This window comes from Capricornis sumatraensis, chromosome 23 (genome assembly GCF_032405125.1).
Source record: "Capricornis sumatraensis isolate serow.1 chromosome 23, serow.2, whole genome shotgun sequence".
NCBI lineage: Eukaryota > Metazoa > Chordata > Mammalia > Artiodactyla > Bovidae > Capricornis > Capricornis sumatraensis.
In genome coordinates, this window is record NC_091091.1 from 21,477,375 (window position 1) to 21,765,732 (window position 288,358).

The 288,358-nt window shown below is 41.0% G+C and overlaps 7 protein-coding genes and 1 non-coding gene across 14 annotated transcripts in view; 2 read left to right on the forward strand and 6 right to left on the reverse strand.

Moving 5' to 3' along the window:
• Positions 1-1,382: 1,382 nt before the first annotated feature.
• Positions 1,383-39,532, reverse strand: ERLIN1 (ER lipid raft associated 1). Of its 3 annotated transcripts, XM_068961210.1 has the most exons (12): positions 39,433-39,532; positions 39,076-39,199; positions 37,005-37,086; positions 32,111-32,157; positions 30,632-30,693; positions 26,922-27,047; positions 24,813-24,886; positions 17,312-17,370; positions 14,889-14,980; positions 6,044-6,133; positions 5,083-5,162; positions 1,383-3,627 (listed from the first exon to the last, which is right to left on the reverse strand). In XM_068961210.1, the coding sequence occupies exons 2-12, from the start codon at positions 39,186-39,188 to the stop codon at positions 3,406-3,408; spliced, it is 1,047 nt and encodes a 348-aa protein (XP_068817311.1). In that variant the 5' UTR covers positions 39,189-39,199; positions 39,433-39,532; the 3' UTR covers positions 1,383-3,405. The 3 variants fall into 3 exon arrangements, with proteins under 3 accessions (XP_068817311.1, XP_068817312.1, XP_068817313.1); XM_068961211.1 differs by lacking the exons at positions 6,044-6,133; positions 39,433-39,532 and having other exon boundaries at positions 39,076-39,391; XM_068961212.1 differs by lacking the exons at positions 37,005-37,086; positions 39,076-39,199; positions 39,433-39,532 and adding an exon at positions 31,426-31,460 and having other exon boundaries at positions 32,111-32,123.
• A 2,834-nt stretch (positions 39,533-42,366) lies between these two features.
• On the reverse strand, positions 42,367-83,078 carry CHUK (component of inhibitor of nuclear factor kappa B kinase complex). 2 transcript variants are annotated; one of them, XM_068961202.1, is made up of 21 exons: positions 82,956-83,078; positions 78,589-78,683; positions 76,911-77,025; positions 75,999-76,068; positions 75,086-75,174; positions 73,326-73,415; positions 73,061-73,185; positions 72,788-72,895; positions 72,042-72,177; positions 67,313-67,507; positions 66,251-66,353; positions 63,531-63,654; positions 62,989-63,140; positions 61,296-61,357; positions 59,936-60,045; positions 59,080-59,129; positions 47,628-47,724; positions 47,189-47,336; positions 46,544-46,662; positions 44,214-44,313; positions 42,367-43,467 (listed from the first exon to the last, which is right to left on the reverse strand). In XM_068961202.1, the coding sequence occupies exons 1-21, from the start codon at positions 83,058-83,060 to the stop codon at positions 43,438-43,440; spliced, it is 2,223 nt and encodes a 740-aa protein (XP_068817303.1). In that variant the 5' UTR covers positions 83,061-83,078; the 3' UTR covers positions 42,367-43,437. The 2 variants fall into 2 exon arrangements, with proteins under 2 accessions (XP_068817303.1, XP_068817304.1); XM_068961203.1 differs by lacking the exon at positions 46,544-46,662.
• A 2,941-nt stretch (positions 83,079-86,019) lies between these two features.
• Positions 86,020-110,504, reverse strand: CWF19L1 (CWF19 like cell cycle control factor 1). 2 transcript variants are annotated; one of them, XM_068961437.1, is made up of 14 exons: positions 110,425-110,504; positions 107,824-107,908; positions 106,451-106,529; positions 105,682-105,783; positions 104,031-104,245; positions 102,023-102,141; positions 100,605-100,689; positions 98,339-98,479; positions 96,370-96,484; positions 95,589-95,668; positions 91,595-91,804; positions 90,158-90,277; positions 89,396-89,493; positions 86,020-86,428 (listed from the first exon to the last, which is right to left on the reverse strand). In XM_068961437.1, the coding sequence occupies exons 1-14, from the start codon at positions 110,445-110,447 to the stop codon at positions 86,281-86,283; spliced, it is 1,620 nt and encodes a 539-aa protein (XP_068817538.1). In that variant the 5' UTR covers positions 110,448-110,504; the 3' UTR covers positions 86,020-86,280. The 2 variants fall into 2 exon arrangements, with proteins under 2 accessions (XP_068817538.1, XP_068817539.1); XM_068961438.1 differs by lacking the exon at positions 90,158-90,277.
• Positions 90,491-90,638, reverse strand: LOC138070603 (small nucleolar RNA SNORA12). Its single transcript, XR_011144170.1, has one exon. It is a non-coding gene; the product is annotated as a small nucleolar RNA SNORA12 (small nucleolar RNA).
• Positions 110,505-114,916: 4,412 nt separating the features above from the next.
• On the reverse strand, positions 114,917-123,520 carry BLOC1S2 (biogenesis of lysosomal organelles complex 1 subunit 2). 2 transcript variants are annotated; one of them, XM_068961585.1, is made up of 5 exons: positions 123,454-123,520; positions 122,960-123,076; positions 117,748-117,867; positions 116,944-117,048; positions 114,917-115,370 (listed from the first exon to the last, which is right to left on the reverse strand). In XM_068961585.1, the coding sequence occupies exons 1-5, from the start codon at positions 123,506-123,508 to the stop codon at positions 115,342-115,344; spliced, it is 426 nt and encodes a 141-aa protein (XP_068817686.1). In that variant the 5' UTR covers positions 123,509-123,520; the 3' UTR covers positions 114,917-115,341. The 2 variants fall into 2 exon arrangements, with proteins under 2 accessions (XP_068817686.1, XP_068817685.1); XM_068961584.1 differs by having other exon boundaries at positions 114,917-115,373.
• A 2,403-nt stretch (positions 123,521-125,923) lies between these two features.
• Positions 125,924-169,446, reverse strand: PKD2L1 (polycystin 2 like 1, transient receptor potential cation channel). Of its 2 annotated transcripts, none has more exons than XM_068961599.1 (15): positions 169,212-169,446; positions 168,698-168,811; positions 134,553-134,680; positions 133,835-134,088; positions 132,656-132,880; positions 132,263-132,491; positions 131,425-131,595; positions 131,061-131,242; positions 130,654-130,774; positions 129,681-129,779; positions 129,358-129,479; positions 127,930-128,056; positions 126,676-126,797; positions 126,303-126,426; positions 125,924-125,992 (listed from the first exon to the last, which is right to left on the reverse strand). In XM_068961599.1, the coding sequence occupies exons 1-15, from the start codon at positions 169,444-169,446 to the stop codon at positions 125,924-125,926; spliced, it is 2,322 nt and encodes a 773-aa protein (XP_068817700.1). The 2 variants fall into 2 exon arrangements, with proteins under 2 accessions (XP_068817700.1, XP_068817701.1); XM_068961600.1 differs by having other exon boundaries at positions 168,698-168,832; positions 169,211-169,283.
• A 22,260-nt stretch (positions 169,447-191,706) lies between these two features.
• Positions 191,707-206,383, forward strand: SCD (stearoyl-CoA desaturase). The gene is made up of 6 exons (XM_068961242.1): positions 191,707-192,099; positions 192,610-192,892; positions 196,064-196,194; positions 197,641-197,846; positions 199,406-199,638; positions 202,322-206,383. Exons 1-6 carry the CDS (start codon positions 192,073-192,075, stop codon positions 202,519-202,521), a joined length of 1,080 nt encoding a protein of 359 aa, XP_068817343.1. The 5' UTR covers positions 191,707-192,072; the 3' UTR covers positions 202,522-206,383.
• A 4,698-nt stretch (positions 206,384-211,081) lies between these two features.
• Positions 211,082-288,358, forward strand: part of WNT8B (Wnt family member 8B) — an 89,370-nt gene continuing 12,093 nt past the window's right edge. The window contains exon 1 of the mRNA XM_068961800.1: positions 211,082-211,150. Within this exon, the coding sequence (XP_068817901.1) occupies positions 211,082-211,150 (69 nt within the window). The remainder of the gene's footprint in view (positions 211,151-288,358) is intronic.

The following is a 288,358-nucleotide window of genomic DNA, read 5'->3' on the forward strand; positions in this document are numbered from 1 at the left end:
TTACACAAAGACAACAGACCAGAGGAAAGGTGAGAAGCTGGCCCAGCTTGCTGAGATGTTCCTGGAGGGCTGTGGTTGAGGTGAAAATCCAGCTATCACTTAGGTCACTGATGCTGAAGACATAATTCAATCTTGAGTTTTCTGATACACCTGTATCAGCACTGTGCTCTCTGTCCTTCACAGGAACTTACAGTCTACTCAGAGAGAGGAACATATATTGACTCCGAAAGGCTGGGTGAAGTAGTGCACCCCAACAAACAGCACTGCAAATCACTATTCCAAGTGCATACACAGATCTTGCTCAACCTACTGACAAGCTCCATAAGGACATGTCAACAAGTTGGAACATTATGTAATTTCCCATCATTACATGCTACGTCCTGTCATGGACACGCTAGCCTAACTTTTGTGTCCTTGTTTTCTCCCCCACACTCATTTACCTGCCTTTCACACTCATCCTTTCGTTTGTGCCACTCGTATGTGCCAAGCACTATGCAAGGTATTAGCAACAGATATTATCCCAGGAAGAGCGTGGCCACAGTCTCTGCACCCAGAGAGCTAAACATCTGTGAGAACAGGTAATGCGAGGTTATGTGGTTAAAAACAGGGCAATGCGGGGTCTGACCTGAGCAGGCAGTTCCAGGAGCTCTCTCTGAAGAAGTGAAGACGCTATAGGATTAACAAGGTTAGAGCTACAGGGAGAAAAAGTAGAGCAGGTGGATGCAATAATGCATGCAAAGAGACAGAAGCTACAAGCACCTGGGCTGGAGAGCTCAGTGAGAGCAAATCCCAAAGAACCTTGCATGAAAACATCGGGGACTTAATCCCAAGGCAAGGAGAAGCCACAGCATCTCACTCACAAAATTCCTCCCCCACAAAGAGAGGAAGAAATCACTTATATCTAAATCACTTCATTCTAAGACTTACCAAAAGCCCACAGCATAATAAATTTGGATTCAATTTCCCTGGTTTGTAGCCACAGATGTGGGATAGCATGGGGTGGATCCCATAGTTATGATGCACAGTTTGTCTTTCCTCCACCTTCAGGATAATGCCCCTCCCCTCCTTAGCTCTTGGGCCGTCCCTGAGGGGCATGATGTGCCATCCTCCCCCACCCCTCCTCTGCTGCTGGCTGCATCTCACAGAGAATCGGAACATCCCTTGTTAAATTCCATGAGTCAGCAAAGAATGGAAACCCTGCTTTCAAAATTCTTACATGAGGTTTCTGGGAAGAGTGTAAGAAGAGAGTCTACAGTAAGATAAACTAATAAACTGGCCCCTGAGCTGAAACAGGCAGGACAGCTTGCGGAGCAAGATAAGCAACAGAGAAGAATGGAGACACATGGGAAAAACACAAATCACTGATAGTAAAATAATTTTATTTAGTGTCTTTTTTTAAAAAGGTAGCATTTCACATAAAAATTTAGACTTCAAGATTACCAAAAGGAACATCCCTGAAGGGAGGACAGACTGAGAGCTCCAGTGAGCACAGGGAAGCACACTCCACGACGAGTTTAAACAAAAGTCCTTTCTCGAAAACGTCACAGTGCTACTTCCCTGTTCCTCAACTTTGCCACCAGGGCTTGTGACTTGTAAGAAAACCCACATCCACCACTTTGGGGCAACAGCTTTTAGCTCACAGGAATAGGAAACATCTCTAGGAATGAAAGCACAAAGGTCAATGATCCAGACTTCCCACAGCAATCATTATTTATACGCAGCAACATATGACAGTTTATTATATAGTTCCAAAGACCTTTTAAAGAGGGCTAGAGAACACAAAACTCATTCATAAAGAGAATGTATATAATTAGATGAGCAAAAACAAAAATCCTTTCCATATTACGAATGCCTTTATAGGATAAGGCCTAGGGAAAAGACCCTGAATCTGGATTCCTTTCCCACATTAAGTGTTTGGCACAACCCACAGGCTGTCGTGAGACTGATAGTTAGCTTAAAGGTTTCTGGAAGTGGTCCCATGAATTTTCTGTCTGGCTTGAATGTCGCGTACATAAAAGGTGTCTTAAAACTGCATAAACTCTGGCCTAATTACAGGGCACACTGATTCAGGAAACTTAATCTTAAGGTAAAAAAGGTCCAGATGAAACAGATCTCCCATAGCCACAGGCTAACTCTTACCAGCATCCCATGGAAATTTAAATCCACTGGCTGCCCAGGAAGTCACTGGAATAATCCTGATCTCCTAGGTGAGGTAAAAGCTGGGGAACAACTTCGATTTTAGCATCTCTGGGCCAGGAGGGACGGAGACAAAGATGACCAAGGATGCTTTCTAGGTTACTCCTTGTTCCACCCTATGTGGACTCCTAAACAACTTCAGAAGGAGAATCTGTGGGCTAGTAACCATGGCAGCCCCAGGATTTGACCCTTAGGCAGAGGTACTGGGGCAAATGAAAGCACCCCAAATCCAGTTTTAAAAATAAAAACTTCCTGCAGTTATGATACAATACTGTGCAGTGAACAGCTAGGAAGTGGATACTGCTCCTATTTCTGGTTAAAGTCTTTGTTCCACTCTTGGTCAGAGCTGAGAGGTGACATATAAGGAGTTGTCTGTGGCTAAAAACCAGGCACCTTGTCACATATGGCCTGAGACAGTGACACAGACATCCATCACCTAATGGAGGAGAATGCATATCTCCCAGAGCTTTGGTTCAAAGCAAAGGTTTCATCTCACCCCAAACTTCAAACCAAGCTCTATCTCTGAGCTAACTAAAGCAATAAACTAATGATTAGGAATCTCTCTGAAGAATCTCTGATTGGGTGGCATGGTGCACGACCCAGCAGGCCACCATCTTGACTACAGGAAATCAAACAGGTGAGAATCTTATCAAGTAAATGGTTGCTCAAGCAGAAGATCATTTTCTGAAGAACTTCTGTGGACTAGATGCTAATCACAGGGATGAATGCCAGGACTGGACCCCAAAGAGAGCCTGGGTCCCGAAGCAATCAGTCTTCATTACACTTACCACATTATGGCCATCTTCTCTCTGGCCTCCAATCTCTTGAATGGCTGAACACACATTTCCCCAGAGACCAATGTAAACATTATTCAATAGATTTCAGCTTAGTAAAACACAGCTTATTATATATCTAGTGTTTAACATTCCAGTGCAGGCAGTATCTTAGCATCAGACTTTCTCTCTTTCATGAGTACCAGTTTAGAAAGGAACACACTCAGGATAGTTGATAAAACTGCAGCTGAAAAGACCATCTGGGTGCAGACAGCTAGTTCTATCCTGCAATCAGCTGATAAATCAGGACGACCGCAGGAGAGGCAGAACAGACAGAGCATGAGTTCTCTGTAAGTCTGAAGAGTTGTATAACCATTGTTCCCACTTAACCCCTTGGGCCAGATCTTGATACTGGAGAACATTTCCGTCTGTTGCATCAACCTGTATTCTCCTTGTTTTGGATGGGGCTCTCTCCAGAGGGTTCAAGAGCCTCCTTAGAGGGGAGAGAACCTTTTCTTCCAGTCCTAACATCTGAATATTTCCAAGCACAAGAGGAGTCCACGAACATGCTAGGGATGCTGTTGCCAAAGTAGATCTTACTGTTAGAAGCAATGGCCTGGTACCTTTTGAGCTCCAGATATTCCGGGGTCAGTTTGTGCTGTGAGAGGCAAACAAGAGCACAGGCATCAGGACACTTTGGTGCAATATTCATCTCTCTCTTTCCTAACACAGATTTTCCCGATTGCTCTCCTGAATATCATTCCTCAACTCTGAATCATTACCAATGACCCTTTCTCATTTTGAAGTGTGGCTATCACATCAACAGCATTTTTCACAATGACATAAACTACTGCCCCTTTCAGCCTAAGGCTGACCTCAACGACAAAGTCTTGATACTTGTGTCTGGCCAGCTCTTCCCAAGACAGATTTGGATCACTGGTTTGGAAACTGAAATTTCTCATCTTGCCTTCATCTTGACCAAATTCTATTCTGTTTCTATAGAGCTGCAACCTCCAATCCAATATATTAAGTTTATTTCTAAATTTATATGGATTTCAAAGTACTAACAACTCTGTTCTGACAACCTATCATATCTTAAAATTTCTTCTGAACAGAGATTATGTTGTTCCTTTCTAAAGAGAAAAAGTTGAAGCCCTGTCTACACTTTAAATCTTGATTCTAACCCTTCAAACTGCATCGTACACTTTAACAACCCCCTTCTCAGCTTTTTCTCTGTTCCACTCTACTGTATAATTAATACTTTCTAGACCTTGGTCATATTCTTTCCTTTTGAGACTACTAGCGGTTCTAGTTGACTTTTAATTAAATAAATCCTACTAACAGGTCTGTCCTCTCTAGATATAAACTCACCCCAGTCTCTATACAAAAACTGTTTAACCCATATATCACCCAACCTCCTTTCTCAAGATATACATATGAAATTTCTCATGACTATAGCATTTTTTAAATCCAACAAACAAGCATTACTCAATTAGGGGGATTTGGAAATATGTGTATGTGTGTGTGTGTGTGTGTGTGCACTGTGTGTATTTTTAAAATAATTGGTGAGCAAAACTGATAGTTTAGTAGGAAAGGGCCAGCAAAGCAAAATATACCATAATGTATAAGACAAGTCTTCAACAATGAAAAAGCATCTCACCCCAAAATGCTAAGAATTTGTCTGATGAGAAACGCTGCTTTGAACAAGCTCAGCATTTACCCCCCAGGGCTACCTTATCTGAGGGCAATTTTAAATGAACTTTACTCTTCTCCTGTCACTCTTGTCATTTCAGGAGAAGACCTTTAACTTTCCTGATTACTGAGCTCTTATTCAGCAGTACAAATGAATGAATTTATGGCACTTAACCTGGGTTTATATATCTGCTTGCCTTTTTCCTAGTTCCTCACTTTTATAAGGAACCATACAAAGTTCTCTTTTCATAGAATGTGCATTATATGCCTTTGGAAGTGAATGGCTGATGCTAGAGGCTGTGGTAGTAACCATCCTTTCTTGACACTGGATAAAATCACCTCTATCATGTTAGAACTCTCCACAAGGGAAAGGAAATACCCAAACTCTATTACTAGGACAGTGGCACAGAGAGCCAGTCACCTTGTTTGAGGTGGCGTATTTGTGTGCGGCATAATACTCAGCATCTGCTTTCGCCTTCTCTCGGGCCAGAAATGCAGCATCTAATAAGCAAAACAGTCGGTGTTTAAAACAAAGCAAAGGTGCAACCCATTTCCTCAGCTCTGGGCGAGAGTTCAGACTCTACCTGAAGCATAAACCCATTTATCCACTGCCTGATATTACAATCATTTACTTTACTTCTAAGGCATGTAACAGTGTTAGCAGTTTTCAAATCCCAGTCCCCAGACAGCTCCTTCTCAAAGGTGGGATACTCTTGACAATGTCAAGTTAAATAACTCAGTTCATCTGAACCCACTTCATTTTCAACTTGAAGCTGTTCCTTCTTTCCACCACCCCTCATCACTCAAAGCCTCATACCCCATGCAGGCTCTAGGCGTTAACTAAATAAGTTCAGACATGAGCACCTGGCTCTATTTATTGCACTGTCTCCATCCCCTTCAAACTGGATCCAGAATCAGTTAATGCAGAATGATAGGAAGCAGCATCATATAAGCAAAAGAGGCTGAAGTTCACCTTTAAGACTGTGAACTAAGAACATCGATTTCTCACTATGTGTAATCAAGAGTTTGGAAGATAAAAACTGGGGCTTCTTTTTTTCCCAACTATTTGTCTGGCTATTTTTTTGGTTGACAAGCCAAAGAAAAGAAACTGGTGGTATATTCTTTAAAACTGATTACTTTACCTGAGAACAAATAAATCCTAATTTAACAATGGAAAATAAAAGGTTGAGTTTACCATAGTTACAAACCAAAGAACTAAATATGCAATGGCAATTTAAAAAATATTTGTCTAGACTATTAAACTAGCTACTTCCTCCAGACCAGATTATTCTCTCTATGGCCCACCCATCAAAACCCAGACCCAGTCCCTGAGACAGCGAAGCAGTTCAGGATGGTCAGAGTTTCTTTTCTCCCTATGGTACCTTCAATTTCAGAAATGCGCTTTTCGGTTTCTTTCTCCATCACCTTCTGCTGAAACCGAATTTTTGCCACTTGTGCAATCTTCTCTGCTTCTATAATTATATACAAAACAAGATACCTTCAAAAACATTTCTCTAGTTCCAGAGCTACTTAGAAAACAGCAGCACATAGCTTACATTTAATTATATAACACTTTATAGCCTAATTGTTTCACTGTTTTATCTATCCAAACTATAAACAACTCATCAGAAAAAAGGAAATTTATTTCCTACTTCACTGTTTTATTTGGACAGTGTTTGTTTTGTGGGAAGGAGGAATACAAAACGTAACAGTTTCAGTCCTTCATGGGATTAAATGGCAGTGATCCACAAGTTAATGGGGAAAACAAGATACTTCATGAAAGTACTCAAAACAAAAACAGAGCAACACAAGTGTATGGCAACACAGGACATTTATATATTGCGGCAGGAGAAAGAACGAATGTGGAAGATAAGCCAAGGAAGGTCATCTAGAAGAAATCTTAAAAGAAAATAATACACAGAACTTAAGAGGACCTGGCAGAAAGTGTAAATGAAAACAAGAAGAAACGAATTAGCAAGTCACAGTGAAGAGGTGATAAAAGAGCCAGGTGACAAGAGAAGATAACACTAAGACTACAGAGAGGGCTAAGAGACCCCTGTTTTGAGTGAAAGGCTAAGGACTTTAGCTTTAATATATACTCAAGATCAACTGTTAAGTAACTATCAGGGAAATGATGTCATGAAGAGTTACCAGAGAAGTATTCTGACTGCTATAGACATAAAGAGAAAAAGCAGGGTAATTCATCTGAGCATGTGAAAATGTGCTGGCAGTGAACAAGGTAGCTGCAGCAGGCAATTACAGGCAGGGAAAACAACATATCCTTAGGAACTCTCTGGTCTAACTAGAGGATCCAGAACCAGGGAAGAAAGACTCTAATTTTACACTTTCAATATAACCACTACAATTCTTGAAGAACATTCTCAATTCTCCTTTTCAGTCAAAGAAGTTGAGTATTTTAACATATCTTCTCTTTGGCCTCTGGAGGAAGCGCATAATGGAAAGAACACTTCCAAGTGGTTTCTTCTTTCCAAAAGGCAGGATCCTTTACAAACTACTTCAAGGCATACTTCCCTATATCCCCAACAGCATAAACTCAATCTATCATCATACCATCCTAAAAACAGACTATGTTCAGCTGGGCTAAAAATTTAGCAATAAGCAGAAACTCAATAAAATTCAAATGAAAGGTGAGGAATCTACAGCCTGCAGCCAGAACCCAGAGAATGGTGTCTTAACATGGGGAAATGATGCAGTAATTCCATTTCACACTGTTCTCTGACATGTGGGCATGAACCAACAAACAGCATGACCAGTCCCCTAGTTAAGAAAACTGGTGGATCAGGCTAATGAGAAACCCTTCAGCTATTAACATCTTAAAATGCGAGATAAAACAGAACAAAATTGTTTCCTAATGTGTAACTGATATCTTCAAGAGACACAAGGAAAGGGAGCGCTGACAGCCTGTATGAGCACAGCCCTGGGAGTGGATATTAGACAAGTAAGAGGGCGGGCCTTGGGTTACTGCCCATGCAGGGCTGGGAGATGACGTCTTGAGATGGTAAAACTAAAATCCCCATATAAAACCCAAGACCTTCTAAAGGGCTCCAACTCCAGTGAAACTAAAACACTCTACCTTCCGTCCCAGTGACGTATCACAGTGAAATTAGAGACAACCCCAAGATAGAAAATTCTTAAAAGTAAAGCAAGGAGAAGAGGCCAAACAAAACCAAAATATTACTGCCAAAGTTACATAGAAAAGGAAGCTGAGTTGGGCTTAGAACTGTAGGTTAAATTACCATTCAAGAATGAAGTAAAACTATTTCAGACCAAGGAAGACTGAGTAAGTTTTCCATTTCTCAGCCTTCACTGAAAAAAGCTAGCAGAAAAAAAGAAATGAATTGCCAGAAGCAATGGAGAGGAAAAAAATTACATAATACATTTAAATAAAAATAAAATACTTTACTGTAAGAATCGATGATAATAATTAATGGGGGAATGAAAACAACACAAACTAAAATACCAGGCAACAATAATAGGTAAAATTGGAGGACAGTGATAGAGCCAAAGCATCCTAAGGCATATTCAAGAAGAGCATGGAAAGAGTGATGAAATCCAGAGTCTCTTAAGTCAGGTCTGCTTGTAGCATTTTACAGGCAATGCCTAGTTATACACTCAAGAAATAGAGCATAAAACTTCCAATCAAGTCAAAGGAGGAAAAGAATATAGAAAAGATAATCAATTCAATATCAGTCAAAAAAGGGGGGGAAAGAAGCATGGTAAATGGCACAAAATTAAATGATAAAACAAGTCCAAATATAGCAGTAACCACAATAAATATAAAAAGACTAAACTCACCAGTTAAAAGACAGATTCTCACATTGGATAAGATAACAAAATCCAGCTATATGCTGTTTACAAGAGACACACCTAAAACATAATGACATAGAAAAGTTGAAAGTAAAAGGATGTGAAAATATACATCAAGAAAATAACTAACCAAGAAAAATCTGTCATATTATCATCAGACAAAATAGACCTTAAGCCAACAAGCATGGCTGGTTATAAAGGAGGGTTATTACATAACAGCGCCAATTCTCCAGAGATGTAATAATGCAATTCTGAAACTGAACACTTTTAAAGATATAGCCCTAGGTTACATAAAGAAAAAATTACAAGTCAACAAATGCATGGTCATAGTGGGAGACTTTAACACACCATCTCAGTAACTGATAGCTCAAGAGGACAAAAGCTGGAAGAGCACACAAGATGCTAACAATGCAGTTCATAATCCTGACACGATGCATATAGAGAAACCTGCACCCAACAAACAGCGAACAGACATTCAGTCTCTTCGAGCACACACAGAACATCTACCAAAAAAGGGACCATGTACTTGATAGTCCACAAAACAAACTTCAACAAATACTTAAGAATCCATATAACAGGTCATATTTTCTGATTACAATGCAGAAATCAACAATAAAAAAAGTAGCCTCCAGAGAATTCACTCAATTAGAAATTGAAAATATACTATTAATAATTCATGAGTCAAAGCAGAAATAATGGAAATTAAAAACAAAACAAAAACCAAACACAAATAAATTAAATTACATTCAAAACTGGTGAGATGTACCTAAAAGCAGAACTTGGAAGAAAATGTCTAATTTTACACTTTTCCATTAGAAAAGATTAAAACCTAAAGAATTAAGTCACTCAAGAAATTAGAAAAGAACCAATAAGTAAACTCGAGGTAGAAAAACTTAAAAATAAGTGTAAAATAATAATTTAAAAGAAAGTAACAAAAGAGTCAACCAAATCAACATCTAGTTCTCTGAAAAGATAAAAAAAAACAATCTCTGATCCAGCAAAACAGAAGGCACAAATAAACAATACCAGGAAACGACAAGGGGCAAACAGACTTAGTAGAGGGTTTATTTTTAAAAAATCATGAGAACTTTACAGATTTATGCCCTCAAATTTGAAATAGCAGATAAAAACATAACTACCAAAATTGACTTAAAAAAGAAACAAACACCTTATACATTACAGAAATTAAATCTGCAGATTAAATGCTGCAATAAAAATCAAATGAGCATACAGAAAAGCACAAACTCCACTTTACCAAGATGGTTTGTCTAACTGAGTTCCAGCAAATCTACAAAGAGGAGATAATATATATTTTATACAAAATGCTCAGAACATGGAAAAAAGAATGCCCTCTAACTCATTTTGAGGCTAGTGTAGCCAGGATACAACAAACATACAAAAACAAACAACACCCCCCAAAATCCTAAGAGTAAGAAAATAAGAAAAAAAAAAAGCAGCTGACCATTTATGAAAATAAAAGTAAAAAAATAAAAGAAATTAAAGCAAGTCATATAAAATGTATTAGGGTAAATTAACCGCCTACTTTATGAGCAAATGAATTTATCCCATGAAGACAAAATAACTTTTAAGAGAAAACCTATTAATATAATCATCATATTAACTGCTTTAAAAAGAAAAACTATATGGTCATCTTAACAGATTTAGAAAAAAACTAAAAGTTTTAGCAGTCATTCATGATAAAAACCCTTGGCAAGCAAGAAACAGAAGGAAACTTCATCAACCGATAAAAGTTAAGTATAGCAAACATCACTGGGACTGTGTTTTTAAAGTTAGAACAAGACAAGAATACCTGTTTACCATCTTTCTTTTCAGCACTGTACTGCAAGTCATAGCCTAAAGTAGTTAAGAACTAAAAAGTGCAGAGTACAGCAAAAAAACCAGAACTGTCCTGATCTGAAGACAATATGATTACTTGAGAAATCCAAGAGAATATTACAAACAACAGCATTTTCAGGAAGACTGCTAAATGAAAAAATCAACAGCATACCAACAGAAGTAAAAAGCAGTTAAATAATGTGTCTTGAAAAAAAGAGCCTATCTGTACTAGCAAAATATTTGAGGACTATACAGAAATAAGTCTCTAACAAAGAGTGTGTAGGAACTATGAAAAGAAGATTACGATACCTTTTTTTGAAAGGTCATTCTTTCATTTTTCATTCTCATAAATGGAGAAATGCAATAGATTTATAAAATTCAATATCATAAATACTATGATTCTCTTCAAACTGATATACCATATACAAGTAATGTGACTACAATAAAAACTCAACAGTATTTTATAGAATTTGAGCTGGTTCTAAAATTTAAATGGAGGAATTAGGGCTTAGAATAGTCCAATACAATTTTAGAAATAGGAACAGTTAAGAGGAATAGTGAAGAAACAGACTTGCTCTATCAGATAGCAAGACTTAAAATAAAAGCTATAGTAATTAAAGCAAGGTATTACTGGAAAACGAAAGACAAAGAAATTGAAAGAAAACAGAAACCCAAGCAACAAAACAAATTATATATAGGATCTTATTATATGACAGATGTGGCATTAGAAATAAATAAAGGCAATAAGGAACTACTCAGTAGTCTAAGATAGTTTGCCATTTGGAAAAGGTTAAACGGATTAGATTTGATAGTGCCTGAAGAACTAGGGACAGAGGTTTGTGACATTGTACAGGAGGCAGTGATCAAGACCATCCCTAAGAAAAAGAAATGCAAAAAGGACAAATGGTTGTCTGAGGAGGCCTTACAAATAGCTGAGAAAAGAAGAGAAGTTAAAGGCAAAGGAGAAAATGAAAGATACCCATTTGAATGCAGAGTTCCAAAGAACAGCAGGGAGAGATAAGAAAGTCTTCCTCAGTGATCAATGCAAAGAAATAGAGGAAAACAATAGGATGGGAAAGACTAGAGATCTCTTCAAGAAAATTAGAGATACCAAAGGAACACTTCATGCAAAGATGGGTACAATAAAGGACAGAAATGGTATGGACCTAACAGAAGCAGAAGATATTAAGAAGAGACTATACAAAAGATATACAGAAGAACTATACAAAAAAGATCTTCATGACCCAGATAATCACGATGGTGTGATCACTCACCTAGTCCTAAGTCAAGCGGGCCTTGGGGAAGCATCACTACGAACAAAGCTGGCGGAGGTGATGGAATTTCAGTTGAACTATTTCAAATCCTAAAAGATGATGCTGTTAAAGTGTCACACTCAATATGCCAATAAATTTGGAAAACTCAGCAGTGGCCAGAGGACTGGAAAAGGTCAGTTTTCATTCCAATCCCAAAGAAAGGTAATGCCAAAGAATGTTCGAACTACTGCACAATTGCACTCATCTTACATGCTAGCAAAGGAATGCTCAAAATTCTCCAAGTGAGGCTCCAACAGTACGTGAACCGAGAATTTTCAGATGTTAAAGCTCGATTTTGAAAAGGCAGAGGAACCAGAGATCAAATTGCCAACATCCATTGGATCATCAAAAAAGCAAGTGTTTCAGAAAAACATCTACTTCTGCTTTATTGACTATGCTAGAGCCTTTGACTGTGTGGATCACAACCAACTGTGGGAAAAAAGAGACAGAACTACCAGACCACCTACCTGCCTCCTGAGAAATCTGTATGCAGGTCAAGAAGCAACAGTTAGAACTGGACATGGAACAAAGGACTGGTTCCAAATTGGGAAAGGAGTACGTCAAGGCTGTATATTGTCACCCTGCTTATTTAACTCATATGCAGAGTACATCATGTGAAATGCTGGGCTTGGATGAAGCACAAGCTGGAATCAATATTGCCAGGAGAAATACCAATAACCTCAGATATGCAGATGACACCACGATTATGGCTGAAAGCGAAGAGGAACTGAAGAGCCTCTTGATGAAAGTGAAAGAGGAGAGTGAAAAAGTTGGCTTAAAACTCAACATTCAAAAAACGAAGATCATGGCATCTGGTCCCATCACTTCATGGCAAATAGATGGGAAAACAATGGAAACAGTGACAGACTTTATTTTCTTGGACTCCAAAATCACTGGAGATGATGACTGCAGCCATGAAATCAAAAGACTTGGAAGAAAAGTTATTACCTAGGCAGCATATTAAAAAGCAGAGACATTACTTTGCTAACAAAGGTCTGTCTAATCAAAGCTATGGTTCTTCCAGTAGTTGTGTATGGATATGAGAGTTGGACCATAAAGAAAGCTGAGTGCCAAAGAATTGACGCTTTTGAACTGTGGTGTTGGAGAAGACGCTTGAGAGTTCCTTGGAACTCTAAATTCTAAAGGAAATCACTCCTGAATATTTATTCGAAGGACTGATGCTGAAGCTCCAATACTTTGGTCACCTGATGCGAAGAACTGACTCCTGAGAAAAGACCCTGATGCTGAGAAAGAGTGAAGGCAGGAGGAGAAGGGGACATCAGAGGATGAGATGGTTGGATAGCATCACTGACTTGATGGACATGAGTTTGACCAATCACTGGGAGCTGGTGATGGACAGGGAAGCCTCTCTTGCTGCAGTTCATTGGGTTGCAAAGGGGCAGATTCACTGAGCGACTGAACTGAACTAAAACTGAATTTCTATATCACACTAAACATTAAAATACATTGCAGATGAGCTCAAGATCTATATATGAGAAGAAAAACTTTATAACTTTTAGAACAAAATTATTATTTTGGGGTTGGGAAAGAATTCTTAAACAAGATAGGAAAAGCACAAACTGGAAAGGAAAAGATCGATGACTCTGATTACATGAAAATGAAATATATACGTATGTCAAAGACATCATAAAGTTCAAAGACATGCCATAAATTGAGAGAAGATATTTGCAATGTATAAACCTGGGAAGGGATTAGTATCTAGAAGATACAAAGAATTTTTACAAATCAGTTTTGAAAAGTAATCAAATAATGGCCAAAGACTTTAACAGGCAATTACACATCAAAAAAAGGGAAAGGTGAATGTCCCATAAAGCAATACTCAACTTCACCAGTACCCGAGGAAACTCATCAAAACTGTGTGGTTTCATGTCCATCATCAAAATGGCATAAATTTTTAAAAATCTGGTAACTCCACGGGTAGAGGAGGATGTGTGGAAATAAGAACTGAATAAGGCAGCAAAGAAACGGAAACTCAAACACTACTGAAGAAAGGGTAAAACTTGGCTGTCTTTTTGTAACCTGAAGATGTGTGTACCCTATGACTCAGCAATTCTACTTTGAGATATGTATTCTAGAGCAGTGCTTCTCAAACCAGCTGTGGGAAAGAATTTTTTGTATTTTAATATTAATAAAATGTAATAGGGCACTGACCCACACCACATGTTAAGTAGCACTTCTCTAAAAAACTCTTGCATGTGTGCACAGAGAGATATGGATAATGGTATTGCTGCAGAACAGTCTGTAATAAGGAAAAACCAAAATCTAGCTCTTCATTAGTAATCCATCAAATGAGGATCACTCACAGAATGAAATGTATACACAGCAATTAAAAAAGAATCTAGATCTATATGTATCAATATGAATAAATCTCAGTGTTAGTAAAAAAAAAAAAGGAAGTTGTAAATAAAAGGTGGAGTTTGATACCACTTCTGTAGTAAAACAATTCTGTGAATTGTTACATACATAAAGTAATATGGACAGAAAAGATTTATGTCAACTTCAGAACAGAAGGTACTCTGAGAAGACAGGTCAAGAAATAAGACCAGGGAGTGGTACAAAAGGAGGCTTCATACATTTTCCTAAAAGAAAATGCAATCTGAAAGAAACATGGCAAAATGTCAAGCCTTCATTATACTGTTCTCTGTATGTTCCTATATATCTGAACTATTTTAATTTAAAATAAACTTTCAGCAAACCAAGGAATAAACAAGTGAGAACCTAAGGCAGCAGGTGACTAACAGTCTGCTGGGGTTTTAGGGAAGCCCCTGTGACTTAAAATTAGCTATAAGCAACCCTGGTGTACTTCCAGAGATGGCAATATTGATCCATGCAGATAAAACTAGGTTGCATGTCAACAGTAAAGATGCATACTATAATCCTGAGCTTTGGCCAAAAAAACCCCCTTATTCTGAATCTGTGTACACAAAACTCCTATTCCACCAGAGGCTAGAACTGTTTCCAAACCCTATCCACTGTCCCTGTCCTCGAAAGACAACAGAGGGGGTCAACAACACAGTGGAGAGCCAAAGCACTTCATCAAGTACTGGCCTCATCTACGTTTAAGGCTTTAGGACATCTGAACATACACAGGAATTTCCAGGATTCTCCATCATGTATGATGCAATCTTATTTGAGTCCCATCAATATCCAACATGAGGCTGACAAAGAACAGGACAAACTCACAGCACATGTTCATAGAGACTTCCATTTCAGAAAGAAATCCAAGTACCTATAACAGCCTTTTTCCTCTCTGTCTCAGCTTCTTTCTCCACAACCTTTTGTTTCTGTGCAGCTATAAGGAGTTTTGTCTTCTCAGCTTCCCTGTGGGGAAAAAAAATAACAAAAAATTAGAAATGATCTATAGTCATAGATAGTAATTCTGACACTACAGTGGTTCAGAGCATCATTTTCAATAAGAATTTTCTGACTCACTAAGGTAGGCAAGAGAGGTGTTATCTTATTTTACTGATAATAAACCTGAGGTTGAAAGGTTAAATGATTTGTCCAAAGTCACCCGGAAATAGGAATCAAATTTAATATATTTCAGTCTGACATGGTCAGTTGCTCAGTCATGTCCAACTCTTTCTGACCTCATGGACTGTAGCCTACCAGACTCCTCTGTCCATGAAATTATCCTGGCAAGATTACTAGAATGGGTTGCCATTTCCTACTCTAGGGGATCTTCCCAACTCAGGGATTGAATCTATGCTTCCTGCATCTCCTGCAATGGCAGGCAGACTCTCTACCACTGAACCACCTGGGAAACCTGTAGGCTGACCTTTTCCACTAACTGTATCAAGAAAAGCCCTGTGATTTGGAAGTGTCTGGAGTATATAAATGCTTCCTTTGCTATTAGGCCTCCAGCTAAACTGGACCAACCAGCAAAAGGCACTAACCTCTGGGAAGATGCAGCCCCTCAGGTGCATGGTTTGGCAAGCAGAAGGGGGCTGGATTTCCGGCCCTCTTCCAGCAGACACTCTCGTGTAGTGGCCCTATTTGTTGTACTGAAGATAGAACTAGATGGCAATTCTTAATTAGGTGGTGAACTGGGGCTCAATATATGAAAGAACATTCTAAGAATTTGAGCTTCCTAATAATGGAAATAGGTGGTCCATCACTAAGCATGGACAAATGGCTACTAGGGGACTACATGGAAGGAAGGGTATTAAAAAAAAGATACCTATTAGGTGGGAGGTTAGACAGCATTATTCCAAGGTAGCCTTTAATTGTGGAATTCCAACAGTCTTTAAACTTAGGATAGATCCAGAATCCAGACACTCCAATAGATTCCCCAAACATCACCCTCGCCAACCTCTCTCCTTTCCTCCTGTTAATACTGATAAAAGATATAAAATAACATTCTGGATACTATGAGTTATTTGAGGGTAGAGAACACATAGTATTCATCTTTCCATCACCAGAAGCTATTATATTTAAAGTCTAAAACATCCTGAGCCTTCAAGAAATTTTTTTCTTCTATAAATGGATCAGACCCATGATCTACTCAGTCTAGCACTCTGTGCTTTACAGTTTTAAAGGAGTTCTTTTTCTACAATAAAAAAGGGAAAACAAAATTATGCATAATGGAAGGTATAGACTTGGGAACAATAAGGACTCAGAAGTATATCACTCTATAAAGTACTATTATTACTTTTTGGATGCCCTGTATTTAACCATCTTTCGTATTCTTGACTTTTGCAAAGTTAGTTTTCTAGCATTTCATATTTTGCCTCTTAACCTATCTTCCAAGTTTCCTAAAGACTTTTAGGAAGACAGAATAATAATACTTTAGTTTCCTAAAGACTTCAGTTTCTTCTTTTCAGTACCTGTCATGATACCCATTGTCAGAATCTGGCTTTCTGGGCTGCGGACGTAAGCCCTTACATGGTTATATTTACTTGGGAAATCCAGATTCCGAAGGCTGACTTTTCTGTATCAAGGACTGTATCTCTCACAAGTGTCTGATTTTACTAGTTAAACATCCTGTACACCACCCTACACTTGACTACACACACACAAAAACATTTTGACTACAATAGGTAGTCCTTTAAAAGGAATCTTCTAAAGCACTCAGAAACTAATTTCATGTCAAGCAAGTAATTTCTTCCTTCCCAGTCAGCCCTGGACACATAAAAGAGAAGACTACCAGGAGTCAAGGCAGGCAAAGCTTCCCCCAAAGGCAAATTATAAAGATCAGATCTAATTTTAGATACACAATCACATACAATGGAAAAGCAAACTTGATACCAATGTGTTTATTCTTACCATTTATAACACAGTAACAAAATATAGGCACTCTCTTCAACCTTAACAGCTAGGACTCTTTCTCTCCTCTATTAATATTTAATTCAAGGTATTATTCACATCCAAATTATAGCTCCTTAGGCTTCCAACAACATTTCTACAGCAAACTGCATCTTTAGCCACTGAAGTTGCTCCTGAAATGTCCATATATAAAGAGAAAACTAATAAGAGTCTAGTGGGAATTAAGACACCAGAATAGATAGTATTATTAGAATTAAAGTACAGAAGATAGACATATACTCCTTCCCAGTGTAATTATCTCAAACATAACTTTTTTCTCTAGACTGGCAAGATAAATATGTAGACAACCCAAAATAAAAATATTGAGATCCCATGCATATTACTCACATTAACTCAAAATTTCTTCTTATGGCTTCTGGGATTTTAGGTTTTGTAACACGCACAGCCTAAAAAATAAAAGTGAAAAAGCCAAAGTATATCTGAAAAATAAAATTAAAATCTTATACAAAAGAGTGCCTCAAATGAAACTAATATTAAATAGCTATGACATAGCTGCCTACAAACACATGTAGGGATCCAGTAGAAAACCTATTTTTCCTGTCACAACACCAAAGTCAAAGATAAGCTGCTTCTTGTTTCCTTAAAAAAATGCTTGGCTAATGAATTTCAACCTGCCTCTTGAGAAACCTATATGCAGGTTAGGAAGCAACAAACTGGACATGGAACAACAGACTGGTTCCAAATAGGAAAAGGAGTACGTCAAGGCTGTATATTGTCACCCTGCTTATTTAACTTATATGCAGAGTACATCATGAGAAATGCTGGGCTGGAAGAAGCACAAGCTGGAATCAAGATTGCCAGGAGAAATATCAATAACCTCAGATATGCAGATGACACCACCCTTATGGCAGAAAGTGAAGAGGAACTCAAAAGCCTCTTGATGAAAGTGAAAGAGGAGAGTGAAAAAGTTGGCTTAAAGCTCAACATTCAGAAAACGAAGATTATGGCATCCGGTCCCATCACTTCATGGCAAATAGATGGGGAAACAGAGGAAACAGTGTCAGACTTTATTTTTTTTGGGGTCCAAGTTCACTGCAGATGGTGACTGAAGCCATGAAACTGAAAGACGCTTACTCCTTGGAAGAAAAGTTATGACCAACCTAGATAGCATATTGAAAAGCAGAGACATTACTTTGCCAACAAAGGTCCATCTAGTTAAGGCTATGGTTTTTCCTGTGGTCATGTATGGATGTGGGAGTTGGACCGTGAAGAAAGCTGAGCGCTGAAGAATTGATGCTTTTGGACTGTGGTGTTGGAGAAGACTCTTGAGAGTCCCTTGGACTGCAAGGAGATCCAACCAGTCCATTCTAAAGGAGATCAGCCCTGGGTGTTCTTTGGAAGGAATGAAGCTAAAGCTGAAACTCTAGTACTTTGGCCACCTCATGCAAAGAGTTGACTCATTGGAAAAGACTCTGATGCTGGGAGGGATTGGGGGCAGGAGGAGAAGGGGACAACAGAGGATGAGATGGCTGGATGGCATCACCGACTCGATGGACGTGAGTTTGAGTGACCTCCGGGAGTTGGTGATGGACAGGGAGGCCTGGCGTGCTGCGATTCATGGGGTCACAAAGAGTCGGACACAACTGAGCAACTGAACTGAACTGAATGGATTTCCTTTATCCACTGAAGAAATAAATTTTTAGGGAAAAGATTCTTCCTTAAAAGACCTTTCACAAAGCTCTTAAATGGAATACTTTTGTGTCCTTTCAAACCTGAAAGTCAAAGAAACAGAAGAAAGGCAAAATTTCAAGATGTAAATTGTAATGGAAGAAATAGTCAAAAACAAAAACAAACCCTGGTGGGTATATGCAACTTAATATAGTGGAAAGTAAATGAATTTATCACTTCCTTAAACTGCAATCACTCAGTACTGATTACAAATAAATAGCCCAACACTGAGGAAAAACAAACACCAATTAATAATTAACAAACACCAATTAGCAGGTCACATTCCTTCTCCCTAGAATCTTCCTTAGAACAAAGTCTACATGTCTCTTCAAACATTGTTTATTACAGAGTTTCCCTAATCATAGTGTACCTTGGCATAATTATCTATGAAACAGGATAATTCTGGGGTACAAGAGCCAGGTACAAAAGCCCCTCTGTGTTCCTTGTTTCTATTTTGTACAAAAAGGCTTTAGTCTCCTGGGCCTTTCCTGAGTTTCAAAGAACAAACTCAAGCAGTCAAGAAACAATAATTTATAAAACAGGGTCAAGGAATATATATAACAACCTGATGCATATCTCTGACTCATTCTGCAGGAACTAAGGCCCTCACCCAGGTGGAGGATGGTGACTACATGCTAAGCATGAGCACACAGACCCCAGATTGGTTGGCACAAGAAGATTGATGATTAATATTTCTAGAATATTAACCAGAAGAAAGTCATGCCTCCTAGAATCCTCACCTCAAATGTTGCCTTTAAAAACTTCCCTTAAAGCTATTGAGGAGTTTGGGTCCTCTGAGCATCAGCTGCCCACTCTCCTTGCTGGATCCTGCAACTAAACTTTTGTTTTGCTGCAAACAACAATTGTTAGAGTTTCGCTTTCTGCGCTGTTGACATACAAGCGCTTACACGGTTACATCTATGTGGGAAATCCAGGTTCCGAAGGCTGATTTTTCTGTATTAAGGACCTGACCTCTCAGAAGTATTTGATTTTACTAGCTAAACGTCCTGTACCACCCTCCACCTGACTGCATGTGCGCGCACACACATACACACATACCACCTTGCTGATCTGAAGTAACTTTTCCCTCTGAAAACTGGTTGAACTTTTAAGCAACAAGGCTTTTAGGCATGAAGTCTTCATTTAGGGCTTTTGAAAGAAAGCTTTTAAAACTTCTAAGCAACACAGCCTCCCCTCCATAAAAAAGCTAGATCTGTGCATAACTGAGGATGATCATAACTAAATATAAGAATTAGACTGAAATGGAATAAGAAGCTGGGGACTATGGTAAAAAAAACCTCAGTTTTCATGCTGAAGGTTGAAGCATGTGAGGTTATGAAGAACAACTCAAGGACATATCCAGAAGACAAAGAAAAATTCAGAACCAGAATTGGTTAGAGATGCCCAATTTCCCTATGTGAGTACCAGAAAGAGAGGTGACCTCCAGTATGATTCAGAGGGAAGCAATGGCCACGTGTTTTCCTAGTCTTAAAAAGTAGCATGAAATAGAACTGTCTTTTGAAGACTTCTATCTTACTGTGCGAGGCTGAAGAATATACTACACACATGTCAATCTTGAGAAATCTCATAATTTTCAAATATGTGAAATATAAGCACCTATTGATATAAGAGACCATGAATAATTTGCTTCATAAAGAGATTTAAGAAATAAAATGTACCCTAAAACAATGGTCAAATACACACACGCAGTAAGTGAAGAAAGGGAAAAAGGCTGATGAAATGAGTGTGTCTGTTGAAACTGAACCCTGGGTCATAAGCACATACTTTAAACCAAAAGCCAGCATATAATATAATCGTTGCCTTAAATAGCATAGGAAAAAAAAAATCAAGAATTTTTTCACCACTTCAATTTGCCACAGTAGTTGTTGAAGAAGAAAAACTGCAGGGCTTCCCTAGTGGCTCAGTGGTGAAGAATCTGCCTGACAATGCAGGAGACATGTGAAATCTTCAACTAAGTCCATGAGCCACAACTACTGAGCCTGTGCTCTAGAGCCTGGAGCCCCAGCTACTGAGCCCTCATGCTGCAACGCTGAAGCCTGCATGCTCTAGATCCCTTACTCCACAACAAGAGAGGCCATGGCAATGAGAAGCCTGTGCACTACAACTAGAGAGAAGCCTCTGCTTGCCACAGCTAGACAAAGGCGCTCACAGCAATGAAGACCTAGCAAAGTCAAAAAAATAAAATTTTTAAAACAGAAAAGAAAAAATGGGGTACAAATATAGAGAAGGGAAAAATTAAAACACTGAACGTTACAGAGAAGGTTCACTCAACAAGTATTAATTGGGTGCCTAGTCGAACCAAGTACTGTTTGTTTCAACCACTGTGGATACAGCAATAAACAAGGCAAGACTGTGCTCGTGGACTTTAAAATTTTAAAAGGTCAAAAAGACAGTAAATAGCAACAAAAAGCATATAAATAAACAAAATTTCAGATAGTTATTAGTGTTATGTAGAAAATTAAAATACTTGATTAGGAGGAAAGTCAACATTTTTATTTTGGGATAATTACATAGTTAAAAAAATTCTAGAGAAATTCATAAAGTTTTCATCAAGTAAAATAAATAGCTCCAGAGATCTACTGTACAGCATTGTACCTACAGTCAAAAAATGTACACTAAAAATTCTTTTTGTACACTTAAAATTTTAAGAGGGTAGATCTCAAGTTAAGTATTTTTACCACACACACACACACACACACACACACACACACACACACACAGAAATCTAAGGAAATTAACCAAAAAAATTACTAAAGATAGTTTATTCAGCAAATCTGTGGATATACAATAAAGTCATCAAGAATTGTTTGCATTCCTCAATGTTTAGACTACATATTTAATAGCATTCAGTTCAGTTCAGCAGCTCAGTTGTGTCCGACTCTTTGAGACCCCATGAATCGCAACACGCCAGGCCTCCCTGTCCATCACCAACTCCCGGAGTTTACCCAAACTCATGTCCATCGAGTCGGTGATGCCATCCAGCCATCTCATCCTCTGTTGTCCCCTTCTCCTCCTGCCCTCAATCCCTCCCAGCATCAGAGTCTTTTCCAATGAGTCAACTCTTCGCATGAGGTGGCCAAAGTACTGGAGTAAAGATAGTACTTGGTTTAAGGAGGCGGCAGAGATGTTGTAGGTGGATTCGGTAGAATCAGCAGGATCCAGGGACTGGATGTTAAGGGCAAGAGGGTTGTCAAAGATGCCTCCCATACATTTAGACTGGCCTGAGGCTAAGAGGGAACCATTTACTAACTAGAAGAAAAAAACAGGAGGGAAGCAGATTGGATGTGAAAAGATGAAAGGCTCAGTAACTAATGAAAAGAACAGGAAATAGAAAAAGCAATGGAACAGAACAAAGTCCAAAAAACGACTTTACCATATAACAAAATTTAGCATACGATACAAACAAGGAAGACAGAAGGGCATAAATTATTCAATAATTACTGTTGTTAATAACTGGGGGAGGGACTGGAGTCCAACCTCACAACTAAAAATGAATTCCAGATGAATTAAAATTTTAAACCTAAAAATACAACTATAAAAGTAGAGAAAAAATTTAATTTCTGATTTTATTTAGATTTTTATATTTTAAAATTGGTGAAAAGCTCTTAAAAGCATACTGCTGCTGCTAAGTTGCTTCAGTCGTGTCTGACTCTGCACGACCCCATAGACGGCAGCCCACCAGGCTCCGCCATCCCTGGGATTCTCCAGGCAAGAACACTGGAGTGGGTTGCCATTTCCTTCTCCAATGCATGAAAGTGAAAAGTGAAAGTGAGTATTTAAGAGTTGCCACAATTAACATATCAAAAATAGTTTAAGTCAATGAGAAAAACAGATAAAAACCAAAAAGTGAGCAAACACACATCTCAGTATATTCAATAACTAACACAAAATACCATACACATTTTCTCCAACAGGATTTAGAGACACGTATCTGTCAATTATTTGGGTACAATCACACAATCAAATGTATAGAAAACAACAGCTGATGAACACTGCTGATGAGAGAACGCAAGATGCTAAAATTTTTCCGAAATGCAGTTTGGCAATATGTACCAAAAAGTCCCCATACAGGGCATACACTTTGACTCATCAATCCTACAATTAAGAATTTATCCTGGACTTTCCTGGTGGCACAGTGGGAAAGAATCCGCCTGTCAACGCAGGGAACGCTGGTTGGATCCCTGGTCTGGGAAGATTCCCCATGCTGCAGAGCAATTAGGCCTGGGGGCCACAGCTATTGAGCCGGCAAGCCCTAGAGCCTGTGCTCCACAACAAGAGAAGCCACTGCAATGAGAAGCCCACACACAGCAACCAAGAGCAGTCCCGGCTCACTGCAACTTGAGAAAGTCCTTGCAAAGAAATGAAGACCCAGCACAGCTTAGTCATCACAACATGTACATAACAGTAAAAACTGAAAGCCACAGGGATTAAATTAAAAGGTTAAAAGTAATGATATAGCGAATCTTACTTCTGACTTGAAAAGACACTTACATATTGTTGGTGAAAAAAATGGTTAGGGTATGATTCCATTTTAGTCCAACACTGGGGCAAAGAATATGAATAGGCAATGGACAGAGAAGTGCAAATGGGCAAAAATTAAATAAAAAGATGTCAACCTCATTAACAACTAATGAAATGCAAATCAAAGAGTGATATTCAATAACTTCGCATGTATCCATGCATCAAAAATCAGCATGTCTGACTGCTTCACATGTTGACGAGGTTGTGGAGAAACAAGTATTCACAAATACTGCTGGTAAGAATGCAGATTTATATGGCCACTTTGAAAGATAAATTGTACATACAAGGAGATGTGTCAGGAATATTCACTACACTATTGTTTATTAAAGGCAAATTGGAAACAATAGGGAAATAGTTATGTAATATAAGGCAAGGAACTATAAGGGGTTGTAAAGAAGAATGAGCTAGACCTCCTAGTAACAACTTGAGCAGAATGTAGGCATCTGTGACATTCACATTATCTTTAAAATTGAAAAGCTACTCCAGAACAACCAAAAGGGTTTTACAAAGTTAGCTCTGGACATTTCAAGAGACCCTGTAACTTGGGCAGCTTCCCCTCAGGCAGCCAGCAGAGAGAATGACACAGCAAGGGGGAGAACAAGGGAAATAATACCCTCGGACTTGTTTATGAGATTGCATCTGACCACTCAGAGTGAATGCACACTTCTTAGAAGCAGTATGATCTAGAAACTGAGGAAGCATATTAGAGAAGTCATATTCACCACTTCTCTGATAATCCAGATCCAGAGTCACTGCTTTCCAATGTTATTGAGCATTTCCTACAGTAGAAAAGCCGTCTTACAATGACACCCACAATAAAACCTACCCCACACACTTACATCAAACAAGTTTCACAGAATGATACTTAAAACTTACTACAAGCCATGTGCCTGGGTTTCTTTTCCTTCAATTCCATTTTCAATAAGGCTAGTCATAACCCACTAAAAGTGATTTTAGAACCTAATAATGGATTTCAACCCACTCTGAAAAAATACTGACCCCAAAAAGCAGTTTTTCTCACTATTCTATCTCCCAATGCCACTTCCACCATCACACCACCACTAAATTCATCTGTTACCTTGCTTTTACTCAGGTCAGTCCATCCACTTGAAATACCTTCCTTATTCCTTTCCCTCATATAAATCCTATTAATTCTTCTAAATCTATCAAAATTCCAAGCCAGTTATTTCCAGGCAGACTTTCTTGAAATGTTCTTTTAACTCTTAGAGCAACAGTCATCCAGTCAATTCCATCTGTCAATGAATACTTTGGGATATCTACTTTGTCTGGAATTATTGTTCGAAATTTATACTTGAAATTCTTTTTCATAATCTTACTGACGGCAAGCATCAGTCTTACACTGACTTAATTCCATTACTGTATCGTAATAATGCCTCACACATAGCAGTATACAGATTTTATTTCCTGTAAGAACCTCAGCTTATCTGTTCCAAGAGTTCAGAAAAAAATGCTACCCATAACTTAAACTGAGAAAGATAGACTATAAATTACCAAAGCACTTCAGTTAAATAACTGTTGAATAAACAGCCCTATTCAAGGACAATTAAATTCAAAGCTCTCAAAATTCCCAAAGAATTTCCCTAGGAGAAGGGCTTACCTGTATGGTGAGGCCTGGGGCCATGACGTTTAAATCTTTCTGCAGAGCTTGCTTGAGGTTTTCATCTATTTGATCTGTTTTTGAAGCCAAGAACAAGAGATCTCATGACACTCAAAAAAAAAAACAGTCTTAACACTGTGCTAGCACTAAAACAAAACTAATTATTATTAGATCTAAAGTTTCCATGGTATTATTCTTTCATAGAGCTTGAACCATGTCACACACATATGAAAACAAATAAATATATATACAAATGAGAAAAAGTGTGAGGAATTACTGGACAAAGAAATTGAGGAAAGACGACAAGCAGCCATTGATGTTTATCTAATAAATGGAGGATCTAGATTTCTTATGTCTTAATTCAGTATTGTGACTTAATATGTGTCTTGGTTCTCTAAAAAAAAAAAAAATTTTCTATCTTTAGTCAATCTTTATCCAAATTCTCAAATAACTAAATTTCATTTCTATGGAACTCAGCTGATTATTTAGATTTAGAGAGAGGGAGGGAGGGGGAAAGCCTCACGAGAAAGTTCTTAAAGCATACAAGAATAAAGATGTCACTTCATTTGACTTTATAATTCACAAATTTTTCTATCCACCTCATCAGTACTTTCCCTATTACTAAATAACCAGTAGTGTGACAAGAAAAGGCAAAATTTTCTCAAACATCATTCCAATAGTTCGTAATCATCAACGAGGAATCAACTGATAGATTTCTACACTGATAAACCATTTCTATATCTGCCTCTAAGAAATTCACTAATAATATTTCAGGACGGAGAAGTAGGCAGCCAATAGCAGCAACCCAACCCCTGGCCAGAACTTTCACTATCACAAATGAAAAGTAACTTGTACATAAGAGAATTAGCATAGCGAGCCTGAAAACTACTATCCTAGAAAGGCCTATTTGCAATTTGGTCTCTGACTGTCACCTGGGGTTGTGGATGTGGAGAGCATTTCATTTCCACAATCCCCAGAACTGGGAAGAATGACTTCACTGTGCCTAAATTGTTTATTCAAATAATGTATTTTATGCTGAGCATCTACTTTCCTTCTGGAAATCTGGGATATTGGTATTGATACATGCTAGGCAGAGGGTACCTACATGAACAACTTCCAGAAAAAATTCTGGGCAGAAAGTCTCTAATGAGCTTCTCCAGCAGACAACATCTCACATGTGTTGCCACATTTCAAGGCTGGAGTAATCAAGTGTATCCTCCATGACTCCATTGGAGAAGACTCTTGCAAGCTTGTGCCTGATTTTCTTCAGACTTCACCATGTGCCTTTTCCTTTTGCGATTTTGCTCTCTATCTTTTTGCTGTAGTACATCTCAGCTGTGAGTATAATTATATGGAGTCCTGCTAGTCCTCATCAAATGTGGAGGTGAGTCTTGGGAAACTGCAAGACCCAGGTTCTAAATTCCCCCAATTATCTATTAAAATAGCAACAAAGCTGGGCTTCCCTGGTAGCTCAGCTGGTAAAGAATCCACCTGCAGGAGACCCTGTTTCGATTTCTGGGTCAGGAAGATCCTCTGGAGAAGGGACAGGCTACCCACAGTATTCTTAGGCTTCCCTGGTGGTTCAGACGGTAAAGAATCTGCTCGCACTGCAGGAAGCACAAGTTTGATCCCCGGGTTGGGAAGATCCCCTGGAGGAGGGCATGGCAACCCACTCCAGTATTCTTGCCTGGAGAATTCCATGGACAGAGAAGCCTGCCGGGCTACAGTCCATGGGGTCCCATAGAGTCAGACGCAACTGAAGAGACTGAGAGCGCACAAGCAAAGCTAATTTTTAGTAAATTATCATGGCATAAATAGAATATTGTAAGAAATAAATCTTTTTCCAATCTGTACCAAGTTATACACTATACATTTCAGAAAATGGTTATCATTTTTAAAGTATCTTAAGTAACAATTTGCTTAATTTAAGCAATTTTAAGCAAAGAAATTTTCAACTTAAGATAAAGAATATTTTAAACACAACTGCTCTATTATAAATTCAGAAGATATGCACAAATAACACATTACTAATATTATTATAGCCTTCACAAACAAGTTGAACAAGATTTCTAATTGGTTATTCATATATTTAAAACAAATAAGACTCACCAAACAATTCAATGTAAACTTCTTGAAGTGTATGGGCACTGCAAAACTGGTTCAGTTCATGGTGGATTTTATTGAAGATTAAGGTCTTGTCATAATCTGCAGTGTAGTTCTTCACGATATCAAACACTGGAAGAAAGGTACAATTCATGTTTACCTGTGTATCCTCTAATTCAGCCAAGGTAAAAGTTAGTTATAAAATATACACAAGAAGTGCCAATGAAATCCGAAAACATGGAACACAACTCTAAGCCTTGATGTGTTCCTTAATGTGCTTAATATTTCACATATTATTGCATTTGCAATTCTAGTAAGCAAACTTTGAGTTCCATACTAAGGAGAGTGTATATTATCTTGAAGGTAATAAGGAACTGTCAAAGTTTTTGAATAAGGGCATGACACTATCAGACTGTACTTTGGCAGCAGAGTGAAAAACGAACTGTAAGGCATAGAAATCCGAGGCAGAGCAAGTATAAAGAAGCAATGATTGAAAAGCAAAAGTTTAGATAAATAGAACCTGAACTAATTGAAGAACAGTGGAAATGAAAGAGGGAAGTAGCTCCAAAAGGCCATTTTCAAAAAGGCAGTTTTCAAAGGTTGAGGGAAAAAAAAAGATGCTATGCTAGAAGGAAAGGATGCTAACATTTCTGGGCCAGGCTTTACGTCCGGCAATTTATATACTTCCTTAACACACAATTCTCACAAAAAATCTCTTAATTTTGCATAATATGAAACTGAGAAACAGAAATTTCAGAAATGTGCCTAAGGGTATCATACTATACCATGCCAGAACCTATGCCCTACTTATTAAAACATGCTGCTTTCTCCCTTCAAATCCAAGACGTGCTCTACTGGCCTTCCTATGGAGAAAACTAGAACTAGACTGCAGATCACAAACCGGTCATCAAATAACACTCAGTGGCTAATTAATTCTCTTGGTCATTTACAAATGAGTCAGTGATGCAACAGTTTCCTCTTTATCTCTCGCCAGAAAACAAGCAATATCTCCCCTTCTTCTGTTTTTTCCAATCATAGTCCATTCCACTGATCTGTGACCAGGACAAGTGAGAAAGTGAAGTCAAGTGAAAGTGTTAAGTTGCTTAGTCACGTCTGACTTTTTGCGACCCCATGGACTATAGCCCTCCAGACTCCTCTGTTCATGGAATTTTCCAAGCAAGAATACTGGAGTGGGGTGCCATTCCCTTCTACAGGGGATATTCCCGACCCAGGAACTGAACCTGAGTCTCCTGCATTGCAGGCAGATTCTTTACCATCTGAGCCTCCAGGAACACCCTTGTGACCAGGGAAACTAGATTATAAAAGACAGGAAAATACTTAGTTGCTGAAAAATATAATCCAAATCCACTTGATAGTAACACAGCTTGCTCTCTGTTCTGAAATTCTTTTGCTATTTGTGCCTGTACCAGTGACATGAAATTCAGCAAGACCTTACATTCCTCTCTCTCTCTCTCTCTCTCTCTCTCTCTCTATATATATATATATATATATTTTTTTTTTTTTTAGGTCAGTATCATGCCTTCTCAAGTGAAGAAAAAGAAAAAAAAAAAAACCCTTAAGGCAAAGGTCTAACTTCATGTTTTTGAATTGTTTTTGCTGAACACAGTATCCTGACATTGTATGTGTGCAAATTTTAGTAAGGATAATTATTAATAAGTAATACTTAATAAGGAAAAGTATTACTACTTAGTAATAGGTAATAAGGATAATGACAGATTTTTTTTTAAAATTTATTTTATTACAGTATAGTTGATTTATAATGTATTAATTTCTACTATACAGCAAAGTGATTCAGTTATACATAAATACACATTCTTTTTCATCTTTTCTTTCATTATGATTTATCACATGATAGTGAATATAGTTCCCTGTGCTGTACAGTGGGGACATGCTGCTTATCCATCCTTTATATAACAGTTTGCATCTGCTAATTCCAAACTCCCAACCCACCCTCCCCCAAGGCAACCATAAATCTGTTGCTTCATAATTTGTGTCATATTTTAGATTTCACATGTAATTGGTATCATACCATTATTTGTCTATCTGACTTTACTTACTATGATATTCTCTAATCCATCCATGCTGCTGCACACTGGCATTATATCATTCTTTCTTATGCTGCATAGTGTTCTATTATATGTATGCACCGCATCTTTTTTAATCCATTCATCTGTTGATGGACAGTTAGGTTGTTTCCATGTCTTGGCTATAGTCAATGGTGCTACAATGAACACTGGGGTGCGTATCTTTTCAAATTATAATTTGTCTACGTACATGCCCAGGAGTAGGATTGCTGGATCATATGACAGCTTTATTTCTGGTCTTTTGAGGAATCTCCATATTGTTTTCCATAGGGGCTGCACAGAGTTACATTCCTACCAACAGCATAGGAGGGTTTCCTTTTCTCTACACCCTCTGCAGTATGTTATTTATAAGACTTTTAAACGATGGCCATTCTGATCAGTGTGAGGTGGTACCTCACTGTAGTTTTGATTTGCAGTTCTCTAATAATTAGTGATGTTGAGCATCTTTTCACGTACCTATTGAGCATCTGCATGTCTTTTTTTGGAGAAATAACTTATATAGGTTTTCTGAAAGCAGCAGATCTTTTGATTCAAAGTAAAGTCTCAAAGACACCCATGTATACCCATGGTCATAGCAGCATTATTCATAATAGCTAAAACATGGAAGTAACCTAAGTGTCCATCAATGGATGAATGGATATAGTGGAATATTATTCAGCCTTAAAAGAAAGGAAATTCTGACATGCTGCTACACAGATGAACCCTGAGGACATTATGTTGAAGTGTTAAATAAGCCAGTACAAAAAGACAAACACTGTATGATTCCATTTATGAGGTACCTAAGAGTAGTCAAACTCATAGAGACAGAAAGTACACAGAAATGTCAGAAAGACAGAAACAGTGGTTGCCAGGGGCTGGGAGAGGGGGCGGATGAGAAGTTACTGTTTACTGGGTAGACAGTTTCAGTTTTACAAGATGAAAATGAGTTATAGAGATGGATGTTGGTGATGACTGCGTAACAGTGTGAATCTATTTAATGCCCACTGAATATTTAAAAGTGGTAAAGATGGCAAATTCTGTTATATGTATTTTATCAAAATTTAAAAAAAATTGGGAAAAAAAAATCAAACATTAAAAAGAAGGCCAATCTTACTTCAGAAACTCTCATTCAGTTTTTTATTTGAACAGTACTCCATCTCTGGGGGTTTTCATCTATTACCAAGAAAATGTTTTCCCCACACTGAGGACTTTCAGATTGCAAGTTATAGCAAATCTCAGCTAAAAAAGATTTTTTGGTGGTCACAAATCAATGTGGTCAAGGAACTGATCAGTTTTAGACTTTAAATGTGTAAGGAAATTATTTTTCATCCTGATTGGGTGAAATGCCACTTTCTAGGAATTCTATTAATAATCAATGACTATCTTGCTAAATACACTCAATTCAGAGTATCCCATACAGTTGCAGAAAGTCAACTCTGTCCAGGATTTGTGACCTATCACTATCACCATTCCCTAAGAATGGAAAATATTCCAATGATTATTTTATACAGAGAGAGATAAAAAATGAATGAAGTCATAAAACTTTCCTTAGGGAATCTCTTATTCTTCAGGGACTCTCTCAGTTACAGAATACTCTGATTATAACTCTAACAGAATAGATGGGTACCATACCTGCACAAGGGGCCAACATATTAACCACTTCTATTCGGTCAATATAGATCATGACCCCACCACTAAAAACAGAGAAATGGAAAAATGTGAGCCAAATACAAGCTATTAGAGTCCCAGATTAATCCCACATCATCCAACAAACCCCACATGATAGAAATTCAGAAGTATAAATCTAAAGATATATTACTGATTAAAACGACCTCATTAATCACTACTCAAATGACCACTATACACACTCACCTGGTTCCTCTCATAACCAAAGGCTCTCCTTTGTAAATGTTATCAGATGAGCTCACAGGAAGACTAGACCTAAAACCTAGAGCTGCTTAGCACTCTGCCCTTATTAACTGAAGCCAACAGCTAAAGCAGTGCATCCCTCAAACTTCTCCAACAAGGAACCAGATAAAATGGTTTCCCAAGAGGTACAGAGGTCAGCCATGAACTGGAATTCTTTTGATTTCCTGCCCTATCTTAATCTACTTTTCATCTGTATTTACTCTAATATGAAAAAAAAAAAAACTTCCCCCCAAAATGCGAAGTAAAATTGACACTCCAGAAAGATAGCTCTTGTTAATTAATGGTTTCCTATACTTCCTGGCCTACCAGCACACATCCTGAAGGACATATGAACCTCAGTTTAAGAAACCTGAAGTTAAGAGATTTTGAAACTATACAATTAAGCCCTTCTATCAACTTACAATAACATTTTTTTCTGATAAAAAAGCATAATACCTGCTCACAGGCAAAAAATCTGACAAACATAGAAAAGCATGAAGATAAAAATAAAAATTTACCCAATATCTCATCAGCTGCCAATTTTGGGTCATCTCTGAAGGGAATCCATAAAAGAGAGTTACAGCTAGACCTAGAGAGAACTTGGTATCAAATGCCTTAACTTAAAACAGAGAGAATCTGCTCCCTCTTTAAAAGCATTCCTATCCTTCCACAGATGTCAAAGCCTCTTTTATAGGCTTTAAAAGTGATATATTAATCATTTAAAATACAGAATTTAAAACATACTTTGAGTTTTATACTCTTCCTTTGATACAATGCAATGTACTGATTATACTCTTTGGGCCTTGCCTGTCTTTCCTGCCCCAAAACTCTTTAGGGCACTGATTTTCTAAACATGGTCTTTGGACCAGCAGTATTAGCATCACCTGGGAACTTTTGCTAGCCATGCAAATTCTTGGGTCTCATTACAGACCTACTAAGTCAGAAACTCTAAATTAGATGGCATTTAATACTATACTTGATATGGTGAGCTAATTCCATTTTAAACTGTTACTATCAGTTTAAAATGACTCCTAAGATAGAAAGCTCCTATTTGGAGGCAGGGCTTTTCTCAAATAATGCTCAGAAGAGAAATTCCCCTGGGTTACTATCACGCCTATCTGAAAGATGTTTAAGTGACTACAGCTTATGAACAGAAACTACATCTGAATCAAAGGGACCCTGGTAAGCAAGGGGAACGCTTACCTTGTTCCACAAGGCACATTTTTAACTTCATCAGTTTGTAGTGTTGTCTGGGGAGGAAAAAATATCTCATCAATACTCAGCACACATATCATCAAGGAACAACCCACTCCAGTTTTCTTGCCTGGAGAATCCCAGGGACGGGGGAGCCTGGTGGGCTGCCATCTATGGGGTCGCACAGAGTCGGACATGACTGAAGTGACTTAGCAGCAGCAGCAGTGTTAAAGGAAAATCTCTATAGAACTGCTAAGAGATAAGTACAAGAGAACTCCATTACAATTTTAGCCCCCTAAATTTCTTTTTGTATCCTCACTGTTCAGTCGCTAAGTTGTGTCTGACTCATTGCAACCCCATGGACCTCAGCATGCAAGGCTTTCCTGTTCTACACTATCTCTCGGAGTTTGCTCAAACTCATGTCCATTGAGTCAGTGATGCCATCCAACCGTTTCCTCCTGTCATCCCCTTCTCCACCTGCCCTCAATCGTTCCCAGCATCAGGGTCTTTTTCAATGAGTCAGCTCTTTGTATCAGATGGCCAAAGTATTGGAGCTTCAGCATCAGTCCTTCCAATGAATATTCAGGGTTGATTTCTTACAGGAGTGGTTTGATCTCCTTGCTGTCCAAGGACTCTCAAGAATCTTTTCCAGCACCACAGTTCAAAACCATCAATTCTTCAGCACTCAGCCTTCTTTATGGTCCAACTCTCACATCCATATGTGACTAGAAAAACCATAACTTTGACTATACGGATCTTTGCTGGCAAAGTGATGTCTCTTGCTTTCTAACATGCTGCCTAGGTTTTTGCATCCGAACAGACATAAAAGACCAGAAACAAAACATTTTATAGTTAATGTTTGAGTCAAGACTCACCAGGGAAAGTTTCAATGTTCAATCTCTCAATCAGAGTCCTTTATTTGCCTTGCCTATACATTATTTGCCTGGAGTTGGCCTGGGATTACAAAATACATGGAATACCCACAAGGATACTATTGCTAGGACTTGTGTTTTGAACTCTGATTCCACTGCTAATTATTAATGTTTACAATGAAGGTAAAAGATAACTATTATATGCATACAAGTAGGCCTTTGAACTCAACAGCAACCTCTTCCTCTGAAGCTGTAGGCAGTATTCTAGGTCAGGTCCTAGTGATCTCTCAGATGGTCTCTTCAATTTCCTTTTTAATAGAACTGCCACCATCAGCAGTGCTTCCTCCTAGTGAACCAACAATATGGTACTTTATTACCCTACCCCTGTCATAACTTGATTTGGATTTGGAATGACTCCCTATTGCACTGGAAGGCATACAACAGGTGAGCACATAATGAGTGTATCCTGGACACAATGCACTGTATTAAGCCCACAGCAACAGAGCACTTGACAGAATACAAAGGAGAAAGGAAGCATGGCCCCTGTTTCCAAAGAGCTCACAATCCAACACAGGAGAGAAAATCCTTACACAGCAATCCATAACAGATACAAATTAGGTATTAACTGGCAGAGTTAAGTAACCAGTCACACAAACTGTGTGTATAGGTTTCAGGAAGCAGTTTGCTTGCCTGGAGTAGGAAGGGCAATATAGATGAAGTGAGGCTCTGAGAAGAGAACATGATGATGTTAGGGAGAGGGCCTTGAATATTGGCTGGGGGCGGGGGGTGGCTTGTGCTCTCCCTAATCCATCCTATAAACAGCCACAAAATGAACCTTTCAAAAATATGACTTCTTCTTCTTTCCTTTGCTTATGTGTGATGTGGTTCTCATTACCTATCACATCCACAGGCAAGAACACCAGCTGGGAAGCTAAAGTAGTAATTTATTTAGATTAACGTAGAAAAAGCCATGGAAACTGAAAGCTGTCAACCCAGGAGACTTAACAGAGGAGTTTGATAACTAGTTGCATATAGAATTCCAGGAGAGGAAAGAATAGACTATGAATTTTGGGGTTAAAAGGGTGATAATAAACATTATTGACAGGTTCTGAGTAGAGAGAGTGAAGCTGATAAGAAAGGCGAGCTCAGTTTATTCCCTTCAAAACATTAACCAAATTAAGACTTCCATATCAACTTTACATATACATTTCTATCTAAATCTAAAGGATAGTCTTCAATTTTCAAACCAAGAACTAGCAAAGAGTTCAAAGGTTAAATCTTCAATTTAACATCCTATTTTCATGTACTTTTTTACTTCTTTTATATTATCTCAAAAATCATTTTCCCAGTATAAATATTTCAAAAGTCTTTGGTTTTGTTATATATATATTTAAAGGCTAAAAGTCTTCATATTTTTCTAAACATTTTTTTTCTTACATCATATATGGGGATATCACATTTCCCCAAGATGCTTCTTAAATATTCCTATCAAATGCCAAATCTGTTAAGCCATTTGTTTATATAACCTATGTCCTCTAATGTGTTCCAAAAATTCCTAAAAATGTTTCTACATCTCATTCCTATGAAAACAACTTCTTAAGAGGGTTTTATTAATATAATTCTTTCCTAGAGCACTGCTGTTTCACATATAAAGACCATTTCCATTTAGTCAAACGGACTCCAACATTTAATATTTTGTAGATACAAAGTACATTAGTTCACAAAAATCTTTTTATAAATTTCATTTTCATTTCTTATGATAGTTTATCACTCTATATGTGAATGTCTGTATATTTAAATATTTATATGTAAATATATACACACATCCTGTATTTCTCTCTTTTATATAAAAGGGTCATCAGTATGACTCAACATACTAATCTCCAAGAAGGCAGAGACAGACATGCCTGGCACTGAACAAAATCTAAAAAAAAAGCCCCTGATCTCTAAGCATTTGATGAAGCCATTGACAACATCACTACAGACCATTTAGGCTGTTGACTCTGGCTGTTGTTCAATCACTAAGTCATATCTGACTCTTGCGACTCCATGGACTGCAGCATGCCAGGCTTCCCTGCCCTTTACTATCTCCTGGAGTTTGCTCAAATTGAGTCAGTAATGTTCAATTACATCTCCTCCTGTTGCCCTCTTCTTGTGTGGCCTTCGATGTTTCCCAGCATCAGGGTCTTTTCAAACGAGTTGTCTCTTCACATCACGTGGCCCATGTATTAAAGTTTCAGCATCAGTCCTTCCAATGAATATTCAGGATTGATTTCTTTTAGGATTGACTGGTTTGATCTCCTTACAGTCCAAGGAACTCTCAAGAGTCTTCCCCAGCACCACAATTCGAAAGCATCAATTCTTTAGCACTCAGCCTTCCATATGGTCCAATTCTCACATCCACACATGATTAACGGAAAAACCACAGCTTTGACTATATAAACATTTGTTGGCCAAATGAGGTCTTTGCTTTTTAGCATACTGTCTAGGTTTGTCAGCTTTCCTTTCAAACAGCAAGTGTCTTTTAACTTCATGGCTGCAGTCACTATCCACAGTGATTCTGGAGCCCAAGAAAATAAAATCTGTCACACTTCCACTTTTTCCCCTTCTATTTGCCACGAAGTGATGGGACCAGATGCTATGATCTTAGTTTTTCAAATGTTGAGCTTTAAGCTGTTGGTAGGTTCATGCAGTTAAAACCTCTTGATTCAGAGAACTAACTGGAGTCTAGAATGGTTAGGTAATTTCTGCAAAGTCATGTAACCAACTGGTGGAGGAGCCAGGGTCAGAACCTCTTCTCCAGGTTTCTGGCCCCATTATCACTACACCAGACCGCTTCCTGAGAAATCACTTCAATTTAACAACTTTCACCAAAAGTAGAAAGGCCAGAAATATAAACTGTGTTACAACCCCTGCCTTCAAGAAGTTATGAGACTTTCTGGGAAAAAATTCATACAAAAACTTAAGAGACTAATAACAAGACAACATTACTAAAGGAAACAAGACCAAGGGCCAAAATTTACAATATAGACTTAAAGAGCTATGGAACAAGAGTAGAATTTGTGATGAGCTCTAAAAAGGCTGGCAAGATTTAGACAGGAAATAAGGAATAAAGAGAGATGGTGAGATGGCATCAGCCAAGGCAAGAGTGAATAAAGTATGGGAAAACAGTATGGAATTCAGTCTGACTAGGAGAACACTATATTTCATTTCAATAGACAAGATTCTTATCCCAAGCCATCTAAAAGGAAATTGGAAGGAAATCTGGAGGATTTAAGTATTCATAATGAAAACCTCATTTAGCAGAAAGCCTAGACTTTAAATTACAAGACTAAACACATTAAACTTCCCTGAGTCCTGAAAAATCAGCAGCAGACAGTAGACAAACTTCTGAATCCAAAGATTTATGATCACACAGTGCTTGCAAAAGTAGTAACTATCTAATCCTGCTTTGTCATCTTGTCATGTCAAAAGATATTTACTAAGTGTCTCCTACAGCCAAGACAGTATTCTCAAGAACCAGATGCTTATTTCAGATATTCTGGGATGTTGTCAAACTAGAACATTCAGTATGGTTTCACATAAAATTGTGCTTAATGTTCCAGGCAAAAATATGAGGCAGAGAAACTGTGTATAAAAATTGAGATCCTCCATGTTAACAGTAGCCCAGGAGATTGCCTCTATGGAAACCAAACACCATTCTAAACCAAGTAATCACTGGTTTATGTCTCTAGTTGTGTTTCAAAATCTTGCTTTTACTCTGATAGCAAAACAGAAAACCTGCTGTATTCCACTATATAGATGGGAGAAGTCAGTCCTTAAAAGCTGCCTAGCTCATACTTCCAGAGAGTGATGTCGATCAAAGTCATAACTTATGCTGTGACAACTGTACTCTGAACTTTAGCTCCTACATTGGTAGCATACTATCATTTGCTTAAGCAATAAGGAAATCTATCTCTACCCATGAACGTGGTAACTGTTCCTGTCACACTTGTCTTTCTAGTGTCGGGGCTTCCCTAGGAATCACTCACCTGCACAGATCTGAAGGTAGTAATGAAAGGCAACATGATATGATAGCCCGGTCCACTGGGGCTAGTTAGTAAAGCTCCTCCCCTGCAAAAAGATGTTTCAATTTGATAAGATTATAAAAAGAGAAATTCTCTTTCCAAATCTAAAATGCTACAATAAACATTCACTCTTACTCATTCTATTGATCTACTAAAGCCTCACTAGTATGAGTTACTTGTGATGAACAATTGCTGGTCTCCACAGTATCTGTCACACCTACAAAAGTGAAAAGATAAAATTAAACTGTTCACATTACACCTTGTTTCATAAGCTCTAACAACCACATCTCCGGGTCTCCAGCATACTTTCAGGTATAAAGATTCTCTTTGGTCTTTAACCTTTCGAGAAACACTTGTGGAAAAAAAATTCAGCTGGCTCTCAGTTGATGTACTTTAACTGTACATAACACAAGCCAGATCAAAACATAATACATTTAATCACTGGGCTGGAAAAAAAAAGGGATAACACAAACTTCCAAGTAAGGAGAAAATTTCTGATGCTCACGATTCTTTTACTCTACATAGAAAGCAATTACAATATTGGGGGCAATTAACATATACACAACACTATATATAAAATAGGTAAACAAGGACCTACTGTATAGTACAAGGACCTATATTCAGTATCTTGTAATAATCTATAACAGAAAAGAATCTGAAAAATATACAAACATATAAATCACTTTGCTAAACACTTAAAACACAACACTGCAAATTAACTATATTTCAAAAATTTTTTAAAAAAATACTTGGGCCATAAAGCCTCTATAAAATCAACAACAAAAAATTAGCATATAAAGATGAAGAATAAAGAGATAAAACTATAAATCAATGTTATAAGCATAGATGTGAATAGAATTGCACCAAATTCTGAAATGTAAGAAACATGACACCATACTCTGGAAGTTATAAAAAGGAGGCAATTTGGAGGCAACAATAAAAATGAAATCCTGTTTTATATAGTGAATAGTAAATTCATAGAACTTAGCTTTCTATCTTGAAAATATAAACAGATTTGCAAAGAATTCATAACAAATAACTAAGAAAAGATTAATTGTTTTAGGTCCATCCCTAACTCTTTGAAACCCACACCTTGAAATGTTCTTTCTTTGCCTTTACTATCACTTTTTTCCATTATTCCAAAAAATTTTTTTTCCAAAAATTTTTAAAATTTCAAATTCATTGAAAGAAAGTTATATGCTGAACTAGATGGAAATACAGACTAACCTGTCATTTTTAAAATGCTAGACTCCCATCCCTACTTGCTAAGACTATTTCTAAGACTCAAGGTGGATCTAAAAGTGGAAATATCAGTTTTAGGGGAGGATGGGCGGAAGCCAGCAAAAAGCTGAAGCTCTTTCAAATACACCATTTCAAATCTCTCCAAACTATCATCTGTCTACATAAAAAAAAAAAAAACTGGTGGAAACTACATTGAAGGAACAGCTATTCATCTCAGCTAGAGAGCAACTAACAAACTTCACACCATTTCTTTCCACGTGAAAAGAAAGAGAAAGGTTGGGAGGATGTGTCTGTCACAATCCTGTGCTTGTCTCCCAAGGTCCAGGAATTTAACAACTGTAATGGTCTTCATGGCCTTACAAGCCCAAGCCAGATGCCAGAATCTTTTAAAGAAAACAACAAAAAGCTAAGACACCACCACAAACAGGACTCAAGTTTCTAAATAGCATCTACAGCTGCAAACAGAAAGTCAGTAAAGCTGTATGCAATTTAACAATGGTTTACCCACCTCCTCAGCTACAGGTGGAGTGACCACTGCCTTCCACCTTTCATTTTTTCCTACAAATAAGTGGGTTTACTATTAGGAACAACTGTAGGGAGTCTTAATCTCTGCATAGCACTGAAACTGTCCAGCTGTCTACAAAAGCCTGGCACCACCCCCAAACCCCCTAGGGATGCGACGAAAATCACCTTCTAGGACTAGAAAAAGTTCCCCGAGAACAATTTCCTAGACTCGAATAAAAGTCTCCCTCTACCTGCTCTAGAACCTGAGCTGACTGCACGTGCCGCTCACCTGTAGTACACGGCCAGGTGTCCTTCCTCGATCTTGTGGATGGAGGCGTAGAGGAGGACCACCACCAGACCCACCACTCCAGCCACCAGAACTCGGGCTTGAGTCATATTCATCTTAATTCCTCCTGCATGCGGATGGAACGCAGCCCCAGCCCCTTGAGTGACAGGCTCACCACCTCTGGTTTCCACCTTCCCCCTCGCGACCCGGCGCCGTCCCGCAGGCCGAGCTGAGGAGTCCTATGCCCCTTTTTCCTCCTCGCCAACCCCCTCCGCCAGAGCTGGCTCGTGAGTCGACACGGCTCGGCCTGACAGCCCCCTCCCGACGACCGCTCCTCCCCGCCCAGCAGAAGGCACTAACTGAGAAGGGAGCCAGCCGCAGACTCCGGACGGAGGCCGACCCCTCGGCCGGGCCTCACTAATCAGTGACGCATCGTCCCCGCCCGCACGTGGAGCCGCCACCAAGGCCGGGCCAACCGCCGCCAACAGCCGGCCCCGCCCACCCGTGGGGCATTGCGGCTGCGCGGACACGCACGCCGACGCCGACTAGAGACGGGGAGCGAATGGGACAAAATTCTCCAAGCCGCCCGCCAAGAGATTCGCGCGAAGGTGCGTAGGGTCTTCTCTGTGTGCTGTTGGTTTCCTGCTCCGGAAGAAAAGGGAAGTGGGGTATTGGGAGTAAGCAAAGGGGCAGAGGAAAGAAGGCATCTGAGACAAGGCAGTGGTCAGTTTGTCCCTGTGCAAAGACATCTATTAACGTGCTAGAATGCTGATCCAATGAGGGCTTTATGAAGGCCATCCAAGCAGTAAGAACGTAATGAACTAATAAGCACGCAAACGTGGGTGTGTGTTGGGAGGGTCCTTCAGGAAGATTACGAACAGTGAGCGTTTGAACTTCCTTGAAGCCTCTGTGATGGAAAGGAGTGGGATATTAGGCTAGGCCCTGATTTTGAAAGGCTCAAATGTGCTTTTCTGCAGGGAGGGGAAATTGGATGGCTAGAGAATAAACCCGGAGAAGGCAATGGCACCCCACTCCAGTACTCTTGCCTGGATAAATCCCATGGATGGAGGAGCCTTGTAGGCTGCCGTCCATGGGGTCGCTGAGGGTCAGACACGACTGAGCGACTTCACTTTTACTTTTCACTTTCATGCATTGGAGAAGGGAATGGCAACCCACTTCAGTGTTCTTGCCTGGAGAATCCCAGGGACGGGGGAGCCAGGTGGGCTGCCATCTATGGGGTCGCACAGAGTCGGACACGACTGAAGCGACTTAGCAGCAGAGAATAAAGACATACTTTCTTTTCACTAAATACTTTTCTGCCCTTTTAAGTTATTCATTGTTATTTAGTCACTAAGTAGTGTCTGACTCTGCGACCCCATGGACTACAGGATGCCAGACTTCCCTGTCCTTCACTATCTCCCAGAGCTTGCTCAAACTCTTATTCATTGAGTCAGTGATACTATTCAACCATCTAATCCTCCGTCTCCCCCTTCTCCTACCCTCCATCTCTCCCAGCATCAGGGTCTTTTCCAATGAGCCAGCTCTTCACATCAGGTGGCCAAAGTATTGGAGCTCCACCTTCAGCATCAGTCCTTCCAATAAGTATTCAGGGTTGATTTCCTTTAGGACTAGACTGGTTTGCTCTCCTTGTTGTCCAAGGTACTCTCAAGAGTGTCCTCCAGTACCGTAATTGAGAGCATCAGTTCTTTGATGCTCATCTTCATGGTCCAATTCTCACATTGGTACAAGACTACTGAAAAAACCATAGCTTTGACTACATGGACCTTTGTCAGCAAAGTGATGGCTCTGCTTTTAGTGAAAGAGTAAAGACAGGAGTGAGATAGATGAATATAAGGGAAATTAGGGCAGCATATTAGAAGAGGTTGGGCATTAGTCATGTAAGCTTTGAAAGACTAGCAGTGGGACCACAAATAGACTAAAGTTGGAGAGCTCTGTAATCTCTTAGGTAGGGAAGTATGAGAAAGCAGTGCTTCTGGGTCAGTGAGTCTACAGAATGGCTCGGAGTGGAGACAGGAGACAGGGAAGCCAAGTGGTTAGTAAACTGCAGGCCCAAAGTTTCAGTAGTTGTAACTGGTGGAAATGGAAAGAGGTAATAGAATCAATTCAAATCTTCATGAAAGCAAGCCCTCCCAGACAACTGTACCTTTTCCCTTCAATAAATGCACTTACCTGGATCATCCCTTTGACTTTTACACCTAAGAATATATGGGACCTTGTCTGTACTAGATAAATGTTAGTTGCAGAGCTTAGCTATTTTGACCTACAAAAAGCAAAACGAATGAAAAATAACTCGTTTACTTCTGTTTTCTGGATGAATTATTTTAGTTTTTCATAGTATTGCTTGAATGAAATAGATATAATCCACAACTGAAATTCAACTCTGAAAACTGTCAACAAATAACAAATAGAGTGGTCAACTCATGTATCAAAAGCATATCTGAGGTGATCTCACTGTAATAGGCTGTTCTGACTCATACCACTTGCCTATATCATACAGATCAGGCTCTCCTGAGGTCATATCAGCCACAAACCATAAAAATAGTCCCACCCTATACCAGGTCTTTTATCAGTTATTATAATGATATTTAGAAAATGCTCATTTCAAAAAGCCTTTAACAATAATTTCATTTCAAATAAACACTCTTATTGTACTGCCTGTGTTAATTTTTCTGATCTTCCCATTTTGCTCAGTATCTTCCAAGCAACAGGCACCCAATAAATGTTTACTGATTAAAACCTTCTAGAACTGGAAGAAGCAAGAGACAGACAGCCAGTTTTAATGGCTGGTAGCCAGAATGTCCATATTCAGAGAAACAGTAGTAGCAGTTGACTAAAAAGTTAGGCGAAGACAATCCCAAGGTCTCAAACTGAGATGACTGGAAAAATGACACTATTAGCAAAAATGGGGATGGTGTAACTAAGACAGCAGTTTTTAGGACATGGTATAAGCATAGTTTTTAGAAACAGATAGTGATGACAGGCCATCTCAGGAGAAAAGACTATATTAAAGAAGCTACCCAATACTGCCTTTACTGTAAGTCTGTTTCATTCCTAAGTACACTAAAAGCCTGTTATATTACTCTGTGCTCTAACTCTGCTTCATGGAACCTTCACATTTTCTCAAAGCATATTCAATTATTCTGCTACAGTCTGATTTTAATGAATAGAGATTCAGAAAGTAATTTAAAAATTGTTTAATACACAAAGTGAAAAACTGTCTAGAATACAAAAGCATTTCACATTTTTAAAACAAGTAATACCTTCTAAATTATTTAACAGACAATAGATCCACAATCCTTTATCTGAAACCCTGTCTGCGGCCATACCATCTTGAAGGCAACCCAATCTAGTCTTGAAACCCTTGGGGACAGATGCTTCAGAATTATGAAATTTTCAGATTTTAGAAAGGTAATTCAGTGCATATACCATACTACATAAACCTCAGGCAGGGTCTGTGCCAGCACCCTTCCCCCTAATAATCAAATACAGTAATATTTCTGCAGCAAAAGAAAAGAATATTCACACTAAATGGGATAAGTAGACTCACTGTCAATTCTTGTTGGATGTGCAAGCAGATGAATTTTGTCATCAATTTTATGAAAAATCTTGTTTTCAAAGATTTTTGGATTTTGGAATTATAGATAAAGAATGCAGATCTTTATAAATTTGTATGACAAGACATGAAAGATTCCTTAAAAGACCCATTTTTACAAATGAAAACAGATAAGCTTTCAAATACATTATAAATTAACAGGTATCTTCTCTTTGATATTATTAAATGTACATCTTAAATACATATACACATAGCACACTTAACAAGATTTGGAAGAATCAATTGGTATTAAAGGCACAAATGCACAATCCCTTTCATAGGAAAGGGATACAATCAAATGTGCAGTAAAATGGAAAATGGGATTAAACTCTTTTATGAGGCTGGAAAGAGCACTGTTAAGTGCAACACAAGTACAACACAAGTAGTCTCTTCCACAGAAACACAGGCAAACACTTTTTACTTAGAATACATGTTGAGATTTTCTTCTCTGTATACATTATTTTGGCCTTATGCCCAAAAGTTTAATGTTGAAAGAATCAGTTAAATAAGTAATGTTTTACCAAGTTTGAAGACAAATGGATTTAAGTCCACTGACTCATAAAATTCTATCTGTTCAGAAGTTAAAATTACCCACAGTCAAAATATTATGCTGTAAAATCATGTGGAGTTTCTGATCATAGTCATTTCTTCCACTGACTGGTATTTGAAGAATGGCTTCATAGGAGAAAAACAAATGTCCAACATGTGCAGCAACAACTTCATAGGTTTCAGGAGAGTCACTAAGTGGCAAGTCATTCTGTTAACCAACTCCAATCAAGACTCTAAAACCAGGCATGAAAAAGTTACCATTAGAATGTTAACTCTAAGCAGTAGGTATATGGGCGTTCATTTTCGCAAGTTTTCTGTTTATTTGGAGATTTTATAATCAAAAGTTGAAAAAACAAAAATACAAATAAGTTACAATTAAAGAGTTTAGTTTACCTTAATTTCCACTAACAAAAAAAAAATTTCAAAGAGTTTTCAGATATTTGAAGCAAATAATGAAAGAGGAAAAAACAAAGAATTAATATCAAGACTAAACATATTAAAAGTTAATTCAGTAAATATTTTATTGTAGTTTCGCCAAGTTTTAACAAATCAGTAATTCATAGCAATCAAATCTTCATAAAAACACTTCTGTTAATAACCATATTAACATTATTCATTTTGCACACAACAGTTACTATATTTGAAGTACAGTACAAATTATGCCCCATCTTACTGGGGAAAACTGACTGCAGAAGCAAAAAAGCACAGACCATTTGATTTCAGTGGTCACACTGCAAACAAAGCTCACCAATCATTTAACTTGACCAAAAATGCTATTAAAGATTACTGATGGTATAATCCTAGTATATCCATGAGTAAGAGAAGATGGGGAGTTGAGGTTAAGCATTCCTCAACTGCTCTTTGCTCTGAGTTCTATTCCCCAACTGAATCCCAAACACCAGATAAGTCCAGCATGGAAAGTTAAGCCCTTTGCACCCAACACACTTAAAACACACATCCATATTCATATAAAACTTACCATCATACTGTTGCCCTGTTTTTCATTTGCTTCATGAATAATAGTGCTTAAATGGCCAAGACAGTTCAAATTTTCTTCTATCATTTGTGCTAAAGTCTCCCTGTTGAATGAAAGCAAAAGGGCATATGAATTTCCTCTACTTTCTGATTTTCAGGGTCAGGATGATACTGCTCTTCCTACAACACCACAACCCAGCAACCCAACACAGCTGATTCCTGTTGTCTTCAGTCCGCTCATCCCTCCCACCCAGAGGCAGAGTCCTGTTTGTTACTCCAGGCTGCTGCCTCTGCCCAGCTCTAATGATAAGGAGTCCACTATAACGCCCATCTGATTTTCCTCTGAAATATAAGTGGCACTTATATACAACTTTTCCCCCCTGAAAATGCTCACTCAGGGAAAAAGAGATCCTGTGGCACAGCCAGATGAAAGATCTCTTTTTGTTTCTGGAACATTTCCTTTTTCTTACAAGTAGTAAAAACATCAGCATGCTTACTTCTGAGACACAAAGGTAGGGGAAGAGACAGAAAAGATAAACTATCTTTTCTGCAAAGATTAGGGAAGGTGAAAAAAACTGTGGAAAATACAGATAACAGCAATGAAAAAGAAAAGCAAGCTGATTCCTGACGACAGCAGAAGAAAACTGTGACGGGGAGCTGCCAAGAACCAAGAAGTATCCTTGGAAATTTGAAGACAATCCTGAATCTGATTTCTATCTTCAATACTTTCCTCTTCCATATGGCCTCCATCCTTACCTTTTACTAACCCTCAGTCCCTACCCCAGTAGAACCAATTCCAGGCCATGGAAGATGGTCACTGTTAGCTTAGAACTAAATTCTCATTCAGCTTATTCAACAGATAGAAAAATTGAGGTTAACAGTCCCCAGTCCTTGGTGGTTAAGTACCACAGGTATATTATTACTGAAACCAGTTTTCCTTTTGGAAAATATATTTTTAAATTCCTGGTGAATATATTTTTGCAAACAATCATAACCTCACACTGAAAATCACTTGTATAGAGGTAACATTTGCAACCATTTGCATTGTCTAATAAACCCAAGTGTCTCTAATGAAAGCAAAAAGATATTACAGTTTATTTGTATCAATTCTGATTAATCAAATATTTCCTAAAGTCCATATAACTAATTATAGTCTATGCTCTAGCTGTGGATGTATTACATTGGGCCAAATGTATAATGACCCTAAAATATACCCTAGAACTTGCTTTCTTTAAGAAGATAGAATACCTGGTATCAGCTTGCCTTCCTGCCATGTGCTTTTCTCTCATAAAAGCAGAGTACAGAATGTGCAGCTCCTGACCTCCTGAGCAGTGATGTTACACGGCTGCACCTCTGCAAAACTAGTTATGGGCAGAGCTTCCAGGAAATAAGCGACAATACACAAGCTAGCAAAGAGCCACTGGCTCTGGATACGGCACATCTCATGCTGAGAAAAATAACAGAAATGGATAGTCATTCAGCTTTTAGCAGAAGAGTAGGAATTAAAGGAAAATATAGGACTTCAAACTTGAGTTGTTTCCAAAAACGATTTAAGGCACTGAAAAAAGTCTGATTTTAAGAATACTAAGTTATAAAATGAGCAGCTGCTGCTGCTGCTACTGCTGCTAAGTCGCTTCAGTCGTGTCTGACTCTGTGCGACCCCGTAGACGGCGGCCCACCAGGCTCACCCATCCCTGGGATTCTCCAGGCAAGAACACTGGAGTGGGCTGCCATTTCCTTCTCCAATGCATGAAAATGAAAAGTGAAAGTGAAGTCGCTCAGTCATGTCCGACTAGTAGCAACCCCATGGACTGCAGCCTACCAGGCTCCTCTGTCCATAGGATTTTCCAGGCAAGAGTACTGGAGTGGGGTGCCATTGCCTTCTCCGAAAATGAGTAGATTAAACTCAATTCCATTAGAGGGGTGATCAAAGGCCCTAAAATAACAACTGCAAAAAGATAGCATAAATTCTTAGAGATAAATGATAAATTTAGGAATAAAGTAGGCTAAAATGTTTAATAAGTCAATAATAGAAAAAGAACTGAGAACTTGGATTGAGCTAATAAGAAGTAACATTTGCTGAAGATTCATTTCCCAAGCATTTTATATATACTGTCTAGCTGAATTTTCATAGCATTTCCCATTTTACAGGTGAGGAAATGTGAACACTGAAACAGACAAGTTAATTGTGTGGGGTTATTACAAAGGGACAATCAGGATTCAGTTCTGGTCTATAAGGCAGTGAAGACTACATCTTAACCACTTCACTCTACTGTCTCATTCCCACCACTGCTCTTGAGCACACAACTATCTATTGTAACAAAGTGAACCCACCCATCTTGAGGAGTTACCACGCATGACAGAGGATGTTCACGTTCTGCTGAAGTTGGGGGCAGCTGAGGGGTTACACCTTCTAGACTGGATCCTACAAGGGACCGAGCAGAACTCTGTGTCTGAAGGAAAAAAATAAAATTACAGGCAAGCACCTTCATGCATTCATATTCCTAAGACACATTTCTATCACTACTTTTATGCACAACCAGAGTATTTCTGTACAAAGCTATCTCCACACCCTACTAATTATCCTGTCCTGGATCTCTTTCTTCATTGACTAAAATCAGATGTCCATCCTTTCATTCTACTTTAGTTGGAGAAAAAAACTCCAGCTGAACAAAGGGGTGGTTTTTCAAATTAGCCAGGCACATCTATCCCCAAGTTTGGTTGGGTGACCACAGTGGTCTTGGGTTGGGCGGAGTATAAAAACAGGAAAGGAGAGAGAAAGGAGAGAGAATGAAGGATGATCATGAAGTCCTACATCTGAATCACTAGTGAGACACCAAGCAAAGAACATGAGCATCAGCCCAACATAAAATACATATGTCTTCAAGAGGACAGAAATCATGCTGATAAAAAACCCTTTTGTAGGGAATAACAGCAAATTAGTGTCATATTAAATAATTCATATTAAAAATTACTTACACAGGCAATTTTAAGGAGATGCCATATTTCTTTCTGCCTCTTTCCCTGCATAAACATGACAGTATTGTCAGCTTCTTTGATGTTACTGAGGGCCATTTCCACCTTGGGCAGTAGATCAATAATCTTCTGCTTACAGCCCAACAACTTGCTGGAGAGGTAAAATCTGTGTCAGACACTTACATATTCCCCAAGACTGTACCCCATACTCCCAAACCCAGCTGGGGGAATGAGTCACAATCAGCACAGATTTAGTGACTGATCTGCAAAGCAGTGCACACAGAGAGGACACTAAATGCATGCAGCTGTGGCTAAGCTCTGCAGCATAGTGCCAGTACTTTTCCTGGGTCTAGTATATTTACCAGAAACGGGTATTACGTTTTAAAAGGAACCTGGCAAAAGTTCCCTGGCTTTTCAGTAGGAAATAAAACAAAATTTCTACCTCAGATGACCAAACAGCTCCTTGAGAACCCGGTCCTGACTCTGCACAGTATGCACAATGATTTTCACCATCTCCGTGCTGTCGCTGTAGGAGTGATCTATAAAAGAACTCAGTCAGTAGGTATAACCTCTCTTCTGCGTGAAACAAACCAGCCCTAAACAAAAAATTCCTAAAAATCTGAAATTAGTTTTAAATAATTAACATCTCCATTTAATTTCAAAACTTAATTAGTATAAAAAATTTTAAGATTATATATCTGTAAATAATCATATAACTAAAAACAAAGTCTGTCTTTGTGTGTATGTAATGTATACATGAAAGTGAAAATGTTAGTTGCTCAGTCCTGTCTGACTCTGCAACCCCATGGACTGTAGGCCGCCAGGATCATCTGTCCATGGATTTTCCAGGCAAGAACACTGGAGTGGGTAGCCATTCCCTTCTCCAGGGATCAAACTCAGATGTCCTGCATTACAGGCAGATTCTTTACCATCTGAGTCATCAGGGAAGCCCCAGGTGGCAAGAATACACAGAATGACTACAAAAAAGGTCTTCATGACCCAGAAAACCATGATATATGGTCACTCACCTAGAACATCCTGGAGTGTGAAGTCAAATGGCCTTAGCTTAGGAAGCATTACCAACAAGGCTAGTGGAGGTGATGGAATTCCAGCTGAGCTATTTAAAATCCTAAAAGATGCTGCTGCTAAAGTGCTACATCAATATGCTAGCAAATTTGGAAAGCTCAGCAGTGGTTGCAGAACTGGAATAGGTCAGTTTTCATTCCAATCCCAAAGAAAGGCAATGCCTCAAACTAATGTATAATTTTGCTCATTTCACATGTTAGCAAGGTAATACTCAAAATCCTTCAAGCTAGGCTTCAACAATACATGAACTGAGAACTTCCAGATGTAAAAGTTGAATTTAGAAATGGCAGACAGAACCAGAGATCAAATGGCAATATCCACTCATTCACAGAAAAAGCAATTCCCCCAAAAAATCTGCTTCGTTGACTATGCTAAAGCCTTTGACTGTGTGGATCACAACTGTGGAAAATTCTTCAAGAAATGGGAATATCAGACCATTACCTGTCTCCAGGCCAAGAAGCAACAGTTAGAACCGGACATGGAACAATGGACTGGTTCCAAATTGGGAAAGGAGTCACGGCTGTATATTGTCACCCTGCTTATTTAAATTATATGGAGAGCACATCATACGAAATGCCAGGATGGATGACTCACAAGCTGGAATCAAGATTGCCAGGAGAAATATCAACAATCTCAAACATGCAGATGATGCCACTCTAATGACAAAGCAAAGAGGAATTAAAGAATTAGAGAGGATGAGGGTGAAAGAGGAAAGTGAAAAAGCTGACTTAAAACTCAATATTCAAAAAACTAAGATCATGGCATCCGGTACCATCACTTCATGGCAAATAGATGGAGAAACAATGGAAACAGTGACAGATTTTATTTTCATGGGCTCCAAAATCACTGTGGATGGTGACTGCACCCACAAAATTAAAAGATGCTTGCTCCTTGGAAGAAAAGCTATGACAAACCTAGACAGAGTATTAAAAATCAGAGACATCACTTTTTGCCAACAAAGGTCGATTATAGTCAAAGCTATGGTTTTTCCAGGAGTCATGTATGGATGTGAGAGTTAGACCATAAAGGCTGAGAGCTGCAGAATTGATGGTTTTGAATTGTGGTGCTAGAGAAGACTCTTGAGAATCCTCTGGACAGCAAGGAAATGAAACCAGGCAATCCTAAAGGAAATCAACCCTGAATATTCATTGGAAGGACTAATGTTGGAGCTCCAATACTTTGGTCATCTGACGCAAAGAACTGACTCATTGGAAAAGACCCTGATGCTTGGAAAGATTGAAGGCAGCAGAAAAGGGGCGACAGAGGATGAGATGGTTGGATGGCATCACCGACTCAATGGAGATGAGTTTGAGCAAACTCCGGGAGATAGTGAAAGACAGGAAAGCCTGGTGTGAGGCACTCCGTGGGGTCACAAAGAGTCGGACAGGACTTACAGACTGAACAACGACAATGTGTACATAGATTTATCACTGTGTATTCAAAGACATTGCATCTTCTCTGTTTTGAGAAGAATTACCTTGGCTAATTCAAGCCCCAGACATACATGCAGCTTTCTGGACATGAGATCAATTTTTCTTAGATGACTAACATAATTTATTTAGAATAAGAACGACAATTCATCAAACTTTCACTGACTCAAAGGAGTTCCAGCTAGGTTGCTTGAAATTTCATGTTTATCCATCTGTTTATACCCATGAAAACACTGAAAAAAGCTGATCAACTTAAGCCAAATCTGATGCATAAAAGAACCTGCAGACATCTTGAATGTTCAGTGTGAGGGCAGTATGACATCTCAAAGTAAACTGGCAGCTGACAAAGATCCTCAAATGGGATGGTGGTCACAGTGAGTTCTACCATTATAGGAGATGCCAGCCACCTTTTTAAAAAAGCAAAACCCAAAAACTAGCATTAACTGTTATGTTTCAAAAAATGGCTATTTAAGTTTTAAAAAATTGGAAGTTTGGTCATGGATCATACTGGCATTTCCCCAGACAATAATTAATCTTGAATGCAAAAATAATAATATTATTATATGCTATTATCTACTTAACAGTTTTCTCATTTTAATACTCACAGGAGTCCCAAGAAATGGCTACTGATGCTACCCACATTTTACTATGAAAGGAATTTCAAAAGAGATTTTTGAAAAGTTGTGTCCTGTGTTAGCACTGTATAGACCTCCTCAAGTACTCAGCTTTAGTCCCCACACATCTTTTTCTGTCTCTTCCTCAAAAACAACCAAAGACAGAGTCTCCCAAAAGGCTTCTCTCCAAACAGCACTTATTAGTAAATCCCACAGATCAAGCCCAACAGCTTTGTCATATAACTATAAGGCATATAGCTCTTTTAGATGGCCAACAACCTCAGAACTTTAACCTACTCCAACATGGGGAAAGTTGGCTTTCACCATTTGCAGCTGAACAAGAATCTCAAGTCAACTCTGAACTGGAAAAGGCACCAAAGACCATATACCTCAAGTGTGATTCTATTAGCCCCAACAATAGACAAAACTTCTTGTCACAACTTGTTTGTCAGTTGAGCTGACTATCAGTTCTTTGGATAACTTTGGATAGCAAATTTATTTCTAAGCCCTGTGATATGCTGATACCTGTGACTACTGCAAAGATTTTGTAAGAATAACCCAAACAAATTTTATCAATGACTGTGGAAAGTTAATTTGACTGAGTCAATGGATGGAATTTTATATATCTTCATCTACAATATCTGATTCATTGGTCAGGAGATGGAGAGTAATGAATACTGATTAAAGGAAAAAAGTTATCCTTGCTCTATTTGAAATCTTAAATTTCAGTATTTTACTCTAACTTCTATCATTTTTTTGGTCATTATTTTCAACTTTTCTGTCCTCTAATTGTTGGCAACATCCTAACCCTAGATCAGTCTAACCACCTGCTCTATCGGTTTTCTGTATCCAAGCTACTAAACATTACCATCAAAACAATTATACTTTCATTCTTTCTGCTGTCCTAACTAATTCACAGGTTTTCACTTCTGCTCTGGATTCTTAATAAATGTCCTGGACCAGCAGCATCTGCCACTGCACACACCAGCTTTCAAAAGCATACTCATTTAGCATACTCCTTAAATCTATGATGTCACATCTCTTACAGTTAACCCAACATCTTACTTTGGGAAAGGAGGCTGTAAAGCAGTACGAGTTTCACCTTTCACTCCCTATACCCACAGAAGTATCTATATCCACACACATCTCCCTCTCTAAGATCAGGAGCAACAAGCCCAACCCCTCCCACTATTCTCTGGAGTCAGCCCCTCAAAGTTGTTCAGAGACTTCCCTCTCCACAGGCTTTTGGCCCCAAGCGCATAAACAAGCTTAAGCCTTTCTTCTAAAAATTTACTTCCCTTCATTCTTCAACCTCTCTGAGCTGCTCATCTCTCTTCCTTCCTTAACAGCCAAGCTTCAGGAAACAATAGCTTAGATAACCAGGTTTCAAACTTACGGGTCTCAGGACACCTACACTCAAAAATCCTTAAGAACCGCAGGGTTTTTTAGGAATTAAACTGATTAATATAAAAATATTTATTTATTCATTAAAAATAACATAAATTCATTATCAAAACATTTTAATCCAAAATAACTGTATTTTCCTCAAAAAATTTAGAGTATTGGCATTATTTTACATTTTTGCAAATCTTTTTAATAACCCCACCAACTTATCAGAAAAGTATTTAAGTATTGAGAAGCTGACAAATTTTGGATGATGGACAGAAGTTTGCCTACATTCTAATTTTTTGCTTGAAACATGGAATTTTATCATTGACAACTAGTATTGTTTTTTTAATCCTTCAAGTGATAGTCATGCTCCATTAATTTTTAGAAAATATCTGCCACATACGCAAATCTGAAGAACCACAGTTTATCTGATGATCATTGTTCCAAGTAAAAATGGTGTTCTGTTAAATAGGCTGGTCCACAAGCAATGTCAACAACTGCTGATATGGTTTTCCTTAGGACAACTGTCATACCTCAGCAGGGCTTCCCTCATAGCTCAGTTGGTAAAGAATCCACTTGCAATGCAGGAGACCCCGATTCGATTCCTGGGTCAGGGAGATGCCCTGGAGAAGGGATAGGCTACCCACTCCAGTATTCTTGGGCTTCCCTTGTGGCTCATCTGGTGAAGAATCTGCCTGCAGTGTGCAAGACCTGTGTTTGATCCCTGGGTTAGGAAGATCCCCTGGTGAAGGGAAAGGTTACCCACTCCAGGGTTCTGACCTGGAGAATTCCATGGACTGTAAAGTCCATGGGGTCACAAACAGTCAGATACCACTGAGTGACTTTCACTTTCATACCTCAGCATGTAACAGAAGCACTTTATGAGTAATTTCCATTTTGTCACAGAGAATATTAAAAAGACATATACCCAAGGGTTGAGGTTTCTTTAGAATTTTTATTGCCTTATCAAGGACACTTTTAAATGAAACTGGCTTTTTTTTTTAAACTATGAACCCACATTGGTGAAAATCAGTGACTACTAGCATACTTTGGTGCTAGTGCCTTCATTCATGCTAAGCAAGGTGCAAGCTGTTTACCCATCAATGTTTTTGCAGCATCACTGAAAATGTCAACATAGTAAAAGAGGCAAATAACATTCTAGTATTGTGAAAACAGTTTTGACTTCACTGACTCCTCTTAAAAGGATCCTTCACAGGTCCTCAGGGGTTCATGAGCTACACTTTTGAGAACTGCTGATATAGACTGACTTCTCCATTTCCTCCTATCCCACTCCGTCCTCAGCCCACTACAATCTAGTTCTGTTCCCAAAAGGCCATTATTTTACCAAGATCACCAATCATGTCCAAACAACCAAGTCCAATGGATGTTTTCATTATCATTTTTATTACCCACATCTCTAGCATTTCACCCTGATCATGTTCTTCTTGAAACTCTCTGTCCTATTCCCATCGTATCATTCCTGCTACACATTCAAGTCATTCCTCAATCTTTTTGTACACTCTTCTGCTTCTAGCCATTTCTTGAATGTTGGTATTCTCTAGGTCCATCCTTGGTTTTCTTATTCAACATATTTATACAAGATGATCGCTTTATTCCTATGGCTAATTACTCTCAAACCAGCTAAATATCTAGTCTGGACTTCTCCACTAAATCCACATGTTCAATACATTCATACATATGTACGTACAATACACATGTATATATGTATATATATGTGTGTTTATATATACATACACACATATATACTATTGTCCATCTTATTTAAATGTTCCACTGACACCTTAACATCAACATGTACAAAAATGAACCCACATTCTTTTCCCATTAAGCCTGTCATCTTTCCTATATTTCCTATCATGGTGAGTGGTCCTCACCCACTAGAACTGGGTGCTAAGAGCATCTAATTGCTCTAGCCAGAAACTTGGCAGGCATCCATGACCCTCTAGGCCATCTCCTTCCACCCATATACAATCCATTACCCAATATTATCAGTTCTACTTCCTAAATACCTCTCTTGCCTTTATCTTCCTTTTCTTCACTGGCACTCCCCACTGCCACAGTTCAGGCTCTCTGCTTTAGTTCATGTCCTACCTTATCCTGTGCCACAATTACTCAACAACCTCATAACTGATGAATATCTCTAACCCAGCCACACTTTAATCCATTATCCACAATGTTACCAATGCAGTATTTCTAAAATGCTCATCTGATCATGCCATTCTCCTGATTATATCTTTTTAGGGTTTCTCTTTGCCATCATGATGAAATCCAAAACTGTTACGGTGACATGCCAGATCCTTTGTGATCCAGTCACATTTCTCCTTCTGATACTCTATAATCCAGTCACAATACATTTCCTCAAACATGCTAACTGCTACATGTATGTGTCTTTATCTATTATACTTGCATATATAAGAGTAAATATACTCTTTCATATATACCTTCTTTCACCAAGCTACTGCTACTTATCCTTTAAGGCTCATCTCAGATGTCATCTCCTGCAGGAAACCTCCTCTAACCAACCATGACTAACCAATCAGGGTTAGATGCCTATTGTATATATATCTCATACATGTTTGTGGAAATTAACTGAACAAATTCCACTACAATAAAAACCAATGTAGAGGAGATTATGTTATTTGTTACATACTATTTAAGATTTGCATGTGTTTGTAATTTTAAGGTGTAAAAGTTACAGTTTTGTTTATTTGTTTACAATTTCAGTATCTAACAAATCAGGGCACAGAAGTCACCTTTTACTTCTTCCCTAATCCTTCAAAACAGATCAGTTTTTAACTGAAGGATAATATCTTGCACATACATAATACTCTACAGTTTTCAAGCACTTTCACAAACATCCTGTCATATATAATGCCATATATGGTCACTGAGTTAGGAAAGTTAGATTCCTACCCCATTTTGCAGAAGAGGGAAATGAGATACCAGGAAAAAAAAGTTATTTGCTCAATAAAGTGCCCAATTTAGAATTAAAGCCTTCGAATTCTCAATCCAGGTGCTTCCCTGGTAGCTGAGCTGTAAAGAATTCTCCAGTAATGCAGGAGACTTAGGAGACATGGGTTCAATCCCTGGGTTGGAAGATCCCATGGAAGAGGAAATGGAAACCCAGTCCAGTATTCATTCTGGAAAAATCCCATGAACCAAAGGATCATGGTGGGCTATAGTCTGTGGGGTCAAAAAGAGTTGGACACGACTGAACATGCATGCCATCCTCAATCCAGTGCACTTACCATCAGAACATGCTCTGTGTTCAGCAGATGTTCAACAGAAATGAACAGTTTTGTCAATGAAATAAGCAACCAGTGACCAGGTGCAGAGGAAGGCATTATCTTCAAAGTATACTGTTTTGGCCTAGCATATGGGCATCCCTCTGACGATTCCACACCTGAACCCACAGCCTCAAATTATTTCCAATCTCTTTAACTTTAAGCAGCATTTCTTTCTTTCTTTTTTTTTACTTTACATCTTTCCACACATTTTCTTGCTTCCTCTTTTCCTTATTCTGAGTTCCTTTTTTCTCTTTCATTCCTTCCTTTCACTTTCCTTTAAAATTTTCTCTATTTCAAAATAAACAACTGGGACCTAATTACACTTAAAAGCTTTTGCACAGCAAAAAACATCAACTATAAACATAAACAAGGTGAAACTATAAACAAGGTGAAAAGACAACCCTCAGAATGGGAAAAAGTAATAGCAAATGAAACAACTGACAAAAGACTAATTTCAAAAATATATAAGCAGCTCATACAAATCAATACTAGAACCTAATCAAAAAATGGGCAAAAGACCTAAAGAGGCATTTCTCCAAAGAAAACATACAGACGGCTAATAAACACATGAAAAGATGCTCAACATCTCTCATTATTCAGTTCAGTTGCTCAGTCGTGTCCGACTCTGCGACCACATGAATCGCAGCACACCAGGCTTCCCTGTCCATCACCAACTCCCGGAGTTCACTCAAACTCATGTTGGTGATGCCATCCAGCCATCTCATCCTCTGTCGTCCCCTTCTCCTCCTGCCCCCAATCCCTCCCAGCATCAGAGTCTTTTCCAATGAGTCAACTCTTCACATGAGGTGGCCAAAGTACTGGAGTTTCAGCTTTAGCATCAGTCCTTCCAATGAACACCCAGGACTGATCTCCTTTAGGATGGACTGGTTGGATCTCCTTGCAGTCGAAGGGACTCTCTCAAGAGTCTTCTCCAACACCACAGTTCAAAAGCATCAATACTTTGGCGCTCAGCTTTCTTCACAGTCCAACTCTCACATCCATACATGACCACTGGAAAAATCACAGCCTTGACTAGATGGACCTTTGTTGGCAAAGTAATATCTCTGCTTTTCAATATGCTATCTAGGTTGGTCATAACTCTTCTTCCAAGGAGTAAGCATCTTTTAATTTAATTGCTGCAATCACCATCTGCAGTGATTTTGGAGCCCAGAAAAATAAAGTCTGACACTGTTTCCACTGTTTCCCCATCTATTTCCCATGAAGTGATGGAACCAGATGCCATGATCTTTGTTTTCTGAATGTTGAGCTTTAAGCCAACTTTTTCACTCTCCTCTTTCACTTTCATCAAGAGGCTTTTAAGTTCCTCTTCACTTTCTGCCATAAGGGGACTTTTCATTATAGGGGACTGAAATGCAAAAGTAGGAAGTCAAGAAACACCTGGAGTAACAGGCAAGTTTGGCCTTGGAGTATGGAATGAAGCAGGGCAAAGGCTAATAGTTTTGCCAAGAGAACGCACTGGTCATAGCAAACACTCTCTTCCAACAACACAAGAGAAGACTCTACACATGGACATCACCAGATGGTCAACACTGAAATCAGATTGACTATATTCTTTGCACCCAAAGATGGAGAAGTTCTATACAGTCAGCAAAAACAAGACCAGGAGCTGACTGTGGCTCAGATCATGAACTCCTTATTGCCAAATTCAGACTTAAATTGAAATATCGCTCATTATTAGGGAAATGCAAATCAAAACTTCAATGAGATATCACCTCACTCTGCTCAGAATGGCCATCATCAAAAAATTGACAAACAATAAATGCTGGAGAGGGTATGGAGAAAAGGGAACCCCCTTGCACTGCTGGTGGGAATGCAAATTGATACTGCTACCATGGAAAATAGTATGGAGATTCCTTATAAAACAAGGAGTAAAACCACCATATGACCCAGCAATTCCACTACTAGGCATGTACCCTGAGGAAATCAAAATGAAAAGGACATATGTAACCCATGTTCATTGCAGCTATTTATAATAGCTAGGACATGGAAGCAACCCAACATCCATTGACAGATGAATGGATAAAGAAGCTGTGGTATATATACACAATGGAATATTACTCAGCCATAAAAAGGAACACATTTGAGTCAGTCCCAATGAGGTAGATGAACCTAGAGCCCATTATACAGAGTGAATTAAGTCAGAAAGAGAAAACAATTAACATACGCTAACACATATATCTACTTCTGCTTTACTGACTATGCTAAAGCCTTTGACTATGTGGATCACACAAACTGTGGAAAATTCTTTAAGAGATGGGAATACTAGACCACCTGACCTGCCTCTTGAGAAATCTGTATGCAGGTCAAGAAGCAACAGTTAGAACTGGATACAGAACAGACTGGTTCCAAACTGGGAAAGGAGTACATAAAGGCTGTATATTGTCACCCTACTTATTTAACTTATGTGCAGAGTACATCATAAGAAATGCTAGAATTAAGACTGCCAGGAGAAATATCAATAACCTCAGACATACAGATGACACCACCCTTATGGCAGAAAGTGAAGAAGAACTAAAGAACCTCTTGATGAAAGTGAAAGAGGAGAGTGAAAAAGTTGGCTTAAAACTCAACATTCAGGAAATTAAGATCATGGCATCTGGTCCCACCACTTCATGGCAAATAGATGGGGAAACAATGGAAACAGTGACAGACTTTATTTTTGGGGGCTCCAAAATCACTGCAGGTGGTGACTGCAGCCATGATATTAAAAGATGCTTGCTCCCTGGAAGAAAAGTTATGACCAACCTAGACAGCTTATTAAAAAGCAGAGACATTATGTCAACAAAGGTCCATCTAGTCAAAGCTCTGGTTTTTCCAGTAGTCATGTACAGATGTGAGAGTTGGACTATAAAGAAGGCTGAGCACCAAAGAATTGATGCTTTTGAACTGTGGTGCTGGAGAAGATGATATCCAACCAGTCCATCCTAAAGGGAATCAGTTCTGAATATTCATTGGAAGGACTGATGCTGAAGCTGAAACTCTAATACTTTGGCCACCTGATGTGAAGAGCTGACTCATTTGAAAAGACCCTGATGCTGGGAAAGATTGAAGGCACAAGGAGAAGGGGACGACAGAGGATGAGATGGTTGGATGGCATCACCAACTCAATGGACCTGAGTTTGAGTAAACTCCAGGAGTTGGTGATGGACAGGGAGGCCTGGCGTGCTGCAGTCCAGGGTGTCACAGAGTCAGACATGACTGAGCAACTGAACTGAAATGAACACATATATACGGAATATAGAAAGATGGTACTATAAAACCTATTTGCAAAGCAGCAATGGAGACACAGACATTATGAACAGACTTATGGACATGGCTAGGGTGGCAGTGGGGATGCGGAGAAGGAGTGGGTGGAGGGTATGGAGAGAGTAACATGGAAATATACATTACCATATGTAAAATAGATAACCAATGGGAATTTGCTGTATGACTCAGGAACTCAAACCAAAGCTCAGTAACAACCTAGAGAGGTTGGATGGGGAGGGAGGTGGGAGGGATGTTCAAGTGGGAGGGGATATGGGTAAGCCTATGGCTGTTTCATGTTAATGTCTGGTAGAAACCAATGCAATACTGTAAAGCAATTATCCTTCAATTAAAAATAAATATATTAAAAACTTTTCTATTTCAAACTTTATTACTTTGCCTTCCTAATTTCTTAAATTCTCACAGACTTAAATGCTGTTGTACTATAAACATCTCAATGTGAAGCTGAAGTGTTAGTCGCTCAATCATGTCTGACTCTTTGCCACCCCATGGACTGTAGCCTGCCAGGTTCCTCTGTCCATGAGATTCTCCAGGCAAGAATACTAGAGTAGTTTGCCATTCCCTTCTCCAGGGGAACTTCATGACCCAGGGACTGAACCCAGGTCTCCTGCATTGCAAGCAGATTCTTTACCAACTGAGCCACTAGGGAAGCCCCTAAACATCTCAATGGCAATACCAAATCTGGAATTGATTCTGCAGCTTGCTTAAAATCCAGTTTCACAGATTTGTTAAGCTAGTGATGGTTTCCTAAAATGCCTTTGTGTACTGTGAAAGTGTCTTACCTGAAGGTCTGTGCTTTAACTGCTTATATAGATCAATTGCACGCTGTTCCCTATGAAAGAGAAAACATGTTCTAAACATGAAGATAGTTTAATGACTTTAATAATTTCCAACTTGAAATGAACAATATTATTTGAATAGAGTAACGACCCTATTTTCAAGTAATTATATATTGCCAACGAATATTTTACAGGGTGTTTCGCTGGGTAATAAGCAAGATCTTAAGATGCAAAGTTTAATATACTAAGTATCTGCTCTGATCTACCATCACTTATATAGTATCTCTGCACCAGAAACACTTAAATGGGAAAAAAATTATGTCCTGTGATTAAAGAAAAAAAATTTGAAGTTTCTAATCCAAACACTTAGGAAGTTAACCTTATTTAGGGAATTTAATAAATGATACCTTCCTTAAACCAGAAGTGTGGTAAGTAGGGAAATAGTTTGAACTTAAAATACTTGAAAAATTATTAACACTCACATGAAAAGATGCTTCGATTTAAAAAGCAAAGGTCATGGAAAAGAATTTGAAAAAGAATAGGTGTATATATATATATATGGCTGAGTCCCTTTGCTATATACTTGAAACTATCACAACATTGTTAATCAACTATAATATAACCCCAATATAAAATAAAAAGTTTTTTAAAAATAAATAGTAAACATCAACCCAAAGAGTTATTGCCAAAATTTCCTGTGATTAGGAAAAAAACTTCCTTTTTAAATATGATGCCAATGTATTTGTGGAAAGAAAACTATAGAAAAGAACCACATATAATCTTCCAGAAATACAATGAAAGAATAATCTGCTACCAAAAATTACAGACACCAACACTAACAACATGACTTCACCCTTACAGAGATTCCATCAAGTCTCCCTGACGTCGTCCATAGGGGCTCTTCTGTAGCTCCATGATTTCAGTGTGCAGGGACATGATTTGATCCTCCAGGTATCCAATGACACCCACCTAAAATATGATGAAACACAAAAGAAATGACAGGCTCATCACCACACAATATGAGGAACTCAGAGAATAACTTCTTACAGTAACAGAAAAAAGTGATTTAATGTAAAACACTGATTTTGTTCAAGCCTGTCTGTCTCTCAGATTATGGCATGTAACTTTCATATGAGAACCAACTTATTTCAGGCTTCTCTCCTGACAACAGTAGATTACTAGCATTTTCTTTCTCCTCCTGAGAAGGAAAAAGACAGAAGCGTCACTAATAAGTAAAAGTGACTATCAATACCACTGCATCTTGGTTCTACAATTTTCAGTGTCTCTTGTTCCCAACTTGAATAAGGATGGAGAAAGATAAAGACACTGGATTTCCCAACCCAGGATACCAACTGCCACACTCATTCCTCAGGAAGTGCTGGCATCAAGGAGAGCAACAATTTAATGGTACCACAGACAGATGTACCAGGTAAAGAAGGAATCTGCCACCTACAGTGTGACCATAAAAAATTTATTGTCCAAACCAGCAAAATTTTGAGAGTATTATTGATAATAAGGGCTTCCCTGATAGCTCAGTTGGTAAAGAATCTGCCTGCAATGCAGGAGACCCTGGTTCAATTCCTGGGTGGGAAAATCCCCTGGAGAAGGGATAGGTTATCCACTCCAGTATTCTTGGGCTTCCCTTGTGGCTCAGCTGGTAAAGAATCCTCCTGTAGTGTGGGAGACCTGGGTTCAATCCCTGGGTTGGGAAGATCCCCTGGAGAAGGGAAAGGCTACCCACTCCAGTATTCTGGCCTGGAGAATTCCATGGACTGTATAGTCCAGGAGTCACAAAGAGTTGGACATGACTGAGCGTTTTTCACTTAACTAACTTAACTAATTGATAATTAAGGCAAGAGAGGTAAACTAAAACTGTCCAGAGTAAACCAGGATGTCCAGCCATCCTATCAAAACCAGTCTTAAAAATAACAGTGATAACTACCATTTATTAGTCACTCCCACTTAAATCTGTATAACCCCACTAAAAAAGGTCCCCATAATATAACATGGAAACTGAGGCTCAGTGAGGCTTCATTTTAGTCTCATTTACCCAAAGCTCTTGTTTTTATCCACTGTGGTACTTCCCTCTATATACACATACTAGGTATCTGTCTGATATTCAGGAATGATATGAGAAATACTCCACAAACCAAAACCAAAGAATTTCTAAGGGAGACCTCAGGAGTTAATAAGCAACAGAATGAGCTCAGTGATTTTACCTCAGCATAGTGGATAGCCTTTTCTTCCATTTCTTTCCAAGCTTTTAACATTTTTTCTGAGGCTAAAAAAAAAGTCTTAATTGGTTATCTCAGAAATAGCCACAGGTTCAATTACTGACCTACCCATCTCCTTGCTGACCTACCCATCTCCTTGCCATATTAACATCAAAAACAGAGTTATGAGTTGAATTGTTCCCCCAAAAGATGGTGAAGCCCTAACCTTGTACTTCAGAATTTGACCTTATTTGGAAATAGCATCAGGTGCAATTAGCTAAATTAAGGTTGAGTCTTAACCTAGTATGACTAGTGTCCTTTTAAGAAAAGAAGAAGAAACACAGCAACAGACATATGAACGGGAAAGCTCCATTTCACAACAGAGGCAGAGACTAAAGTGCCACAGCTGCAAGCCAAGGAATGCCAAAGATTGCTGGCAAAGTACCAGAAGAATCTAAGGAAGGATTCTTCTCCATAGGTTTCAGAGAGAGCATGGCCCTGACAACACATCGATTTTAGACTTTAAGCCTCTGAAACTGTGAGATAATAAATTTATATTGTTTTAAGCCACCCAGTTCATAGCAATTTGTTATGGCAACCCTGGGAAACCAATACAGATGACTTTCTCTTTAAAAAAAAGAAAAAAATTTTTAAAGTAATACATGAACATGGTATTTTTAAAAAATCAAACACTATATAGAGATATAGGAGTCTCCTCCCCTCCACTCTCCACCTTCTGCGATCCCAGTGTTAATCATTTCTTACAGCGACACATCTCCTTTTCTCCCATAAATAGAATCATCTCTATATACTTTTCCTTCCTTGGTTTTTTCTCCAACTTAAAACACTGCTGCCTTAAAGATCAAGTGACCTTTTAATATCAGCACACATAGGTCTACCTCACTCTTTTTAAACAGTAGTCTAAGATATACAACTTAGTAAGAAAAGTCAAAGATAATCTGATGAAATAACTATGTTTTGCTATTCATCAGAATGCCTATAATACACAAACAGAAATAAAATATCAATCATAGAACCAGCTTTGGTAAGAAAACTTATTTACCCAGCTGGACACTGTTGATCATTTAATTCTGAAATATACACACCTTGCTCAAGATAAGTATACAAACAGAAATGCTGAAGGCAACTCTTTTGGTTTATTATTTGAATTTTAACTCTGCTTTTTACATTTCCTTAGTACATCTGAAGGGAGATAAGCTTAGAATTAAATACCAAAACATTGGAGGCTATATACAATAAAAAACAGTGGGACTCCACAGTAGGTTGTTTAGAAATTAAAAAAAAAAACCCTGAAATTGCATGTATTATTATTTATAGAAGGGTAAGTAATTTAAGACATCCCAGGCTAAGAAGTCACCCTAATACAGACTTTGTATCTATTTTTTAAATGAGATTTGACAATCAAATTCTTAAATCATTTTGCATTTTTCTAAAGGTGAGCAATTTTAGTCCAATTGTGGGGGTAAGGGGTGGGCAGAGTAAAGCTGCTCAACTAAATGTTAAAAAAAAAAAAAAAACTAATATTCAAACCAAATACAGTTTACAATAATATGAGATGCCCTATCTTTTGTTCTAATATGAATGCAAGTGAAACAACTAGCTAACAGGTAAGAAGGTAACACAGCAGATGGCTTCAAGAGACAAGACACTTGTTTCAAATACATTATCCAACACTTACATATCCCGTACGTCATCTGCTCACTATATCTTTCCAAGTCAAGCTGAATGCTTTTGTGAAAAAACTCCAATTTAGCTTTCAGTTGCTGAGATGCTGAGATCAAAGTGTTTTTCATTTTTGTCAAGTTAGTATTGTATCTAAGAAGGCTTAACCTAAACCACAGCAAGAAAAAAACAAGATATAAGCATTTTACAAAAGTTTAAAAACTCGAACTGCCATAAGCCCAAAGCCTATGTTCCTATTATCAATCTATGAGAAATAGCTGATCTCTAGAATCTCATCTCTAAAGAATTTCTGCTTGTGATACTCTATGATAAAACAATCTTCTTATACTAGGAGCATTCAGGAACTACTGTTAGTCTACTGCAACTGGATGGTTTCAGACTGTTAATTAGAATTCTACATGCCTCATCAGAATATTACATTACAAACCAGCCCAGTAATATATTTTTGCATGGGATATTGACTAGGGAAAAGTAGCAAAATTTAATTGAGCATGAATGCACATGACACTGTGCCTATAAACAAGAGAATTCACTTACATGGCTGCTCTCTGTCCCTGAAAGAGCCTGCTGTAGTCTTCTTTCAGCCCAGACACATAGTGTACTGCTTCAGCCCAAACTTTACGCAACTGGATAATTGGGAGCTGTATTTTGCTGTCCTGTACTATGTGTAAGAAGATGGGGGAAAGGAGACGGGAATTACTTTTTAAGATTCTAGTGTTCATTTATTATTCTTCGTGATTTTCTGTCCATACAAATATTCCTATAGATGCTAGAAACCAGATGCTAGAAAGAACCACTTGTTACAGTTCCATTCAGTCAGTGTAACTTTATTGAACACCTGCACATTACTTGAGTCCTGTTCCAGATACAAGGGGAAATAAAAATGAAGACATAATTACTACATAATCACAAAGCTTACAATTATTCCTGTATCCGTCTTTTTCTTCCTTGTTTCTCTCCAATCTGGAATCCTCTTTTTTTTTTTCCTCTCCAATAATCCAAATTATTTATTCTTTTGAAGTTCTAAACTAAGTCCCAAGTACTCCACAATCTGCTATAGTCTTTTTTGCTTCTGAATAACAAATTTCATCTCTTGAACTACCAACTCAGCTTCAGAAAAACACACTGGGTAAATATGCCTTTAACAATATGCCTTTAAAAATATGCCTTAAAAGATATGCCTTTCTCAATGCAAGACTTATGAAATTATCTATTTATGATAATCTCTTGTGTTTTCTTAGGTAAAGGGGATGTTTCTTTCTAAAACCATGGCAGGTAGATATTAAGTTCAATGAAATTTCATTTTAACATTATAAAATTCTCCAAGATTGAAGAGAGATTCATCTCATACTTTAAGGTGGTGATTATATTCTGTTATTCTTTTCCAATGAAAATCTTCAGAGAAAGGGCGCTACAATAGGTTTCACGTTGAGAAAACACACTGTCTGAAACAGATGTCAAACAAATAAAGCTGTGTATCTGGAAAAATCTTTGCCTCCCCTAATAATGATAAATAGCCTCAACTAACTTCTCTTCTATTTTTACATACCCACACTTAATCCTGAGGCTTCCTCTGACAGACCAAACAAACAAAACAAAATAAAAACTCACACACTTAAAAAAAAATAGTCTAGGGGAAAAGAGTCTAGAAAAAAATTATATATTAAAAAAAAAAGTCTGAAAGTGCCCAGAAATGATACCCCAGTAGCAAGAAGCATACCAAGTATCCAAATTTTGATTTCTAATGCTGTTCTCAATTAAAGGAACCAGGGCTCCTTGGAGAAATGGCCAATTCTAGGACTATGGTAGAAAATTTAAAAGATGCGCCTGAAATACTACATGGTACCAGAAAGTAAGGAAATGCTTAAAAAAACAAAAGCAAAAACAAAAACACCCTCACTGATGGGTCAAGTAGAAGAGGCATAGGAAGTCAAGTGAAAGAGCTTCTAAGGTAAGCTGCAACAATTTGAATAACAAAATAAACTAGTATTGGATTATAATCTATAATATAAAATAAATATCCATGAATTCAAATTTATATCATAAATGATTAAATAAATTAATAAATGGGAGAGAAGAGATAATTCATGTAAGCAGAAGCATTTTCAATAAATTATATAGACATTCTACCCTAAAGGAGGAGGCATGTAACTCCTACTCCTTAAGTGTGGATTCTTGCACAGTGATATCCTTCCACAGAGTACTGAAAGGAGGAGAGGGTAAGACTAAACTTTACAGTGAAGAAAGCTGACTACTTCAGCCATGTGAGCAAGGTAACACTAACAGTCATTAATCATGTTTATAGTATGTACCGTTTATATAATGATTTCAAAATGGCACTTGAATTCTTTGATCTTTCTCTCAAAAACCCATTATCCTAGCCTAATCATGAGAAAAAAAATCAGGCAAATTGCAACAGAGGGGCATCCTACAACATATGTGATCAGCACTTTCAAGGTCATCAAAAATAAGGAAAATCTGAAAAACTATCACATCCAAGAAGAGCCTAAGCAGACAGGACAACTAAACGTAACATGGTATTCTGGATGGGATTCTAGAACAGAAAAAGGACACCAGATAAAAACTAAAAGAAATCTGAAAAAAGTATGAACTTTAGTTAATAACAATATATTGGTTCATTAGCTGTAACAAAGTGCCATAATAACGTAAGATGTTAAAACAGGGGAAACTATATGTGCAGGGGAATAACAGAAGAACTCTGTCCTATCTGCTCAATTTTTCTATAAATCTAGCTTTTTTTTAAACTAATGAAAAGGAAAGATTACATAATTTCAGCCCTTGTGACCAATTTTGTCCTTGATTTTATAATATGCTTGTTTTTAGTTTTGGGTAGATAGAAATTAACCACTTACTTCTTTAGTAGAAAACATTAATTCTCTGAGGAAAAACGAAATCATTTGAACATTAAGTAGTATTCATAGGATAAAATGAAGTATTTGAACATGCTTAAGTAGTGAAGAAACTAAAAAGTGGGCTTAATTAATAGTGAAGATTCAGTTTTTCACGTGAGAGTCATATTCATAGGAAAGTCGTCTTCTGCCAAATGAGGGGTCTGGTGGTGATTTAAAATCTACCTCTTCACCTTCCAAACCATACAAACCCATCTTTTAGCACATATAGAATCCTGAAGTATGACACAGAACAGAAACACCAAAGAACCATTTCTACTAATCATGTCGTGTCAAAATTATATTACTTCAGGTTTAAAGATCAGTCAGTAAATGAACTATACTTACCAATATAATTTACACAGTCAGATAAACTTCTGGAAGCAAATGGTCCTTCATATACAGTCTTACTTTTATCAAACAAATAAACCATATAGCTATCACAGCCCCTCTGAAAAAAAAACCAACAATTAAGAAGAAAAGATTCTTGAAAATTCTAGGTTCTCTAAGTACCTAACCACCAAATTTCCTACTTTGAAATGCCAACTGTGAAGTCAAGTTCATTAGCAAACATCTCACAGACTTAAGGTCTAAATTTTTATTTAAGGAAAATAAGTAACAGTAGTATGGACTAAAGTGAAAACAGTCACCAGACCCAAAAGGGCAAAAGCAAAAAGTTACAACAACATACAATGGGAATACTTTTTCAGTAATCAAAAGGAATGAAGTAATGATATATGCTATGGCATGAATCAATCTCAAAAACATAACGGTAAGTGAAAGAAATGAGACACAAGAGATTAAGATTCCACTTGTATGAAATGTTCAGAAAAAGCAAATCTATATAGGCAGTACGTAAATTTGTGATTTTCTGGGGTGGGCAGAATGGATACTAGTAGTTAAAGAACATAAAGACATGGAAATGTTTTAAAACTGATTTATGATGATGGCTATGCAATTAGGGTGGTTTGCTAAAAAAAAAAAAACTGAATTGTACACTTGAAATGGTTAAATTTATGATATATAAAATATGCCTCAACAAAGTCAAAAAAGGAAAATGAAATGAGTCATGACCAGAATCATTTATTACCATCCATCCATCCTCTGACAGGACCTATGAGACTGCTGGTCTGATTTCAAGGTTATAGGCTTCAGGAGAAAAAGAGGAAAAGAAAGGATGGAAGTGGCACCAAAGAGTATGTCATATACAGTTTAAAATAACCAATGTTTCATTTCTATCTTTTCACCTTGCAAAGCAATAAGCGTAATGAGTAGGATAAAACTAAAAGAAGAATTATAAGATGTGGACCACTCCCCATATGATTCCAGACAGACATCAAAAACGCAGGGCATGCAATCCTTCTATGCAAAGAGATTTCTTATACTCTAGGTATATTAGAATTGTCTTACAACTCCATCCAGAACACACTGAGAGGCTGGTTTCCGAGGATCCAGAGAAATTCCCATCTCTGAAAGAAGCTCTTGAGAACCAGTATTTATTCCAGTTTCCCGCTCAATACGAGACTGTAGTGAATGAAGACTTTCATCAGGTGGTAACAGAAAAGAAATTATCTTTGCAGAAGTCATATTTAGGATATGTACTATCTGTTTAAATAAGAAAAAAGAGAAATAACTTTGATTATTTGCTACATAAATGACTCAGTGCTAGTTACTTAAGGGCATTATCTCTGCATTAAATAAGATTCAATCATTTTCCAAAATGAAATCTTCTATAATTATGACATTCTGAAAACTAAAGAGTAGAATTTACTTTTCTACTGCAACAGATGTTAGTTCCCAGGAATTAAATGTGAAAATTCTAGGGATGTATCAAATCAAGAAAGAAAAACTCCAATTTAAATAAGCAACACTTACTTTTGAGAAAGGTATCACTGACCTAGAAGGAAACATTTATGAACTGCCTAATAGATGCCAGCCACAAGCTAACTGCTTTCACATAACATCTTGTTAATCAGCTCTTCTACTCTCCTTTTTGGCAAAACAGAAACCAGAGCTCTGAGAACTTCTCACTTAAAAGTCCTACTGAAAGTAGCCAGATACAGGCCAACTAAGTGTGAGACTGAGTCAGGCAGGGCTCTACTGAGGTAACCAAGGATAGTTACAGAGTTAGAGGTCAGTCTTCTGAACACAATCTAATTTTGAATCTTTGTCCTTCTACTGCCCTTGGATAAGCCATACAAAATTAATACCTATGTTTTCCCAGTGCCTTACACTGACTAGTGGATGCAAATGATTAGAAGTATCGATGACACAAATGTTTATCACAGAGGTAAAGAACTAACTTCCCTTTAGTATACAATAACTTCTAGGTAAGGCAATGGCACCCCATTCCAGTACTCTTGCCTGGAAAATCCCATGGACGGAGGAGCCTGGCGGGCTGCAGTCCATGGGGTCACTGAGGGTCGGACACGACTGAGTGACTTCACTTTCACTTTTCACTTTCACGCACTGGAGAAGGAAATGGCAACCCACTCCAGTGTTCTTGCCTGGAGAATCCCAGGGACGGGGAGCCTGGTGGGCTGCCGTCTATGGGGTCACCGATTCGGACACGACTGAAGCGACTTAGCAGCAGCAAGTTTAAAAAAGGTGAGAGGAAGAGAAGGGAATCTTTCAAGTTGACATGGATTACAATACAAGCATACCAGCTGAGACCTGCCATTCCTTCCCAGCCTCCGCAGATTTTATCCTGTGACAGTGGCCACTAAGATCAATAGCAGAAACATAGTATGAAAATCCTAAAGTGGACATTTAGTTTTACAGAGGGCATATTTCAAACTATTATGGGGTTCTCACAGCATCCCACTACCAAAGCCAAGACAGAAGGGAGCAAAACAAAGGGAGAGGAAATACAACCTAAATGAATTCTTTTGTTCATTTAAATATCTGATAAGTATCTACTATGGTACAAACTATTAAGTGTGTTGTGCTAGTAGTGGATATGCAAGCTGAATAACTTAATGATCCTTGCCCTCTATAGGATAACAGTCAAATAAAAGATATTAAGACACAATAAAAGAACTAAAAGACAAGGCAAAATGCAATAGGTATGTAATGATATAAAATATTGTGCAGATTTCAAAGAAGATTCTTTGGTGGGAGGAAAGGGGTACTCTATAAGGAGGTACTATTTGAGTTGAACTTTGAAAAGAATGACTAGAACAAGAAAAGACCGAAAGAAGAAAAGTTCTAGGCAAAAAACAACAAAGTAGGCAGAGAAGTAGAAAGGGATGAGCATAATCAAATGTACCTAAAATGATGCCCCCTTAGGGGAAAACAGGAGATAAGACTAAAAGCGTAGGATGAAATGAGACCAAGACAGATTCTGAATGTTAATGTAAGCATTTGGAATTTATTCAGTAAGCAAAAATGAACTGTGGAAAGCTTTCTAAACTGACAACCTAACAAGTTTAAAATTGGTAAAACACTCAAAAAATAAACTGTACAAAATAAATGGATATGCAGATTGAGGGAGATGGAACAGTCAGACAGCCAAAGTGATGGAAGGGTGATGGGGCAAGTAAGAAGCAGAGGAAAAGCTGTAGAAGCAGTTAATAGAGCAAACATGCTCAGTTTTTCATGAATTATGTCTTGCCAGTGGGACCACCAAGTGTAGTTACAAATACTCGGCAGAGAGCTGTACAATCACAACTAAGGAGATAAACTTGGAAGTTATCCATATTCAGTTTATAGTTAAAGTTATATAACTGAAGAAATTGTCAAAAAAAGGAAGAAAAGTAATACAGAAAAAAAGAAAGCTAAGTAAAGACTCTTAGGATATAGTTATACTTACAGGCATGAAAGAAGTGGCAAAGAATGTTCAGTATACTTTTTTCAACTTTTTGCATATTTAAAGTTTTTCATAATAAATATTTAGAAAAAATGTAATCAGAATCTACAAACTTTTCTTAAGGAAAGGAAATAATTCAGTAACTCTTTTACTGATTTCTTCTTTCTTTTTCCCCCCAGAAATAAGGGATGAGCTTACTTTTTAAATGCATTTTTACCTGGAAGAGAATTGCTTTAGCATGCTGTGTTGGTTTCTGCTGTATAACAATGTGAATCAGCTATAAGGACACATATATCCTGTCCCTCTTCAGTTTCCCTGCCACCCCACCCCTCTAGGTCGTCACAGAGCATCAAGCTGAGCTCCCTGTGTTACACAGCAGTTTCCCACTAGCTATGCTGATTTCTTCTTTAAATGAAAATAAAACAGATGTCATTCCCTCCTTTAACAATATAATAAACACCTTAGAAAAATGTCCTATAATAATAGCAATCTATTCTGCAGTTCATGCTTCTGTGCTCATGACATTCCTCTGCTTGCAAATCTTTCCCCCTACCCATTCTCCACATTAACACTTCCTTATCCTTCAAAACTCAGTCCTATTATTATGTCTGGGAAGCAACCCTGAACTACTATGACTAGTACCCTACACACCCCTTATTCTGAAACCTCACGCTAATACTGATCCTTTAAAGAAGATGTTACTGTACCTAAACTGCTTCTCGGCCTTTTGGCTGAGATTGCAGATGGTAAAGCGTCTGTTTACGATGTGGGAGACTCGGGTTCGATCCCTGGGTCGGGAAGATTCCTTGGAGAAGGAAATGGCAATCCACTCCAGTACTATTGCCTGGAAAATCCCATGAACAGAGGAGCCTGGTAGGCTACAGTCCATAGGGTCGCAAAGAGTCGGACACAACTGAGCGACTTCACATTCACATACCTAAACTACAAATAAATATAAATATATATATATATATATATATATATTTTGCCTAGATTCACAGATATACAGTTCAGTGCTACAAACTGAACTAAAGTCTATAGAACACAAAACACATAAGGAGTCGTCCTTACTCGTGCTCTGTAAAACAAGCACATGCTCATAGACTCCTTACAAGTAGAAATGATGTTATGGTTACCATGAAAAGACTGAAAAATATGAGAAAAAAAACAAAAATTTTTGAAACCAACAAAGAACTAAAAGGTGTCACCAAGTCCTGCTTGTCTAACATGCTGGGGGATGATTTACTCCTTGGCACAGTAGAAGAAAACCAAATCATGACACAAGCTGTCTTTTCAATGTGAGCCAAGAAGGACATCAACACCAAGTTCCTATTTAATGAAGTATATCAAGGTAAGAGTAAAACCTGACATTACTACTACTTTCTCATTTACATTTTAGAAACACTATCTACCACAAGTAATCAACAAATATGAAAAGACCACAGATGAGTGGTTTCTACATATACAGCATAATAGAACCTCTCGTTCATATCAATGGATATTTACTGAGAATCTGGTACGTGTCCAGCTTTGGACAGAATGCCAGCATAGGAACACTGTGATGGTCGGATAGATGACTGCTAATAAAAGTAAGAAAAACAGTCTCAGCATTAAAGAAGACAATCTATGTGGAGAGGCATGAATGGAAGATGAGAAACAACTAGAGAATATAATAAAAATGGTTAAATGACACATTGTGAGGTAGACACAGTTTGGAGAAAAGGAGAGTTGAATATGTGTCAGTATAGGTGAGGGGATATAGAGAGATAGATATCAGCCTGGGCAGAAGAACAGCATCTGTCAACACAAAAATGGATAATGGGCTTGATGGCATTAGGTGCAATGACAAGCTGGTCCTAAGTGAAGTAAAGGGTAAGAGAAATGAAACAAGCACTTGGATGAGGTAGACCTAAATGAAGAAAACCCCCACAAACCCAGTAGACTTGATTTGGTAGGCAAGAAAAAACTGTTAGTTTCTTGGACTGGAGAATCAAAAAGCCTTTTCAAAAAATAAAATAGGCAGTTCATGCAATACGGACTGTAGGATGGAAAGGAAGTATAGAGGCAAAAAGCCAGGTAGGAACCTTCCTCACCAAAACAAATCCAATATGATTAGACCTAAATGAATGAGGTGAAATGGTACCAATATGAGAGAGGGGGAAAATCCAAAAGATACTTCAAAGGAGTGATCAATAAGACCACTTAGAAGTAAAACTGAGAAAGCTTACTAAAGAAATAGAAATGTACTATTAAAATATATTTATGTCCATTCTCCAATCAGTTTGTTAACTTCAATGCAAGTCTTATTAAGTAGACCCCATTCAAACTAACCTTCAAATTCAGAATGTGATCCATTAATACAAAACATCTTGGCTGCTTCAAAGTAAGATCAACAGGTCCTCCTCTCTGCTGAGGATCCCAGTTTAGCATCAACTGCAGCCAGTTTTCCATGGGTTCTACTATTAAACTAGAAAACATACAAAAATAGGATAAAAATCATTATACGCCAATTTTCTTTTAGTTTTGTTAAAAAAAAAAAGTGGTTGTATAGGTTGTCCATATCCTTTGTCATTATTTGTATGATATTATATCTTATTTCCAAATAACTGATGAAATGACAGGTGACAAACTTTTTTCCACTAAAAAAAAAAATCCCAAACCCATATGTGAAAGTTAGTTATGGGCAACTCCAATGGGTGAATTCAGTCCCATTTCCTAAGGAACCCATTCATCACAGTATTCTAAGAGTGTTCTTAGCACCTAAGCCAATCAGTTGAATGGCAGTTCTTATTTCCACTAGACTGGTGCTGTCCATATGGATGCCACTAGTCACAAGTGGCTATTTGCATTTCTACTTAAGTTAATTAAAATTAAATAAATTTGAAATTCAGTTCTTCAGTCTTATCACCCACCTTTCAAGTGCTCAGAAAGACTCATGTGGCCAGCATTCATATAAAAATTTCCATCATTACAGAAAGTTCCAGTGGATAATGCTACTTGAAGCAGACAACAACTTTACTGTTCTTTGACATCCCTGAAGAAAATGAGACAAACTTCCTCAACTAAAATATACATACCTACAAAGGCTATTTGGTTGAGGTAAATGGCTACTAAACCGAACTTCTCCTGTCATTTCTTCACATGCAAATATACACTTTGGATCCTTCTTCTTAATCTTCTCATGCCTATAAAAACAAAAGCTACTTCAGCTGACAACCTGAGACATTTTTGCCTTTTAATTTTATTCAGTTGTGTTAAAAAGTAATTATACCATTTAAAGAAAGGTGGCCAGAAGGGTACTGAAAATTTCACTCCCGTTAAGCATACCAAAGTTCCCTCTCACTTCTTACCAGGTAAATGGCTGCAGATGATGCAAAAAAGGCCTATATCCAGCAATACATTCAAACACCATGGTCCCAAAGCTCCAATAATCAACAGTGGCTGTATAAGGCTTATTCTCAAAGAGCTCTGGGGCCTTAAAAAGAAAAAAAAAATGCTTTAAACATCAACACTGTAAGAGAAAAGCTACTTGAGTCTTGAACTATTACATTCACAACCTTAAGAAATAAGAGTAATCCTGTACACTTAAATTCAAAGAAACAATATGTGTCTTACCAGATACTGCAAAGTTCCCACAAAAGATGTACAAAGACTTCCTTGATCAACATCTTTGGCATATCCCAAATCAATTATTTTATGCATAATCTGCAAAACAGTAAGTATTAAATGGCTGAGGAACTTGAAAAGGAAAGGGAACAAAGTCCTTGTAATGCTCTGGAGAGGGAGGTGGTGAAGAACATGGCTCTGGAATAGGACAAACACGTTTCAAGCCTAAGCTCCACCACGTAGATAAATAGTTATGTGACCTTGATCAAGTTATTCCTCTGTTTCCTATATAATGATATTCCTAACAATCCCCACTTCACAGGATTGCTATTAGGATTCAATGATAATGAAAATAATTTAACAGTGTCTGACATATAGTAAAAAACTAAATCAGTTCAGTTTAGTTGCTCAGTCATGTCCAACACTTTGTGACCCCATGGACTACAGCACACCAGCCTTCCCTGTCCATCACCAACTCCCGGAGCTTGCTCAAACTCATGTCTGATAGACATGAGTTGGGATGCCATCCAATCATCTCATCCTGTCATCTCCTTCTCTTCCTGCCTTCAATCTTTCCCAGCATCAGGGTCTTTTCCAATGAGTTAGTCCTTCGCATCAGGTGGCCAAAGGATTGGAGGTACAGCATCAGTCCTTCCAATGAATATTCAGGATTGATTTCCTTTAGGATTGACTGGTTTGATCTTCTTGCAGTCCAAAGGACCCTCAAGAGACGTCTCCAACACCACCATTCAAAAGGCATCAATTCTTTGATACTCAGTTTTCTTTATAGTCCAACTCTCACATCCATACATTACTACTGGAAAAACCATAGCTTAGACTAGACAGACTTTTATTGTCAAAGTAATGTCTCTGCTTTTTAATATGCTGATATAGACTGGCTATTAATTTTTATTTTGGTATATTCAGAATAAGCTTGATCCATTAAACTGGAAGGCACAGGCAGGGTGACTTCCAAACTTATAAGAAGCATCATACCGTCTTAGAGTGGATCAACGTGAGTAAACACCCATCTAACTTCAAGAACATCCTGAAGTCTCAGGATACACACACAAACAAAAAGCGAGTAGCCGCCGCAAAGCATACACAAAAGGTTCCTAAGAGAAGAAGCACCAAGGTTTCATCACTTCCAACTGATCATTATCTTCACTACCTAAGGCCATACAATCCAATTCAAAGTTCACATTCTTGGCTTTATGTCTTTATTGGAATGGAATTTGGGCACTAAAAGCAAGAAAACTGCTCAAATCACTTTGATAAAAATAAATATTCCAAGAATTAATTCACAGTTTCTAGTTCTTCTCAAGATGACTCTTTCAGGAATCTGAGAAATCAAGGTTTTGAATTTTAATTAATAATAAACTTAGGACTTTGGGGGAGGAGAATGACTTTGTTTTGTTTTTCTTAAATATGAAAACATACTTTAAACATATTTTTTTTTCCTTAAAGAAGACCAAGGATGTTTTTTGGATGTACTTCATAACATCCAAATTAAGAAATTACTTACTGCCTACTAGCTCTGCTAGATACTGTGCTGGAAAAATGAAATGAACAAGACAGATGTAGCTCCTTCTCTAATGGAACTATTATGTTAGCAGAGGAGACAGACAAACAAAAAACCACAGTTCAGTATAGTGAGGGCTGGGATAAAGAAGCACAGAATGCTATGATGGGCACCAAACCTCAAAGACTAACGACATCATGGAGACTCTATTCAATTAGCACAGAACATTTCTTCAAGTTTTACCTACCTTTCCACCAACATCCTGAAGAACTATGTTTTCAGGTTTTAGATCACGATGTATAATTTTGTTTTCGTGCAAATATCGGATCCCAGATCCTAAATAAAGTTTAAAATGTATTTTGAGGTAATAAAAAAACACTGAAATAAAAAAAAATTCAACTCACATTTTGTACAGATCTGGTCTAATGCTCAGTTTTATATGGACCATCATAACTACATGATTGATGATTTCATAGACACTCAAATTTTCTCCACAAAAATAGGGTAACATTAATCAGACAGCAGAATTACAATATGTTCCCATTTAACATATGAAATTTAATATTAAAAAGAAATGGAACAAGCAATTGAAAAAAATCCCTGTATTATCATTGGAGCCTTTCCTTCTGACCTAACTCAACCTCTTCAACTAGACTTTGGCCTCCATAACCTAAGAAAAGAAACAAAATCAAAATATATAGAGAAACATAATCTGGCCTTCTGAGCTCTCTCCAAGGGCCTATGTCCTGGTTATTTTAGAAATTTTTCAGGAATAATTCTGATTAAAAAGAGATTTCACCTTAAGACTACTTATGCCTATGAGAAGCAATGTCCCTGGTAAATAAATTTACTATGTTAATCAGGGAGGAAGGAATGAATAAGATCATTTCACACCCTTTTTTTTTTGTCAACTAGAATATCTGTTAGTCAAATGGACACAGACAACACAAAAAATAAAAAACAAAAATACTAGTTTTAAATTAGCATCAACAGTAATACTTAAATTTTTCTGATAATTTCTTAAAGATAAAAAATTCCTTATACTTAAAAACCTATGCTTTGTATAGTTTATCAACAATTCTAATTTCTAAGCAGTATACAGGCTCTTACAGACCAAATGGGCATTAAATTATGATGGAATTTTCATACTGATTACATACCTATATCACTCAGTAAAGAAAGTATCTGGCTTTCTTTAAGTCCACAGCAATTTTCTGGTTTGTTGAGTAGCTAAAGGAAAAAAAAATCTAAAAATGTATATTGCCAATATTGCTGGGCAGTAATACTGATACATTAACCATTATACTTTGAGAGAATAAGAAAATTAGTCATGATTAAGAAAATATAAGGGGGAAAAATCACCAAATCCACACAGAGGGCATGTAAATTTCATGGCAAAATTTATACAAGTAAAAATAATGGGAGAAGGTATTTGAAATTTTACAAGGTTGAAAAATCGCACAGATAAATATATAAAAATAGTCATATGATATTTAAAATAATAGCCATTTTAAATATATAAAAAGAGCTTCCAAGGTGGCACAGCAGGAGCCATGGGTTTGATTATGATTACTGGATGGGGATGACCTCCTGGAGAAGGAAATGGCAACTTATTCTAGTATTCTTGCCTGGGTAAATCCTATGGACAGCTCATGGGGTCACAAAAGAGTTGGACATGACTTAGCAACTGAACAACAACAACTGGTAGATTTAAAATGAGATGGGAAAGAAAGATTTGCCATAAACACTTTAAACATTGATATTGTGATCTAAAACCATCAATATAGTCCCATCCTGAAACACCACTACCACCAACAAAAATATTCATGTTCTAAAGCAGGGGTCAGCAAACATTACCTGTAAAGGGCCAGAGAGTAAGTTCTTTAGGCTTTGCAAGTCATGCAATCTCTGGCACCACTACTCAACTCTGCTACTATTTTAAGAAAGCAGCCACAAAAACAGATAACAAGCCATAGTCTACTGACTCTTACTCTAGATTATTGTACTGAGTGGGATTCAAAGACTGCTAGAGTTCGTGTTACTATCTCATCATCTCAAAACATCCACACTACCTTCCGGAGATCTCCTCCAGAACAATATTCCATTGCTAGAAGAGGCACATCGTTAATCAAAAAATTCAATTCCTCAGGAACGTCACAGGCCTTTACAACATTGGCGTGGTTCAACCTAACAAGGGGAAAGCATTATATTAAAAGATTTGTTTCCAGTGAAAAGGGACTGAGTTTGAAATAGTAGTTAATTGGGGGCAGTGAGACGAAAGACTGACTTTATTTATAATATTCTAATTTCTCATTTGTATAATTAAAAATTGATACTTGTTTAAAAAATTTTAATTTGTGTACAAATACATGTTTTTCAATAAATATTGAGTCATATTATATATTGTTTCCTAACATCTTTTTTTAAACTTAGTAATATATCAAATCACCATCATCATCACACAACGGTCTCTAAACTGGAATAGATTCCCAGGGCCCAAGGACCTAAAGAAACAGAATTTCCATGTGTAGAGTCTGAGGATTTGTATTGTTAAAAAGTTTTTCTAGTGATTCTGCCACACAGCCAAGTTTGAGAACCATTAAAATGCATTGAGAACACTGAAGTCAGAAAGTGCTTATTTCAACTCCAGACTCTATTACCTATCAGTTGTATGACTCTATAAGCTTCAACTTTTTCTTTAGTAACGAGACACAGGGTTGCTGTGACAACTGGAACATGGGTAAGCCCTTATTAGCACTCTACCTGTGGAGGTTTTAAAACATAGCCACTTCTCCCTTCAAAAGCTTAATTCTCTTTCCCTGAAGTAGAGGCTGTATTTAGTGACTGATTTCTAACAAATAGAAATTATTTGGAAAGGATAGAGTGTAGCTTCTGAAGGAAGATCATAAAAATATGTCTGCCTGGTCTCTCTCTCTCTCTCTCAGATCACTGACTTTGGGGAAAGTTAGCTGCTATGTTATAAAGACATTCAAATTTCCCTATGGAGAGAGAGGCACATGTGGTGGGGAGCCGATGCCTCTAGCCAACAGACACTAAATGAGCTTTGGAGTGGATACTCCAGCCCCACTCAAGCCTTTGGATAACTGCAGCCCCAGTCAACATTTTGAGATGTTTCAGGAGGCATCTCTTAAGTCAAAACCACATAAGTCACTCCCAAATTCCTAAACCACAGAAAGTGTGAGATACCAAACTTCTGTTGTTTTAACCCACTAAGCTTAAGGATAATTTTTTACAAAGCAATAGATACAATGTTTAACAAAAGTAGGTGAGAGTAAAAATATTTTTTTAATGAAAGTAGTGATTGCTATTTAACTATAAAGTATAACAGATAAGCACTGCCTGAGACCCAAAAGAAACAGATTCTGCCCTCAGAAAGCTGAGTCTGATAATACCTAGCTGACATTTTATGTTTTTGGAGCAGAGAAAGGTTTACAAGCAGGGCCATGCAAGGAAATGGTGGCTCATGCTCTAAAAAACCCCAAGTTCCCTGAAGGGCTTTTTGTTTTTCTTCAATATTATACTATCATTACCTAGATAACTATTTAAACAAAACCTACTTAAGCATGATGTGATGTTATTATTTGAAATAAAACACACAAATTTAATGAGAAAGAGAAAAATATGTTCCTTAAAAGATCCTAAGAAGAATGGATTCCTAGCCTCCTTCCCTATGATGACATCTGGCTGGGATGCAAAACTGGGGAAACTTAAGTCATCAAGTACACTTACTTCTTCATGATCTGGATTTCATGGCACCACCGTTCTCTGTTTTTGGTACTTAGCTCTAGGCGACAAGACTTAATTGCTATTTTGAGATCAAGTTCCTGCCAAAATAGAAAGTCAACATAAGATTATAAATTAGGTTCTTGTGCAGATTTACTTGCTATCAAAGAAATGCCAACTTGGGAAAACAAAACTCTTTTAGCTTTACTAATTAAACATATTTATCCACAGTTCTCTTGAGTCAATGCTTCTGCCAAGTAAGCCATGAGAATAAACTAATGTTTTTAAACTGACCTTCAAACACCAAAGCACACAAGCAAAAAGTTACTGAGGCTGATCCTGTAACAAATGTCTTCAGAACACCATCTTATACATGCTGCTAGAATATAAAAAGACTGTCTCCCCAACAACCCCTTTCTGAATTTAGTCAAGGTAGCTAAAAAGGGTCCCAGGTTCCAGCATAACTAGAATGCAGAGAATGATTCAGGGCTCCCTGCCTCAACAGTAAGAAATAGTTTTAATATGACCAAATCTAATACAAAAAACTCTAAAACTATTTCCTAATTTTTGCATTTCAAATGACATTAAAAAACTCCTAACAATGGTTGTATGTTTCCATGTCTAGAAAACAGACCTAACAGATCTTGCCTCTATGACTAGTAATTTAGCCAGTTCTAACTGAAATTAAACCCAACCTGATGCACATTACAGGAAGTAGCCAGACCTCATCACATTCTGGCAACAGTAATAATGCAGCCCACGAACAGGAAGCAAGACATAACTTTTACTGGATGGTCTGAAATGGGGGACAGCAAGAAATAAGATAACTGATGTACAGAGAGAGAGTGAGGAATGAGGCCAGACTACAATCCAACCTAACCGGGGTCCTCCCTCCCTTCAACCTCTCGTTATGAGCAGATACTGAGCTGCTGCTAGGTCCCGTGTACGTTATCACTATGGAGTCAATCTGGTACAACCATGAACAACATTAAGTCCTAAATTCTCATATGAGTAAGGCAGAAAACTATCTATTTCAAAAAGATTTCATCCTAAAGGATCCTTCAACCTCTCAGTTTATATTTCAGCTACTCTCTGAAGGCCTTCCTCACTTTTCACAGAGAATGCTCTGTGGAAAGTTTATACATGTCCAGCAAAACAAAAAAAGAAGAGTTCGGTGCTTAAAAAAAAAAGGTAATAGTAATATGCAGGAGATGAATGGTGGTGATGGCTGCACAAAATGTGAATGTACTTAATGCCACAGAACTGTACACCTAAAGGTGGCTAAATGGCAAATGTTATGCACATTTTACCACAATAAAAAATGGGAACATGCTAAGCTAAATTAGTTTCTATTAGTTTCTTTACTATAGGACTTCACAGAGCTTTTAATACGCTATTGTGGGTTATGACTTTGCAAATGACGAAATATTATATGCAGCATTTATAAAATGTACTGACCACAGTATCCTTTTTTCAAAGCATTTTACAAGATTAGTTTTTCCAAACACATTGTGAGAACTGCCACCTTATGTCCTAGGAAGAGTTCTTGGTTATTTCACCATGCTTCGACCTCACTCGACAAATACCTTCACTATACAGGTCACCACATTGTACTTAAGGTGTTTCTGTGTCTACTTCTCTCACTAGACTTGAAATTCTTTGAGCGCAGAAAATACTGTTTTTGTTGATTCTGGTACCATCAGCTGTCAGCTACCCAATAATCAGTTAAATAAACCATCTCACATCCTTTTCTCTTTCTCGTTGTGATTTAAGAGGGGTAGATGAAATATTGAGATGTGGCTTCCACCAAAACACAAGGATTTGAAAGCCAAACTCAAAGTTCTAATTGGAAAAGTAATGATACTGTTTCCAAGTCTTACCACAGAGTATTCTCTTCTCACTACAGACTCAGTTGTCAAAGGTCCCAGTTCTGGGGAAGGGCCACTGTAAACATCTGGAAAGTTTCCAAGAGATTTCTAAGATTCCAGAGGAAGCTAAATCTCTTCCATTTAAACAGTGATGAATTCCAAAGACACATCTCTGGTTTTGGGGAGGAGAAAATTAGAGAGGAATTATTGTTTAAAGACCAATGCCCTGGAGGCTCAGATAGTAAAGAATATGCCTGTAATGTAGGAGACGCAGGTTCAATCCCTGGGTTGGGAAGATCCCCTGGAGAAGGGAATGGCAATCCACTCCAGTATTCTTGCCTGGAGAATTCCATGGACAGAGGAGCCTGGCAAGCTACAGTCCGTGGGATCACAATGAGTCAGACAGGACTGAGCAACTAACACTTGCTCTTTCTTTCATTGTTTAAAGGGTACAGAGTTTCAATTTGGGAAGATGAAAAAATTCTGGAAATAGATGGTGATGGCTGTTGCACAACAATGTAAACACACAATGTCACTAAACAGTACACTTTAAAATGATTAAAATGTCAAGTTTTATGTTATATATACTCCATCACAATTTTTTTTAAAATTTGATGTATTCATTCATCCCCAGCCAGGGACCAAGCAAAGCAGTCACATAAGCATGTGAGCATGCAAACTTCTTTTTCTTATGACCAGACTGACGGGCAGGTTGATTGATAACAAAGCCACAGGCAACATTCTGCTGGAAGTACTTGGCCCCTTCTCTTTACTCTTTGAATTCCTTGTGTCTGATGGTGAAAATTATTAAATTTACTACTTGTCTGGCTGTCAAAGTACTTAATGCCTGGTCCTTCACCTTCCTTTCTCCCTCTATGCTCTACTAGAAACATGCTTCACAAAATTTCCTGTTATATCAGTGATGTTTGTCATTGTAACTGCCACACAAACAAACCTAATCCTCCCAGGCAGACTCCCTCTACCTTACCTCCCTCCCTATGCTGTGAGCACTCTACTCACATCCATACTTCTTAGGACAGCAAATCATGATTCCCCGTCTTGAATCCACTTCTTAGGTCATAGGCCAATACATTTTAGTAACAGCTTAACTGTTCATCTTGTCTTATATGTTTTTCCACAAAGATTTACCTTTTACAAAAAATCTTCAAGAACACCACTTTTATCTTGACATTTCCTTTTTTTAACATCAGTTAATGATGATGAAGATGATGACAACAGCAACAACATAGCAGCAGCAGGAGCTAACTTCTGAGAGCTTACCATGGGTGTGGCACTTATAAACATCTTATTTAACTCTCAGACTCATGATGTATATATACTATTGTAACTATTTTACATGTGATAAAATAAAAGCTATACTGCAGGGAATATTGTTCCAGGGTCTATAAAGCTAATGGGTCTGAGAATGTCCTTCAAGAGAACATGTGCTGTGCTAAGTCTCTTCAGTTGTGTCCAACTCTTTGCCACCCTATGGACTGTAGCCCACTAGGCTCCTCTGTCCATGGGATTCTCCAGGCAAGAACACTGGAGTGGGTTGCCATTTCCTCCTCCAAGGGATTTTTCTGACCCAGTGGTCAAAGCTTGTCTCTTCTGTCTCCTGCATTGGCAGGCACATTCTTTACCACCAGCACCACCTGGGAAGCCCTCAAAAGAGCATGGACCCCCTCAAATGGCAATGCATAAGGCTGTATGTGTGTGCATCTGTCTGGGGAAAAGGTTCATAGCTTCTATTGGTATATGAAAAGATTGGCTCACACATGATCTTTAGATGCTACTACAATGGTTAAATAATTTTAGTTATTTTCAGTTAAATCGAAGCACAATTTCCGAGGCTAATGTTAACTGTCTTCCACCTGCTAGAGAACCTCACCCTCATTCTATCTCCTCCTCTTGTGAATTCACGATTATTTTCACCAGCTGTTCCCTACTTAGAACGCATCCCCAATTCCAAAGCCTACCCAATGAAACCAAAAGCTTGACTGCTGACCCACTATGACACCGTCCTTGTCTACTCCAGGCCCTACAGACATCACAAGGCCTGCAAGCACACACAAAAACACACACACATTCCAACAAGCAGCCCTTCTTCAGCCCCATCTTCTCACTCACTTGTGCTCACAATACACACTCTGACATGTGTGTACCTCCCACACCCTGACTCTATATTCAGAGGGACAGGTACGTACCAGCACGCTCGGTAAACACATCTTGACAGCCATAACAAAAGTTCTCCCTAATAGCTCTCTCTCACACACTGCCCAGGACCTCAGATAAACCTCGGACTCAATCGCCAGGCTCACAAATACAATCCGTCCTCTTTCCTCTCTCTCTCTCTCTCTCTCTCACACACACACACACTGAGGCTCACTGGCCCACGACCCTGCCCAAGGTCTCACCGACAATCTCTCACGTACTGACAGGCACTGTGTTCCACAGGCGCCCTGACAAACACCCACCGGCGCTCCCTCGCGCGCCCCGCCTCACCCGATGTTGATACAGGCAGACGTTCCCGAAGCCGCCGGTGCCCAGCCGCTCCCGCATCTCCCAGGGCCCGCCCGCGCCCGGCCGCAGCCCCGGGGGCCGCTCCATGGGGCGGGAGGGCGAGCGGCCTGAAGCTCCGCCACTGTTTCGAGGCCGGTTCCGGGCCGCAGAGGCTCGCGCGTCTTTCTTCTCGCGAGAGGCAAGCGTCATATCCGGTAAGCGCGGCAGCAAAAAAGCCCGCCCCGAGCCCCGCCGGCGAAACGGGGAGGATCAGTTCAGTTCAGTTCAGTTGCTCAGTCGTGCCGACTCTTTGCGACCCCATGAATCGCAGCACGCCAGGGATGGGTACTTTCAATCCCCTCTCTCGAAAAGTTCCCTAGGCATTTTCGTAGCTGAGAAAACCCACGTGTTTTCCCAATCTTCAAAAATATAAGCTCTCCAAACCATTCCTTTAAAATCACTTTCCAAACTTCGCCGTATTCGTCTTTTCTAAACTTAAGGTTGTCCCTACCCCTGTCTACGCTTCACCTTATTTCAGACCTTTTTTCCAGCCCCACCACCCACTGAGGTGCCACTGGTAAAGGCCACCGAGGATTTAAATATTGCGAAATCCGAAGAACTAGAAAGAATTCTGCGCTAACAGGCCCGTTGATGCATTAGGCTTCATAATTCACTTTTCTTCTCTTAAATGACTTTGTATGCACCTGTTCTAGGATCTCGCCTATAACCCCAAACAACTCAAGGATGTGACGCTGTTCCGGAGTGAAGAATGCGCCGCCTGACTTCGGGAGCTTTTCCCTAAAATCCTCACGGAGCTTGCTGTCAGGCGTACCTCGAGTTGTGGGTTTGCCAGCACGGTAGTTCCTCATTGTGGGAACTGTTTCCGACACTCAAGGCAGAGCTGCAGAGGCAAGCTTGCGATAGCTATTGGTGCAAAAGTAAGTGCGTCCGAGGGGCAGACTGCCTTAGGATAGGGGCGCCAACTCCCCATTTTCGCTTTGAGTGTTGTACGCTTCATGGAAGTTGAGGATCTCATCAGTCACTCCAAGGTACATCAGCATGGAATCAAATTCTCTAAGTGAGAGTTTCCTTAGGCCTGGTCATTTGACCCTCCTTTGAGATTATGTGCACTTGGACCATCATTTGTGCAGCCTGGGTTGTAAACTTAGAATTCAGCTAACGTTTTGTGACATGACTGCCACTAGAGATGTAGCATGTTGAGACTTCTAAGGTGGATACAGTAGGTGCACCACAGTAGTGTTGCTGTTTTGAAAGCACTGAATGGACATTGTTATAGTAAATGTCTGTTGTCCCCCAAATCCCTGAATATTGCAGCCAGGATGTTGAACATTGTAAGATACAAACCAAGTTGTATCGTAGTTTACCAGTAACCTGTGTGTAGTATCCAAAATTCTGATTTCCCATATATGCTTGCTAGCCATGAGCTGGAGCGTCAGACTTGAAGGTGGCACACAGTACCGCCAAAAGCATGTCCCTTCTAGCTGGGCAGACTACACAGATTGTGGCAGACTGTTCAAACAGAATGAAGTCCTCATTTGCTAAGTGGGCAGCATCTGGCTCTGGAGTGTATCTGATAGCAATAGGTAGGGCCAAAATCCCATAGTTCTTACTTGGAAGAGCTACAAAGGGACGCTGAAGACCTTTAAGTGGCCATCTTTGCAGGAACTGGGTTGTTTCCCATAGTTCACTTTTTGAGGTTTTTCTGAATTAAGAAAAAAAATCCTGACTGGTTACCTTCAGGCTCTATCATCTTGAAGCTTGCCAGCTTGTTTTTTCATGTGTAAAACAGAGGTAATAATACCTACCTCATAGCTATCTTATGAGGATTAAGTAAGAGTGTCTGGGCCGTAAGTGCTCAGTGTATGAAGAAGTGAAGTGAAGTCGCTCAGTCATGTCTGACTCTTGCGACCCCATGGACTGTAGCCTACCAGGCTTCTCCGTCCATGGGATTCTCCAGGCAAGAATACTAGAGTGGGTTACCATTTCCTTCTCCAGGGGATTTTCCCGACCCAGGGATCAAACCCGAGTCTCCCGCATTGGAGGGAGACACTTTAACCTCTGAGCCACCAGGGAAGACGCCCAGTGTATAGAAGCAGTTATTTTTCTTTGGCTTTTAAGATAAGGCATTCTTTTGTGATCACTCTCTCTCTGCTCTTTTTCCATGTACTTCTTGGATGACTCGAGGCACTCCTTAAATACTGATATTTCTCAGGTAGTCTTCTTCAGCTTACAACTGTATTCATCCTGTCTACTTTCATCTATTATCTTAACTTCACCTGTGGCCTATATCCTGATGAGCCCCCAAACTCTATCAGCAATCCAGAGCGCCTTGAATTTGTAACTATCAAACAGCAACTAAAGCTCACTTCTCAGTAAAGGAGAACTCATCTTTTAAAAAATCTTGCTCTTTCTCTTCCCAATTAGACTGCAAACACTGGGACGACAGGAAATCATGTTGGGACATGGCTATACTGCTAGAGTCTAGAAAAATGTCTAGTACAGAGGAGTTAAGTATTTGCTGAAGGACTGAATGAGCTCTTTTCTATCAGTAAGATGAATTCTATAAGGGAAAAATGGCAAAGGCCTTGGGTCCCTTCTCCATCCTGGATTGCTCAGTAAGAAGCCACCTGTGAGATCCTGGGATAACAGCTGGACCTAAAGCCCTGGCCCCTCCTACTATATATACATACACACTGCTGCTGCTGTGCTAAGTCACTTCAGTCGTGTCCAGCTCTTTGCGACCCCATAGACGGAAGCCTACCAGGCTCCCCCGTCCCCGGGATTCTCCAGGCAAGAACACTGGAGTGGGTTGCCATTTCCTTCTCCAATGCATGAAAGTGAAAAGTGAAAGGGAAGTCGCTCGGTCGTGTCTGACTCTTAGCGACCCCATGGACTGCACGCAGCCTACCAGGCTCCTCTGTCCATGGGATTTCCCAGGCAAGTGTACTGGAGTGGGGTGCCACACACACTACTTCATTTCAATAGTTATAAGTAACATGAACACAAGACACTTCCCAACCATCAAAAAGCATTTGGATTTTATAATAGCTTAAATATTTTTGAAAATGTTGACAAACATAAGCTCTACCTGGAACTGGATGACAGATATGTTTTTAACATAAGATCTTCATCCTAAAATATGACTTTTCCCAAAAAATATTCAATCTTAGGCCTCTTGCTACAGGCAGGTTCCATGGGAATATACAAAAAAGAGGCAGGGAAACAGTCCCCATGGGAGACTGTTGTTTCTTTAAAAACAGGCTGCTATTATATCCTGTGAAGTTCATAAAGTGCTTTTTCCCTGTACTCAGTCATCATCCACAGTGAAGTCAAAGGGCTCAAAGTCTTTCCGGAAGCGGCGAGCCAGAGTCTCCTCCTCTTCCTTACTGATCTGACACTTCCTCCAGTCAGACTTGTCAGGAATATTAAGGATAGCTTCACTAGCCAGGACCTCCCTGCAAAAAGAGCACAAAGAAGTCAAAATGGACAGTATCAGTCCAAAACCTTTGATTCCTCTCCAGCCAGAGAGCTCTGCTCAGCATCATGGAAAAAAAGGCATGCAAATTCCTCTAATTGCTCACACCATGTTCTCTTCCCTGAGGACTATCTCTGCCATTGCTATCTATCAAAATCACATCTGTTTTAAACTGACCAGCCCAGGTCCTGGCTCTTCTCTAACCCCTCAAATTCCATTTACTCCTCTGAACAACCTGGAACTACGTTACTGGTACCTAGAGAATCAACATGACACAGTAGAAAGAGGGCAGGCCCTGCAATCAGAAAAGCGACTAGATTCCATTCCTAGTTCTGCCGTTTGCTGTCTAAGAACAGATTACTTCATCTCTGTGTCTTGATTTCCTTGCCTACGACATGCAAAATAAGGGTTTTCTGATGTATGAAGATAACACAGTCAAAGCAGCAAACTAGTTGTAATTACATCCTGCCTTAAACTCTAGTTTTGTTATCTCAGGCCATTAATGGGCTGAGGGCATGGTGAAGTCAGGCACCTAGTATCATACCCCAGTCTGATTTTCTGCCCTTTTTTAGTGCCCTTGAGTCTATACAGGCACAATACCACATGCTCAATGTCAACAAAATCACCTCTCACACAAGCTATCTTCTAAATGCCACTGCTTTCTATTTTTACTTATTTTGATATATTAGAAATAACCTTATTTGTACATTTGTTTGGTTCATTTTCCACTTTGAAGCTACAGTAAATAGAAAGGCTAAAAATAAATCACAGACTCTTCTAAAAGTCAAAGGACCTAAGCTCAAGTTCTTATTCTCTGGGCAGACTATGAGCCTACCTCTTCATCTGTAGAATGAAGACAGACCCATCCTTCTTGTACAGCAGGAAAAAAAAGATGTCTTCTCAAGTATTTTGTTAATTATAAAATGCTATGTTCCCTGGTGGTTCAGACAGTAACAAATCTGCCTGCTAATGCAGGAGACACAGGAGACGCAGGTTTGATCCCTGGGTTGCGAAGATCCCCTGGAGAAGGAAATGGCAACCCACTGCAATATTCTTGCCTGGAAAAATCCCATAAACAGAGGAACCTGGCAGGCTACAGTCCATAGCGTGGCAAAGAGTCGAACATGACTGAGTGACTAACACTTTCACTATCACCTGTAAGTTACTACTTTGAAAAATACTCAGTGTTGAAAATACAACCAAATATCAAGAGCATAAAATCATTCAAAGAATCCCTCCTTTGTAAGCTTACATGCGTGTGCCATCAGTATCTAAACCTGTATCTACTGCTGAATCAACAACACAAAAGATAATGTCAGTTGTCTGAAGCTCCTAATACATTTTTTCTCATTTATTATCTTCTTTGAAAATATAGACAACTACATTTACTAGAATTATCTACTGGTAGCAGTCTCTTAGAGGCTTTCCAAATTGGCCCAAAAATGGTTCAAAGTTGACTCAAAGCTCAGTTCTAACTAGGGGAAAAAACCACTGCAAAACACAGACACCAGCACCAGATAATCTGTCCTGCACATTTTTCCAACTACCCTCCATAATCTCTTCTTGCCAGCAAACTCCTGCCTTCAGTCTCTGCCTAATTTATACCATTCCCTGTACAGTTTTGCAGTCATGTTCTCCATGATGTGAGGAACAGAAATGAAGCCTCAACCAAATCTTTAGGAAACTGCAGAGTAATGAGTTAAGACCTCAGTTTTGGGGTCCTGCACGCCAGGTCACTGCGACCATGGACAAGCTACCTCACCACTCTAGAGCCACACTGCTGGTGCTGCTGCTAAGTCGCTTCAGTCGTGTCCGACTCTGTGCGACCCCATAGATGGCAGCCCACCAGGCTCCCCCGTCCCTGGGATTCTCCAGGCAAGAACACTGGAGTGGGTTGCCATTTCCTTCTCCAATGCATGAAAGTGAAAAGTGAAAGGGAAGTCGCTCAGTCGTGTCCAACTCTTAACGACCTCATGGACTGCAGCCTACCAGGCTCCTCCATCCATGGGATTTTCCAGGCAAGAGTACTGGAGTGGGGTGCCATTGCCTTCTCCACTGTCCACTACTAAAGCCACCATGCAGTGTGCCTACATGCTCGGCCTTGTCCAACTCTTTGCAACCTCATGGACTGTAGTCCACCAGACTCTTACATCCATGGGATTTCCCAGGCAAGAATACCAGAGTGGGTTGCATAGTCCTCCTCCAGGGGATCAAACCCACGTCTCCTGCAACTCCTGCATAGGCAGATTCTTTACTACTGAGCTACCTGGGAACCCCAATGAAGCCAGTAGCCTAATATATTTAAATTTAATCATAGTTAATTACATGAAATTAAAAATTGAGTTTCTCAGTCACATTAGCCATATTTCAAGTGCTCAGTAATCACCAGTAATGGGGCTGGGGATTACTGTGTAGGACAATGTAGATTTATAGAATATGTCTGTCATCATGGAAAGCTATTGGGCACTCCTCCAGAGTCTCATTCTCCAGACTGGTAAACTGGTATGACAGTACCTACCATACAGAGTTTAGATTAAATGAGGCAATGCATGGAAAGTTCTTGGCACAGTGCCTGGCACAGAGCACATGTTCATAGTAGCATTTTCCTCCCTTGGGCTAGAATGCCCACGCACCAGAGTTTACCCTCTAAATCTTTCTCTCAAGCTCAACTTCAGCCCTTTCATGATGCCTTCCATCAAGCAGAAATGGCTCTCCCTTCTCTGGATTTTAAAGTACATTGTTCCTCAAAACTTTTTTATGGTACTTTCCACATTCTACATTACATTACTGTCATTTACGTAAGTATCTGATTTGCCCTAAGACTATTTGTTCCTTAGGGCAAGGACTATTTCTTGTTTGGCTTTTTATTTAACTCATCATGCAGCCCACTACTTTATTCAGAGTAGGTCTAGTGAAAACACATTTAAAGTAAGAAAAATATACAAACCTTCCAAACTGCAAAGGAAAATTCTTTTTAATTCTGTGGAAAAGTTTCTCTCCTGTGTCAAGTTCAACATAAAAATATGCTGCTCCTGGCTGTGCAATCTACAGTAAACAGAGTCATATGAGGACATGTAATAGCACTTTAAACACCGAAAATCCCAGCCCATCTCTGCTGCTGCTGCTAAGTCGCTTCAGTCGTGTCTGACTCTGTGCGACCCCATAGATGGCAGCCACCAGGCTTCCTTGTCCCTGGGATTCTCCAGGCAAGAACACTGGAGTGGGTTGCCATTTCCTTCTCCAGTGCATGAAAGTAAAAAGTGAAAGTGAAGTCGCTCAGTTGTGTCTGGCTCTTAGCAACCCCATGGACTGCAGCCTACCAGGCCCCTCTGCCCATGGATTTTCCAGGCAAGAGTACTGGAGTGGGGTGCCGTTGCCTTCTCCCATCTCTTAAGAGCTTTAATTTGGCAAAGAATTTAGGAGTACAAGAACTTTAATACAACGAAAGTTTAAAAAGACACTGGCAGATACTACAAAGAGCCTCCCAGTGGCACCTACCTTCCTAAGTTCCTGCCTTAGGAAATTTCTAATTTCTTGCCCTTCCCAGAAAAGCACTAAGGAACTACTATAATATAATCTTCATCTCTACTCTAATACCATATTGTCACCTGCCTATTTAACATTTGTTGAATGCCTCTGAGTACATCAGGCTCTATAGGCTAGAAACCCAATACTTCTCCTGGAATATCACCTTCCTCTCCTGTTTTACCTGCTTGATGTCTGAGTGCTCTGGGATTTCCAGGAGCTCTATCTGCTGATCCTGTGCCTGAGTGATGAAGGCGTCTTTAATGTCATCAGTAGCGCAGCTGCTGAGTGGCACAGGAATGACCTAGCGGGGGGCGGGGGGGCGGGGGGGCAGGTGGAGGAGACAGGAGAAATTCTTTGTGCAGGTCCCAGAGAGGTTGTGCCTCGCGTACAGTCTCTGAGATGCAGCAAATCCATCACAGGGGTGGAGGAACACCCCTCAGCAGACATTTTCCTCAAGCCAGACAGGTCTATGTCATCCTGTCTGTAAGGACTTAAACTTATGAGACAGCCTTTCACATGTGGGAGGCCATCTCTGATGCAGAAAAGGCTAGAAAGAGATCTCTTTGTCATTAAGCCTTTGCCAGCTCCCATATAATATATGTGGCAGAGTCAGGCCCATTTGAAAACTTAACAAATGTGCCAGAAAGAAAACTACCACAATGACAATCAAATTACCCACAACAGTCTCTGAATTTCTGAGCTGGTAGCCCCAGGCAAGACCTGAGACTGCTTCCTACCTGTGAACTGTCACTCATGCTAAGCTTCACACAAAATACCCACTCTCTTCCCAAACTCTTATCTGTCAAGGCCCAAATCTTTCTTGGAACCTTCCTGAACTATCCATTTCTTTTCTCAACAAGGCACCTACTACTTGTGCTATTCAGTTGTGCTGACTATGCACTTCCCTGTGAAGTCCCTGGGGTTATCACCAGAAACTATAACCTTTTAAGTGAATATTATTTAAATATTAATATGAACGTTCATACTAAATTTTGTAAAGTATTAAGTCAACTATTTAAATATTTAATCATATTAGAATCAAATACTTAAATATTTATTAAAATTAAGTATTAACATTTGTAGATGGGCACCTGGATTGTTTCTATGTCTTAGCTGTTGTAATAGTGCTGCTATGAAAACTGGGTTGCATGCATCTTTTTGAATTAAGGATTTTTGTCTTTTCTGCATATATAACCAGGAATGAGACTGCTGGATCATAGGATCTATCTTTAGTTTTTTGAGAAACCTCTATACTGTTTTCCATAATGGCTGCACCAATTTACAGTACAACCCAAGTGTCCATCAACAGACGACTGCCTTAAGAAAATGTTGTATATACACACAATGGAATATTATTCAGCCATGAAAAACAATGAACTGTTGCCATTTGCAGCAACATAAATAGGTAAACCTAGTACAGGGAATTATATTCAATATCTTATAATAACCTATAAATGGAAAATAATATTTTATATACATATACAAGAACTGAATCACTTTGCTGTACATCTGAGACTAATACAATATTGTAAGTCAACTATACTTCAAAAAAATTAACATCATTTAAATATTTATCAATATCCAGGCCCTTCCAAGCTCTTGGACAGAGATCACAAACCTGTAGCTGCAGGTGATGGCTCTTATAATTTCTCTCAAATAGAACACATCGTTTGCCTCGACTCCTAAAGAACCTCCTCAAAGTAGCCTTGTACTTCTCCACCTCTTCCACCACCTCTGCTGAAAGCTCGACCACTGACTGGTAGTGTCCAATGGGCAGAATAAGGACATGGTCATCAGATAAGCCTCCTTTGGCCAAGGCAAGGTAGCACTGCAGAGGAAGCACACAGAAGTGAGACTTCAGTACTGCAAGTGTGATTCTTCGGAGAAAAGCCTCTACAAAGTGTGAGCTGCGAGGGTGTGGGCAAAGTGTGCCAGAAGCTACCAGCAGAACTTCTCCTCTTAAAAAAAAAGTCTAATTTTAGAGGTTATGACAACATTGCTGTCAAGTACCTGCTAAAGAATGAGGTTAGATGCAACAAATCTCTCTGCAACTATCAAATGAACTGGGGAAAAGTGAGCAGCACACAAGACTGGCTTTTGGCTACAAACACACCAGAGCTGAAAGAGACTAGAACAGCAAACTTGGTTTTTCCTCCCAGGCTCCAAACTTGAAACAATTTAACAATTTTCCAGTGACTATCACTCTCAGCTACAGGAAGATACCACTTCTGATTTCAAAGGAACCACTTCTGATTTCAAATGAACCACTTCCCCTACAGTGACACCTAATCTCAACCCTAAATACACTTCCTGGGTTCCCGAAAAAGGCTAAGATGATATGATTATCATCATCATCACCAATGTCCCTACAGCCTTAAGCTGCTGACTCACTTTTACAAAATGAAAGCAAATATAACCTAATGGGGAAGGAAGAAGAAGAAACTTCAAACTCATTTACATCCAAAGAAAACTATGGTTCCCAGCAATGGCTGTTGACAGCTAAACAGCAACTAAAAATATTTCTGTCAAAACCCAAACACACAAGACTGCTCTGCCACTCAGACACACTTTGAAGGGAAGAGGGCAGAGAAAGGGCCAGGCAAATGAAGGTACCAGAGCTTCAGAAAAACAACCCAAAGTATATTTTTAGTGTGGTCCCTTCAAAGTTAAGACTGAAAGAAAGAGTCATTTATTTTTCATCTACACTGAGAAAGCCCAACAGAAAGACAAGATAGGTAACAGCAACAAACTAAATCATTATCATCCTTGATATCCTTGGCACAGAGGATTGAACACATCTACAGAGTTAATATTCCAGATGACTAAAGTTCATCAAAATCTCATAAGCACTAAAACAGTAAAAAAAAAAAAAAGTAGAGTAACCAATGTGATTGTGTTTGTTTTAAAAGGTAACTCTAGAGGGTTGCTGCCATAAATGGCAGTTTTTATATTGTGATGTGCCTTGAAGCTACTGAAGGCTTCTAGTCTAGACTAAACAGCACCCCTAAGGCAGTACCTTTTAGTTTTTGTGATGTTTCAAACTTGCCCAGTCTCCTCCCTACTTTTCAAACCCTCAACTTCTAATCTGTGCTGTATTTGAACTCATCTCCAATTTTATCTATATAAGTAGGACCTGAATGAGTATTTCTCCCATAAATGCATGGATTTTGCAGTACTTATTCTGGACTCTTAGCAGCCTGCAACTGCTTTTACCAACTTAAACCCATGGGTCATTATGTATGTGAAGTCGCTCAGTTGTGTCTGACTCTTTGTGACCCCATGGACCATAGCTTACCAGGCTCCTTAGTCCGTGGAATTTTCCAGGCAAGAGTACTGGTCATTAGCATGGGTCATTAGCATACTTCTATGTATACCCCTTGAAGAAGGCATGGCTGCTGCTGCTACTGCTAAGTCGCTTCAGTCATGTCTGACTCTGTGCAACCCCATAGACGGCAGCCCACCAGGCTCCTCTGTCCCTGGGATTCTCCAGGCAAGAATACTGTAGTGGGTTGCCATTTCCTTCTCCAAGGCACACAAGCATGTGAAATCGCTTCAGTCATGTCTGACTCTGTGCGACCCTATGGACAGCAGCCCACCAGGCTCCTCTAGCCACAGGATTCTCTAGGCAAGAATACTGGAGTGGGTTTCCATTTCCTTCTCCAGGAATGCATGGCAATGACAGAGAAAACCAGGGGAAAAAAGTAATGAAAGGGGATCAAAAGGAGTGGTTGCAGAGAGGAGACTCCAAGTCCTCAGCCAGATACCCACAGGTCACCAGACATTCGCAAGAGATTTCTACCAAAAAGGGACAGTTCAGGTAAGGGTAAACTTGATTGGTAGCTAAGCTCTAAGCTAAAATCATCATGTGACCTCCTATCTGGTCCACAATCAAAATCTGATATGCTTTTTGCCCCTCTAACTTCAGGTCAAGATAAGAAGCGAAGAGTTTTCCTTGAAATTCCCCTAGGCTCATACCCCAGTAAAAGGCCCTCATTATCAGGATAAGCTGAGGAAAAAAAGGTCATCCCCAGGAAACAAAATCAGAATAAATCAGTGAAAACTGGATGAAAGTATTTGCCTGCAAAAGCATCACACACTACGAAATGATCTGCATATATTATCCTCCGGAGCCTTGGAAAATAGCCATTTCTAGTCATGGGTGACTAGGGTGCAACTGTAACTCTGAAAATTAAGCTTCTTTTCATTCTAAGTGAATGAAAAAGAAGGATAATGGTTTATATGGATCCCAGAAGAATGAGGGTCAAAAACGAGTATTATTTAATATCTAAGCAAGTCGTGCCCAAGGAAAAGCATTTGGGGAAGTCTGAAATAGGATGACTTTACAGTGAGACACACGTAGTCCATCAGAACTTTTCATAGCCTGAATAAAATCCTCTCAAGATCATCCAGTTGTCACCATCTGATTCATTGCTTACCCAGCAATCTTATAATTATCATCTTGGGTTCCCAGATACCCAGACCAGAAATGTGGATGTGAGCTTCCTGTCATTAGGAAGCTACATCCTCTACTACTAGGCAAAACTGAGAACTTATCACTTTAGTCTTTTGTAATTAGTGTAAATCAGCTTCCAACGTTATATAGTTACTATAGATAAAAATTAATAAACTCAAGTTTTAAAATCTGAAGATACAAAAAAAAAGAATATCAACATTTTTAGACAAATATGAGTGTATAGGCAACAGAGGACTCCTTTTCAGGGACAAAGAAAATCTTTGTAATTCAAAAAAGCAACTCATCATCCCCAAATAGTATGGAATAAAAACATATAAAGTTCAAGAATTTCATAAAAGCATCACCCTAGGAAAGCCATACCTATTTGTCAGAGAGGAGGGAAAGGAGGAATCTTGTGAAACTGATTCTACTAAACCACAAGAGAACTGCTATAGTTGCTACGGTCAAAAAAATAGAAAATATCAAAAGTTGGGGAGGATGCAGAAAAACAAGAACCCTCATACATTGCTGGTGGGAAAACAAGATGGTGCAGCTATTTTGAAAAATAGTTTGGCAGTTTCTTAAAAACGTAAATATAAAATTACAAACAACTCCACTGCTTAGGTTAGGGCTATCCGAGAGAAAAAAACATATGTTCACACAAGACATGTATGCAAATGTTCACTAATAGCCATAAAGGGGAAACAATTCAAATGTCCATTTAGTGAATAAACAGAAAAAATGTAGTCTATCCAATCAATGGAATACCATTTGACAAGGAGGAATAGAAAACTGATATAGGCTACAACATGAATAAGAAGAATAGTATGCTAAGTAAAAGAAGCCAGATGCAAAGATGTACAATTCCATTTATACGAACTATCCAGACAGAAACGAAAACAAAGTAGATGAGTGGTTTCCTGGAACTGAGGGTGGGTGTGGGGATTAACTGGAAACAGGCATGAGGAATCTTACTGAAGTGATGAACATGTTCTAAAACTGTATTATGTGACGGTTGTACAATCAGTAAGCTTACTGAAAGTCACTGAATTGCACACTTAAAGTAGGTAAATTTTATATGCAAACCGTGGCTCCATAAAGTCAACAGAAAAGAAACAGGTGTCTTCCTCTCTGCAAGAGGTTCATGGAAGTAACTCACATGTGTGCCAATGTTGACCACCAAATGCTTTTCCACTTCAGGGCTGGCAAGGCAAAACCAGCAGGGTCCTGGAGGCTGAGCTTCACGTGGAAGAAAGACAAGTGTTACCATGGTCCAAGCATTACAGCACATAACCACCGGCAGAACTCAGCCTTGTCTGATCTTTGTGTCCTGCAAACACTGTATGTACACACTACTGCCACAGTGGGTCTGCTGTGCTCCCACTATGACCCCCGCCCCCATCACCATTATCAATGAAACTAAATGTCTACAGACATTCTGAATTTGTAACCAGTCCACAGGGAGGTGATCTACAAGTGGTAACCATAGCATGTAACTGGCAACTGACTGCAATAAGAGAACATTCAACTGAGTGTCTGGAGCCCCATAACTAGTTCCAGTCATGCCACCAGCTAGTCACATGACCCCAGGAGTTACAAAGTCAACTTCTTCATCTTTGAAACAAGCGGGTGGAAAAGAAGATCTCAATGTATTAACAGCTGTCTTTGCTAACATTTTGATTATTATTTTATAAACCTGAACTGGTTCTGTAGGCTCTTAACCTTCTGTTTTACAGACATGAAGGAAAAGAACTTTTTCCATAGTTCTTACAGAAATAGCCTCAGACAGCATGAAAGTCAGGCCATCTTTGCATCCTTTTGTTTTTATTATTGATCTTCTGCCAGAAGAGGCCCTTTGAGCAATGCTGCTTCCCAAACAAGACCCAAAATAACCATTATTGCCCACAGAAGAGACCTCTGGAGGGAGCCAAGGTACTTACGAGGTTTGCGAGGCTGCTTTGGGTGAGGAGAAGACTTGCTGTCTCTGCCTGTAGATGAACGCTTCCTTCCCTGCTTTTCATTTAAATCAAAGAAAAACTGGCAGGCTGATTCTTCCTAGAATAGTCAATAGAAGAGTAAATGTTATTAAACTAATCTTTAAGCAAGTAGCCAAACATCACACACAAGGGAACATTGCTACCTTCCTCCCAGCCCTTTCTGCCTAATCTAGAGAAGCAAAATAGTTTCCCAGTCCCGATGCCTGGACTCAGTCACACCTCTCAACACTTATCTAAGCTACCAAATTCATCCCTTTGGAAAAGCAAATTAAAATGTAAGTTATACAGCAATTCTTGCCTAAAACCCAATAGCATGATCCCACCCAAATCCCTTCCCCTCTCTCAGTAGGGCTGTAGTAGTCTTACAATTTCACAGATCAAACAACTTTAACTGAGTTTTAATTTAAAAAAATAAAAGGCTGCTCGTTAAGAAAGTCTAAGAAAGCAGACTATTCATACTAGTAAGGGAACTTGACATTCCTTGCTTGAGTGAAGGGAAAATGAATTTCAGAAAAGTCTGCTATTAAGAAATCTCTTCAGAGTAAATCTTATTGACCTACTACCACTCATTCAGTTCAATTCAGTTCCAGTTGCTCAGTCGCGTCCGACTCTTTGCGACCCCATGGACTGAAGCATGCCAAGCCTCCCTGTCCATCACCAACTCCCAGTGTTTACTCAAACTCATGTTCATTGAGTTGGTGATGCCATCTAACCATCTCATCCTCTGTCGTCTCCTTCTCCTCCTGCCTTCAATCTTTCCCAGCATCAGGGTCTTTTCAAATGAGTCAGTTCTTCGCATCAGGTGGCCAAAGTATTGGAGTTTCCACTTCAGCATCAGTCCTTCCAATGAATATTCAGGACTGATCTCCTTTAGGATGGACTGGTGATTTCCTTGCTGTCCAAGGGACTCTCAAGAGTCTTCTCCAACTCCACAGTTCAAAAGCATCAATTCTTCTGCACTCAGCCTTCTCTATAGTCCAATTCTCACATCAATACATGACTACTGGAAAAACCAGTTTTGACTAGATGGACCTCTGTTGGCAAAGAAATGTCTCTGCTTTTTAATATGCTGTCTAGGTTGGTCATAACTTTTCTTCCAAGGAGCAAGCATCTTTTAATTTCATGGCTACAGGCACCATCTGCAGTGACTTTGAAGCCCAAAAAAATAAAGTCTGTCACTGTTTCCCCATCTACTTGCCACAAAGTGATGGGACCAGATGCCAAGATCTTAGTTTCCTGAATGTTGAGTTTTAAGCCAACTTTTTCACTCTTCTCTTTCACTTTCATCAGGAGGCTCTTCAGTTCCTCGCTTTCTGCCATAAGGGTGGTATCATCTGCCTATCTGAGGTTATTGATATTTCTCCTGGCAATCTTGATTCTGGCTTATGCTTCATCCAGCCCAGCGTTTCTCATGAGGTACTCTGCATGTAAGTTAAATAAGCAGGGTGACAACATACAGCCTTGACGTACTCCTTTACTGATTTGGAACCAGTCTGTTGTTCCATGACCAGTTCTAACTGTTGCTTCCTGACCCACCACTCATTATAAAATAACAAATTACACTGCTACCAAGCAGTTGGATCCTTACCTGAAAAGTTAGGAACAGGGAATTAACTTTAGACAGGAAAGACTTTTTATGTGTAACCCCAATATTTGAACCAACTTTAGACAATGAAAGACTTAAAATATAAAACGGTTAACCCCAAACTACAATTAAATGTACACACACACATTGATCCTACTGGAAATCTACTAAGGCTTTCTAATCACCACCACAATTTCCCAAAGGAGAAAAAAAGAGATTAAGATTCTAGGGATTAAACTTGCCTTATAAACTAAACTATAACCAAGGAAAAGACACCTATAATGGGTAATCATGCCCAGAAAACGTCACCTCTCAATCAGAACCCACCTCAGGGGCAGGAGTTTGCTTGCCTGTGGACGCTTCCTTCCCAGATTTTCTGTAAGGGTTTTCAGTGACATCTGGCGGCTGTTTTACCAGTTCGGCTGCATCCATTAGTTTCATAGGAACAATACTGAATGCATAAAGATACTTTGGAAAAAGAATAACAATATTATTATTTGCATACTATTTATGCAAATATAACCAACCTCCTGGATTGTAAAATTCCACAAAAATCTTTAGAAACTGAGTAAAACTAAAGAGCAGCAACTAGACTATCTGTAGTTCAGAGAATCCACACAATGCCATTTCGGTGATCTCTGCAGGGGCTACCAAGGGCTGATGAAGTAACAAGCAACTCATCAAAGCCCAGCCCTTACACAAAACAACTAGCACTACAAGGCCTAGAGGGACGTGCTCCATAACCCTTGAAGACAAACTGCTTTTGTCTCTCAGTCCTTTATCTTTGTGTGTTGTGGTCCTTTAAAGGACTGGAACCTGATGGTCCAGAGTCAATGATAAAAAAGTGAAAGAGAGAGCTGGAGGGAGAGGCAGAGAGAGAGAGAAAGAAAGAAAGAAAGAAAGAAAGACACGGGGACCCAAGCTCTGAGGGAGCAAAGGTGCTTTAATGATCTGTGAGGATATATAGACTGTTGTACAAGAAATTTCTTTCGACAATGACAAAGATCAGAAAACCAAATGTACAGCAACCGTTACCAAGGGAACAAGGGATTAATAATGGTCACAAGGTCAGGAGGCAATCTATATCTCAAGAAAGAGGATGGAGACTAAGGAGAATGCTTACTGAAGGAGATTCAAGCCTGTCTCATCCTATGACCTCAGTCCTGGGAGCGGTGTGCCCTTCCACTGGTTTCTGGCAACAGAAACTGATAAGGAACACGGGATTTATGAGAAACAGCACATAGGAATCCTCCTGTTAAACATTCCCTGACATTTGTGTACTTTGTCAATAGTCACTGTACTGCCCTTGTTTTTCCCAATGGAAAACAACTTAGTGTTTTCCCTTGATTTTATACAATTTCTGCTATTTATGCAGATAAATTTTCTTAGGGATTAGTAGCAAGGAACTAAATATATAAATATCTAGAATCTTGGACAGACGCACAAATATTGAAAACTTTATGTGAGATATGAATAGACGGTTAACCTCACTACTGATCAGGGAAATACAACCAATTAACACTGACATCCAACCTTCTTCTATCAGGATGGCAAAAATGTCAGTTAAAACTTTACACTACCCATTGAGAATGTAGACAGAAAACAGTCTCATACACTGCCGGTGGGGGTGTAAACTGGAACAAAATTTTGAGATGAATTTAATAATACTTGCCAATTTCAAAATGTGCATATTCTGAGTGAAGTATGCATTGCTTAGGACTAAGGCTAACAGGTCCCTAAAAGTAAAACAACAGACTAAAAATACTGTAAGTGATACTCAGTCTTAAAAGGGAAGTTTAAAAAAAGGAAGAAAGGAAGAAGGGAGGAAAGGCAGATAAGTTATTAATAAAGAAGAAATTACAAATCAAAACTTGCTAAGAATGCCCTGGGCCCCAAAGTTTGAGCTATTATGGAAAAAACAAAATAGGTATTTGCTTATCTTTTGCATGTACACTGTTTATGGCCTATTAAAGTGAGAAAATCTTCAGATAATTTATCTGTTTTCCCACTTGACTGACTGTTCTAATCTTTAGCTGTCCCAATCCACAATATCCTGGCTTTTGGCCTTAAAGAATCAGAAATGCTCTCAAGGAACTGAGAAAACCAATATATATACTTTTCTGGTATATTCTCTTTCATTCACTTGCACAGTTTTCTAGTAGAAAGCCAGATTCCAGGTATCACTAAGACCACCCAAAGCCAAGAAGAGCTTAGGTAAATCCTTGGGAAGATTTTATTATTTCAGCTAACTGAAGTTGCTAAAAGAAGCAAAGCAATAGTACCACCTGATGTCAAACCCTTGAAAAATAACTGTGGAAACAACCACATGGATGTGGGAAGAAAGAAACATAACTCATTTGAAAATCTGCCCTTGTTCCACTGGGCCTATTTTCCCAAACCCTTCCCTAAAATCTCCTACAAAGGACCCAAGGAAACTGACCTTTCATTACCATATTATTACAAAGAGTAAAGTCGCTGAAGTACTGGGACATTACAGTTTGGGAAGAAGAGATCTGAATCCTAAACTGGGCAAGAGGAACATTTATCAGGCAGACAATGAATACTAACCAATCACCAAACACTCAACATTTACCTTTTTCTTTTCTGGATTTCCAACATTTGCCAGAGCTATAAACCTGGTGGCATGCTGTGCATTTTCCTGTAGAACAATGTGATTTCTGTAATATATTTGAAAGATAAGAGGTTATTAACAAACTTTACCCTTTTTGGCCATGGCTCGAGGCTTGCTCATTCTTACTTCCCTGACTAGGCAGCGAACCCAGCAATGAAAGCACTGAGGCCTAACCACTAGACTGCCAATGAATTCCCAACAACAAACTTTACTTTTGATCTGCAATTATGAAATATGTAGACTCCACGGGTCCATGAAAAGAGCACAGGCCTAAGTCTATCACTACATCACCACCAGTAATATCTCAGATGTTACGTATCCATTCAGTAAAATAATCATGCCTACTTCCCAGGGCTGCTGTTAGGAAAAAATGAGATCATGAATCTGAAAAGCACAAAAAAAACTCTTTGATTTTAAAAGAGCTGGGAAACTGGCAAAATGTTGATAATTGCTGATGTAGGTTATGGGTTTAGGAGGGTTCATTATACTATTCTCTCTTCTTTTGTGTAATAATAGAATACCCTAATGGCTAATGATGTGAGAGCATCTTTTCACGCACCTATTGGCCACCGGTTTATGTTCTTCAAAGAAATATATATTTGCGTTCTTAAAGGTTGAACTGCCTTTGAGTGGCTTGTTCCAATAATCTTTCTGTTTTTAGTGTTTGGTTTCAGAGAAGAAGAGGTTTTTCCAGAAGGCATATATGGGGATATAAAACAAAAATCTGTGATATCTATGTTTATACCTTAGGCTGTGGGATTTATAGGGAAAGAGCAGGTTATATTCTTCTTTTGCTCACCTGTATTTTTTGAACTTTCAACAACACATATATTGCTTTTGAATTAAAAAAAAGTACAAATTGTTTAGGGATTATCCATGCCCTTTACAGTGACAATCATTCACAATAAATTTTACTTAACTCTATAACTTATAAAACACTGGTTTTATTTTTCTGCAATATATCCTTTAAAAACTCCACCTCCAAACTATACTGAAAAAAAGAAGAAAACAAAATTGATACCAGTTTTTGATTCCTAAATTAAAATGTTTCTTATGTAATTACCCTAAGTTTAAGACTATACAAGGAGCACTGTTTAACCTGATCAAAACAGGACTTACTATACATCAAGCTATGATGATTAAACAGCACTGTAATGTCAGACCCTTAAGCCTACAAGGGGCTCTGTATTGGCCAATCCTTTGTATTTCAAATCAGGAAACCAAACTCAGGGAAGTGGAATGGTTTGAGAGTCACTTATTTCATGCCTGAGAAACTAAAAGAAACCTAGATGTAATATGGCTGAAATGAAAGGGAGAAGTTTACAGAGAAAATCCAAGCAAATTCTTCACAAAACCAAAAAGAATGGAGTGCTACTCACCGATATGGAAGCCTCTCATAATATGTCTTCTCCAAAGCAGCAAAATGATATCTTGGTTTCAAGCCTGTGGCAAGACTGGAGATCAAAGCAGAGCCACATTTTTTGGTATCCACTTCTCCCTAGTAAACAGAAATTGAGTCATCATTAACAGATCTAGGAATTATCATGAAATGCAGAGATATAACAAGACACTTTGAAATGTCTTTGGAATTTTTATGCGGCTACAATGTGGCAGCAGAATTTGCATCATGAATTCCACTCTATGGCAATCAGAGAAACTCAAACACATAAGGGGAAATGGGCTAAATACAAATGCAGAAATAAGAACAATAGTTAGAAGCCAGAAGTTAAGGAAGAAGGTTACTCCTCCATACAAACACCCAAAACAAGATTTATTAAAATCTCATTTGGGAAGGTAAGCATTTTCTCTCTGGAGCCCACAGACTGTGTGTCTATAATTTGCTTTGCTGTGCTCCGGTAGTTCTGATAATGCAGACAGTGACAGTCACTACAGAAGATTAAAATCAAAAGCTAGCTTTCAGGGCCCCTAGGATCCACAGAATATTTGCCATAGAACATTCAGGAACTTCATCACATAAGCATACAAGCCTCTATTTTGCTTCAGTCAAGGAAAGCATGGCTTCAGAAGGGCATAACCATGCCCCTGGTTCAGTCTGTCAAAAGTTAGGCTTATTCCCAGAGTTTCCATTAACAACAAATTATGTGACCTCTCTCTCACCCATAACCAGTTCATACTTTCTCCTAGAACTTCATTCTAAGAGAAAGTATAGTTGGAAAGAGAGAAATTATCAGAGTTAATTCTCCACTAAGTAAAGCAACACTTTCCTTTCGTCTTATACTTCCCTCCTTCAGGTGTCTGCTGAAGGGCAGGGAATTGGCCCTGAGGCTAGTATCTTAGGGACTGGTGTTTTTTCCCCTATAAATATCTTATGTGATTATTTATTCATTTTTGCCAAAGTCAACTTTAATCAAAAATTATAAACTTTTTGTTAGCACCCCTTTTCATTCCTCCTTATAGAGCATCACTTGTCTTCCTCCCATCATCACTTTAGTAGTCTTTCTCTGAATCTACTGCCGCTTATGTTCTAGTAGCAGAGTAACCATGGGTGTTTGGAAGGGGAAGAGCGTGGCCCTTCTACCTCCAATACCCTGACAATGCCTGGTATTTTGTTGGCCTTTTTGGTCACAGACATATTGTGCTGAAGCTGACAGAGAGTAGTCTACAAGGCCCTTTTCTGAATCATCACTGATAACTCTGCATCTAGGAACTGATATTTTTTTCCCTAAATATACTCTTTACATTTTCCTTCACTGAAGCTCAGTGGATGCTTTCTGCCCTCACAGACAATCTTTCAAGGTCTTCCTTAGGCTTATTTTCCACCAGCATAGCTCCCCATGATAGCTGTCACTCACCAACCTGGTGTACATCCTCTTCTTATAAAAAATATTTAGATCAAATCCAACGACACAGTCCAATACATTCCAACATTAAAGCTTTCCCATTAAAGAAGTACTAAGTTTTTAACATACTGTGTCCCAACTTTAGATCGCTATCTTCACTCCCATAATGATTCCATCTTTTAAAATATTCTAATAGCCAAAAAGATATAATCTGGAATGGAAAGGGAAAAATAAAACTGCAGAGCTGCCACTAGCTATGAATATTTCACTGAATATCAGTGACTCCTCAAAACATCTTAAGAAGGCTAAGAAAGGATACTGGAGGCAAGACTACAATTCTTAAAAAACTTTCATTTATAATTAAGACTTCAGCAATTTCATTGATGAACCGTGTTTTCACAAGATCAACTTGCTTTCATCAGCCAATAGGCTTTAAGTATCCCGAAAAAATTCACACAAGATTTCTACTGAAAGGAACTAAGAACTGAAACACTCAAAGAGCAAAAAAAAAAAAAAAAAAAAAAAAGCTCAAATTAAGCCACTACAATTTGCTTTTAGAAATTCCAACTGAACAAACACTACTCACAGAAGAATTCCCAAAGTTCCCCACATACTTGGGCCACGGGGATGTGAGCAAGATATCAACACCCTTAAACTGGGGTGTTGAACACAGCATTGTCCTCAGGGAAGACACATCCTTGGGACTGAAACTGTAACCTGGGACAGGCTCATTTAAGGACTCTGTCCCACTGAGGTACACAATCTGTAGTCCTGAACTTCCCGTGAAGACACCTTTACGACCTGGGTTCAAAGAAAAATAGAAAAGTTTTAGTCAAACTGCAGAAGGAAATGTCACGCTGGTGATGAATCTCTTTCATGCCCCAACTCTCTTAAAGCCCACTTCTGGCTCCCAGGTCTCAACGCTGGATGGCTACAGCAGTATTCCTGTTCAGTACATAAGAGCTGTCCTTATGTGGAAGCTGCTGGAGCCCACTGTCTGACTGCTCTAGGTGCCTCACAACTGAAAAAACTTTGGAAGCACTGATTAAGAAAAAGGCTTTCTGCCTTCTAGAGACTCCATAGGGACTAAAAGAAATCTAGACACCTGGAGCGGCAATGAGAAGAAAAAAAAATAATTGCAGGTTTGAGTAAGCTATAGTCTAGAATAGATGTACACTTTATGAAGGCAGACACTTCCAAATGAAGGAACACATTAGGAAAGAGCAATTATTTAGGAAAAGTTAAGAGACTCTGCCATCTTCTCAACTTATTCCTGGCTTGTGCCCTTGATTCTCTTCCTCTGTGTTGCCTCCGGAACCCTGTTCCATCAGCTTTCACCTCCCTTTCATTTACTGAGTCTCACATGGCTCTTTCCACATACTGACTCATTATGGAACACATATACTGACTAACAAGAATAATGAAGTGATAAAGAACACACATACTAAAAAAAAAAAAAAAAAAAACAACTATAAAGGAGCATTTATAGCAAAGGAAATGTGGAAGCTTTCTAAAGAAAAGAGAGACCAAGAGAGAGGAAATGTGAAGAGTAGCTGAGCCATTTTAGAAACAACTGAGTTGAATGATGCAAGAAACAGCAGGAGGGGAGCAGGGGAAGAAGAAAAGCAAAATTTGACAGTGCTTTTTTAAAAAAAAAAAAACAACAAACAGCCAAACACTGAAAGGACCCACTATAAGAGTTTCAGGGGGTTGCAGAGGAACAACTTCAACCTGGAATTGAAGAATGGACCTTGAAGTGGAAAAAGGACAAAAAAGTAGTGAAAAACCCAAGGACCAGCATTAAAAACTTGAGTTTTTAAAAACCTCAGTGAAACCTAGAGCTATAGAAATTAGAAGTCTAATTAACAAATAAGCTGTATGTATCTAGCAATGTTTACACGGTGAGACCACATACACGGAATTAAAAACAAAAAATAAAAAACACAATTTATACCTTAGGTACTCCAAACATTGCAGTCAGTTTACTCCTCTAGTTGGCTGAAACAGTATATATTGGGTTGTGGGAGTACAGGAGATTGGGGAGAGGTGTGAGACACCAGAGACAACAGAGCAAAAACGACATAGTCTTAAGCATATGGACATTGACTTTAGAAAAGAAACCCCTGATCTCCATTCTCTCAGGCAGTAATGGCAGATGAATCCAGCCACAAATTTCCTGGGAGACTAATTCCTGGAACACATTATGTTCATTACAAACACACAAAATATCCACTTACCCAGATACGTAATGTTCTCAGCTAATTCACACCCATCAACATCTTGGAAATATTTCACCGTTTCTTGGTTATTGGCACCCAGCACATATGTCTGAATAGGAGCTAGTGAGAGAAACAGACACGACACTAGCTAGTTAGCAGAGCTGCTTGGGGACCTGAGAACTGCTTCCCCATAGGAAAAACAATCGTAGTGAAGGCAGAGCCTGCAATCCTCCATGTGGAACATGCTCCCCACAGAGGACATCCTACAGCCAACTTTGTGGCTTGATTATTAAATGGTGTCACTAGGCTTATCACATCTTAGAAGGAATGGTCAATGTACAGTTAGGAAAGCAGACCCAAAAGAGCTTCATAAAAAAACATCAAAACTGAAAAAAAGGAAAGAACACATACAGCTGCATTATTCAATTCTCTCCTTCTGAGAAGAGAATTCTTTTCCTGGAACTAAATCCAACCAAATTAAAAATTTGAACATTCAGATGCACAGACATTCTTCCCAGATCAATGCAAAACTCAAAGGCCAACTTTTAAATCACTAATATGTAAAAAACAACTTGGCAAGAACCAGGGAGCCTTAAAACTTTGTTAGAAATCATGTTAAAAATAAGTTCTGGGGACTTCCCTGGTGGTCCAGTGGCCAAGACTCCACACTCCCAGTGTGGAGGGCCTGGGTTCAATGCCTGGTTGGGGAACTAGATCCCACATGCTGCAACTAAAACCTGGCCCAGCCAAATAAATAAAATATTTAAAAAAAAAATAAGTTCTATACCTTTCTTGACACCAGTTTTATATTCTTCCCATTCTGCATCTGGAGTGGAGCCAAAGAAATTTCCTACACACAACAGCAGCTAAAATGAGTTTTTTAAACAGATATGAGATTTTCTTAAAAAACTATCAAATAGTACATAATTAATTGACAGTAACATTATTTGGCTAACTATTCTATTTAATTATCTCTAACCAATTTTTTTCCTTAATTTATAGAATTTCTAAACATAATTCTTTAACAACTGTAGTAGTTACTCTGATTCTACCAATTACTAAATTTTGGCTCTCTAGCTGTCAAATACAAGCTGGTGAAGGGGATGAGAGGGTCAGGGGAAAAAATGGAGAAATCAACCTTGAAGAATCTCTCTGTGAAATACAAAACTTAGGTATCTCTCAGGTATTAGGTACCCTGAGAGATATAGGAAATAAAGGACACATTTCCTGCTTGTTATCTTACTCAACCTTTAGCCCAATAAACAAATAATTCCCATACCTAGAATACTCTTCTGTACTCTAAGAATTTACAGAGTCCAGTAGTCAACAATACATAACAATCAGGGCTCTTTAGTTTGTGAAGCATTTGCACACATATTGTCTGACTTCATCCACACCATATACCCATGAAATAGATCTGTGCTTTCCAAACCCAGTAATAAGAATCACTAAGGGAGGTTTTTCCAGTAGTTATGTATGGATGTTAGAGTTGGACTATAAAGAAAGCTGAGCGCCAAAGAATTGATGCTTTTGAACTGTGGTGTTGGGGAAGACTCTTGAGAATCCCTTGGACTGCAAGGAGATCCCACCAGTCCATCCTAAAGGAGATCAGTCCTGGGTGTTCATTGGAAGGACTGACGTTGAAGGTGAAACTCCAATACTCTGGCCACCTGATGTGAAGAGCTGACTCATTTGAAAAGACCCTGATGCTGGGAAAGACTGAAGGCAGGAGGAAAAAGGGATGACAGAGGATGAGATGGTTGGACAGCATCACCGACTCAATGGACATGAGTTTGGGTAGGTTCTGGGGGTTGGTGATGGACAGGGAGGCCTGGCGTGCTGCAGTTCATGAGGTTGCAAAGAGTCGGACACTACTGAGTGACTGAACTGAACTGAAGGGAGGTTTTGCTAGTCTGTTTTCAGTTTTGTGTAAAGTAATAAAGTAACAAAACTCAAATTCAAGAGTATAAAAAAGTCTACAGTAAACACATCCCCTTTCCCATACCATTCTTCAGCTACTAAATTTCCATGTTCACAAAAGAAACTCAGTCTAACAAGAGAGTAGCTGTTCCAGAAATGTATAAAGAGGCCCAAACTTTACTTTAATATGTTTGATTACAACAATCAAATTTTTAAATGCAGTAGAAAGAAACATCTTACATCAAAGTTTCCACTTTTCTTCTGAATTGCTCGAACTCTATTGAATAAAGCATCAAACTTTCCTTCGACATCTCCACATGCCAAGCTGCAAATAACATATAAATGTTAAAGCAGTTCAGGACACACAAATGGGCCTGCTAGGTTTGGTATATATACTAGTCTTCCTGGATCAGGGAGATTTGTGTTCCAGTCTCTCTGAGGTTACCTGAGGGGTTCAAGGCATGTGAACGATTAGTGACTGCTGGGCAGCTCCACCTGAAGGTCTCACCAGTTATCTTCACCATATCTAAAATTTAGCTTATCATTTCCTCCAAAATTGAACCAGTTTCTTCTCACTTGCCAGGTTTTGTGCATAAGTCTACTGCCAATTTGATTACCAAGAGGCAGTAATCCCCATCCAGTGATCAAGTCTCTTCAATTTCTTTTACAAGTATCTTTCGTGATCCTCTTGTACTTTTCATTTCCACTGCCACTATCTTAGCACAGGATTTCAGCCGTCCATTCAACAAACACACACTGAGCACCTACAATATGCTTTGCTAAGTGCAGTATGCCAAGTACTACGCTGAGGACATGTTAAGGAATATAAAGAAGAGGAATTTTCTTTATATTCTCTGCCTCAGGACAATTGTGAGGCAGAGCAACTGAGAGTCCTGTAGTTACTGAAGAGGCACAATCAGAGAGAAATATAATGAATCTGGTATTGGCTATAACATAGGGAATATACTTACATTTCCTCTAATACCTTCTCTTCTTCCTGTCCATCCTACATAAAGTCAACAGCTTAATGTTCTTTCCTCAAAAACATTAAGACAACTCAACAGCCAGAGAGATGACAGCTTTTCACAAGTCCTAATCTCCTTCCCCAATGCTTTCTCCAAGTTCCAAAACAGAAACCTTCTCTACTGTCAATCTGATCATTCTCTGTCTCTGCCATTCCCTTGGGGTGGTGACATCTCCTAACAGTCCCACTGTACCCATCTTGAATCTAAAAGATTTCCCATCTTTCAAGGCCGAGCACATCTCTAAAGCCTTCCTGACCAGCTCAGAAAGTCCTCTTCTCAAAACTTTAGAAACCCAAATAGCTTTTCAGAGCAAACTCTGTAATAAATTATTTGGCACGTTCATTTATCTTCGGAGCACCGCCTCTTCTAGGAAGCCCTCCAGTCCCTATCAGTCACCAATTCCTAGTGCTCCCACAGGACCCTGCACTTCCTCTTTCATAGCAGTTGTCACATGGAATCACCACTGTTTGGGGGACAGCCACCGTCCAGTCTGTACAACATAAAACACCTCAAAAAAAAAAAAAAAACACACACCTCAAAACTCATCATCTCCTCATCTGGGCCCTTTGCCATGGTTTCCAACCCTACTGAAGAAAAAACGGAAATCTAGGATCCAGACAATGCTGACTTCTTCGCACTCATAACCAAACGTCTCCAAGCCGTGTTGCTGTCCCCTCTTTAATAGACCTTGAATTACTTCACTTTTCTTCTTCATTTACCTAGTCCTAGCTGTCTTCTCGGAGAAGGCAATGGCACCCCACTCCAGTACTCTTGCCTGGAGAATCCCATAGGCGGAGGAGCCTGGTAGGCTGCAGGTCATGGGGTCACCAAGAGTCGGACACAACTGAGCAACTTCACTTTCACGCATTGGAGAAGGAAATGGCACCCCACTCCAGTGTTCTTGCCTGGAGAATCCCAGGAAAGGGGGAGCCTGGTGGATTGCCGTCTCTGGGGTCACACAGAGTCGGACACGACTGAAGCGACTTAGCAGCAGCAGCTGTCTTCTACTTTAGCTCTAATTTTTTTTTTTCACACTGCAGCCAGAATCGTTTTCCAAAATGAAAAGTTGATCATGTTAAGGTGTTTGTAAACATTCCAGTGACTTTTTTGGAATACAGACCAAAAAAAAAAGATTAATCAAAGCTCAACCCTCACTTCCTTGATTCCTCATATTAACCCAGAGATCCTATATAAATCCTCCCAGAACCGTGAACCTTTTCCTCCTGACATTTACCAGGACCATAATTTAACATTTATCTGGTTTCTCTGATTAATACTTATTCCCATGAACTATAAGATCCATTAAAAAGGGCAAGAATTCCATCTGTGCCACGCCTAGCACCAGTGCCTGACGCACTGCAACTGTTCAATCAATGCTGTTGAATGAATGGATGAATGGAAGGCTTCTTCTCATCACTGCCCTGAAAAAAAAGCGCCAGGGCAAAGGCCCTCTCTCTCTCTTCAGTTGAACCCTGCCCAGGGCCCATGCCTACAATTTTTGGCTAATAAATATACTGCAAGGAGAAACGAAGGGGAAATGATGTCAGAGGCCAAGAAGGCCTAACATGAAGGCCTGACTCTGGCAGCTTCCTCTTCTCTCTGCGACTGTAAACAACAGTCTCCCTCTTCAGAAGCGAAAACAACCGGGAGAAGAGGCTTGCCTGCCGTGGCCAGGCAAAGACGCGATAGGAGCTCACCAGCAGCCGCCGAACTTCCACCCCCGGCTTTTCCTCCTTTCTTCACGTTTTTAGAAAAACCCTCTCCAGCAGACACAAACACACAGAGACACACAGGCTTCGGACTCAGGGTCACTTACAGGCGCAGCGGTTTCTGAGCCATCTGCGTTAACAACCTGGGTTGGGCAGACCACGCAAAACTGGAACTGGGAACCCACGCGCCTCCGGAAAACTCGGCCGCACTGCGATAAAACGACAGCGCGCCCAACCAATGAAAACTCAGTTACCTACGGAGAGCGCCGAGGGACAAAGGTCTCTCAGATGGTTTCGCCTCGCGGAGGAATCGCAGAAGGAGCGTAGAAGAGGTAACGAAGAAAAACATTCCGACTGTACTCTTTCTATTTGGCGGCAGTTGATATTAGTGAGCTGCTAGAAAGCTGTCTGCACAATGTTGGCCCCAACCTAACCATGTCACTCTGGTGGGCAAGACAGACTTCCTGCACACATGCTTTTTGTAAGTTTTAAACCTATCAAAAAGTTGAAAGAACAATGGCCATCCCCTAGATTCATGTGTCAACTAGTTGCCAAATTTACTCCTCCCTCCCTCTTCTTTCCTTCAAGACGCGTAGTTCAGTTCAGTTCAGTTCAGTGGCTCAGTCGTGTCCGACTCTTTGCGACCCCATGAATCCAGCACGCCCGGCCTCCTTGTTCACCACCAACTCCGGGAGTTCACTCAGACTCACGTCCATCGAGTCGGTGATGCCATCCAGCCATCTCATCCTCTGTCGTCCCTTTCTCCTCCTGCCCCCAATCCCTCCCAGCATCAGAGTCTTTTCCAATGAGTCAACTCTTCGCATGAGGTGGCCAAAGTACTGGAGAGATGCATAGTATTAATACTTTTATTCCCAGAGTCATTTGATAGTAAATTGAAGACAGCAGAATACCTCAGCATGTATTTCTTAAGAGAGACAGTTCAATTCAGTCGCTTAGTCGTGTCCAGCTCTTTGCGACACCATGGACTGCAGTACGCCAGGCCTCCCTGTCCATCACCAACTCCCAGAGTTTACTCAGACTCACGTCCATTGAGTCGGTGATGCCATCCAGCCATCTCAACCTCTGTTGTCCCCTTCTCCCGCCTTCAGTCTTTCCCAGCGTGAGTCTTTTCCAACGAGTCAGTTCTTCGTATCAGGTGGCCAAAGTATTGGAGCTTCAGCTTCAGCATCAGTCCTTCCAATGAGTATTCAGGACTGATTTCCTTTAGAATGGGCTAGTTGGATCTCCTTGCTGTCCAAGGGACCCTCGAGAGTCTTCTCCAACACCACAGTTCAAACATCTAGTTCAAACACCACAGTTCAAAAATCCAGCTTGAACGTCTGGAAAAAGGACACCCTCCTACAAAACCACACCACCATTAACACACCTAAGAAAATTTACCTTAATTCCAAATTATCCACCTAACACACATTTATATTTAAAGTTCTTGTGTCCTCCCAAGTTTATTTTATACCTTTGTTTTCATTCATGATCCAATCACATTTCACACCTAGATTCAGCTCTCTCTCATCTCCTTTAATTCATGATAGCCTACCTACCTTTTTAGTTTTGTTTTTCATGATAGTGACTTTTTTTTTTTTTGAGAATTCAGTCTTACTGGTTGGAGACAACAGTAAAAATGTAAAACAGTAAAACAGTAGTGAAATGGAAACAAGGGTTCCTGATAACTGAGGTGCATGGTAGACTCATCAAAGCCAACCTAAGCAATTCAAAATTAACTAAAACTTAAAATAAGTTTAAGAAAATCAGAAAAACTCTGATTTTCCTCACAACTTCTACAATGTTTTTTTTTTTTGAAAAATCAAATTACCTGCCTCATAAACATCGATGTCTCTGTATTGCTGGTACATTGACATGTTCTTCCTACTTTTAGCACAATACAGCATAGCCCAGGAGTGAAGATCAAGACTGAATCTTAAATAAGAGAAGTTTGTCAAGCATGGGCAGGTAATCATTTCAGGAAGAGGAAACGTGGTTGAGATGTGAAAACTCAACCATGAAATTCTGTTATCCTTTTTTGTTTTTAATTTAGGTATATGGAATTCTGTGTTACCTATACAACTTTCCAGCAAATCTAATCTGTTGTAAAGTAGAAAGTTTATGAAAGAAAAAAAAAAGACACCACATCCATGGGAATTTAAGGTAGCTCATGACAGCCGAATACAATGTTAAGTCTCAGAGTAATAGGAAGTAAAATTTTAAAAAGGAATGAAATAGGGACCTTGTATGCATGCTAAGAAATATGGATTTAGAAAACACATTCTTGCCAACCGCACATGAACATTCTCCAAGATAGATCATGTATTTGGCTGCAAGTCTCAACAAATTCAAAAAGATAGAAACTATATCAAGTATCTTTTCTAAATACAATATCACAAAACTAGAATCCAGTAACAGGAGAAAAATTGGAAATTCACAAATGCATGAAAACCATACTCTTGAACAACAAAAAGAACAAAAACAGAAATCAAAAGGAAAATCAAATGAAACATGAAACTGGAAACACAACATACCAAAATTTATGGATGTTGCAAAATAAGAGGGAAGTTTACAGCTATAAATGCGTTTATCAAGAAAAAAGAGAGATCTCAAAAAGCCTAACATTACACCTCAAGGAACTAGAAAAAGAAAAACAAACTAAGCCCAAAGTTAGCAGAAAGCAGGAAAAAATAGAGTAGAAATAAATTAAATAGAGAGCAGGAGAACACTAGAAAAGATCAATGAAATTAAGTTGGTTTTGGAAAAGATAAAATTGACAAACCTTTAGCTGGGCTAACTAAGACAAAGAGATAGGTCTCAAATAAATAAAGTTAATGAAAGAGGAAGTCTACTGAAATACAAAGACTGTATAAGCAATTATCTGCCAACAAATTGGGACAATCTGAAGAAATGGATAAATTTCTAGAAACATGACTTACTAAGATTGAGTCAGGAAGAAATGGAAAAATCTGAACAAATCAATAAAGGGTAAAGATTTTGAATCAGTAATCAAAATCTCCCAACAAAGAAAAGCCCAGGATCAGATGGTTTCACTGGTGAATTCTACTAAAGAAAGAAGTAATACCAATTTTTCTCAAACTCTTCCCAAAAATCTGAAGAGGGAATACTCCTAAACTCATGAGGTGAGTATTACCCTGATACCAAAGCCAGATTAGGATATTACAAAAAAAACCTGCAGGCCAATGTCCTTGATGAATATAGATGTAAAGCTTCTTAACAAAATACTTGCAAACCAAATTCAATAGCACATTAAGACTCATACACATGATCAAGTGGGATTTATCCTGGGATACAAAGATGGTTGTTGTGTTGTTGTTGTGAAAGTCGCTCAGTTGTCTGACTCTTTGCAACCCAGTCTATGGAATTCTCCAGGCCAGAATACTGGAGTGGGTAGCCTTTCCCTTCTCCAGGGGATCTTCCCAACCTAGGGATCAAACCCAGGTCTCCTGAATTGCACGCAGATTCTTTACCAGCTGAGCCACAAGGGAAGCCCACAAAGATGGTTCAACACACACAAATCAATAAATGTAATACATTAATAGAATGAAAGATTAAAATTATGGTATTTTCAACATTACCTTAGGAGAACCCTGAATAGAACTGGGGATATTGTTGCCTCTATATATTGATATCAATTTCAAAATGCTAGTTTGTATCAGGGTGTGTATCTGGCCAAATGCTTCAAATCTTATATGAAAAACAGTTACAGAAAGTTTAATTAAGAACCAAAGGGAATTACATTTGACTACTTCCTCAGAAACACAAAAGTAATATGAAATACTTATTAAGATGTTGGTTTCTAAGTTTAAAAAAAAAAAATCTGGCTTTTTCAAAGACAGCATGAGAAGTCATGAAACAATTCCAAGCAGGAGTAATGTGGCCAGTTTACATTTTAGAAAGACTGATCTGCCAGCAGCATAGACTACAGGTTAGAGGCATAGTTAAGATGAGAAGAGACCACAATAATAGTTCAGAGAAGCAGAGGATCATGGTGGACTTCTAGAACTTAAATGGTGGGAAATTACAGAGTTAAGAACTCTTTTGGAAATGGAATTGGGGAACCTCAGATACCTTCATAACAGCTGATACCCAACTCTGGATATAATTGACTGTCTTCCAAATTAGACTGGTTAGTTAGTATCCTCTGATGTCTTTAGTCTGAAAGGAATACAGTCAGGTTCCTGGAAGCTCCCCTGACACTGCAGACACAAGTAGGAAGATATTTTATAAAATACTTTACTTATTGAGTAGTGGCCTGGGTGGCAGCCCCACCTGCCCACCTAACATACACACACATACACATCCTGTTATATTTCCAAAAGAGAGCACACATGCCAAGATGTCATCCATCTCTAGCCATCTGACTCATAAAGAGGAGACAGAGGGGCCCATCGCATATACCAAGCTATCGCAACGACACTCCTTTCACTGTTTCTGTTCAGTCTAGAAGACCTGGCCTGAGATGGTTTTAAGATTTTCTGTTATTTGCAATGTACGGAAAAGTAAATTAGTGACATTCACAAGGTAATAAACTGACAAGAACAAGACCGTTTTGTTTTCCTTTTTTAATTTAGAATCTTGTTAGCAATACATTACATCCTTGATAGAAAAAAACCACCTTTTACACAGTAACTCAAAAACCAACCATTTAAGAAAATAATATAGTAATCAACTGCTACCAGGGAAAAGAGGTCCTCTCATTTGATTCTACTGGCAGGCCCAGGTTTATCTGAACTTTGAGAAACTCTTTGTCCTGAATGGATGATGAAGCATTCAAGTAAAAGGTAAGGAGTTATAAGTGTTGAGTTTCTGAGGATTCTGCCTCAAAAGAAGTTCCTCCAGGGATAGCCACAGTTCTCCAGTTTACTCCAATGTTGCAATGTTTCTGGGACGACCAGCATAGGTGCCTTTTGAGGAGTTTTGACAATTCATCAACCTCAAGATTCAGGTCTTATAAAACATTCTTCCCACATTAAAAAAGACTTCGTCCCCACAGTAGTTTTTCATCGCTTCTCCAGCTTCTTGTACTTGGCTTCTGCAGTGGGGAGAGAGAGAGGAAGAGTTATATCTTTTAAAATTGGCTCTTATAAAGAAAAGAGAGAGGGAGAAAGAAAGAAAAAATAAAAAAGACTCCCCGCCGGGTCCAGTGATTAAGATTTCACTTCCCAATGCAGAGGGTGCAGGTTTGATCCCTGGTCGGGGAACTAAGATCCCACATCCCCGTGCAATGTGGCCAAAAATTAAAACATAAAAAAACAAAATCAGCTCTTACAAAGATACTCTTTAGTTAGCATTTCCAGGGAAATTAAAAAATGTCTATTACATTAAAAAAATATCTATTAACTTCAGTCCTTGTAGCTGTCCAAACTGTATCCAAATTACGGGTACACCATAAATGCTAACTATCATATTAGCTACGGACAGATATTTGGATACCTGTCCAAATATAACCAGTGTGCACAACTTAAGGAGTCAAATATCCACAAAATATCCACACACATAACCAAGAATCTAACATGAGTTCCCTACATTCTAGCCCTGTCAACAGCACCTGCTCAGACACCCTACCAGGGTTAAGCAAACCTATTAGCACTTGAGCCACCAGGAGCCTTAGAAAAGCATAGGAAGCACTCGCCCCTCCAGGCTCTGTCCCAGGCACCCTCTGAGAGCCAGACTAAAATCTCAAGTACATTTCTCCTTTTATTTTCTTATTCCTATCCCTCATACACACTAGGAAAACAATTTTGAAAGATACTGGAATTTAAAAGACCATCAAGTAAACCCCTTAATGTTACAGATTCCCTCTTTCTTTAAAACCCTGAAAGCATCTGGCACAATGCTTTCTAAAGTTCACAGTCACCATTTAGTAAATTTAATTGTGGATGTTAACTACCACCCATGTCAAATCTCAGTCTGCTACAAACCAATCGCTTGAAGTAGTCAACAATTGTCAATGATTAAAAATAACATGTAAATTGTATCTAGGGTAAAAACTGTTTTGTTTTTTTTTTAACAACTGTGTTATTTTTACTCATGGCTATAAGAGCCAGTCAGGTAGCAAGGCATCAACACTAGTACCAGTTTCTTCATTAAAGGAAAAGTAACCCCTTAAGAAAGCCTTGATTGGACTGTCTACTCTGTTTCTGAGATGTGTATCTACATTATTAAAGATGCTTCAGCCTGCTGAACCACAATTAAAAGCTTGAGCTTTGAAATCAATCATACTTTGGAATGCAGCTCTTCTATTTACTAAGTTTGTGTCCTTAAGCACTTTCACTGTGCAACTCTGCTGTCCTTAAGCCAGTTATAACTCCTTCAACCACAGCTTCCTCTTCAATAGAACAGGGCTAAAAATAATGTACTTACCTCAGAGATTAAAGGATAAAAAAAATAATAGGCACAAAATATTAAGAACAGTGCCTGATATATTATTAAGCACTCAGGAAATGTTATTTTATTACTACTAGTCATAAAAAGTTACTCTCCAGACGTATTGTGAGATTAAAATAGATCACAGTAGGCATACCGTAAATGTTAACTATCATATAAGGTCATACTGGCAGGAGGGTGCTCTTATCAAATCAAAACAAAAAAAAAATGGTTACCCAGTTTTTTTGAATATGCATCCAACTTGTAGGCTGCCTGCTCAAGAGCTGCTACTTGCTCCTCAATTACGTTGATCTGATCCAGATAAGGCTGTAGTCCAGCATCTTTAAAAACAAAGACAGACCAGGGTTTATACAGCATCAGCAAGGAATGCAGAAAAAGGTGGAAAGTAACCATGCTAGTGTCTCTTCAGCTTTGCCTAAGACAGAGTAGGTGGAGTGACATGATTCTGATCACTGGCAGGGCACATGCCTTAGAAGACAGTAGCAAGCTAATCAGGTATGACTGGTGACCTAAACAAAGTTAAGTCCCTCTCATCTACTAGTTTTCCTCTCTTAAATTCCTTGCTCCTCAAGCAATCTTTCCGTTACTGACTCAGTTTCTTAGGTACTCCCAGACCAAGAAGGAGGGCCCTATAGACAGGGAACACAAATATAAGTCAACAGGAAAATATATTCTGCCAACTAAAGCAGCATTTTATGATTATATATGTTATGGTTTTCTGTTTATAAAGTAGTCCTTTACAGATTTCATTGTTAATTCACTAGAATCTGGCCACTTTTCCTCTGCCCCATTTTTCCGGAAATAAATGGATCAAATCAAGATTCAGAAGCAGAAATAACCATACCACCAAAGCACACTAATCCTCAGAGTGGAAAAAATTCACTTTAACTTTGTAATTCACTTTTAGAAAATGAGCTAACTGAGGACAGAGACCATGCTCCCTTCCCTTCTCCACTGCCCCAAGCACAAAAGAACATTAAGTACAAACAAACACGTGTAATTGTAAAATTATTACTTACACTTCTGGTTTAAATCCTTTAAGTTTCTACTAATGTTTATAGCAATATCTTTCATTTCAAGATACTTCAGGCTGGTTAGTTTATTCATATTTTCCAGGAGCTTATAGTCTTCACTGGTGGCTTTAAAACAAACACAGAAGATGTGATACCTTTACGATTTGTGTAGATGACTAGAATGTGGAATTAATGACCAAATGGCAGTTCAAGGCAGGATCTAGGGAATGTGAAAGAAGCAGGCCACTTCTGATCTATGACATTTATACTCTGCTTATGTACTCCAGGGCTTCCCTGGTGGCTCAGCAGTAAAGAATCTGCCTGCAGTGCAGGAGCTGCAGGAGCCGTGGGTTTGATCCCTGGGTTGGGAAGATCACCCACTCCAGTATTCTTGCCTGGAGAATCCCATGGACAGAGAAGCCTGGAGGGCTACAGTCCATAGCATCGCAAAGAGTAGGATATGAGTGAAGCAACTTATGCACACACATATGTATTCTAAATGTCTAAGTAGGAATTCAGGCAACAACTGGCAAACTATTTAAACCAAATAAAATCCAGAAGCTTTAGGATTGTAGTTAGAAAGGGAAAAGATAAACTCATGTACCAGAAAAAGGGAGGTGAAGCAGTCTTGGTCTCCCTAATATGACATCATATAACTGGGCAGATTGCACCATAAATACAGATACATATAGATGGCTAATAAACATGTGAAAAAAAGCTCAACATCGCTCATTACTAGAGAATTGCAAATCAAAACTACAGTGAGGTTATCACCTCAACACTGGTCAAAATGGCCATCATCAAAAAAAAAAATCTACAAATGGGGCTCCCTTGGTGGTTCAGTGGTAAAGAGTCCACCTGTCAATACAAGAGAAAGGGGTTCAACGCCTGAACCAGGAAGATCCTACATGCTGCAGAGCAACTAAGCTCGTGAGCCCCAACTCTGAGCCTGTACGCTGCAACTACTGAAGCCCGACTGCCCTAGAGCCCACGCTCCACAACAAAGAGAAGCCACTACAACAAGAAGCCCGTGCCCTGCAACAAGAGAGCAGCGCCACTCGCCACAGCTAGAGAAAAGCCCATGCAGCAGGGAAGACAGCACAGCCAAAGCTAAATAAGACAATTATTTCTAAAAGCTCTACAAACAATAAATGCTGCAGAGGATGTGGAGAAAAGGGAACCCCCTTGCACTGTTGGTGCGAATGTAACTTGATACTGCCACTACGGAGAACAGTATTGAGATTCCTTAAAAAACAAAGAATAAAACTACCATATGACCCAGCAATCCCACTACTGGGGATATACCCTGAGAAAAGCATAATTCAAAAAGACACTTTGGCCACCTGATTCGAAGAGCTGACTCGTTTGAAAAGACCCTGATGCTGGGAGGGATTGGGGGCAGGAGGAGAAGGGGATGACAGAGGATGAGATGGCTGGATGGCATCACCGACTCGATGGACATGAGTTTGGGTGAACTCCGGGAGTTGGTGATGGACAGGGGGGCCTGGCGTGCTGCAATTCATGGGGTTGCAAAGAGTCAGACACGACTGAGCGACTGAACTGAACTGAACTGACCCTAATGTACATTACAACACTATTTGCAATAGCCAAGAAATGGAAGCAACTTAGATGTCCACCGACAGATGAAAGGATAAAGAAGTTGTGGTACATATATATATAATGGAATATTACTCAGCCATAAAAAGGAATGAGCTTGAGTCAGTCCTATTGAGACAGATGAACCTAGAGCCTGTTATACAGAGTGAAGTTAAGTCAGAAAGAGAAGAACAAATAGTGTTTATTGACACATACATACGGAATCTAGAAAAATCGTACTGATGAACCTATTTGTAGGCCAGGAATAGAGACATAGAAAACAGACTTGTGGACACATGGGGGAAGGAGAGTTGGGACAAATTGAGAGAGCAGCACTGAGATATAAACATTACCATACGTAAAACAGATAGCTAGTCGGACGTTGCTGTAACACAGGGGAACTTTAACCCAGTGCTCTGTGACAACCTGGGGGTGAGGGGAGAGGGGAAGGTTCAAGAGGGATGGAACATATGAATACTTAGAGCTGATTCACACTGTTGTATGGCAGAAGCTAACACAACATAGTAAAGCAATTACCATCAACTGAAAATAAAATAAGGAAAAAAAACAGCTTTGCAAATAAATGTAGAAGAGACGGGGAAAAGATACATACATATATCAAAATATATATAAAGTCAACTAGGACCTCAATGCTTCTTAGTAACTCATTTACTACTTGTGATTCTGTATTCCATTTTAGGCACTGACTTTTCCAAACTATTTGCCTGCTTCTCACATTGTTGGTTCCCTTCCCCATCCCTACTCAAAGCAAATGGCCTTTACTCCAACTTTCCCAAAAGTCAAGCCCACTCATATAAACTGCCTCAATCTTTCTGCCTCACTTCTACACTTCTCTGTACCTTAATATATTCTCAAGAGGCAGAAGTGTTCCTATTCTTGCCAAGACAGCTCCTTCTCCTCCTGTGGGCCTGATCCCAATCCTTCTACCTCTTCAGAGCTTCTCTTCAACCATCTCCTTTCCCTTGCCTTTCCAAACTCTCTCTCCATCCTGGCATCTTCCTCTCTATCTATATTCCAGTTTCCTCCAGCCCCAAAGCACTCCCTCTATTCTACACCTACATCGTTCGCTCAGTAAAGCAAAGGAGCTTCACTGTTAACCCTTTTGAAGGAGTAACTTACACTCACTGCTTCCTCCTCACCACCACTCTCTGGTATAAACCGTTCCTGTCTGGTCTCTGTTCCCAGAGACAGAGAAATCACACCCAGAGAAATCACATGCTCAAAGGTTGTCAGTGCTCTCCTAATTACCAAATCCTTGGCCTTTTCTAAGTTATTATCCTCCTGGGCCTCTCCATAGTATCTGACATTACTGCTCTCCCTCTCTCCATGAACTGCTCCTTTCCTTGGCTGCTATAGCATTTTCTAATCTAACTGCTCTTTTTGAGTGTCTATGCCAGATCTCTTCTCATCCAACCCCCGTAACTATCAGGTCTCAGCTCCTCCTCAGCTGTGACTCACGGCTGATGTTTACATAGGTGGCACATTCCTATGGCACTCCCAGAGTTTCTGAGTTTCAAACTCAAAAAAGTATCTGTATAGATAAGAATGACAATCATAGGGAAATTATAATCCACTTTAAATTAATTTTATAATAATCATTTGTAAATCTAGGTACTTTAAGTCCTGTTAATAAAAACTAATTGCCCAATACAGGCATTCCCTGAGATTTCAGTCCAGGTCTTCTTATCTGCCTCTAAGGTCTTCCTTGGCAACCTCTTCCTACACGTCCTAAACTCACACTACTAGGCAGGTGACTCCCAAATCTGTTTCTCCTGCTCTGATCACTCTGAGCTCTGGACTCACATATTCAGGTCACCTGAATGTCTTGGTAACAGTCACCCGAGTATCCCAGTAATACCTAAAATCAGCAAAGCCCAAGCTGAAAATGTTATTTTCACACTGAACATGGTTCCTCTTTCCAACTTGCCTATTTTGGCTGATGGCACCACTGGCTTAAAACCTCAGACGTGTCTTTAGCTGCTCCCATCCCTCAATATCCACTTCAACAAGTCTTATAAATTCCACTTTCGTAATGATCTTGGGTCCATGCTCCTCTCTCCACTCCTTTTACCATCATTCTGTCACAGACCATATCTTTTCATCTGAAATGTTGTTATTCCATCTCTCCTCCATATCCACACTCTCACTGCTATCAGACTTGTCTCTTTCAAATAACGGTGACACACTCAAATACCCAGGAGCCAGCAATATTATGTAAATGAGTGAAGCAAGACAGGTGTTTGCATATTAAACACAAGATTATTCACTTCTACAAAGAAATACACTCTCATTTCTTGGAACAGTATGATCTTCTTAATCTTAGTCTATCATTTACTTTATCAATTTTGATAGACATTGGTACAGAAAACCATTTCTGTACCACTACTAAAAAACAATATCAGAAGAGTAATAAATGGCAACTGACATCGGGTCTCAGTAAAAGGGAGAAAACAGGGAATAGTGGGGACAAACTGCACCATGCTGGTCCATTTAAAGGAGACAATGCCCAGCTCTAGTCAATTAGAGCCTTGCAAGAATGGGAGCACTGCCAAGTCTTTGGAATTTTTAAAGAAAAGCCAAAAAAAAAAAATTAAAAAAAATCTAGATTTTGTTGCTTGGTTTCTCTTGCTCAAAAATAAACAAACAAATAAATAGGCTGTTGGAGACTCACAACCCCTCCTATTCTACATCAAGCATTTTCTCATACATTCTGGTTCACAAATTTAGCTCACAGCAACTTCCTGGAGAAGTGAAACAATATAACAGACCCTTATGAAAAACTACATTTGACCTGGACTTCATTTTTTGGATCTTCCTCCACACATGGGTCATGCTTTACTGGGAAATACACACTGGACCAAAAAATTAATCATGTCTCAAAGAGTGGGTCCTCAAATCCTCAGACCAACCTAATAGACCCCAAATTTTGCTGATCACTCCCCATTTCCCTTTAACCTAATAAGTGCATCTCTTTAGCCAAACAAACAGGTTGCTTATACCATCTCACTCACTAGTCATTTCCCACTTATCCGCCGATGAATTCTTATATTCTTTACAACCCCTTTCAAAATACACTTCCCCCAAGGAAGCACTTCGTGATGAATTCTTTTTCGTTTTCTCAGGCTCAGTCTACCCTATGGAGACCTGCAGGGTTGTATTAAGTATTCTTACGTGTTTCTGCACCAAACTTTTTTTTTTTTTTGAAGTACAGTTGATTTACAATGCTGTAATTACTGCTGTACAGCAAAGTGACTCAGCCATACACACACACACACACTCTTTTTTCCTTACATTCTTTTCCATTATGGTTTATCATAGGACATTAAATATAGTTCTCTGTGCTACATAGTAGGGCCTTGCTGTTTATCCTGTGTTTCTGAAAGTAGTTCCTGAATTTCTCCAGGGAAGGGAGGGACTTCTTTCCTACACTTTCTTAACCTCCCCAAACTTTCAACAGGCATGTTTTTAGGTTTATGGGGTTAGGGAGGGAGCCGCACACTGACGCTGCTAAAGCACCTCACGGGTTTGCGGGTGCCAAACGCCAAACCACTCCAGCGGGTGGTGCCCGGCACTACCCGCATCCATCCGGACAGCGCCTCACCCGTCAGCTCCCCAGTCAGGTAAGTTGCCATTTTGGAGAACATGTCCCGGCAGAGCTCATTTATGTCAGCCTCAGCAGGCTCTTTTGCTTCCTCAGCAGTCTCCACAGCGACATCATCTGAATTAAAGGAGAATGAGTAAGTGCCCCGCCCTGCCCCGGTCCTAATCCGCAAGCAGCAGCTTCCCCGCACACCCCTCCACCTGACCTCATTCCATCAAATCCGCTGCGTTCTCATATCCGTAATTCCCAGTCCCTCGCTTCGTTCCTGCCTTACCCGCCTCTGCCTCATGCCTCTGCTCCCTTGCACCGGCCTCAGCCCACACTTGACCTCGGGGCCACTCTTTCTCAGTTGCTCTGACAGGACAAACACGCGCACACACAGGCGCGCCCCTCCGATCTGCCCGCTCCCCCCAGGTGAGCCCCGGCATCTCGGGCCCGTACCCGGAGACTCAGGCCTCCCCACCGGACACTTCATCCCCGTCCACTCCGCATACCTCGAACTGGCTCCTCGCGGTGGATCGCGGGGACACCCTCGGCCGCCGCCGCCATGCCCTGCCCCCGCGCTGCTTCCGGTTGTGAGGTGCTGCGCATGCGCGCTGGGCGAGCCCCGCCCTCCCCGCCCTGGGTTCAATGCCCTGTGGTTCTGCGCTTGTGGGCTAAGTTATGTCTCAAGTAATGAATAATAACCAAGCGTAAGCACTAAGACAAATTTAAAGCTAAAATAGTCTTCGTGAGTCAATGCGCTACAAAGGGTCCTACATCTGGAACGAGGGATGCACTCAGTCCCGCGGCCACTCCCTGGAAGTATCGCTAGCCTAGTAAGACCCACGACCTCTGGGATGGCCCAGTGTAGCCTGCTGACTATAAGTGGTAAAGAGACAAGTTAGCCCCTCCCCAGAGAATCCTCACTCTGGCCGGTATTAGTCGCTGAAAGACTGTTCAGGAAATCCATGCTTTTGAAGATAGTCTCATCCAGGCTCTGGGAAGCCTTCAGGCCGTTATACCTGAGCCAAAATATTCTCTCTTCTGCTTCCCTGATAGCTCAGTTGGTAAAGAATCCGCCTGCAATGCAGGAGACCCCGGTTCCCGGATCGGGAAGTTCCCCTGGAGAAGGGATAGGCTACCCACTCCAGTATTCTTGGGCTTCCCTTGTGGCTCAGCTGGTTATGAATCCACCCGCAATGCGGGAGACCTGGTTTTGATCCCTGGGTTGGGAAGATCCCCTGGAGAAGGGAAAGGCTACCCACTCCAGTGTTCAGGCCTGGAGAATTCCATGAACTGTATAGTCCATGGGGTCGCAGAGAGTCGGACAGGACTGAACGACTTTCACTTCCCTTCACTTCTGATGTCCTAGATTAAGGTCAACTCACTGGGCCTTTTTTTTCAGACTGCAGACTGGCACCTGTTTCTCTTCCGTTGCTATAACCTTTCTTGAAGAAAGCTTAGATCATAATATTTTTTTTCTGGTCACACCACCTGGCATGTGGGATCTTAGTTCCCCCAACCCTGTAGAGGATGGAACACGTGTGTCCACATTGGGAGTACAGAGTCTTAACCACCAGGGAAGTCCAGTTATAATTTTTCAGAACTGAGGATACAGTCTGGTGTTCTTAATTGCATTCAGCTGTTTCAAATACAAATAGAATGTATTTGATGGGATGGAAGAACAGGGATGGGTGAAGGGAATGGATGAAAAAAGAAAGTGGGGAGCAGTGGAATGTGCAAAATGAGGGAGGAATAAAGATCACAAGGGAAGAGAGAGGGGATATATAGCAGGTGTCAAGATGCAGGCCTATACACCTGAAATCTTGGTGTAGGAGCTTTTTTGTCTTATCTCTGGTTATTCTCCATCTGCACTCTCACTGCCCACACAGAAACACACACAAACACACACACACCCCTTACTCTCTTCACTCTAAGGACCAGAACACCCTAGATTACCACCTCCACTTCCTCCAATAGGACAATCATAGTGTCCACCACTTCAAACCATTCCTATGAGTCAGAAGATTTTCCTTCAGGACTCCTGGGGAAGCCCAGCTTCTTCACATTGTCACTGCCCCAACTCTACACTTCCCAGGAGGGTGAGTTTTCTCCAGCCCTAGTATTAATACAAGGATGGGTCACAGTTCCAGCCCCTCTTCTTTCTCCTGCCATCCTCAAAGCAAGTGCAAAGTCCTGGTTTTCCTAAGGATTTTTTTTTTATTGATAATCACCAGGCAAACCCACAGTGTCCTGTGGAAGGAGGGAATCAGAGTCCCCCACATTTTATCCAAAGATCCTAGAATCCTGAGGTCATTTCTTGGCCAGCTTCTCCTCAGGCTTCAGCTCTGTTCTGGTTTACACCCCCATCCCTGTATAGTGGCGTGTCTGGAGGCAAGCTTGCCACTGAGCCTTCCTGGACTTTGCTGGGGAAGGTTGAGTGAGGTCACCAATCCAACTCCTCTACAACAGTGTACTCTCCCCACGCAAGAAAGTGTCCCCTCCTCTCTGGCTTCCCCTTCTCTTTCACAGGGAATCCCAATGGGGAAGAAGTGAACCCCATGGTTGCCGGCAGTTGTCCTCAAGACGCACAGAGGAAAAGGTTCACTGGCAAGTAAGAAGACATCTAAATATTGCTCTTCTCTCAGCTTCTACTTTTTTCACAAATCATGGCTATCCAGATGCTCAGGAAAGTTATTACCCTTCTTTCCTTTATTGTTTTTGACTTAAAAAAAAATTATCACAGCAGAATTCAGAGCACAAGGGGGTGAGAGGCCCGGCAGGAAATATTTCATAGACCTACACAGCTACACACAGAAACCTTGGCTCCAAAGGCCAGGCACAGGGTGGGGCTTGGCAGCAGCAGTGGTAACACCCAATGCCCTAGAGGTGGAGGGCGTGTGCTGGGGGAGCTTCCGGGGTGGCGGTGCCAGAAGAACCTCTGAAGCTTTAGGACCCCTCCCCACTACTCTCCTGCCTGCCCTAGAGTCCCCAGGGGGCTGGAGTCACAGCTGGGGCTGCCTGCAGGTGCTCCCAAATGCCTTGTTCCCCCTGTTGGAAGAAAAGAAGGACAGGTCACTTGGAGGAGGAGTTTGTGTCCCACTTTCCTTTTACCTGGATCTGTTTCTCCAACCCCAGACCCTCTCCTGGAGGCTAAGGCCACCCTCAGGCCAGAGAAACCAACTTCAGTTCTTCTTTCCACCCTCTGACCTCCACTGACAGACTGACTACTGGCAACATGTTGCCCCAGGAGAATGAAATGCTGGTCTTTCAAAAATGTTTTGCCTCCATCCACTGAGTGGAATAGATGGTAGAGATCAGCTGTGGGGAGCCAAGAAGAGCCAGGTGAAGGACCACTCACTGTGCCCGGAAGAGGAGCCAGCCACCCCTTTCTCTCCACCATCATCAGCTTTGAGCCCATGGCATCAATCTGGGTCATGACTCCTTCCAGGACAGTCTCCAGCTGCAAAACTCTCCTTGTGAGCCTGGGCAGGATTTGAGAGAGACCAAAGGAGCAGAAATGTGTGTCTGGAGAGCTGGGTGATTCCAGGGGAAGGGGGTACAGAACAGGGGGTGCCTGGATGGGAAGAACATAAGGCCCAGTGGTGCTGGGAGAATTAAAGGGGGACAGGGGTTTTCCCTGGAGTAGGATAGGGAGTTGGAAGGTTGTGAAAAGAAGCTCAAGGTAGAACGACATAAACAGAGTCAGCTCTGGGCCCCCTGGCTGCACGTACGTGTAGAATTCTTCTCCCGAAACCCAGCCACCTGCTTTGGCAGCCTGCTTTGGACTCGACTCGCCTGGTGGGCTCCTCACAATGGACCAGCCCAAGTTCTCAATCTCAGCATGGACATCCACCTGATCAGGAAGTCAGAGGTCAGGGAGAAGTTGACTCTGGGAAGTCATCAGCTCCTGCTCCATCACTTGCTCTAATGGGCTCTCAGGACCAGGCCTTTGGCTATAGTTATTGCTATAAACTCTAGAGACAACGGAATCAGAGTGGTGGTGCTGGACACAAAGCTGGCCTAACCTCTGGGAGAGAATCACCTCCCCAGGAAACAAAACACAAGCTCCTTGAAGCACTGATGAATGAGGCACTCACTAGAAGCCAGCTCTGTTGAGGGAGAGGAGGGACAGTGTCCTGGCGCTGCTCCTTTAGCCCTTGGCTTTTTGGTCTATGCAGGCTAGGGATGAAGAGGCATAGGAGGGGCAGCTAAGGGTCAGAGTTTGAGAACTCCAAGGAGAAGACAAGTGCTCTGAAGGAATTGTCAGAGATTCCTCGGCAATTGGTCCTTTTCTCCCTGAGGCTGTGTTTTAGAGCAATGATGACCAACCTTGGCTATGCACTGGAGTCACCTGGGGAGCTTTAAAAATGACTGATGAGGCTTCGCTGGTGGTTCAGTGGTAAAGAATCCACCTGCCAATGCAGGAGATGTGGATCCAGTCCCTGATAGGGGAAGATCCCACTATGCCAGGGACCAGCTAAGCCCATGCACCACAACCACTGAGCCTGTGCTCTAGAGCCCAGGAGCTGCAACTACTGAGCCCACGTATGACAGCTACTGAAGCTCACGTGTCCTAGAGCCCATGCTCTACAAGAAGAGAAGCCACCGCAGTGAGAAGCCTGCACACCACAACTAGAGAAAGCCCGCAACAGAGATCCAGTACAGCCATGAATAAATAAATTAATTTTTAAAAATCAGCCAGTGTCCAATTCTGGCAGAACCACATTGAAAACAAATGATGGCTGACCCCCACTGACTCCCCCAGAGATTCTGGTCTGGAGTGTGTGGCCTGAGCATGAGGATGTTTTAAAACTCCTAGAACCAGGGGGTTCTACCGCACAGCAGTTTGAGAACCACTATTCTAGAGAGCTCTTTCCCACCCATCCATTGGAGGATTTCCAAGTTGGTTTGTGTTCTGGGTGTACTGCAGGAAGAGGAGAATGAGCAGTTTCCTTGTAGCCTGTCCACCAGCCGTCTGGGCTCACCCTCTCCCCCTCCAGCTTTTGCCGCTTCTCGTTCTGCTCCTTCTCATCTAGGACGCCATTCCCATCTTGGTCAAACCTGGTGAAGGCAGCCGTGAGCTTGGTCATCTCATGCTCTGTGTGCTCCAGCCTGAAGAGAACAGGGGGATGAAATGACCTCTGACCTGCCATGGCTGTGAGCTCTCCATTATGGACTCCTCACTTTTTTTTGCTAGACTCTGGCAAGAGTCTTGCTCTCTAGGGACAAAGAGGGCCACATGAGAAAGCCGGGATGTCAAGGTCTCGTGCTTTGAAACCCTTCACCGCATCCCTTGAATCTATTTCTTCCTTCCCTGACTCCTGCTGACTAAGTTCAGGTCCTCAGGATCTCCTAAAAGAATTATTGCAAAATCTCTTTGCCTCCAAATAACCCACCCTCTACCTGCTCCCTACCCACTGCCCTGTGGCCTTGCCTTCATCCCCTACCCCTGAAGTCTATCCTTCATAATGCAACTATGTAATTAAGCTTTCTAAAGTACAAGCCTATGGAATTCCCTGGCGGTCCAGTGGTTAGGACTCTGAACTTTCACTGCCAAGGGCCCAGTTTTGATCCCTGGTCAGGGAACTAAAATCCCAAAAGCTGCATTGCATGTCTCTCCCCTCCCCCCACCCCCCCAAAAAAAAGAGTACAAGACTAACTACACTCCTTCCCTGCTTAAAACCTCTCCTGGGCAGCCTATTCTTTGGATAGAGAAGTGGTATTCAGGGCTTTTCCCAATGCGGCCTTAGCCCATTTCTCCGCCTCACCTTTGCCCAACCTTTCATTTAATGCCTTACAATGCTCAGTTACTTATTACTCCTGTGTATGTGGCTCAGTTTCAGACCTCTTTGCCTTTGTATGTGCTTTTATACCTCCATGTTCCCTCGCTTTTAGTTATTTCTGTTGTGGAACAGAATCACTGTTCTGTGATTTCTGTTTATTTGCTTACATGTCTGTGAATTCCTGAAAGACAAAGATTATCTCATTTAATTATATGCCTGGCCCACAGCTGGTACTCACAATATATCTGATCAATGTTTGTTAATATGTTTAACTGAGAAGCAGGGAGAGGATGGCTAAGGAAATAATCCTGTGTTTGTGAGGGAGCATAGAATTAAGCTCAGAGTTTTGTGGGAGTGAGGGATGTATACAATGATTAGGGAATTATGGTATTACACTAGTGCTAAGGGTTGTTCAACAAGGTCCAGAATAGAACATGATCAGAGTCCTTTAAACCAGGGGCACAGTTCTGAAGGTCAGGATAAGAGACCTATAAGCCAAGGTTAAAGGCCAATAAAACAAGGTCAGAGGCCCATGGGCCAAGATTGGAGGGTTATAGGCAAAGGGCATATGCTTGAGGGTCAAGGACTTATAGATCAATGTCAGAGAAGGTTGGATCTCTGCTTGCTCACTCCCTCAAGGTGCTGGTGAAGTCCTTGAACTGGAGCTCCTGCTCCCCAGCCTGCAGGACCTTCTGCACATCTGAAACCTGCTCCTTCCTCAGACGCAGCCTCCGTAGAGTCTTCTTGTAGCCCTGGACAGGGAAAAGAAACAGGCCTGGTTCCCGCCTGCAACCTCCTCCTCATCTCTTGTCCCCACCTGCACTCACAGGGTGACAGGATCCCAGGGATAAGCTGAAGGCACAGGCCCCTAACCCATGAGGCGCAGACCAGGACACAGAGCCTTGACCTGGGCCCTGATGCACATGTGTGGCTCAAAGAGCCTGAGTAGTCACCTGTCTCAGGAGGTCTGAAAGCTGTAGCTCATCCTTTTGTCCAGCCAGCTCCTCCTTGACCTCTGAGTATGTGTCATTGATGATGGCCAGGAACATGTTCTGCAGGAGAAAGCAGGGACCGGAGTGCGCACTTCCAGATCCACGGACAGCGTCAAGCCCATGGACCCTATGAAGGTCCCAACGTATGTTCCAAAAAGGCCGACACCTCCAGCCCCATCTCTGCAGCCCACTGATCCCCACATCTCAGGGTCCCCAGAGCCCAGCCTTTCTGTTCTGTTGTGGGGGTGGGGGTGGGAGTCATGCCCCCTCATCAACCTGATGTCCTCCCTTACTGCTGTAATCTGGCCACGAAGATGCCCCAACATATGCCACGGGCTCCCTTCATGGAAGGGTCTGCTTGTCACTGAAGCCAGAAACTTTCCAAGGTGAGAGTAAAATTGTGCTCTCTCCACCATCTATCCCCAAATCCATATCTGTATCCCTGTCCACCAATCAAATAAAGAAACCTGCTGGCTTTTCTAACAAAAATCAAACACAGATCTTTCATAATTGGCAGGGAGAGAGAGCAAATACAAAACAATGGTAGTGGAAAGAGCCAGAGAGCCCCAGGGGAAACGGGGTCTTAGAAAATAGGCAGAAAAGCTTCCAAGGGCAGGCCCTTCTCCCCATGAGGTAGCCTTTCTTCTCTTTCCATCCTTGGAGGACAGAGGTTTGATTTTAGGGAGGGAGCCTGCAGCTTCCTTTATACTCTGCAAACTGCCTAACCGTGCTGACCACACACTGGCCAACCTTCAGAAAATGCAGAGGTTCTCCTTGCCCCCCATCTCTCCATCCTTGGTTTGAGAAATCCACCCTAATTATTAGTGTAGAACCTGGGTTGGGGGTGGGGGGGGTTGCAAAACCCTACCGTGCAGGACATTCACATCTCCACTCCTCATGTTCCCAAATCCCCATCCTTCAGTGGGACCCTCACCAGGAGCACAAAGAAGACGAAGAAGACGTAGGTGACAAAGTAAACAGGTCCCAGGATGCGGTTGGCGTTGTCAATAGCATTGTAGTCAAAGTCCCCAAGGATGATCCGGAACTGAGTGAAGCTGAGACATCATGATGGGGGCTTCACCCTGAGCTCAACCATAACCTTGACGCCATCCCACTTCCCTCCCTACTGCTCTTCAGTGAACTCAGACCCCTGACCCAATCTGATGCAGACAGAACAGGGTCAGAGATGCTGAGTACACACACTAGGGCTTCTGGGGACTCATCTAGATGCTTTAAGCACAGAGACACCCAGATACACATCCACCCAAATTCCCCAAGGATACACACACCCCTAGAGCCAGAGGGTGAGGGGCCAGGGAGTGGAGGAGGAAGGACACACACATGCACTTGACGAAAGTGCTAAAGTTTTCCACTTGGGTCCCGAAAAGCAGGTAGCCCAGCTGGGCATAGGCGAAAAACACGATGAAGAACATGACGGCGAAGCCCAGGATGTCCTTGGCACAGCGGGCCAGCGTGGAGGAGAGCTGGGTCATGGTCTTGTTGAAGCTGATGTACTTGAATATCTGAAAGGGCCATGTTGAACCAAGTAATTAGAGAAGAAAGAGAAAAGCCTGAAACAGTCCACTCCGGGGGCCTCGGGAGGCCACAGGAGTTGCCAAAACCAGACAAGGAAAATGAGACTAGTCCTAGGGAAGGGAGAATGCATGCCCTGAGGTGCTGCTGAGGGTGCGGAGCCCCAGGGTACCTTGATCCAGGCAAAGAAGAGGTTGACAGCGTTCATGTTGTTGTACTGTGTCTGCCAGAAGGCGAGGAACTCAAAGTCAGCATACATGTTTGGCTGCTGTAGAAGCTTCCCCATCAGCCGATTCACCTCGAGGGTTCGGAATATGTGGAAGCCCACAGCCATAATGGAGAGCTGTCACAACGGGGGTTGGGGAGTGTCAGCGAGTCAAGAGAATCTCAAGGGAAGTTCAGCCATGAAGTCCCAGGGGAGACCTGGGTGGGTAAGACAGGTAGGGGGGAAAAAACACCTCTTTCCCTGCTGAGTGGTTGACTATCTTAGGTTCAAATGGAACTGGATAGGATGATTGGGGGAACAGCTTAAAGTCCAAGAGAAGGCTGTGAGGCCAGTGGTAAATATGTAGATTGTAAGGACCATGGAGAGATGGAGCCAAGCAATTTTATTTCCCCCACCTCTTTCCAGCCTTGGTCAGAAATGCATGTGTCCTGTTAACAGGAAGGAGACGAAGATGAAGAGGCAGAAAATTTTAATAGAAGAGAAAAGGCAGGAGTTTCAAGGGGACAGGTCACGAGGGGGAGAAAGAGAAGAGGAACATAATGTCAGGTACAAAAAAGTAGCAGGGCCTGGATCACAGGCCAGAGGGAGAGGAAACATGGAGATAGGATTCTTCCAGGGCTGAGCCTGGGGCACATCAGCCTCTGGCCTAGGGAGCTGTTACACAGTGATTTGACCAGAAGTCCCAAGGACTTGGGATGCCAGAAGGAAGAACTGGGAGCCCCTCTCAGGGTAGGCCTCCCTGCACCATCCAAGGTGTCCCAAGTCTAAGACATCTGTCCCTCACCAAGATGACCGCCAGGTCCAGAATGTTCCAGATGCTGCTGAGGTAATGAAGCCCGTGGATGCGGAGCTCTAGGATCTCCTCTACTATGTAGTAGAAGATGAAGATGCAGAAGGCAATCTCACAGCCAAAGATAAAGAAGTCCCAGTTGCTGACATAGCGGATCAGCTTAACTGTGCGGATTTGCCAGGATGGGATGGCACCTCCTGTAGCTGGAAACTCCACCACCAGTCTGTGGGAGGAGGGGGGTGTCTGGTGGGGCCTGTGCTGGGACAGTTCCTCCCATCCTCTCCCCTCCCCCAGCATAGGGAACACATTTAAGGAAGGGTCTCCGGCAGAGGAGAAGCGAACTGGGAACCATGGATGACAGAGGGAAGGCAGGGAAAGGGGACCCACCTCAGAACACAGAAAAGATTGATGTTGGCATTGTAGACTGAGAAGTCGATGAAGACCACCCGAGTGCCCCTGTCCAGCCACAGGCCCTCCTGAAGGCCCCTGAGTGCCTCTGCACAGGCCCGTCGAGATCCTGGAAGGTCCAGGTAGTAGCCACCTCCACTGTAGCTTGTAAGCTGGCCCCAGTGAGAGGAGCCCCCCAGCTCATCCTGCGAGTGGTAGGTCCATCTGTCACAAAAGAAGCCATCTGAGAGCAGAAGTCTGAGCCAGGCCCAGAAGCTGGTCTCCCAAGGCAATGAGCATTTGTTCCCAAGGCAGCATTTTATAACTGTCTGGGCTTTACAGTTTCATATATATTACCTATACATAGCGCATCTACATTTTACATATATTATCTTGTTTAACGTAACTATTTGAGAAGGAAGGAAAAATATTATTCACATTTTATAGAGGATGAAACTAATACTCAGATGTCTGAGATAATCCAGCTAGTTAGTGGCTGAAGTGAAGTTCAAATGTAAATCTCCTGATATTTTACAATGTCACCCAAGTCTACAGATAATAAACCCAAGTCCACTTTTGACTGCAGCCTGAGTAGTCCCCATGAGGAAAGCATGTAGCCCAGAAAAGACCCTTTCTTCTCTTGTGGTTGTGCACCTGGCTACTTAGCCCCATGATTCTCTGTTTGGTCCACAGACTTTCCTCCCTGAACCCTTATTTCTTTCCCCTTCTTTCCTGTCCTATTCACCCTTTCCCCTTTCTTCCCTAATTCCTCATCCATCCTTGGCCCCTTGCTGCCTTCCCCTATTAGCTCCAAGGGTCAGATTCTTGCAGCCATGACTTATGTGGATCCCTTCTCCATACCCAGGAGGGACTTCTGGGCAAGAAAGGATGCTTCCTCTGGCAAGACTGCCTCCAGAATAGGGCAGCTGTGACAGGGACCTGTGTGTGAAGACAACTCTGAAGGCTGTGGCTCTGTCTGCTAACATGCCTTTTCTGTTCCTCAGTGACCCAGACCAGGGTCTCCAAACAGTCACAGATGGGTCTCAGAGAGATGCCTCTCACCTCCCCATCAAGTACCCCCAAGGCTCTTTAAGTCTGAATGGGAATGGTTCCCAAACCTGGGATGGCATCAGGCTCAGAGGGGCAAGCCCTGCGACACTGGTTGGGGGACTCACTCACGCTGTGCCATTGAGGCGCCCAAAGGGGAGTTGCTCTTCCTTGTCTGAGGAGTAGACATCGTAGCAGCTCAGAATGTCCTCGCGGAAGTCCTCATGCACCACGCAGGAGTCATTGCGGACCCGCAGCTGCCGCAGCCTCGGAACCCCCAGCAGCAGGTTCTCATAGTAGATGAAGGAGTGGGAGCCGTGGCCCAGGCTCTGGTTGTTGTACCATTTGGTCCAATACAAGCTGTCCAGTAACGGGCCCTGGGCAAACTAGATCACGAACTGGGTTGAACCTGACCCAGACTCTGCTGACTTTTACCCTTAGAATTCCCTTTTCCCATACTCACTGACCCCCTCCAGCTTGTCTCCAGTCTGCTTCTGTTGGGCTCTTCAGCCTACCCATGAACTCTGGCCAAATCTCAGCCTGATGTGGCCTTACTCTTTACTTAAAACACATTTTGAAGTCCTGCTTTACCTCTGACTCTCAATACTAGTTTAAGCACTGACTTGACTCTCTGATTATCATCCCGATCTCTAACCTATCACTACCCGAACTCTGTCTGGTCTGACCCATTAATTCTTGCCTGACCCCATGACTCAGCCTGATCCTGGAATGCCCTGGTCTCTGGATATGGCCTTATCTACCGTTTGACAGCCCTGAAACCTGGCCCATGGCCTCAGGCTTTAGGCCACTGTGAAGAAGAGGGGAGAGGTAGAGGAGATCTCATACTCACATCCCAGAAGTCCTCCATGCTGCTGATGGCCTGGAAGGAGATTCCAGTGTCCGATGGGGTGTGTAAGAAGAGCTCAGACATCACTTTGGTGTAGTAATAGGCACTGGAGCTTGTCATTCCATAGGTCACTAGAAACCAACCCAAGAGGCTGTGTCCTGAGTTCCTTCTCCAATATCCAGAGGAGACTACCTGAGGTCAAAGATGCTACCTTAATGGGATCTACCCCCCTAGAGTTGGCTAAGGGGCTGACAGTGGCATTGGGGAAACCAGGGAATTAAGGGGAAGTTGTAGTTATAGCTCTCTTCCTCTCTTCCCAACTCACCTCAGAAAGACTAAACTCCACTCTAACTGTCTCTTGACATTGTCATTCTAAATAGTCACTTTTCTCTCCTGAGCCAGCTTAACTTCCTAGTTCTTACTCCCCAGAGCCAAAAAATTTCTACATTCTGCATCAGGTAGTGCTTCCTTTTATTTGTCCTATATTAATGCCCTTGGAAAAATGCCTCCAAACGCAAGTATGCCAAAGCCAAGGCCAAATGCCTTGCCATGGAGATGGGTATCCTGGACCTTGGAGTCAGTGACTCTGCAGCCTTGGGAGTAGGAGGTGGGCATGGCACCTTTGGTGCAATCTGGTGCAATCTGCTGGGCACAGCTGTGCTGAGAGAGGGACTCAGAGCATTCTAAGATCAAAATAAAACCTGGCCTTTGTCCTGAAGAACCAGATCCCCCTTGACCACTTTGACACACACATCTTAGACCAAAGTAGGGCTGTCAAGGGAAGTTACAAATTTTCTGATTAACTGGCAGAATTTGAAGAGTATAAGCTATTTACTTTATAGATTGCCCCTCAAATGAGACTTGTCTGGTGTTTCCTTGTGTTTAAATTCAGGTTATGCATTTTTGGTCAGGAATACCAGAGTGAGACTGTCCTTTCCAGTGCATGATATCAGGAGGCATAAATTGTCTAACTGCATATTACTGGTGACACTAGCTTTGATCCCTTGTTAAGATGGTGTCTTCCAGCTTTCTTCAATATACAAGTATTATTTTTCTTTTTGTAATGAACACATATTTTATGGGAAAATACTTTGAAACTATGCAAATATCCTTTATTAATCAATTTTTAACCTGCAAGTTTTAACACCCATTGATGACTTTTGCCTAATTATTATTATTCTGGTTGTCAAGCTGTGATTTGCTCATTCTATCATTCCTTCTGTGTTTATTAGTTGGCATTCTCTTCAGGAAGAGCTTTTTCTACTTCCTCACTAATTTATTATTTATGTTATTCAGTATGAAACCCTTTAATATTTCTATAATTCTGTAAAAATTTTATAATATGTCAATTTTTTTAGACAGGTCATGAAAAACAAAGAAATTGTTCTAAAATACTTTTAAAGTATTCAAATCTTTTAAAGACTAAGACAGATTAAAGAATCATGAAAATAAAATGCAATATGAACCTCTGCTGCTGCTGCTGAGTCGCTCCAGTCGTGTCCGACTCTGCGTGACCCCATAGACGGCAGCCCATCAGGCTCCCCTGTCCCTGGGATTCTCCAGCCAAGAACACTGGAGTGGGTTGCCATTTCCTTCTCCAGTGCATGAAAGTGAAAAGTGAAAGTGACGTCGCTTAGTCGTGTCCGACCCCTAGCATGGACTACAGCCTACCAGGCTCCTCCATCCATGGGATTTTCCAGGCAAGAGCACTGGAGTGGGGTGCCACTGCCTTCTCCATATGAACATCTAGTTAGGATTATATTCTGGGCCATACTTTTTCCTTTTTCTATAAAGGCTATTAGTAGAATAACTGGTGAGACTGTAATAAGATGTGTTCATTAGATAATAGCACTGGATCATTGATAATTTCCTGACTTTGATCATTTCCTTATTTTTAGGAATAACATGGCATTGTGTCTGCAATTTACTCTCAAATAGTTTTGTGTGTGGAGAAGGAAATGGCAACCCACTCTAGTGTTCTTGCCTGGAGAATCCCAGGGATGGCAGAGCCTGGTGGGCTTCTGTCTATGGGGTCGCACAGAGTCGGACATGACTGAAGTGACTTAGCAGCAGCAATTGTGTGTGTGTGTGTGTGTGTGTGTGTGTGTATAGAAGGGGGATGAAGAGAGAGTGATAAAGGAAAAGCAACCCCAGTATAATATTCACATTTGAGACATTTGGGTGAAATGCATATAAGAACTCTATTATTCTTGTATCTTTTCTGTATATCTGTAATTAAAATTTTTAAAAATTAAAGTAAGATTTGTCAGCCTCTTGTGAGCAACTCCCTTTAAGAATTTTCATTTTCAAATCTTGGAACCTATTTTCTTCCAGTACCCCATCTAGAAAGGAAATGCCCTGGGATGGACTGAAGTTCACTCACAACTTGGGAGGAAAGAGAGGCCAATGAGTGGTCTCAGGTTAGGCACAAGCAACATCATTCATTTCCAGGGAGAAATCAGCAAAAAGAAAGCATTATTATTTCACATTTCCCCATTCCACTCTACTAATTCCAAGAGATGACTTGACTTCTCCCTAAATAAAATCTGTGATTACCCTTAGTATCTGGAGGACTCAGACTCAACTCATCTGGATCTGGAAAATGGGTTGGAAATCAAACTCTTCTGTCTGCTGAGAGCTTACCACAGATAGAACTGATGGTCAGTGAGCTGAACTTTTCCTAAATACTGCTGCTGTGCTGTGCTCAGTCATATATGACTCTGCGAACCCCCTGGACTGTAGCCCACTGGGCTCCTTTGTCCATGGAATTTTCCTGGCAGGAATACTGGAGTGGGTTGCCATTTCCTTCACCAAGGGATCTTCTGATCCAGGGATCGAACTCTCGTCTCTGGCATCTCCTGCATTGGCAGGCGGACTCCTTTACTGCTGTGCCACCTGACATTACTGATCAAATTGTTATACCTTTAGAAGGCCACTAGGTGGTATTCACAGCTCTATCTTTTTCTCTTCTCCAATTCTAAATTACCCCTCAGAATTAGTATTGCTCTGAACTGGTTCTCAACCCTTTATGGAGGAGGCATAACGTCTCTGATTATTAACCAAGACAGTAAAGACTATATATTCTGAGAAAAATGGTTTCACCTAGTCAAATGCCCAGTGATACTCAGAACACCTATTATATGCTCTATGTTAAATGTTTGACATGACTATTTCATTTAATCCTACAACAACCCAATGTATTAGGTGCTATCATTTCCCCTATTTTCCACTCTCAGAGGGCTGGAGTCACTTGCCCAGTGTAAATAACCTAAGGGAGCCGGGAATCAAGGATGGCACTATATCCAAGAGGTAGAAGTTATAGAAGGGAAAACTTAAATTCCATAAATGGCAGAACTTCCAAACTATGAGTGCTTCCTATTAAGAAATAGGCCACTTCACAAACATGCATTTCACCCCTGACAGTGTCAGCAAAGGACCATGTGCTGAGGATCACATTGAGGGGGTTTCTGCAATGGGCAGTGGCTGGCCTTTCCAGTTCCTTCCTTTAAGATCCAGTGAAGGAGTGGAACGGCTTCATATGTTTCAAAAGATAATACTAGGGCAGAGAAAGACAAGCAACGGGGAGGAATTCGAATTTGTCAGTATGTCAAATGTCAGTGCTAAACCACCTTTCTGATGTAGTGAGGGCCTCATTCCAGGAAATTTTCAGATACTGGACAATGACTGCATGAGAATGCTATGAAAGGGATTCAGAGACCAGGTGGCCATCCAGTACAGAGAACCTGATTTTTTTTTTCTCTTGCTGCTGCTGCTAAGTCGCTTCAGTCATGTCCAACTCTATGCGACCCCATAGACGGCAGCCCACCAGGCTCCCCCGTCCCTGGGATTCTCCAGGCAAGAACACTGGAGTGGGTTGCCATTTCCTCCTCCAATGCATGAAAGTGAAGTCGCTCAGTCGTGTCTGACTCCTAGCGACCCCATGGACTGCAGCCTACCAGGCTCCTCTGTCCATGGGATTTTCCAGGCAAGAGTACTGGAGTAGGGTGCCATTGCCTTCTCTGTTTTTTTTTTTTTCTCTTAGATAGATACTAAGTTCTCCTACACACTATATCATATCTCTTAACTTTAGCTTCAGATCAAATTCCCAGTTGCTGAATAATAATAATAATCACCATTACTGACTCATTATTCACCAGGCTTTGCATACACTGTCTTCCATAATCCTGAAAAAAAAAAAAACCTCATAAAGTGGGAACTATCTGTATTTTATGCAGACAACAGAAATCCAAAATGTTATTAAATAACTTGTCCAAAGATCAGACAGCAAGCACGTAAAATTTGGATTCAAACTCAAGTCTGACTTACTCCAAGGACCATAAATTTAGCCATTGCTCTACATTATACATAATATATCGGTCTACTACTCAACATCTTTATGATAACGGACCCTGGCTCTCCTTCCAAATAAGGAAACTATTTGAAGAGTTTGACATTTGACTCAGGAGGCAAATTATGAACACAGTTGGTAAACTCAAAATAGCAACACCTTAAAAGAAACTTCAAATTTCTTCATTCTGGTATAAATGGAAAATGTACATAAATCTGTATCAAGAATCACATTCTGACATAGATGAGTCCCAAAGAAGGGGAAAAATCACATGCATAAAATTGTTACCTGGGTTATTCACAATATCAAAAAATTACAAACAACCTAAATGTCCTACAGAGAGGCAATAGTTAAGTAAATTATATCACCGAGACACTTAATGGAGTATAATACAGCCATTGAAATGCTAGTAAAAGCAGAATGTAAAATTGTTTCCCTGCTATCACTACATTTAAATATTTTTAAAACATTAAGCATGTAAAAATTTAAAGGAAAACTGAACTTTTAATGAAAAGTATAATATATTTAATTAATGCTATAATAATAATAATAGAATAGAAACTCATTTAAAAAAATCTTCCCACATTTTTGTTTTCAAGTCATGAGTTGACATTTCCAGGCGCTGGATGCTCTACTGGGCTTTGTGACTGCTTCCCTAAGATCCTCTCTTGGTTCATACCATGATTTTATTTGAGGTATCACATCTCTCCTGATCATCTCACCTATGTTGCCAGATGCTGAGTCCATCCCTGGCTCTAGGACTTGGACAGGGGTCTCAGGGCTAAGCTGATCCACAAATACTTCTCCCTTGGTACCATTATTGGTTCAGAGATGAGCATCTAATACATTTCAGATCAAAGACTCATGAAGAGAGATTTCTGGAACCTTTGGGGATCTCCTCTCTCTTGCTAGATATGAATAAGACAGCCCCAGATGATTCAGACTTAGGATGAAACTGATCATGCAGCTGACAAACTGAATAACAGAAATAAGCGATGGTGTCATTAAGTCATGAAGCAACTGGATTGATCAGCCCTGAACCTTGCCCTCCTTTGGAGCTTCATCTGGACTAAAAGTCCCATTCAGGTGTGTAAGCCTGTTTTCACTGGATTTTATTTTATTGTAACAGTGCTTACTTATATGGAAATCAAGACATTTTCAAAAAGATTGCATTATTTCTAAGGAAAATGGAGCTAAAAAAGCTTCTGCTGCTGTCTGAACATCTCTAGAAAGCAGTGGATGACTAGCATATCTGTGCCAAAATTTAAATAAATTAAAATACATTACAGCGCTATATGAAAGAGGGCTTGGTGACCAAGCCAACTGATGATGAGGATATTCTAGGAACACGCTCATCATTCATTTTGCAAAACTTTCTGAACTTTATTAAAGTCAGGTTTCTAGAATATCATGAAATTTACTTATGTCCCTACTCCTAAAAACTGCCTTTATAGAATAAGGATATTATACAGATTTTAAGAAAGGCAGACATAAAAGACAATCAAAAGTAGCACATGTTTTTAATATTGCCTTTATCCATTATGATATTCCATGTCCCTTATATACAGAATCCAGCAAAGCCAGTTCTTCCACAGTTAGCGTCTTATTCACTGGTGTTCTCTTTCTTACAATGAGAACGACTCAATCCATTTGTGCTTTCTTTGCTTTAGTTGCCAGGAACCTCAGGCTTTGTTCTCATTTGTAGTGCCTTGTTCATTTTATCTTCCTCCCCTTCCTTCTCTTCTTTTGCCAGGTCTCTTTATTACAGTTTTAAAGGGTTATATTTTATTGTATCTGTGCTTCTTAATGTAAATTGGCTCAGATTCCTTTTGGACATAGGTAGGGCACAAATATATATTATTAAGTAAGTGTGGCTGTAATAATTATTCATCATCATCATCATCATGAGCTTGGGTTATAACTTGATTTTTCCATTTCAGTGTTCATAGTAGAGAATGAATGTTCTTGTCTTCTTTTTTGAGTTGCTGGAAGACCTTTTCAACACAGAGCAATTAGTCAGAAGTTGCTGTGTTCGCTTCCTTTCCCAGGTGATCGTCATATAGGTCATCATCACCCACCTCTGAGCTCCTTCCCTGTCCCTAATTACTATTTAAGGGAACATAGCCATCCTTTTCTAACAGCATTCTCCTTGGGCAGGAATGAGATCCTTTCTCTCAACTAACTGACAAAGTACCTTGAAGAGCAGAGGTGCTTCCACCAGCAAGCGTATAATTCCTTTATGTGTCTACGCTGCTCCTGTGCTGGAAAATCTGTGTCTTCAACTTTTTGACACTTAAAAGCCAGCTGCTCTTTCCTAAGCTGGCTGGCTCTGAGGAAAAGCACTGCAGATGCTTCTCTAGAAAACTGCAGGTCTCTTTCATTCCAGTTCCGGCCCTGGCAGTCATCATGTGGATAGAACTTCCACTGTTCTATCCATTCTCCAATTGCAGAAGAGCTGGAAGTTCCTTGGGCTTTACCAGTTCTATATATTTAATCTATAGTTCCTCTGATGGCCTCTTCCCGAACCTGTCTTATCACCTGGCTTGCTGAGAAGCTCTCTGAAATATCTCTACCTATTTATTAGAACACTGGATCCCTTTTGGCTTTGGTCACATAAATAATTTGGAGGGAAATAAAGTTTATGGTTGGCTTCCCAGGTGGCTCAGTGGTAAAGAATTTGCCTGCCAATGCAGGGGATGTGGGTTTGATTTCTGGGTTGGGGAGATTTCCTAGAGTAGGAAATGGCAACCCACTCCAGTATTATTGCCTGGAAAATTCTATGGACAGAGGAGCCTGGAGGGCTGAAGTACATGGGGTGGCAAAGAGTCGGACAAGACTGAGCAACTGAGCACGTGAACAAGGTCCAGGGTTGTCCCTAAAGGACAATTCTACTTTCTTGTGAAATAAAATACAGTACCCTAAAACTCACCCTTCTTTAATGTCTCCCCAACAATCTCTAAAAATAGTTTCACAAGAGCTTAAATAAACATTTGAATACTCCTGCTGGAAAAAAATCAGATCTCATCAGCCTCCATTATGATTTATGTCAGGGATTTCTCTAGGTTCTATTAGCTGTTGCTGTTCTCCTGCCAAACTATGAAGAAGATTTATTCCCCCCTTACCTGGCATAGACTATTAGCTATTCCCCAATACATCTCATCTCCTTTCTGTATAGTAACATAATTTTATCTAGGTGCACATGACTGCCAAACTAAATACCACATTGCCCAGCTTCCCTTGCAGCTAGGTATAATGGCCATTTGAGTAAATTTTGGCCAATGGAATAAAAGTGAAGTGATAGGTTTCCATGTACAGCTCTGACTTATGTCCTTAAAAAGAAGGTAAATGTTTTCCCTTTCTACTTTTCTACTTCCTTCTGCCTAGACATAAGAGCAGGAGCTAGAGTATGAGACAGATGCCGTATGTTGAGGATGACAAAGCAATATGGTAGAATGAGCCTGGGCCCCACATGATTATGGAGCCCCACATTAGACCAGGGCTTCTTGTACCTCAGATTATTACATGAGAGAGAAACAAGCTTCTGTCTTATTAAAGCCACTGTTATTGCAGCTAAACTAATATCCCAACAGAAGCAATTCATATGAATATATCCGTATCAGAAGGGTACTTTCCAAAAGGAATTTTTCTAAGAAAATTAGGACAGGCATAGAGGGAAAAAGATAGAGTTGAAATCGGCAAGCTGTTAGCCACAAAATTCCTGTCCTAAGGAAAGTCAAATCTAATCACAGACCTCTTGTTAAAATCAGTTACTGGATACACGGAACATTTTTCCTTCTCTTAGTAAGACATTCCCTATTAAGAAATTTTGTTCTTCTTCTTGGGCAGCCCCTCCCTTCATTCTTTTCTTTACCTCCCATCCTACTCACACATTCTGATTCATGCTACTGGATTATCCAAAGTCGGATTCCAAATACTTTATGTTTCTTAAGATGGACTGTAGGCAGAAGAAAGTTGGGAAATGAAGGAAGCGTTAAGTCCTCAGAGTGTTGGCTGAAGGATTTCACATCGGTGTATCTAAGAGGACACAGCTGAGAGAACTAGATCACTCACAGCTGCTTTGGTAACTAAGTCCATGAGCATTATTGAGCCTTTCAGGAGTTAAAAAGATTAAAGTTCTAGAGCAACCTATGACTACATATAGTCAGTTTCTTCTTAGGAAATCAGATTCAAGGCCAAAGGGTTATGAGCTGCTTTTGAAGGAATTCAATAAGGCTAAAGGTGATCATTCTGAGAAAATGAATCCAAGAACTAACCAGTGATCTCCCTAAAGTTTCTGGTAGCTCTGAGATCTTAGGACAGGGGTAAGAAAGACTTATAAATATCTTTCCATCCTGAATCAATGCAACAGATTGTCTCAGGAGATGAAATACTGAAATAAGATACCTAGATGATTATCATGCTAAGTGAGTAAATCAGACAAAGTCAAATATCATATGATTATCATTATATGTGAAATCTTAAAAAATTATACAAGTGAGCTTATTTACAAAACAGAAACAGACTCACAGATTTAGAGAATGAATTTATGGTTACCAGGGTAGAAAGGTTATAGGAGGGATAGATTAAGCATTTGGGACTGACATGTACACACTATGTTATATATAAAATAGATAACCAATAAGGACCTATTGTATAGAGCAGAAAACTCTGCTCAATATTCAGTAATAACCTAAATGGGAAAAGAATTTAAAATGGAATGAAGTGAAGTGAAGTGAAAGTCGCTCAGTTTTGTCTGACTCTTTGTGACACCATGGACTATACAATCCATGGAATTCTCTAGGCCAGCATACTGGAGTGTGTAGCCTTTCCCTTCTCAAGGGGATCTTCCCAACGCAGGGATTGAACCCAGGTCTCCCGCATTGCAGGCAGATTCTTTACCAGCTGAACCACGAGGGAAGCCCTTAATAGAATAGATACATGTTTATGTAGAACCGAGTCACTGCTGTACATGTGAAACTAACAACACTGTTAATCAACTATGCCCCAATAAAAAATAATAAAAGTTTTTTAAAAATAAAAATTTTGAGCATTCCTTTACTAGCATGTGAGATGAGTGCAATTGTGTGGTAGTTTGAGCATTCTTTGGCATTGCCTTTCTTTGGGATTGGAATGAAAACTGACCTTTTCCAGTCCTGTGGCCACTGCTGAGTTTTCCAAATTTGCTGGCATATTGAGTGCAGCACTTTCACAGCATCATCCTTCAGGATTTGAAACAGCTCAACTGGAATTCCATCACCTCCACTAGCTTTGTAGTGATGTTTTCTAAGGCCCACTTGACTTCACATTCCAGGGTGTCTGGCTCTAGGTGAGTGATCACACCATCATGATTATCTGGGTTGTGAAGATCTTTTTTGTAGAGTTCTTCTGTGTATTCTTGCCACCTCTTCTTAATATCTTCTGCTTCTGTTAAGTCCATACCATTTCTGTCCTTTATCAAGCCTATCTTTGCATGAAATGTTCCCTTGGTATCTCTAATTTTCTTGAAGAGATCTCTAGTCTTTCCCATTCTGTTGTTTTCCTCTATTTCTTTGCATTGATCTCTGAGGAAGGCATCCTTATCTCTTCTTGCTATTCTTTGGAACTCTGCATTCAGATGTTTATATCTTTCCTTCTCTCCTTTGCTTTTCGCTTCTCTTCTTTTCACAGCAATTTGTAAGGCCTCTTCAGACAGCCATTTTGCTTTTTTGCATGTCTTTTCCATGGGGATGGTCTTGATCCCTATCTCCTGTACAGTGTCATGAACCTCCATCCATAGTTCATCAGGCACTAGTAAAGTAATGCTCAAAATTCTCCAAGCCAGGCTTCAGCAATACGTGAACCATGAACTTCCAGATGTTCAAGCTGGTTTTCTAAAAGGCAGAGGAACCAGAGATCAAATTGCCAATATCCACTGGATCATCGAAAAAGCAAGAGAGTTCCAGAAAAACATCTGTTTCTACTTTATTGACTATGCCAAAGCCTTTGACTGTGTGGATCACAATGAACTGGAAAATTCTGAAAGAGATGGGCATACCAGACCACCTGACCTGCTTCTTGAGAAACCTATATGCAGGTCAGGAAGCATCATTTAGAACTGGACATGGAACAACAAACTGGTTCCAAATAGGAAAAGGAGTACATCAAGGCTGTATATTGTCACCCTGCTTATTTAACTTCTATGCAGAGCACATTATGAGAAATGCTGGGCTGGAAAAAGCACAAGCTGGAATCAAGATTGCCAGGTCAAATATCAATAACCTCAGATATGCAGATGACGCCACCCTTATGGCAGAAAGTGAAGAAGAACTAAAAAGTCTCTTGATGAAAGTGAAAGAGGAGAGTGAAAAAGTTGGCTTAAAGCTCAACATTCAGAAAACTAAGATCATGGCATCTGGTCCCATCACTTCATGGGAAATAGATGGGGAAACAGTGGAAACAGTGTCAGACTATTTTTTTGGGCTCCAAAATCACTGCAGATGGTGATTGCAGCCATGAAATTAAAAGACGCTTACTCCTTGGAAGGAAAGTTATGACCAACCTAGATAGCATATTGAAAAGCAGAGACATTACTTTGCCGACCAAGGTCCGTCTAGTCAAGGCTATGGTTTTCCAGTAGTCATGTATGGATACGAGAGTTGGACTGTGAAGAAAGCAGAGCACCAAAGAATTGATGCTTTTGAACTGTGGTGTTGGAGAAGACTGCAACTTCTTGGACTGCAAGGAGATCAAACCAGTCCATTCTAAAGGAGATCAGTCCTGGGTGTTCTTTGGAAGGAGTGATGCTGAGGCTGAAACTCCAATATTTTGGCCACCTCATGCGAAGAGTTGACTCTTTGGAAAAGACCCTGATGCTGGGAGGGATTGGGGGCAGGAGGAGAAGGGGATGACAGAGGATGAGATGGCTGGGTGGCATCACCGACCTGATGAATGTGAATTTGAGTGAACTCCGGGAGTTGGTAATGGACAGGGAGCCCTGGCATGCTGCAATTCATGGGGTTGCAAAGAGTCGGACACGACTGAACAACTGAACTGAACTGAACTGAGATGAAAAATAAAAATTATATCAATTGTAAAAAATGATACCTAGATGATTGGAGATGGGACTAGGGAACAGGCCACAAGGATACACTTATGATTAGCTGCTGGAACTTCTCTGTTCTATTCAATTTCTCAGTACAGATGCAAGGGAGAGCAAAAACAATTGATTCTTAGAGATTAATATAAACTTAGCTGACGGGTTGTAAACTGTTCCATCATTTCAGAACCCAAATAGCATAGTTCTTGTGTTATCCAGAACCCTCAAGACATAAAATGAATTTCAGAAAAATGTCATGAGAGATATATAAGACATATAGAGCTTTGGTCTCTAAGAAGAAGGGCACACTGTTTCAAGAGAAGATGCCAACTAGGGTATAACATAAGAGACCTGCCTTAGTATGGGGTTTTTTCCTAGATGATATGTCTGAAGTGGTTCTTACACACATTTTCCTAGAAGGTTACAGAAGACTGTACTTGCTCTTATCTGTGTTTCCTTCAGTGATTTTGCCTGAGATCTCCCAAAGACTAATCATGAAAAAAAAAAAAAAAAGGCCATAGAGAGGAGTATACACCTGAGGTAAAGACTTTACAGCCTATAGCTATACCAAAGAGCTATTTCATGTTAAATCTGAGGAAGCATTAAGAGAAGAGCCCTTTAAGTTAAAGGGTACCACAGTTAGAATTCTTGAAAATTTGGACCCATGCAAGTTGAAAATGAGGCAAAACAGATAAATGACATATATAGGGGCTACCCCAATTATGATGCCACCATTTCATGCACTATCCTTACAAAATATCACAAAATGTGACTAAGGTAGTCGCATTGGTAAGGAGTGATTTCATGACATAGAAGTCATGGACTTCACCTATAATTTTGCTGTTCAACCTGCATGCATCAATGATTCTGTGAAGATTATAGGATAATCAATACCATGACTAAACTACGTGATCATCCAATGCCAAGAACTGGTTCTGTCTGGAGTTATAGGGTCTGTTAAGGGTAGCCTCATCATTGATTGGCTCGTGAAATATTGCAAAATTAAAACAGTTCAGAAAAAATGTAGGAAGATAGCTTCAGACACATCACAAAAATACATCACCTCCTTTACTATAGAGCATGCTCACTCAGTACACAACAAGAGGCTCTCAAATGGTTCTACAGAAAGGGAAGACATATTTAGGTAACTAACATATGAACTGACTTTAAAATAATTTAAAGAGAGACATGTCATTATCACTTTGAAGGGCCTGAATGCCTTGAAACACATTATCAAACTTTCCCTGTGTAAGCTGGTACAGCCACCATGGAAAATAGTATGGAGGTTCCTCAAACAAACTAAAAATAGAATTATATGATCCAGCAGCCTCACTCCTGTGAATATATCCAGACAAAACTAATCAAAAAAGATACATGCACCATTATGTTCACAGCAGCACTAATCACAATAGCCAAGACATGGAAGCAGCCCAAACATTCACCAACAGATGAATGGATAAAGAGGATATGGTATGTATGCTACTAAGTGAAGCAACTCAGAAAGAAAAGGACAAATACCATTTGATATCACTTATATGTGGAGTATACAAATGACACGAATGAACCGATCTATGAAACAGACACAGACTAATGGACATAGACAGCAGACTGGTGGTTCCCAAGGGGGAAGGGCTTGGGGAAGGATGGAGTTGGAGACTGGAGTTAGCAGATATCAGCTATTATTTATGGAGTGGATAAACAACAAGGTCCTACCGTATAGCACAGAGAACTATATTCAGTATCCTATGATAAATCAAAAGGAAAAGAATTTTTTAATGTACATATATGTATAACTGAATTACTTTGCTGTACAGCAGAAATTAGCACAACACTATAAATCAACTATATTTCAAATAACAATGTTTAAAAATTAAAAAAGCAAACTTTCCTTGGGGCTTGTCAACTTTAAAAAATATTCACAATCTAAAAGTTGAGAGTTAATGGTTTATTTGGTGGAGATTTTTAGGATTTCAAGTCTGGCAGGCAACATCTCAAGTAACCCTAAGAGAACTGCTCTGAGGAGGTGAGGGGGGAGCCAGATTATACAGAAGTTTTACAACAAAGGGCAAGTGGTCAGAACATCAAAAGATTATTATAAATGACAGAAAGCCAAATATCCCAAGTTAAGGAATTTAGTGCTTTTATGTGTATGGGAAGATGCAAGAGCTTGGCTCACTGAAATCATTCCTTTGGCATGCACTTCAGCTATGTGGGGCCAGTATTTTGTATTTTGACATCATGAGTTTCCTCAGGGTTACCATAGGGAGTGGCTGCAGTCTGATGGCTGCTAGATAGCATGTATTCTTTCATTCCTGAGTTTTCTCAGGACTCACCAGCTCCTGTTGGAGGGCTGCAACTGCTGATAGCTACAACATCCTTTGTTTACTGATATGGCAGGCAATATTCCATTTCTCAGGTTCAAGAACCAAAAGTGAACAATATTTTCCTGGAGTTCCCATCAGAGATAGCCTTGCAAAGAAATCTCAAGAAGCTGTATCAGGGACAGAGGACAGGGAAAAGGCTATGGACAGTGGAACAGAGAAAGAAGTCAAAAGAAAGAAGGTTACAGCTCAAGATGGCAGAGTATAAGGACATGTGCTTATCTCCTCCTGTGAGAACACCAAAATTGCAACTAGTTGTTGAACAACCATCAATAGGAGGACATTGGAATCCACCAAAAAAAGATACTCCATGTCCAAAGACAAAGAAGAAGTCACAATGAGACGCTATGCTAAGGCTCTTCAGTCATGTCCGACTGCGCGACCCCAGAGATGGCAGCCCACCAGGCTCCCCCGTCCCTGGGATTCTCCAGGCAAGAACACTGGAGTGGGTTGCCATTTCCTTCTCCAATGCATGAAAGTGAAAAGTGAAAGTGAAGTCGTTCGGTCATGTCCAACCCTCAGCAACCCCATGGACTGCAGCCTTCCAGGCTCCTCCATCCATGGGATTTTCCAGGGAAGAGTACTGGAGTGGGGTGCCATTGCCTTCTCCGAATGAGACACTAGGAGGGGAGCAATTATGATAAAAATCAAATCCTATACCTGACACCACCCTTATGGCAGAAAGTGAAGAGGAAATAAAAAGCCTCTTGATGAAAGTGAAAGAGGAGAGTTAAAAAACTGGCTTAAAACTCAACATTCAAAAAATGAAGATCATGGCATCTGGTCCCATCACTTCATGGCAAAGAGATGGGGAAACAATGAAAACAGTGACAGTGACAGATTTTATTTTCTTGGGCTCCAAAATCACTGCAGACAGCGACTGTAGCCATGAAGTTAAAAGACACTTGTTCCTTGGAAGAAAAGCTATGACCAACCTAGACAGCATATTAAAAATCAGAGATATTACTTTGTCAACAAACGTCCGTATAGTTGAAGGTATGGTTCTTTTGGGAGTTATGTATGGATGTTAGAGTTGGACCATAAAGAAAGCTGAGCCCCAAAGATTTGATGCTTTTGAACTGTGGTGTTAGAGAAGACTCTTGAGGGTCCGTTGGACAGCAAGGAGATCAAACCAGTCAATCATAAAGGAAATCTACATTGGAAGGACTGATGCTGAAGCTGAAGCTTCAGTACTTTGGTCACCTGATGAGAAGAACTGACTCCTTAGTAAAGATCCTGATGCTGGGAAAGATTGAAGGCAGGAGGAGAAGGGGATGACAGAGGATGAGATGGTTGGATGGCATCACCAACTTGATGCATATGAGTTTGAGTAAGCTCTGGGAGTTGGTGATGGACAGGGAAACCTAGCATGCTGCAGTCCATGGGGTTGCAAAGAATCGGGCATGACCAAGCAACTTAACTGATATCTGCTGGATGGGCAACCCACAAACTGGAGGATGATAATACCCAAGAAATTCTCCCACCGTTCTGAATATTCTGAGCCCCATGTCAGGCTTCCCATTCTGGGGATCCAGCAAAAGGACTGGGAATCCCCAGAAAATCTGACTTTGAAGGCCAGAGGGATTTGATTACAGGATTTCCACAGGAGCAGGGGAAACAGAGACTCCAGTCTTGGAAGGCACAAACAAAATCTTGTGCACATCAAGACCCAGGGGAAAGCAGCAGAGGATACTGAACCAGGCCTACCTGCTAGTGTTGGAGGGTCTCGTGTGGTGGCATGGGTTGGCAGTGGCTCACTGCAGGGACAAGGGCACTGGCAGCAGCAGTCCTGGAAGCTGCCCCTTGGCTTAAGTCCTCTTGGAGGTTGCCATTAACCCTACCATGCTGTTCTGGGCTGTGCTTAGTCGGTCAGTTGTGTCTGACTCTTTGTGACCCATGGACTGTAGCCCGCCAGGCTCCTCTGTCCATGGGGATTCTCCAGGCAAGAATACTGCAGTGGGTTGCCATGCCCTCCTCCAGGGGATCTTCCCATCCCAGGAATCGAACCCAGGTCTCCTGCGTTGCAGGTGACTTCTTTACCGTCTGAGCCACCAGGGAAGCCCAAGAATACTGGTGTGGGTAGTTTAATCCTTCTCTAGGAGATCTTCCCAACCTAAGAACTGAACCTGATTTTCCTGAATTGCAGACAGATTATTTACTAGCTGAGCTACCCAGGAAGCCCTAACCCTACCACAGAGCCCTGCAGATCCCAGGGCTGGGTCACCTCAGGCCAAACAACTAACAGGGAGGGAACAAATCCCACACATCAGCAGAAAATTGGATTAAAGCTTTACTAAGCATGGAGAAGGCAATGGCACCCCACTCCAGTACTCTTGCCTGGAAAATCCCATGGATGGAGGAGCCTGGTAGGCTGCAGTCCATGGGGTCACAAAGAGTCAGACACAACTGAGTGACTTCCCTTTCATTTTTCATTTTCATGCATTGGAGAAGGAAATGGCAACCCACTCCAGTATTCTTGCCTGGAGAGTCCCAAGGACAGGGGAGCCTGGTGGGGTGCCATCTATGGGGTTGCACAGAGTCGGACACAACTGACGTGACTTAGCAGCAAGCATGGCCCTGCCTACCAGATCAAGACCCAGTTTTTATCACTGCTAGTCCCTCCAATCAGGAAGTTTATACAAGCCTCTTAGCCTCATCCACCAGACAGAATAAGCAAGAAGAACGACAATCCCACAGCAGCTAGAACAAAACCATATTATAGAAAGCTAATCAGGATGAAAAATCAGAGGATTATGTCCCAGATGAAGAGACAAGATACAATTCTAGAAAAACAATTAAATGAAGTGAAGATAGGCAACCTTCCAGAAAAAGAATTCAGAATAATGATAGTGAAAGTGATCTAGGATCTCAGAAACAGAATGGAGACTATGCAAGAAATGTTTACCAAAGACCTAGAAGAACTAAAGAACAGAGATGAATAATACCCTGGAAGGAATCAATAGCAGAATAACTGAGGCAGAAGCACGGGTAAGTGACCTGGAGGACAGAATGGTGGAAATCACTGCTGCAGAACAGAATATAGAAAAAAGAAAGAAAAAAAAAAAAAGAAGAAGAAGAAGACAGCCTAAGAGACTCTTGGGACAACATTAAATGCACCAACATTCACATCATAGGGGTCCCAGAAGGAGAAGAGAGAGAGAGAAGGCACCTGGGAAAATATTTGAAAAGATAAGAGCTGAAAACTTCCCTAATATGGGAAAAGAAATAGTCAACCAAGTCCAGGAAGTGCAGAGAGTCCCAGGCAGGATAAACCCAAAGGGGAAATACAGTGAGACACATAGTAATCAAACTGACAAAAATTAAAGACAAAGATAAAATATTAAAAGCAACAAAGGAAAAATAACAACATACAGGGGAACTCCCATAAAGTTATCAGTTGATTTCTCAACAAAAACTCTACAAGCCAGAAGGGAATGGCACAATATACTTAAACTGATGAAAAGAAAATGTCTACAACCAAGAACACTCTACCCAGCAAGACTCTGATTCAGATTTGACAGGGAAAGCAAAAGCTTTCCAGATAAACGTTAAGAGAATTCAGCACCACCGAATCAGGTTTATAACAAATTCTAAAGGCACATCTCTGGGCAGGAAACATGAGAGAGGGAAAAGATCTACATAAAATAAACCCAAAACAATTAAGAAAATGACAATAGGATCATACATATCAGTAATTCCTTTAAATGTAAATGGATTAAATGCACCAACCAAAAGACAGACTGGCTGGGTGGATGAAAACATGTGCAAGTGAGACAGGGTGCTCAGGGCTGGTGCACAGGGATGACCCTGGGGGATGGGATGCGGAGGGAGGTGGAAGGAGGGTTCTGGATGGGGGACACATGTGCGCCCATGGCTGATTCATGTCAATGTTTGCCAAAAACCACTACAATATTGTAAAGTAATTAGCATCCAATTAAAATAATTATTTTTAAAAAATAAAACATGTGCAAGTATGCACTTTTACTTATCACACTCTAATTAACCTCCCAAACTGTATGTAATTATCTTATATTGTTAGGTTAATCACATTTCCATTACGGTTTACAATTGTAATGATCTTTTTGTCTGGCTATTGATAATGAAAACTGATAAACCTCTTCCATTATTGTGATTTCTGCTTAACACAACAATTATATCATGACTGGTCAGCAGAAAATAATAGAATTCTGTATCACTGAAACTACCATTTAATAGAAAAACCTGTAATCACTTAACAATCCAGAGGCATATCAGAATTATCTTGGAATTTTTTGAAAAATACAAATACTCAGGTATTGCTTTTTTTCTCCAAAACTCCAGATATGTTTCTAATCAGCAACCACCTTTAAAAACAACTAAACTATATGATGATCTTTTACTTTTATCTGTTTGTTTCTCTTTTTCTATTTCATATTCACTTCTCCCATTTCATTTAGTTTATGTTTTCCAATTTCTCTGTCTTTTTTATGTTCTTTCTCAAGCCTTTATCAAAAGTCACAGAAAAGCTTTTGTATACATGTATATAAATAGTATGTATAATATAATAAATATATTTTAGAAAACTTATGGATTTTTGCCTAGATAAAAATTTTATAACATTTTGATTCCACTTGTTTGACTTGGTATGAATTGAATGAGAGATTTTGAATTTATATTCACTCAAAACTTTGTTATAGTTCCACATATTTTGGCATCTAATATTACTGCTAAAAGTCTAGAAATTTCATTATCTTACTGAGTTTTTAAAAAATAAAAAATTTGAATGAGGCTTGAAACTTCTAATCCAATTCTGAGAATACAAAGAAAGATCATGTTTAAAAAAATAGGAAATTAACATGTGATAGAGTATTATTAACTAAAGTACAGATTTTGTTCAAATTTCACAAAATTTTCTGCTAGTGTCCACTATTTGATTTCGTATCTTACTCAAGACTCAACATTGTATTTAATTGCACTGAGCAGCTTCAGCTATATGCAACAAATTCTGTTGAATTCTCATTTTAATTCTATTACAAAATATTTTCTAATTTTCCTTGCTATGGCTTCTTAGATACATCCATCATTTAAAAGTGGACATTTAATTTCCAAATACATGGGATTTTTAAAGTATCTTTGGTATTAATTTCTGTTTGATATTAATTTCTCATTTAAATGCTTTCTTCTCTGCAATCACCCTCTGTGCTTTTTCAATCTTCTAATTTTATTGAGGCTTTCAATGGGTATGTCAAAGATCTCTCTTAGAAATGTTATCTTGCACTTAAAACTATGTGGTAAAGGTAAAGTGAAGGTACGTGGATTATTTTCAAATATCTTTTGATAGTAATCCCTAGTATAATTCCACAATGATAAGAGAACAGACTCTGTATGATTTCAATACCTTTAGACCATCATATATTTGCACATGGTCTTAAGTCCCTGGATATGTTCTAGTGTTTCCTAGTTTATAGTCTATGGGAACTTCAATAGAATTTGTATTCTATTGTTGTGTGAAAATTGTATAAATCTTAATTATGTTGAATGCTTTTCAGGTATATCCTTCTACTTCTCTGTATATTCATTCTATTAAGTTTTGAGAGTTTGATATTGAAACTCCAATTAAAAATCTTAATTTATCTACTTAAAAAATAATTGTAATGTATAGCAGAATTATATGTAACTTTGTTCTGTTTTTTCCAAGTCTCCTTAAATGTGTTATCATATTTTCATAATTTAAAAAAATTTAAAGGAAACAGAAAAAAATAAACATGGGAAAAAAAGTTAAAAAAAAACCCAGGCCATCAGAAGAGCTGGTTTACAAACTACAGGAAGCCTCACTATAATGTATTCATTGACCTAGGTACCAACGTAAAATTTACTTCTGCTAATAAACGTTCATTTTTATCCTTATGTACAGTACAAATTGTGTAACAAATTTCTTCTCTTGTTTACTTATACTAATGAAATTCAAAATTGAAGCCCAACTTTAATCTGTCTGAAGGAAGGTATTTTTGCATAATCTTATTTTAATTCTGTCCTGGTCTTAATCTTCCAACTCTGTTTCCTCTGAAAACACATTTTATCTGTATAGGATTTTCCAGTTTAGTGTGTGGGTTACTACATTTACCTTACATTGCTCTGTAAAATAAGGCAGGGAATAAATATGCTATTTAAAGTTTTTTTTAAAAAAGGAAAGAAGATTCAAATACTTTGGGCAGAGGTAGATGAGAAGAAAGCAAAGTGGACTAGCATCTGGGGAGAGAGATGAGAGAGAAGGAAGGAGACACTGGGAGAGGTGGGCCAGGACATAGAGGCACCCAGGGACATTCTTGGTGGTTAGGGAGCAAAGACTGTGCTCCCAATGCAGGGGGCCCGGCTTCCATCCCTGGTCAGGGAACTAGATCCCACATGCTGCAACTGAGACCTGTCATACCCAAATAAATAAGTAAAAACATAAATAAATATTTTTAAAAACGAAGAAGTACCCAGCAAGAAGCACTGTGTCTGATTCCTGCCTTCACCGCAAGCTGTCGGTTTCTTGCAGATATTCTGAAGTGTGAGTTAGTTTCTACAAAGTGCATCAAGAGATCCTACACTGACTTTATTGCCATCAGCCATCAACATCTTGGGAAGGCCTCCTATGCTTATCATCTTCAGGGTACATTTCATCTGTTTGCCCAGAACAACCATCTAGTATAAATCAACCAAAGTCTCTTTTCTAAAATTTCTACCTATATGTGCCTGGGCTTCCCTTATGGCTCAGTGGTGAGAGAGTCAATTCCTAGGTGGGTTGATAAGAAGTCTGGGGTCCCCAGGGGGAGATAGGGGTCTGGAATTTTCAAGGAGGAGGGAAGGACAAACTTTTTTTCCCTCTACATTCCTTAGTCACATAAAATGTTTTTTCCTTAAGCCTGATGATTACAACAACAAACAACATTAGTCACATGCTCTTAGCCACATAAAACGCTTTTTTCTTTAAGCCTGAGGATTACACAACAAGCAACTCAGTCTAAACTCTGTACTAAGGATTATAGAAAGAATGAAGGGATGGAGCCAAAGCAAAAACAATACCCAGCTATGGATGTGACTGGTAATAGAAGCAAGGTCTGATGCTGTAAAGAGCAATATTGCATAGGAACCTGGAATGTTAGGTCCATGAATCAAGGCAAATTGGAAGTGGTCAACAGGAGATGGCAAGAGTGAACGTCGACAATGTAGGAATCAGCCAACTAAAATGGACTGGAATGAGTGAATTTAACTCAGATGACCATTATATCTACTACTGCGGGCAGGAATCCCTTAGAAGAAATGGAGTAGCCGTCGTGGTCAACAAAAGAGTCTGAAATGCAGTGCTTGGATGCAGTCTCAAAAACGACAGAATGATCTCTGTTCGTTTCCAAGGCAAACCATTCAATATCACAGTAATCCAAGTCTATGCCCCAACCAGTAATGCTGAAGAAGCTGAAGTTGAACGGTTCTATGAAAACCTACAAGACCTTTTAGAACTAACACCGTTAAAAGATGTCCTTCTCATTATAGGGGACTGGAATGCAAAAGTAGGAAGTCAAGAAACACCTGGAGTAACAGGCAAATTTGGCATTGGAGTACAGAATGAAACAGGGCAAAGACTAATAGCGTTTTGCCAAGAGAACACACTGGTCATAGCAAACACCCTCTTCCAACAACACAAGAGAAGACTCTATACGTGGACATCACCAGATGGTCAACACTGAAATCAGATTGATTATATTCTTTGCAGCCAAAGATGGAGAAGCTCTATACAGTCAGCAAAAACAAGACCGGGAGCTGACTATGGCTCAGATCACGAACTCCTTATTGCCAAATTCAGACTTAAATTGAAGAAAGTAGGGAAAACCAGTCGATCATTCAGGTATGACCTAAATCAAATCCCTTATGATTATACAGTGGAAGTGAGAAATAGATTTAAGGGACTAGATCTGATAGACAGAGTACCTGATGAACTATGGATGGAGGTTTGTGACATTGTACAGGAGACAGGGATCAAGACCATCCCCATGGAAAAGAAATGCAAAAAAGCAAAATGGCTGTCTGAAGAGGCCTTACAAATTGCTGTGAAAACAAGAGAAGCGAAAAGCAAAGAAGAAAAGGAGATATTCCCATTTGAATGCAGAATTCCAAACAAGAGCAAGGAGAGATAAGAAAGCCTTCCTCAGTGATCAATGCAAAGAAATAGAGGAAAACAGAATGGGAAAGACTAGAGATCTCTTCAAGAAAATTAGAGATACCAAGGGAACACTTCATGCAAAGATGGGCTCAGTAAAGGACAGAAATGGTATGGACTTAACAGAAGCAGAAGATATTAAGAAGAGGTGGCAAGAATACACAGAAGAACTCTACAAAAAAGATCTTCACAACCCAGATAATCACAATGGTGTGATCACTCACCTAGAGCCATACATCCTGGAATGTGAAGTCAAGTGGGCCTTAGAAAGCATCACTATGAACAAAGCTAGTGAAGGTGATGGAATTCCAGTTGAGCTATTTCAAATCCTGAAAGATGATGCTTTGAAAGTGCGCACTCAATATGCCAGCAAATTTGGAACACTCAGCAGTGGCCACAGGACTGGAAAAGGTCAGTTTGCATTCCAATCTCAAAGAAAGGCAATGCCAAAGAATGCTCAAACTACTGCACAATTGCACTCATCTCACATGCTAGTAAAGTAATGCTCAAAATTCTCCAAGCCAGGCTTCAGCAATACGTGAACCATGAACTTCCAGATGTTCAGGCTTGTTTTAGAAAAGGCAAAGGAACCAGAGATCAAATTGCCAATATCCGCTGGATCATGGAAAAAGCAAGAGAGTTCCAGAAAAACATCTATTTCTGCTTTATTGACTATGCCAAAACCTTTGACTGTGTGGATCACAGTAAACTGTAGAAAATTCTGAAAGAGATGGGCATACCAGACCACCTGACCTCCCTCTTGAGAAACCTATATGTAGGTCAGGAGGCAACTTTTAGAACTGGACATGGAACAACAGACTGGTTCCAAATAGGAAAAGGAGTACATCAAGGGTGTATATTGTCACTCTGCTTATTTAACTTATACGCAGAGTACATCATGAGAAACGCTGGGCTGGAAGAAGCACAAGCTGTAGTCAAGATTGCTGGGAGATGTATCAATAACCTCAGATATGCAGATGACACCACCCTTATGGCAGAAAGTGAAGAGGAGCTAAAAAGCCTCTTGATGAAAGTGAAGGAGGAGAGTGAAAAAGTTGGCTTAAAGCTCAACATTCAGAAAACTAAGATCATGGCATCTGATCCCATCACTTCATGGGAAATAGATGAGGAAACAGTGTCAGACTTTATTTTTTGGGGCTCCAAAATCACTGCAGATGGTGATTGCAGCCATGAAATTAAAAGATGCTTACTCCTTGGAAGGAAAGTTATGACCAATCTAGATAGCATATTCAAAAGCAGAGACATTACTTTGCCAACAAAGGTCCATCTAGTCAAGGCTATGGTTTTTCCAGTGGTCATGTATGGATGTGGGAGTTGGACTGTGAAGAAAGCTGAGTACCGAAGAATTGATACTTTCAAACTGTGGTGCTGGAGAAGACTCTTGCAAGTCCCTTGGACTGCAAGGAGATCCAACCAGTCTATCCTAAAGGAGATTAGCCCTGGGTGTTTTTGGAAGGACTGATGCTGAGGCTTAAACTCCAATACTTTGGCCACCTCATGCGAAGAGTTGACTCACTGGAAAAGACCCTGATGCTGGGAGGGATTGGGGGCAGGAGGAGAAGGGGACGACAGAGGATGAGATGGCTGGATGACATCACTGACTCAATGGACATGAGTTTGGATGAACTCCAGGAGCTGGTGATGGACATGAAGGCCTGACGTGCTGAGATCATGGGGTCGCAAAGAGTCAGACATGACTGAGCAACTGAACTGAAGGATTATAGAACAACAATGTATCCTGGTTGAGAGGTTTCTACTTCTTAAAAACCTTCTGACTAATCCTGTTATCTTAAAATGCAAACTGTTGGAGTGGGTCTGTGTGTGTGTATTTGAATTGAAGTGAAGGCGCTCAGTCATGTCCGACTCTTTGCAACCCATGGACTGTGGCCCACCAAGCTCCTCTGTCCATGGGATTCTCCAGGCAAGAGTACTGGAGTGAGTTGTGTCATACTCTTTTTGACCCCATGGAACCTTGAGACATTCTTTTAATTTATTGTGATAACCAATTTAAAAAGTATAACTCCTTTGCTAACACTCACTGGGGGGGGGGGGCACTCCTAATCCCCCTTCTGATGTCTGTATGAGAAGCTTTCTCTGTCTCTTTTCGTACTTTAATAAAACTGCTACACAAAAGCTCTTGAGTGATCAAGCCTGGTCCCTGGTCCTGAAGCTAAATCTTCTTTGGAGATCAGGAATCCAACATTGTTCACCATAAGCTCTCAGCTGTAAAGAATCTGCCTGCAATGCAGCAGATATGGGTTCAATCTCTGGGTCTGGAAGATCCCCCTGGAGAAGGAAATGGCAACCCAGTCCAGTATTCTTGCCTAGGAAACCCCATGGACAGAGGAGCCTGGCGGGCTACAATCCATGGGGCTACAAGAGTTGGACATGACTTAGAGACTAAACCACCACCACCACCATTTGTTATGTGACTAGAAAATGGCTCAAATGATACACACCAAACTGTTAATAGTGGTTAATAACAGTGGCCTTATTGGACTTTTAAAAACAACATTTCAATAAAGATGTTCCCAGAAATTTGGGGGAGGGGGTTGGAATTTTTTGTAAGGAATGAGGAAAAATACTGTTTTACATTTTCCTGTTATACTTGTCCTTTCAGACTTGGAGTACAGCAAAGTTCTTGTGTTTCTATAGTCTGAGGCCTTAGCTGGCTCTGGCTACCTCCTCCAACCCCTGCCTCTTCCAGGCTGAAAGCCAATGAGGTTAAAACAAACAAGCAAGCAAACAGCAATGACTTTAGGCCTCTCTGGCATTGACTCTGGGTCTCCTCAGATGCAAACACTTGCCTGCCTCTGGGAGCTGCAAGCGTTCCAGATTGCTCTGACCATTTCATCCCCCACATCTTGCCATAGTCCAGCGCACCCCTTCACCATTGTATTCATCACACCATGACACTGTTGCTTTGCATTTCTACCATCTTTCCTCCTTGAAGGCAGAGGGGGAATCTCTGTATTTCAAACCCTTTTACAGTTGGCCTAGGGCCTGACATAGTGAAAAGTGAAAGTCAGTCATTCAGTCATGTCTGACTCTTTGAGATCCCATGGACTATAGCCTGCCCAGCTCCTCTGTCCATGGAATTCTCCAGGCAAGAACACTGGAGGAGGTTGCTATTTCCTGGATTGAACCCAGGTCTCAATTCTTTACCAGTTGAGTCACTAGGGAAGCCAGGACTTCATATATGTTTGAATGAATCAATGTGTGAATACCCAGGCTCTTGTCCTTCATCTGAACCTTTTCCTAATAAGCTCTCTTTGTCTCATTTGTCCTTTTCCTCAATGCTGTGAAATAATTTGGTTTGATTAGCTCAGATTCATTCTCTAAGTCAGTGGTTCACAAACATTTTGTTCTCAGGAACCCCTGAAAGGGTCTCAGGATATATCCAGGTGTCCTTAGAGCACACCTTTTAGAACCACTGCCCTTTGCCTATTTTTGTGACTAGTGCCTCCACCCAGACTTGAGAATCTGCCTGAACTTAAAACCCTAGGCTTTCCCCTGCCACCATCCCATAGTGTAAAGAGATCATTATCAATATTATTATAATCCCTTATCTGTGTACTACAGTACATACTTTACAAAGACATTTCCCCTGCACATTTCCAAATAGCCAGTCAGACATGGTGTGATTATTCCACCTTATCCATGAGCAGTTCCCTATGAATCATGAGGTTCAGAGTTATTTGACTAGCTAAGGTCATTTAGCTGGCAAGAGGCAGAGTCAGCACTCAGACTCATGCCTTCTAAATATGAACTGTGTGTTCTTTCCCTGGCCACTTACACTGGCAGTGGCCCAGATTTCATCAGCTGTTGGTGCCTGCACTTCTGCACTGCCTGAAGCATGTCATGTTGCTGTTGGTTTTTAGTTCTTAAGTCATGTATGACTCTTTTGTGACCCCATGGACTATAGCCTGCCAGGATCCTTTATCCATGGGATTTCCCAAGCACTAATATTAGAATAGGTTGCCATTTTCTTCTCCAGGGATCTTCCCGATCCAAGGATTAAACCCACGTCTCCTGTATTGGCAGGTGGATTCTTTACCACTGACCTACCTGGGAAGCCTCAAGCATAGTCATAGTTCTGAAAAACCCTTTCCCTGATCCTAAGATCTAGCATTTAAATGTATGGTTTGTTTCTAGAGATCAGTGACAGCCCCCAAAATGGGAGAAAACTAAATGACAAGCTATCATTCAGCACTGGACAGGAGGATATGTCCAGACCCGCTGGTCTTATAAGAGTGATCCAACCCTGGAAATTCCAGGGCACCAGGGAATTCTGCTACAGCAAACACAGATCCAAGCCTGCTGTGCTGCGCTGTGCTGAGTCACTCAGTCATGTTCAACTCTTTGCAACTCCACGGACTGCAGCCTGCCAGGCTCCTCGGTCCATGGGGACTCTCTAGGCAAGAATACTGGAGTGGGTTGCCATGCCCTCCTCCAGGGGATTTTTCTAATCCAGGGATCGAACCGAGTCTTCTGCATTATAGGTGGATTCTTTACTCCCTGAGCCACTAGGGAAGCCCCAAAGCCTGCTGGTAGGGCCTCAATCTCTATCATTTAGGTTTAATTGACTCAGATCATCTCACCCTAGTACCTGAAGGACATCTTAATTCTCTGGGTCTGGATGGGCCATGGTTAACTAAGTATGCTAGTAGAGGCATGAAATTATTATCCCATGGTCATCCTTTTTTTTTTTACCATACCGGGTCTTAGTTGCAACCAGTAAGCTCTTAATTGTGGCATGTGAGATCTAGTTCCCTAACCAAGGATCAAAACCCATGCCCCTGCATTGGGAGCATGGAGTCTTAGCCACTGGACCACCAGGGAAGCCCCCTTATGGCCATTCTTAATCTTTGGCAACCTCATCTGGAGGGCTGGTCTTTCTGATCAGTAAGCATTATACTGGTATTTTCAAACAGATCTCAGGTTCTGGTCAGTTAAACTTTTCATTTCCATGTTTTCCAAATTTATGGAAATGATGTGGAATGACAACTGGTATTTATTGAAAGCCTACTATACGCCAAGCACCATATTAAGTACTTTTTTCCCCCCACTAGTCTCACAAAGCAGACATTATCCTCATTTGAAATACAAGGAAATCAAAGCCTCCAGGGATTTAAATATCTTGACTTACATCTTATCAAAGGCACGTGTCTAATAAGTGGTCTCACCATCATTTGAAGGAAGTCATCTTATTCCAGGTCCCATGCTATCTCCATCACCACTGTGCCTTCACTAATGTTATGATTCTATATGACCAATTATCTTCTGCCATCATTACAGCCACATGGGGGTTGGGGCTCACCCAAAGATATTTCCTTACCTTCTAATATCTTTCTGTTCCTTTCTTTGTTAATTCTAGGGACACTCAGTTAAGAAAGCCATCTTCTGTGAAGGTTTCTCAAAAAATTAAAAATTAAATTATCATATGATCCAGTAATTTTATTTCTAGGTATTTATTCAAAGGAAACAAAGTCTGTACACCCCTATGTTTACTGCAATATTATTTGCAATAACCAAGACATGGAAACACTGATGGATGAATGGATAAAGAAGGTGATGCATGTATGTGTGTATGTAAAGAGAGAAATACTGTGTGACTTTACTTACTGGTAGAATCTTAAAAAACAAACAAAGAAACCAAAAAAAAAAAGAAAACCAAAAAAGAAAACCATCTCAACCTCCTGAACTCATAGATACAGAGAACAGATTGGTGGTTAACAGATGCAGGAGGTGGGCAAAATGGGTGAAAGTGGCCAAAATGTAAAAATTTCCAGTTATAAGAAGTGAGTCTTGGGCCACAGGACTGGTGACTATATTTGAAAACCTGCTAAGATAGTAGATCTTAAAAGTTCTCATTATAAGAAAAAAAAACTGTAATTATATGTGCTGATAAACTAAACTTAACTAAACTTACTGTGGTAATACTTTAACAATATGTAAGTATATCAGATCATGTTGTACCTCTAAAACTAATACAATGGTACATTATCGATTGTATCTCAATCTAAAAAAGAGACATATTCTTCCTAATCTCCAAGCTTACTCCAGCCTCTCCTGTTAGTGTAAGATTCCATCAGTCTACAGACAGAACCTTAAAATCCACTAAAAGAAAGCTAAGTGAACAGAGGCAGGCATTTCCTGACAACCAGTAGTGGATAAAGAACATCCAGTTGACATTAACTGGTGTGTAGATATAAGGCCAACGGTCTTTGTCCTCCTCCACAGCTCCATGGTGACCAGATCCAGCCTTGTCTTGGCTCAGAGCTGCTTCTATTCGAGGGGAGTGAGGGACAGTCGCAGGTGCGCCTTTGAGATAACAATACTGTCTCCTAAAACAAACAGCCATTGTTTCTATACAAAGACCTTCAATGTCTCCTCCATCAACAAAAGGCTACAGCCATCCTGCCAAGAAGACAAAAGGCTGGAAGCCCTTTCAGAAACAGCATGATGGTGGGAGGGAAGGGAAGGGGGCAGGAAGATCATTCTTAAGCACTTTCTCTGCCCAGGAATAGGAGTGACTCTACCCATCAGGAACCAGACTGAATTATTGATCATACCTGGACTATTCATAATGACAATCATAACAGCTTTCTAAGCTGTGGAACGGAAATAATAGTATCTACTCCTTACAGGATTGCTGTCAGGATCAAATGAGATAACAGGTGTGAAAGCTCTTGTAAGATTTAAAGGACTGCACAACTGATATGGTTATTATGAAAAGATTGATAGTTCACCCATAATGCCTCTATCAAAAAGACAGATTTATTTTAACCAGATGAGACTCCAAATACCCTGGTGTCTAGATCCACCCAGTTCCTGAACCAAAGCATAATGGAGAAGAAATGTAGTTAGTATGGCTAACCACCGTAGTTTACTAGTGCACATCCCAGGCCAAATTGCTGTGCAGGTGATGCCTGACCTAGCTGACTATTCTTTCCAGCCCCAGGAACCCACATCTTGGAAGTGAGCCCCTTGGTGGTTGGTCCCTCACCTAGGGTCTAATGTGCCAAACTTCACCCCCAATCTTCTTCCTTGCTCTTCTTAAAATGTATTTCTTATGCAATTTATACAAAAATAAACACACAATATATTAAAACATGAGAAAACTGTCCATCCTCACTTATTTGACCAAAGACAAATAAATTAAGGCAAACTGTACTGTTATGCCTGTTTAATAATAAAAATTATAAATAAGAATATTCAATGTTATCAAAGTTGTGACAAAATTGGTGTGATCTTACAATGCTAGCAATATAATAAATTTATATGATTGCTTACAGAGGCAAAATAATAGCACATAGCAAGTACTAAGAAGACATTCCTGTCTTTGGCATAGTAACCTCTCTCCCTGGAAATTCCAAGGAGGTAATTCAACAAAAGTGGTGAAAAAAAAGCAGCAAGTATTGATATATTTACCTATGCTAGGCAAATACTGAAATAACAGGAGAGATGTTTTAGTCAACTGTGGTGTGACTGTAGTCTTTAAAATGAAAATGTAAAAAACACTTAGAAACATGAGCAACTATGATATAATTCCAAGTGAAAGTACACAATATGATGACGAGGCAACATGACTTCATCAGTCATATAATATGGCATATGGCTTCCCCTGTGGCTCAGCTGGTAAAGAATCTGCCTGCAATGCACGCGACCTGGGTTCGACCCCTGGGTTGGGAAGATCCCCTGGAGAAGGGAAAGGCTACCCACTCCAGTATTCTAGCCTGGAGAATTTCATTCTAAACTCCCAGAATACACAGCATCAAGAGTGACCATAATGTGAAGTATGGACTTTGGATGATGATGATGTGGCAACGTAACCTCATCAGTCATAACAGGCACCACCCTGGCTCTGTGTGTGTGGAGGTGAGGGGTCCTTCCACTATCTCCATAGTTTTGCCTTTTCCAGAATGTCACATAGTCAGAATCCTACAGTATACAGTCTTTTCAGACTTGCTTCTTTCTTGAAAGGTACTTTTTTTTACCAGCAGACTAAAAGTTCAAGTATTTGGAAATCCCCTACACACAAAGATAAATACTATCAATGATTGTGTGAGCTTCTTTATACATTATCTCCATAAGTATTATTATCCTTGTTCTACCAACAAGGAAGTACTTAAAATCACAAAACTAGTAAGGAGAAGAGCTGGCATCTAAATCTAGTTTTTCTGACTCCAATATCCTGATCTTTCCATTATGCCATAGCTTAATGCCAAATATGTGTCCTGTAGCAGCTGAACCTAGTCTCAGGAACTGATGGGGAAAAAAGCGAATTGATACAGTACATATCCAACCAGATGTCATGGCAGTTCTTAGAAGACAGCATCCTGATAGAACAATAGCCATTCTGCTTTATGCCAGATTCAATGGCTGGGACTTGCATCCCTATCCTTAGGCAGGAAAGTTTACTCAGCACACTAACTAGCAAAATTAAAGTAGGTACAGTCTAGTGTTTCTTAACATTTTTTGCATTGTACCCTAACCCAGGAGCCTCTTTAGACATTTTTTCCTAACTATCCTATACCCTAATTAAATTTCAATATCACATACATTTTCTACATTAGCTCATGCACTAGGGTCCTTTGGAGATCCAAAAGCTATAGAAATAGCTATGCAGGGTTGTTTTACCCTGAAGGCAACTATTTTCACTCCTTTGAGGGCTACATCATCCCCACTGAGAATATTTAGTCTAGTTGCAGATGGCCAGAGCTCAGGGAGGCTGAGTGAAGAAGCGAAGATGCTAGAAAGGTGAGGTCAGGACCCTGGAGAGCACCAAAGAAGCCCTGCTGAGACCTTGTCAAAGGCTCAGTGTTACCTGAAAATTAGCCGGAAGCAAGGAAGGGGCTGTGAGAGGAGGGGCCTAGGAAACTAGTATTAGTGGTATTCTGTTGCATGTTGTAGGAATCATCAGAATATGAAGGCCTCCAAATTCTCTTTCAAAAGAAAGTTCTTGAGGGGGGCTGGCAGTCTGTACTTATAAGACTTTACAGGGTCCTCAGGATAATATCCCAACTACTTATTATACCTTATAAAGCCCTTCACTACACCCTCTGCTTAAATGGCTGGCCTTGTCTGCCTTTACCACTGTGTTCTTCAAATCCCTGCTCCAGCCACACTGATGCACTCTCACTAAACTGTGCCTTCTGTCATTTCTGGGGCTTGGCACACATTATTCCCTTTACCCAGAAACTTCCTCATCTTCACCTTTCAGGGAGCGGAATTCTCCTCCTCATTCAGGTTTTAGTTCAGACATTACTTCCTCTGCCTGTCCTCATACATCCCTCAGTTCTGGAGTAACAGCATCACAGAACTCTGAACTGGTTGGATTGACTATGGAGTATTTTGTCCATTAGGGGTATCACATAGATCAGGCCTGGAGACAGGCAATCAGGATGGTGAGCATTATGGAATATATATGCTAGGCATGGAAGTAATGAGTCCATGGATCTTACTTCTTGTATCTCATGTAAGAATCCTATTAGACTGGGTAAGTACAGAAGAGAAAACAAAACCTCAAACAAGTTAAGCTACTTACTCAAGGTCCCTCATCAGGTAAATGGTAGAACATGGTGTTTGAACCCAAGTCTGTGTTTGAGCCAATGCCTTCAATCTCTGCATAATACCACTTCTGGAAACCATTTTATAATGATTGGTTTAGTGGGAAATTAGCAGGTATCTAATTCAGAGAACAGATCACCACATTCATTCACACAGCTGAAGAATTGTCACTTTGGAGAGTAACAGGGAAGTAGATGGCTCAATAGAGGGGAGTTCTCAAAAGGAGAAGGTTGAGCCCCTGAAAGGCCCAAGGATCAGTCATCTCTGCGTATCTCGGTCCAGGGTCTGGTACAGAGGGGGAGCTCCGTGGATGGAAGGAAATAGGGCTGCCCCGTGAAACAGTGGAACTCTCACGGATGCACCACAGGTTGTAGTCACCTGACAGAGCACCACAGGGAGGGTCAAGGAGAAAGGATTTCTATCTCTTTGAGCTGCTGCTGCTGCTGCTGCTGAGTCGCTTCAGTCGTGTCCGACTCTGTGCGACCCCATAGACGGCAGCCCACCAGGCTCCCCCATCCCTGGGATTCTCCAGGCAAGAACACTGGAGTGGGTTGCCGTTTCCTTCTCTTTGAACTAGATGACCTGTAAAGCTCCTGGCCACTCAAAGATTCTGTGATCATTGGATTGAGTCTATGACTCAGACTTCGGCAAGTTACGGACCACCTAGTGTTCGGCAGTGCATTGGGATCTCAAAAAGTGGAGAATGTGAGCAGATGGACTACTGGGCTCTGAGAACTGTAGCTTCCCACCCTGAAGCCAGAATGGTTCACTCTAACTGTGGGGATCCAGAAACCTCCCAATCTTGCTCTGGAAATAGAGACTTTCCAGTCATTTATAAAGAAAGGCTCTGCCTGCATGTTACAGCTGCTGTCACAGGATCTGAAAACGGAGAGAAACACTCCTTCCTAGCAGATGGTTGAGACAAAAAGACAGTATGTCAACAAATGAATTTGTGACAGTCATTTGCCGAGAGGAATAAAATGGGTCCCACAAAACATGCCCTGGGTCGACTGTTGCTCCCCACGTACTCTGTCTCACCCCGTGGTGATGGCCTATGGTAAACACAGAACCACCTTGCTCTCCCCACAGAATGAGTCCCAACTGAGTACAACCAAAACAGCCCTCAGCTTTCCTAGAGGGCTCATATAGATGTGGATGGCTCACAACATGATGAAATTTTTAACCAAAATTATATTATCAGATCTTCAGATTCTACTTGCAGAATATTTATGCAACCTAGAAAGAACAGAGACTTCTGTGAGGTATGTGCTGTGCTTAGCTGCTCAGTCGTGTCTGATTCTTTGCCTCCCTGTGGACTGTAGCCCACCAGGCTTCTCTACCCATGGGGATTCTCCAGGTAAGAATACTAGACTGAGTTGCCATACCCTCCTCCAGGGGATCTTCCCAACCCAGGCATGAAATCCAGGTCTCCTGCATTGCAGGGAGATTTTTTTTTAACCATCTGAGCGACCAGGGAAGCCCAAGAATACTGAAGTGGGTAACCTAACCCTTCTCCAGGAGATCTTCCTGACCCAGAAATCGACTGGGGTCTCTTGCATTGCAAGTGGATTCTTTAAGCTGAGCTACCAGGGAAGCCCTCTGTGAGGTATAAAGTCACCTAGTAATGGAGGCACCTTAGCTGTATGATCTAAGCTGCAGCTTCAAGTCAACACACACGTACCCACACAACTCTATCAAACTAACCAAAATTCACTTATGCGAGAACTTAAAGCAGCAATTAACTACGTTCAAAGCACGCTTACCTATAGGCCTTATAGCATCTGTTCAATCCATCTTTATCACGAACTCCAGTTATTCGTTCTTCCATGACTCATTGATCTAGCTTTTCACTTGCTTCTCTCAAGGGACAGACCAAACCTTCCCAGCTTATATCCATAGATAGAGCTTCAGATAAGCTTCCCTCCATACCTTTGGCATGGTGCTCTCTCACATGGGAGAATCTTAGCTGCACTGATTACCACACCATTTGCATCTTTAACCCTTTTATTAGGGATGTGAGTTCTAAGGCCTGCCTGAATCTTTTTCTTCCCGCCTCCAAAGAAATGTGGATCAAACCTAGTCCATAACTCTGTGAAACCCACCAAACTATTTTTTTCTGAACAGAAAAGAGTGTCATCCACTCTTTACAGAAGGTTAAAAACTTCCACCTACTAACAGAGAACAGTGGTTGCTAAGTCAGTATCAAGAACTTGAATTTAAAAAGTGGATTCCCCTAAAAATGAGACAAACAACAACAAGAAAGTGGATTCCCCCTTGTAACTCTTGACAAAGCAACTTGTATGAAGTTTTCCCACAGTCTACCTTTTTCTCCTGAACTCAGTGACGTGTTCTTTTTAATTAAAAGGCCTGAAGCTGGAAAGGTATAAAATAGAATGTTATTATTGATATAAAGATCCTAGGACATGGTGAATCCAAGCATCCTAGGATCCTCTGCTCACACAAGTAGAGGAAGCTGTCCCCACAGACGCTGCCCACAGAGGTGTGTACACAGTTGCTGTACACACAGGTGCTGATCACACACAGATGTACACAGAGACAGACGTTACTCACAGAGACAGATGTCCACCAGGAACACGACGTATACCAAAAGCTCCCGCAGGGTGGTCTTGACATACAGCTCCCGGTTCTCAGCTGTGTTCTCAGTCAAGGTCGTTCCCCAAAGTCCTAAAGGGAGGGACATTGGAAAGATGTCCAGAATTCCCACAGTAGGGTTCCTTCCAGTTATCCCACCAACCAGTCCCTGGAATTTAGGCTCGTTTCCACCCCAGCCCCATTTCCCATCACCTTACCCCAGGTGGGGCAGGCTAGGGTATCATCACATCCATGTATTCCCTCAAACTAGCTCCCACATACGCTTCTGGGTCCCCAAGAAATGACCGTGCCAGGCTTTCCCTCTGAGAGACCACCACACTAGCCTCTGTACTCTGGGGCATTCAGATCTGACACAGACCGTTCACAAACCCCAAAGATACATTTTCTTCATACTGTATCCCCTTCCCAAAGCCTCAGCTGGTCCCTTCTCCCAACCCCAGTATCTCAGGAGGTGCCTCCCCCCACCAGGCACCTCTGATGCCACGACAGACGCGAAGGCAGCAGCTGGACACCAGGGTCCCGTGTGCCTTCTCCTGGGGTCCATCTTCAGGCTGCTTGGGCTGGGGTTGAGGCAGCACTGCACTGGAGATGGTGCAGATCTGGAGGGTCCCTTGAGGGGAGGGGGGGCCGCTGTAGGTGGGGTTGTCCCAGGCTCCGCTCCCCAGCTCTTGAAGCTCCTGCTCCTCGGGGCTTCCCACAGCATTCATGGGGGATGAGGCAGGGGATCTGGCACCTCAGGTACCCACTCTCACCTGGAGAAAGAGAGAACAAAGGCACAGGTTAGCCTAGCCAGCAGAGGGCAAAGGGAAGGGAATGTGAGGACAGCTGGTCTCCTGCAGCCTCTGCCTGCAGCCTTCTGTAGGGGAGTCTGTGCCCGCTGCAGGGAGGGAGCAGAGGAGGTGGAGGGTGGGGAATGACGTCAGTGCTGTGGCAGGGGCTCTCTCCCCTCAGCAAGTGCAGGGGATAAGAAGAAAGAGGGTGGGAGGGAGCTGGGAGGCAGGGGTTTGATGGGGGAATAGGAAGGTGTGGAGACTGGGTTTGGAAGGAAGGTGGGGCAAGAGAGCTAAACACTGGGGAGAGCAGGGCTGTTTGCAAATGGGGCCTGGGAAGGATGCTCCCCGACCTGGTAGAAGAGGTAATGAAAGAGCAATGGGTGGGGCTGGGAGCAGAGGGAGGCCTTGGAACTTCACTGCAGGTCTGAACTCATTTCCACTAAAATGAGTGGAAAGGGCCACCGTGGATCGGGGTGGGGACCCAGGCCAGGCACAGGGACGGAAAAGTGCTGCCTGCCTCCAGGCCCAGTCAATGGTGTCTGAGGCTCTGTTATGGTCTCGCCTTGAGCTGAGCCCTGGTGGGGTGAAGAAGGGGGGCTCTTCCCCCTCATTCCACCCTCACAGCTGGGGGAAAGGATCACGAGAGGAGGTCCCCCTGTTTTAGGCACTTATGGAACAGGGTCTCTGACCGCAGATGAGGAGGGGACGCCTGCAGAGGTCCAGATCACCTGCATCCTTTTTTCTGAGGCCTGACCTCTTAGACGGTCCACACTCTTCCCTGGTGGATCAGAGGTTAAAGTGCCTGCCTGCAATACGGGAGACCCGGGTTCGATCCCTGGGTTGGGAAGAACCCCTGGAGAGGGAAATGGCAACCCACTCCAGGATTCTTGCCTGGAGAATCCCATGGACAGAGGAGCCTGGTGGGCTATAGTCCATGGGGTCGCAAAGAGTCGAACACGACTGAGCGACTTACTTACTTACTTACTAGCTCACAGCTGAGCTATACTGCCAGAAAGGTCTTCCTGCAGGGTGCAGAGCTGTTTAGGGAAGAGGCTAAGCACTGATTGGGAAGACGACCAGAGAGCAAAGGGCAGGGCTGTGTGACCTGGGACTCCTTAAGGGGAGTGTACCTCTGACGCCAGCTCAGCTGACAAGCTGATCTTAGCCTCTGCTTAATGCTGGACCTAGAACAGCGAGCAGGAGCACAAAATGCAGCAGGAGAAACAGCAAGGCTGATTGGCTCTTCCCCCCAGTCTTAGGTTTCTGAATTAAAACCCTGGCAAAGACTCCCAGCGATACTTGCCTGTGCCTAGCTCCAGCCCCTGAGCAAGTGCCCTGGCTTGCCTACAGGCATGCGCTGTGGCTCAGAACAGGGCTGGCCCTACAGGTGCAGATGCTGACCTCCTCCTTGATGGCTGGAGTAGGGGCTGCCCTCTCTCCTGTTCCTGACTCCCTCTCTGGGCTATTCTACTGCTGTTCTGGCCTGAAACCCACCCACCTTTGTGCTCAGTAAAACATCAGCCTGGTGGAAGTGAACAGCCTTAGGTATCCCCACAAAGAGATCCTGATCCCAGACAACTCAGGGCTGGGCTCAGCTCCTCATGAGTGAGCTCCTCTCATCTACAGCATCTGAGACAGCAGCTGTCCTACCCCCGGGGCCTGCTGCATGGCTCTCCCACCCCAGTCCAGGACACTATGGAGGGAATGAACTCTCCATCTGCACTGTAGCTGACTGGGCTGTAGCAACTCTGTGAGCTCTCCCAGACAGAAGAGTTCCCCTGTTTGCATTTTACTGGTTAATGAGACACATTCCAAGGTGATGGTTTTCTTTGGGAAGACAAAAGATCAGGACTCGGGCCTGTACTGCCCATCTGCTCTGAAACCATCTGACAGTGAAGGAACAAGAGTTTCTACCTCTCACCCACAGGCTTTTCAAACAATTGCCAAAGGACCCTTGGCCTGCAAAACTGAGCTCTGGGACAGAGGCGATGAAAAAGAAGCTAGAGTCCAAAGAAGTGGGGAGAGGAAATGGAGATGGTTTCTGATTCCTTTGGGGTGATTTTATATCCTAAAGGAGGCTTATGATCAGCAGCGGTTTGGATGGACTCAAGGAGGTTCATCACGTGACAGGTCCTAGGCCCCAGGGAGCTTAAGGCCAGGGATATGAGACCTGTCTCAGTCACCTACCTGGCCAACGTGTTTCCCTGCTCAGTCCTGAGCACTCCCCATGGAGGATACTATAAGGCCCACAGTGGGCACAGGTTATGCAACAGAGCTTGAGAAATTTTCTCAAAAGGCATTCTGCATTCTTAGGATGCTAAATCTTACTCAAGAAGTTGCAAATGTGGTAATGAAGTGGGATCTCCTGATGATTCAATGACCAGCAGTTCTCCATGCCCTCCAGCTCCTTATTGGCACTTGACTTTGCTCTGTTAAAAAAAAGCAACTGATTTCAGGGGAGTCCTGTGGCTCAGACTGCCTCTTATCAGCTCAGCAAAACCCAAGCGGCTTGAACTTGAAACCAAAACTCCCGGGTTTAACTCTTGGCTGAAAAACACACTAATCAGATGGTCCTGGGTAACAATAAGAGTCCCTCTGAGGCTCTGTTTACCTATCTGCAAAGTGTTGATAATAAGGCCTGTCCTGCTAAACTTAAGGATTATTTTAGAACTGAAATAGAAGTCTTTATAATCTGTGCACTACAAAGCACACAACGAATTTAATAATCCTGGCATTACACCCACCCGAGTGCATTCCACTCAGACACAGCAGTTCATGGTTAAGATAGACACCTTCAGCCAGGACTCTGTTATCATTGCCCCCTAAAGGACAAGTGGGGTCCAAGAACTCTCTGTGTCCACACCCATTCCACTTCAGCTGACACAAACAGAATGGAATGATAGCATTTCACCTGGAAAGTATTATACAAGTAGTCTTTAAATGAAAGCACCTCTTAGAAGAGTTTTACAACCACATGACAAGCCTTGTGACTCATTCAAACCAAAAGTACCTCTTCATCATGAACCACTCAATGACTTGGTCCCGTTGCTTCAGTGAGATAAAATTTTTGGTCACATGTTCTCCTCGTGCAGTCACCAGAAAGAGGGTTACCCCATGCTTGCCACCAGTGCACTCCTTTTCACAGCCTCCCCATCCCAGCCAGCTTCTCTAGGGTTTCCAGGATCTGATAGGCCTTGACAAAGAGTTCAGAGACATCAAAGTCTTCAAGATGGAATCTTGTGGTCCATCTCCTTATAAGTTTTCCTTGGAAGTTCCTCTGAGATAGGACACTTTCCATACTTTAGAGAAAGGAATTCTAGGGTGATTCACAGTCTAGGTTCTACAGGGTGAAGCAAGCTGCAAACCACCTTCTGCACTGTACAGAGTGACTCAACGTTTTTCACCCCGATAGACATAAACAGTAAGAAGCCTTTTATAAGTAACAGTGGCTCACTATGGCAGTGATTCTCAATGGAAGACACTGGAAATCACTCATCTATAAGAAAGAAGCCTGGTATAAGAGCTTAACCTTCCCTGATACACCACCACAGTCATCTGCCTGGTAAAAATGCTGAAATTTGAGTAGCCCAGGTTTTCGACAACAAATATGGTGGATCAAGCAAACCAAGCTGAGTAAGCTAAGCCAAAGGGACTCCTCCCCTGCCTTTTTCCGTGTAACGAACACCACAGCACTACACCAGGGGGCCTCCACAAGCCCCAGCTTCTCCATAATATATTAACGTGAACAAGTCAGTTCTGTTGGAAGGTCCAGGTATATGAAGTCCTGTAGCAGCTGTCCCAGCCCAGACAGCAAGAAAATAGCCTCTGTCTTATTTCATCAGACACCTCACAAAGAGGCTGGACGTGACCCATCTCTTCATTAAAAGGACCCATGTTAGCCTTTTCATCCTTTCCTTTTACGTCCCTGATTTCAGAGTCTTTCTGGAATACATTTTGCACCTTCCATCTCTCTAAAAGGAATCCTTGTGAACGAGACCCTCAGCTTCCCTCCCATTTCTAGAGGATCCCCCTGGACATTGATGTCCATCTGTCCATACCTTCTACAGAGGTTTAGACAGATGGAGGAAAGCAATCAAACCTAGGTGGTAAGAGACAGATGACACTATCTCCAAAAACAAGAAAGTTAGGATTTGCCTGTTGGACCAGTGGTTAAGACCCTGCATGCCACGCAGTTCAGCCAAAAAATAAACAAACAAAAAATAAAGAGGTTGTCAGTTGACTAAGCCCTGGAAAATGGATCTGAGCTCACATGTCCTGACATAATCCATCAGCAGTTTCCTTTCTAGGCAGAGCTCCTGCTGTGGTAGGCAGTATTCTTTAGCAGGTGTGTTCGTGGAGTGTTAATCAGGCCACCTGCTGGAGGCGGTGGATTAGGGAAGGAAAGAGCTCCACGTGAGTAGGAGACATCAGGCTAGAAAGAAAGAGGAGGAGAGGAGAGGGCATGAGAGGGAAAGGAGATGGAGGATAGAGAGGCTCGAGGAAGAGGACGTGAGAGAATGAGGTTCTTCTCCTCAGAGCCACTCACCATATTTCACATAAGGCACTTTGACTGACTGTCCCAAGCCTGTGAAGAGGGGAGACTGGAGCCCCAGGGCAGGTCCCTCAGGGTTCAGTCTTTCAGCATCACCCCAGGCTGTCAGGGCAAACCTTCACCATACCTCCTTGTCCCTCCCTCTGAAAGCCCCATTAGAGAAGCCACATCTTTTCCCATCCTGAGTTCTCATTCTAATCATAATTCACTCCACAGATGTTTACTGAAATAGCAAAGGAGATCATTAGGGCCACCTGCCTCATGAAATTTACATCCTGTTGAGGAAGATAAACATTAAACAAATATACAAATCATTGATGGTTTATCATCATAAAAAGTACTGCAAGGGAGAAGCAACAGGCGCTTCGTGGCTCTGCAGCAGGAGATCCAGCGTTCTGAGGTCAATGAGGAACGGAATGATGATTTCTCTCTCTCCTCCTGCTCCTCGTCCCTGCAGCACACCACATTTTCTGAGAGGCAGACATGCTTTACTGATAGTACGCACAAGGAAACAGACCAGATTAAAAGACGAAACGAGAAGAGTCACAACACTGCAAGAAATAGTGAAACTTACAGCCATCTTTGTCCCTCATGGTCACTGGAATGGGAGCTGAGCTAAGCCTGAATTACTCATGCCTTAGCTTCTTTCCAAAAACAGGGAATCCAACCACTTTTTCACTCCTGAAATTGGTTATCTCTTCAAAAGCTGAAAAAGAGACAGATGAATAAAAGATCTAGAGCAGCTGGTGAAACTACAAATTGATTAAAATTTCCTGAGGTGATGGTTCTAAAGCTATGTACTTATCGCCAAACTCACTACGCGGTACACATTAATACAGCTTTTTGTACGGCAATCACACCTCAATAAAGGTCAATCGTTTTTCAAATTTTTTTTTAAAAAACTTCCTGAACAGGAATTCTGAACCAAGAGCTTTCTTTTCTTTTGTTCCACTGGCCCTGTTATCTGAAGTCGAGAAATCTGCCTTGGTATCTCTATCAGCGTGATTGATAACAGTTAAGTTTTTAAAAAGCTGGAAAAGAGGAAGCCCAAATATCCAACAACAGAAAAAAAGATCGAATAAATTAAGACATATTCACATAATGGACTGTTGTGCAGAAATTAGCAAGATTTTTGAGTAACATTTAATGTCGTAAGAAAAAGCTCAGTGTATGTTATGTTAAAACTTCTGGCATATACATGTACAGAATTCAAATTTTCTCTGTATATACTTAGATGCATCGAAAAAAGGACAAATATTGAAGAATAAAAATATCTAGTAATGGTAGCTCTGGATGGTGTGATTATAGATGCTTATTGTTTTGCTAATTTTTTCTACAATGATTATGAGTACGTTCATATTTGGAAAAAATAATTATTTTTAAAAAGCCAGTTGTCAGTAGTTATGTTCATAAAAATCTGAGGTTCATTTTTATTTCAGACTCAGAGAATCTCTTGGCTGGTTGCCTTCGCAACACTAGCTGTCCGTATCAGTGAGATATCAGTGTGTTTGTTTCTTGACATGGGAGTCATCATGCAGTAAATTTGCTTCCCACCTGCCTGCTCTAAGCCTAATTGCTACTTCTTTGGAGATTACAGCTGGGGAAGAATATGGGTGAAATGTATGGCAGGTATGAAAATAGCTACAATGATGAGTAATATAGTAGGAAGCACAGCGTCTCACAGAGGAAGGAAGGTGATTAGGTATGGAATTGGGAAGGTCAAGAAGGGAATTTTGAATGGAATGGCACTGAAAAGGATTTTGAAGGATGGATAATATTTTAAGAGGCAGAAATAAGGTATAGTTGGGGCTTCCCTGGTGGCTTAGTGATAAAGAATCTGCCTGCAATGCAGGAGACATGGGTTTCATCTCTGGGTCTGGAAGATGCCCTGCAGAAGGAAATGGCAACCCACTCTAGTATTCTTGCCAGGAGAATCTCATGGACAGAGAAGCCTGGCAGGCTACAGTCCATAGGGTCGCAAAGAGTCGGACACGACTGAAGAGGCTGAGCGCAGCACATAAGGTCTCAGTTCAGTTCAGTTCAGTCGCTCAGTCGTGTCCGACTCTCTGCGACCCCATGAACTGCAGGACGCCAGGCCTCCCTGTCCATCACCAACTCCCAAAGTGCACCCAAACTCATGTCCATCGAGTCGGTGATGCCATCAGCCATCTCATCCTCTGTCGTCCCCTTCTCCTCCTGCCCCCAATCCCTCCCAGCATCAGAGTCTTTTCCAATGAGTCAACTCTTCGCACGAGGTGGCCAAAGTGCTGGAGATTCAGCTTAGGCAACAGAAAGACAAACAGAGCATCTGAACAGAGTAACTATATTAAAGCTATATTTTATGGAAAACAGTCTGACAACAGGATATGTTGGTTTGGGGAGAAACTGGAAGCAAGCAAATCAGTTGGAAAATTACTGTGTTAGTTCAGGGACAGATAATGAAAGTATGAATTTCATTCGGTGAAATAAGATTAGAAAGGAAAGGAAAGATATATGAGAAATCTCTTAGGTGGCATCTGCTGGGATTACAACGCACCTGAAGGATGTGAGGTACAAGGGAGAGAAATCAGAGGCAGATCTAAGGTCTCAAACCTGGACAATTGGAAGAGTGGTGATGCTATTACAAGGTGGGTTGGGAGATGGAGCAAAACAGGAGTGAATTTCAGTAGGAAGGTGATGAATTTGACTTTAAGCATATTTGAGCCTAAAGTGTTAAGATGATGAAATCTGAGAGGCTGTTGAACAATTTGGGCTCAAGTTTAAGAGGGCAATAAAGACTATGGGCAGTAATATGGGGATTGTGTGGCTAGAAGTTTATTGGAGCCACAGGAACAGTAAAGATTGCCAAAGGATTAGACTGAATAAAGAAAGAAAAGAACTTGAGTTGGAGGATGGAAGAGGAGCCAAAAGGGAGAAAAAGTCATTAGAGACAGGAGTAGGACCAGAGATTTTCAAGACACAAAAGTCAGAGGAGGAGTGTTTGAAGTAGCAGGCTCTGATGGACGGTATCAAATGGTGCTAGAAGGTCAAGAATTCCGATAAAAGCTTCTGGATGTTTAGACTAGAATCTCTCAGGAGACCTTGAAGAGTGAGGAGGCTAGAGATGCCTGATTTGGAGGAGCAGGGGTGTAGAGGTTAAAGAGTGGGTGGCAAGGCAACGAAAGAAGTGGCTCCATTTAACTGCACATGTAAATTTACTAAGTATCTGAGTCCCTGCTGGGTGAGCTGCTTGCACATCTGCTTAGGGATGTCCCAAGAAACCGAAACCAACCATCCTCATCTTCATGTTCTAAAAGCTTCAGTTCATAATATCTGAAACAAACCCAACATTATAAATCAACTGTCCTCCAAATTAAAATTAAAATTCTTCTATTTTTTCCTTTTAAAAATAAAAATTATTTTAAATAAAATAGAAGTTTCAGTTCATTCCAACTCCTCTTCTGGTGCTGAATTTTAAAAACAGCTTTATTGAGATATAATTCACAGATCATACAGTTTACCCATTTAAGTATACAAGCTAGTGATTTTTAGTATCTACACAGATGTCCAACCATGGTGCTGACTTTAAAGGATAAACATTTGAATCTGGAATTCAATTCTTACAATTTATGCTGTAAATGAGGGAGCTGCTGCTGCTGTTAAGCCGCTTCAGTTGTGTCCGACTCTGTGCGACTCCATAGACGGCAGCCCACCAGGCTCCCCCGTCCCTGGGATTCTCTGGGCAAGAACACTGGAGTGGGTTGCCATTTCCTTCTGAAACGTATGAAAGTGAAAAGTGAAAGTGAAGTTGCTCAGCCGTGCCCAACTCTCAGCAACCCCATGGACTGCAGTCCACCAGGCTCCTCCATTCTTGGGATTTTCCAGGCAAGAGTACTGGAATGGGTTGCCATTGCCTTCTCCGAAATGAGGGAGAGGGGATCCCAAGGCCCAGAATAGATTCTTCACTCCCACCTTCTTGAGCAGGATCACAGAGCGGAGTGGGAAGGCACAACGGTACTTTGCCTAAAATGTCCACCAGGTGGTAGCAGTACCCTTGTCCCGTTTGAAAGGCTGTGTACTCAGAGGGTCTCCAACCTAGGGACTGTTTCTCTCCTCTGCTCATTGCTGTTACTTATTCTTTTCTGTTTGGTAACTCTGCTAACAGGTCCTAACCCACAGGGATTTATCATTCTTGAGGCATGGTAGCTTTTTGTGTTAACCTGTGTCCTCTGAGAAGCAGAAGCCAAGAATAAAGCTTGTGAGGGTTTTTAGTGTGGGAAACACTTGCAAGTGAAAATAGGGAGTGAGCCTAGGAATGCTAGGAGAGCTGTCAGACCAGAATGAGTCTGACCTCAAATGAGGAGGAAAGTTGGTGTGGAGCCGCCTACAGTATAGTTAGTCTCAGAAATGTTGGCCAAGACCTTCAGGGAGCCCAAACAAACCACCAGGAGAATTCTGTGTCTCCCAGGAAGGAGCCTGCCTTCGTATCCCTGCTGCTGCTGCTAAGTCACTTCGTCGTGTCTGACTCTGTGCGATCCCATAGACAGCAGCCCACCAGGCTCCCCTGTCCCTGGGATTCTCCAGGCAAGAACACTGGAGTGGGTTGCCATTTCCTTCTCCAGTGCATGAAAGTGAAAAGTGAAAGCGAAGTCGCTCAGTTGTGTCCAACTTCGCGACCCCATGGACTGCAACCCACCAGGCTCCTCCGCCCATGAGATTTTCCAGGCAAGAGTACTGGAGTGGGGTGCCATTGCCTTCTCCGAGTATCCCTGCTAAGCTCGATTATTGGCTGGGCTGCTCACCTATAAGTGCCCCAGGTGGAGGCTCTTGGTCAGTTATCCCACCAGTAGATGGAAATCTGTAAGGCCTGTTTTTATGGTCTCCACACCTTCCTTTGGAAAAGGAACAGCCTCGGCCCTCAGGTACAAAACGAAGCCGGGCAAAGGCTAACAGAGTTCTGCCAAGAGAACACACTGGTTATAGCAAACACTCTCTTCCAACAACACAAGAGATGAGTCTACACATGGACATTGTCAGATGGTCAATACTGAAATCCGGCTGAATATATTCTTTGCAACCAAAGATGGAGAAACTATACAGTCAGCAAAAACAAGACCTGGAGCTGACTGTGGCTTAGGTAATGAACTCCTTAATGCAAAATTCAGGCTTAAATTGAAGAAAGTAGGGGAAAAAACTAGATCATTGACCTAAATCAAATTCTTTATGATTATACAGTGGAGGTGATGAATAGATCCAAGGGGATTAGGGGTAGACACACTGCCTGAAGAACTATGGGCAGAGGTTCATAACATTGTACAGGAGGGAGTGACCAATACTACTCCCAAGGGGAAAAAATGCAAGAAGGCAAAATGGTTGTCTGAGGAGGCCTTACAAATAGCCAAGAAAAGAAGAGAAGCAAAAGGCAAAGGAGAAAGGGGAAGATATACCCAACTGAATGCAGAGTTCCAGAGAATATCAGGGAGAAATAAGAAAGCCTTAAGTGAACAATGCAAAGAAATATAGTAAAACAATAGAATGGGAAAAACTGGAGATCTCTTCAAGAAAATTAGAGATGCCAAGGGAACATTTCATGCAAAGATGGACACAATAAAGGACAGAAATGGCAAGAAGAGAACAGAAGCAGAAGAGATTAAGAAGAGGTGGCAAGAATACACAGAAGAACTATACAAAAAAAAATATTAATGACCCGGATAACCATGATGGTGTCATCATTCACCTAGAGCCAGACATCCTGGAGTGTGAAGTCAAGTGGGCCTTAGGAAGCATTACTACAAACAAAGCTAGTGGAGGTGAAGAAATTCCAGCTGAGCTATGTCAAATCCTAAAAGATGATGCTGTTAAAGTGCTGCACTCAATATGCCAGCAAACTTGGAAAACTCAGCAGTGACCACAGAACTGGAAAAGGTCAGTTTTCATTCCAATTCCAAAGAAAGGCAATGCCAAAGAATGCTCAAACTACAGGGTACTTGCACTCATTTCACATGCTACCAAGGTAATGTTCAAAATACTTCAAGTGAGGTTTCAACAGTATGTGAACTGAGAACTTCAAGATGTACAAGCTGGATTTATAAAAGGCAGAGGAACCAGAGATCAAATTGCCAACATTCATTAAAAAGCAAGAGAATTCCAGAAAAACATCTTCTTCATTGACTACATGAAAGTCTTTGACTGTGTGGATCACAACAAACTGTAGAAAATTCTTAAAGAAATGGGAATACCAGACCACCTTACCTGTCTCCTAAGAAACCTGTATGCAGGTCAAGAAGCAACAATTAGAACCTGATATTGAACAACAGACTGGTTCCACATTGGCAAAGGAGAACACAAAGTTTGTATATTGTCACCCTGGTTATTTAAATTCTATGCAGAGTTCGACATGCAAAATGCTGGGCTGGATGAATCCCAAACTGGAATTAAGATTGCCAGGAGAAATATTAACAATCTCAGATATGTAGATGATACCATTCTAATGGCAGAAAGCCAAGAGGAAGTAAAGAGCCTCTTGATGAAGGTATAAAGAGGTGAGTCAAAAAAACTGACTTAAAACTCAACTCTCAAAAAACTAAGATCATGGCATCCAGTCCCATCACTTTGTGGCAAATAGAAGGGGGAAAAGTGGAAACAGTGGCAGATTTTATTTTCTTGGGCTCCAAAATCACTGTAGATGGTGATTGCAATCACAAAATTAAAAGATGCTTGCTTCTTGGAAGAAAAACTATGACCAACCTAGACAGCATATTAAAAAGCAGAGACATCACTTTGCCACCAAAGTCAGTCTAGTCAAAGCTATGGTTCTTCCATTAGTCATGTATGGATGTGAAAGTTGAACCATAAAGAAGGCTGAGTACTGAAGAACCGATGCTTTCCAATTGTGGTGCTTGAGAAGACTCTTGAGAGTCTCTTGGACAGCTAGGAGCTCCAATCAGTCAATCCTAAAGGAAATCAACCCTGATATTAATTAGAAAAACTGATGTTGAAGGTGAAGCTCCAATATTTTGGCCACCTGATGCAAAGAGCTGACTTATTGGAAAAGACCCCGAATGCTGGGAAAGATTGAAGGCAGGAGGAGAAGGGGACGACAGAGGATGAGATGGTTGGATGGCATCACCGACTCAATGGACATGAGTTTAAGCAAACTCCAGGAGATAGTGAAAGACAGGGAGGCCTGGCGTGCTGCAGTCCATGGGGTCGCAAATTGTCGCAACTTAGAGACTGAACAACAGCCCCCAGTAGTCTCCACGAAGGGCCGTCTGTGTTCCCCACCTCTGAGGGGGGCAGTTCAATCCCCACTTCACACCTCTTGTGCTGGCTTCATGCCCCACTCCCTAGCCCCTCCCCCAGTGAACAGACTCCTCCCATCTGCTGCATGCTGCATCCAGTTCTCCACTTTCCTGGATGAATCCAAGCACTATACCCTCCCAAGAAAGCCCTGCATTATGAGGCCCCTGCCTTTGGCACCTTCTTGCTTATAAGCTCTCAAATACTGAAGGAGGTGATGGGATTAACTGGGTATTGGCTTCATCTCTGACCCACAGGCCCAGGCGTCAGTCTGGCCTGGCAGGAGATAGGTTGTCAAGCACCAGGGCCCATCCCTTTCCTGGAGTCCTGCTGTCTCAGATGACCCTCCCCTGGTACCAGAGTTGTCAGTATGTTCTGGCCTCTGCCAAAGCCAAGTACATAACAGGGCAGCTATAGCTTTGCCAAGTGGCCCAGAGGGCCAGGTAGCTCTTGGGGGCCAGGAAGAAGTTGGCATTTGCCCACAGAAAGCAGAAGTTTGGGGAGAAGGGTGTTAGGGAAGAAGACTTGTGGGTGCCCAGCATGACAAGGACTTAACCATGTCAGTCGCCTCTGAGGCCTGCCCGGAGTGCCGAGGGCTCACTGTGCTCGGACCTCTGGGCTTTGCTCCTCTCTCCCCTGGCTGGTCCTCAGCTGCAAGACAGGCTTGGCAGGGATGGGCTGAATATAGCTGGCTCTCTGGGCTGCTGCTTGAAAGGAGCACATGGGGAAAGCAAGGATTCTGCAAGATCGTGTCTGGGCCAGGTGACATTGCAAACGCAGAGTCCCTTAGGGAAATGGGAGGAAATAACTTGGGAGTTTAAAAGGGAATCCAGGCAACCCCTGGCATGGGAGCAGCAGAGAACGGCCTGGCAATCTACCCCAATTGCATCATTTACACCTATATGACAAAGGGGAAGCTGAGGGCAAGTGTGGGATTTCCCTTTTTCTCTCTTGGGCAGAGAGAGATGGAGAAGAAAGGTGGAGATGGGGAGTGAAATAAAAAGAAGACACCTCCAGGTGATGTGGAAGGTCATGGTGGTGGGGTGGGCTTCCAGACTGTAACCTGCCCAGGGGCCTGGACCTTAGTTCAGGTTGATGGGGGCAATGGGACTAGCAAGACTCCTTTCCACTCCCCACTCAGCACATTTGTTCCATGCTTGGAATGAACTCCTTGCTAGACGAATCTATGAAGTATCTACCCACCCCTAGCAAAGGGAGCTAATATGTCCCCACCACATCACCCCCACCCTAATAGCCCCAGACTGGTACAGCTTTCTGAGCCTTGTAAAATAGGCTAAATATGTCAATAAATATTAGTAGCTTGTCAAAGCACCCAGGCCAGTGCACAGGAATAGATGCTCAAAGGATTGCTAAATGAGTTTGTCTCCGGCCCATTCTCTCCTTTAACCAATTCTAGGGGCACTTCGGTTAGGAACCACTCCTGAACCCATTCCCCATTTAATATGGCATGTTTATACCCTGCTGTCATTAGATGCTATCCTGCCCAGCTGGCTACTGTACTTTGTCCTGTTCCCTTTGGAAAGCTGTGAGCTCCCCGGGGGCAGCTTTGGAGCCTCTCCACCCACCACCCCTACCCCTGCACAACAGAGAGCTAACAGTCAGCTGGGCACTGTGAAGGCTCGGTCAGCACTCAGTCCTCAGGTGGATACGCTGGCTCAGAGGGAGAGGCTGCAGGGGAAGCGCCGCGGGAAGCCTGACTTGGGACACAGACAGCTGCCCTCTGGCCCGTGCAGCCCTGCTGTACCCGGTTCAACTGGTGTGTCAGTGCAAAGCAGCGTGACATCAGCTGTGGAAGAGGTTACAATCGGGCAAAGGGACGGGCAGGGGAGAGCAGGCCAACCGCCTGTGGAGGCTAGAGGCTGGATCAGCTGGGGAGAGGGTGCCTCATGGGGGCTGGGTTCAGGTAGGGGCCTGCAGGGAACAACAAGGAGGGAGGGAGAGATACAAAAGAGAGGGGCTGAGGGCATGGAATGGTTAAGTCCTCTAACCTTCCACCTGTAGGAGAGAGGGAAAATTGATTTGGAATTCTGGAAGACAGTGAGACTCCCCTTAGCCACTATACGAAGCAAGCGGGGTATACCTCTCTCTGACCACAAAAGCAAGGCTGGGGCAGGCCCTCTCTTCTCCATTCAGCGCAGAACAGAGTCAGGGCAAGAAAGGCTTTCCTTCCAGCTCATGTATTTGTTATTGGAGGCCCTGGGCCTGTCCTTCTTGCTGCCCACCACAGATGAAATGCTCAGGTAGGGGATACCTTCCCTGGCTGGGGTAAGAGCCCTGGTGAAAAGTCAGGCCACCACAGAAACTGCCAGCCTGGCCCCAGTCCCATGATCTGTCCCTGGGTGTCACCTCCCCAGGGTGTCAGTGAGATCACCAGCCTGGACCTCATCCTAAGAAGACCTTTGTCCCCAAGTCTCGCATGCCCAGACTGTTAGCCCCTGGTCCCACACTCTTCCCATTAACTGCGCCCAGTAGCATTCACTCTGATCTGCAGACATAGGCCCAGTTCCCAGAGATAGGCAGGAATTAGTTGGTAGAGGCGCCACATCTCCCCCACAACCCCCCACTGAGGACACACAGCTGCATATGGCTGTATGTGTGTACACACAGGCACGCACACTTACACACTGCTGTTCTAGGCCTGACGGCAAAATCTGGGGAAGGAGGGCTGCGGAGAGGTAGATCACAGCTCTGGGGATGGTGTAGACACACAGACACGCAGTCAAACAGGGAGCTGGCTGGAAAAGCGCCCCAACCTCTCCTCAACTAGGGTCACACAGCACAAGACCTCGCACCATCTCTCTGGTCTGGGTCCTTGGAGGAGCGTATTTCAGGTCCTAATCAGCAGAGTGTCAGTTTTGAATCTCTCTTCCTCTTCTGGGCCTCTAAACTTGTCAACTGCCCTTCTCCACATCCATCCCAATGGTACCTTGAGACTCAACACTGCCACCTCCTCCAGGAAGTCTCCCCTGATTCTCCCAAGCTGGTCTGGTATGTGCCTCTCCCTGGAGTCCATAGCACCCTGTGCTAAACACCGTCATCCAGAGTTATAAGGATCTCCACTACTACAGTGAGTTGCCCAAGGTCAGGATCTCCTTATGACTTAAGCACTTGCCACTGTGCCTGGGACCATGTGGCACTCCATATTCATTGAATGAGAGAGCTGATATATTTATGGAAGTGCAGGGTCTCCACCCCTTGTTTTACTCAATCTCCCCCAGAAGCCAGTGGATGCCCAGAATGCAGACCAGCCTGGTCCCCACTCCTCTGGGCAGGAGGAAGGGAGTTCACTGATGCTAGCTCTCCTGGCTGTCAGCTGTCTGTGACTCAGCTTGGACCATGAGACAGGAAGGAGCCCATAGCCCAGGAGGGTCCTACCCCTTGTCTCTGCACAGAGAACAGGCCAGGGACAACCCCAGGCCAGATGTGGGTGCTGACTCCCAGCCGTTCTCCACATTGCCAGGTCCCACGGAAAATCTTGAGGTCGGGGGGGTGATGACAGTCTGCACAGCTCTGGCCTCTTGCCCTGATGTCACAAGGCCATGGGCAGTATGGAAGGACAGTGACGTGGGGCTGGCTGGATCACACCTTGTCTCAACGTGCTTGTTTGAGCAAGCAGACACTTTAATCTCAGGATCTGAGGGGCTGAAGAGAAGCCTTGGGTACCTGTCAGGCATCGGGGAGGAAATGAGCCTAATTACTATCATCATCGGGTAGGCCGTTAGGTCAAGGAAATGAATTATCTCTGCCCGTGTGTGTGTGCGCTGTCACGTGCGACTCTTTGTGACCCCATGGACTGCAGCCCACCAGGCTCCTCTGTGCATGGGATTCTCCAGGCAAGAATACCGGAATGGGTTGCCACTGCGTGCCATCTCCTCCTCAGGGGATCTTCCTGACGCAAGGAACCGGTTCTGGAATCTTGCTATTTTCCATATTCTCAAGTGTTGGCTTATTTCCCAAGCGGGGTTATCCACTCTGTCACCCCACTGCCTACTACACGAAGGGAAAGAAAGCTGAAACCTACTATGCTGTGATGTGGCCAGCTACAAAGCAACAGGGAGCCAGTATCCTAACACCCAGGGCTCCCGGGTCTTCAGAACAAGAATTCTGGAGGCTTCGCCCTGGATCCAGAAAGCAGAGACACTCGTAAACTGACAAAATCACCAGCATGCAACGTACAGCCCCTACATTTCAAAACCTTTGCCCTGGCCATGTGGAGTCCACAGAGGGACTGTCCTGACTTCCTGTGGCAGCTGGTTCTGTAGCCAAGAATGACTCACAGTCATAGGAGGTGAAAAAGGGAGAAGAAACCTTGCCTCACAAGTCTGCTTCTTCCTGAAAGCTTTGGGCTTGGGCCACTCTCCCCACCCCAACACCTGAAGGACTCCCCCTCCAGGAGGATCATGGCCTCCCATGGAAGCCTACTGCCCTCCCACTGGGCTGCTTAGCGTGGGACACCCAAAGCCAAGCTCGGAGAGGCCAGGTCACTAAAGAGAGGCCTTCACACAAGGGGAAGTGCTGATGCCAAGCTGAGAAGCACCCCTATGTCCCAGAAGTATCTCTCTCTCTCCTGATAGTGACCTGCTTGCCTGGGTGGGGTCATGCTCTTTCTTGTCATGTGGGTGGGGAAAATCTTTGCCTTCTCAGCAGTGGGAAGAGGCGGGAAAGTCCTCTGAACTGTCCTCCCTTTTCTTTTCCTTTTTTTTTCTCCCTTTTCTTAAGAATCCCTGTAAGTCAGAGGTCAGGTAAATGCAAGAGCACAATTATGGGGGAGAGTTCAGCTGCCAGCTCCTGAAGGCTAAAATGAAAGAGCAAGGGCACAGAACCTCCTCACCGCTGGTAGAGGTCAAGAAAGGATAGAGGCCAGGTGAAGAGACTCAGCAGTTCTGGTGAGTTCTGCCCGTAGGCTGTCCCTTGCAACTACCTGCAACCTAGAAATGAACCTCACCCAGTAGTGATTGTCTACTTTGGGTCCAGCCCAGGAACCAGGACAGCAAGTCCTGAGTACACATTTGTATCCCAAATGGGAACCAGAAAAGTCATAGCTAAATGTGAACCCAGTCCAGAAAGAGGCCACAAATATTGAAGCAGCAGGCTATTAGGGCCAGCAAACTGTAATTAAAAAAAAAAAAAAAAAAGACATGAGTTTGGGCTCCTCTTGAGCACAGATTATGCCCAGAATCTCCAAAGGTTCTGCATTTCATAGAACAATTTGCTCTAAATTCCCTTATTCTTTTTTTTTCCCCTCCCCTGCACTTGCTATTAAATATGTCTGTTAATTGTCTCTCCCATCAGAATGTAAACTCCATGAAGGCAAGAATGGGGAGCCTTATCATCAGTGTTCCCAACTCCTAGAACAATCCCTGCTGTAGAGTAGGGGTTCAATGAATATTTTATTGCCTTCTCACACTACACATTAGTTTTTCCTCTTACTAGATTTCATAAAAAGGAAATCAGTCACTATGTTACTTTTGGTGTCTAGCTTTTGGTGAGCATATTTTTTTTAAAGAATCATCCATATTGTTGCACATATTTATAGTTCATTCTTTCCATACATTGTTCATCCATTCTCCTCTTGGAGCAACTTTGGGGATGTTTCCCATTTGAGGCTATAATGTATGAAGTCATAATGAATTTTCTTGTACAAGTCTTTTTGTGGACATATGTTTTCATTTCACTTGAGGACAGTTCCAGCAGTGGAATTGCCGGATCTTTAGATGGGAGTATTCAGCACTTTAAGAAACTGCCAAACTGTTCTCAAAGTAGTTGTACTGTTTCATGCTTCCACCAACAATGTTTGAGGGCTTCAGAGATTTCACATGGTCACCAACATTTAGTGTGTTCTCAGCCCTTATAGGGATTCCCTGGTTGCTCAGTGGTAAAGAATCCACCTGCCAAAGCTGGGGACAAGGGTTTGATCCCTGGGTCTGGAAGATCCTGTGGAGAAGGAAATGACAACTCACTCCAGTATTCTTGCTTGGAAAATCCCATGGACAGAGGAGCCTGGTGGGCTGTACTCCATGGATCGCAAGGAGTCAGACTCAGCTTAGTTACCAAATGAAAACAACAACAACAAATTTACTTTATTGTTTATTTACAATAAATTTCTTTATTACGTTTATTTACAACAACATAAATTACTTTATGTTTCTACAGATCTCGCTATTCTGGACAGTTCATATAAGTGGTATCATACATATGTGGTTCTTTGTTGAGGGGTTTGAGTGGTTGAGCATATTTTCAAGGTTCATTTATATCATGGTATGTACAAGTACTTCATTCTTTTTTAAAAAAATGCTGAATAATATTCCTCTGCAAAACATTCTGCCTCTTATTTATCCATTAGTCAGTCAATGGGTGTTTAGGTTGTCTCCATTTTTTTTTTTTGGCTGTTATGAATATCTGTATAGATGTTTATCTGTGCACATATATTTTTATTTCTCTTGGGGATATACTTGGGAGTGAAATTCTGGACCATATGGTAACTCCATGCTTAATCTTTTGAGGAGCTACTAAACTGTTTTTCAAAAATGGGTGCACCATTTTCCATTACCAATAGCAAGGCTTCAATGTATCCATATCCTCACCACTTTTAAATATAGGCATCCTAATGGGCATCAAGTATCTCATCTCGGTTTTGACATGCATTTTGCTAGTGGCTAACAATGTTGAGCATCTTTTCCTATGCTTATAGGTCATTTGCAAGTCTTCTTTGGAGCAGTACCTATTTTTAACTGGGTTTTTATTACCGAGTTGTAAGAGTAACTAGTACATTCTAGATATGAATTCCTTTTCTGATATACAATGTGCAAACATTTTCTCCCATTCTGGGGTTGTCATTTCACTTTCTGGATAATAACCCCTGAAGCATAAAAGGTTTAATTTTGATGAAGTTCCATTTATCTATTTTTTTCCTTTGTTGCCTATGCTTTAGGTGTCATATCTAAGACTAGTGCTGTTCAGCAATTTTTTATGTGCTTATTGGCTATTTTTATACCTCCTTTTGTGAAATGTATGTTTAAATCTTATGTCATTTTTCTGAGTTATCTTTTTATGTGCTGTGATATATGTTCTCATTCACTGTCTTATCTATTTGTTTTCTTAATAGTTCCTTTTGGTATCAGAAAATGTCAACTTTCTTGAGTCTAATTTATCCATTTCCCCACCCCATGGTTCTTGCTTTTTTGTATCCTGTCCAAACAACCTTTGCCTACCTCCAATTTACAAAGATCTTTTCCTCTGTTCTATATAGAAACTTTAGAGTTGTAGGTTTACACTTAGCTGTCAAATTAACTTTTTTTGTGCGGAATGAGCTAGAGGTTGAGGTTCATTTAACCTATATGCTTATCCAGTTGTCCCAGCAATACTTGTTAAAAGAGACTTTCCTTCTCACATTGTACTCACCTGGGACCATTGTAAAAAGTCAGTTAACATGCGTTGGTGAGTTTCTAAAAATTCTAATTTGTTTCATTGACCTATTTGTCTCTATTTTCCTAATACCACACTCTCTCGAATACTCTAGGCTTATGGTAAGTCCTAATTAAAATATTTTTACTCCTTCGACTTTGTTCTTTTTCTCCAAGATAATTTTTGGCTACTCTAGATCCTCTGCATTTCCACTTAAATTTTAGAGTCAGCTTGTCTATTTCCTCAAAGAAATCCGTTGTATTTTTATAGGGATTAAATTAATCCATAGATCAACATCAGTCCAGAAACTGCCATGGTACCCCCTTTTCACAAAGCAAGATTTATAGGCCCAATCTTCATCTCCCAAGCATATTTTGTGCTTTCCTATTATGCACTAAAACATCTATCATCTTAATCAATGTATACATGCAATTGAATACAAATATTGATCATATACTTATTTATAACTTCTAATTTGCCACTGACCTAATACTTCTTGATATCAAAGTTCATGCTGGGATTTCCCTGCCAGTACAGTGGTTAAGACTGCACTTCCAATGTACGGGGCACACGTCTGATCCCTGGTCAGGGCGCTAAGGTCCCTCATGACTGGAAAAAAAAAAAAATTAAAGCTCATGCTTTCCTCATAATATTACTCCTACCACATAGCCACATTTCATGGGTTGTGGCAAGCTACTGAGAGTTTTAAAGTAGTGGGTGACACATTCATAGCCATGTGATATGCCCCAGATGAACTTCAGGGAGGAAGCCCAAGCTACGGAACCATTCACCTTTCTACTATAGTTTATCAACAGTGAGACGGGCTCTGGCCATTCCTCTCCTCCCCAAAACTCCCTTCTTATCCAGACCTTCCATAAACTCCCAGAGATTCCCCCGCAGGGTAGCATCTTGTCTTTAGAGAGGAATAAAACATCCCTGATTCTCCATTTATTTGGCAGGCCCCTTTTCCTTTCTCTTGCAGAAAATGAATGACCTAGCACCTAGCTTACATAGTAATGGCAGCATTAAGTGATACCAGCAGTCATACCTACCCGAGTCTAAGTGAGGAGGAGGGTAGTTTCCAGAGAACTCTGATGTTTCAGGCTGGTTCCCTGAAGAAGTCCAGGGTCTGGAGGAAATAGGCTCAGACATACCTAGTCAGTTAAAGGGAAAGAAATTCGGTCTCAATGGTAGAGCTACTTTTGGCCACAATTGAGGGTACACCCTCAAAGCAACCCTGACTCTTGAAGAATAGCCCTATAGATGGCAGAGGAGTTAAGCCAATCAGACACCTCAGGAGAGCCCGGAGAGGGGCAACACCTGCCCAGACTTCTCTCCCACATACATGCTGAGGGCTTCTGAGCTGTGATGAGACAGCTGTCTGTATCTAAAAACATCTAGTCTCATTCAAAACTTTTGCACTGGACAGTGAGTCAGGACTGGAATGGAGGTAGATGTTGACCGGCCGGCTGGCCAGACCCCAAGACCTGTGGCCTACTAGGGAGCTCCTTAATCATCCTCCCAGGCAATCCCAGGTGCCTGTCTTCCAGAAGCTAGTTGCTGGCACAAAACTCCTCACTTTCTTCTCTTCCCAAAGGGATGGTATTTGGGGAGACAGGGGTGTGGAGCCCGATAGAGTGCACAGCCTGCCTGATTCCCAGCTTATCCCCATGGTAAGGCTCCCACAGCCCCCAGAAAAGGCAAGACTGTGAGCCACAACAGTGAAGTCAGAACATCTCAGGGACCAGGGATTCTGAACAGGGATTAAGACCTGGGCTCCATCATTACATTTCTGGACTCAGCTACTAGCTCCATCATTGATTGGCTGCTGTGACCATAAAGCAAGTTATTTAATTTCTCCATAGCTCACATCTCTCATCTTTTAAAAGGGAATGACTAACTACCCACCTCGCAGGGCCACAGGTAAGTATCAAATGAAATGATTCTTGTGGATTGGCTTGCAATACCTTTTGGCTCCTCTTGCTGCACTTACAAGTACTTTCTCCTGTTTCTGAGTGAAAGCACATCTGTACTTTCTCCACGAAATGGCCTATCCCAAAGAAGGCAATTCCAAAACAACGACCCGACATTCTAATCTCCAGAACATCCCGCACACCTTCTGTTGGCGTGGGCACAGGGATGGCACAGCTCACTGGTGCCTGGCCGTGAACATTTCCTATCGGCGTGCCCATTGGCTGAACCCCTTGCGCGCGTGCAGAGCTACACATCAGTGCATCTACTGTGAGTGCGCGGCCGCCCGCCCGCCTGCCCGCCCGCGGGGAGACCCGCAAGCCTGTTCAGCAGTCCCGGGTTAGCGCTGCGCCGCTGGTGGGCGGGCCGGGGCCATTGTTCCGCGGCAGACCGAACCGCCCCCCGGCCCCTACCCCGCATCCCCGGCGCGCTCCGCACAGAGGGAGGCAGGGCTTCGCCGCGCTCGCGGCCCCGGACCCGGGTTTGCGGACACGTCTCCCCGCCTACGCGTCTAGACGAGCGGGAAGGCTGGGGTGGAGTTGTGCGGAGTGGTCGCCCGCGTGGTTTCCCCACTCTTTCCCGGGAAACTTCCCCAGTGCCCATCCATTTGCGAATTGCCCGGGGCCAGCCCTGGGCTGGCACGCATCCCCGCGCCATTCCCCGACTGGGCCCTCTCCCTCTTCCCGAGCGCCTCCGAGGCGGCAGGGTGCCCGGTAGAGGCCCAGCGGCCGGTGTAAGAGAAGCCGAGGAGAAAGGGAGGGGAGGGGGAGTGAGGAGCTCGCGGCGGAGGGAACAGCAGATTGCGCCGAGCCAATGGCAACGGCAGGACGAGGTGGCACCAAATTCCCTTCGGCCAATGACGCGCCGGAGTCTACAGAAGCCCATTAGCATTTCCCCAGGGGCAGGGGCAGAGGCAGGGGCTGCGGCGGCCAAACCGCGGTGTGTCTGCAGCATCCAGTTCTCGCTTCTCCTGCCCCCTGCACGCCTCCGCGCTCTGTCTCCTCCCCTCTCCCGTCCATGCGGATCTCCCACGGTGAGCCAACTCTGCGCACTTTGCCCCTTGTTGGCAGCGAATAAAAGGGGTCTGAGGAAATACGAGACCCAGTCACCGGCTGCCAGCGCTAGCCTTTAAATCCCCAGCACAGCAGGTCGGGTCCGGACACCGATCCAGCGCGCAGCGTGCAGCGGAAGGTCCCGAGCACAGCGCCGCGGATCGCCACGCATCGCCACGCAAAAGCAGGCTCAGGAACTAGACTACACTCAGTTCGGACTGCCCCGAACTCCGCTCCGCAGTCTCAGCCCCGAGAAAGTGATCCCAGTGTCCGAGAGCCCAGATGCCGGCCCACTTGCTGCAAGAGGAGGTGAGAGCTTCCGAGTAATGGCCCCCAGACCCCGGGTTCGCCGGTGCTGATGGGGCTTCTAGGTGACTCATGGTGAAGAGTTGAGATCACCGCGGGAGAACATAGCCATCTTTTGCGAGTTGTACTGCCTTCAGTTTGTTGGGAATGGGGATTGTAATTTGCAAACTTAGGTCTGCAACTTTCGTTTCTTCAGCTTTAAAGAGAAACCTGGTCCCGCTGGTAGCCTTCTGTATGTAGGTATGCGGGCTTTCCTTTGTGTGCTCGTTGGGGTGTGAGTGTTTCACTCCTCTTTCTTATTTCCCCTTCACCTTGAGGTTTCACCTCCTCTCCCCAATCTCTGCATAGTTCCTGGGGACTTCCCTGTCTTCCGCCTTCCCTCAGGTAACCTGGATATTGGGACCAGGTCTATGCCCATCCCCCGCCCTGCCCCCAGCTTGACTAGGGAGCGAAGTGGTCCCTACTGCCTCCACGTGTCCTCTCTCTTGACCCTCCACTTCCTCTCCCTTCCAGATCTCTAGCTCCTACACCACCACCACCACCATCACAGCACCTCCTTCCAGGGTCCTGCAGAATGGAGGGGGCAAATTGGAGAAGACTCCCCTATACTTGGAAGAAGACATCCGCCCTGAAATGAGAGATGACATCTATGACCCAACTTACCAGGATAAGGAGGGCCCAAAGCCGAAGCTTGAGTATGTTTGGAGAAACATCATCCTCATGGGTCTGTTACACTTGGGAGCCCTGTATGGGATCACATTGATCCCCACCTGCAAGATATACACCTTTCTCTGGGGTAAGAAGTTCCCATGTCCTCCTGACCCAGTGTTCCAGGTTCTCTCCACTCTTTTAGTTAAGTAAGATCTTACATAGAGTACAAACACCAGACCCTCCGGGATGAGGTTTTCCCAGCCATTTCTCTTTGGTGTCCTGAGAGGCTGGGTGGCCTGGGAACAGAGCCTGGCTCTGTGGGCATTCCCACCTCTGCCACTATGAGTCTGGCTTGGGAAGGGGAAAACAGAGAACCGTAAAGACCAGGGATGGGAGGGTGGGGCACATCAGCACTTTCTGAGAGTGGCAGACCAGAACTCCCCCTCCAGAAAGCAACTGTAGGTCTTCCAGAACAGTCTTGGGTATGGGGTGCTTGCAGACAGCTGCACTCTTGGAGGGGAGTTACATAGAAGGGCTGGGGGGCCAAGTTTCAGCCAAGTCCTCCAGAACCTCTTTGGTCTAAAGGTGGTGGATCTGGTCTGTGGAGCTTTTGGGAGGAATCCTCTTGGTAATCCATGGACAGAAATGCAGCTGGGTAGATCCCCTCTCTCAGTTTTTCAAGGAACACACTGGGGACAATAGTACTTTTTTTTAAGATTAGAAAGATAGTGCTTTTTTACATGTGTTTAATTGCTGGAGCCAGCCAGGCACCGATGAAATCGTTTCATCTGCAAACCAGGAAGGGCTCTTATTTTCGAGGGGAGGGGGACATCTGTTCTCTAGTCCTTCTGAGAACCCAGCAGAACTTGAGTTCTGGAATTTCAGTTCAAATTGAAGAATCAAAAGCAGGACAGGGATTTCCCAGGGAGGCTTTGGACTCCTCTCTCCACCCCTCCTCTCCAGTAGAGAAGTCTTCACCAGGTGTTTGGTGAAGGTGTTTGGTCACCTGCGAGCCCCTTCCAGCCCCAGGAGTCCCTGAAAGCCTCGTAAAGTCCTGAGCTTGACCAGATGCTGCTGCTCACTGCTTTCCCTCGGCTGCTGGTGCAGGGGCAGAATGCTATCCACAAACCAGGGCTGTGCCCGCTACCTTTTTGGTGCCCTGCCCATGGGTGTGTGCTGTGCCTTTGGACAGGAAATGTGCCACATGGAGACTGGATGGTGACTTTTATACTCCTGTCCCTGGGCCCTGTGGTGGATGGCTTAGCTGACGGAGTGACTGGTTTGGTGTGGGGATATCAGAACTCTTGTCTTAAGGAACAAAAGGGGGGTGGGGGGAGGGTCACAGGTCCTCAGAGTTCAGGAGCTTTGCTTTACTTTTTCTTGTTTTATCCCTAAGAATGGTGTTAAATTAGCGAATGGTTGTGATTCCAGCATTTCTCATGACTGAGCAGTTTTGGTGTCTCAGAACCGCCTTGAGGGAAGGGCTGAAGAGCCATCTCTGGGTACACTGAGGGACCATGGGCCAAACTTTTCCAGGCTCGTTCTTAAGACTAAAACTGAGGTTTTGCTTAACCACCAATTTGGACTTTAATAGAGAATGAATTTCCAACTGACCCAAAGCCTTCTAGTAGATAGGCTTAGAGGTGCTGATAGAAAAAGGCACCAGAGGGTTTGAGTGCTTTTTCCAATTCCTCTGTTAATGCAGGGATCTTAGGTACTTTTCTGAGTCAACTTGCCAGGGTCTTCTGTGGCATGAAACAACCCTAGGAGCTTCTTTGATTCTGAGCTGAGTGCTTCTTCTTTTGTGCCCAAAGACCTTTTCCTTTACCCTTGGTGACTGGTGGGCTGTGGCTCAACTGTCATCTATCCAGGTGTAGATGCAGACAGATACGGCATCTGAAAGGCTATTACCACATGCCCGGGGTCCAGCAAATCACCTAGGGCCCCAACCCAGTCCCGAGGGCTATGAGTAGAGGAACTCTCACCAGGACAAACTCTGGCTCCATGGCTCTCCTCCTGTCCTGTAGGAGAAATTGGATAGGGTAGAGGAAGATGGGTGGGGTGGGGGCTTGTTTAGGAAACTGGTAACTGTGGCAGGAGAAGAACACAGAACGATTTGTTACAATCTGCAGTGTCTCCAACTGCAACTAAGTTCAGTGGCCACTGAGAATCTATTGTTTCTAGCCACTTCCCCAGGAATGAAACATTGTCAATAGTCACTGCTCTACCAAGGCCTCAGCCCCTGCCTCCCTAGAGCTATTGAGCAGAGGAAGGTGGGTGGCTGTTGGGTTGCCCAGCAACCCACCTCCCAGTTAGAGACTCTGTTTGGCGCCTAGAACCTGCAGGCCTCCAGGAAGGTGAGGCAGGACAGTGTTGGGCAACTTTGAGCCCGTCCTGCCGTTATCTAGAATTAGCCTTGTCAGCTGGAGTATGGGCTGGCAGAGGGATGTGGCAAAGGCAAGACATATCTGGCGAGACATATGCCACAGAACTGTGGGCATATATCTTGGGGAGGTGGATGGTATACATCCTCGTGCCAGACTTCTGGAACACGAACCACTTTGTTGAGACAAAAATCTAGTTTCGAGCCATGGCTCCATTTCCTAGCCATGTGACTACAGATAAACGCTTAACTTTGCTGAGCATCTGTTTTTTCAGCCGCAAAGGGAGGGATATTAAACTCCTTTCAAGGTATCTAGTGAATCAGAAAACATAAAATCCTTGGCGAAGCTTAAGACACTGCAGCTATGACTGATGTGCAGGGTGAATTTTCCCCTCCTGTGGCCACATTGCCTGCTAAAAGGTTTTTGGACCACTTGGTAAATAGTCCTAGTTCTGAGCCCCCTTAATGTCCCCTAGAACCCAGGAGCCCTCAAATGGGTCAGTGCCCAGACTATACTGTCTGTTAAATATTTTAATACCACCCTTGCCTATGAGTCTTAAGCACTGCTGTAGTGGTCTGTGGTCCTTAAAACGTTGAAGAAAGTTAGCAGAAGGTCAGAGGGGAGGGCACTTGGAAGAATATCCCTCATGACTGAGAATGCCAAGTGGCCGGGGGGTAAGAGCCCTCTTCTCTCTTGCCTTTCTGAAGTTCCCCGGGACTCCTAAGCTTATTCCAGCCCCTAGGTTAGATGATAAGAGGGGGATGATATTTTTCAAGTGATTAAAATCAAAGGAGCCTAAGAGATCAAGGTATCCCTGGAGTTCAGGGAAAAGCAGATTCTCACCGGGAGCCTACACACACTCTGACCTGAGGAAACCATCATGGAAACACTTTCCCAGGTGAGTGACTGCCTGCCCTGTCTTATCCTGGCAGTGTTATTCTACTATATGATGAGTGCCCTGGGCGTCACAGCAGGGGTCCATCGCCTGTGGAGTCACCGAACCTACAAAGCTCGGCTGCCCCTGCGGGTCTTCCTGATCATCGCCAACACCATGGCGTTCCAGGTGAGAAGCCAGCTGTGCTCAGCTCTTTTTCTCCTCACTCTTTATCGATGAGCGGGTGGCGGAATGGAGGTGATTGGTGCCTGGAGAGGGACAGCACCTGGACAGCCACTTCACTTTCCTCTCTCCTTGTGGTTAAGTTCAGGTTCAGTCCCAAAGTCCATAAAACATAAGGATACTTCTGAGTGACTGGCAGAGGCAAGAAGGAGATAAAGAGGAAATACTGTCAGTGTGTAGGGTCATTTTTGCACCTCTGTTATCACCCAGTCTGGCTGTTGTGGTCTTTCATAAGTGTATAAGGCAAGAGCTGAGCCTAGCTTCATGGGCAGACATTGGACAAAACATTCACAACTCTGGGTGGATGTCTTAGGACTCTGTCACAATGGGGTTGAAGTAAATGTTTCACAGATTCTTCTTTTAAACTCTGTTGTTTTCAGGTAAGATGATCAAATACTTTTATAGTGCTAAATATATGTCTGGCACTATTCTAAGCACTTGACATAGATTGCCTCATTAAACCCTCGCAACAGTCTTAGGAGGTAGGTACTATTGTTATCCCCATTTCACAGATGGGGAAATTGTGTCACTGAGGGTTTAGGTAGACCAACATTATGGTCCTTTTAATGGGTTACCAGGCTGCCTAAGTCAAGTGTTGAGGTTTGTTGAAGCAGAAAGTTTTTGGCAGAGATAGAATGAAGGGGACTGGAGAAAGAGAACTCACAGTTATTAAGCAGTAGCAAAGGGCAAAAGATAGCATGTAGTGAGGGGCCTAGCTTGGAACAAGAGGAAAACACAAGGAAGCCCAGTTAGTCTGCCTCTCCATGGCAGTATCTCACAGTTGCATAATCATCTCTGCCATATGCCTTAATGCTTCAAAGGCTCCTGATATTGTCCCCACGGGGCAAATAAAGGAAGCAAGATTGGCACACTCTATGGGATAGAAAGAGTCCCAGAGGCCATTTGGGAATGTGGTCATATCGTGATTTACCTGTCTGGTTTTTTCAAGTTGCATCAGAATGGAGCTGCCCACAGCTTCATCCGTTGACCAGGATGCTAAGACACAAGGTTACCTGTCTCCTGTTATCCACGCTCAGGGATTAGGCACCCCACACCCCATTTATTGCTTGAAGAATTGCAGCGTTCCCTCCTGATGAAACTCTGAGCCCTGTACCGTCCCGTCTTCCTGCATTCCACCCACCACATAACCCTCGAGAAGCAGCTAGCCCTGTTCATGTGGTCCTGTGACTTGAAGTTGCTTTTCCACTTATGCTTCAGAAGCAAGTTTAAGGAGAGGAGGCAGCCCCATGACTTCTCCTTTGGAGCACCAACTCCTAGGTATTTTGTGAGGTTGGGCTGAGAGCTGTGGGCTCTGGAAGACGCCTGGCAATTGGAATTCCCCTGAGAGGGTGTCTCTCCGCAGGCCTTCATTCCTCTTCTCTGTTCCTCTAGAATGACGTTTTTGAATGGTCCCGAGATCACCGTGCCCACCACAAGTTTTCAGAAACAGATGCTGATCCCCACAATTCCCGACGTGGCTTTTTCTTCTCTCACGTGGGTTGGCTGCTTGTGCGCAAACACCCAGCTGTCAGAGAAAAGGGTGCTACGCTAGATTTATCCGACCTAAGAGCTGAGAAGCTGGTGATGTTCCAGAGGAGGTGAGTGACATGATGATGGAGCTGGGGACCTGGCATTTGTGGACCCCCTTTTTTCTCCTAGGACTTGTCAACATGAGCTGAGAAATTTACTTGGTTTCCATATCTCAGATTATAATTTAAAACCCTAGTTTTTAATATAAGCCCATGGGCCCAGAGCCATAGACTGTTGTTTCTTTTTCTATGAGCTACCTAAGCCAATTAAATTCAACATATGTTTGTTGATGTAGGACGGTCATGGATACAAAGCCAAATGTGTCATAGTCCTTACCTTCAAGGAGTTCATAGCTTATTGGGGAGTGGAAGGATAAGCCAAGTGTCCAAATACCTATGATACATGGCAAAATATTTTCCATAGCGAGGAGAGGCACAAAGGGGAGGGACATCGTAGAGTGGGGAACATCAGGAAGGGCTTATGAAGAAAGTAGCTTTGGAATCCACTGATGGATGGCACAGGGCAGGTGAGTGGGGGGACAGTGCAAACAGAAAGAGCTGAAGCGTGTTCCTGCAGCAGAGTCCTGCTTGAAATACAGGGTGTGGTAGGAAAAAAGACTAGCAACAGAGACTGATGCCATTGTTATGGAGTCTTACAAGCAGACAAGGTTTAATTCAACCCAAGCAATAGGAAACCATGGAAAGGTTTTTGAGCCAGAAGGTGGCATGGTTGGAGGTGTGCTTTAGAAAGGTAGCTGTGGGGTGGATGAGAGAAGGCATTGAACTAAAGAGGTGGGGAAGTCTTGGGTTTCCTTGCAGGGAAGTGGTGGTAGGAATGGAGAGGAGCTGAAGGCGGCAGGGGTTACTAATGATACAAGAGTAGCAGACTTAACTGCTGAAGGCATCTAGGAAATCAGTTCCCTGGTAATGTCGAATGCTTGCTGTACCTTTGGGAGGAGGAAGAAGGAACAGGGCCTCCAAAAGGGACAGATCTGCTGGCTTCTAGGACATTTGGGGTGCCTCTCTGAGGGAGAAGAAGAGGAAGGATGAGAAAGATTCCTGGCTAGCAGGAGATGAAGGCAACATACTAAACAAGAATTCTGGTGGCCCAGTGGTTAAGATTCCACACGTGCACGGGGCACGGGTTCTATCTCTGATCCAGGAACTAAGATCTCCTCGTGCCACCTGGTGTAGCCAAAAATAAATAAATAAATAAAAGATTGACTTAAACATAGATTCTGCAAAGAGCACTGCTGAAAGGGAAAAAAAGCCCAAAGGCAGAACTGAAAAACCCGGGAAGGAGAACTCAGTCTGTAGCTTGGACCCTGTCTATTTCCCTGAAGTAGTAAAAGAGAGCAGTGGATTTAGAGTCAGGAGATGAAGCATTCCAGTCCTTGCTCCACCACTTCCTGGTAGTGTGACCCTAGAAAAGTCATTTAACCCCTCATGAGAAGTATGATAATAACACTAACTTCTCGGAAAATTTCTTTGCCCATTCCGTCTTGTTCGGTTGCCTGCCACACCGTGCTCTCAGTGTAGAAGGGACAGCCCAGCCCTGTGAGAGTGGAAAATCAGGTCGGTCTCAGCGTCCTCTCTCCACTCACTGAGCGTATGATCTCTCAATGCAGATACTACAAACCTGGTGTCCTGCTGTTGTGCTTCGTCCTGCCCACACTCGTGCCGTGGTATCTATGGGGTGAAACGTTTCAAAACAGCCTATTTTTTGCCACCTTTCTCCGTTACGCTGTTGTGCTCAACGCCACCTGGCTGGTGAACAGCGCTGCCCATATGTATGGATATCGCCCTTACGACAAGACCATCAACCCCCGAGAGAATATCCTGGTTTCCCTGGGAGCTGTGGGTAAGTCAGCAGTCCACAGCAAGACCACGTCTAGTGGTCTGCTGCTTAGGGTATTAGGTTACGAGCCAGAAAAACTAGATTTACCTGTTTTATGACCCCTCTCCATATGTCATTCCACTATAAAACTAAGGGACAGTATTAGAAAACCCTTGAAAGTGAAGCAACAAGTCCTATGTAAAGAGAAAAGGGTGAAAAATAACAATGCCTTTAATTCCAGGTTTAGGAGCAAGCCACAAGATGCTATGATGAGCCCCTTTGGGCTGTTCTCTTCCCAGTCATCTCTGATCTGGGTGGTAGTCTTGCTTGGGGCAGGGACTGCATAAATAGAAGAGTAGGGTCCTCTGGGTGCCCAGGAAGCCTAGTGTGTTATATTTAGACGTGATATACAGAACAAATACTTGTTGTTTAACTCAATAAGCTTCTCTTTTATCACCTTCCTGTATTCAGAGGGGCAATATTTGAAGTGTATCACGTGCCTTACTGCCTGGCTGATGCCAGTATGACAGACATCAAAGCAGCTGTTGGTGGCCCTTTATCACCACCTACCACTCTCTTCTCTTATCCTTTATTTTTCTCTCTTCTGTTTCTCTGCTGGGAACACTCCCTCCCCACAGTGTGACTTAGGAAACTCCCAGTAAAGCAATTACTCACTGACCTAATGCTGACTATTCAGGAATTTATGTCTCCCATTCCTGTTCAATAGCCAGACAACAGGGTTCTGCCATCTGTCTCCATTTTCTTTTTCTTTTTTTTTTTTTGGTCTGTCACTCTTTTCAGCTAAATATAGCCCTTGACTAAGGCCTTGAATTAGGTTTCCTTAGGCAGACCCCACGGCCTCTTCCAGCGATCAGGGCTTCTGGTCATCCAGCATAGACAGATAACCTCCCTGCTCCACACATGGACATAACCCACGGCCTAGCTGTCACTCGGGTCTCTTTAAAAGCTTCCTTTATACTCTCAGCCCTGACCATCTTTCCCGTTTTTATTACTCTCTGTACTAAAGACATTTTTTCATTCCTTTTTAATTTTCATGCATCTTTCCCTCCTTCCAGACACCGTGTACTGTTTACATGTTCTTACTCTGAACCATGTTTGAAATCAGTCACCTTATAGGCTATTTTCATAGAAAACCAGTGAATGTCAGGGAAGGTTTCTGGAATGAGATCAGTCCTGTACTACAAACAGATCTGTTGTGAGCTTCCCCAAGCCTATTCAGAATGGCTGTCAGTATCTCACTTACAGTTCGTTCCTTCATCCCTGTTGCTCCCCACTTATCACCTCACCCTTTGTTCTCTGGTTGCCTGTTTCCCCTGCTTCCCTGCCATTCTAATCTCGTTCTTCTTGAATTACCTCCCCACCCCCAGTCACATGCTCATCTTCTCTCTGCCAGAGCTAACCTCCCCGCTTGAGCCTCTCTTGGCTATATCTTGCTGTTCCAGTTACAGAGTCTCATCCTTCTTTTGCCCACTAACCTTCCTCCACTTTCTTTCCTCTCTTGGCACCGTGTGTGTGTCTGATTGTTTTAAATCTGATAAGTGTGGGCCTAGCTAGTGCTTAGACAGAGCCTAGTTGCAAAGTCATTTATGGAAATTAGCAATCTTCCATCAGTACCTTTAGCCTTGGGGTTATCCTACCCTCCTACTCAGTTCACATTGAATAAATTGATGATCCACACTGTGAATGAACCTTGAGATGGTGCCCTGGATGGTGTTATTCCCATCACAGGACTTCCTTCCTTGTTGGTTATCAATGTCATTATTACTGGACTGGAGCTCTTTCATCTTCAAAGGGCTCAGCACACTCTTTTATTAGCTATTCTTTACCCCAGCCTCATAAGGGTATTGTTACTGAATGTGGTTCACAAAGAAGATCCTGCCTAGGACTGGAGAACTCTGTCTATGGAGTTTCCACAGCTTGACTCATTACAGAAATTATTCTGAATCTAGAATTTCTTTGATGTTCCTCTGTCCAGCAAAGTGAACTGCTTGTTTCAGAATTTTAGAGGTTAGAAGGAATACCTAAGCTTTTTGATTCTTATTCCCTCAGAGAGCTTCTGTTTTATCAGCATCACCCCCAGGGTGAAAGCTCAAAGAAATAGGAGCCAAAACAGTCCACTCTGAAACAGTAGAGGCTGGGGAAACTTAGGCCCCTGGGCTAGGCCTACTTTCTTCTGACTTTTGACTGTGTCACCCAGTTCTCTTGGTACCTTCAAGAGTGCCCATGCGGTGGGGGAAAGTGTACTTCTTTGCTCATCTTTGTAAGAAACCCAGTAAAAGTTCTTCATTCTGGACTCTCTCTCCACTCTAACACATGCACATGTACACAGAGCCTTTAGGGTCTTATACCAATATGTAGTGAAGCTCTGGAGTTTTCTAGTCTAAAACCCATTCCTACTGATAGCAGTTTCTCTCAAATCATCTTATCTTTTCAGAGAAACTGCCAGCCCTTCTCCCACAAAGGTTCCCAGAGAGCCATGATGACCAGGTTCTCCCCAGTCATTTCTGAAGATGCCTCTGAGGGGATCTATCTGGTTCAGAGTTTAAAAGACTAGCTGCATTCATTCATTCAACAGCAACAGGTTTCTACTAAGTGTGAGGCATTCTGCTAGGGAACCAGAGTGCCAAGATCAAGCAGCCAGCAATCCACAGTATAGCTGCTTAACTTTTCTCTGCTTTTGTTCCAGGTGAGGGCTTCCACAACTACCACCACACCTTTCCTTATGACTACTCTGCCAGCGAGTACCGCTGGCACATCAACTTTACCACATTCTTCATTGATTGCATGGCTGCCATTGGTCTGGCTTATGACCGGAAGAAAGTATCCAAGGCTGCCGTCTTGGCCAGGATGAAAAGAACTGGAGAGGAAAGCTACAAGAGTGGCTGAGTTTCTGGTCCCTTGGATTCTTTTTCCAAAAGCCAGCTGGGCAGAGGTTTAATGTTCTGTTTATAAACTACTGAATAATGCTACCAGGATGCTAAAGATGACGTTAACCCATTACAGTACAGTATTCTTTAAAATTTTCTTTTTAAATTGAAAGCCAACAACTCTGCCTTTATGATGCTAAGCTCATGTTCTTATTTCTTCTCTTATCTTCTTTCTCTTCTGTTCCCATTATCTTTCCCTTTGTTTTGTCCCTATCACCTTCCTTTCTCTTTCTCCTCATTGCCCCCAAGGCAAGCAGTTGGGCAGTCATTTGTGGGTTTCCAGCTTCCAAAGCCTAGACGACCCTTCTGTAGTCTAAAACAAGTGGCCTTTGCCCCGGCTGACCCTTTCCTTGAGCTGTCTGAGCTTTAAGGTGGATGGCTCGAGCTAGATACATGACAGAATCTTCTGGGAAGGGCCCTAATGATCTTCAGCCCAGGCTTTTGCTAGATGAAATGGAAAAATAACTTTATTTTGGCACCAAACTGCAAAAACAGGTAAATTGTCAGGGGAGAGAGTCAGCATGCATGGTGTGATTGATAAATAGGGTGAGTTAAAGTGGGAAACAAGGCAGGAAGCTGCTGCTGTGATCAGACACCCCTGTCTGCCCATCACCCAGCATGCTCCCTTTCTCTCCTGACTCTGGGAAATAGCTGTGGAGCAGGGCAGTCCTAGAACTCAAAAGCAAATCTCAATGTCCTGATATACTTTAGGCCGAGGATAAAGAAGAAGCATTTAGTTTGTGGTAAAAGTGGTCTCTGCTGCAGACGAATTGTTTTCTTTCTTTCATAACAGGAAGATTTCTTATTCTAGATAACAAGAAATCTTGAGGTTGGTTATTTCCAGAATTGCTGACTCCAGCAGCTCAGGAAATTGTCAAAATTCTTTCATCTTTCTACTCTGCCGTCTTGGGGATATTGGTCAGCTCCCCTCATAGTAAGAAGGTGGCTACAGCATTTTGAGACTTCAAAAAAAGAGATGCATTGGTGGTATGGTGGTGAGCATAGCTGCCTCCCAAAAAAGAAAGAATTTTAGGAGGTGGAGTTGGGTCAAACATAAAGCTATATATACATGGGTACTTTGGTTGGAATATTAAAGTAATTCTCTCAGAGTATTTCCCTCTGAAAGAAAGGGGGCTTGAAGAAGAGGAAGAATTAGCCAGGTTGCCTCCTTTCCTCTCGCTGCTGGACAGGAGATGGAGAGGTTGATGGGCAGGGTCTGTAGGCAGTTCCTGAGATAAAGTTACAAAAGAAAGGCTCTGAGATCACATTGCTGGGGGATTCGGAAGGTTACTGAGTAAGTTGTTGGGTGTCCTGATATGGAAGCTGGTTATACCAACAGGTTAGATGTTGGGTTCATTTCATTAATTCCACTTTCTCCTTGGATTGAGAAAGTATTCAAAGGCTTCTCCCCACAGTGTTGAACCCTTTCACTCATTCCTTATATTAATTTCTAGCTAAAAGTATAGGACTGGCTGGGGGCTGGGGTAGGAATCTCTTAACTACCCTATCAGTTCTTGGCTCTGCCCTCTCTGTCCACTTTCTCCTGCTGGTTCTATCTCCTTGATGTTTCCTTCTTTCTCTGGACAGGCAAGCCTCTTCTGTGCGTATTCAGAGGCAGTGACGGCTCCTGCGGTCCAAGTCGTTGCCTCTCTCACCAACAGAATGGTCAGGGTCACTGAATCACTGTTTCTCTTTACAAAGTTGAGCAAGCTGCCACTTTCACTTGGCCTCCAGAGTCTCCATCTATATCTTTGTGCTCCCTACCACACTGATGACTCCAGACGAGGCTGGCAAACCCTGCTAGAAACATCCTGGGCACAGGCATTCGCATTCATGAGGCACGGCCGAGCCGAATGCTCATGTTGTGCCAGAGCCAGCCATGGAGCCAAAGAGGATTTGCTTTTAGTCTCCTCTGTCTGGGTCAGAACCAGAGAGCATGCTGGATGCCCCCTGCTTACTGGGTAAGCTGCCTAGCCTGAGTCAGTGCTCCCAGCGGACAGTGCAATGCTTGCAGAAGCAGGGGGAGCCTAGCCTTCACTGGGAAGCACAAGAAGCAAAGGCAGGCTCCAGAGTGCCTCACTCAGAAGGTGGCCCCAGCCCCCTGGAGGGAGCCAGGGTGCACCGCAAGACCTTGACTGAGGCTTAGGATGTGAGATGCCATGAACTTTGCTGAACAGTGTCTCTGTTCAGCAAACTAACCAGCATTCCCCACAACACAGTCTAGGGCCGACAATAGTGTAGAGGAGTGTTGGAAGAACCTTGGGTCCCTTTGTCCCTGTAACCTCAGTTGTCAAGGCAGAAGCCTGGCTTTATTCCTACTTAAAGGTTGAAAATATACAATACCAAATGCTCTGCCACTGTTGAGCTCCAAGGATGGAAAGGAGGAGAGCATTTCTTCCTGTATTAATTGGATAGATGGAGGCTACAGGGCTTGGGCTAAACTAAAGGCATCCTTGTCTTTTGAGCTGTTCCTCTCAGTAGGGGAAAAAAAAAAAAATCTAATGGAAGATCACTGTAGATTAGATCCTCTGACTGAAGCACCTACCCCTTGGAAATGCCTGTGGGGTAGTTTTAATTCCACAGGTCATCAGATGCATGCTTTACAACTGATGATCAGAAACAACTTATCTTTCTATTCTAATTGTATTCCATGGATCTGATCTATACCATGACCCTACACAAGGCTGGATGGTGTCCTTGGGCCCAGGGTACTTGTACTTGTGTAGGTGGGGGTTGTCTACTGAGTAAGGAATACTGTTTTTAAGGTTCTAAAGCTAAATTCAAATGATGCGTTAATGACCCAGAAACTCAGATCTGATGGTGTCTGAATTTCTAACAGTCCTTGCTTTGTGGGTATGCTGACAACTTATCTGGATGCCTTACATCTTTTCTAAATAGTGTTGCCTCTGAGCCTGTTCTGCTCCCTCCCTGCTCCCTCTGTGGAGTCCCTTTGCACCCCAGAGCCTGCAGAAGTGGCTGGTATAAAAGGGGGCCTGGCTAGAGAATGAGCAGTATAGCTGTTTGCAGGATTCCTTTCTGGGCTTCATTTTGGAAACTTTGCTTAGGGCTGTTTTTCTTAATTGCCCGCATTTGATGGAGGGTAGAAGGAATTTTGAATGTATTTGATTTATTATTATTATTATTATTTTAGATTAAAAGATGGTTGTAGCATTTAAAATGGAAAATTTTCCTCCTGGTTAGCTAGTATCCTGAGTGTATTCTCTATAAATGTAGCTCAAATGGGTCATCATGAAAAGTTCAAGAAAGCTTGATGTCAAAGTTATATGGGTGGTTAAGGCCAGGGCCTGTCCTACCACTGTGCCACTGACTTGCTGTGTGACCCTGGGCAAGTCATTTAACTATAATGTGCCTCAGTTTTCCTTCTGTTAAAATGGGATAATAATACTGACCTACCTCAAAGGGCAGTTTTGAGGCGTGACTAATGCTTTTTATAAAGCATCTTGGAATTCTCTTAAGTCCTGAGTATTTTTATAGTAGCAGTATCCACTGTAAAGTGTGTCCACCATGAACCACGTGTCCTGGATGCAATCAGGAATCTATATGGTTCTCTCTGAGAGATTGAATAAATGCATCAGATAAGGGGTGGATAACTAGCCAGACGAAATCGGAGAATGCATAAACTCATTGCCATGGAAACATACACAGGATACCTTTTCCTTGATTGGGTGGGATTTTTCCCTTTTTATGTGGGATAGTAGTTATTTGTGACCTAAGAATAATTTTGGAATAATTTCTATTAATATCAACTCTGAAGCTAGTTGTACTGATCTGAGATTGTGTTTGTTCATAATAAAAGTGAATCTGATTGCCCTGTGTCTGAGCTTTTTGGCTGTGATTCAGTCTCTTCACCATCTTTATGTCCTGTTCCTGTACCTTTAAGAGTGAAAAAGAAGTAGAAACCGCAATGGTTGACTCATACCCCAGTAACCTGCCCTGCCCTCCTGCCCTTCTAGGGGTAACTTTAGGTTAAACTCAGCCTTGGCAGCAGGAATCCAGGAGTCTGCTGCCATTAGATAAAACATGTTAACACCCAGCAAGCACTTTGGGTCTGGGGAAATACCACGTCTCCTGTGTGTCCCATGGTCACATGAGCCCAAAATAGAGAAACAGGAAGGGAGCAGCAAGAGACACTCTTTGGAAAGCAGTTCTGTACCTGGCAAGCCAGGCTGGGCCATCCAGGTCGTTCATCTGAAATGGAAACAAAAACGTCTCTCGGGGGAATAAAGCTTCCTGAAAATGCTGATTAACAGCAGCAGGAAGACAGGAAAAAAATTCAAGGAAAAGCTTGTAAATTCCTGGAATAGAAGGCTTCATGATCATTAAGGGGAAAAGGTTTTTAGCTTTTACTACTTTATCTGAGACTGGAGAAGGAAATGGCAACCAGCTCCAGTATTCTTGCCTGGAAAATCCCATGGACAGAGGAGCCTGGCAGGCCACAGTCCATGGGGTCGCAAGAGTTGGACATGACTTAGCGACTAAACCACCACCACCTTATCTGAGAATCTGAGTGGAAAAGAGGAGGACATTTTATGGTTTGAGAGAGCTTCATGTTCCAACAGGAGCTACCCGGTCAATGCCTGGGCTTCTAAACATTCACCAGAACCAACCTCCCTCACTTCTTAATGTAAAAACTCACCTTGGACAAGAAGCAAGATTCTCTCTGATTCTGAGCATCCAACATCAAGTCTATATTCACTGAGGTCTTGCCAGACCTTAATAAGTTGGTGGTGTACTTTCTTAATCAATATCTGGCTTTCCACCCCTTTCCCTCTATTTTGTTTGAAAGGTTCGGGTTGGGAATTTTTTCCTGTTGCTCTGTAATTGCCCTGTTCCTTCCAAGTCTTACCTTTGTCTTGGAGACAGAGACACCAGCCACATGTAAAAATGGCAGTTGCTATAAACTAAAGCCTACTTAGAATGATATATTTGTGATACCAAACTCCTTGGAAAAGTTCACAGATGTACCATGTTCTATATTAGATAGAGGGATTGAGGCCAAGCCTCAACAGAAATCCCGCAACCTTTTGGTGCTGGAAATCTGAGTTCTAAGTCCACCAGACCCGCAGACGCCATGATAACATTTACAATAGCCAGGCACTGTAGCGAGTACTTGACAGTGCATTTTCTCATGGTATGTGAAGTAAGTGCTCTGATTACCCCAGTTTTACTGATGAGGGAACCAAATTCACTGGGAGAAAAAACACTGTGTGGCAGTGAGCAACAATTCTGTGATCCAGTTCCAGGAGTTCACTCATTAACTGCTCTCCATATGAGTGTGAAGTAGATAACCATCTAAGTAAACCTGGAGTGCACAAATCTCATATGCAAGTAGCTGGCTGGTGAGATGCACTTTACACAGAGGCAAAGCCTGGCTGCAGTGGCAAAGAGCTAAATTTATGCAAAGTCAAATTGCAGAAGCATTCTCTGGTCCAGAAGAACCCAACTCATGCCACCTCATGACCTGTTATAACATTGAACCACACCTGAGTTTTAACCTCTCTGACAGTAGAAACATATCTGACATTTCCTCTAAACTTTTGCAAACCATACTCCACCCTGCTGCCACATTTTGAGATCCTTACAACTGAAGCGACTTAGCAGCAGCAGCAGCAGCCCTATCTCTTGGAGAAGAAAATGGCAACCCACTCCAGTATCCTTGCCTGGAAAATTCCATGGATGAAGGAGCCTGGCAAGCTACAGTCCATGGGGTCGCAAAGAGTTGGACACGACTGAATGACTTCATTTCACTTTAAGGGTATCTCATCTTTTAGAAATGTCTCCTGCACCTGAACAATCTGTGTTTGATAAAGTTATTGAAAGATCTCACATCTCGTTTGAAATTCTATCTCTGCGACAAACTGTGTGAAATGTCCCAGGGAGTGGGAGTTGTGTTCTGTGACCGATAGTTAACTTACTGAGCCGCAGGCAAAGTGCTGCTTCTTGTATGCTGACTTTGGAGCAAATGCCACAGGCCTTAATTGCAGGTTCCAAGCAGTTGAGATTCTATACTAGGATTGCTGGAGGCAGGGCTTTCCCCTTTTCCAGACCCAGCTTACCCCCTCCCCCACCCTGGCCTTACCAAGCCTGCTGCACCCAAGCCACAGAGAGCTCACAAAGCCCAAGTGTCTGCTGTGCTGACTCACGCGGCCCTTCTACAGCCAGGCCAGGACCATCCAGAAGGGCCTAAGGGGGGCCCTCTTCTTTTGGCCATCTCCGATAGGAGCAGGGAACAGCTAGGGCAGGGCCAGGCTTTAAAACTTTGTGACCAACCAGAGGATAACGAAAATGAAAGGGCTGACTGCACAGAGAATTCTGAACAGCAGTGAGGATTCACCCTTCAGTCTTTTTCTTTGCTTGTTTCATATCCATATGTTTTAAGTAAAACTCACATACCATAAAGTTAGCCATTTTAAGGTGAACAATAGGGTGACATCTTAATCCATACGGAACACTGTGCAACCCCTACTTCTGTACAGTTCTGAAACCTTTCCTTCACCCCAAAAGAAGACTTGTTGCACACTCTCCAAGTCTCCCTCATGCCAGCCCCTGGCAACCTCCGATCTGCTTTCTGTCTCTATGGATCTACCTATGCAGGATATTTCACACAAACAGAATCCTACAAGATGTGACCTGCTGTCCACACAGACCTTCTGTGTCTGGCTTCCTCCTCTCAGCACAGTGATTTTGACGGTCACCCATGCTGTAGTATGTCTCAGTACTTCACTTCTTTTTAATGCCAAATAATATACCATTGTATAAATATACCACAATTGCTTTCTCTATTCCTCTGTTGTTTCCACCTTTTGACTATTGTGAATTGTGTTGCTATGAACACTTGTGTGTAAGAAATTGAGTGTGTGCGTGCTCACTCACGTCTGACTCTGCTGAGACCCCAAGGACTATAGTCCGCCAGGCTCCTCTGCCCATAGCATTTTCCAGGCAAGAATACTGGAGCGGGTTGCCATTTCCTCCCCCAGGGGCTCTCCCCAACCCAGGGATCAAACCCACGTCTCCTGCTTGGGAGGAGGATTCTTTACCACTGAACCACCTGAGAAGTCCCAAATAATTGAGTCTGGTCTTCAATTTATTTGGGTTTATACCTAGGAGAGGAATGGCTAGATTGTATGGCAATCCTACATTTAACTCTTTGCAGAACCACCAAACTGTTTTCTACAGCAGATGCACCATTTATGTTTGCACAAGCAATGCTCATATCACACATATTCTTTTACTTTTTTCACCCTTTATACTTAACATGTACCCATTTGTTCCTTTCCTGCTCCCTACTTGCAAGAAAGCCCAGTTCCCACTGACTTCCCTTTCTTTCCCGGGGCGGGGGTAGAGGATGGGAGAAGCTGCACCTCTAGTAGAAAGATGATCCCCCCATAAACCGGGGCAGCAGGAGCCCCTCTGGCTTTATGCTTTGCCTCTGCTCTTGCCTCTTCAACAAACAGGATTCTGTGACCAGAAACAGAGGAGGGCAGGCTTCCATCTCCCTGTGGCACACCCACCACAGCCATTTATGTTATCCCATAAAACGACCTTCCCAGCGCCCTCCAACACTTCCCTCCTTACACAGAATATTCTATTAAACAGTCTTAAACAGCCAAAACTGAGAACAGAAAGGAAGCAGCTCCGTGTGGAAACTGCCAACCTTGGCTCAGCTCTGCAGGCGAGTGTTTTAACTCTCAGCTCAAGCTTAAGATCTCCGAAGACACAACCCCGAGCCTTGTGCTGCCCATCCCCCCTGCTAAAGGGCCTGCCTGTCTGAGCTTGTCTGGGCCTGGCTGGGCGCAGACATGAATGGAAAGGAAGAGCTTCCCTCTCCACCCCCTCTCACCGGGGTTACTGCTGGTCACAGAGCTATTTACATTTACAACAGCCCAACAGCGCCTGATCAGGCGGGAGCCAATCAGCAGCCCCCAAGCTTGTCTGACTCCGTCTGCGCCAATCAGGAGGTGCTATCCTTATAACCTCTCTCTCTTTGAATCACACAGGGCGGTTGTCGCCTGTTTTGGGGAGGGGAGCCTGACTCAAGAGTTCAGGCTTTCTCTAGACCTCAGTTTGCCATTCACTGGAATGGGGAAAATACTGAAACAAAACTCAGCTGGGGAGACAGCTGCACATAGAATTCTAGGAGAGTGTTATAAACGAATGGAGAACACGGTGTCTTCCTTCCCAGCACAGATCCTGTGCTTCTGAGCTTCGAAAAATTGTATTGAGAGAGTTTCTCTTCCCTCACTGCCACCCCCTCTCTGACTCAGGATTATCAATATGGGCTCTTCATCCATGATTGTCTTGCAGGCAGTGCGACGTTGCTGACCACAACAGGCCAGTAGGCAGAGCTAATTTTTATTCTCACCAACAATAGTGCAAACACCTGTCAGTAAAAGGCGAAGTGCAAAGGATCAGCAAAACAGGCTGAAGACTGGATAGTCACAGGGTAGAGCAGAAGCAAGAACGTGTTTGGGAGTGTTCAGGGCTGATGTAACCGGAAGATGCAGGACTTGGAGTGCAACGTGGCGAGAGGCCTTGAAAGCCAGCCTGGAGCGTTTAAACATGCTTCCGTGAGTGACACAGAGCCCCGGGAGCCACCAGCTATTTTCAAGCAGGAGAAGGAAATAATCTCTGTTCTTCCAGAAGTTATCTCTGATGATTCGGAAAGTTAACATAAAGAGCAGATCAAGGATCACATTAGGGCTGGAAGATCAGATAGGAGGTCATGAGACCTAAACACTAGGATAGTAATGGCCAAATGGAAAGGATGGGCACTGGGTTGAGAGGTCTTTTGGAGTCAAATCGATAGCACTTAATTGATTGGATGCTTCCCAGGTAGCACTAGTGGTAAATAATGATCCTGCCAAGGCAGGAGACGGAAGAGACATGGGTTTGATCCTTGGGTTGGGAAGATCCCCTGGAGGAGGGCATGGCAACTCACTCCAGTATTCTTGCCTTTAGAATCCCATGGACAGAGGAACCTGGTGGGCTACAGTCCATGGGGTCACCAAGAATCGGACACGACTGAAGCAGCTTAGCACGCATGAGAGATGACCTGGGAGAGTAGTCAGAAATGACTTTGAGGTTTCACTCCTGTTTGACTGGAAAGGAAGCACCTGCACTAACTGAAATAGATGGTTTAAAAAAGAGAGAGAAGCAGATTTTGGAAAGAGAATAGGAGTTCAACTTTTAATATGTGGAGTTGAAATTACAAGAATATCTATGTGGAAAAAATACCTAGTAGACTGTAGGGAATAGGGATCTTAGTGCTAGGAAGAAAAATAAAAATGAGCTCCAAGGGATTTATACTGAAACTAGGAAGAAAACCGATCACCTGGGAAGGGACTGCACAGTAAGCCGATTCAGCAACAGAATCTTGGGAAATACTGACACTTAACAGGAAGAAAGAGGACACAGAGTTAGCAAAACCTAGACTAACAAGTACAAGATATGAGGGAAACAAGCAAGCAAACTAGAACAGCATATGAGAAGTAAAATATTAATTCCAGGAAGAGGGAGCAGAACATTGCAAAAAACAGATATCTGACAAAAGGACATTGGTTAAATAAATTATGAAACGTTCATTTAATAGACTATTATGCAGAAATTAAGATTATCTTGTAAAATTGTTGCTATCAGAAGATGTTTAATAAATCTTGTTAAGAGAAGCATTCCTTTTTAAAAATAGTATGTACAAAATTATTTTTTAAAGTTACATATATGACTGCAAATGGGCATGAGGGAAATTTTAGGGGGAGGGAACTGTTTTATATGCTGATTGAGGCAGTAGTAACACAACCGTATACAACTCCCAAACATCCTCAAACCATAATGCCTTAGAAAAGGAGAAGTGGCTGGCAATGGTGTCTATTTCATTGAGTTATTCTGGGAATTAAGTGGCATGGTGCCTGGAACATAAGAAGGGCTTGGTCAGTGGCGAAGGAAAGGGTAATGGTAAAGAAGGAAAAACTTCTTCCTCTTTCCTTTCTAGGTTTGTCTGTTGTTCTAAGAATTAAGTTGACATGAGACAGATTAACAAGAGATAATAAAATTCAACTGCATACATATAGGGGCCCTATAAGAAAAATGAGATCCAAAGACAGCTGTTACGGGTCTTGGGAGAAGTAAGCCACTCCTCACTGGATTTGTCCAACCTCTAGTATGGGGTGTGATAATGGATGAGCTTACCTCTTTGATTCCACCTAATTCTTAAAAAATATTTAACTTTTTTAAAAAGTCTTTATTGAATTTATTACAATATTGTTTCTGTTTTTATGTTTTGGTTTTTTGGCTGGGAGGCATGTGGGATCTTAGCTCCCCGACCAGAGATTGAACCCTCATTCCCTGCATTGAAAGGTGAAATCTTAACTACTAGACAGGCAGGGAAGTCCCAGGTTCCACCTAATTTTAAGACTCTATGATTTTAAGTATATGAAAGCCCTTTCTCAAGGTGATAGAAGTTAAATTTTGTTGTTTTCAGTCTGTGGAATGGATGTCCACCTTGCCTCTTTTGATTGTCTGAGCAATATCCCCCATCTCTTTATGGTTTTAAGCACATCTATTTAAATTATCTTTATGACCTGGAGTAGAGGAGCTTAAAATGGTAATGTCTGGCTGATAACAACTAACTGGATTTCAAAGTAGGCCTCTGGTAGAAATTTTATTATTATTGTATTTTATTGAAGTATAGTTGATTTACAATATTACATTAGTTTCAGGTAGACTGACTAAACTGAACAGAATTGATACAGCATAGTGATTCAGTTTTTTTTTTTTTTACAGATTATACTCCATTAAAAGTTATCATAAGATAATGGCTATAATTCCCTGTGCTATATAATATATCCCTGTTTCTCTATTTTATATACAGTAGTTGATGTCTCTTAGCTCCATACCCCTAATTTTCCACTCTCCCTTTCCCTATCCCCTTTGGAAACTACTAGTTTGTTTTCCGCGAGTCTGTTTTGCATATACATTCATTTCTGTTATTTTTTATTTATTTGTGTTATTTAGATCATACATAAGTGATATCATACAGTATTTGTCTTTCTCTGTCTGCCTTATTTTACTAAGCATAATATTCTCTAGGTTCATCTATGGTGTCACAAATGGCAAAATTTCATTTTCTCTTAACGTCTGAGTGAAGTTCCATTGTGAGATTTCCCAGATGGCTCAGTGGTAAAGAATCTGCCTGCCAATTCAGGAGACACAGGAGGCGTGGGTTCAGTCCCTGGGTCGGGAAGATCCCCTGGAGAAAGGAATGGCAACCCACTCCAGTATTCTTTTTATTTTTTAATTTTTATTTTTACTTTATTTTACTTTACAATACTGTATTGGTTTTGCCATACATTGACATGAATCCACCACGGGTGTACATGCATTCCCAAACATGAACCCCCCTCCACCTCCCTCCCCATAACATTTCTCTGGGTCATCCCCGTGCACCAGCCCCAAGCATGCTGTATCCTGCATCGGACATAGACTGGCGATTCGTTTCTTACATGATAGTATACATGTTTCAATGCCATTCTCCCAAATCATCGCACCCTCTCCCTCTTCCTCTGAGTCCAAAAGTCCGCTCTACACATCTGTGTCTCTTTTGCTGTCTCGCATACAGGGTCATCATTGCCATCTTTCTAAATTCCATATATATGTGTTAGTATACTGTATTGGTGTTTTTCTTTCTGGCTTACTTCACTCTGTATAATTGGCTCCAGTTTCATCCATCTCAGAACTGATTCAAATGTATTCTTTTTCCACTCCAGTATTCTTGACTGGAAAATCCCATGGACAGAGGAGCCTCACAGGGTCACAAAGAGCTGGACATGACTGAGCACACACGCATACAAAATTCCCTTGTGTGTGTGTGTGTGTGTGCACGCGCGCGCGCATGCATGCCACATCTTCTTCGTCCACCTGTCTGTTGAGGGGCATTTGGGTTGCTTTCATATCTTGGCTGTTGTAAATAGTGCTGCTATGAACATTCAGGTGCATGTATTTGATTATTTGGCTTTAATATGGGTGCACATTATATTTTATCATCTGTATCACTCATTTTGGCATGCTGCAATATAATGGAGAAATTATTAGATGAGGAGTTAATAGGTCCTAGTTTCAGGTGAAACTAAATGCATGACTTTGAGAAAGGCATTAAATGCAGGAGTTTTCAACATGTGATCCATATACACCTAGAGATCCCCCAAGAAGCTCTCAGGGATCTTTGAGACTGCAATGAACTTCATGATAATATTAAACCTTTGTTTGTCTTTTTTCACCATCATGTTGACATTTGTACCAAGTAATGTAAACTTTTTGCACCTTGACAGGAATCAAGGCAGGAGCACCAAAATATACTAGGGTCATTGTATTTCTGTCACCCACTTGGAGGGAGTTCAGTTTCACTTAAAACTGTTCTTGATTAGGAAGTAAAATTTATTAATTATACTAAATCTTGACAGTTGAGAACATATCTTTTAAAAGTTTTGTGTTAAAAATAGGACGTATGCATAGAGCACTTCTGCTAACTATCACAAAATGATGATATAATCTTAAGAAAAAGCATTACTATAAACATTTGAGTTGTAAGTTAAATTAAGCACTTTTTTCTAATCATTTTTTTCATATAGGATCATTTTTACTTAAAGGAATGACAGGCAAACTATAGACATTCAGACAGATGTTATTTAGAACATTAGTGATTGTTTTCATCAATGAAAACATCAGCTTGTTTTCATTAGTGAAATCTAGGAAAAAACTGCCAGTATATGTTCTCATGATAAAATTTGAGCTTTCAAGGAAAAGTTAGAAGTTAGAAAAACTTGCATGTGGCATTGAGTTGGACAACTCCCCTCAAATTACAGACTCCTCTGATGAAATCAGTGGTATTATTAATGATGGTGATTTTTTAATATTGCAGAATGAAATGTGTCAACATTTTAGAAGATTTGCATAATGTTGTGACCCAGTGTTTTCAAAATGAACAAAGAGCATTACAAAATCATGCATGGATAAAAGTTGCATTTGAAATGCAAGAGAGATCAATGGATTCTAATAAAAACAAAAAGTTCATTGATGTGGTTTCATATTCCGCACTGCAACTAACCTTTAAGTTGGTTGTTATTGTTCCATAAAAATTTGTTATATTATCTGTTTATGTGAACATGTAATAGGTTACTTTTGACTAGACAGACCTTTGTTGGCAAAGTAATGTCTCTGCTTTTGAATATGCTGTCTAGGTTGGTCATAACTTTTCTTCCAAGGAACAAGCGTCTTTTAATTTCATGGCTGCAATCACCATCTGCAGTGATTTTGGAGCCCCCCAAAATGAAGTCTGTCACTGTTTTCATTGTTTCCCCATCTATTTGCCATGAAGTGATGGGACCAGATGCCATGATCTTAGTTTTCTGAATGTTGAGTTTTACGCCGACTTTTTCACTCTCCTGTCACAAAGAGTCGGACACAACTGAGCAACTGAACTGAACTGAATAGGTTACTATCTTACAGGTTATTGATAGGTTGTTGTTTAGTCACTCAGTCGTGTCTGGCTCTTTGCAACCCAATGGACTGTAGCCCATTAGGCTCCTCTAGTAGAGAATCCATGGGATTCTCCAGGCAAAAATACTAGAGTGGGTTACTGTGCCCTTCTCCAGAGGATCTTCTCAACTCAGGGATCTAACCTGCGTCTCCCGAATTGGCAGGCCACCAGGGAAGCCCTAATGATAGGTTATGTGGGTTTATCATATGAAGCCCATATAAACAAACCCTCTTTAGAGTCCTCTGTTTTTTAGTAACAGCTCTATTGAGATATAATTCACATACCATAAAATTCAGCTATTTAAAGTGTATAGTTCCCTGGTGTTTAGTATATTCACAGGATTGTGTAACCATCATCACAATCAATTTTAGCAGAGCCTCACTAAACAATTATTAGCAAACTGATAAATATAGCATAAACAATCTTGCCTATGTTCTCAGGCAGAAAGAAAAGTTACTTTTTCGGAAGTCACTGCCCCATTCCTAGCCACTTTTTGCTGTCAACTTGCTAAACTTGCAATTAGTTAGACTCATAGCCTTTTTTTCCCCACCTGAACTGTTAAGCAAAAGCTTCTACATGCTGTTTGTAAAATTAATATTTTGAATATAAGCATGGTAAATTTCATCTTTTGTTAATCTTAACTTTGCAACCCTTTGAGTTCTTTGAATCCCCAATTCATTCCTCTAAGATATTAAATATCTCTTCCAGCTTTGCTTAATTGAAAATAGGATAAGTATGCCTTCTCTGTCACAGATAAGAGGGTTGTCTAGGTCAGAGCCAAGGACAGTGCAAAATGTTTTGAACTAATCTAAAAGGAGAGATTCTTCTCCCCTGAGTACCATGCAATGAACAGATAAGCTCACCTGACCTACCAGGGTCACTTAACTGTGTCCTCCAAAAAGTTCTCTCGTTTATATCATGGGCCAGCCTTAGAACCAGAGCCAGTAGATAGCCAGTGAAAGGGAAAGAAAAAATATTCTATAATTTGGTAGCTTAAGGATAATGTTCTCTGTAAAAAAAACCAGAGCTAATAGGGCTTCTGCCTTTTATCCCTGGTGAGGGCAACACAGTAAGATGAAAGGGTAACAGAAATAGTCTGTTACCCAAGTGTTAACAACTTGGCAAGTGTCGGTATCTGCTAAAAGCAGATGTACCCTGAGGCCATCCCTGTCTCTAAAGAAGGAGAATCTAAAGGAAGAAGGAGTAGAAGGTGCATTTAGAATCAAGGGTTTGGGAATCAAGATATTCAGTGAAATGTAAAGAAGAGGAAATACATTAGGAGAGATTATCTGAGTCTCTTTGAGATTTGTAACATCAGTGGAAAGGCTTTAAACTGTCCCCGGAGAAGTTATCTACTGATAATGGACTAAAGGTGACCCAGGGTTCCTAACAAGATCCCAGAAGGGCAGATCCCAGACTCAACCAGTGTTTCCCTTTCTTCTGTCAGAACTTTGGTTTGTTGAGGTGGTGGAGGTACTGGGGAGAGGCTGGCGATTCATGAGATAAGACAGGATTTGATAATAGATTGAAGGGGTGGGGAATGTTGCAATGGGCTCTGTTCACTTGAAAAGTCTTTTGTAGTTTCTTTGAATTTTGTTTTTATTTTTTAGACCTAAGTTGTACATAAAAGAGTCAAAGTTTTATAAGTCTTGTTTTGAAAACAGCAGTATGCCATCCACCTCTCCTCACCGTTTTCTGTTCCACAGAAGTAACTATTTTCAATTCTTCTTTATTGAATTTATCAATATTGCTTTTTTTTTTTTTTTTTTTTATGTTTTGGTTTTTTGGCTATAAAGCAGGTGGGATCTTAGCTCCCCAACCAGGGACTGAACCCTCATCCCCAGTGGACTGCCAGGAAAGTCCCCATTTTCAACTCTTTTTAGCTGACTCTTTTGGCATTTACTTCTGTATCTCTAAATGACAGGCTTATGTGGCTATCTGTTGGTATATAGATTTCACATATGTTATTTATTGACTTCCCTCCATGAAAGATGAGACTACCACCTTCGTTATCATTATCACCACCACCACCACATTCTCATGGGCTGAGCAGGCTTCACCTTCCCTGTCCTCTCCAAATGGCTGTGTTCTGATATTTGGTTAAAACAACATTCAGTGTTTATATTGCTATGACTATGTAAATATTGCTCACATATAAGCCATGCAATATACCCATGATATCTTTCTTGCACAACCTTTTGTTTTCTCTGGCCCTCCTGATGACATTTTTTTCATTTAGTTTTCTATGTACTTAATCATCAGTTCAACCCAAACTCCCCGTTAATTGTCTACATCTCTTCTCAATAAATTTGGTCATGTTAGGTATTCTCTCAGTTTCATCTTCTTGAAGAAATCTCCCCTGGAGCCCTCTCATCTGCTCCAACCTAGACTGGTTACTCTTTAAGCTGGTGCAGAGCTCTTGTTCTGGGAATTCTCTTTGGCATCATCGTAGAGATTCCCTTTTCTTCTTTTCTAGGTTGGATTCCCTGCTCCCGTATCCTGTGTGACCCTTTTTCTTGGTTTCTTCTTTTTCTGAAGAAACCCATTCTCTGTGTTAATCTCATGAAAGACTGTTCTTAAGATAGTCTCTTTGTCCTTATTTTCCAAAATTTCATGATGCTGCGCCTTGGTCTGGATCCATTTTCATTCAACATCAAGGACTTTGGTGGATTCTTCAATCTAGAAATCCTTGTCATTCAATTCTGATAAATTTTTTGATTGATTATTTCCTCCTCATCCACTCTTTATTCTCTCACTCTAGAGTCTCCAGAATTGATCCTTTATTAGAAAAAAAAAATCATTCTCTTTTATTTTCCATGTCTTTTTCTTTTGCTTTTCTAGGCGGTTTCTTCAACTTCACCCTACAAACTTCTATTGCATTTTTTTAAGATCTTATGATACTTTAATTTCTAAAAGTCCTTTTGGAGTTTTCCTTTTTATTGCCTCTTATCTTGTTCTATGGATGCAATATTTTCATTTATTCCTTTAAAAATATTAACAATAATGTGAGGGAATATTTTCCTTCTCTTTGCATAGTCTCTTGTCCTCCAAGTATTTTCTTTTTCCTGGTTTTTTTGGGCAGATATGTTTCCACAGATAACTGATGATCCTTAGTTCTCTTTCTACATACAAGTGTAGGGCACCAAAGAGCCAATCAGAGGCTCTGAGCATGTGTTGGACACATTTGATTTCCAGTGGACATAACCAGATCTCTGTGTTTCTGACTGGATTCTTTCTTTGAGTCATCCTCAGTACTGTAGGGTTTTCCTTTAGGCTATCAGCCTCTGCAAAGAAGCCCCCTTCAATTTCCTGCCTGAATAGTTCAGCTTGGCTGCCAGCATTTAGAAGCTGAAAGACGAAAGAGGCTGACCTTCAATATGTAAATATTCTACCGAGCATGGGAATATTTTGTATAATATTGTGTGGTTTCTGTCTCCTGAATGAACCCAGATTGATATAATAACTCTTCCTTTAACTGAATCTGGTGTTTCCGCCATCAAGAGACCCTTCATTTTACCCTGTCCAATGAATAAACCTCCAGTGTTATGTGTTGAGCTGAGGTACCACCAAATCTTGAACCTTAGTGGCTTCTTGAGTGTAAATCACAATGCTTCTTGGTTCTCCCCAATGGCTGGCTTAAGCTTTAGCTTTCCAGGTTCTACTAAGACAGTGATCATTTTTTCATCTGTTTTCCAGCTTCTGAACTCTTATTGTGGTCTTGTCTCTCTTCTTTATGTCCTTGTGAGATTCAGTTCAGTTCAGGCGCTCAGTTGTGTTCAAACCTATGCAACCCCATGAACCGCAGCACTCCAGGCCTCCCTGTCCATCACCAACTCCCGGAGTCCACCCAAACCCATGTCCATTGAGTAGGTGATGCCATCCAACCATCTCATCCTCTGTCATCCCCTTTTCCTCCTGCCCTCAATCTTTCCCAGCATCAGGGTCTTTTCAAATGAGTCAGCTCTTCACAACAGATGGCCAAAGTATTGGAGTTTCAGCTTCAACATCAGTCCCTCCAATGAACACCCAGGACTGATCTCCTTTAGGATGGACTGGTTTGATCTCCTTGCAGTCCAAGGGACTCTCAAGAATCTTCTCCAACACCACAGTTCAAAAGCATCAATTCTTTGGTGCTCAGGTTTCTTTATAGTCCAATTCTCACATCCGTACATGACCACTGGAAAAACCATAGCCTTGACTAGACAGACCTTTGTTGGCAAAGTAATGTCTCTGCTTTTGAATATGCTATCTAGGTTGGTCATAACTTTCCTTCCAAGGAGTAAGCGTCTTTTAATTTCATGGCTGCAATCACCATTTGCAGTGATTTTGGAGCCCAAAAAAATAAAGTCTGACACTGTTTCCACTGTTTCCCCATCTATTTGCCATGAAGTGATGGGATGCTATGATCTTAGTTTTTCGAATGTTGACTTTAAGCAAACTCTTCCACTCTCCTCTTTCACTTTCATCAAGGGGATTTTTAGCTCCTCTTCACTTTCTGCCATAAGGGTGGTGTCATCTGCATATATGAGGTTATTGATATTTCTCCTGGCAATCTTGATTCCAGCTTGTGCTTCATCCAGCCCAGCGTTTCTCATGATTTACTCTGCATAGAAGTTAAATAAGCAGGGTGACAATATACAGCCTTGATGTACTCCTTTTCCTATTTGGAACCAGTCTGTTGTTCCATGTCCAGTTCTAACTGTTGCTTCCTGACCTGCATACAGATTTCTCAAGAGGCAGGTCAGGTGGTATTCCCATCTCTTTCAGAATTTTCCACAGTTTATTGTGATCCACACAGTCAAAGGTTTGGCATAGTCAAGAAAGCAGAAATAGATGTTTTTCTGGATCTCTCTTGCTTTTTCGATGATCCAGCGGATGTTGGCAGTTTGCTCTCTGGTTCCACTGCCTTTTCTAAAACCAGCTTGGTATTCCTCCTTTACTCGTATTTTACTAGGGTTTAGGGAGGGAGCGAATGCATGTATTCAAAATGTCTTCCTTATCTGGAAACTTTCCTGTAGTCTCTCAGAACCTATTTATCCCACATAGATTCACGGAGTGCCTCATACTGCTTAAGGACTCGGGACGCGTCAGTGAACAAAACAGAATATCCTTGTACTTATAGCATTTACATTTGCGTGCTTGTATGTATATCTCTGTGTGTGTAAGGAGAGATAATAAAAATAAACCTAAATCCATAGAGTATATATTAGGTATTATATAGGTAAGGTAGAATGTGCATCAGGAGGAGAGAGTATGGAGAAAATGGAACCCTCCTAACACTATTGGAAGGAATGTAAACTGGTATAGTCACTATGGAGAACAGTATGGAGGGTCCTTAAAAAAACTAAAAATAGAATTACTATATGATCCAGAAATTCTACTTGTGGGCATATATCTGGAAAAGACAAAAACTAATTCAAACAAATACCTGCACCCCAATGTTCATAGCAACACTATTTACAACAGCTAAAACATGGAAGCAATGTAAGCGTTCATTGATAGATGAATAGGACAAAGAAAATGTGGTATGTATACACAATGGAATATTACTCAGCCATAAAAAGAATTAAAACCTGCCATTTGCAACAATATGAAATAGACTCAGAGATTATCATACTAAAAATGAAGTAATTCAAATATATGATATAACTTATATGTGGAATCTAAACAAATGATACAAATGAACTTATTTTTAAAACAAATTAGACTCAGACATAGAAAACAAACTTATGGTAACCAAAGAAGAAAGGAGGAGAGGGATAAATTAGGAGAATGGGATTAATAGATACATTGGAGCAGGCAATGGCACCCCACTCCAGTACTCTTGCCTGGAAAATTCCATGGAAGGAGGAACCTGGAAGGCTGCAGTCCATGGGGTCGCTGAGGGTCGGACACGACTGAGCGACTTCACTTTGACTTTTCACTTTCATGCACTGGAGAAGGAAATGGCAACCCACTCCAGTGTTCTTTCCTGGAGAATCCCAGGGACGGGGGAGCCTGGTGGGCTGCCGTCTATGGGGTCGCACAGAGTCGGACACGACTGAAGTGACTTAGCAGCAGCACTATACAGAAAATAGATAAACAACAAGGACCTACTATATAATGCAGGGGACTCTATTCAATATCTTGTAATAATCTATAATGGAAAAGAATTTGGAGAACACGTATAAATATGAACCGCTTTGCTGTATACCTCAAACTAACACAATGCTGTAGATCAAGTATACTTCGATTTCAAGAAAGTGCAGCAGGAATCAGTAGTAATTGGCAGGGGGGAAGGTTGCAGTATTTATTGATAATAAAATGATCAGTGTAGGTCTTATCAAGAAAGTAAAATTTGAGCAAAGACTTGAAGGAATTGGAATCATAAATATGTATATTTCTTGTTGGATGGATTTCCACATATTTTCCACAAGTTTAGCCTCTGTTTATCTTTGGCTTAAAGGGAGACCAAAGTCTTCTCTTTATTTTGCACCCTCACTGTACTTGGCTTATAACAACTCTTCAGAGAACCCATCCTCACTAGCTGCCTATATGCCTGGAGAGATATTTGAACTTAGGGGCTAACCAGCCATATTCTTTTGGGTAAAACACAATTCCTGAATCTCAGTTTTTCCATTTGTATGTGGGAATGATGGTGAATCACTCAGCCTCATTCTCTACCTGGAAGCTAGTACCTATTTCTTCTAAGGTTAGAAAAATAAAAGCACAATAAAAACTATGTGATGAGCATGACATCTTTGATGACAAGAGAGACACAACTCACATTTTTTTTGGCAGGGAGAAAATACTGAACTTATCTTGGACTTTAGATTTACTAGGGGCTTCCATGATAGCTGAGTTGGTAAAGAATCCACCTGCAATGCAGGAGACCCTGATTCGATTCCTGGGTCAGGAAGATCCGCTGGAGGATGGATAGCCTACCCACTCCAGTATTCTTGGGCTCCCCTTGTGGCTCAGCTGATGAAGAATCTGTCTGCAATGCAGGAGACTTGGGTTCAGTTCCTGGGATGGGAAGATCCCCTGGAGACAGGAAAGGCTATTCACTCCAGTATTCCGGCCTGGAGAATTCCATGAACTGTATAGTCCATGGGGTCATAAAGAGTTGGACACAACAGAGGGACTCTCACTTCACTTAGATTTACTCTGGGGTATACTGAAGTAAGCTGGTTTGACCCTACCAATCCCACTCAGCCACCCCTCAAGCTCCCACCCACAGTTTTGCAGGCTGACTTCATGATCAATTGGCCAAGCAATATTCTTCCATCCAGGGTCACAATCAAAGGAACTAACTTTGAGTGCTTACATGCCCAATACTATGCTGGTGCTTTGCCTGTTGATATTCACAACAGTCTGATGAGACATAAATTTCTAGCCCTAATTTCAAGTAAGGAAACTTAATGGTAGAGTTTTTGAAATGTGAGCAAATTAACAAGAAAATAAAAACCCCATTTTATTTAGTAGGTATATTAGTATGGGTTCTTCCGAGAAAGAACCAAAGAGACTTTTACCTACCCATCTCGCCATCTATTGACTGATGAACAAATGGATAGGTTTACTAGAAGGAATTGTTTTACATGATGATGGAGGCTGAGAAGCAAACACCTGCAGAAGTTATTATCTATGCAAGCTAGACACCTGGAAGAGTGGGTGGTATAGTGCCAATGTTCCATAAAACATTCTGAACTGCAACTCCAGGAGGCTGTCTGTCTTCTCAGGCTGTTGTGAGTGTCAACAGGTGAAGCACCAGTATGCTATTCACCCATGTTGATATATCTGTAGTCATTATGTATTATATATGAGTAATATTTCCTGACGGCTCAGTGGTAAAGAATCCACCTGCCAATTCATGAGACACGGGTTCTCTCCATGGTTCGGGAAGACCCTCTGGAGAAGGAAATGACAACCCACTCCAGTATTCTTGCCTAGGAAATCCTATGGACAGAGGAACCTGGTGGGCTATGGGGTTGCAAAGAGTCAGACACAACTGAATGGCTAAACAACAACAAGTGACTAATATTAATATAATACATGCAACATAGATATATTATAGCTATTCATCATGGATAAATCTATATTCATCCATTCTGATACTGATGGACATTTGTTATCAACTTTTTGCTATTAATATTTACATCTGTCTCCTTGTAAACATGAGCAAGATTTACTCTAGAATTGGAAGTTTTGGGTCACAAGATTGGGTCACCAGCATCTTTGACTTTATTCAGTTCAGTTCAGTTGCTCAGTTGTGTCCGACTCTTTGTGACCCCGCACTACGCACGCCAGGCTTCCTTGTCCATCACCAAATTCCAGAGCTTGCTCAAACTCATGTCCATCAAGTCAGTGATGCCATCCAACCATCTCATCCTCTGTCGTCCCCTTCTCCTTCTGCCTTCAATCTTTCCCAGCATCAGGGTCTTTTCCAAGGAGTCAGTTCTTCACATCAGGTAGCCAAAGTATTGGAGCTTCAGCTTCCAATGAGTATTTAGGACTGATTTCCCTTAGGATTCAGTGGTTTGATCTCCTTGCAATCCAAGGGACTCTCAAGTGTCTTCTCCAAAGCATCAGTTCTTCGGCACTCAGCTTTCTTTATAGTCCAACTCTCACATCCATACATGACCACTGGAAAAACCATAGTTTTGACTAGACGGACCTTTGTTGGCAAAGTAATATCTCTTCTTTTTAATATGCTGTCTAGGTTGGTCATAACTTTTCTTCCAAGGAGTAAGCGTCTTTTAATTTCATGACTACAGTCACCATCTGCAGTGATTTTGGAGCCCCCCAAAATAAAGTCTGACACTGTTTCCATTGTTTCCCCATCTATTTGCCATGAAGTGATGGGATCAGATGCCATGATCTTAGTTTCCTGAATGTTGAGTTTTAAGCCAACTTTTTCACTCTCCTCTTTCACTTTCATCAGAAGGCTCTTTAGTTCCTCTTCGCTTTCTGCCATAAGGGTGGTGTCCTCTGCATATCTGAGGTTATTGAGATTTCTCCTGGCAATCTTGACTCCAGCTTGTGCTTCATCCAGCCCAGCGTTTCTCATGATTTACTCTGCATAGAAGTTAAATAAGCAGGGTGACAATATACAGCCTTGACGTACTATTTTCCCAATTTGGAACCAGTCTGTTGACTTTATTAGATACTAATAAATTTCCCCCCCAAATGGTTGTACCAATTTACAGTCTCACTAGCAGCACAGAAGAGTTTCCACTATTCCATTTACTCACCAACACTTGATAGTTTCAGATCTACTTTCCAACGTACTCTTGTAGCTTTAATTCCCCCTGCTTGCCTTCATTAATCTTTGATTTCAGCTAAATTATAGTACACACTGATACCTGAATATATCCTGTAATGTACTTCCTTTCTCCCTCAATATTTATTGAGTAAGTATACTATGCCAGAGGCCCAGCTAAATATTAGGAAACAAATATGAAAAGACATAGCTCCTGTCCTAAAAGACTTTATACTTCCCTGGAGGGACAAGACTTGCAAGTAGGATTTTGAATATAATTGTTATGATGAAAGTCTGTATAAATTACAGTAGGCAGTAAGGCAGAAGCGGCACACAAATGTTCCTCCATCTGGGGCAGGGAAAGGAAGGGGAGCGGGAGAGACGGCCAGCAGAGCCTTCCCAGAGGAAATAGCTTGCCCATGTTCTCACTCTGGAAGATCTTGTTCTTTTCATGACCAGCTCCAAGGCCAACTCCACACAAAATGTCCCAATCACCCAAGGGAAGCACTTTGCATTTTCCTTACAGCCAGCATTATACCATCTTATATTGTTGTAGATATCTGTATACATATGCCTTACCTCTTCTACTAAATTATAAATTCATTTGTGGGAGGTGTTTCTGTCTTAGACCTCCTTCTGTCTCCCACCCACCCTGGAAGATTACTGACATACACTGTAAATTCAGTCAATGTTGCTGAATGGAAGATGAAAACAAAAGAGTAGTAGCTAAATCATTCGGCTTCCTTTCTTTCAAATGCTTGACTTTTGAAACATTTTAACTAATTACTAAATCAGAGTGATTTGGGGCTATTATCCAAGTAACAGGAAGACTTGAAAAAAAACCCTTTATAAACATTTATTTTTAAATTTAATTAATTAATTAAAAATATTTTTCAAAGTCAGTTGCTCAATTCCTTTGGTGCAAAAAAACATATTATGTAACCTTATAAAATCTGGCCAATCAAAAAGACTTTCTCTAGCCTTGTTTCCTGCTTCCTTAATAAACTCTATATGCCCATTTCAAAAGATCTTGCCAACATTAGTTCATTATCACTGTACCCATCAGCAGAATGAAAAATGTTGGCATATTTTTTTGGTATAGCAATGGAGAAATGAGGTTGGAGCAATTTAGGACTTGGAAGCTAGTGGCTTTTATACTCTCTATAGAATGTCTTCCTCTTTCTCTTCCAACCTGAGTTCCCACCTCATACTGAAACTGACAGTTTGATTTTGTTCCAGGATTTTGTGAGAAACATATACTAGCTATTAACTAACAAACCTATATGAAGAAATTTTTATAACTTTTTATATATACCCACTTAAGTGAAAGTGTAGTTGTTCAGTAGTGTCCAAGTTTTTGCGACCCCATGGACTGTAGCCCATGAGGCTCCTCTGTCCGTGGAATTCTCTTGGCAAGAGTCCTGGAGTGGATTGCCATTCCCTTCTCCAGTAGATCTTCCCAACTCAGGGACTGAACCTTGGTCTCCCACATTGCAGGCAGATTCTTTACCATGTGAGCCACAGGGGAAGGCACCCACTTAAGGACATTATCTATACAGATGAAAACAGAAAGTTTCATAAACTTCAGTTCAGTTAGGTCGCTCAGTCATGTCCAACTCTTTGCGACCCCATGAACTGCAGCACACCAGGCCTCCCTGTCCATCACCAACTCCTGGAGTTTACCCAAACTCATGTCCATTGAGTCGGTGATGCCATTCAACCATCTCATCCTCTGTAGTCCCCTTCTCCTCCTGCCTTCAATCTTTCGCAGCATCAGGGTCTTTTCCAAGGAGTCAGTTCTTCGCATCAGGTAGCCAAAGTATTGGAGCTTCAGCTTCAGCATCAGCTCTTCCAATGAATTCTTAGGACTGATTTCCTTTAGGATTGACTAGTTTGATCTCCTTGTGGTCCAAGAGACTCTCAAGAGTCTTCTCCAAAGCATCAATTCTTCAGCGCTTAGCTTTCTTTATAATCCAACTCTCACATCCATACATGACTTCTGGAAAAACCAGAGCTTTGACTAGACAGACATTTGTTGGCAAAGTAATATCTCTGCTTTTTAATATGCTGTCTAGGTTGGTATAGCTTTTCTTCCAAAGAGCAAGCGTCTTTTAATTTCATGACTATAGTCACCATGTGCAGTGATTTTGGAGCCCCCCAAAATAAAGTCTGTCACTGTTTCCATTGTTCTCCCATCTATTTGCCATGAAGTGATGGGACCAAGCTGAAGCTGAATGGCTCTCTGAAGACCTATAAGACCTTTTAGAACTATAGGGGACTGGAATACAAAAGTAGGAAGTCATTAATACCTGGAGTAACAGGCAAATTTGGCCTTTGAGTACAGAATGAAGCAGGGCAAAGGCTAATAGAGTTTTGCCAAGAGAACGCACTGGTCACAGCACACACCCTCTTTCAGCAACACAAGAGAAGACTCTACACATGGACATCACCAGATGGTCAACACCGAAATCAGATTGATTATATTCTTTACAGCCAAAGATGGAGAAGCTCTATACAGTCAGCAAAAGCAAGACCAGGAACTGACTGTGGCTCAGATTATGAACTTCTTATTGTCAAATTCAGACTTAAGTTGAAGAAAGTGAGGGAAAACCACTAGACCATTCATATATGACTTAATCAAATCCCTTTTGATTATACTGTGGAAGTGAGAAATAGATTTAAGGGACTAGATCTGATAGACATAATGCCTGATGAACTATAGATGGAGGTTCATGACATTTACAGGAGACAGGGATCAAGACCGTTCCCAAGAAAAATAAATGCAAAAATGCAAAATGGCTGTCAGAGGAGCCCTTACAAATACCAGTGAAAAGAAGAGAGGCAAAAAGCAAGGAGAAAAGGAAAGATATACCCATTTGAATTCAGAGTTCCAAAGAATAGCAAAGAGAGATAAGAAAGCCTTCCTCAGTGATCAGTGCAAAAAAATAGAGGAAAACAACAGAATGGGAAAGACTAGAGATCTCTTCAAGAAAATTAGAGATACCAAGGGAACATTTCATGCAAAGATGGGCTCAAAAAAGGACAGAAATGGTACGGACCTACAGGAGCAGAAGATATTAAGAAGAGGTGGGAAGAATACACAGAACTGTATAAAAAAGATCTTCATGACCCAGATAATCAGGATGGTGTGATCACTCACCTAGAGCCAGATATCCTGACATGTGAAGTCAACTGGGCCTTAGGAAAATCACTATGAACAAAGCTAGTGGAGGTGATGGAATTCCAGTTGAGCTATTTCAGATCCTAAAAGATGATGCTGTGAAAGTGCTGCACTCAATATGCCAGCAAATTTGGAAAACTCAGCAGTGGCCGCAGGACTGGAAAATGTCAGTTTTCATTCCAATCCCCAAGAAAGGCAATGCCAAAGAATGCTCAAACTACTGCACAATTGCACTCATTTCACACGTTAGTAAAGTAATGCTCAAAATTCTCCAAGCCAGGCTTCAGCAATATGTAAACTGTGAACTTCCAGATGTTCAAGCTGATTTTAGAAAAGGCACAGGAACCAGAAATCAAATTGCTAACACCGCTGGATCATCGAAAAAGCAAGAGTTCCAGAAAAACATCTATTTCTGCTTTATTGACTATGCCAAAGCCTTTGACTGTGTGGATCACAAGAAACTGTGGAAAATTCTGAAAGAGATGGGAAACCCAACCACTTGACCTGCCTCTTGAGAAAGCTGTATGCAGGTCAGGAAGCAAAAGTTAGAACTGTTGGAACAGACTGGTTCCAAAAGGAGTACATCAAGGCTGTATATTGTCACCCTGCTTATTTAACTTATATGCAGAGTACATCATGAGAAACGCTGGGCTGGAAGAAGCACAAGCTGGAATCAGTTTTGCCAGGAGAAATATCAATAATCTCAGATATGCAGATGACACCACCCTTATGGCAGAAAGTGAAGAACTAAAGAGCCTCTTGATGAAAGTGAAAGAGGAGAGTGAAAAAGTTGGCTTTAAATTCAACATTCATAAAACTAAGATCATGGCATCCAGTCTCATCACTTCATGGCAAATAGATGGGGAAACAGTGGAAACAGTGGCAACAGTGGCTGACTATTTTGGGGGGCTCCAAAATCCCTACAGATGGTGATTGCAGCCATGAAATTAAAAGATACTTACTCCTTGGAAGGAAAGTTATGACCAACCTAGACAGCATATTCAAAAGCAGAGACATTACTTTGTCAACAAAGCCAAGGCTATGGTTTTTCCAGTAGTCATGTATGGATGTGAGAGTTGGACTATAAAGAAAGCTAAGCACCAAAGAATTGATGCTTTTGAACTGTGGTGTTGGAGAAGACTCTTGAGAGTCCCTTGGACTGCAAGGAGATCCAACCAGTCCATTCTAAAGGAGATCAGTCCTAGGTGTTCATTGGAAGGACTGATGTTGAAGCTGAAACTCCAATACTCTGGCCACCTGATGCGAAGAGCTGACTCATTTGAAAAGACCCTGATGCTGGGAAAGATTGAGGGCAGGAGGAGAAGGGGATGACAGAGGATGAGATGGCTGGATGGTATCATTAACTCAATGGACATGAGTTTGGGTAAACTCCAGGAGTTGGTGATGGACAGGGAGGCCTGGTGTGCTGCAGTTCATGGGGTCACAAAGAGTTGGACATGACTGAGTGACTAAACTGAACTGAACTGAACTGAACTGATGGGACCAGATGCCATGATCTTAGTTTTTTGAATGTTGAGTTTTAAGCCAACTTTTTCACTCTCCTCCTTCACTTTCATCAAGAGGCTCTTTAGTTCTTATTTGCTTTCTGCCATAAGGGTGGTGTCATCTGCATATCTGAAGTTATTGATACTTCCCCCAGCAATCTTGATTCCAGCTTGCCTCATCCAGCCTGGCACTTCACATGATGTACTCTGCATATAAGTTAAATAAGCAGAGTGACAATATACAGCCTTGACATACTCCTTTCCCAATTTGCAACCAGCCCGTTGTTCCATGTCTGGTTCTAATTGTTGCTTCTTGACCTGCATACAGATTTCTCAGGAGGAAAGTCAGTTGGTCTGGTATCCCCGTCACTTTAAGAATTTTCCAGTTTGTTGTGATCCAAAACATTCAAAGGCTTTGACGTAGTCAATAAAGTAGAAGTAGATGTTTTTCTCGAACTCTTTTGCTTTTTTGATGATCCAGTGGATGTTGGCAATTTGATCTCTGGTTCCTCTGCCTTTTCTAAATCCAGGTTGAACATCTGGAAGTTCACGGTTTATGTACTGTTGAAGCCTGGCTTGGAGAATTTTGAGCGTTATTTTACTAGCATGTGAGATGCATGTAATTGTTTGGTAGTTAGAGCATTCTTTGGCATTGCCTTTCTTTGGGATTGGAATGAAAACTGATATTTTCCAGTCCTTGGCCACTGCTGAGTTTTGCAAATTTGCTGGCATATTGAGTGCAGCACTTTCACAGCTTCATCTTTCAGGATTTGAAATAGCTCAACTGGAATTCCATCACCTCCACTAGCTTTGTTTGTAGTGATGCTTCCTAAGGCCCACTTGACTTCACATGTCAGGATATCTGGCTCTAGGTGAGTGATCACATATCATAGGTATCTGGGTCATGAAGATCTTTTTTGTATAGTTCTTCTGTGTATTCTTCCCACCTCTTCTTTATATCTTCTACTTCCGTTAAGTCCATATCATTTCTGTCCTTTATTGAGCCCATCTTTGCATGAAATATTCCCTTGGTATATCTAATTTTCTTAAAGAGGTCTCTAGTCTTAAACATAGGTGAGAATATTCCATATTGGCTTGTAAATCCTCTGTGTTAAAAAGACTAATATGCAACCTTCCCAGATTTTAGGTTGGGAAAGAGATACAGTAGATACCAAAGATATCCATACCCATAGACTCTTTGTTGCCAACTCAGCTACACTGGTGACTTGGACATATCAATGGAAGCTTAGTTTGAAGCCAAAATCTATTAACAGGTTTACCTTACAAAGAATTGGAATGGGAATTGATAATCTTTCATGAAGGAAGATAAGAGATAAGTACTTGCCTATCGTAGTGAGAATCTTTAGCTTTTCCTTCATGAGGGAAATTCCCTTTGCATCTAGCCTTCTGCAGATTCTAAGAAAAAAAAAAAAGATTCTTTTCGTGAAGACATTTGCAAAATCAAGTGTAATGTTTTTATCTTCTTTGAACATTTCACAGAAAAAGCTATTGTTGCAGTGAGTTAGTTGCCACAAAAATCAGGAGGAAACACACAGGAATTCACTCATCTCACTTGGTGATGGAGGACCAGCACACAAGACCTACAGTAATGTCTCCAAACTTCAAGGTGAGTGTATGTAATACTTCCTGCAGTTACTAGACTTGTATGAAGAAAGTGGACCTCTTCACAACATTATATTCAATCAGGGACTTTATAAGAATGGTGCATGGGATAAAGAGAATGGTGAGTCTCTCCAGTCAGGCATAGGGTCTAACATTCAGTGGTGCCAGGATGCAGAAGCCAGAGGGCAGAATGATGGCTTCAGGCAGGAATCAACAGGAGGTGTCTCTGCTTCTTCTGTCATCAGTTCTTCTTTCCATTTTCTGAGACATGCACTTCTCTGTCACTGTCCCATATATTCATTCCACTCTACCCTCTGTTTGGGAAGAAAAAGACACCAGGCCCTTGCACAGCCCTGTTCCTGGTCTACTACTGAAGGGCTTACCTTCAATTATTCTTAGCTTGGACATCCATACCCCTTTCCCCTCAATCTGGCAACTTAGCGAGTGATTCAATAAAAGGAAAAGGTGTTGGTCAACCTTTTTCGGATGCCAGTAAAAGGGATACCTTCCTACCTTTTGGATTCATCCAACAAAGCTAATAAATTTTTCTAATCCTATATTTCTTAGTCTGTGAGTTCAACTGACTTAATCTCAGATTAAGATAAAGTATCAAACTCAACCTCAGACACACCAGGCAATGCCAAAATTTTGACACTAACATTGAAAAGAGAAGTAGTTCTCCTGTTCAGTTGAGCATGCCTACTCTCAAACAATTTAAAATTCTAGAATTTTAGAACTGGTAGAGACCTTTGTCCTTGTGACTACCCTTTAGTCTTGCTACTCATGAGTCTTGCCTCCAAAAATGTCCACTTTATGTGAAGTGGAACTCTGGTGCAGCCAGAATTTTTTCTGATACCTCTTTGTAATCAGAGAAAACGCAAGTGGCTGAGATCGTTGTCAGTATGTGGGTGTGGCTGGGGAAAAAATACCCTCTGTGACCAATAGTTCTTTCATCACTGTACTCTGCTTTCATACTGTTGCTCATGAATAAAACATACTCAGAGGACATTTTGTACTTTTCTTTCCTTATTCAGTTTATGCAGATAGCCACTTCCTTTGGGCAGTAGGACAGAAACCTCAGTTCTGTGTAGCTAGAGATGAAGAAAAAGAGGCATGAAGAAATTACAGCATTTGTTGAAGAGCACATGATGGGACCCTCTTAGAAATAGGATGAAAAGTCACAGTCCTGCACTCTGGGCCCATAAGTTGGTCTGTTTTCTTCCCAATGAAAAGCTTGTTTACTAAAGAAATTCACAATGACTTTCTTTTGGGGACTTTGTCTTGTCTTTAAGAAGAAAGAAAGGAAAGGAGAGAAAGAGAATCAGAGTAGTTTCAGTTTTTTACAAAACTACAAACTTGGGCCAGTTTGAAAATATGAACACTCCATAAAGTGAATATGAATTCTTTGCTTTGGTAACAAGAACAAGGTAAATCATATGGAAAGTCACATGCAACCAGTGCAGTTAGGTTCAATCTGAATGGAGTTAAGACGGCCACATGTTCATCCTGAGATGCTGGGGGGAGCTGTGGCTGGCCTGACCAGATCATGTCACCTTCAGTCACTGACCATTGGGATCTCTGAAGTGGCTGCTTGGCCCAGGCTGGGTTTTCCCATAGCTGAGTTACAACCATGCCAAATTGGCTTGTGAAATGTTTACAAGCAGTTTTAAATATTATGATAAAAGGAACAGATATATCCAGAAGGCTTTAAAACCACCCTTTCCTAAGTTATCAGGAGGATTTTCAACAGGTTTGGCCCTAATATTTGCAGAGCTACAGCAAGAGAACAAAGGCTCACATATTGTGTTCAAATATTTACAGTTTACAAATGAACTTGATAAACTGTTAAAAGAGGACAGAGATTTCATCTTTCCTTCTGTTGCAACACATAAATGCCTCCATATTTTAAAGCCTAGATCTGGATTTAGAATTCCCAAATGCCACAGAGTTCTACACCAGAAATTGTGGTGAGAGCTGGCTCCCAAGTTCCAGCCTCTAGACCCTTCTCCAGGCCTCCCCATTCTCAGAGGTCCTTGTGCTCCTCCAGGCTAACTCTCTAATCCCCACATTTCAGTTCCAGTTTTGTGCCCTTCAAACAGCCACACCAGGGATGTGGTGACATGTGCACAGGTGGTGCAGTCCACCCTTGGAGGGAAGACCTGGGAAGGGGCCCACACAGGCTCCAGAAGTGGGTTTGAGGCCATTTGGGTAAAAAGTGCTAGGGTTCCAAGTCCCCAAAACCTAGTGGAAAAGGAGGTGAATACAGATTCAGGGTGGACACAGCTGCTTGGTCCCACGGATGCTTCCACCTTACTGAAAGAAGGATCAAAGGGGCCCTAAAACCTGGGACTTGGGACACAGATTCCCCTCCCCTTGGTCCAAGTATGAAAGTGAAAGTCGTTCAGTTGTGTCCGACTGTTTGCAACCCCATGGACTATACAGTCTGTGGAATTCTCTAGGCCAGAATACTGGCGTTGGTAGCCTTTCCTTTCTCCAGGGTATCTTCCAAACCCAGGGATTGGAACCCAGGTCTCCCATATTGCAGGTGGATTCTTTACCAACTGAGCCACAAGGGAAGCCCAAGTATACTACTTGGTCCAAGTATACTAATTTTCAATACTTTTTTTTTTTTACAGAGCAGTATTGCCTTATTTTTTTCCTTCCAGTTATACTGAGATATAGTTGACATACAGCACTGTGTACACATAAGGTATACAGCATACTGATTTGACTTATATACATTTCGTGATGTAAGTCAAATCAGTATGCTGTATCCTGAATATTCACTGGATGAACCGATCCTGCAGCTGAAGCTCCAATACTTTGGCCACCTGTTAGGAAGAGCTGACTCATTGGAAAAGACCCTGACGTTGGGAAAGATTGAAGGCAGGAGGAGAAAGGGACGACAGAGGGTGAGATGGTTGGATGGCATCACCGACTCGATGGACATGAGTCTGAGCAAGCTCCAGGAGTTGGTGATGGATAGGGAAGCCTGGCATGCTGCAGTCCATGAGGGTCACAAAACGTCAGACAAAACTGAGCGACTGAACAACAACATCACGAAATGATAATCACCATAAGTTTAGTGAACATCTACCATCTCATGTGGACAGAAAATTAAAGAAAAAAATGTTTGCCTTGTGATGAGAACTCTTAGGAGTTACTCCCTTAACAACTTTCACATGTAACAAGCAGCAATGTTAATTATGTTTCTCACGTTGCACATCCCTAGTACTTGTTTATCTTATAAATGGAAGTTTGTCCCTCTTGACCACACTCATCAGTTTCCCCCTCTCCTACCCAACACCTCTGGTAACCACAAATCCGATCTCTTTTTCTATGAGTTTGTGTGTTTTTGGAAGGATAACTGACCTGTAACACGATATTAGTTCCTGGTGCACAACACAGTGACTGGGTGTTTCTATACATTACAAAATGGTCACCACTTACTCATTTTTACTAAAGTGATACATATATATAAAGCAGATCAGATGGTAAGGATGAGTTTATCATGGGGAGTCAAATCATTTTCCCTCGCTGAACCACTCCTAGAATTTTCCTCAATAACCCCAGATCATGCTTTCATCTCTGTTTATTTAATTTATCAACTTTATCATCTTTTTTATATAAACAATCTTATTCTACTGAAGGGTGTTAAATAGGAAAGTGACAAGCAGATGTACATTGTAAGAGATCACTGTGGATATAGTGTGGCGAACAGATTACAGGCACAGGAGCAGACACAGGAAACTGTTAGGAAACTATTTCAGATCAAAGGAAAGCTACTGGTGGCAACAGAAAAGCGGGAAGAGGACAAACTGAAGAGATACTTAGGAGTTAGAACCGAGAGGAGAGAGGCGATAGGTGTGGAGAGGAGAAAGAATCAAAGATGAGTCCTTCCTTATCTTTTCCTTTCCTTGGTAGTGCTTACAACAGTTATGATGAATTGGGTATTTGTGTGATTGTTTAATGTTTGCTTTCCCTTCTGGCTTATAAGCAACCCGAGGACAGGGGCCAGTCTTATCCAACACCTTGTTTCTGTGTTCATGTGCTAGCATAGTATGTGACACACAACAGTGTTTAAAAACTGTTTATTGGTTAAATTGTATTTTGGGTTATAAGCATATGGGTTTATGGTGGCATCATTCACCGAGTTCAGGGCATGGAGGAAGAAGAGGAAACGTGGAGAATGAGTTTTGACCATGCTGAGTCGCAGGTTCCTGTGAAACATCCCAGGGGAAGGGTCCTGGAAGCAATTGGAAATACATGTCTAAACCTTGGGAGAGACAGATGAGCTGGAGAGATGTGGGAGTCAGGAGTGTAGAGAAGATGGTTGAAGTCATGGAGGATTTGAGACAGCCAAACCAGAAGCGAGCCCAGCTGGTAAAGAATCCACATGCAATGCAGGAGATCCCAATATGATTCCTGTGTTGGGAAGATCCCCTGAAAAATGAATAGGTTACCCACTCCAGTATTCTTGGGCTTTCTTGATGGCTCAGATGGTAAAGAATCCGCCTGCAATGTGGGAGACCTGGGTTCAATCCCTGGGTTGGGAAGATCCCCTGGAGGAGGGCATGGCAACTCATTCCAGTATTCTAGCCTGGAGAATCCCGTTGGATAGAGGAGCCTGGTGGGCTGCGGTCCATGGGGTTGCAAAGAGTTGGACATGACTGAGCAACTAATCACACAAACCAGAAGCTTAGAATAAGGAAAGAGATCCTAGGAGAGTACTCTGAGGAAGTAATATTTAAGGATTGCGCAGAAGAGTAGCAATTGACAAAGGACATAGAGAAATGGCCAGAGTGTTCTAGGTAGGAGGAAAACCAGGAGAAATTGGAGTCTGAAGTTTAAGAGAAGAATTTTAAGAAAGAAGGAGGGGTCAACATGTCCAATGTTCCATCTAGGAACTCAAGCAAGGAAGGTAACCAATAATCAGGGTCAGTTCAGTGGTGGGTAAAAATGCCAGAGTGAATTAAGGTGAAAGTGGAAAGAAAATTAATTTAGCAAATGTAAGTGGCTCATTCAAACTCACTTATCAGACTCATTCACTGTCATCTTTAAAATCAGTTTAGATTTCAGAGAGGATAAAATGAATAACTTGAATTTTAAAAAAAAGAGAGAGAGAGGGACAATAGAGTCTGACTGTAATCAAGCCTCACCTCTCATCGGTAGGTGAGGGGAATACCAGGGAGGTGAGGCTAGGACTGAGGAGGCGGCTCTGGGGTGCATGCCTATAAGGGGGAGGAGAGTAGCGTAGAAAACTCCGGTGAGTTCCTCATTTCACCCTGCGTGTGCTAAATTGCTTCAGTCGTGTCTGATTCTTTTGCAACTCCATGGACTGTAGCCCTCCAGGCTCCTCTGTCCAGGGGACTCTCCAGGCAAGAATCCTGGAGTAGGTTGCTGTGCCCTCCCCCAGGGATTCTTCCCTCTGATTAGTTCATCATTTTGCCTTACGTTAGCCCTGCTGCTGCTAAGCTGCTAAGTCACTTCAGTCATGTCCGACTATGCGCGACCCCATAGATGGCAGCCCACCAGGCTCCCCCGTCCCTAGCATTCTCCAGGCAATAACACTGGAGTGGGTTGCCATTTCCTTCTCCAATGCATGAAAGTGAAAAGTAAAAGTGAAGTTGCTCAGTCGTGTCCAACCCTCAGCAACCCCATGGACTGCAGCCTTCCAGGCTCCTCCATCCATGGGATTTTCCAGGCAAGAGTACTGGAGTGGGGTGCCATTGCCTTCTCCGAGGTCAGCCCTAATCCTCACCTAATTACCTGAGGAAAAAGGTCAAAGGACTTATTACCAGGGTTTAGCTGATGGAATACCACCTCTCACAAATAGATTTTGTTAAGGTCCTCACTCAAGCAGCAAGAAGATAAAGCTCTGCTGAGAAATTTTAGAACGTTTCACTCAGCTTCTCAGTTTCTCCTCTGCAAAGAAGCTAACCAGTGATGAGAGCAAAGAATGTCGAACAACAACTAAACTTCCTTTCGTTGAGAAATTGAGATTAGGAATACCAGACCACCTGACCTGCCTCTTGAGAAATCTGTATGCAGGTCAGGAAGCAACAGTTAGGACTGGACATGGAACAACAGACTGGTTCCAAATAGGAAAAGGAGTACGTCAAGGCTGTATATTGTCACCCTGCTTATTTAACTTCTATGCAGAGTACATCATAAGAAACGCTGGGCTGGAGGAAACATAAGCTGGAATCAAGACTGCCAGGAGAAATATCAATAACCTCAGATATGCAGATGACACCACCCTTATGGCAGAAAGTGAAGAGGAACTAAAAAGCCTCTTGGTGAAAGTGAAAGAGGAGAGTGAAAAAGTTGGCTTAAAGCTCAACATTCAGAAAACAAAGATCATGGCATCCAGTCCCATCACTTCATGGCAAATAGATGGGGAAACAGTGGAAACAGTGTCAGACTTTATTTTTTGGGGTTCCAAAATCACTGAAGATGGTGACTGCAGCCATGAAATTAAAAGACGCTTACTCTTTGGAAGAAAAAAGTTATGACCAACCTAGATAGCATATTCAAAAGCAGAGACATTACTTTGCCGACTAAGGTTGGTCTAGTCAAGGCTATGGTTTTTCCAGTAGTCATGTATGGATGTGAGAGTTGGACAGTGAAGAAGGCTGAGCGCTGAAGAATTGATGCTTTTGAACTGTGGTGTTGGAGAAGACTCTTGAGAGTCCCTTGGACTGCAAGGAGATCCAACCAGTCCATTCTGAAGGAGCTCAGCCCTGGGATTTCTTTGGAAGGAATGATGCTAAAGCTGAAACTCCAGTACTTTGGCCACCTCATGTGAAGAGTTGACTCATTGGAAAAGACTTTGATGCTGGGAGGGATTGGGGGCAGGAAGAGAAGGGGACAACGGAGGATGAGATGGCTGGATGGCATCACTGACTTGATGGATGTGAATCTGAGTGAACTCCGGGAGTTGGTGATGGAGAGGGAGGCCTGGCGTGCTGCAATTCATGGGGTCGCAAAGAGTCGGACACGACTGAGCGACTGAACTGAACTGAACATTTTTTTGTGGTTCAAGAATTTGATTTGTTGTGTATAATCATTTGTGCCCCTTACCTTGTTAAATTGATGTTGGGAAGAACTAATAAAAACATTTGTGTGAACTGCTTCAACCTTAAGCAACCTTAAAATCAATGATAAGAATACAAGCGGATACTTCCTTCCTTAAGGGTTAATAAATTAAACATTAACCTAAAGTGCCGCTTACTCCTGGAGGCTTACGCATTCAGCCCAGTTGCTAACTAGAAAAATGGGAAGATAAGGTATAGATTCTGGCCCTGATCTTGAAATTTCCTGATCCAAAATTTCCAGCTTTTTGGGAAAGCTGGCATGAACAATGACATTCCAAGCCTTAAGTACAGAAAACCAGATCCTCACAACAGCCCTGACACCTGAGGTCTCAGACCAACCTCCTCGTGACACTGGATCCTAATAGCCCTTCAGTAAGGAGGAACCACATTCCACCAACTTTGCCTAGGTAGCCTGTTCTCAGTTCTTTTGCTTCCTAAAGGCTCTACATTCCTTGTTTAAGGTTCAGAAAGAGCCTCTTCTTCGTTGCATTCTCTATGCCCATTTCCACCACCTTGTAATCAATCTCTCCTACCACATAACTTCTTGTTCTGGACAGGTTAAAGTTGATTTGAAAAGAAAGCTAAGAGAAGAGAGTACAGAAAGTCAAATTTCTACTCAGAAAGCAATATCTCCATGGCACGTATGAGATTCTTTACTAATAGGCACAGTAGTTCAGAAATCAGGCAAAATTAGAAATAAGTTATAAGAAAGCTGTCCTTTCAATGTACTTCAGTAACAGTGAAGATGTTTTTGCATATATATTTTTCACAAAGCTCTCGCAGTGGACATATGTGATAATGAGGATTAAGGGGCTTAGAGGCAGGCTCACAAATACCGGAGATTGGAGTCCAAAAAGATAAGTCTGTGTTTCCTTTAATCTTTACCCATCTCTTTACTCCAGTTAAGTGTTCCTGGACCCCATAAACATTTTTCTATTAATGTTTCCACATATCTTCATAATTTCCAAGAAGGTCCTTAAGTCTGTCCCTAAAATTCATTCATTCAATTTATTTTTTATTTTCCTTTTATTTTCCACCACTGAGCCAAGCATTGCCGATACAAACAGAAATTAGACATGATCCTCAACGTCGAGGAGCTTATGGTTTACTGGTGATTCAAGAAAAAAGAAATTCAAACACCTCTGGAGATCTAAAAGCATTTTTAGAAATATAACGTGATAACATCTGTATCTTGTTTTGTAGATAAGTTAACATCTTCTGATTTTGTATTATTGAAATCATGACTCCAAGTATCCACCTGTGTACGCACGTAACCTTAGATGTTTACACGGTTAAATTTTAAACTGGTCCTTAAATAGAAGGGTTTTGCAATTCATTAATTTTTGAGTTTGTTTCTGAGGTATTTCTTAATACTGAAGCACTTACTGGATGATTTAAACATACTCACAAATTTTGAGAGTCAAAAGCCAACTCTGAAAATAAGTACAGTGTACAGTGTTCAAGAATTTCCTGTTCTCCTTAGCTTTGATGGCTTTGTTTGCCTTGTTCAAAGAGATATTTGACCATTATGTAGAACTCATATTTAACAGACAGCTTTACAAAGCTGAGTTGTGATATCTTCTCTTTTGCTGATCCATTTTACCATCTAAAGAGTGCTTTTACAGTTTAGCATCTGGGCTTCTTGCTTCAAACACGTGGGGCTTGAAATCGAGATACACAGTTAAAGTGAAACAAAAGTTCATGATGCTTCACCATAATTATTTAATATTTATTGTATACCTTTCATTTTTCTAATTATTAACTCAAAGTTTTGGCTCAAATGATTCTAACCTGTAATCTGTATACAATCAGTCTTAAAGAATGCTGAGTACATTAACCCAGAGGTAGAGGTAGCCTTGGAGAAGGCAATGGCACCCCACTGCAGTACTCTTGCCGGAAAAATCCCATGGACAGAGGAGCCTGGAAGGCTGCAGTCCATGGGGTCGCTAGGAGTCGGACAGGACTGAGCAACTTCACTTTCACTTTTCACTTTCATGCATTGGAGAAGGAAATGGCAACCCACTCCAGTGTTCTTTCCTGGAGAATCCCAGGGATGGGGGAGCCTGGTGGGCTGCCATCTATGGGGTCGCGCAGAGTTGGATGTGATTGAAGCGACTTAGCAGCAGCAGAGGTAGCCTATGAACTTAAAATCAAGTTATCTTGTAGAAAATAAATACTCCAATTTCGTTTCATTCTTTCATTCACACACATTAATTCAGGGCCTTCCAAAGGATAGGAACTGTTCTAGGTGTTGAAAAGACATCAGTGAACAAAACAGGCTCCCCTAGGGAGCTCATTTTACTGGAGCTTACATTCATTTGACCAAAACCCCCGAACAGCCAATTTTGAGAAGGGACTCCACTTTTCATGGAGGAAGGGAGACAAATGACAGTAATCCCAAATCATTTGAAAGCTGCAGCATGGCAGAGTCAAAGGGCCTCTGGATTTGCAATCAGGCGACATTGATCATAGACGTCCTATACTCATTTTCCTTGTTGTTTTCTGGGTCTTAGTTTTCTCATCTATTAAATAATGGCATTAAATTTCATAATCTCAAGAGTCTCTTCTGGAGTGAATAGTCTATTAGTTTATAATATGTAACAGGCATTTACTTGATTAAGGTAAATTCACATACAGTGAAATGCACAGATTATAGAGATATCTTTTTCAAAAGTACAGAAATGTCTGGGAGCCATCTTCAACTTCTCTACCTTCTGTTGCTACAGTATGGTGTAGAAGTGTATTTTATGTTCAGAGTAATGATCCTGAGGCATTGCATGATGCTGAGTCAGTAAGACAAGGTTTAATTATGTTCATTAGACTACCTACTAAAGCAAGAAAATGACTAAGGCAATATAGAGAGATTTCAAACAAAATTGTCTTCTCATAACCCATAGTTAATTAGAAACCCAATTGACTAGTATGCTCCTGTCCAAGAGTTGACAGTTTTCAGACTTCTTTATTCTTCTTTACAACCGTGACCAAGTCACTGATCCAGATCCCAGCCATTTCACACTGATTCCACTAAAATCAGTGGATTATGCCTCCTTCAAACTACATGAGACAAACCAAGAACTTCCAGATGTACAAGCTGGATTTAGAAAAGGCAGAGGAATCAGAGATCAAATTGCCAAAATCCGTTGGATCATAGAAAAAGCAAGAGAATTCCAGAAAAACTTCTGCTTCACTGACTATGCTAAAGCCTTTGACTGTGTATATCACAACAAACTGGAAAGTTCTTAAAGTGATGGGAATACCAGATCACCTTGCCTGCCCCTGAGAAATCTGCATGCAGGTCAAGAAGCAACAGTTAGAACTGGACATGGAACAATGGACTGGTTCCAAACTGGGAAAGGAGTACGTCAAGACTATGATTTGTCAACCTGCTTATTTAACTTATATGCAGAGTACATCATGAAAAATATCAGTTGAAGGATAAGCTGGAATCAAGATTACTGATAATCAATAACCTCAGATATGCAGATGATACTATCCTAAAGGTAGAATGCAAAGAGGAACTAAAGAGCCTCTTGTAGGTGAAAGAGGAGAGTGAAAAAGCTGACCTAAACTCAACATTCAAAAAATGAAGATCATGGCACCCAGTCCCATCACTTAATGGCAAATAGATGGGAAAACAATGGAAACAATGACAGACTTTATTTTCTTGGGCTTCAAAATCACTGTGGACGGTGACTGCAGCCATGAAATTAAGACAGTTGCTCCTTGGAAGGAAAGTTATGACAAACCTAGAAGGCATATTAAAAAGCAGAGATATTACTTTGCTGATGACGGTCCATATAGTCAAAGCTATGGTTTTTCCAGTAGTCATGTACGGATGTGAAAGCTGAACAATAAAAAAAGCTGAGCACTGAAGAATTGATGCCTTCTCAACTGTGGTGCTGGAGAAGACTGTTGAGAGTCCGTTGGACAGCAAGGAGATCAAACCAGTCAATCCTAAAGGAAATCAACCCTGAATATTCAACTGATCCTGAAGCTCCAATACTTTGGCCACCTGTTGGCTCAGTTCCAAGAGCTGACTCATTGGAAAAGACCCCGATGCTGGGAAAGATTGAAGGCAGGAGAAGGGGACGAGAGAGGATGAGATGGTTGGATGGCATCACTGACTCAATGGACATGAGTCTGAGCAAGCTCTGGGAGTTGGTGATGGACAGGGAAGCTTGGCGTGCTACAGTCCATGGGGCTGCAAACAGTCAGACACTACTGAGCAACTGAACAACAACCACCACCAAAACAATCACTTCAGAGACAGAAAAAAAATTATTTAAATAAGAAACAGACTTATATAAGACTTATATAAGTCTTATTATGTTAAATAAGAAACAGATTGCGTGAAGTGATTCTGAGTTGTGTGTGTGTGTATGTGTGTGTTTTAAATGAAGGGGCCAAGGCCCAGGATAGGTTAGACACTTAAAGAACAGGCATTTGAGATAGAACAGACACTAAGAGACAGCTCAGTAGACAGAAGGCATATAAAGTGGTAGGTGCTCAGGAGAGCTGGGCATTTTTTCAGGAGACTAGAAGCAAGCCTGGAAGACATTTAAAGAGGCAAGGGCTGGAGTAGGAAAACATATTTATTAAAGAGGCAGGAAAAGGGAGTATCTTGTCAGGGGCCTGGGTAGGAAGAAAGAACATGCATTCCTCTTCTCCATGTGAAAGAAAGAGAGAAAGAAAGAAAAAATATGAGCAAAGCGATAAAGTTCTGAGTTTTGTTTTACAACATTCCAGATGTATTCTATCAAGTATATGTGCAACTAAAAAGAAAGTGAAAATAAGAAATAAAACATCTATTTTCCAAGTATGCTTTTACTTCAATAAATCTTAATCCTTTCTAAATTCTAAGCATTAAAATATGCTAAATAAGGGTCTCTGGCAAACATGCCTCGCTGATGAGGCTGAGTGTTGGAAGATCTACAGTGGCGCTAGAGGTAAAGAACACATCTGCCAGGGCAGGAGACATAAGAGACGCGGTTCAATTCCAGGGTCGGGAAGATCTCCTGGAGGAGGGCGTGGCAACCCATTCCAGTACTCTTGCCTGGAGAATCCCATGGCCAGAGGAGCCTGACGGAGAATCCCCAGTCCATAGGGTCACAAGGAGTCGGACATGACACAGCGACTTAGGACGGACAGACGGAAAACATGCCTCACTGATGAAGCTGAGTGTTGGAAAGGCAAGACTGTCCTCCTCCTCAATTCATGGTATCTAAGGAGCTAAAGCGGAGAAGGCCATGGCACCCCACTCCAGTACTCTTGCCTGGAAAATCGCATGGACGGAGGAGCCTGGAAGGCTGCAGTCCATGGGGTGACTAAGAGTCGGGCACGACTGAGCGACTTCACTTTGACTTTTCACTTTCATGCATTGGAGAAGGAAATGGCAACCCACTCCAGTGTTCTTGCCTGGAGAATCCCAGGGACGGGGGAGCCTGGTGGGCTGCCGTCTATGGGACACGACTGAAGTGACTTAGCAGCAAGGAGCTAAAGCACCACAAGAATTCTTTGAAATCTTAAAGGACACGTATACTGGCTTGATTCTTATAGAAGAATAAAGTTAGATTTCAAAATGGCTTTGGTCTTCAATATTTGATTATAACATTCAGGGAGAATTTGAAGTCTGGCCTATTATTTTAAAGCTGTATTCATTCACCAACTGGGTGCATTTACAAGTCACGCATTCCAAAAGTATAACTTTCTTTCATAGGATACCTTTTGAAACATTCATCTTGGCCATCATTCAGTGAAGAAATCTTACTTTCCTCGTGTATGAATCATAATATCTCCTCAGAAGTTACTGTCCACAATAGCATTTCCACTTTTTGAAAAAACTAGACTAATTTCCTCCCTTCATGTTGCCTCTGATTAGACCTTCTCTTCTGTTTTCCTTTTCTGAAACTACTTCCTTCCACTGCTCAGTTAAATCAGTCTTTTAGAAACATTATTTTTTATCCCTTTCTCTTTCCTGGCTCTCTACCTCTCATTCTCTTAAAACACCTCTCATTATTCAGTCAGGCCAAACATTCATGTTGACCAGGCAGTGCACATCCAACAATGTAGGCGTCTGAAGGCTAGAAGAGATCTAGGCTTGGAACCTTCAGTCAAGAGGCTTTCAGTCTGGTTAGGGAGACAGCAAGCATATCGGAGCAAACAAAACCACAAGGAAACCAGGACACTAGACCCTGTGATCTGGCTAACAGATCTGAGCTCTAGAGTTCAGAAAACCAAGCAGCCTGAAGTTGCAAAGCAGAGAAACAAATCCACACCATCATCTGCCAAGAAATCGTACACAAATCTGCAGAGACACAGACCCTGCCCAGTGTGACTTCCCAGCTTTTGAACCAATATGGAACTGTTACAAAACAAGAAGAGAAGGCAACCTGATAGACTATGATTTTATGTACACTTTTAGCATCTTCTTTCTGGCTGTATTAATTTGTTAGCTGGATCACTAAAGATGATCAGGCCATTGAAAAAGGTGTCCATAAATATCAGAAACATGAGTGTGTGAGTGTGAGAAATAGACAGACAGAGATGGAAGGAGACTTAGCCAGGTAGGAATCAATCAAAAGGTGAATAATCAGAATACAATGTGCCCCAACCTGCTCCATCAATATAGCCAATGTGTCACTGTGGAGAAATAGCACCATTTAAGAGGTCTGATATATTAATTAATGCTTGAATTATCATATAAAAAATAAATCTTTCCAAGATCTACCTTACAGCAGGTACTACCTGAGATAGATACTGGGAAATGGGGACCATTCTAGTCTTTTCCTGAGCAAGACTGTCACAGAGATTGGCATTTAACGTCAGCAGACGGCTTGGCCATGCCTGCGTACCTAGTCATCCCAGTTTATTCTAGTTTCACAGCGAGGAGACTTTTGGTTTCTATCCTATCCGGCGCAATGTTCCTTCCACCTCGTGCCTTTCTATAAGGATGTTTAGTAAGGTCACCCCACACAGGTTAAGGAAAGAAAACTGCCTCACCTAAAAATGTAAGGAAATGGTGCTCTCTGCAGGACAAAATGGTAATCGCAGCCCCAGTGACCCTTGAGGATGGCGTCGTGCTTTTTCTCTCCACAATGTGGCGCTGCTGTTCTAAACGTCGTTTTTCAGCCAGTTTTGGGTGGGAAAGAGGGTGATGGGGACAGTGAAGATATAGGGTGGGAAGTACAAGCGAATTAGGAGGAGAGATTGGCTAAGGAAGAAAGCAGACTCTTTCTGCCAGAGAGGGCTTGCCTGGCAACTCAAATCAGACCCATTCCAATTAGAGTTACCCCTGAACCCAAATAATTCATTTTGGATCATTTAATCCAATGGTTCCCAAACCTTCCTGACTAACGGAATCACCAGGGAACTTTTTTTTAAAAAGATGTAGATCCCCAGATTCTACCCTCAAGAAACTCTGATTCATAAATCTGGGGAGGAGCCCAGCCATTTGGGTTTTTAAAAAGCTCTCCCAGAGATCATTGGTGTTTCATTTATACAAGTTTTAGAGAGGAAAACAGAATTTTTAAGAGGAATCAATTCTTGCAGCATACCGTTTCCATTTCTCAATTCAATAACAACCAATGCCATGAGAATCTATTCTGTGGTTATGAGAATCTATTCCAGAGTTCTCTAGGAAATCAGAGCACAGTTGATTGACGATGCCCATCTGTCTCCTTGAAGTGCTTACTAAACAGACCTCTATTCCGTGTTTCCTCTCGCCATGGGCAAAGACTGTGACCCAACAGAACCATAATTCCCTAGTACCAGACCACACTATCTCCTTTCCAGGCACTGATCACCCCAGTTAGAGACCAGAGGTGGTCTGGCTAACTTTGGCATCATTCAGAACTGAGTTTGAATCCTAACCCAACAACTGATCGGCTATAGGGCATTTACAATTTTACCTAACCTTTCTGAACCTTTATTTATAATAGGAGGTAGTCATACTTGATTCTGAAGGCTGTAGAAGACTCAAATGAGGTGATTTAAAGTCCATACATCCTGCCTGGCACAGGATGGTTAATGAACGGTATTTATTACTGGCAGTAGTAGTCATGCTACCTGGGATCTCTGGAACTTCTCTCCAGCACCCGTACAATCTAAGAATTCTCTACATACATATTTTTTGCATCCTAATGACCTGTTTTGAGAAAGACTGCTCAGCCTTGTTTCTAATAACCTGTTTAAAAAGTAAGGAAAGTGTCCTTCCCTTCTCTGAATCATAGCAGATAGACAAAATGAATATCTTTAGCAATCCTTAATCCCCCAATCATTCATGTTAGAATGATACCATTGGAACCTACCTTAGCAGGAGTTTCAGGTTTTGGTGAGTGATCGAATCCTCCAGAGCACATATTAAAAGTGCAGTTTCCTAGGCTATGGCTCATGATTCTTGATTAAGTTAACCTGGCACGGAGGCCAGGCATCATCACTTCAACAGTCCTCACACTTGCACCGTGAAAAACATGGTCTTAGAAATAACTTAGTCCCAGGTGATGGGTGTTAACAAAACAGGGTGGTGATCCTCTTGCAATATATATGTCTGTCGAATCAGGTTGTACACCTTAAACTTCTACAATGTTATATATCAATTATATTTCAATAAAATGGGAAAAATTACCCAGTTCCAGGGTATCAAACTCAAAACCTTCCAGAAGCCAAGCAGATTGTGCATGTACAGGAAGGGACAGGGTGTCAGGTAAAAATGGTGTGATGCTTACCAAATGGAACTGGAAAGCCCATGCCCTATCTTCTTTACTTTTAAAAAATTAAGTTACAATGCATTTGGAAACAATTTGCTAGACAAAAGGAATTTGTCTCTGAGCATAGGAAGGTAAAATGACTTGCTCTTTATCACTTGAGGAGTGGTGGAGCAATACTCACTTTGTGAATGTCCTGGTTACTGTGCCATGGTGACAGCCTCTTGAGTGGAACTCAATAGTGTCCTTTTTTGGCCTGAGACTAAATTTTATATCCAGTTGGAGAAAAGGAAAAACAGCATTGAGAGAGCACAGCTCAGAGGGTGACTCCAGCCTAGGATGTTCCCCTAAATAAACCTTTTTTTTTTTTAAGCAAAGAAGCCTAGAGTTCACAGAGGAGGTCTTTATCCAGTGTTCCTGAGTGCCAAGACCTCTCAAACTGCAGAGAGATATGTGCCATCAATTATTTTTAATGGACTTTAACACTACTTAAATGTTTATTTTCAAAGCAACCAGAAGCAGCTTGTTTCCTTCCTGAGAGAACTCTCCACCTGGTGTATGCTGTGCTTAGTTGCTCAGCTGTGTCCACCTGGTAATGGTGGTCATAGAGCCGAGGAAAGACAGAGTCTGATTAAACAGGGGAAGGGAGCAATGTCAGGAAACTGTGAGAAAGCAAGACATGGCATTTTTACACATGACTCGCCTGTCTCATATAATTTTAGGAAAACCAACATCCCATAAAAATAAGCAACAGAAAAGCATCAAGATTAAACCCAATAAAGGTTATCATGAGGAAAAGGAGAATGAGAAGCAGATAACATTTTTACAAACAGTGAAAATGAAAGCTATTATATTCTGCTCCAAAATGAACTGAAAAACACTTTTAAATGATACAAGACATAAAATAGTAGTAGAAATCAGAAGTAGAGGTACTTGAAATAAAGTGACAGAAGTCATAAAAGAACTAGAAATAAAAGAAAAAATTCAGAGACCGGAACACCAGAGTGAACAAACAAACAGAAAACACCATAACAGACATAGAAGGTGAAAAAGAAGGAAACTTTAAAATCAAAAAGAAATTTAAAATATTAAAGAGAAAGTAACAAATATTAAAGGCAAACTAAAGTGAAAGTCGCTCAGTCATGTCTGACTCTTTGCAACCCCATGGTCTATACAGTCCATGGAATTCTCCAGGTTGGAATAGTGGAGTGGGTAGCCTTACCTTTCACCAGGGGATCTTTCCAACCCAGGGATTGAACCCAGGTCTCCCACACTGCGAGCGGATTCTTTACCAACTGAACCACAAGGGAAGCCCCTAAAAGACAAACTAAGGACATCCAATATTGCAATGATAGTTTTATACTATCATAGTTGGGAGAGATCCCAATTAAATTGGGAACATAAATGTTTAAAATTTTTAAATAAAAAAAATTTTTTTTTAGTTTTTTAGTTTATCGTAAACTAAAAAGGATTATAATTCATTCAATGATTTTGAAGTTTTTCATTGATTAGAACCCAAATCCCCCTTTCCTGGGACTTATCATGTGAACCAGTCATTCCATTTCTAAGTATTTACCTCCAAATAAATGAAAGTATATGTTCATACAAAGACTTGTATTAAATGTTAATAGCAGCTTTCTTTGTAAAAACTAAGAACTGGAAGGGCTTCCCTGGTGGATCAGTGGTAAAAAATCCACCTGCAATGCAGGAGACCAGGTTCAGTCCCTGGGTTGGGAAGATCCCCTGAAGAAGGAAATGGCAATCCACTCCAGTATTTTTGCCTGGGAAATCCCATAGACAGAGGAGCCTGGTGGGCTACAGTCCATGGCTTTGCAAAAGAGTCGGACATAACTTTGCAATTAAACAGCTGGAAACAACCCTTATGACCATCTACAGGTGAATAGGTAAGCAAAATGTGGTACATTCATGCAAAGGAATACTACTTAGCAAAAGGAAAAGAAAAGAAATGAACTTGGTAAATGAACAATTTGGAAAAACCTCAAAAACATTATATTGAATGAAATAGCACAGACAAAAAAAGTACATACTGTATATGATTCTATCCATATAAAAAATTCTAGGGCTTCCTTGGTGGTCCAGTGGTTAAGAATCTGCCTGCCAACGCAGGAGACATGGGTTTGATCCCTAGTCTGGGAAGATTCCACATGCTGTGGAGCAGCTAAGCCTGTGTGCTACAACTATTGAGCCTGTACTCTAGAACCCAGGAGCCGAAACAAATGAGCCCACGTGCCGCAACTATTGAAGTCCTCACGCCCCACAGCCTGTGCTCCACAAGAAGAAAAGCTACTGCAATGAGAAACCCACGTACTGCAACTAGAGAGTAGCCCTTGCTCATTGTAGCTAGAGAAAAGTCCTTGAAACAACAAAGACCCAGCACAGCCAAAAATAAATAAATTTCTTTTTAATTATAAAAAATGCAGACTAATCTAGAGTGATAGAAAGATGAGTGGTTGCTTGGAAAATGTAATAAGAAACGGGGGTGGGGAGTAGAAGTTGGTGACATGGTATCGTATAACTGAAATTTTCTAGGAGAGTAGAATGTAAGTGTCCACACACAAGAGAAAAAATGAATATGCAAGGTGATGGATATGTTCATTAACGAATGGGAGGGAGCCTTTCATATGTACATGTATATTAAATCATCAAGATGTACATTTTAAATATCTTACAATTTTATTTGTCAGTTATACCTCAATATGGCTGAATTACAGAGAGAGAGAGAGAAAGACTAGGGAAATGACTGATAAAGAAGGGATAACCATGACTAGTGGGAAACACATCAATAAATCACCCTCACAGGGAGCCAGCAAGGCTGGTGCTCAGAAAACCTAAGTAGTTAAGCAGTTCAGGCAATGGCCAGGCCAAAGGCATCTAAAGCCGTAGGTGAGGTGTCACGTCATCACGGCTCCTCTAGCACATTAGCAAAGGTATGGGCATTTGGGTGAGAATAGTTTCGTGTATTGCTTGGTGCTTTTTTTTTTTTTTTTTAATAAATATGAAATGTATTTCTTCAGAAGTCTAGAGTAAAATAAAACACCAGAGGGTTTCTTGAAGGGCTGGCTTTTGGACAGGCAGAGACCATTAGATACCGTGTTTCAGTCTTGCAGAACTTAAGCTGAATAGTTACCATGGGTCTCCTTGACTTGTCCTGTAATTGACTGTACTAAGGCATTCTTCTCTCTCTCCAGCCTGTCCTTTGGCAGATTGCAGCTGCTGACACAAAATAGCTTCCCTTTATTACCCTTTCCTTTATTTCCTCTTTTTTTTAAAAAATTGTGATTAAAAATATATAAAATTTACCATCTTAACCATTTTTAATGGTATATTTCAGAAATGTTAAGTATAATTCTCATCATTGTGAAACAGATCCATTCTATTTCCTCTTGCCCCAAACCATCTCCTTTTCTATTCTCCACTTTCCCTTAATAAGCATCCTACTTTTCAATTCAAAATCTCAGAAACAACCTTTGTCTACTTCTATTCCACTTACTAATTCCAGTCAGTTCCATCTGTAAGTTGTGTTAGAGGCTGTAAGTCAGCCTCCTAACTTTCTCATCTCATCAATTCCTTCCTTTCTCATCTCTGTCTCTATCCTAGTCTAAAGCCTTATTACTTCTTGCCTGGATAACTAAGAGTTTTATAAGTGATTATCTTATCTCCAGGATCTCTCCCCATAAAGCATCTGCTTGCAATGCAAGAGACCAGGGTTCGATTCCTGGGTTGGGAAGATCCCCTGGAGAAGGAAATGGCAATCCACTCCAGCCCGCTTGCCTGGAAAATCCCATGGATGGAGGAGCCTGATAGGCTACAGTCCACGGGGTCGCAAAGAGTCGGACACAACTGAGCGACTTCACTTTCACCAAATTAACATTTTTAATAAAAGTGTTTAAGCCTAGTATTCATCTGCTCAGAAAAATCTTCCATGACTCCTCTATAAAATAACATATGGTGTCCTTAGCCTATCATACAAGGGTCTGCGTGATGTGCCATAAATTATCTTTCTAGCCTCTTCACTAATAAGCATGGTGCAACTTCAGAGGACTGAGAAGAAAAGAACCATTGTCAGTGTACAAAGCAGAGAACACATCTTCATCGAGACCATTCCATAACAGCATATGGCACCAATTTCACCAGCGCTCTTGTTTCAAAGAATGCCTTTCCCTTTCTCCGTGTAATGTAAGTGTACAAGCCATTGTGAAATCATAGGCATTAAAAGTTATATGTTCATGTTTCTTGTGTGCCTACATTATTTTTCTTTTGGAAATAAAACTAATTTCCTTGGACAATCGTAGAACCAATGTACTGGAAAAAGTCTTCATATCTGTCAACTTTTCTTTTCATCTACTGCTACCACTTTTGGCCAAACCACCATCATCTATTTGCACCTCCACAGAAGTCTCCTAAATGTTTCTCTCTGTTTCTATTCAATCATTTGTCTAAAGTGTTCTTCACACAGCAACCAGAATACATTTTTCAATAATGTTAACCATATTATGATACTACTCCCCTGCTTAAAATCCTCCTATGACTTCCCATTGTCTTAGAAGCAAATCCAAATATCTTGCAGGCTCTTCCTGATCTAGTTTATTCTATCTATTTGACCTTACCTCCAACTATTCTCCCCTTTCTGCTTACTAGGCCTCAGCCACACAGGTTTTCTTTTGGGTCCATAAATCTGCCTGACTTGTTCCTACCTCTGAACCTTTGCATCTACTGCTCCGCTCACTGAAATGCTCCTCTGTGAACCCATGCCTGGTGGCTCCTTCCTGTCCTTCATGTCTCATTTCATACATTCCTCTCTTCAGAAATTCCTTCCATCACCACCTGATCTAACGTAGGTCTCTGGTCATTTATTTTTTTAAACTGAAGTATAGTTGATTTACAGCGTTATGCCAATCTCTGTTGTACAGCAACGTGACTCACTTATACACATATATACATTCTTTTTTTATATTCATTTCCGTTATGCTTTATCCCACGATACTGAATATAGTTCCCTGTCCTATTAGTCATCAGTCATTTCTTATTAATTATCTTGTTTGGTAGCATGTATCATCTGAAATTGCTGTGTCATTTATTCATTATTTGTCTCCTCCACCATCACCACCTCTGTAATGTGAAGTTCTGCGACATAAGTTCATTTCTACGTTTTCACAGCTGTCTCTCTTGTGCATAGAACAGAGGCACTCGTTAAATATGTGTTGAATGAATGAACGAACTACTTCCAAGCAGACTAAAGGGAAACATCCTTAAACATCTCCAGAGATGATACCACCATTTTTCTGAAAATGAATTCCAGCATCCAATAACTTTTAGTTGTCAGAAAGTTCTTTCTAATATCCAACCTAAATCCTTTCTAAAGCAATTTCTGTCTCTTCCTATTTGGTTCTCAATGGAGTCATTAAACTGTCTGCTTACAGTCAGTCATAAATTTGTTATTAGGCCCTCTTAACACTGTCTTTACTCTTCACATTTTCTAACATTGTTGTCTTCATCTGCCATTGTCAAATTCTCCATCTTAAACTTTGTGAGCCCAATATTGGACCCAAATATTACTGCTTAAAATAATGCCTGTGTAAGAAAACCTCGGCTTATAAGTACCTACCTTAAAAAAGAGTAGTTCTCATTGTCATCCCACCTCTTTCTTAATCTCTTTTTCTACAGGTTCCATATGTGTTTTTATAAGAGGCTTTTATGAAAATGCTTGGATTTTACAAGAATCTGTAAGTTCAAATGAGAATTGAAATAGCTGAAGGACACAGATCCTAGAAAAGACCCTCAATTTGACTGATTCATCTGTATGTTAGCCTAAACTCCACACAAAGCAGATTACAGGCACAAGGTCTGAGGTTCCAACAACCAGAGGAAGGTTGAATGGATAACACTGAAAGCACACTTCAGTGAGAAGTTTTTAAGACTAAAAGTGAGTTTTAGGGGTGAATCTATTCAAAGTTGAGATGGGAGAAAAGATAAACAGAACTTTTAAACTATATGTTTAAAAGGAATCTTTAAACTAGCTGGTATTCAAGAATGTGGCATAATTTTATTTACAATACCCAAGACATGGAAGCAACCTAAATGTCAATCAACAGATACATGGTTAAAGAAAGATGTGGTACATTTATATAATGGAATACTAATCAGCTGTAAAAAAAGAATGAAATAATGCCATTTGCAGCCACATAGATGGACCTAGAGATTGTCATACTAAGTGAAGTGAGTCAGAAAGAGAAAGACAAACACCATATGATATCACTTGTACGTGAAATCTAAAATATAACATAAATGAACTTATCTATGAAACAGAACCAGACTCACAGACATAGAGGGCAGACTTGTGGTTCCCAAGGGAGAGGGAGGATGTGAATGATGGATTGGAAGTTTGGGATTCTCAGATGCAAGCTATTATATAGAGAATGGATAAACAACAAGGTCCTACTGTGTAGCACAGGGAACTGTATTCAGTATCCTTTGATAAACCATAATGGAAAAGAATATAAAGAAGAATGTGTGTGTGTGTGTGTGTGTGTGTGTGTGTGTAAAACTGAATTACTTTGATATATAGCAGAAATTAACACAACATTGTAAATCAACTATACATCCATAAAATAAATTTTTTAAAAAAGAAACCCATCTTTAGAAACAGTGTAGTGTAGCTGCAGGACGTCCAAGACAAAAAAAAAAAAAAAAAAACAAGTATCTTAAAATCAGACAGAAAGTCACTACTTTCAAAGGAAAGATTATTAGATTTACATCTGACATTTCACTAGGATCAATGGAAGCTAGAAAACAGTAATGTATACGCTCAAATAAAATAAGCATAAACTAGAAATGTATATTTAGTAAAACTGTCTTTCAAAAGGGGCTTCCCTGATAGCTCATTTGGTAAAGAATCTGCCTGCAATGCAGGAGACCTGGGTTTGATCCCTGGGTTGGGAAGATCCCCTGGAGAAGGGAAATGCTAACCACTCCAGCATTCTCGCCTGGAGAATTCCATGGACTGTATAGTCCATGGGGTCTCAAAGGGTCAGACATGACTGAATGACTTAATATCTTTCAAAAACAAGAATGAAATAAAAATATTTCAAACAAATATTGAGAGCTGGCCACAACACTGCAGGAATTCTAAGAGTTATAATTCAAGTAAAAGGAAAATGACCTGTTTCTTCCAAAATAATTAGCAAAGAAAGTGGTAAATATGTTGGTGACTCTAAAAAAGCAATAACTAGATGAAATAATGACAATGTCTTATGGGGTTTAAATAAAACAAGATAGAATTAAAATGCATGAAAACAATAGCATATAAATTGGAAATGAGACCTTTGGAGGCAAAGTTTTTTACAGTCTTGTTTATTGTCAGGTGTGGTAAAAATATTGATTACCTTTGGACTTTGAAAAGTTGAATATGGATAATAAAACTCCAAGGGTAAACACTAAAAAAATAGAGAAAGTGTATAATTTCTAAGTTACTACTGGGAAATAGAGAATGAAAAAATATTCAATCGCGTTAAAAGAGGCAAGAAAAGATAGAAAAAGAAACATGCGGGAAGGTGGGACAAAGAGAAATCACATAGAAATACAAATATGTCTGTAATCACAATAAATGTAAATGGGTTAAATGGTTTCATTTAATCAGACTGATTAAAAGTAAGTTTATCCATATGAGGTTTTACAAGAGAGACATAAACCATAACAACTTTTCAAGTAAAAAGATGGAAAAAATACACCAGGAAAACACTAGCAACAACAATTTGGTTAGTTATATCAATATCGGACAAATCAATGTTAAAGCAAAAAGCGTTACTTGAGATAATGCAGATCAATTCCAAAAAGTTTAGCAATTCTGAACAACATAATTCAGAATTTAATCTAATAGACCTAGAAGATACCCAACATTACAAGGTATATACTCTTTAGAATTCAAAAATACTTTAAGTGACATATACCATATATGTGACATAGCTGAAGCAATACTTGAAAGGAAGTTTATAACATTAAATGCTTTTGAAAAGAGGATGATCATACTAGGGCTGGTAAGTGTTCCCCCAACACAGCAGTTAGCTTCTCCCAGAGCAAGTCATCCGAGAATGAGAACAAAATGGCATATAGCTAAAGAAGTTAAGAAAAGGGAAACAATAGATCCAAAAAAAGTAACTAAAATGAAGGAAATAATTAAGATAACCTCAGAAAGTAAGGCTTTACATAGTACTTTCCACATGCAGGGTAGTGTTCTAAATTCTTAGCACTTATTAACAAAACCATGCAAAATAGAAAAGAACATAGGCAAAACATTCTTGGGCATGTCAAGAGGAACATGAAAAAGTGCTCAGCATCATTAATTAATGGAGAAATGCAAATTAAAACCACAATGAGGTATCAACTCACATTGGGTCACAATGGCCATCATCAAAAAGCCTACAAATTACAAATGCTGAAGAGGGTATGCAGAAAAGGGACCCCTCCTGTACTGTTGGTGGGAATGTAACTTGTGTAGCCACTATGAAAAACGGTATCAAGATTCCTTAAAAAATAAAAATAGAGTTACTACATAATCCAGTAAGCCCACTCCCGGATAATATCTAGAAAAGATAAAAATTTTAATTCAAAAGGTTACATGCACCCCTATGATCATAGCAGCACTATTTATATTAGCCAAGAAAGACATGGAAGCAACCTAAATGTCCATCAGCAGATGAATGAGTAAAGAAGATGTGGTACATATACACAATGGAATATCATTCAGCAATAAAAAGAACAAAATAATTCCATTTGCAGCAACATGGATGGACCTAGAGAATATCTTACTAAATGAAGTAAGTCAAATATAGAAAGACAAATATTGGTATAACTTACATGTGGAATCTCAAAAAAAAAAAATGATACAAATGAACTTGTTTACAAAATAGAAACAAACTCACAGACATAGAAAACAAACTTAAGGCTACCAGAATGGAAAGGGATGGGGAGAAGAGATAAATTAGGAGTATGGGATTAACAGATACAAACTACGAGCGACTTCACTACTGACTACTCACTACTACTATACACAAAGTAGATAAGGAACAAGGATTTACTGTATAACACAGTGGACTATATTCAATGTCTTGTAATAACCTAGAATGGAAAATAATCTGAAATATATGTATCTGAATCACTTTCCTGTACACCTGAAACTAACACAAAATTGTAAATCAACTACACTCCAATTTAAAAAGAAAGAAAATCATATAACGGAAAGAATGAACAAAATTGAAGCTTCATTTTTAGAAGAAAAATATTAAAAATTTTAAATCTCTGGCAAGACTGATCAAGTAAGGGCAGGGGGGCTCCAAACAGCAATAAGTATAAAAATGACAGAGATTAAGTAGGTAATAAGAGTATATTAAGATAAAAAGCAACATAAATGAAAACTTGAATGAAATGAACCAACTTCCAGAAAAAAAATTTAGCTTTCTCAAACAGACTTAGGAATAAACAAAAACCTTGACTAATTATATAATCATTAAGTCATTGAAACAATAGTTAAAAATCTTCCCAGATAGAAATCAGGTCAAGATTGTTTTACCAGTGAGTTAAAATATACATCGAAGGGCCAAACAATTTCACTTTACATAAGCCAATCCAGAGTATGGAAAAAAATAAACTACTCCCCAACTAATGAAAAGCAAAATCCCAGCACCAAAACTTTACAAGGATATTATGAGAAAGGGGGCTTCACTGGTGGCTCAGTCAGTAAAGAATCTGCCTGCAATCCGGGAGACCCAAGTTTGATCCCTGGGTCAGGAAGGTCCCCTGGAGAAGGGAATGGCTACCCACTCCAGTATTCTTGCCTGGAGACTCCCATGGACAGAGGAGCCTGGCGGGCAGAGGAAGATTGTAGGTCAGACTCACTCAATAACATAGATGCAAAAATCCTAATAAAGTATTAAAAAACTAAATCCAATAATGTAAATACGTTATGACCAACTTGGGTTTATCCTAGAAATACAAGCTTGTTTTAATATTAGAAAATCAACCAATATAACTAATCACAGTAGTAGTGTTGTGTCACTCAGTTGTGTCTGAATCTTTGCAACTCTGTGGACTATAGCCCACCAGGCTCCTCTGTCCATGGGAGTCTCCAGGTAAGAATACTGGAGTGGGTTGCCATTTCCTCCTTCAGAGGATCTTCCCAATCCAGGGATCAAACCTAGGTCTTCCTCATTGTAAGCAGATTCTTTACTGTCTGAGCCACCAGGGAAGCATAACTAATCATGCTTGCATATTAAAGAATGATAATAACATTCACTCATTAGATGGATAAAATTCATATAATATTCAACATCAATTTGTAATTGTAAAAAACTCTTATGAAAGTAGAAATCAATGGGAACTTCCTTAATCTGATAAAGCTTCTACAAAATCTCCCTGTATTTGTTATTCATTTTATACAATAAATTACCCCCAATGTTAATAGCTTTGCTCAATAATAAACATTCATGCTTTCACATGATTTCTGTGGGTTAGAAATTCAGAAGCTAGGGTTTTGCACAAGGTTTCAGTCAAGAATGTTGGCCAGTACTGCAGTTTCCTGAAGACTTGACGAGGCCCGGAGGGCCCACTTCCAAGGAGACTTACTCACGGAACTACCAAATTGATGCTGGCTGCTGGCAAGAGGCCTCTGCCACACTGACCCCACCATTGGGCTGCTTGAGTAGGCGCCCAACACAGCATCTGGTTTCCAAAGTAGAGCAAAGTGGAAGCAGCAGTATCTCATAATCTAGCCTCAGAAGTCGCACATGGAAATGACACATGGTCATTTCCACAATATCTTGTTACACAGGTCAACCTTATTTAGCATTGGGTTGAGTATATCATTAGGCAAAAATCATATGAAGCCATCCTGAGGACTGGTTATCACAAAGCTATGACAAATGTTTTGTGGTGAAGCATTCAAAGTGTTGCAATTTCACAAACAAGACAAAGATTGCCACTATCATCATTTCTATTCAGTATGGAACTAGAAGTGTTGGCTGATACAGAAAAACAAGAAAAAGAAACAGAAGGAAGAAACAGTCACTATTTTTAGATCATATAATGTATCAACAAAGAAACAACAAACAAGTATACCATGTTTCTAGATACAAAATCAATTTATGAAATTCATTTTTAAAATTTTAAATTAAAAAAACATTTGTTTTATTTATTTGACTGTGTCAGTGCCTAGTTGAAGCACTCAGGATCTTTGATGCTCGCTTCAGCATGCAGGATTGCAGGACTGCGGGATTTTTTTTTAGCTGCCACATGCAGGATCCAGTCCCTGACTAGGGATCGAACTCGGGCCCCCTGCATTGGAAGTGCGGTGCCCCAGCCACTGGACCACCCGGGAAGTACCAATCAGCTGAATTTTTACACATTAGCAACAATGTTAGAAAATTCAATTTAAAAGATGATTTAACTCAGGGGCCAGCTTGCCTGCCAATGGACCAGACCCAGCGGCCACAACTGGGACCCTTTTGTCCCTGGTCTCCTCCTGACATGGACAACTGGCCAGAGTGTCCCGACCAGTAAGGAACAAGAGACTTTATTGACCTCTCTCCCCTTCCCTCTCTCTTTCCTCTCCTTAACCCTTCCTATCCTTCCCTGTTTTTCTAGTCTCCCGGTCCTGGACGCAGGAATCTGGTCAAAGGGCCCTCAGCCTGAGCTGAGGATTGGAGACTGATCACCTCCTCTTGGCAGAGAACTCGAATTCTGGTTCTGGTCTGGTCTGATTTCTGGTAGGGCCGAGTTCCAGTCCTCCCTTCTCTGGAGGCCCAGGGAAATGTCTCATAACACCTGGGTATCTGTAGGTGGCAGGCGACATCTGTAAGTCCACCCCTTTCGCGCCCCCCTCTCCCACCCCCTCCCCCTTCTTCCTCCCTCCTGGCTTCCTTTCCTCCCTTGAAATCTTTGATGTTAGTACTTGGATTCTTGTATTTAAGGCCTTCCCTAGTGGTGAAGAGGTTAAAGCGTCTGCCTGCAATGTGGGAGACCAGGGTTCGATCCCTGGGTTGGGAAGATCCCCTGGAGAAGGAAATGGCAACCCACTCCAGTATTCTTGCCTGGAGAATCCCATGGACGGAGGAGCTTGGTGGGCTACAGTCCATGGGTCACAAAGAGTCAGACACAACTGAGCGACTTCACTTTCACTTTCAACTTACAACAGCATAAAAATTATGAAGTACCTAGGAATAAACCTGACAAAATATACTTGAGACCTTGGAGGAGAATATCATAAGACTTCACTGAGGAACATGAGTGATCACCTAATAATGGAGGCATGTATCACCATCATGGACTGGAAGACTCAGTGATGCAAGGGTGCCAATTCCCCCCAAATTAATCTGCAGATCTGATAAATTCCAATCAAAAGCCTAAGAGAGTTTTGGGAGGAGGAGAGAATTCACAAAGTGAGTCTAAAGAATTAGATAGGAGGACTTGCCATACAAAATATAAAGAATGATTATAAATCTCAAATAATTAAACTATATCTTACTAATATAGAGATTAAAATGTAGCCACTGAAATAAAATGGCCCAGAAACAGACTCATGAATAAATGAAAACTGGACTTATGATAGAGCTGGTAAAAAATGGCAGAGGAAAAAGGATAGCTTTTTTTGATAGGTACTTGGTTATCCATATGAAAAGTAATAAATTGGACCCCTACCTTACACCATAAACAAAAATCAGTTCTTAGTGAATTCAGAATCTAAATATGAAGGGCAAACTATAATATTTTTATAATGCAATATCAGAGATTATCTTTATAACCTATAGATAGGAAATAATTTCTTAAACAAGCAAAAAAGCTACAAGTTGTTAATAATATTGATAATAATAACAACAGAAACACTAAATTTCATAGAATGTCAGATGCCAACGATTATACACCACTACTTTTAAAACAGGAAAAATATGTCAATTAAACTATAGGACAGTTTTCTTATTAACCAGGATTTTTAACCTTATATTTTATAAACTTACTTAAACATAGATTTTATATATGTACATGCATAAGAAAGACAATTTGAGAGAAACAGACTGATTAAAATATTCAATATCCAGTATATACAAAGAATTTATATACTTCATTAAAAGAGGAAAGACAACGCCAATAGGAAAAAATAGGTGACAGATTTGAAATTACACATCATAAAGTACCCAACAGAGTATAAAATACTAGTTGGAATGTAAATTAGTATAATTGCTTTGGGAAATAATTTAACATCATCTTCTAAAGTGGAAGATGAACTAGCCCTATGATCATGGAATTTCACTTTAGGTATATATTCTAAAGAAACTGCTGTGAATGTGTACAAAAGAATCTATAAGAACATTCACAGCACCTTTGTTATGGATTAGCAAAAGATATGACACAGCCCAAATACTATCAACAGTAACATGGATAAATTGTAAACTATTTACACAATTAAATATTCTATCGCAGTGAAAATGAATGCACTACAGCTATACATTAACAGCATGGATAATCTCAGGAATGTAAAGTTAAGTTAAAAAAGCAAATTGCAGAAAAATACATACAGTATGATTTCATTAATATAAGTTCAAAAACACAAAACCAGGGGACTTCCCTGGTGGTACAGTTAAGAATCCACCTTATAATGCAGGGGATGCAGGTTTGATTCCTGGTTGGGGAGCTAAACCCCTACATGCCACTGAGCAACAAAGCCTCTGTGCCACAAGTACAGAGCCTGCATGCTGCAACTAAGAACTGACGCCATGAAATAAACAGACACTAGAAAAAAACAAAACAAAAACACAAGTCAAACATTGTTCAGGAATTAAACATGTGAACAGCAAAAGCACGTTAAAGGAAAAAAGTTCAAGATATTATCTATCTCTGAAGAGGGAATAAAAGAGATAAGCTTGGGATGAGATATAAAGTGCATTTCAAACAGAATTAGTCTATTACTTGTATTAAGCTACGTAAGTGTTCATTGTATCTTGTCTTTAAATTTTTAATGTATACTTGTAAATTTTATTTTCATATTAATTAATATCTAAAGACAATTTTTAAAAGCTAGATATAATAGCATATATAAGATTTACACCTACTTTTCAAACACAAATGAAACAGTCATGTAACTTGAAAGAAAATCTCAAGGAACTTCAAAAAAGTCATGATTATACAAGCTACACTTTTTGATCACAATATAATAAAGTTAAAGGTTAACAATAATTTTTTTAAATGCATCCATTTAGAAAATATAAAATGCCTAATTAAATCATATTAGAGCTGAAATCAAGACAGAAATTTAAAAATATGGGATGTGGCTAAGCAGTTCTCACAGAAAAAATTTTAATGCATATACTAGAAAGTAATGATTGAAAATGAATAAAGCACATAATGCAAGAAGCTCTAAAAAATAAAATAAATTCAATTGAAACAGATGAAATTAGTAAAGTTAAAAGTCAAAATGAAATAGGAGACAAATGATAGGAAGAATCAACTCATGGAATAACAATCTGAATAACTGTCATTGGTAATCAATAAAATGCAAATTAAAATGAGATATGATTTTTACAAAAGAGATACTACTTCACACTCAATAGACTGAAAAAATGTAAAATGTGAAAGTAACCACTATAGAATCGAAAGACTCTTTCATTTAGTAAAAATGAGAAAGAAAAAATTGTGAAAATACCAAATGTGGATGAAGATGTGAAGAAACAAGAATTTCCATATTGCTTATGGGAATATCAGTTGGTAAGAATACCATGGAAAAATATTTGGCAGAATCTGGCAAAGCCAAGAAAGCATTTTTTTTGGACCAACAATTATATTTATAGCTATATATTTTATAGAAACTTTGATATAGGAGTTCCAAGACACATGAATGTCTGTGTAAAAAATTCTTAAATATTCACCAAGAAAGAATGGATAAATAAAGTTAGTATATTCATGAAAGGTATGTTATGTGGTAGTTTAAATGAAGAAACTAGGTTACATGAATCTACATAAATAAATAACTAAAGAAGAAAAAATAAACAGGGAAGACATAAAACTATGTGGCATATGATTGCATTTGTAGAAATATCGAAAACATCCAAAACAATACTACACGTTATTTAAGAATACGTATGCATTAACGTATAAAACGTGCTTGGGAATTATAAGCACCAAATGCAGAATAATGGTATGCCTGGGGAAGAAGTGAAGGGAAGAGAATTGGGATGTAGTATGTCAGAGACTTCGAGTATATCTGCTATCCTTTATTTCTTTTTTTAAAATTAAGCAAATAAATTACGACTTCCTTCATAGCTCAGTTGGTAAAGTATCAGCCTGCGACGCAATCCCTGGGTCAGGAAGAGTCCCTGGAGAAGGGAATGGCAACCCACTCCAGGATTCTTGCCTGGGAAATCCCATGGACAGAGGAATCTGACAGTCCATAGGGTTGCAAGAGTCAGACACGACATAGCAACTAAACCATCATGAAGCGAGTAAAACAAAATGTTTGGATTTGAGGGAAGCAAGATGAATACAGATGTTTGTTGTTTCAGTTCCAAATGATATATTTTATAATATTTTAAATACTTTTAAATGACTCAAGAATATGTAGAAAATCTGAAAAGACTGATACTTACAAAAGATATGAATATGTTCTACTCAAGACAACAGCATCTGATTCATATAATTTTATATGAGTTCTAACAAGTCTTAAAGAAATGATATTTATGTTATTTGTATCAGGACTTAGAAAAGGATGAAAGTCCTTCAGTTTGTTCCAAAAATCTAGCATAATCCTGCTACCAATACCAAACTAGGATGACATTTAACATTTTAAAAAGGGAGGCAGGTAGGGCTAAATTTACTGACGTTCATAGATGAAGTATCTGAAATGAGATGTTAACAAATTAATCCAGCAATGCAGTAAAGTAATAATACATCATGAACCAGAAACGTTCATCCCAGAAATCCATGAATGATTTTGAACTATGAACTATGTTGATATAATTCACTCCATTAACATAGTAAAGGAGGAAAACCTATCATCTCAATAGACACCACCAAGATAATTTAATAAGATCAAAGCCCATAACAGATTTTTTAAAACTCAACAGAAATATTAAGAAAATTTCTCAGTCTCATGAAGGATACTAATCTACAACAAAAATCATATTTAATGATGAAATATTTAGCAGCATTTCCACCTAAATAGAATAAGATAAAAATGACTACTATCAACATTATAGTCAAGTTTAGTCAAAGCAATAAAATAAGAAAAATAATTAAGAAATACAAATATTGAAAAGGAAAAGCAATTTGGTAGTATCTACCAGAAAACTAAGTATGTATATACACAAGTTTTAGATGGCTGTGAACACATAGTTTTCCCCATTCCCTATTGGCACCACATTCCATTAAAATGGTGACAGAGAACTTATGGTTGCCAGGGAGAAGAGATAGTTAGGGACTTTGGGAAGGTCATGTACACAGTGCTACATTTGGAATAGATAACCAACAAGACCTATTGTATAGCATGTGGAACTCTGCTCAATGTTATGTGGCAGCTTGAATGGGAGTGGGGTTTTGAGAATGGATACATGAATAGGTATGGCTGAGTGCCTTTGCTGTTCACCTGAAACTACAACATTGTTAATCAGCTACACACTGATACAAAATAAAAAGTTTAAAGTTTGGGTTAAAAAATATTATGACAGAGAAATACACATAAATTAAATGGTACAACTACTGAGGGAGTCTATAAGCAAAGGAAAGATTTCAACCAATATTTGGAAGTTAGAGAATGGATAAAGAAAGGGTAATTAATGAAGCCAGTTACTGCCCAGTGTACGGAGAGAGGGATAGAGCCAAGGGCACTAACCAGTCTGTCAGAATCCCGGAGAAGCTCTTAGCTGGGAAGCACCAGGTTCAACAGACGGAATAAGTGAAATGTGGCGCTTATTAATTAAAAGTCTATTTACACAAGAGTTAAGCCATCAGTTTTACTCTCCCTCCATCAGTCAAGTATATGTCCCTCTGGCAAATAAATGAAGAGTGTTCAAAATAAACCAAAAGGTGCAAGGAGAAAAATGGCTCAAAGGCTCAATATGAAAAATGCAGGCTCTAGAGTCACAGAACTTTCCCTCATCTGATACGTGGGATTTGATCACCCAAGTGACAGGGTCCAAAGAGTTAAATATGAGATTATACATTTGAATAAGAGTTGGAGGCTTGTTGGAGTCATGTGTGATAGGCTCAATTGTGATCCCTGAAATATACTGGAATCAAGATTGCCAGTTATTGAAATATCAATAACCTTAGATATGCAGATGACACCATCCTTACGGCAGAAAGTGAAGAAGAACTAAAAAGCCTCTTGATGAAAGTGAAAGAGGAGAGTGAAAAAGCTGGCTTAAAGCTCAACATTCAGAAAACAAAGATCATGGCATCTGGTCCCATCCCTTCATGGCAAATAGACGGAGAAACAGTGGAAGCAGGGTCAGACTTTATTTTTGGGGGCTCCAAAATCACTGCAGATGGTGACTGCAGCCATGAAATTAAAAGACGCTTACTCCTTGGAAGAAAAGTTATGACCAACCTAGATAGCATATTGAAAAGCAGAGACATTACTTTGCCAACAAAGGTCCGTCTAGTCAAGGCTATGGTTTTTCCCAATGGTCACGTATGGATGTGAGAGTTGGACTGTGAAGAAAGCCGAGTGCCGAAGAATTGATGCTTTTGAACTGTGGTGTTGGAGAAGACTCTTGAGAGTCCCTTGGACTGCAAGGAGATCCAACCAGTCCATTCTAAAGAATATTTGCCCTGGGTGTTCTTTGGAAGGAATGATGCTAAAGCTGAAACTCCAGTACTTTGGCCACCTCATGTGAAGAGTTGACTCATTGGAAAAGACTCTGAGGCTGGGAGGGATTGGGGGCAGGAGGAGAAGGGGATGACAGAGCATGAGATGGCTGGATGGCATCGCTGACTCGATGGACGTGAGTTTGAGTGAACTCCGGGAGTTGGTGATGGACAGGGAGGCCTGGTGTGCTGCAATTCATGGGGTCGCAAAGTCGGATATGACTTAGCGACTGAACTGAACTGAACTGAAAGATATTTTGAAGTCATAACCCTGAGCACCTCAGAATGTGACCTCATTTGGAAAGAAGATCATTGCCAATGTAGTTAGTTAAGATGAGGTCATCTGGGGTAGGGTGGGCTCTTAATCTAACAGCTGGTATCCTTAAAAGAAGAGGAGAGGAGACACAGAGAGGCAGACACACAAGGAGAGCACCATAGAAGGACACAAGCAGAGACTGGAGTGATGTGCCTACAAGCTATTGGTGTTATTTAGTTGCTAGGTTGTGTCTGACTCTTTGCAACCCCATGGACTGTGAGGCTCCCGGATCTTCCTGACTCAGGGATCGAACTTGTGTCTCCTGAGTCTGTTGCACTGCAGGTGGATTCTTTATTGCTGAGCCACCAGTGAAGCCACTTACGAGCTATTACAGCGTTTCTAGATTCCCTAAGTCATCTGCTTTAGAAAGTATTTTGTTATCCCATGCTTTTTATTTCTGTTCTCAGCATTCTTCTCCTTTTGGAGGGGAAAATGGACTATTCAGGAGACACTGAGAAGTTCAACTTGACAGAGGTACTATTTCCTCTCTGTCTTCCAAATTTCCAGGGAAGAAAATGTGACTGGCTCTGCTTGCTGGGAGAATCCCAGGGACAGAGGAGCCTAGTGGGCTGCCGTCTATGGGGTTGCACAGAGTTGGACACGACTGAGGCGACTTAGCAGCAGCTGGGGTGAGTATCAACTTAGTTATGACCACTGAGGGTGTTGGGGAAAGATTGCTACATGGTACAAAATCACTGCTGGAGGTCAGCCATTGGAAGTAAGACAGTCCATAAAAGCAGTCACCATGAGCTATGTAGACATTGCAAAAGTTTTCTACTAAAAGAGGAGAGTGAAAAAGTTGGCTTAAAGCTCAACATTCAGAAAACTAAGATCATGGCATCCGGTCCCATCACTTCATGGCAAATAGATGGGGAAACAGTGGAAACAGTGTCAGACCTAATTTTTTTGGGCTCCAAAATCACTGCAGATGGTGACTGCAGCCATGAAATTAAAAGACGCTTACTCCTTGGAAGAAAAGTTATGACCAACCTAGATAGCACATTGAAAAGCAGACATTACTTTGCCAACAAAGGTCCGTCTAGTCAAGGCTATGGTTTTTCCAGTGGTCATGTATGGGTGTGAGAGTTGGACTGTGAAGAAGGCTGAGCGCTGAAGAATTGATGCTTTTGAACTGTGGTGTTGGAGAAGACTCTTGAGAGTCCCTTGGACTGCAAGGAGATCCAACCAGTCCATTCTGAAGGAGCTCAGCCCTGGGATTTCTTTGGAAGGAATGATGCTAAAGCTGAAACTCCAGTACTTTGGCTACCTCATGCGAATAGTTGACTCATTGGAAAAGACTCTGATGCTGGGAGGGATTGGGGGCAGGAGGAGAAGGGGACGACAGAGGATGAGATGGCTGGATGGCATCACTGACTCAATGGACGTGAGTTTGAGTGAACTCCAGGAGTTGGTGATGGACAGGGAAGCCTGGAGTGCTGCGATTCATGGGGTCGCAAAGAGTCAGACACAACTGAGCGACTAAACTGAACTGAACTGATAGACATTATCTGATTACTTCCTTATGATAAATTCCTAAAGGTAGAATTATTGGGTCAAATGTATTGTTATGATTAAAGTTTTAAATTCATGTTATCAAAATTGTTTTTCATTGGGTTAATTCACACTCCTATCAGCAGTATTACAAAATAACTACTTGATAATATGCAATTCTTTTGTCAGTACTGGGTCTCATTTTTCTTAACCTTTGACAATGTGATAAATGAAGCTGATGTCTCATTGTTTTTATCCATCTTTTCTCTTATAATCAAGAAAGCTGAATATTTTATTTGCTTTGGGGATATTGTTACTTCCATGTTTTTGAAGCATCTAATTATATAAATCAGCCATTTTTAAATAGAGCTACTTTTTTCATCCTAATGGCTCATAATACTCTTTATATATTAATATATAAGAAATTTATTTTTTAAGATCTATGATGAAAATGTTTCTATTTTTATTTTTGTTTATAGAGAGGGGTTTTTTTGGATGGCAGGTTATATCTAAGAAGATGATTTTACTTACATATGAATTGTCCTCAGATCAACTTGAATAATTGATTTTTAAAAATACTGTGGAGAACAATAGAGTAAATATTAACAAGTGAATCTTGAATACTTAATGAGTATAAGGTGCCAAGCAAATATGCACTCGTGGAAGTCTCTGTTATATTAATGGTGATCTAATTCCATCCTCTTTTAATCATTGTGATAGTTCAGCCTTTGTCTCTTGTCATCTGGATTTCTTCACCTGGCCCTAAATTGTCTCTGCCACTAGTTTCAGCCAAGCCATCTTTCATCACTGCCCCCAAATAATCTTTCTGATATACGCATTTCATGTCACACATCTGCTTAGAACCCTTTGATGGGTTCTAGTTGCCTTCATTATAAAACCCAAACTTTAGCACAAGGCCCTTCCTCACCTGCATCCTACCAAATGTCTCTGGCTTTCCTTCTGTCTTCATATCACAAACACTGCAGCCAAACAGACTAATTATAGTTCTCCAAACATACCTTGTTGCTTCACAGATCTGCAATACCTCCTATTATTTCTTCTATATGGAACCCCCTTACTCTCAGTCACTACTGATGAACTCGCTCATTTTTTTAAGACCTACACAAGTCTTTGCATACTCTCGGAAGTCTTCCTACCTCCCTCTTCGGTTCCTGTACGGAGATGGCCTCTAGGCTGCCACAGCACTCTTCTGAGTCTAAGTCTAGAAGTCTGTTTCTCCCAGAAGCCCATCAATGTGGTGAAAGCTTCCTCTCTCCTCAGAATGCATGGTCTTACACAAAGCAAGTGTGCCAATGTCAAAGTTTTAAATAGAGATTAAGCAATACAGCAGAGCGTCAGGACATTAATAGCAATCATTTGTACAGTTCATATCATTTAGAGTACTCATTATATTGCTTTTTTTGCATATGCCTTAATTTCCACATTTTTAGGCTTAAAAGAATATTATCAAGCAAATATCTTCAGACAATAAGCTAGAATTGAAGGAAATTAAGAAACTTAGTTGTAAGATGCTTTAATATGTCAGGTGCTGCTATAAAATTCCAGGAGACCTAAGAACATCTTATTTCCAAATATCTATCATATTGAAAAGTTATGGAATAATGCAACATATTTCATTTTTAATGCAAATGTAGTTCATTTTTAACTCAGACCCCTGATTTGAGGACATCAAGTGGAAACTCCAAACCTAAAATTTGGAGAAGATGAGAGGAGATTAAGAAGGTAATATAAACCTCAAAATTGCTAAACGACTAAGATTTTGTTCTCACAATAAAAAAATAAATGATAATTATGTGACATGATAAAGCACTAACACCTTAATGGTAATCATCTTGCAATGTTTCAAATCAGCATGTATCAGATCAACTTACACAATGCTGCATGGCAATTATATATCACTTAAGAAAAGAAGGTTAAAAAGTTGAGCACAAACACAAAAGTACTGTGAAACTCATAACTTTATGCATCATCCATTGTACCTCAGACATTGAGATAACTCCTTTTTCCAGTATCAAAGTGACTAAAACAGCATTGTGTGGGGGTGTGCTAAGTCGCTTCAGTCATGTCTGACTCTTTGTGACTCTATGGACTGTAGCCTGCTGGACTCCTCAACTCCAAATTGAAATAAATCAAAAAGTTTCCAGTTTCTTTGCTAGACTGAGAACAACCCAAAGATTCAGCAAAGTAAGAGTGATGACAATTTATATTGTCATGGTCTTAAAATAAGCGAGAGGTCTTTAGGCCCTAGCATAGGGAGCTGTATAATATTAAATGAGGAAAGCAACCTGCAAAATATAATCTATATAATCTCCTTTTTGTGAAAAATGTTAACATACATGTTTATATTCATATATATATATTTAAAAACCCAAAACACTATCCAAAATTTAGTGATTATCCTGGAGTAGGAAGAAGGCAGTTCAGCAAGGGGACGTGTGCTCTCGACTTCATATGTTTCTGTTAGGCTTAAGTTTTCACAATGAGAAGGCATTAGCCTTGTTCAAAACAATATGGGTATGAAATCTTTACTTTGTGGGAAAAAATTCTGAGGGAGTGGGAGAACACATCAAAAAAACTTGTTTTAAAGCAGGTGTCCCTCGTCACAGAAAAGTCACCGAAGTCTGTTCTACCTCCTACAAGTTTTTCCCTTCCCTGGGAATTTCCTAGTCAAGTAACTGTAGAATACTCTGTCCTTGTTGTCAGGGAAGAAGTTAGGATTGAAATTCATGAGGCATCGTGCCTTGTTTTCCTACGACTTAACTCTGGGTCTTAAACAGACTCTGTGGCTCCCTTTCTGAAAGATGAAAGACAGAAAGATCTACAAAGGGTACAAACTTTCAGTTACAAGATGAACAAGTTCTAGAGATCTAATGTAGAGCATAGTAACTATAGTTAATAATACTGTATTGTACACTTGAAATTTGCTACAGGAGTAGATATTCAGTGTTCTCATCACACACATACACACACTGTTACCATGTGAGGTGATGGATGTATGAATTAACTTGATTGTGGTAATCATTTCACAAGACAGACATATATCAAACTATCATATTGGACACCTTAAGTACTTACAATTTTCACTTGTTAATTATACTTCAATAAAGCCTAGGAGAAAAGAAGGGAGTGTGAAGGACCTAAAGCTGTTTGTGTGGGTGTCAAAACTGACTGACCTTATCTCACTGAGATCCCTTATCTTAAGGGATCTCAAATAAAGATCTGGAAGATTCAAAATGGACAACAAAGTTCATGGTCAAAATATTCAATTCAAGAGTTCTATGTCTTCTGGCCTGAATAATCCGATAATGAATGGATCTAATGATTCTTTATTTTCAGTTCCCTTTGCCAGTGTAGATATGGCCAGAGAGGGTTCTGAAGCAAGAGAAATAAAGATGAAGGGAAGGAAACAAAGACAGACCATTGTTTCTGGGGAGCCCTGAGGAAAGGTGATGCAGACACTGAAGCAGATGTGACCACATGGAAGTGTGTTGGGGGCCCTTTGTGTCCCTATGCTGTAACTCAGGTGACCTTTCCTTCCTAAGTGGAACAGAAGGGAAGATGTGAGATGTGAGAACAAGAAGCTTGGGTGTCCTCTTGGCTTCACCTTAGGGACTTGGTTGCCTTTTGAAATCTCATCCTTTCTTTGAAGTTCAGATTCTACCTTCTTCAGAAAACCTTCCCCAAATAAGCCTACATGATTTATACTCAGTTTGTAGCAATTTAATACCTGATTAAATGACATTCTTATATTATCACCCTACTAGGTTGTAGGTATCTTTAGGGCAGAAATCTTATTTTGGTTTTAAAAAATGTCCACAATGTCTAGTGTTGGGTTGAGAAAGTAATGTGTTCAAGTAAGTGTTTAATGGAAAAGTTGAAAGGAAGAAACCAACAGGCTCCTAAAGGTGCCCAAGCTTCATTCTAACTTGAAGAATACAGAGTTGAGTCATATCCCTGCATTCTCAAATCAGAGCGCAGAGGTTCACCCAGTACATGGTATATTTTTCTCTGAAGAAAGCTACACTGAATGCAAATGAAGTCTCAAAGCCCTACAAAGTACAGTTGGGAAAACACAGTTCTTTCTAAATCCCTTTGGGGACCAGGCTCCCCTCTCCGTGTGTCTGTGTCTGCGGTGAGTATGCCTGGGTGGGGGAGGCTGGGGCGGGGTGGGAGGAGGCAGAGAGAAGGGAAAGACTCCATGCAGTGATTATGTGGAGGGGATTTGCTATGTCCCTTTTCTCCCCCCCGCTTCCTTTGTCCTCTTTCTCTGTGTTCCTCTCTTTGTCCCCTTTTCCTCGTCCCCTTCTTCTGCATTTGTCTGGGAGAGAGGATCCTGGAGTGTTCTTTTGATCGAATCAATCTTTCTCTGGCACTTGAGTTCTGATTGGCTGAAGGACTTAGGGAGGAAAAAAAAACTTTAATTAAGGAGATAATCTCTTCTTTGGAAGTTTGGCAGCTCCATTTCACCTCCCCTTAACTCTGTTTGGGATCACTTACACACCAAGGAAGTTGGGGTTTGAGGGGAATTCCACCCCACTACCACTGAGGAGAATACTTTTGCATCTTACCTCTCTGTCTCCCAAAGTTTAGAATTTTCTATCCTTATTACTCCAAAGGATTAGGATGCTTGTGAAGCCTTCTGCGTGCATCTTTCTTTTCACCTGTGTCTTCCAACTCAGCCATACCTGGTAAGTAACCCGGACTCTTACCTGGAACTGGGAATAGGTAATTGTGTGTAATCTATTGGAGAGAGCTTATTTTCATTTCTAGAACTGTAGGAAGCCTTGGGATCTCTCCTAGGGAAAAAAAATTGTTCCACAGAGTAGGACTCTTTCTAAATTTACAGTTGGTTTTAGTAAATCTTTAAGATTCTTGGCAATATAGAAATGGATTATAAGATGGGGGGGGTTCTTACTTTTGTAAATTGCTGGACCGCATATATTCAAGTCATTTTGGGGGAAACGGACAGTAGCCCTTTTTACCAAATTCTGATGTCAGCACTGTGGTGAAGAAGAGGTGTTTCAGAGCAAGATCTACTGTAAGCTGAATCTGATCTTTGAGGTGGAGGTGGGAGACAAAATTCAATGGAATCTTATTTTGCACTTTCTGACTTATATATTTTTTTTCAGAATATTCTAAGTAACTGCTCATATCCACACTTCCTAGACACTGAAAAATTTACTCAAGGTACTGAGTTGGTACTAGGTTAACAAACATGTTTGAAATAAACTGTTTTAGAAACATAAATTTCTCTAAAAATGTATTTAATTTATTCCACTTACACATATTTCTAAATTGCTCAGAAAATGAGAAAATGTGTCTGAAAATGCTTTGTAATCTATAAACCATTACACAAATCATAGATGATATTATCATCCTTTTCATTTAGCTCTTGGAAACCATATAAATATCTATATAAGGAAATGTTAACAAGCAAGTATGCAATAACGTACAGAAGAAAGACCTGGGAGATACATGTCGCTAGGTGTTTGGAATTTCTCCCCAATTAAAATATAAACTCAGTTTCTCTCTTTATCAATTTTAGCTTTGCCCATCTATGTAATCATTATAAATCCAATTGCTGCATAAACTATTGAGAAAACAAAAATAGGAATTTAATTGCTAAAATCAGCTTCCTACGCTGGTTGAGAGTGTATTCTAATTTTAAATGAGTAAAGCCATCTTTATTAGCGAGTTGATCAGAAGTGTGTCAAATGAGTACAAAAAACTTGCAAGCTAACACAATAATTTGCAACATCGATGATTATGAACTGAACCAACAAATAACTGGTCAGTTTTTAATTGGCATTTTAATTAAATATGTCATGTTAAAAAAAAAATCTGTCTTCTCTCTCCTTCATGAGAACAAAAAGACAAAAGGGAGAGGAGACTATTTCAGAGCATTTCTACTGACGTTCATGGTATTCTTCAGCTGATTCAGTATCAGCAAAAGAGAAACACGAGATTCCTTTCCCCAGTCACCAGGGCAGTGTGAAGAATTGTTCTCTAAAAATACCTTTACTGTGTGTTCCTTCCCTGCTGGAGGGGGTCATGTTCATTTCATTCCAAAACTGACACAGCCACACTGAAAGGTGGCTGGGTTGCTTGTCTGTCCAAATTCAAGTGTCTGGATTCAAAAAGAGACAAGAAAAAAGAGATGTGAAAGAAAGTTCTAATTTAAAAACAGGGTTTAAGAACCCCTTCTTGCCTCGCCTGACTTTGAGGAGAAAATGTACAAATCTCCTGTATAATGCAATTAGATTTTAATTGCCTTCCCCCTATAAGCCCCAATTTGAATGCAACATTTATAGTTTGCCAAGAGTCTGGTTTGGGTAGCATTTGAAAGTGATTTTTAAGCTTCACATTAAATCTTGATTATTCTTATAATGGAACTATCAGGGTTTTACATAAGGTCATCCTTCCCTTTGTGCCATGCAGAGAAATTTGACCAACCGCAGCCTTTCAGAGTTTCTCTTAATACTTCATTATCAACCTTTTATGTAAGGATCCCAGAAGCATTTAACAAATAGAGAACCACAATTTCTGCCTGGCTGTTCAATTGTAGGCTTTCCTGAAATTGCTGTCTAAAGGAGTCTATCAACAGAAATTCCTGAGCTTGAAAAGGAGAGAATAAAGATGACATTCACCTACAATCTGCAGTTTTACTAGATATCTCAGTGCAAGATAATTAGGAGGAAAAAAGCATTCTCCACAGTTCCTTCTTGTTGGGACTTCTCTGAGAATAATTTTCTTTAGTAACTTGAGAAAAATCTTTTCTTCGAATTTGTTTGTCTTAATCTTAATGCCTTAGGAAAGAGAGAGAAGGGGAATGTACGAGGGCATGACACAGCCAAGCAGATGGTGATGGTTATGATGGTGGCCAGAGATAAGCCAATTTGACTTTTCACTTCCAATGTTTGTATTTTTCTGGAGTGAACAGGCCTAGAACATGTTTTTTCTTAACTTTTACCTTCATTTTACTCCAAATGGTGTCTCATAACGATACTAGGTCTTGCTCAGTACTATCCACTTCTCTTTCTTTCTGCTCCACTCAATCACCAAATCAGGAAGATGCACTGGGACGTAGATGTTAGCCCTGGCTCTGCTCTCATGCTTTAAGGGAGATTTTTAACTGCCTCTCCTTCTTTACAAAGGAGTTAAACAGGGTCAGTCTCTTTTCTGCAGTAGAGAAAGAATTTATCTGAAAACTTAGGGTTTTAAGGCAGCTTTGAAATATATAATTCCTTGGTTCTCTGCATGTGTATTTTTTTGGGTAACCTTTCTATGGCTCTTGAAATTTCATCTGATAATGACATGCAAAACCCCTGATTTGAGATTATGTGTGTGTGTTGTGGTAGGGGCGCTTGAGTCCATATTCTCACTGAACATCATCTATAGTTTATTATTTTTTGCATGTATGTGAAACTATTTTTCATATAAATTATGAATAATAAAACACACACTCATTTAAAAATGATTGAATTCATGGTAATTTGTTGCCTATTAAGTTTTTGTAGAGTTCTTCCCACTGATAGATATGAAAAGAATAGGTGCGATCGGGTGAGAACCCATTCCATTTCGTCAAACTAAGAGGATTCTCATCCCCACAGAGGTTGGGGATTTTCAAAGTTGGGGACATAAAAAGTAAGGTGTGTGAAATTGCTTTGGAATCTGGAAAATAATATGCCAATATGAAAGATTCACATACCTAATAGCTTTCCTGCTCAATAAAAAAAAGGTTTATAGCCCATTTAAAAAAAATGGCTTGAGATTTGTGGAGTAACTTGAAGGTGGATTAGGTTGGCAGCTGCACAGTAGGAAGTCCTTCTAAGGGCTTGCAACACGATTACTGAAATTTAATTTCCATTTTGTCATTGATTTCTCAACAGTGGAGCCACGCATTGTTTCTTTCAGAGTCTCTGTGTCTCTTGCCCCATATAATAATATTAATATAATAACTATTACTATCTACAAAGGCTGTGAGGTCTGGAGGAGATACTTCATTACAGCTTTTCTTGCAAAACCAGTTTGTAGAAGCGATGATGACACTACTCCATGATACATCTTCATTTTTGTATATGTGGATGATAATGTGATACAAAGAAAGATCTTCTTTTTATGACATTATAGAAATAAAATTGGGCTTTCCTGGTGGCTCAGTGGTAAAGAAGACGAGGGTTCGATCTCTGGGTTGGGAAGATTCTCTGGAGAAGAAATGGCAGCCCACTCTGGTATTCTTGCCTCAGAAATCCCATGGACAGAGGAGCCTGGTAGACTATAGTCCATGGGGTCACAAAGAGTCAGACATGACTTAGTGACTAAACAACAATAATAATAAGCAAATCGGGATATTTTTAAAAAGGGTCAGAAGAAAAGAGATTTCAAACCAAACCCTTTCTCTTCCATGGAAAGAGTTTACTTTTTCCCCTTTTTCCCAGGTGGAACACTTGGTTTAATACTACTCTATATTATGCTATAGCTATAGCTATATAATGCTATTATCTCTGGGACTATTAATAAAATCCCTTTTTCCTGGACTCCATTTGCTTTTTTAAAAAATCAAACTCATATAATCAATTTCTCTTAATCTGCTGGCTGATTATTATTATTATAAATCGGGGCATTTCTAAAGGATTTCATTTGCTCACATTTGGATGAAATGGGTTTTTGGCTAAAAGATTCCAAAGATTCCACCAGAGCCTTGCCATCTACTCATCCTCAAAGCTTTAGCTCAGCTAATCCCTCCTCCAGGAAGTCTTCCTAGATTGAATTAGCTACCTCTGCCTCCATTTTTCATATTTTGTAGTTTAAAAATAGGAAGTTGCCCGGCCTACTGAAGTGCTTACTGCTGTATAGCTATAGGCTCCTGAGAAAGGGGAACTTATGATTAGCTTTAGCTTTGTCCCAGATTTGTCTTGGGTCACAGTCTATACTCAGGGATAATAATGATGTGAACCAATAGTTAGTGAGCATTCACTCTGTAACTTCGCCAAAAACACATAGCTTGTTAGTAATGAGACAGGAATTTGACTCAACATCACTTGCTACACTGAGCCACCAAACCATCCTGTCAGACAGGACTGCTTTGTCTCCTCTGCCCATGATTTGTCGCTCAGCAGCCAGAATACTGGACCGTGCTCCTTCATGCTATGGCCAGACTTTTTTCTCTGTCTGGCACTCCAATTCTTCTGGGAATTTTTAATGATATTAAATTTAGTCTGATAAACATGCAGAGGTCTGGCACTGAGAAACAAAAGCTTATACCTGGCTAATATTTTGATGCTTGGGGCTGGTGCATGGGGATGATCCAGAGAGATGGTATGGGGTGGGAGGTGGGAGGGAGTTCATGTTTGGGAACTCATGTACACCCGTGGTGGATTCATGTCAATGTATGGCAAAACCAACACAATATTGTAAAGTAAAATAAAGTAAAAATAAAAACTTAAAAAAAAATAAAAAATAAAAGAAGTATTTCTTCTGTTAGCTTACTTAAATTGTCTCTTACATTAATTATCCATAGAATGCACTTTTATTTCATTCCTTTCATCTCATTGAAAACTATCGTCTACCTCTTGATTTGGATTAGATATATGAAGTACTGGCTTTTGTCCCAAAACTCAAATTACCTGTTCTTTTCAAGATAGCAGGTTTGAGTTTGTATGGAGATCAGTGCAAAAACTTCTGTGCTATCTTTACTGCCTCTGACGTTAAAAGTTTACTTGCAACATAAGGAAGCTAGTTCTGACTATATTCTCCTAAGAATAAAGACATATATTTGTAGCATCTGTTAGAATTTCCAGGAGTCCAAGAATGACTATGGGTATCCTCCATTTCATCATTTTTCATTTAACAGCTTTTAAATAAACACTTGGGAATCTTTAGAGCTCTTTTGCCTTTTGGCTAGTTATCAAAGTAACTAGCCAATAGTGAAAACAGATTACCCAATATTCCTAATTTAATTGCATGGCAAGGAGACATATAGAATAAATATATAGTGTTGTTAAACCAGACACACCCAAAAAACTCTTCCCTATTTCCATCAGAAAGGCAGAGGAGATTTTATAGAGTTTAGAGAGATGGAACAATACAATTTTTCTTAGGATAAACTCTCATTTTTCAGAAAGCAGATTTTTCTTCCTAGGTGAAAGATCAGGCTGGGTTAATAGTTGGGGGAACTCTGAGCCTGGTTCACATAAACAACATTCCCCACTGCCTCCTATTTGAAATATACCTACACTCTGAGGGCCTCTCGAAAGAAACTACCATCCATTTTGGACAGACTCTCTAGTCTCATTATGAGCCAAACTTTTACGGTTTGTTTTTCTCAATCTTTATTGTTGGCTCTTGTTATTGATCATATCATTTCACTGTATGCTTCTAAGATCAGAGCTTTCTCCAGACCAAGAGAAATCAAACCATAAGGGGATCATTTAAATCCACTATTGTCTGACCAGTTCAAATTCACCTTTCTTAATAGGATATTTTCCCAACTTCAGCATCCTCCGGTACCAGCACAGTGTGAGGGTATGTGCCAGCAGCCTCAGAAAGACCCTGTAAGTGAGACAATAGTTCAATCTTTCTATGCAATTCCCTAAATGAAATTCTTACGTTTACTAGGTCAAGCTTAACCCATCCTTCAGAAGGAGAAATTTCCCTTCATTCAAAACTGTAATTCTTTTTTGCTGCCATAAATCATAGTCCTTTTGCTTTACTCGGGCCCTCCATATCTGACTTTGAAGCTTTCACTTCATACTAATATCCAAGCTAATAAATAGTGATAGTTGAACTGTTTTATCCTGTCTGGCATTTCTTCATGTTAATCTAAGGCATCTGGGAGAGACTAGACTGCACAGATGGTTGGTTCTGTTCAGACTATTTATTCTGTTGTTTAATTCTATATTATAAACATTTTCTTAGAAACATAGAGTAGCATATAGAATGACCTGCCATAGTTCAGCTTCAACAGTTATCAACTGCTGGTTCATCCTGCTTCATCTACACTTTTTGTATTATTGTCAACTGCATATATTTCTCTTTGTCTAAACCTTCCATGGTAAATACTACCATGGTTCAAAATAGGCAAAAGAAAAATAGGAAAAGGATTCTTTTGCCTGAGAGATCTTGATAGCCAATTAGAGTAAATCTTGGGGAACATCATATAGATATGACTGCCCTTGGGGGAAAATCGAGGACACAAATTAGTGAAAAGAGAAAATTTATTCAAACAGATATTTGAGTTTATTTCTATTTGAGATGTGGCTGGTTAGCAAAGGCAACAGAAAATGATAGTTGGGTCAGATTGAGGAAAGAAAACTTTTACCATCCATTTGGATCTAGTTGCATTAAGTAATGAAAATGGTACCAAAGTGCCAACGCTTGTCAATTTTCCCACCTTGAACTGGTCACCTAATTGTGTTGTAAGATAATTCTTACAGTTACCATACATACTTTCCTCCTTGATCCTGACATAAACCAATTGACTGATCCATCAATGCAACTGAGAACATGAATATTTTCTAAAGTCTATACTACAGGGACCAATGTTAAAGATCATAAAACAAAACAAAGTTTTCTGCCTTCATAACAATCCTGGAAAAGGTTCCTGCAATCCCAGGCTTTCTGGGAAGAGTGGTTTGAGCTGTACCTTAGCAGCTTTCACTTAGAGACCACAGAACAGAGAATGAGTTCAGTTTATTCCCAGTTAGAGTCCTCATTTACATGCTAAGTGTTGAAGTGCTTTTTTGTAGCTCAGTGTTTCTCAGCAGAGTTTGCTACAATACATAAAGAAGGAGGGATATGAGGACAGAAAGACTGCTCTATAAAATATCCTGGAATACAAATGCCTTTTCAGTTTCAGGGGAAAAGATTATCCCTTGAAAATTTCCGATTTCTTTGGGAAAGTAATCTGCCTGAGACTGTTTTGCAGAGACGCATGATATATCTCGCCTGTGGGCTATTACTGTGGGCTATTGTATATTATCTTTGCCTTTGCCAGTAGTTACTTGGCAAGGGCTAGATCTGAGATATCACGGGATTTTAATACAAGCGTTAAGGACAACTGTTAAAACTGAAGCATCTGTTTAACATTTCTTTCTTTATAGCCAAGTGATTTATAACACTTTTTCCTAGTACTTTAGGGCACTGCATTTTAATATAGAAAATTCACATTTATATAAAACAGCTTGAGAATTATTTATAGAGCTGAATTCCTTTTGAAGAATGAGAGGGAGTTTAAAACCATGAAAGAGATAATGGGGATATGGCCAAAACTACACATTTGTTACTTTTTCCTTTCCTACAGATCTTGAAAAAAAAACCCTTGGCTCTAATCTTCACAGCAATCATTTCTTTCTTTCCTTTCACATCCACACTCCTTCAGTGAATCTATGCTAGTTGCTTTCATTTCACAACTGTTTACTTGCTGTAATCTGGCCTCTGAAATAGATCTATTTCTCCACTGAAATAGATCTCTCCATTGATATCACCTCTGTTCCCTCCTGACAAACTTTTAAGTTGGAGGAAGGTTATCTTTGAAATCCTGAATCCTATTCTTCCCTTCAAGACGTTAAATATCTTGGGCCTTCTACTTTCTAATCCCATCCAATGACTAAATCGGAAAGAGCTTGATTTCAATTATTTCTACTTTGCAATGTATAAGAATTAGTCATGCTGGTTACTCTTGGAAAAGTCTGCATTTTAAACTGAACTCTAATTGTACAGTGAATTGTTTCTAGCTCAAAACTCCTTAGGTACTATCAGCAAACGAAGTGAAAATGTTTGGATCAATGAGATATTATTTCAGTCACCAGTAAGGCTTGCTTTCTATGTATATAATTGTGTGTATGTACATATCTGTGCGTGCTCTGCAGGTCCAATGTTGCAGAGGCTAGAGTCACAATAAAATTTGCTCAGGAAGAGCTATCCTTGGGTTTTCCCCGGCCCAGTGGATTTTGTGAATTCCATGGGGTGAAACACCTGGCCATTAGACATACATTCTAAGAGAAAGTTGTTTCACTGAGGCATCTGCCAGCAGCTCTGCTAGTCTGGACCCTCCCCTCAACCTTTCTCCTCCTTTCCCCTATACTCTCTCTGTGCCAAATCACCAGCTTCAGCTGAAGATCTGTATCTACATTCATTTACCGCCACTTCTCCTCTTCCCTGGGCTTCACCCAAAGTTATTATTATCAGACTGTCTTCCTGAAGTGGGCCAACTAGGGCTTCATGACCCAGAGACTCTCTGTGGACCTCAAATGGCAAAGAGAAGCCAAATCTGTTACTCAAGGACTCGTGGGGAGAGTGAACCAAGGAGGGGATCAGAGGGCATAGAGATGAAAGTCGTGGGCATTGAGAAGAAAACACCAAATCCTGGAAAATTCTGTTTAGAACCTTTGTTAAAAAAAAAATAATAGGTGTGTGGAAGGGGGAAAGGGAATCCTAACTTAGAGTGAAGCTATATCAACCACTGGAGTTCCAATATATCTGGTTACACTTGCCGATCAGTAAGGCTGGCCTGTTAGCCTTGCTGCATGAGACTGAGTTCTTTCCTGGGAGGGACTCTCATACTGAGGGGAGAGTGAGTCGAGCCCACAAACTTGGCGCAGTAACAAGATCCTGGTCACGCAAAGGGATGAGTAAGTCTGCAGGTAGCATGCTGGGTGCTCCTTCCTGGGCCTGCGCTGGTCTGTGCTGTGGGGCTGTACAGAATCAGGCATGTGTCCTCACGAGGGCTGCCACACCACTCAGAGCACGAGGTGATGGGCTACAGACCTCCTCATGGGCTACGTTAGTTTGGAGAAAGCCTACAAACAGGGAAAAATAAGTAAAACTAATTGGATAGTGTTTGCCCACAATTGATACCATATTAATAAGCAGAGATATTACTTTGCCAACAAAGGTCCGTCTAGTCAAGTCTATGGTTTTTCCAGTAGTCATGTACGGATGTTAGAGTTGGACTGTGAAGAAAGCTGAGCACTGAAGAATTGATACTTTTGAACTGTGGTGGTGGAGAAGACTCTTGAGAGTCACTTGGACTGCAAGGAGATCCAGCCAGTCCATTCTAAAGAAGATTTGCCCTGGGTGTTCTTTAGAAGGAATGATGCTAAAGCTGAAACTCCAGTACTTTGGCCACCTCATGCGAACAGTTGACTCATTGGAAAAGACTCTGATGCTGGGAGGGATTGGGGGCAGGAGGAGAAGGGGATGACAGAGGATGAGATGGCTGGATGGCATCACCGACTCGATGGACGTGAGTTTGAGTGAACTCCGGGAGTTGGTGATGGACAGGGAGGCCTGGCGTGCTGCAATTCATGGGGTCACAAACAGTCGGACACGCCTGAGTTCTGGCAGGCTCTAGAACTTCTGAGCAACTGAGCACACATGCACGTAGGAAGTTCTACAAAACTGCAGGTTCCCATTCTCTATTAGTTATGTCTGCATGCATGAATGCTAAGTTGCTTCAGTCCTGTCCAACTGTTTGCGACCCCATGGACTGTAGCCTGCCAGGCTTCTCTGTCCATGGGATTCTCCAGGCAAGAATACTGGAGTGGGATGCTATGCCCTCCTACAGGGGATTTTCCTGACCCTGGTATTGAATCCAAATCTCCTAAGTCTCCTGCATTGGCATGAGGGTATTTTACCGCTAGTGCCACCTGGGAAGACCCTAGAACTTCCTAAGCAGATAAAATAAAGTACATTTCTTCAAATAGTATCAGGTGAAGAAGGGCTTTGAAAATCTGAGTGTATGGCTCTATGGATAATAAATATTAGGTAAGAAAAGACAAACAAACAAACTTGGAGGCTTTCCAAGAGCTAAAAGAGAAGCTGTGGCATTTGTATTTGGGTTGATCCAAATTCCCTCCTGTCCTGTACCAGTTCCCTGGGAAAATTTCGCTGGTGATCAGGCTGATCCTGGAATAGCCAATTCAGGAGGCCAGATAGCCTATGAAAAAAGCTGTGTAGTGTTGGAAGCTGTGGGTGTTTATGCTCTAGATCAAAGAATTTTGAATTGTGGTTAGATTGTGGGCAGATTACAGCTACTGAGGTACTGCAAGTTTAGAAATTCCCCAGAGCAGAGAAGCAATGGGGAAATGATTAAAAAAAAAAAAAAGTCCACAGGGCTCTGCTTCAGCAGTTATTCACAGCCTCAGAACTGCTAACGTATCTGTATCTATGGATGGTTGCTTAACAAGGGTTGAAAAGATATTTAGTGATGGAGAAAACAGCAAGGACCTAAACTCACATTAAAAGGAAGGGGAAGGAACTTGTTAATGTCTATATTACAGGGATTGTGGCAAAAGGTAGTGAAGACAAGACAAAAGGACATAATGTGGCCAGTTAGCCCAGATGGGAGCAAGTAAAAGCAGAAGTACTTCCAGTGAAACATTGAGAGATCTCAGAATGAATGATGGAGAGAGAGTGAGAGGGGGAAAGATCTGATTGCTCTTTCAAATGTGTCCCGTTGGTAAATTAACTTGGAATAAGAATGAAATAGCTTTAGAAGGAATAGCTTTTTGTAGGAAAAAGCATAAAGCAAAACGTAAGTCACAGACTCCCTTCAGGGTTAATGACAAGAATGTGGAGGTGGCCTGAGAATATAGAATACTAGCTTTGGCATTAAAGACTTCTCTGAGTGAAAGTAGTTAGCATGTTTCTTAGAGGACAGGGGGCCCCTAGATAAAGATCCAGAATCCTTGTGGGCATATCCCACCCTCCTCAAATAAATATTTTACTCTCGATATGGGGAAGGTGGGCATAAACAGGGCAGCTGAAATCTCCAGGAAAACACTGATACCAAGAAAAAACTGCAGGGAAGGAAGGAGATCCATGGTTTTCATTCTCAGTGCAGTCAGAGACTCAGCCCCTCAAGACAGGGACCAGCAAGAGCTTTGGGAACCGCCCAGTCCAGAAGGTGCTCCATCCAGTCACCAAAAAAGAGAATGTCCACCTGTTTGTTACTGTTGCAGTTGGAGCAGCCATTTTCCAGATGGAGGCAATATTTGAGTCTCCCAGGCCCTCAAATTATACCTAGGCATGGGATGCTTGTCCGCACCTCCCTGTTCTCCCCCTGACCAGTGCTTCAAAGTGGACTCTCAGGATCACCAGCAATACAGATTCTACCCACTCTCCCATCAACACTCTACTGCCCAACAAGAGTCTCTGGAGCTGCGGGCCTTCATATTTAATAAACTCCCCAGAAGATTCTCATGTACTCTACAGATAATATATCTGGATTGATTTTAAAAGCCTGTAATGAAGTCCATTCTCCAAATCTCTGGCACTCCAGATTATATATATATACATGTTGTGATTTTTGCATAATTATTATAAAAGATTTGCAGAAGCTTGCAAAGAAATGTACAGGGAAGTTCTATGCCCGCTTTCCCTAGCCTCCCCCAGCATTAACATCTTTCAACTGTAGTATGATATCCATAAAGCTTATTCAGACTTTACCCATTTTACATACCCCACAGTCACTTCACTGTCCTAGACTAATGGAATACCTCTAAAAGATCACCAAAGCAAGACAGACAGGAGGAGAAAAGAGGTTGGGGAAGAATCAAGTCCTGTCCAGGTCAGGCACTATGGCCACGTGACAGTTAAAGGGGACTGGTGCAGAGTGGCTGTGGCTTACACCATTTTCCACTGGGACTAACAGTGAAGCCGGGGCAGGTGTGAGGAGATGCTCTCATCAAATTCACTGTCTTCAGGCATCTGAAGACAAGGGAAGGGCTGGAGCTTCAGTTGGAGTCTTATTGAGGAATCATCCTGCTTCCCTGGCTAAAATCCAAGTCTCCATGTCTTTGCTTTTGAGCCACTGGAAACTGTTAGCTTCCAAGGTAATAATCTTCCCTAAAATCAGAAATTCTTTAGGGTTGTTATAGGAGTGGAAGTGGTCCAGGGTGGGTAAATCAATAATGGCCAGATGCCAAGACTAAGCACATTTCTCTTAGGTGGGCAAAGCACTATTTGCACGAGATCCCTAAACATTGATCCCAAGAAAAGTACTGAAAGAACACTACAGAGTCTAATACTTTTTAAAAAATTCCCATTTCCTTGCAAAGATGGCACCCTTTGAAAGGGCCACCGTATGAAGGGGCTCCAGGCTGGGATTACTGCTTGGGTTCAGCATATTGCAGGCAGGTCAGGAAAACTGGCAGGGCTCAGGCCCCAGAAGTTTATCTAAAGGAGTAACTATGGAGTCTTCCTAAGAGAGCATTCTCTCTAAAGGAAGGGAATTGAGAAGATCAGCTCTTAAATCTTGTCACTGGAATTTGTTAGCAAGCCCCTCAGTTTCAGTCCAGTGAAGGAGGTGGGAGGGTGACCAGGAGGGGGTTATAAGGAAAAACAAAAGAACAGTTTCATGAAACCCTGTAAGACTTGTACACAAACAGCAGTTTTGATACGAAGTGGAAAAGTAAAACTCTAAAAGGGGTTAAAAGATATATGCTCTGACATTTAAAAAATAGACTTTTAAAAGGAGAAATCTTAGGTTTACAGAAAATTAGAGCAGAGAGTACAGAATTCACATCTATCTGCTCCCTTGCTCCCCTGTACAGTTCTCCCAATTATTAATATCTTGCATTAGTGTGGTACATTTGTTTGTCCCTGCTTTTTCATCTGTTGAGCCCAATGAGAGTAGCAACACGGCTCCAAAATGTATCCAGGGGATGTGGTGGTAGATAAAGCAGAACCTGGCAGATATGGGTGCCTGGTGGGCATGAAGCCAAAGAAATAGTTAGAGCAATGGAATAATAGAAAAGCAGCAGAGACAGGGTGATAGTTAACTGAACCCTTTATGACTGTGGGCAAAAACCCCTAAAACCTCCAAGAAATACCAAGAAATTTTCGGGGATCGGGAGTCCTCAGTTAGCATGTGGGAATAAGAGCAAGAGAAATATGAGTTGCAGAAAAGCACAGCAGTAAGGGAGTACATGCTCCAGAAATCAGACCAACTAGGTTCCAACTCCGTCTTTCCCATTTAACTAGCTGTGGGACACTGACTAACAATCTGTTTCTCTTTCTGTGACTGTAAAATGGAAGACACACTAGCTTCTACCTCATATAATTGTTGTAATAATTATGTGAGCTTAAAACATGTAAAGCACTAAAAAGAATATTTTGTGTGCACAGAATAAACACCCAATAAGTTGTGCAGTAGCTATTCCATGGGGTTGTTATAAAACAATTGAAAACAATGACACAGGTAGAGCACCCAAAAGAGTTCCTTATATATCTAATAAATTCTCATTACTTGTGTGATAAAAATTAAACTTTATATGGGATTAGTATATATACTCGGAGAAGGCAATGGCACCCCACTCCAGTACTCTTGCCTGGAAAATCCAATGGACGGAGGAGCCTGGTGGGCTGCAGTCCATGGGGTCGCGAAGAGTCGGATACGACTGAGCGACTTCACTTTCACTTTTCTGCATTGGAGAACGAAATGGCAACCCACTCCAGTGTTCTTGCCTGGAGAATCCCAGGGATGGGGTTGCACAGAGTTGGACACAATTGAAGCGACTTGGCAGGCAGGCAGGCAGTATATATACTGGAGGACTAACCAAAGGAGAGGAAACAACTGCAAAATTTTTATTTGGCAGCGTAAAAGCAAAACTAACTATAGTTATTTATGTAAATTGCTTGCTACTTATGCCTAATTGCTATGAAGCACAATAACAATTATACATAACATTAAGTGTGTCAGATTAACGTTGCTAAAAGTTTTGATTATAACATCAACCTCTGTGTACATATGCTCAGTGTTCATTGATGCTCTTGTGGAATGATCTGCTAATGTACCACGCTCATCTGCTCACCATGCTGGAAAATTAGTGGGAGCACAGGCTTGCCACAAACTTCTTTCTCATATCCCCCCAAATCTTTTTTCAGTCCTTTTTATCCTAGAATTTTCTGTTGATTCTGATGATCCTCTCATTATTTTTGTAAAATCTTAATTTATTTTTATCGGGTACTTGCTATGTTCAAGGTACTATATTAGGAGCTGGAGGGGATACAATGATAACTAAGCCGGCCTCTACTTCAAGTTGAGTATAAGGGAATTAAAAAAAAACCTTTATATGAGGCAGAAAAAAGTTGCTGTGAGTCTTCAAGAAACTGGTTGTGGGTTTTGAGTTAGATCCTAATTTAAGAATAAGTAACATTTTAAAAATATTCAGTTAAGTTCAGTTCAGTTGTTCAGTCGTGTCTGACTTTTTGCCATCCCATGGACTGCAGCACGCCAGGCCTCTCTGTCCATCACCAACCCCTGGAGTTTACTCAAACTCATGTCCATCGAGTCAGTGATGCCATCCAATCATCTCATCCTCTGTCGGCCCCTTTTCCTCCCGCCTTCAATCTTTCCCAGCATCGGGGTCTTTTCAAATGAGACAATTCTTTGCATCAGGTGGCCAAAGTATTGGAGCTTCAGCTTCAGCATCAGTCCTTCCAATGAATATTCAGGACTGATTTCCTTTAGGATGGATTGGTTGGATCTCCTTGGTGTCCAAGGGACTCTCAAGAGTCTTCTCCAACACCACAGTTCAAAAGCATCAATTCTTTGGCGCTCAGCCTTCTTTACAGTCCAACTCTCACATCCATACATGACCACAGGAAAAACCATAGCCTTGACTAGACCAACCTTAGTCGGCAAAGTAATGTCTCTGCTTTTGAATATGCTATCTAGGTTGGTCATCACTTTTCTTCCAAGGAGTAAGAGTCTTTTAATTTCATGGCTGCAGTCACCATCTGCAGTGATTTTGGAGCCCCCCCCCCAAGAAAAAAACATAAAGTCTGTCACTGTTTCCACTGTTTCCCCATTTGTTTCCCATGAAGGGATGGGACCGGATGCCATGATCTTCATATTCTGAATGTTGAGCTTTAAGCCAACTTTTTCACTCTCCTCTTTCACTTTCATCAAGAGGCTCTTTAGTTCTTCTTCACTTTGTGCCACAAGGGTGGTATCATCTGCATATCTGAGGTTATTGATATTTCTCCTGGCAATCTTGATTCCAGCTTGTGCTTCTTCCAGTCCAGCGTTTCTCATGATGTACTCTGCATATAAGTTAAATAAGCAGGGTGACAATATACAGCCTTGACATACTCCTTTTCCTATTTGGAACCAGTCTGTTGTTCCATGTCCAGTTCTAACTGGTGCTTCCTGACCTGCATACAGATTTCTCAAGAGGCAGGTTAGGTGGTCTGGTATTCCCATCTCTTGAAGAATTTTCCACAGTTTATTGTGATCCACACAGTCAAAGGCTTTGGCATAGTCAATAAAGCAGAAATAGATGTTTTTCTGGAAGTCTCTTGTTTTTTCGATGATCCAGCGGATGTTGGCAATTTGATCTCTGGTTCCTGTGCCTTTTCTAAAACCAGCTTGAACATCAGGAAGTTCACAGTTCATGTATTGCTGAAGCCTGGCTTGGAGAATTTTGAGCATTACTTTACTAGCGTGTGAGATGAGTGCAATTGTGCGGTAGTTTGAGCATTCTTCGGCATTGCCTTTCTTGGGAATTGGAATGAAAACTGACATTTTCCAGTCCTGTGGCCACTGCTGAGTTTTCCAAACTTGCTGGCATATCAAGTGCAGCACTTTCACAGCATCATATTTCAGGATTTGAAGCAGCTCAACTGGAATTCCATCACCTCCACTAGCTTTGTTCATAGTGATGCTTTCTAAGGGCCACCTGACTTCACATTCCTTAGTCCTTGGCAACTACTAATCTACTTTCAGTTTCTATGGAATTGCTTGTTCTGGACATATGCATAAAAAGAATCATAAAATGTATGGCCTTTTGTGTCTGGCTTTCATTTAGAATGATATTTTCAAGGTTCATTCATGTAGCATTAGTACTCCATTCCTTTTTATGGCAAAATAATATTCCATTGTATGAACAGACCACAGTTTATTCATCCATTCATCACTTGATAGACATTTGGGTTGTTTTCACTTTTGGGCCATCATGAATAATGCTGCTATGAACACTCATGTATTACAAGTTTTTGTTGGACACATGCTTTTAATTCTCTTGAGTAAATGCCTAGGAGTGGAATTGCAGGGTCATATAGTTACTCTATGTTTAACCTTTTGACGAATTGCCAGACTATTCTCCAAAGTAGTTACACTATTTTGTAATCCCACCGGCAATGTATGAAATTAAATTTCATACATTAAATGTATGTTTTAATTTGTCCACACCCTTGACAA

Coding starts and splice junctions, on each gene's coding strand:
- ERLIN1 (XM_068961210.1), bottom strand. CDS start 39,188: ATGAATATGACTCAAGCCCGAGTTCTGGTGGCTGGAGTGGTGGGTCTG. Junction 30,694..32,110: donor AATGTGCCTTGTGGAACAAG/GTAAGCGTTCCC, acceptor CTCTGTTTTTAG/TGGTGGGGTCATGATCTATA. Junction 24,887..26,921: donor AGTTTACATTGAATTGTTTG/GTGAGTCTTATT, acceptor CTTCAAAAACAG/ATCAAATAGATGAAAACCTC.
- CHUK (XM_068961202.1), bottom strand. CDS start 83,060: ATGGAGCGGCCCCCGGGGCTGCGGCCGGGCGCGGGCGGGCCCTGGGAG. Junction 75,175..75,998: donor TTCTTTACTGAGTGATATAG/GTATGTAATCAG, acceptor AACTTTATTTAG/GATCTGGGATCCGATATTTG. Junction 61,358..62,988: donor GCAGATGACGTACGGGATAT/GTAAGTGTTGGA, acceptor CTTTTTTTTTAG/CCTCAGAAAAAATGTTAAAA.
- CWF19L1 (XM_068961437.1), bottom strand. CDS start 110,447: ATGGCTCAGAAACCGCTGCGCCT. Junction 105,784..106,450: donor TAAAACTGGTGTCAAGAAAG/GTATAGAACTTA, acceptor TTCTCTCACTAG/CTCCTATTCAGACATATGTG. Junction 100,690..102,022: donor TATGAGAGGCTTCCATATCG/GTGAGTAGCACT, acceptor AATATATTACAG/AAATCACATTGTTCTACAGG.
- BLOC1S2 (XM_068961584.1), bottom strand. CDS start 123,508: ATGGCGGCGGCGGCCGAGGGTGTCCCCGCGATCCACCGCGAGGAGCCA. Junction 117,049..117,747: donor AAAGGATTTAAACCAGAAGT/GTAAGTAATAAT, acceptor TTGTTTTTAAAG/ATGCTGGACTACAGCCTTAT. Junction 115,374..116,943: donor TGCATATTCAAAAAAACTGG/GTAACCATTTTT, acceptor TCCCCACTGCAG/AAGCCAAGTACAAGAAGCTG.
- PKD2L1 (XM_068961599.1), bottom strand. CDS start 169,446: ATGAATGCTGTGGGAAGCCCCGAGGAGCAGGAGCTTCAAGAGCTGGGG. Junction 129,780..130,653: donor TCGTCTTCTTTGTGCTCCTG/GTGAGGGTCCCA, acceptor TTTCTCCTGCAG/AACATGTTCCTGGCCATCAT. Junction 126,798..127,929: donor AAAAGCTGGAGGGGGAGAGG/GTGAGCCCAGAC, acceptor CTTCCTGATCAG/GTGGATGTCCATGCTGAGAT.
- SCD (XM_068961242.1), top strand. CDS start 192,073: ATGCCGGCCCACTTGCTGCAAGAGGAG. Junction 192,100..192,609: donor CCCACTTGCTGCAAGAGGAG/GTGAGAGCTTCC, acceptor TCTCCCTTCCAG/ATCTCTAGCTCCTACACCAC. Junction 197,847..199,405: donor CTGGTGATGTTCCAGAGGAG/GTGAGTGACATG, acceptor CTCTCAATGCAG/ATACTACAAACCTGGTGTCC.